We start from the raw sequence: 255,319 nt of genomic DNA, 5'->3' as shown, positions 1-255,319 counted from the left end.
GCTTGATAATTTATACAATACAACTGTTCATATATGTCCATGTTCAGCGACAGGTTGTCCCAGCGCGGACACTCTCGGACAGCACGAGATCCCGAATTTAACCTCACGCATCAATCCGCTGTCTTCAGTTCACAGAGCGACTTGGGGATAATACTATTTAATATACGCCTTTGTTAGAGTTATCTCCGGGGAAGTTTCTTCTGCTGTCCAGTAACTCACGGGAGTCATCAAATCACTAGAATTCCCTTCCGAGGGATAAGAAAAGATAAGACAGCACGACAGCGCATGTGTGCTATAACACGTCACGGAATGACATCGGTCAACTTTGGTTTGGTTTATTAGATTAATGCCCCATTAACAACCAAAGTATTAAAGGGTAACAATACAACGGCATATGAAAGGAAAAAAACAAGCAATAAAGTTAAATCAACGCAATCACTCACGAGCCAACTTGATCGTCTAATAAACTGCATTGCCGATTACGCATGAAGCAGTTTACAACATTAGTTTGGTATTAAATGTCGTTTTCTTGAAGAGTTACGACACATAGTAACATCGTTTCTTCCAGCAACAATTTATTCTAAGGTTCATAGGATGTTCTCATTTAACTTTTAGGCAAGGATAGTAGTTTGATCCAGATCCTTCTCTCGTACATTCAGGGTATCGTGGTTCTTCTTCAAAGCTTACTCTCCAGCAAGACTTGTAAATCAATCTCCTTGAAATCTATTCTCATGCCGTGGCGGTATTTCATATTAATTTTCGAACATTCTAAGTCTGCTATTCTACAAACATTATACTCTGATAGTCTACAAAACCTTATTCCAATACTGGAAAGTAAATGTAGCTCTTTTGAATTTCTAATCACGTGAAAGACAGAATTTGGCCGGTCTTCAAAATTTAAAGATCACGCATGGTCAATAATATGGCTTCGTTTCACATCGGACTCTAGTGCATGGTGAATATATACCGGAGCTCCACCAACCCAACAACATATGAGTGTTAAACGTTATGCTTATCATGCTGAAGTAAGTTCTGAACATTAAGCACAAGTTAATACAGAAAAATAGGAACATTTTCAGATGATATACTGTCTGTGATAATTATTCTCTCTGTAATAATTTTATCTGTGAAATTGCTTTCCCTGCCATTTTATTTGCCTGATACATATCCTCTAAATGTCATTAGGTGATTTTCAGTTAACACTTAAAATTATCTGCTTTCCAAAGGCCATTTATAAGATACACTTTCCTAGTGTTATCGTTACGGCCAATATTCTCAAAAGAGGCATTTCCAGTTTTTATTCTCGGATTGTATTAGCCACCTTGGCATTAGTCTTACATTTTAAGACGATTGATATCAATTAGCAGTAACTTTGTACTAACTCTTGATTATTTAGTAATCAAATGCATCTGCTTTTTGAACATAGAGAGAAAGGTCATGAAATCTATGCAGAATGCACTATAATCTCCCAAAACACACACCCGCCCTTCACCCCAGACGTTGATGAATAATTCATGAACATTCACGAATAATTAATGAATTATTCATGAATAAACCTCAATTATTCATCAATATTTTCATGCAATTCATGAACTTAAAACCTCATGTATAATTTAGGAAAAAATAGTTCATGAACATTCATGAATCCTTTCATTCATGAATTCATGAACGTTCATGAAACTCATTTATACATGAAATCATGAACATTCATGAACAACACATTCACAAAAAAATCATTAAAAGTTCATGAATATTTAAAGACTATTCATGAACTTAAAACTATCATGAATGATCATGAATGTTTATTCGTGATAATTCATGAGTTATTCATCAACTACAACTGACACAAATAACTCATGAATATTCATTAAACTTCATGAACTGTAACAATTCATGAATATTCATGAACTTTAGTCGTGTTCATGAAGTTTAATGAATGCAATATGGAGTTAGCAGCATCTAAATTTCATGAACTGTACTGGGGGTCCAGAATTGAAATTTTCTATAAAATCAATGACAATTCTATTGGATCAATTCAGTACTTGATTAAACAAATTCTTATGACAATTATAATCCATATATTAATATGTAACATCAGAAGATCTCCAACAGTTTACTGTGTTCATTATATTTTCATACTGCCACAGATAAGTGCTAACAAAATCTGTTTTCACTTATACACAGCAATCAATATCATAATACATTCCCAGTTAATTTGTATTTGTCCAAAATAAACCTATAGTTGTAAAGCATGATAGTTTATATGGACAATTTAATTCAATAACGTTTGACAAAATTTCACACACCAATATCTATGCATAATCACAATGGTAGTATCAGTGTGCAACAATTTCATGTTGAAAAAGAACTGCAGATAAATCAAAACTTACTGAAAGTGTCCATCTGTGCTTAAAGAAATCTAGGAATGGAATAATCCATTCATTAATGTGCCAAAACTTCCCTTTTAAGATTAATGTTTCCCCTTCCACTTGCCAGCAGATACAGCAGCCATTTCGGATTGTGTCTGTTTTGGCGGGAAATACATATAGAAGTCATGTGACTCATGTGGTCAGGTGACTTCAGTGGATATTCATCAAAATTTATCAAAATGAATGAAATAGCATTTCAAGAATATTCATGAAGTTTTATGCATAACTGATATTCATTAAAATTCTTAAAAATTAATGAAACATTTTCATTCATTTTGAAGAATTTTAATGAATATAAGTCATGCATAAAACTTCATGGATAATTCTTGACACATTCATCATGAACAATCATGAATGTTTAATGAATTCATAAAACTTCATGAATAGTTCATGAGAGTCATTTGATGAATATTTTTCTTGAACTTTTTTTCATGAACCACAGTCTGCTAATATTCTTGAAAGTTAATGAATCATTCATGAATATTCAAGATGTCATGAATACCATCTCGCTGGGGCATACACACAACACACACCCACACTTCATACACACAACACACACCCACACTTCATTACAAACAAACATTCTAAAAACGTTGCATTATCTGATCCGTCTCAGAAAATTTTTTCTGCAAATATGTTGTGCAAAACTTTTACCAACCAAATGGCTTGGTGAAATAGTCCATTTGGAATCATTTCAAATCTACGCCTCGGTTCACCAAAACTATGGCCCAAATCCTCTTTGGACTCTAGCATTAAAGTATCCGAACTACACATGGCAACCAAGTGAAATGATCAAGCTCAGCTATCGTCATGAAAAAGAACCAGTGCTCTGTAAATTATGTAACAAATTAACCGATAATATAACTGTTCCTTTTCTTATACAGTGCTACTGTCTATTCGAAAAACGAGATAAAATGCTAGAATTTCTGGTAAACTACTTGGATGTTTATGAATACGTCAAATTTGACAATTTAGAAGATCTTGAGAAATGTTTCTTTCAACTCGGCAGTAAACAAGACATTTTACTTGACGATGAACGATGGCCAGTTGTAATGATAACTGTCTCAGATTTTACACATAGAATGATTCAAGATATGAACTGTTTAATTGATTTGTAAATAACTTCTGACATGAAATGACCATGTAAATCTCTTTAAGAGGAAATAAAGATTGTCTGTCTGTCTGTCTGTCTGTCTTGTGCCATTTAAGAACATACCAAGGCCAAAATAAATATTGGGATAAACGAGGAATGCCATAAAAGAAAGAATAGACGAAATTGAAGGTGAAACAGGTTAGAGGTTAATTTTTATGATTGCTTAAACGGTTGGGAGGCGTATGAAAATTGATTACGAAATGCAGCTGCGAGATAAAGTGACCAGGCTTATCGTTGATTCGGCAACAAAGCGGAGGAAATTATAATGGTTCAGTAGCGTCCTAGGAAATCTATAGGGAATTAAATTCAGAGATGGCATGTACAATAGAAGAAACAGAAGCCACATTTCAAGTGGAACTTGCCGAATCTGTTGGACTCGTGTAACAGCATTGCACGTGGTGATTAAATTTCAACACATATGCCAGCGCACAAATAAATTACAGCCGCAGACTAACTACATGTATATTTGGAGTACAAAGCTAGCGAGCGCATGTAAGTAAATGAAGTGTTTTAGATTATATGATATGTATAAACAGTCCATCGCACTTCGATTTTTGTTGTTGTTTTTTTAACTAAACATGCCGTGTCAAGACTGTCACTTCTATCTGACATTTTGTTGCACGCTTCCGTTTGTTGATGCGGCCTCGTTTTGGAAAAAATACGTCATGTTCTATGTAAAGCTTGACTTCACTCTATTTTTAGAGGAGTATTTTCCTGGTCAAGCTAGGCAACTGACCACCCATATTGTTCGCTGTATGCATTGAAAAAGATCTGAAAATTATATCTATGTACAGGATAAATTTCAATTTCGTAGTCTTTATATTTCATTGGGCGAAACCTACCTTTAATAACATACCAAGGCCATATATTGGGAGAGAGCCAGTAAGAAAGAATAGGTTGAAGGTGAAAGGTTAGAGGTTAATTTTTAGATTGCTAAACGGTTGGGAGGTTTGAAAGTGATAATGCAGCCGAGATGTCCAGCTTATATTTAATTATTGCGACTTACCATTTTTTTTATTAATCTATGAATGATAACCAAATATGATGATAACATCAATAATAAGCAACAGCCGTGTATCGCAAGTTGTAAGGAACATTCAAAACATGTTTGTCTAACATTAACATGTATTTCATATAGGTTTCACTTGACCTGTATGAATAAGCGTTTGTTATCCTTGTAAAAACATGTACAAAAAAAAGAAAAGAAACTCTTTAAAGTTTACAACAACATTGTGAATGTTTATAATAAGGTTTTCACGTCATTTGAAAAATGAAATCATATTTGATGTGCGGTTTCACAGAAATCCTTAACCAATCAGGAAATTTTCCTTCCGCTTAGAAAACTAATATTTTATCATCCAACTTTAATTATCGATTATTCTAAGCGAGTTGCTCAGGTCTCTTGTGTAAATTTGTGTGACTGATTACCAATATTGGTCCGTTTCCTACTCAGTTGCTTGACACCATGGCCTCGACAAACACATCCCGTATCATAGTAACCTACGTGTAAATAAGTACAACGTTTTATCCTGCAACTGTCAGACATACTGACCGATAACTATTGCCGGATAAACTTGTGCTTTATCCGTCAATACGAAATGCTTTATCCGTCTACCAAATGCTTTATCCGTCAATACGACCATGTGAGTATGTTCCACATCTGACGGAACATTTTCTAATTTGACCACGAACTTTAACCCTCCGATGAATTTCAGTTAAGCTAAAATGTGACGTCACATTTACTGGAATGACGTCATTTTTATGAAATCGAATTTTTCGTATGGCGGTGTCGTTTTTTTCTTGGCTCTTGGCAAATGTATGTGTTGTAAAGTAGTTCTTTGATGAGTAATTATTATTGTTTTTTTAGTATTTTCATATTGTTTCGGTGATATTATACACCGAATAGAATTACTGGCACTGTTTTGGGAATGCGCATATATATTTTTCACGGTAGTGAAAAGAAAAAGAGTGCACTCTCGTACGGTTTAGTGAATGAATCTTTTCCTACGCATTAAAGAAGCGTCTCGCTTTGAACAAAACCAAGTAAATAACTGGTAATTCGGTTTCCGTTTTGAATGACATAATAGTTGCAGGATAAACAGAATACATTGTACACGGAAAAGTCTCGTTATCTCGCACCAAAATAAACCTTGTATTGTAAGATACTAACCACGTATTCTCTATTTGTATACTCGGTTTTGTCTTCCAGCGACAACAAAAACCAGAAAACTGATATGATTGCTTTCAACATGTGTTCATTCATGGTCAAATTTCAAGCTAATAAGGAAGTACAAAGTTTTGTATACTCGGTTTTGTCTACTTGCAACGACAGTGAAAACCCGAAAACAGAAAAAAAGGTTTTCGGCGTGTTTTAATTCATGGTCAGATTTCACGAGCTTGTTGTTAAGCTTTCTTACTTTTGAACACTAATCTGACAGGTTGTAAAGGATATTATACAAAAGACTACGTGTTTATAGGCAGTATATGTTTATGGCAGGCAGCCACGAGCCATTATTCAGAGTTATAGCGATCTTCTTTTGGTGGAGGTCGATGTGAAATAGCATTCAACACATCTTGGAAGTCATAAAACCTTATTTCACACGTTTGACATCAGGGTTTTACCAACTCAAGGCCAACAGGAATAATAAATGAAATACATGCCATTTTTATTATCTGTCTTTCAACATAAACACATTTTTAAAACATTCTACTGTTTTTCCGGGACAAATGAAAATAACTACGACACGTCAGTCGATCAGTCGATAGATAGTTCCCATGGAATTTTTCATGCTACGCGAATGGAACATTTTTTAACAGACAAAAACAAATTCAAGTATATGAATGTGAGATAAAACAATCTGAAATTGTTGACTGAAAGAGTTTCTTTACTTTCAATTTTCCTTCGGGAATAATTTATCTTTACATATGATTTATCTGACTGTTACTCGTCGGTCTAAAAGTTACATGTTCAATAAATCAAATGACAATTGTTTGTTTGTTTGTTTGAGTTATTAACGTCCTATCAACAGCTATGGTCATGTAAGGATGGCCTCCTATGTATGTATGCTATGTGTTGCGTGTATTGTTGTGCGAGGTGCGTGTTTTGGGAGACTGCGGTATATTCATGTAGTGTCTTCTTGTATAGTGGAACTGTTGCCCTTTTTATAGCGCTATATCACTTAAGCATGCCGCCCAAGACACCAAGTAACACACCCCACCCGGTCACATTATACTGATAACTGACGAACTAGTCGTCCCACTCCCTGTATGCTGAGCGCCAAGCAGGAGCAGAAACTACCACTTTTATAGACTTGGTTTGTCTCAGCCATGGGACAGAACCCAGAGCCTTCCTCACAAGGGCGAACGCTCAATCAAGGCCAAATCGTCCACACCACAAACATAATGAATTTATTCAAAACTGACCTTCCGAAAATTGTGAAAATACGAAACGAGAAATGGCGTAAAAGAAAAGAAAATCATTTCAGAAGGATGTTTGTAATAAGAGTCATACGTGCGTGCGGTAGACTAGTGTGTTTTAGGTTTGATTTCATATTGTTTAGTTATTTACTGTCTTTAATAATAAAGAACTATTAAAAGGCAAGAGTTCCACTATACAAGAAGACACACCACGAATATACCGCAGTTTCCCAATAAAATTACCTCGCACTTCACACACACACGGGTGACACGTCCTGATATAATGGGACGAAAATACAATGGGACGTAAATATACTAAACCCAATCTTGCATATAAGTGATGCATACGCTTTAGAAGATTATAGTACCCATGTACTGGCCCTTTGTGGAATTATTGCTTTTAAAGCGCTCTCTCCTGAAAATATATTCTATGGATATCGAGCAGCACAACCACGATCACATTACATTAATAATTGGCCCTCCAATAATGCAAATAGATTAAAGAATTTCTTATTTGCTCAAACCCCAAAGGCCGATGGTTCGGCGGTATCGAATATAACCGAAGGAAAGAATATCGCTAATATATTCGACTTCCTCTAAGGTAAGAAGAATATACTATGTGTATAAACCAATAGAGACAGACTTATGATATATATAGCAATGTATATAGCAGTTTACTATTTCATTTTACTAATGATGCAACGATTGTTTGTGTGTGTGATGGTGTGTGATGTCTGTGTCGAAGGTCAAAAAAACATATATATCTCCTGACATATACTCAGACGGTATCAATTACTCAATTATATCTACAAACCCTAGTCCGTTTAGCGATCGTTATCTATATCAGTTAGCCAATCCGATAAGAGTGGCTCTGACCAGCGTTCTCCAGTTATTATTCTGATATATCAGTGATGATGACTACTGAATACCACTACTACAAATTACCTGTCATTTAGTCAGTCACATCGTGTCATCTCTCTTATCATCCCGTTCATCATCCCATCTCCGGTCTCGTGGGATCAGGTCCAGGGACATGTCCATCATACTGGACAATAGAAGGATTAGACCAACTCTAATTGGTTATTTAACCGTAACTAATGAAGACGGACTTTGAGTGATGCATGACCTTGAAATTTGTCCTACTTGTCTCACAGTATCAATAGATCACATGGGCTTATAATGACTGTAGACATCTTCAAGATTACGCGATACATATACTACACAGCAACAGAAGTTGGCTTATTCATCGTACCATGGCGACTATTGGCTAAAGTATTCTACCATGACGATAGTTGACATATTAACCCTATCTTGGCGATAATTAACATGTCTATACTATTGTGTCTGTTGACCTAATGAGCTTCTGATGACAGTTGACTTGTTCATGCTACCCGAAAGTTGATTTAATTAAAAAGCAATAACTACCAAAGTGTCGAATGGTGTTATGTGCTTTTGTAAAACATCCGTCGTTGAACTGTGAGAATTCTAATGATTTTCTTTGGTGTTACTCGATACCAACCGTTGGATTGTGGGTATTCTCCGTGCACATTTCGACACTTCTAATAACTGATACGTCTTTAAACGTCTGATCCTGGAAGTTGATAAAACTCAGCAAGATAAAATTTTAAGATTACGGTATTTAAGATAATTTCTTCAAGATAGTTATGCAATTCGAAATTAGCACAATATGGTTTAGACACCGCGGCCTCATGTTTTTGTTACCCGTGTAGCAGAGTCTACGACTTCTTTACATACCACGTAGATCATACAAACAACGCAGTGTAAGTAACGGCCCACCAGCTAACTACGTGTTAACTGATGACGGCACGACTAATGGTTTCCTTATCACAGTCATCAGTTGATCGCATACGTCATACGACCTAGTCATGTATATCGGTAACGCTAATGTCATTGTAATGAGTTGTGAATGTCGGAGGTGACCAGATTTCATTTGTTATATTGAATCGGTTACCGATGGAAATCCGTTCCTGGTGGTTTTATTCTGATTCAGCTGACGACCGCACTAGAAAAATATGACCATGTAAGAGAATAATTATATATGGAATAGATTATCCAATATACCGTATAGTCAGTTATTTTTGGAATCGATGAGATACAGTATACCCATATAGCTAAATCACGAAATATTAAAATATTTTAACCCGCTGTACTGTATTTAATTTAGTAAACTAAATACAATAATATGTACGATATTTTATAGGACGTGGTGTTACAATGATGTATTTGGCAGTACGCTTGTAAGAAAGTTTCTAACACAAGAGTGAGTTCCGCTATTACAAGGAGACAGCATTAAGTACTGCAGATCTTACACGCACTCACCACATTGAGGTGTATCGCATGCAGAGAAAAGCGTAATGAATGGACGTAGTTTTGATAAGAAGTAAAACCAGAACGAAACCTAATAAAAAAAACACTTACACATTTAGAAACACTTTTCTATTACAATATCGGGAAGGCTTTGGTAAGAAAGCAGATTTTCTCCGATTTTTAAGCATATCTATGCAAATTAGATCGAAGACCGATTCGTAAACGAAGACCGATTCATAAACGGAATCATTCAGATAGAGTTTTGATAATTAATTCTTATTATTCAGTTTATGTTTAAACGTTGTTTACACAAGTTGAAATATGTAGACCTGAACACCATTTCATGCTTGACTAAGTTATATATTTCACTTTAATAGAATAATATGCTTTCAGATTTTCACATCCAAACGATAATTTGCCTCAATGTTTGCTGTGTAAGCTTAAATATTTTCCTGCGTGGTTATTTTAGTATAAAGAAACATGTTTTGGTTGGTTTTTTTTTTATTTTCTTATTTGTGAACTATTAAATTTGGTGATTGATTGATAAGCAGCGTGTTTTGAAATCCCTCACTATTTACGTGCTTCAGAATACTTAGTGATAATATCGATGTTTACATGCCACGCACTGTCGGAAGTTTGAGGGAAAAGACGCGATCACTGTTTTAATACATCTACCAACCATTTAGATATGATCAGTTATGTAACTAAAGCGGTTTGAGGAACTTATTCAATCGCGTACACATACGTCTCTAAGTTTTATCGAGAACCAATCACATGTTGTTATTGCGCTGGGACATTATCTTGCACGTGCGTTACCATTTGAAGAGTTCATCTGATCATTACCGAATTTTATCATAACGTTCAATGAATTTAATGTGGCACGTAGATCCGCTTAATGCCCAGTTTGATAATGTCAATTTTCCATTGATGGGAACGGGGCCAATAGATCTAGTAAATATACTGCGTTTGTGGTAACAATAATGTATTTTACAATTAGTTAGGACTGTCTAAAGCTGTCGTTGTCGTTCATAAGGTGTAAAACAAGAATCTGTCGGATCACATGTGTATTACTAGAATATAAAACAATCAAACGTCCTGCAGTTGTCGTGGAAGATTTTATTGCAAAAGCGACTAAGTTTGGATGATATCTTATCTTTTTACCGACACAGCTTTCAACTTTCTTATCACAATATTTTTGCCGCCTTGAACCTGTTTTCCCTCCAGTCTTTTGATTTTGTGTATTAAGTTGTAAAGACGGTATCAAATGTTTGCAATGTGTTGCGGTGTGTGAATATCTGTATGTTTTGGGAGGCTGTCGTATTTTAGGTGTTATGTCTCCTCGTAATTACCCTATTAACAGTGATATCTCACTTAAGCCTAGGTTACTTAATGATCTTTATTTTTTTAGCGTACCAGAAGTTGTGCGGCTGATTTGCTAGTTAATGTGACCAGGTATCAGATGATCAGGCACTTTCTAATTTTAGATAATTTTCATAATTCATAATCAAAATAAAATAATTTCTGTTAAAGCTAATTTGATAAAATTTCAGTTTTAAGAATTCAATCCTTTACCTGCTTAACAATTTTGGAGTAGAAAAATCAGTTTTTCAAACAAAATGAAAATTTTATTAATCATGAAATTAAGCTAATTGCCTTTTGAACAGACGGGGTATACTGTTCAGAGTCAGTACGATTATTAATATAGTACTAAAAAGTGGAGGAATGTGCAACAATCACAAGGCGACAAAACACGAATATACCAAAGCATCCCAACTGCAGTCACCAATGTCAACATATCGCATACATGGAGGTCATTCCTAATACATTACCTTTACTAGTTACATAATCAACCAAATGAGATACTTCAATGATTCCGCAATGACATGGGTGCGAATTAAAGTTGTATGAATATCAGTTTCGACCAATATTTTTGCTGTTCCAGTTCCTTGCTGGGGTGATGGATATGGTAACGCAACAGTCCCCCAAGAAGAGCGTGATCTTCTGTATGATCCTTGAATGCAGCATTGTATTTTTAAACAAACAGACAATATGAAGAGAGCTTTTAATGAAGAGTGTTGAATTATCGAGAACTTCCGTAAATACAGTAATGCAATTTAGAGAATAGGCCTAAACAAAGTCAGGAAAATGCAGCATAATATTTTGTGCTTTACAACCAGGTAGACTTCTCTGCATATTAACTGACTTTTCTATGGTTGAAATACTAGTATTTCATTGGCGGGTCATTCAGATTTCATGATAGCAGGGAGTATGTGACCTTATCTGGTCTTTATTGGATTCTTGGACTTCATAGGCGTTCTCATACCGACCGGATTATTAATGGCTCAAGTCGGTTTTCAATCTAGCTTCCATCTCCATTTCTATCTACAATACCTAGTACAAGTAAGTGGGAGTTGCTGACCTATATTGGTACAGCTTACACCAGGAGGTGGGTTTTAATGGGATGTCGATTCCAAATATTAATCTACAATTTCACTTATCATTAATATCCGCTCCTAGAGTTTCTGTGCCACCTTTCTGTCCTCTGTTGCTTTCAGATAGAGGCTGGGTATTTATGTCTTGCATAATTTCTGTACCTACTCTTCATACCATTTCTCCCAAAAAACGTCTTCCTTTTCCTGTTATGAAGACGCTTTTTTAATTCAAACACCATAAAGCACATAATTCAAACCACATAAAGCACATAATTCAAACCCCAAGCACTAATTCAAACACATAAAGCACAATTAATTCAAACACAAACACATAATTCAAACTATAAAGCACATAATTCAAACACAAATAAACACATAGCTTCAAACCACATAAAGACATAATTTAAACCATAATTCAAACCTAAAGCACATAATTCAAACTACATAAAGCACATAATTCAAACACATAAAGCACATAATTCAAACTACATAAAGCACATAATTCAAAACATAAAGCACATAATTCAAACACATAAGCACATAATTCAAACACATAAAGCACATAATTCAAACCACATAAAGCACATAATTCAAACCTACATAAAGCACATATTCAAATAAATTTAAGCACATAATTAACACATAAAGCACATAACAACACATAAAGCACATAATTCAAACCCCCTAAAGCACATAATTCAAACTACAGAAAGCACATAATTCAAACTACATATCTTTTCTATTCTTTGTTAATAATCTATCTCTTTATAACGGCTCCCTTGACACCAACTCACTTTTTACTATGAGATGAACGTTCACAGCCGTGGGTGTGGAATGCATTGGGTTCTATTAAGCATGAAAAGAAGACGGACGGCTCTCTCCTCTTTGTATGAATTGTTTGGATCAGGTATGTTATTTCTCTATCGGTATGGTTTAGCTAATAAAACGGGGTGTTCCAATTAAATCATGGACACAATGTTAACATACCGCAGCCTCCCAAATCACACGGCCACTAACAAGCCATACAATACTTACCAGGGAGGCTGTCTTAGAATTTAGTTACATTGATACAACTTTACGAAACATAAGAACAATCTAAATCAAATCTGTTCCAGCATACTTGATATTTGCGGTACATAAAAGAGTTTGTCGATTCCCAGCGCACATTGACGATGTCTTGTTTTCGATTTGCACATCAACGGTCATGTCGATCTGCGTAATACATTTCAAGGAATCGTAGTAGGCGTGTATTGTGCGTACATGTATGAAGTGCGCGGTGCATTTTTAGAGAATGTGGTATATTCATGTTATGTCTTCTTGTATAGTGGAACTCCTACCCTTTTCCTAGTGTTATATCACTGAAGAATACCGCCGACGACATTAAGTAACACACCCCACCTGGTCACATCATAGGAAAATGGGCAACTGTTATATTTGTATTTGGTTTCAATGCCATGTATAAACAGATTAGATTCCCTCATCGATCATAATATATACCCGGATAAGAAACAGAAGAGCAGGAAAAAATATTTCTTCTTACACTAAACCAATCAGCAATCAATTGACTTCGATAAGAAGTAAGTCCGTCGGTCAAATGAGTTCAATATCGTTACCATGGATATCACACGGTTTGATGGAAAATCTTGTTGCCGCACTCAGTGCAGATCTAAAAAGTGTAGATATGATTGGATAAGCTGAACGCACGGAGTGCTATATTAATGCAATCTTTACGGCAGTCATATCAGTATGAATAATCAAATCACCTTAATTACGTTAGATGATAGTTAAATTGCTAAGCCATACATTCTATATAATAAGTTTGTATTGACCTAATTTCTCGGATATATCTGTAATTGCTGTATGACTTAGAACAAACATATGAAACGGTACAGAAGTTAAATAGTTAGATAGAGTGTAGGTTTAAGCAGTTTTGGAAATAAGACACGCTTAGTAGATAAGACCAACAGCCATTTAACCAAAGATGAAGATTCAGTGATTGTTGCCGAACGCGTCTATGGCTTAAAAAATAATACTAAAAAGCACTTATGGTGTTGTATGGTGATCTTAATTTTTTTTACTGTAACATCTAAAAGCAACAATAATTTTTTTTAAAACAACCAGCACACAACCCCTTGTGGAGTTATCATTGAACCAGCATATCTGTATCATTCTTAAATCGAAAAGTGGTTTATATGCCTTGTTTAAGGATGTTTTTTTTCTGTGACTATTTCTGTAATGCCATTAAACCAACCATGCTCTCTTATGAGCATTAGGCGACAAATGATTTTGTGTGGGTGTTTGTGTTCAGAATACAAAATAAAAAAGGATGAGTCAACAACTAAACCAAACCACATACACTATCCCCACATATGTCGTTGTAGCGTACGGGGTAAAACCATCGCTGCCCTTTGTCCCTTTGGTCATGTTTGACTGTATTTCATTCACATTATCTGTTGATAAGACGTTTATTGTCATAGAACCAAACCGACAGCACGAGTCTAAGAATAAAATGTTTATCCTTTTTCCTATAATCAATATAACGCGGAGATTGTGTTACGGATATCTTATATAGAATGGAATAATTCCCCTCTGTAATATCGTATATCTACACCATCTAGTCCTGATTGACAAAACAAATAACTGATATTGACAAGAGATTTGCATAAACCATTAACTGTGTCAGTGTGTATTATATGATTAAACTCTTGCTGTAACGATACTCTGAAGAATGAATGACCTACTTTAACAATTGCTGCCAATTTATTTTACTATTATCGCTAATAACCAAGCAAAGGCAGTGAATGTCGACCATAATAGCTTAAAGCACAATCTAAATTCTAATTTGACGCCACAACAAACTGCTATGTTCTGTTAAACCATAATTTGATAATTTGAAGAAACAAAATAAAAATAGAAACTATTAAATTTTGATGTTTCCGTTTGTTTATACCTGAAATAATATTACAAAACATGTTAAATAAATTCAGTTGTTTTAAAAGGTCAATAATGTTGACAATTCATCTTTGAATTTGTTTTATTTGTTGCTTGTGATGTTGAAGCCATTTACTCCTTCTTTTCCATGTCAATAAAGTTTGTTTATAGAAAGAAAATCAAAGCATTTTGCATTTGTTGACGTAGGATCAAATTTGTCATTCAGACAAGTTATTATCTGTAAAATGACAAAGTCAATTAATCATTTGATGGTTTATAAGGCTTGACATCTTGATATTAAAACATGAACATGTATGGGTATGGGTAGTAAGGGAGGCAACTTTACTTTTTCTTTTTGTATAAACATTATGCGAGTTATGTACCATTACATTGCAAAACCTAGGTTATAATCAATTTTGATCTATGTTAATTTTCTCTCTTTTACAGGCAGTACAACACTTGGACAGAGGTGTTCATAACGTAATCACTACAGATCTGAATTAAAGGTAGTTTTCGCGTTTTAATCTGATCTTACGCTAATAGCAGCGACATCACAAACATGTATTTGAATATTATCATTAGAAATATGTGGTTGTATATCAACCAATATTTACAGTTTGCACTGACATGGGCTCAATAATCATGCTTTCTAGTATTATCATTATCAATGTATAATGATAGTACAACACGTGCGGCGATTCTATTGTTACGGGAATAGTTGCTGGCGTAGCACGTGGGGTCATGACCCCACTTTTGGTGGGAACATATGAATGACTCGATTCCAATCAGCTGTTCAATCGAATTCGTTGACGATGACGGGAGAGAACAAAATATGGGTAATTTAATAAAAAATATGCAACTGCCGCGATAATGAATAATATTAATTAACGTAAAAAAACCTGTAAATATAAGGAATATATTTTTTATTTTGTTGAGGTTATGATGGTTTAATGATAATGGAGCCCGTGTAAATTTTATGTAACCTGGCTTCGCTATAGAGCTATAAATATACAATCATGTTTCTAATTAACACTTCACTTTGATAGTTGATGTTAAAACACGACAATTAACTATCATGGATTCTGCTAGCAAATAAAAAGATTGCAAGATTCTATAACTCATTAAAAGATTTTGATAAATTCTGATACCGGCTAAAGAGTCTACAGTTCCATTACAATATAATACCACTGTTAGCAATAATGATTCCTACGTAATGCCACTTAAAACATTTTTTTATGTTTTTTATCTACAAAAACTCCGGGCATAGCCCATTATTTAAACTCATCACGTTCTATAAGTATATATTGTTTTGTTACCCAGTATATTGTTCTCTATGCTTCATCTTTTACTTGTTGTAGGAAGGTTTCCGCCATGACCATGGAATACGAGCGCTACATTACCATTGTTTTCCTGTCTGTCTTCGCACTGGTAGGAACTGTGGGTAATATTTTAGTTCTGTACGGCTTCACCAGGTGTCGCCAGAAGTTCACGTCTTCATTGTTTATCCTTACTCTGGCCGGAATTGATCTTATATCGTGTGTCATCACTATACCATCGACAATAGCGATGGAAGTTTTGAATTTCAACGTTACATATGACGCCGTTTGTAAGATATATCACTTTCTGGTATCCACGACAATTCCGTTATCAGCCTTCGTCATGGTGGCTATTGCCGTTGACCGTTACTTTTGTATTTGTAAACCTTTCGCAAAGATCATGACGCACTACCGCGTGGGGATAATTGTTGCCAGTCTGTGCATAACGTCAATTTGTCTCGGAATGCTATCCTGTCTGAATTACGGGGTGTACAAAAACCCCGATAACGTGTATAACACCCTTATAGACCGGAACCTGTCGGACACCGGACTAAATCAGGTTATGGAGGCACAGTTGAGGGAGCTGCTTCGCGAACTCAGTACCCATGACAAAAACTATTTACTTACGGAACCAATCAACACGTTTCATTGTCAGTCATCCGCCATGTTACTCGGACAGGAATTCTTTTCTGTGTTTGAGAAGATCTATTCTTCCTTTTATGGTCTTTCGTGTATTATTGTAATCATCATCTACTCGGTCATCTACAGATTTATTCTTAAACGCCGACAACGGCGCCTGCGCATGGAATCATTTCCGTGTTGTACCTTCCGGGTTCCTCATCACAATGGCGACAGTGAAAACACAGAGGTGATGTACTTAAGTCAGGACGCATCTGTCGTGATGGAAGAACGCGACAAGAACCACAATGCCGACACCCAAAGACAACTTGTACGTAGTGAGAGTAGTGAAAGAAAAAGGGACAAGTTCAGTCTTGGGCATGAAAAGCAAGAACGAATCAGGAGAAATAACATTAAAACTGCCATTATGCTTTCTCTGGTGGCTTTAGTGTTCATAGTGGCCTTCCTGCCAGCTTGGCTGATGAAGCTGAGGCTGGTGAAAATGAACATTGTCGTATTTAACATGTACTTTATTTACAATGTCATCAATCCTTTTATTTATGCGTTTATGAATCCGGACTTTCAGGCGCAGTTGAAGGAAGTTTTCCTTAATTTGTGTCGATGAAAGACATCGCTGTGGGTCATATATTGGTCATATTTTTATTCGAACGAGAAGACAATTTTGACAAAATTAGCAAGTTACATGTTATTTGGAATTAGTATTTGAATGTGTGTTACTGTTTGAAATTAAATAAGTCTTCAACAAAGTAGGGCCCAACTGTTCAAAATGTGATAAGTGCATCATTCATCTGATTATTGGTAATTCAATTTCTCATATTTTTAGAGAATTAAAATATTTTCTCATATGTTAAGGGGTATTGTTCCTAAATTTCACAACGTTATGTTTAGTTTATTTTAACAATAATCATTTCATTGAGATTTGAAAATTAGTCCGATCAGTTTTTCGAACAACTAGGCCCAGATGGTGACATTTGAAAGGATATTATAAGTGTCATATAACACCATGTCATGTTTACATTTGTGAATCTTGTGTATATTATTCATAATCAAGCGTTCTATCTTATGACGCAACGAATATTGATACTTACAAAATTTGTTATGGAAATTAATTTTAAACGTTGTCGTAGGTCCCAATAGTGTTGTCCTTCATCTGCCTCAATGTACGCGTGATTGTGATTGTGGTGGTGGTACAATTAGTATAGAGCTAACAGGAACTAAAATATAGATATGCGCCTGTATAGAGTATAAAGTTCATTGAGGCGACTAAAAGCACAAACAAATAAAAGAACTTAACTGGTTAGAGTAGAACGACAGAGTCAAACTATTAGACAAATAAGAACAGAACGACATACAACCACATTCAACATACAGAGACATACAACATACAGATAGGATTAATATACGATAAATGGTAAGGATGTAAAGCAGCAGACAGACACAAAGCCAGATAGTATGCCAAAGACACGCAAAGGGAAAAGCAGCAAAACGACATACAAATACATTCTCGGACTAGCAATTAAACATACAGGATAGCAAAAATCAGAATGGTGGATAAAAAAGCAATCAAACAAGTAAGAAGATCGACTAATGTCTGAATGACAAAGTTTAAAACATTAGAAAACATAGCTATGCAGAAAATGAGCAGAAAAATACAGACATGCGATAGTAGTCACAATTATACAAATAATTAAAAAAACCAAATGCAAACCGACCATCGAAGAAACGTATTTTTATATGGAAATTTAAAAAATGTGTAGATTTATATGGAAATTCCGCTAACATTTCGCTATTTGGGTACAAAGCGGACAAATTATCGAGGAAACGTATTAAGCCAATAAAACGAAAGGTGATGAAGTCTTCATTGTAACATGGGTCTCTGCTATGTGATCCTCATGAGCTTAACGAACAACAGCGAAATATTGTTCAAGCAAATTGAACTACAAACTATCTCTAATTGGCAATAGTAAAAATCTTAAGGTTTAAATCCAATGAAATTGATGCCGGATGCATTATATTTCATCAAGTCCCATGTGTGTTACCGAGGAATCTGTAGCGTTGCCAACAGATACTAGTAGTTGTGGTCTCCTTATAAAGAGGTGAGAAAAGTGATTACCGAACAGAAATATTTCGTAAATTTCTAAATACCTTATTAGCTGTTGCTATTTATGAAAATCCATTATTCTACTCACTTGTATCAGCCCTAATTTGCCTCAACGAGTACGCGTAATTGCAAAAATGAAACACAGAATAACGAGAAGTCATCTAGCAAACAGTCATTAGAAGGCCTTGTTGACCTTGGAGGCCTTTGACGTCACCATATATGGGCAGACATGTTGATATTTGAATAACCATCAACGTTAAAAGTGTCTACTATCGATCAAATGAGATCCATAGTTCCGGGAAACTATGTTCGATTGTGCTCAACATTAAAAGAAGATAAATTAAACCCATTTATCGGGAACTCATCTCCAACGTGGCAAGATAATGAGTACACTCACTTTCTAGAAAATTGTGACCACTTTACTAGTATCTGCAACATTGACGTCATACCCCTTTACTCATGAAATCTCTTGGAGTGGTCGATGTTACACAAAAACGAAAACAAAACAAAACTTTATTTGGCAAGACAGCACCTTCAAGATAGCGCAAGGTAAAACACAGGGGAACGAGAATTAGAAACTACTTTGCCGGATTAAATCTTCACCCATAACCCGACTAAGAATCATCTATGGGCGGGGGATATACCCAAATATATGCAAACACAACTAATGGTCGGGTTCCCGTGTGTAGAGCGGATTCGTTGAAGTTTGATAACTCCACATTACTGTACCAAAGTTAACACTATAATTCAACCAGTTCCTTAGAAAATTAAAGTCGATAGTAAGTTATCATTTCTTGGCTAAAACGTACATGTCTATTCCCATTGACATACGATTTAACAGACACCTATAACCACATTAAGTCAAGTGCTCGTGAACTTTTCGGCTTACTAATCACATGATCATTGTTAGAATCCCAAATGTGATTTTACGGTTTGCGAAGTAGTTAGCAAAGCTTGTATAATCATATTTGTGTCAGAAGTCATTTTGTTCCTGGTATCCCAAGTTGTGACAACATAACTGAAGTGCTGCATGTGACACTGCAAATTAGACAATTCGCATTCAGACTGAATCTGAAGTACATGGGATGCAAAGGTCACCAACATATTACATTTAAGGTACGATTGCGAATTCTCAAGAGAATCTAGTGGAAATATATCATTACGTTAGACATGTTTTAGCATAACCATTTTGTTATCATCCTGTTGGCTGTATGTCTGTAATTTTCTACTGTGTGTGTTTACAAGAAATCGCTTATTTTAGCTGTCATATCTATCTCTACCCAAAGTTGTCTTTCCTAACTGTGAGTGTCAAGAACACCAAGAGATATATATGTTAGATGATGCGAGGAACGACAACTCTGCATAGGAACAAGTGCATATACAGTGAGATAAAAAGAGTAAAGGTGACAACATCGCGTTAAATTTGTCAAAGGAACGGCAACTCTGGTGATGGGTGTGTGTAAGGATCTGCCAATCTGATTTGTGTGTGCATGATTGAAGAACAATGATTTTGTTTTGTGTGGGTATAATAGTAAATATGTGAGGGAAAGTGTGTGAAAGGCCATAGTTGTTTGTCTTTGTTTTGCGTCCCTTTGATTTTCATCAAGGCAAAAACACACAAGAAATAAGCACAATATTCACTTAGAGAACAAAAGCTGTTAAGGCATTAAAATTGGTCATTGTTCTCCAAAATGCAATTACTGGCTTACAATTGATCAAATTCAGAAAAAAAAAGATGTGTTTGGGGGAGTATTTAAAGATTTTATTCACTTCTTTGCAGACGATGGGAAAGTTTATTGTTTAGTTCCTAAAAATCGTTGATGTTTGTTTTCAAGCCCTTACACCTACCCACAGAAATCACACAACTATGGCCTTATGAACGATATATATACAATGTAGTTTGTGAGTGCGCCGTGTCATATTATAGTACGACAAACGACAACTATTAATGTACGTATATTTAAGAAGTCAATTTGTGGTGAAAGTGAGCGACATAAAAGAAGTCTTTGATGTTTAAGGGGCAAAATTAACAATATGTGTGTGTTATTGAGAGTACGATATACAATTGTATGATATAGTGAATGTACAGAGTTTAATATCGTAATTATGGATGTGTGGAGCGAAAACTTTTGGTAGATATCGGAATCATAGAGACAATGCCGTCCACATAAGTCGTACCCATCCCATATGTATTGTGAAATGTACCCGAAGGTATATCTTACCTCGGATAGGCTCTAGTCTCTTGCTCAGCCATGCTCAATATGCCATATTTCTGTCGCGTTACTGCTGTATATAAATGTCATGGTAACGCCGACAAAGTTCATATGCCATAAAGACATGTACCATAGTGCTACCAGTATGAACTTAAACTGTAAATAAAGAGTTATATATACATGGTTGAAATTTATATCGATTCAGTTTGTAAATATGATTAATAAATAATTGTATGTATTGTGAAAATAGATTTGCGGCCACACGTATTCGCCGTTACATTTTATGATATAGCAGATGGAGGGTTCTGTATGTGTATAATGGTGTAAACCACTTTATTTTAAGAGAAACAAATTTTCTCATATTCTCTCCAAAATGTTCGAACCCAAAATCAAAAAATTTTGCGAATTGTTGGTTTAAAAATGTTCATTATGAGGAAAAGCTATTAACGAATACATTCGCGAATATATTGAAAATGAGGAAAGCGCGAAATATTGTTCCCGAAGAGAAATCACCGGCCAGCGGTCAGTACCTGGCAACTGCCCCACCTAGGATTCTCGCGACTACGAGATGGAGGGCTTGAGGTAATATGTCGCGACATTTTTTTTTTTAATTTTTTTTTTCAAAAAATAATTTTTTTCAAGAATCAATTTATACATACGAATATGTAACATACATTTTAAACATTCAAAACAAAATATACACGTATTGCATGTAAATTCTTTGTAAGTATATCTTAACCACTCGGCCACCACGGCCCCTTCCAACCACATATAACAGTTCTTCAGGTTGGCCCAAACTCTCAGGAAATAATTTTGACGGTTGACTTCAAACAAAATGTAATAAAACAGTAGTATAGTAATTCATAATCCTTTACCACAAGTAAAACTTCACAGAACTATGATTTTTGAAAAACAAACAAACCTTCACTTTAGAATGTGTGTCTATCATACATTATTTAACATTTCCTGGACACTAATAAATAAATGACAACATATACATGTATATCACGTCAAATGTCTCCTGCAAGTAATTTTTGATAACATTTCCATTCATGAAAAAAAACCTTGTAAAATGCCTCGTCTACCGCAGTCGTATATACATTATTGCGATGCCACGCATAACGCAAAGTAAACACGACACAGTCCAAAATTATCTCACTTCGGAGTTACCTTCCATATTAGTATACCTCCCGTTGCCATTATCTTCCATTTTTTCCATATCCCCCCCCTTATGAATTAAGTCAGAACTATTACTTTCCCCTTCTATGTAGATAAACAAACGGCCAAATACTGCTCGGGAAACAAAAGTGTGCAATGTAATTTAAACATTTATTATACAATGTGTACTATTCTGTATTTGCAGATTACAAAGTTATCTGCACTTGCGGGTAGGTATTGATTGAGACGTCATGTCTTTGCGAGTGTAACGTCATACTTTTCTGAGAAAACGACGTTAATTGGGCTCACAAATTAATGACGTAGCAATCGATACCTACCCACAAGGGAGCTAACTCTGTATTATTCAAAGACGGAATACAAATGTAAACAATCGACTTTGTCACTATCTCGCCACCTGAAGAGGTTGTGTATCATGTGTTATCGATATCACAGGACATGAATAAACGATATTTCATTTATTTAATAAACTGAGGATTTCGTATTGTTCTCGGTGTTTTAATTGTACAGAGCGATGTAATACGTCCTATATATAACATGTAGATAGCAGGGCATCATCTTATTATTTATATATGGGAATTTGAATTGTGCTCGTTATTAATATAAAACAATGTGAATGTCTCAGTTATCGAATGATACGGAAAATAAAAAGTACATATCAATAACATAGTTTGTTTTCATTTTCCTTGACAGAACAGGGAGGGGGGCAAATATGTTTAATATTCTGATTTTGACGAGTGATTTACCTGTGATCATTATAATATGGGTTGTGTCTTCAGAAACCCAGTGACACAGCACTATGGGAGTTCCATCATGACAAAGAGACGCAATATGAACATTCAGCTGTTTTACAAAACGCACACACAGCACTTCTCACACATACAGCCACATAGAAGACCATCTTTAACAACCCTAGTTGTTAACAAGACGTCTAGCAATATCAAACCAAGTTAAACCACAACTATTTTAGGCAGTTGGTTTTTTCTCTCTCTGTAGTCTGACTTTTGTTTTCAACACTTGAAACCACCAGCAAGCCAGAAATGGTTTCCTTATAATTTCACAACAGAAAGTGTTTAACTTGTTGGTGTTCCTTAACCATGTATCACAGTATAGATTTGTATAGAAGATAATCAATTTGTAATCGCACCTATTTACTGTCGCATTATTTCCTTCCAGCCTCTGTAGGCACATGTTGTAAAGATTGGTCGGTTGATTGGCCTTACCGTCCTATTTACAGCTAAAGTTGTTTAAATAAAGCATCACCTGTTTGCATTTGTTGTGTGTGCGAATGTATGTTTTCGGAGGCTGAGGTAAATGTCACTTTAATAGTACTGTATCGCTGAAGCATACCGCCAAAGACACCAAATATCACATTCCACACGGTCACATAATATTGGCAGCGGGCAAACCAGCCGTTTCACTACCTGTATGTTGAGCGCTAAGCAGGATCAGAAACTGCCACTATGCTGTGTTTCGACCAAGGGACAGAACCCAGAGTCTTCCCCCACAGGAACCAATGCTCAAAGCAAAAAGTGATGAAATTGTTATGAAGATAGAAGTCAGTTAGGAAGAAGAGATTCTAAATTTAATCGCCTTTTACGATATTGCAATGAGATACAACAAGTACAATTCCCGTTTACCTATGTGTGAACTCATGTCGCCTGAGGCAATAACGTATCGCTACCAATGAAATACAGCCCCATGACGTCATGGCGTCAACAAAATTACTATTTCCTCGGTAAGAGTTTAACATTTTTTATAAACTAGACTGGTTTTACTAAAACCATATTAAAACAACAGAATGTTCATTGAAAATGTCACGCATGGAGAACTGACGTGCAGTCGCATCTTTTTTTCCAAACTCATTTTAAAATGGCGCGAATATGATAGTTGGACAATTTCAATATTTTGTTTGTTTGATTATTTTAACGTCCTATTAACAGCCAGGGTCATGTAAGGACGCTCGTCCATGCATGCAGTGTGTAGCGTGTGAGAAGGGGACAGAGCCCAGAGCCTACCTCACAGGGGCGAACGCTGAACTCAAGGCCTAAAGTGAGGCGGTGCCAAGGGAGGCATTAGGAAAGATAAAGTCAGTTAGGAAGAAGAGAAAAGATAAGATCCTAAATTTAGTCGCCTTTTACAATCATGCAATAGGGGCAGCAGGTACAATTATGCCCTACCTGTAGGGCCAACAATTTCAATAAAACGTCAAGGTATGAGAAATGTTGATATGAAGGATAGAGATAGTCTACCACGAGATCACAAATAATTGTAAAACTCTCGGCAAGCGTTGGATGTTTAATATTGTGTGACCCTCGGGTAGAATATCCCTTTCAAAGAGGTCTACCTGCAGAATATGTGTCGATTGGAAATATAGGTGATAATTGTTCCTAACGGGCGTTATTCTATTTATCTGCCATCCAGATTATATTTATATCGCAATTATTGCAATATAACAATCCTTTAATTGCTAAATATTTCATGTCACAGGCTAAATATTTCATGTCATAGTTAAGTATATATATAAACTACTTGCATCATAACTCCACAGACGCAATAAATGCAAACTTGGCAAAGAACTAAAGAAATATGCACAGTTCATTGCGGCCGTCAAGCAATAGGGTCTCCTCGTCTTTTTTTACTCGCAAAAACGAGGAGTTCCGATTGTTCATCAAGTTATGAGCGTAACGAATGACAACTCTGATTGAAATACAATGTACCTTTGTAATGTCCAGTCGACTTATGTTTTCCAGTTTAGCACTTTGATAAATCGAAATGAAAAATTCAACTTTGGCGAAAAAAACCTATTCCATGGGTCACATATTTTTTTAAATGAAAGGACGAACTTGTTACACGAATTATCTTGAAGAAAGTATTTTCAAACAAATGCGTTATAAAATACGGGATAAATACACGTATTTTGTTGTCGCCTGCGTAGTGACACGTCTTTCGTTGCATTATACAAATACCAAGATGTATTGCTCCACCTAATGGAACAGAACTTTTAAAGCACAAATACGAATCAATGATGTGAGCGGTGCTCCGCCCACATTAACTGACACGTAATGGGGAATATCAACAAAAACATAAACAGGTAACATTGTGTAAGAGCATTAAGATAGACGAGCTGAAGTTAGACAAATGACCTTCTCGACAGTAACAGGACGGCCCTGTCAACTCGACATTTGTCATCTCGGACAGCCTAAGGGAAGGACAACACGGTCACATCACCAACGGCGGGTTTATCTTGTAAACACGATTCTCATTGGTTAATAACCGTGTATTAACCAATAGAATAAAGTGTCTTATAAATAAAGATGTATTTTAATTCGAAAATGTCAGTATTTGGTATAAATGTATACATACTTACACGCATACAATATACATCGTTATACGACAGAGGCCATGTGTGGGATGTCCGATGATATAAATCCAGCTAGAGAGCTTTAGTTATTCTATTTGTGACAATGTTTGAAGTAACATTTTAAAATGTCAACCAACGTTATCAAATAGATGAGTAACAGGAACAAGTACACTATAAATTAAACAAGGAAAGTAACTTGCTACTCATCCAAGGACCAGCTAGAAGGCTTCGAAAGATTTAAAACATAAGAAGCTAAAAATACAAATCAGTGACTAAATTAAATCTTATCTAAAGAAATATCTTATAGAATTCGTTGAAAGAAAGAACACGAAAGCTATGGTGGCCTGCTAATTAAGTTACAATATATCACGCATAACAGTAAAATTACTTTAGCAAATACCTTGAAAATCCTATAAAAGCCTTCCTGTAACGCAAATAAAAATCTCGCTAAAAAACTAGCCAACATTACCGTCATGCAAATCAATAAAAACTAGACAGCTATGAAAAGTCAATTAATATAAAGATCTTCAATTATGCAAAAAACGTGGATCCAAATCCAACAAAAACACCTTTGTCACGTGAATTAACCATGATAGGTTAATTACACAATATGCTATGCTAATTTAACTGTTTACACTTTTGTAAGAGCGATATGTGTATTTACATAATTTCCCCCAAGACGTCATATTATATCCTACGACACCTTACCAATGCAAAAAACAACTCACCAAGAACATATACTTGTATATGTGTAAACTTATACACATATTTCTCCATATAGCGTAGTAGTGGACATACCTCTATGTACATAAAACTGCTGTGATATACGAGTTTCCCCTTGGGGCCTCTTACCTACGACATCCCTTCTGCGGGGCCTCATATTGTTTCAGTTAACGAAGTGCAACAACAGGCCAGGTACTCCGTAGGTCGTACCAAAGTCATCAGGCGTTCATCACAACAGGTAAGTTTCTTCTTTCTTTCTATCAAACACGTTTGTCTATTTCCTCTCTCTTCTCCTTTAAACTTTTTTTTCAAATGTGGATTTTTTTGTAAACAGTAGAATTTACATGAAACAGATAAGATATGGTTTACTGATGTTTACAAACAGACTTATTAAGGTCCGAGAAACTTTCGACCAGTGGTATCAACCTTGAAAACGATATAAAGGTGACATCTCGCTGCAATTCAACGTTGTTAATTAACATGTGTTGAAACATGGCGATGCATGTATAAATACACAGCTCCGTCTGACGTTTTTAATTAAAACTATATTGCAGAAAATAATGGAATTATTTAAATTAGGTAAGAAGCTGTGCCGCCCGCCCATTAATATGTAAATGACTTGATGATGCATTTAAATTGTAAAACTATATAATATTTCAAAACAAATGAGTAATTAAAGATATGTTGGAATTGTTTTAATTTCCACAGCGCCAATTTGTAATTCATAGATTAGAAGAATGTGTAGACCAATTTGCATTTTCTAAAGATATTGTCATTTGATATTTTGAAAATCACTTTGTTAGTTATTGAGTATTGTGAATTACCGTGTTATAGACAAGACGGCGTCAGTTTATAATGATATATAAACTTGGCTTGTTTCTGAAAGTACATGTTCAATTTTAGAATATCACCATTTGTTCAGCTTAAATGATTTCCTATAATATACGTAACTGTGAAGTCTTTTCACCATTTTATTACCGAAAACCATATAGCAGAAAACGTGGTTCATTCATATATGGGATTGTGAATATGTGAATATTTTATCTGAATCATTATACACGTGTTCGTAGAATTAACCATCCGGTTGGACCGGAACCGGAAATTGATTGTACTGTTGTATCAGATAATGACAGTCTATTTCACGACTTATTTTCCAGCTAAGTTGTAAGTAGTGCATTTTTATTTGATGACTAAACAAACTACTTGACATTATGAAAAGTTCACTGAAACCGGAGTAACCTCTCATAAGTATGGACCTTTGCTGCGAAACCATGCGATGCTGCAAGGGGCTTTGCTATATCTACATGTCTCTATAGACTATTCAATCAATAATGTGAACAAAATCACACATACTGTTTATTGTATTACAAGTATATTTAAGTATTTCAATTAATATCTAAGACCAAATCTACACCAAAAATATTTGACATTATTTCCATATAAAGACGCAATATGGCTTGCGATTTCGCCGCGCTCTTTACTAAACATTTTAAGAGAGAGATAGAAAAACTGTATAAAGCAAGTCGAAGCACTATCGTTTCCTAGATACCATTGTCATTGTCTAAATGATATCTAAAATGACTGATGCAATTTCTGGTTGAACTTTTAAAATATAATACGATCTTGGTTTTCTTGCATTGTTAGTTTAATTTGTATAATACTGTATCCTGTGACTATGGAAGACATATTTCATTCGTAATTGACCAAAATGTTCGTGTAAAAGCAGCATGATTTCGTCTGTAACTATTACGATCACGTTACATAAATCAGTGTTATAAACTCCCGTCCAGTTGGTGACCATCCCCATATATGGTGATGGAGACGTCACGCTGTCAGCGAGGTGGTCAGTGTTAGTGCCAGAGGATGTACGAATGGTTTTACACTGTCAGAATGATGGTCACTCAGACACATAAACGTCGTCAGCACACCTCGCCCGGGGACAATCAAACACAACAATGGTGTTCTTACAGTATTGTTTCGGTAACGCACGGAAAATAACAATCTATTATATGTCTCTGTCTAAATTAATGTCATTTATTACATCTTTTGTCCTCAAATGGGAATTTCAAAGCAAAACGTATTTTATTACACAAACATGTCTAGGATAATGCAAAAAAAATAGAACAATGTACTTGTCAAGAGCACCTTTTCACTAATATGTTATACTGCAAGATGGGATGTGTAGAAGTACGTCTATGGCTTCAAATTTAGTGCTGATAGGATTATCAGTCATATGCAGCCCTTGTCAGGCAGCGTTATAAGCCGTGTGGATAATAAACTTGATATATCTTACAATAACCCCTATACAAGTTATGCATACTTTTGGTTGGTCGGTTGATTGGGCACTAATCACTCTTGTTGGTCCGGATGAGAGTACGCGATGGGGTTCAGTAATTAAAGCCGGTGACTAACGACACCAAACAAACATTTCCTATACCATTACTATCATTAGAACGGTCAACGATGTCAAAATAGTAATTGTATTTATAAACCTGCCTATTGATAGGACGGTCAGCAATGTGTCATGTGGTCATTTGCGTAAGTGTTGGTACCTAGTGGTCAGCTACACCAGAACCAAACATTATCCTACCAAAACGAAACCAACACATAAATGGCTGTTAATTACATCAAATCTACCATGGATGTTAATATGGCTATCAATTACATCAAATCTACCATGGATGTTAATATGGCTTTCAATTACATCAAATCTACCATGGATGTAAATATGGCTATCAATTACATCAAATCTACCATGGATCTTAATATGGCTATCAATTACATCAAATCTACCACAGATGTTAATATGGCTATCAATTACATAAAATCTACCATGGATGTTAATATTGCTATCAAATATATCAAATCTGCCGTAAATGTTGATATGGCTATCAATACTTTTTGTTTGTTTGTTTGTTTGTTGATTAATTAACGTCCTATTAACAGCTATGGTCATGTAAGGACGGCCTCCCATGTATGAGGTGCGTTGCGTGTATGTTGTGCGAGGTGCGTGTTTCGGGAGACTGCGGTATATTCATGTTGTGTCTTCTTGTATAGTGGAACTGTTGCCCTTTTTATAGTGCTATATCACTGAAGCATGCCGCCGAAGACACCAAGCAACACACCCCACCCGGTCACATTATACTGACAACGGGCGAACCAGTCGTCCCACTTCCTGTTTGCTGAGCGCTAAACAGGAGCAGAAACTACCATTTTTATAGACTTTGGTGTGTCTCGGCCAGGGGACAGAACCCAGAGCCTTCCTCACAGGGGCGAACGCTCAAACAATACATTAAATCTACCATGAATGTTGATATGGCTACCAGGAATACCAATAACATTTATCATTTCAACAAGAGTTTCCACAGACAACGAATATACCGCAGCCTCCAAAAACAACATACTACAAAATATTGCATGAATGAAAGGCAGTTATTAGGACATTGATTTAATGATCCACCAAACCAAATCATTATAATATGGCTGGATACGGATATTTGAGCACCACAACAACAAATATTTGACTATGACTGTTGAAAAGTCTGTCAACAACAAACACCAAACCGACCCTTATTTGACCATGACTGTCGAGAAATCTATCAACAACAAACACCAAAACGCCCTTATTTGACCATGACTGTCAACAAGTCTATCAATAACAAACACCAAACCGCCCTTATTTGACCATGACTGTCGACAAGTCTATCAATAACAAACACCAAACCGACCCTTATTTGACCATGACTGTCGACAAGTCTATCAATAACAAACACCAAACCGACCCTTATTTGACCATGACTGTCGACAAGTCTATCAATAACAAACACCAAACCGCCCTTATTTGACCATGACTGTCGACAAGTCTATCAATAACAAACACCAAACCGCCCTTATTTGACCATGACTGTCGACAAGTCTATCAATAACAAACACCAAACCGCCCTTATTTGACCATGACTGTCGACAAGTCTATCAATAACAAACACCAAACCGCCCTTATTTGACCATGACTGTCGACAAGTCTATCAATAACAAACACCAAACCGCCCTTATTTGACCATGACTGTCGACAAGTCTATCAACAACACCAAATCGAACTGACCACCACTTTATTAGAACGGTCAGTGGCACCACACAGACGAACTCTCATTGCAGTGTCAATATAACGGTCACTTAGACACATAAACGTCACAATCAAATCTATATTGGGATCATAAACAGAAGTGTTCACTGAGAATGGTCTTACTTGGGGTGATAAATTAACATTAATGTCTGTATATCAATTTGGTACCGATTTCTTATCACCCGATATTCACTGGACTGTCAACGTAAAATTGGCATAATTAGCTTTTGTCGTCTTGTATGTGTATATAGGTGGTTTGTGTGATTCTTCCGTTCTTATTGTAAGCGCAACCAAGTCTTTGAATGGCTAAACGTAGCAGAATCAGAGTAGAATTAATTTGTGATGATGAATTTGTAGTGTGATCCCACTGAATCGTCGTCTGGAGACGAATTGACTTCCTATCTGGTATGGACACAACAGAGGGTCGGCTACGTCCTTTTAGCACACATAACATTTTCGAACGATGTTAATGTTGAACAGGTATATTTACCTCTGGAATTTATTTGTCCATTTCATCTATTCCGAGTAGTTTCCTAGTTTTTTTTTATCACTAACACTTTCTAGCATCACTGATGGAAGGACAAAGCATCTACAGGGTGCAGTGTAGCTCATATTTCACCGTAACTTTGTCTGTTATATGTGCTTTTATCGTGTGGGCTTGTGTAAAATCCTTGGTTTGATGGCCTTTAATCCTGCACTGGAGTTAAAGATGGATATACGATGGGTTTTGTTGTAGAGTTTGGTCCTACGAGGCGACTAAATCACTGGGAGCCGTTGGCTGTGCCAATAACCCCAATCGATCTTATACTTAATGAATATGTTTTATTGTACTATCTCGGCAGTTTTCTTCAATTTGTATATTGTGCCTAAATGGCCATGGGTGTTGATAGTTTATGTAAAGCGTATGTATACTAAATATAGTGTATGTTATTTAACTCGCTTAGCCAATTCGACTCAATTAGTGTTAACTTGAAACAAAATAGTATGAATTGTGTATTTATATTCTTCAAGAAACTTAAATGAAGTTTCGGTAAGTTATGGTATATATATATATCAGAATGGCCTATAGACATTGGAAATCTTTGGACGTTGAAGGTGAATGTTGTTTTCGATTATGGCATGCGTCCAGAAATGTCTTTAAAATTCAAGCAAACAGAAAGATGTTTTGATTGCATCCCGGTCCGAAATCGTTTGATCCAGGAAGCTCAAACTTTCGGGGAATTTAGACATTAACTCGTGGCGTACGTAACTGGATAACAAGTTCTGCTTCCTATTGGTATATAATGTATTTGTACCAAAAAAAAAAGATAAATCGACGTTCCCTGTGGGATAACGTGCAAAGACAAGTAGTCTGTAGACTAACACACAAAATGTAAATACAGTCATTAGCGAAAACTTATTCTGATGTATGGCACGCCCTGTAACAGGAGGACATTCGTCATATTAATTTTACTAAAACCTCTCCAGTGATATCTCCTCTAATCATGATAATTTGACGTTATTTGCTTGTACAAATTATTTACATTCATCTAACGACTAGCCATTTATAGACGCACTAGGACAGATGAAAAGTGAACACTCAATTGACATTACCAAGCAAACCCTCGAATCCAAACTAGTAACATTTTTGTCCGACATCTTTTCCCCTCGAAAACAAACGTCCTCGCCAGTTGGTCATTCCTCTTAACTTTTTTCTATACTAACATGGCTTGCCTTTATCTTGTATTACCAGCCTGTAAATGAATCACTGTTAAATACTGCACTATTTTGTAAGGACATGAGAGTCAGAAAACAAGTACAGCTTTAATGTCCTCCAAATCCAAATTATTGAAATGAAATAGTGAACACTTTCTGTGAGTAATAGATTTTTGAAGTAATATATGATTGTGTACATACACTAAACATTTACCGGCCAATTCAACATTAATTTGACGTTTTATGTCTCGATTTGTTATTGTTGTTTGTTTGTGTTTTTTATTCTATCATTTGTGGTCAAATTTTTTTTTGACAAAACAACATTTCAAACAGGTGTTTTCAATTATTATAGAATGTTTCGTTACCTGTACGTCTATATCTAGGCCATGTCACCTCTAGTCTTGACATTGTCCCCATGTACTATACCAAACCTGGCATGTGACCTACTGCCAAGATAAATGATGCTGTCCATTGATAGATATATTAAAGCTGGGCCAAAAGGTAGGGGACCGTCCAGGGTCAGCTGATATGGCATTGTGTGTCAGTTACAGACCTCTGAGGAGGGAATACCCTCTCGCGCAGAATTTCTTCGATTTAATGAATTCATGTCATCAGTTCGTTATGAATATATTCTAAAGGTCTATATACATTTATGTCACATAATTATGGAAGCGTTATATATTTATCGGACAGCTTATTGAGTTCAACCTGTGCTTTCATTGTGGCGTATTCTTTGGCAGTGCATAATAATTTTACAACGTTTATCAATTAAGTACAGCAAAACGAAGACAAGTCTAAAGTGTAACTTTGAATAAAATAACCAGAATATACAGAAGTCCACTAAAATTGTCATACTAATGTGTGGTTGGCTGATGTGATTTTTTTTTCCATTTAGTTGGTCAAGCAATAAACAGAAAGAATCTCAAAGATTCTGTATTCAATTATACCATTAAGTTGAGATAGTGATTTAGATTAAATAAGTCACGTGTTCGATTACGAAGATATACATATATTATGCAACAATGGTACCATTGTTTTAACATAACAGGACTGTAAGTACATGTTAAAAAAATCATCATCGATTTTAGAAAATATCCATTGTTTGTAAACAATACACCATTTTATCCCCGATAAGTAATAAACTGCAGGTTATTGTTTCACTTGTTTTGAATTGTGTCGGGATAAAAACTGAGAGTTTAAGGCACAGTTAATGTTTCCTAATATGACTGACAGTAATTATGGTAATATACACACCTATCTGCATGTGTAATTAGCTCGAGATCACGAGACCCGAATGCCAGTGACGTTATCTAATTATGCATGTAAAACACGCGCGTTTAACGTTCCATCCATTCTTTCTGTTTTGACAATAGTAAATTTTGGTCAAAATATGATAAGCTATTATATTTTAAGTTTGAAACTTCTTGATTTAATACAAATTTCAGAAACATAATAATTGTTTGATTTGATGACGTTGTTTCTTATTCGTGATTTAATTTTGAAGTGACAAATGCAATACGCACATGTACATGTATGTATGAGGTCCAAACAACAAAACGACAAAGGAGAAAGTGCCAAATTCCGTCTCTTACATATATTTAAAAAAATACTTTCAATTTCTAATTTGATTCCTGTTATATTTCTAGACGTGTATCTAAGAGAATAGTTGTTCTTTGTATTTCATAAAATACGCAAACCATAAAGCCGTGAAGTGATGTGTTTTCCTTAATACGCAGAAATGTCTATTTAGCATAAAGCTAGTCTATTTACGTCTATTACCTTACCTTCACACATATGTTTACCTGGAGATCTAGTGCATGTCTCATCAATCTAAACCTGTGTATTGGTGAGTAATGAACTAAATGCTTAAAGCTGTTTTTGTCAAATTACCTTGTATTAAAGATGAATTTCGTATATCCAACCTTTAAATTCGACAATGTGCCTAGCCGCATTGATATTAACGACTGTAGAATTCAGGTTACTTTATAACATGTAATTAATGTCATATCGTTTAAGTACCTTGTGTAAGGCTGGCTGAATGTTTTGGGGTTGTTTTTTCTCCAATTGTCTTAATGTAATATGTCATTTCCATTGTAATATTAATCGGAGGACTTTACTTTAAACGATGAATTTTATTTTCGTTACAGTCACCATGAAGTCGATCCTAGTTGTATGTCTGGCAGGTGTGCTATTGTCCTTCGCCAACTGTGAGCGGGATGTAATACAAGGTAGGTGTCTTTGTAACTTTATAAACAAAAATAAATAAGCGTCTTTCGTGTGACTATGTTCCATTGCCATATTGATCATGGTCGATTTTAAAAGCAGTCCGTATATTATGTAATGGCCGCAAACAGTATAGCCCATGGTATTGGACCACCTTCATCATGAAGCAAAAAGGGGGATCATTTCTTGTGACTATGTAATCAGTAGTGTAGTCTTCATAACCATACGTATTTATCAGTTAACTGATGTACATCAGTTTAATGGTGGTTTGAGCGTTTTGACGTGACGCTCTTTTCAAATACATTGTACAAATTTTATTAGGCGCCCGACCTATATATCATGATTACGCAATATCATACTTATGTTGGAAACAAAGATGGTTTTAATAAAAAAAAACAGTATATAACAACATTTGATTTTTATGTAAATTAATTCAATTACATCGTTATGAATATTAATGTTTTTGTCATACTTGTGTTAACTTTAATTTAAATTGCAAAAGGCATTCCTTGAACATAATTCTTTTTCACAGGCCATTTATCCTAAATAAAGTTCTATTTCTATGGGTCGTTGGTAGCGCTTAATGTCATTAACAGCTAAATTCATTTAAGGACGATCCCCCGTGTCTTTTGGGAGGCTGCAGTATATCGACTGTCTAAAGGAAAATCATTGATAATTGAGGCCGAATTCATGTGATGATATATACTGGTTAAGCACCTGACTTATTGGTAGTACTAGCAGACGTCTACTGGTTAACCAATGTGTCTTCTACCGATAGCTTTACCACCTGGGCAAATAAATTATTTCTACTGCGAAATGTTATTCTACGGGTGTAATCACTAATACGGATATTTTGTTAACTATACATTCTTCTGGAAAACTATCGGTTATATCTAATGATATATGTATCATACCATCTAAACCACGCGATATTTACTGACAAGATTATTAATATTTAATGGTAGAAACGTGGACTATTTATATTAAATGGTAAAAAACAATGGATTATTAATGACAATACCATTGGATGTGGGTAACACCACGCGCTATCTGTTGGTAAAATCACAATATTTCCTTTTCTATCTATTTCAGCTCGGATGGACACAGGAGCCGTCTCCACACAATGTGGGAAGATAGAATTGGGATTTTCTCAGGAGGCCCACCTATCGTCCAGTGGAAAGACACCTCAGGGATCTTACTATAGCCTCCTTATATCTGCCGTGGGGGACTTACCAGCCAACTGCACCTATCGTAAACTGTGTGTCGACGTTACTCATAGCCGTATGGACTTCTGTTTCGCCAAAGTCCACATCTCTGGGAAACACTTCGAGAGAGAGGATATAACAGCAGTAGGTACCATAGAATACCAGAACCCACCCGCTCCCAAACCTCCCCCTTCCTTTAGAATCTTTCTCCCAACCAAGGAATAATCTACCCTTTGACTCAACAACATTTCATAAAGTTTATAAGATCAATTACATCACATGTCCATCCCCTAGCTTTGTGATATGTCCTGAAAGAGATGCAAAAGCATAACTGTAACGACAGCAACACATGTTTGATGCGATCCTCCAGGGTTTCATATCACTGTCGTTATATCAACATCCGGGGGGTCATGATAAAACTGAAGGCAGTTCAGGAGAAATAAACTGACCGATCAGATGCATGTAGTCTTCCTTTGTGGCTTACAGCAACGCTCAGTATCAAAGCAGTACGGTGTATAGTTATCCGATTATTGTACCTGCTGCCCCTATTGCTTGATCGTAAAAGGCGACTAAATTTAGAATCTTATCTTTTCTCTTCTTCCTAACTGACTTTATCTTTCCTAATGCCTCCCTTGGCACCGCCTCACTTTTGGCCCCTGTGAAGAAGGCTCTAGGTTCTGTACCCTTGCCGAGACACACCAAAGTCTATAAAAGTGGTAGTTTCTGCTCCTGCTTAGCGCTCAGCAAACAGGGGGTGGGACAACTGGTTCGCCCGTTGTCAGTATAATGTGACCGGACGGGGTTTGTTTCTTGGTGTCTGCGGCGGTGGTATGCTTCAGTGATATAGCACTATAAAAAGGGAACCAGTTCCACCATTCAAGAAGACACAACACGAACATACCGCAGTCTCCCAAAACACGCACCTCGCACTTCACATACGCTACACACTGCATACATTGGAGGTCGTCCTAACATGACCCTGGTTGTTTAATAGGACGTTAAAATAATCAATCAAACAAGCAAACTACTACCTGTCTCATTTGTTGTTGCACAAAGAGCTTTCAGTATTGCTATGCCATAATCCAGTGGGCCTGGAATATCGAGGATGGTTTAAATAATTCTTTGTAACTTTGTCCAAACGTTTAAAATCCTACGTCATTTACTCCCATATCATAATATTTTATATCTGCTTTGTACAGGAGATGGGTTGTGGTAAGAAGATCCCAGAAGATTGGTGTACGAGTGCCGAGTACCTGGAAGTAACGGTCCTGGAGAAATCTAACTACGCCGAAACTGACGGCTATGCTTTCAACATTACAGTTTCCTCAAAATGTTCCAAAAGTGATGGTGACGAGCAGGAAATAAATGATGGTAGGTATTGCTTTATAAATTAAGTGTAGCTAAAGAAATGCGGGTGTTGTCATGGGGGTAAAAAAATCATAGTGGATTAGTGACATTTTTCCTGGTGTAAAATTATGGAGGTCGTTGTCATAAAGAATAGTTTATTATATTAGCAACCCTTATGTCGTCTGGTGTTAAATGATAAAGGTATGAGACATAATAAATAGACAGTTACTTATAGTATATGTTGGTGTTGCGTTGATTGCATGTGACGTTCATGATATACGTTTCTGGTGTCGATAGCAACGAATATGGACATTTTACCATACGTGTTGCTATGGTAACGATTTTTTCCTAGGTTATAAAATGCAAGAGATAACTAAAAGCTTAACACAGCTTTAACATTGAAACAATATTATTATCTGAATTACTTAACAGGGCGACTTTGATATTGTAGTTTAAGTTAATTGACCATTAATTATACTAATTAATTGAACGTTTCAGATTATGTCCCAATCGACTTGGAAGAAGCCATCCACCAGGCCCGAATTATCGGTGTGATCGTGGCTGTGTGTCTGGCGTGTATGTTCCTCATCACTCTCCTTCTTACCTACCTGTGGTACAAGAACAAAAAGGACACCGGTAACTTCAGACAGGAGTCGTAATCTGGGACAGCAGAAATCTTCATGACAAGAGATTGTAATTGACAACTTTCTTCAAAATGAAGAATTTGATTTCATTGCCAGTAGGAAAACATCATGTGTAAAAAAAATACCAGGAAAGCGGGTTTTCGTTGAGTCATCTTACTTCCACATGACTGTGAATGATTTTCCTAAAGTCGCCTGATGGAGGGGAAATAACTCCTAGAATACGAAGTTACCGCTAATTTGTTACTAACTTTATGCAAGAAGGGAAGTAACTCTGTTGAACTTAGCCGTTGTGGGGTGTGTTTGGCGTGGTTTCTTGCGAGATAGGCAGAAAAATATCCGGATGTCGCTATGTGATGAACAGCTCATTTATATCCAGGTGCAGAATCACTTAATAACGCCATGTCAAAGTCCGAAGTTCTATACATGTATGATGTGTGCGTCTTGTGTTCTAAATATTAGTGACTTTGAAACCCAGGCAGTAAAATTATTGTTTAAATGTTGTTTTACATGTAAAGATATATACGAAGTATGAGTGGACAGCTGTGTGTTATAACACAGACTGAAGAATGAGTGAAAGTTAATGTCGATATGAAAATTGGGTATGAATGCTGCCGTACATATGTCTACACATCACAGTAAACCTTTATTTGCCAAGTCTTTAACATTTCAACAGTTTCAATAAGTAGTCAAACAAAATTTCGGTACAGCGAATATTACTTTCACATCCAAGTTCCAAATAGTTGTATGTTCTCCATCGTTGTAATGCATAATGTAATGCATCATGAACTGCAGTAAAAACGTAGCTTACAAAAAAAGAAAACATGGATGGATGCTGAACCATTTTCGGTAAGACTTGATATGAGATGAGGGTATATGACCTGAAATAATTCGGTTAGTGTGGCCTCTCTTTGCTCCACTCTGCTCCTTCATCCTCGATATTTCAGGGGTTACTATCTGTTGTATAACAATAGTGATAATAACCCCTGGATTATTGAGAATGCTGCGACTGATACCAACTCAAAAAGTGGGCAAACGGAGATAACTCTACCGTGCTTAAGTTACAAAAAAATATTCATGTGTTAAATTGTTGAATAATTAAAACTAGATTGTAGTTTAGCAAACTAGCTCATATTGTAAATAATTCAGGAAGTAAGCCTTAAATCCAGATGTAGTTTCTCATATAGTAAGTAGAGTCCATTGTCTAGCAATATATCAAAGTAGATATCAGTTTAGCTAGGGGTAGAAACATCTTGGAAAAGCCATTTTATAATTTGTTGTTGACACAATATTTTTGTACTGAATCCTATACTTGAATAAAACGGAAATTTAAATATATCGGCCATTTATTTCGTATTTTATTGCCGAATATCAGTTGGTGTGTTCAGATATCATGTTTGATTTAATAATGTCCAAGAATTGATTAAATAATGTTCAAGAATTTGACAGGGGTTTTGGACGAGTAGACACATTGCATTTTACACAGTTCAAAGTTCCGAAAGACATTATTTTTGATATTCAGTATGGGATTTGTTTACATTTTGCAAAAAATGTCTGAATCTCTTTACTAAAAGAATGTAATTATATTAACCGTGGTCTCCACTCAATAAAATTGTTCAATATTATTTCAAATGTTTTATTGAAAAGACAAGTCACATCTCAAACAGCAAGAGATGTTATTGCTTCTAAAAACAAATATTTGTAACAATATTGATGTATTCATATCATATCTTGTATAGAGAAATCGTTGCGTATACCTCTTACAAGGATTAACAAGTCTCATACCTGTCTTACCTCTTAGTATCTCTTGCAATACCTGATTATATGAAGTTATGCAAATTTCTTAAAAGATATAAACCATGGATTATTTTCTGGAAACCATATTCATTTTTTAAATATAGGCATTAGTACTTAGTATTTGCTAAATTATATACGAGACAATAGTTAAATTTAATATATCTACTCTGACACACAGAAGGCTAATATAATCAAAGGTATTGAAGTATTCAGGTATTTTTTATAATTTTTTATTTTTTTGCCAAACAATATATCAATTTTACAATAATCAAATAATCATAAAATATGAATATATTTATCTTCCATGCACATCTTTCACTCTGCCATTCTTTCATTCATCAGTATAATTACATTGTTTGGGTTTTTTGATAGAGAGGGAGGAGGGAGAGAAAAGATAAAATAAAGAACAAAGAATTGGGGAGGAAAGAAGGAATAATAGGATGAACTAGAAAGGAGAGATTGTGAAGAATAAGAATTAAATGCAGATATATTCTTATATGAAAAATAATGAATAAACAAATAAATAAACATGAGTAAAAAAAGTAAAGAAAGAAAAAGATAGAAAGAAGAAAAAACGGAAGCAAGAAGTTAGAAAGACAATTTATTTTTGATAGGGACAATTGCATTAAAAATTACTGCTCAACATCCCGATCAAAAGCAAGCATGACGCATGTATGTATGACAACAAATAAATATATATTCTATTTTAATAGAAGATATTTACAACCGTCAGGGATTCGTAAGTTCTACTAGCTTTATCCATTTTTTCCAATCTTTAGTATTTTTTTAAAGTTTTTCTCCTTTTCCATAAGGTATATATCTTTGAACATAATAACAATCTTTAATACAGTTTAAAAAAACCATCACATTTAAAGAACCATGTAAACATCTTGTTCTATAAATAAAGTGTTTGATAAAAAAAGAAAAATTTCATTATCTATTCTTTGATATATGCCGTTATGATTAAGTTTTCCGAAAAGCATTGTTTCTTTATAAATTGCAAATGGTATAAACAGAATTCTAAAAGACTTTCAAAGTTTGCTAAAAAGTTCTGAACTTCAGAGCATTCCCAAAATAGATGAGAGGTATTCAGGTATTGTACATTTAAAATAATTATTAGTATAGTATTTTACAATTTATAACACAACCGACAAATATATATGAAACGGGGGGAAATGCTAGCTACTGCATACGATTTATCTCATAAGTGTCACGGGGAAGTTGAGTGTGAATCTGATTACTAAATTATGTCGGGCACCAAGAACTCTTGACAAAAAGAGACTATGGTCGTTTTCGATTATACGTTTATGAATAAAAGACGGAACTGATGATTTTATATTGTTTCCAGGCGAGCCCTGAACAAAGCCCTCACAGGCCTGTATAAAAAAAATGTAGGTCAACCATTATTAACATATAATTACTTATAAAACGGTCGAACCGGTTGTTCCGAATAAAACGAAAACGGCCTTGTTTTATTACAGACGACGAACCTACAAGTGTTACTGGTATATAACTTATCTATTCTAAATCATCTACATAGTAATTAGCATGAACGTGAATCTACATAATTTGAGATTGGAGGACATTCTGTCCCTGAAAGAACACCGTAACACTGTCGTACCATATAAATGTCACCCAGTGAGTATTTCAATCTCTACACACACGCTAATTTATTACACCTGTACACTCTTACCTACGTTTCCAGTGCTGACTTTACGGACTTAAGATAACACTGTCATCTGATTGGTTAAAATTGTGACTGGTTGCCGGCTCGTCACACAGGTGTATAGTAAAACGTACATGTATATGAATATACGTCGACACGTCCCCGAGTTGATCAAGGTCAAGGTCATCTGTCGTACCCACGCTAAGGCAGCCAGGAAACCCGAGGTAAGTCGGAAATATTCCCTAGAATTATCGGCATGTTTTTTTTCGTGTATCGCATGCGGATACAATAAGATGATATTATGTTGCTGCTAATGTAACAAAACTGGTAGTCGATGGCGGCGTTTGAACGCCAATTCGATCAAATTAATCACCTGGAAATTTCAAGGTGAACGGGGATCATAGACGATTGCTCAATAGTGGACCGGCATGGCGAATGTAGAACCGCCGGGTTGGGTTATATACATTGGCTAGTAGACTAGCGTCCATATAATCAAGTATAGTGCTATGTTTGTGCACGTTGGTCGATTTTTACATTGCCTGGTAAATTTCTGGCTGTAACCTTGTGAGGTTGTGACGGACGGGAACATTTGGACATGCTTGACTGTTCTTACTCTCATTTATATATTCTCTGATCTACAGTTGTGTATATGTTTAGTTTGATGGTGGCTAACTCAATCTCTTTGGAGGAAAATCGATTGGTCAGCTGAGAGTAACGTTTAGTATTTATATCAATATACATATTAAAGATCCACATGACTTTTCATTGTATATTGTTACAAAATCTGACCTATATATTAGTTGTACTTATACATCCTTGTATGTTCTACCAGACTAGTTAATCTAGCGGCATTACCTTGATTTCTCATCATAATCTATGTTGAGTTTGTATAAACTATATCTACATGTATTAACCTAAACAAGGCAATCACTTGTCATAATACATTCCTCTTTATATTTCACATACACTATGTAGGTTATGTATATAGAACAATAGCTCTGGTTAACCTAGCTGAGCGTTTATCAAATTCTATATAACAGAATCCATATGAAAAGAAGCGTTTAATGTATCTGTACATACTATGGCCTCTGGCCATTTAATGATTATGTATTTGAAGATTGGAATTATGCAATGACTAATATCACGCATCTAAATAGGTGATTTGTGAATTTCAAAACTTACATAAGAGAAGCGGTTTTGTTTAGATAAAACAAGTATTACTTAATAAGATATAACAAAATATGATTCCAAAAAATTAAAAAGGCAAGGTTTAATATCATTGCTGCTATATACTTTAGTTCTGACAGAACCATGTGATATGTGTCTGTTTCATATTAGTCATAACACATGTGCTAGGATGAACCATTGACCTTCAGTTTTGTATAACCTGCATTAGCAACGGTAATACAGTGCATGCTAGATGTCGAAAAGAACGAATTTGACATACGAATGTCACTCATAAATTTCCTCCAGTGCGATACACATGGAGCGATGCTATCTACTACAGCTGGCGTACGCGTAGTACTGCAACGTTTAGTTAGCTTGACTTCATCTACATAATGTACCATCATACTCATATTGGTAATTCGATATTTTTTATATTTGTTCATTTAACATCACTAGTTAATGCATCCACTATTATTAAATGCGAGTAAATATATTAAATTAAAAGTTTTAATTATGGATGTTGGTTCAGGATTTAAAAGTTTGTGAAAGGGTGACTATACTTTATATAAGCTTACTTACATTTGGAAGGTGACTTAACGCTACGTACCTTACGGTGGATACTGGATAATAAAATATATGATCATCGCTATACCAAAGATCGTACGTTATTTAAATTTATAGAGCAATAACATTGAGAATTGGGCATATTGGAGGCACATATTATCAGCTTTATTTTGCGTCACCTCTAGGTAGGGTGAACTTATGTTTTCTTCAGATTGTTGTCCTAACTATTAAGAGTGATGTCCACTATTAAATGGGGATGAAGGTATTAGGAGGTGCTACCCATATTAGCTGTGTTCGTCTTGTACTGACCTGTCTTGCCTATATTTTATCTGGAGGTGGACATGTTTTTGTCACAGACATTTGGTTTCTAGTTTACTTTTATTTATTTTCACGAATAACCCTGTGATATAAACCAGACAGACTCTAGATATTTCTTACGGTGTAACAATTAATCATAGAATATGACGTAAGTTTGTTGCCACGGTAACAAGAAGTCCAGGTGATGTGTATTGCCGCAAGAGGCTGAGCGCATCACGGCGTGACAAAGAATATGGATACTGATGCTGACACTGAGAGAGTCGGTAGCAACGTCATGTGTTATAATGAAATCAATACATCTCCACGTGACCTGATGTATAATTAACGACTTGTCGCTGATAGAGTCGTATACGTACACTCGTACAATCTAGACACACTCATCACTGTACCTACTTACTATCTAGTGTCCATCGCGATAGGCATTTCATACCGAATCCGCATACCTGGTATTGATGTGATTACATATCTGCCATTACGAATGCACGTGTTTTCAGTACATTGACGTTTGAACATGTATACATGTATAGTCGATCAACAGACGACAATATACTTCAGATCAATAACAGATTGGTGCACATGTATAATTGTATACAAATTTGATATTGCAGTGCAAATTCTTATGTCATTCCGAGAACTGCAGTAATCACCTAAATTACCTGATACTGTTACATAATCTACTTATTACATTTGAACTTTTTGTTATCTAGTCTCTTTATAGAAAATTTGGACACGCTAGATTGAAATTTCGTGTGATTGGACAACATACATGTATAAAAGCACTCTCCTATATATGTGATGTGTGAAGCATACAGGAGAATTGACCTAATTTCAATCCAAACTACTAAAACGTAACAGCAGAATATTATCAACGACACTAAGTCCAGATATAAATGTAGACTTTGAACAATGTCCAGGTCCCTGTGTCTGTACAGGGACCCCAATGCCCAGGTCCCTGTGTCTGTACAGGGACCCTACACTAACAATGCCCAGGTCCCTGTGTCTGTACAGGGACCCTACACTAACAATGCCCAGGTCCCCGTGTCTGTACAGGGACCCTACACTAACAATGCCCAGGTCCCTGTGTCTGTACAGTGACCCTATACACTATGTACACCCGCAGGCTAACCGTAAATGGCGATAAAAACACACACATGATAATTGTTATTGGACAAGAGGTCTTATCTATTAGTGGACCCGTCAAACAATATGTAAAGTCCTCTAGTCCCTAAGGGTCTTGACACGGGTCCTGCTCCCCTGGGTAAATATTGGTAACATGACAATAGACTCCATGAATGTGCCCAGTGATTGTAACCCCGGGGTATATACTTACAGGCAGATCAAAGACAGACCTCTGCTTTACCTGTGACCGGGCCTTTGTTCCCGGTTGTAGTACATTTGTGTTCTGCTTTTAACATCGGATTAGAGTTGTGTCCATGTCACATTCTTTAGTGTTATAATATGTAGAGTTATCATTTTAATCTTAATGTCGTGTTTTAATTGTAATCAGATTAATTTTAGACGTTATAATGTATACTATTGGAATGGAAGAATCCACATATTATATTAAGTCAGGTGCCTTTTATATCAAAATTTTTACATGGTTGGTACAGTCTTCAAAGTGAATATTACTTTCCAAACAGTAAATTTGCATTTGTAAATCAAGAACTTTGGACAAACATTTGACGTGAAACAAATTTTGATTGTGTTGATCACCAATTATTGAATTTGCACCAATTGCCATTGAACGCAGAGAACGGATAAAGTCATGAAAAATATTAGAACTGGATTAGATTCGTAAGTTCCGAAACTGGACGGAAATGGCCGAGTGACAACACAGTACAAAGCAATGACCGATAATTTAATCAAAATGTCTGTTTGTTTTAAGTATCTTGTTTATTTTTTTTGTTTGATGTTTTTAAAATATATCCCCATCCTGTAGTTAGATACGCATTTTACGTACGTCATGAGTTCGTAAACTTCTTTAAAAATGCATAGTACACGGCAGGTATATTTAACAACATTAGTTCTTGACCAAAACTAATCTCGCTTGTTTTTCCTATGAATATGTTACTTTTGACGCCATACATTTGGAACGCACAACTTATGGTGAAGTTTAACACGGAAAAGGAACAATCGATTTACTGCAATGTATTGCCAGCATTAGATATTTATGTGAAATCGTGATTAACCGTATTCAGAAGTTTAACTGGGAGCACCCCACTTGTTACAGTAACCGTCTTAAACGTAACGTACAAAGCATTCGTTTCGCCCAATTTACAATTAATAAATCATGATGACCATAACCATCTTGTCATGAAGGATTGCCCCCTCCCCGCCTCTTGTATTTTGCTACCAATGATTTTTAAAAGCTCTTTTTTTTAACAAGACTTGCAGTACTAGTTAGGAATTAGCAGTAGCAGTAATCCGTAAATTGTTGATGTTTCGAAGTCTACTGACCTAACATAAACCGGAAGTGTTCATGTTAATATGTCTATCGCCTTACATAGAGCGGAAGTTGTTTATGTTGAGGAGACTATCGACCTTATATAAACCAGAAGTTGTTTGTCTCCAGAAGTCTATCAATCTAACATAAACCGGAAGGTTTTGTTTAAACTGTTCATGTTGAGAAGTCTACCGAACTTAATAATCAGAAATGTTGTTGATGTTGATAAAGATTTACACAACAATGCTGCACTTTTAAAATTAAACATAACAGCTTGACAATGGACTCTCGCAATTGACCTATAAGCCTTTCATATTGCTTCAACCTTGATCAAAGAGCTTTTTGCAATTTCCAAAACAAGAAATGTCACCGGAGAACTTCCTTACGGCTGCAGCAGCCCATGTATTGCTTTTCCTCGGCCCGGTCGATAAATACAATTTCCAATCAAGAGAGTTTGGCTGTAATCCAGTGACCTTTAGGAACAGCCCAAAGAAAATCCATAGCCTGAAATAGTCATTGACATAGCCGTCCACGAACGGTACCTCCACCAGTATAGTCTGAAGCTCATTCGGGGATCGTTCTCAACACATGTTAAAACTGTAAAGGGTGCTTACATATAGTGTTACATAGGCATGGACGAGAACATAGGTTTGAGCGTTCACTTTTGATCGGTAACCGTTTGTCATCGGTTCGAGTGATGTTACGAATAATGTTTGTATATTTTATGGTGATTACCTTCACTCAAAACGAATGACATAGAAGGACAACGCCATCCGAGAATTAATTTGTAGAATGCGTTTCTACAACAATAGAGCTATGTATTCTACACGGGAATTGTGTTAGAATGATTTTAATTTTACTGGAGATTCAACCACTGCAGCTGTTGTATTCTAACTTTGAATTATTCGTTGTATAGTGGTCTAACTATGAATCCATCGATTAGATATTTATTTTGCTGATATTGGAATATAATTGAAACTTTTGACTCCATTTTCTTTACAGGATCTTGACAGGAAGTAGTCGCTGATAAGAGGAATATGGCGTCAATCAGTTTATCACTTCTGGCCTTGTTGGCACTGGCAACCACTTCATATGGAGCAGGTAAGCAAACAGACAAACGGCACCCCTTTTATTTCAAATGTCTCTCAGAGACAATGATTACTGTATTACTACTTCTATTATGTTTATATAAATTTCCTAAGTCATGGAATACACTTTCATTACCAATGCTTGCAAATCTTTCGTTGAGAAAGTTTACATTGCAAACTTGACGTGTCATTTTGTAGGAAATTGGTACCACCTTGAATTATGGTTGCACATAATTGTTCATACGTAACTGCAATCTTTAACGTACAGTATTTGTTAATGAAATTACGCGCGTATAATGCTTTCACTTTTTTTGTTGGGTAACAATATTGGTTTCATTACTGGTATTTCATACGTCTTTTATTCAGTGAAACAAGTAAATTTGGATGATAACTGTGACATGACAACAACAGAATTGGCTGTGAGCGATAAAGCAGTTATCTCTACAGCCGGTAACGTTCCACTTGGAGGAGGCGATTGCGTCAAAAAGTTCATTGCCTTGGACACATTGAACCAATGCGATGACGCAGTGGTATTGTGTGTAAACGTCACTGCAAAGAACACCATGTGCTACGTCAACGCCGAATTCACGTCAAACTCCAAGGTCTTGGTAAGTCCATTTACATATTTTGTATATAAGGTAAAGCCTCTTTCAAGCATTGGTGTAACTCATGTCGATCCAATCCAGTCCCATCCAGATTTCATGGTGAGGCAGTAGCATTTAAGGTTTAATGCTGTAAGAGTGAAAACCAAAAGTTTATTTCTTTTCTTGTGGTAAATGAATAAAAGCGATTGACTAATAAAATCATCAGTATACATGAAGCTATAAATGTATTCAACGAAAATGAGTCAAATAACCCAGTTTATCCAGATACAAAGTACTCATATCCAACAATACAAAGATGAATTATTTAGTTCAAATTATGTGCATCTGTATATGTTTTGACTGAACATTGTTTTTAACAGAAATTGGATTGTCCACCGGCATTACCAGCTGCTGAATGGTGTGTGAACGGTCAACGAGAAATGACCCTTAGACTGTACCAGAACCCTATCAAGGACCACAGCCCCTACAACTTCACCGCCGATGTGTTTGCCCGTTGTGCCTCATATGACATCAACCCAAACAAAGGTGGTCAGAGTTCTGGCGGACGAATGGGACCGAACGAGGAAGATAGTAAGTGTTCTGTTTCATATTGCCAGAATTTTCTATCCTTTATCACAAAACAAGTGTATAATTGCTTCTGATGGGCCTGGGCAACACAATTGCTGATTTCTACTTTTGTTTTGTTTCAGTTATCTTCGTTGATATAGAGGAGGCCGTCCACAACACCCGTATCATCGGTATCGTGGTTGGAGTGTGTCTAGCCTGTATGTTCCTCGTAGCCCTCCTTATCACATACTACTACTACAAAAACAAAGCCTACTCAGGTGTTCCCTCTGATGCATAAGTCACTTCCGGTTCCCACGATTCCCAACAACTCTAATCTCGCTCAACCAGACGCAGACGTCTGAATCAGGCGTCTGGTTGAACGAGACTTTAGCAACTCCTGTGAGCATGATTGCAGTGGTGCTTGTTGCGTGATGGGAAGAAAAAACGTACCGATGACTTGGAGATATTTTGGAACATTAGTCAGTTTTGGCTAAACCTACCACATGAATGTCTCAACAAACTCATGACTGGAGAGAAAAAAAGAAAAAAAAATAGTTTCCACCACGATTTTTTGTACTCGGAGAGTTGTGAGGGCGTGTGAAAGAATTTTGGTGTATGTTTCAGTAAGTGATAGCATCATTGTTTTGTATTGTATTTTATAAAATGAGACGGATTGCAATTTTTCCTGCAAAACAATTTAGTTAAATATATATTCACAACAAATTTTGTATTAGGTACTTACTTATAAAAACTTAATAAATATATTTCATCTAATACATTTTACTACAATTGATGTAAATATCCAAAAGCATAATTCCCAAATTCTCGCTTAAATAGAGATTCTTAAGTAAGGTGTGTGGCAGCATGGTGTGCAAGAAGTTAAACGTGAGGATCGACAAATGTGTTTGTGCATTTTAAACCTATGCCAGGACGTCCAAGCGACGCTCATATAACCGAAAATATTCCTATGAATTAGTTATATTATGGTTTAAAACCAACAGCAATATTTTGTTCACTTTTTCAAAATTTATATATTGTATATGTTATTTACGATGTGTTGTTTATGTAAAGCTCAGGATGAACGAATGTTAAAGGTTTTAAAATTGGTTCCGAGAATTTTTTCCTGTGTGTTTTAGATTGTTCATTTAATTTCAAACCTAGTTCAAGGAGCTTATACATTGTGAAATTCCAGTATCATCGCACCGTTATTGATGTTACATAATGCCTTTAGTGTTTGTGATAATTCTCTTACACTAACAAATGTGCATTGTATGAAAGCGTCAAGGGGCATTATGCTATTTGGTAGGTTTTCATAAAATACGTATATATGACGTAGTGAAATGTCAGTTTAGTTTGATATTGTGAAATGTTATCATACATTTAATCTCTATCAGATACATACCATTCCACAACGTCGGTCATATACATGTTCCATTCAACTGGCTTCATACAACGTCATTGTGAACGAAAATTTCTAATTCAAAGTATTAGGGAAAAGAGTCACAAAACTTTATTTAGAATATAATCATATATGACTCAAAGTCTTTGTAAAACGTCCACGCAAGCAATACTTAAAGTTGTAGATTTATATTTACTGTTTTACAATGTAATTGCAGTAAAAAGACATCATGATCAGCCGCTGGAGATTGTCGGACCAAAGTTTTAAATATTAATATAAAAGTATGTAATAAAACAAAATAAACACATATATATTTCCACTGTTTAATAAGCCATACTTTTTTTTATACGTAATGGAATTTTAATCTCTTAACACCGTCATTTATAATCTATTTAGAATACGTTGCAACTTTATCATTAGGATACTATTTTAAGTGTGTAGTTAGTTTCACGTATGCTGAGTGGTCATTCGATTACTGGCTAGCGAAATTGGCACGTGAGGTTTGCATGTGAAACGCCATATGAGGATGGTAAGTTATGTGACTTTGGCTAGATGAGGTTTGTAAGTCATGTGACCTTGGCCAGGAACGTTGCTTGTGTTTTTTGGTGATGAAGATTTTAGTTATTACTGATATTGGCAGATGGAACACAACTGGTCACATGACGTTGCTTAGGAACCTGTCACGTTGCGATGAGAGAGGGGAAGGTCACGAATGTTATGTTTGACACTTCTGGTGTGATATTGTGAAGTTTGCCTATTCGTAATACTATAGATGCACAGTTCAGTTTTCTGTAGTAGAACAAGGATTATCCCTTATTAAGCATTTAACAAATATAGATTGTATTCTTTATTTTATGACCTATTGTCGCAAAATTTCTATTTTCTTATTAAAATATCCAATTTTAAGTTGAATCATTTATTAACAAAACAACCAACCCTATTGTTTCATTGAATAATTGAGGGTATAAAGTAACGGTCATCATTGATTGAGGATATCACAAATGATATAAGTATTCTATTGTTCACCATCTGTAATTTTGAGATTATCGTGATTTTTAGTGTCATTGCCATGGTTTGATAATTTTCAGATTTTCTCCACAACAATGTGTAACCCAATGCCTTACATGTAAACAAGATGTTCTTTTGAAAGATCTCGATTTTGATGTTGGAAATATAAGTACATGTAACGAATAACACTACAAGTGTTTGTAGCACCGTTAGGAAATTGTGCAATTGTCATAGATAAACAGAGGGATCCTACAAAAAAGTTAATAGATCTAGACCTTTCTTAGTTGAATTGGAAATAAATAATTTTTTAATTTTACAACGTGTTTTGTTTGGTTTGATTTTATCAGTTTAACGTCCAATTAACAGCCGGGTCATTTACAGTAAGGACTTGATGGAGGACAGTCAGAATACCCGGAGAAAAACCACCGACCAGCAAGCGGTACCAGGCAACTCACAACTCGGAGGCGGATAGCTTGTGGTAATATGGCGAGACATCTTAACCACTCGGCCACCACAAACCAAAACTTATTTTGCTTTTGATGATGTAACTTATTAGCTCACCTGACCCCGATTTCTCGAATCAAACTTAAGTCAAAAAATGACTTAAGTAAAAAATCATATACGTTACATAAGGAGAAAAACTTAAGTTTTGACTTAAGGCCCATTACCTTTCCGAAACGGCTTATAATTATTAAAATGGGAATGTAAAACGAGACCGATAATTTTGAAGAGTCACAAAAATTATTAACTTGCCGTTTATACTACACGTATCATCACCTTCTGAACAATTTTATTAAAATAAATAAAATGTTAATTTTCATAACGCGGTTAGTTTTATGTTTCCCGCCGTCATCCTAAATACTGCGCGGTAGTTGACTATCGCTGCGCCAGACGGCAAAACAGCGAAATGGCTCTCCTCTGTTTTCATATATTACGGGAGAAACCATGCATATTTTTGGTGCTGTTACCTCATCTTATGCCATCGATATATATTTTCTGATGTTATACATGTTTTAACGAAACCTTTATGTTTTAGTTTTGACTTAAGTCTGCACTTAAGTTTCGAGAAATCGGGGCCTTCGTAAGAGCCGGTGTGCTTGTGCCATGGAGCGGCGTCCGCCGTTCGTCCGTCCGTTCATCCGTCAACATTTCCTTTAAATCACTACAAGCCGAGTTCTGCATGGATTGTAACCTAATTTGGCCAGAATTATCATTAGGGAAGGGGAACAGAGTTTGTGTAAATTTTGGGATTACAAACCATGTGAACGATACAGGCCCCTGGGCCTCTTGTTTTTTATGTCTAAGGTCAGTATATGATAATTGTCTCGCATTAAATTCGAACTCCAAATCAGTCGAGACATCCATTCGTTTATCAATGTTAATCTTATGATTCTATTTTAGGTTATTCACACTTCCTAAAATATTACTTAGATTTCAATGTTACCTTTGTCTAGAACGAATCGGCCGGGTACGAATTAGTCCTTATGTGTCGTAGTGGAGCACTGCCTCCGAAATTCACAGTTTTCTATACTTTTTTGTAGGTTTCCAATTATTTCATGCGTATAAATTCATTTACATATTATTTTTGTCCAAAACAAACATAATTACTATTCTTAAAATCTACCGTACCGCTCACAAGACGTCAAATTCACAATTTGTGAACTTGCTGTATAAATTCTAATCCAGAAAGACCTTCATGTGTATTATGTAAAAAAAAATAACGCCTCGATGAGAATTTGATTTTTTAATGGTTCAGTTTTATTTCCTAGTAGGTAAGCGATATCAAACAGGAACGATAAAATGCAAACAAACGTTTTATGATAGTTTGCATAATCATTACTTTGATCCATTAGCAGTAATAGGCACCAGTTGTAGCTCAAAAGACGACACAATTTTCTGTCTAAAAGTCTTCTGAGCAACAATATTGCAGCTTACCTTTTTCAACCGTCAAGACACATTGAAAGAGTCGACCTTCCCTCAATGTCAAAGGGGGGTCAAAAAGGACATTTTATAGAAGTAAACTTACCAATGACTAAAAGGTCTAGAGAGCCGATATTGTTCACGACTGAATATTTCACAGACTTCTTGTCAATAACTAAGAGGTTTAAAGAACTGACCATGTCGTTGCATGCTTGGACGAAGGACTACCCTACTTCTGAGGTCAGAGCAGTCAAATCTGTGAAAATCTCCAAATGTTAAGTTCCAAGTTTTTTATTCACCAAATGCAAGACAGGCTACAGCATATAGGTTATAATTCTCCAAATGGCTTAAAGGGACAATTCAGTCTAAGATTACATTGCAATTTGCACATATGTCGGAAACAAAGCAGTTGTAATGAAAGTGAGATTAGTTGTTTTACTGTGAACCGATATGCCAGAATATGCCACTGTAGTGAAATGTATGTGAAAATGTTCAAACTCGCTCGCTGTCTGTCATAACACATTGTGGTCGGACGTCTTGTATAACGAACTCTGACCCTTGCTAGTGGAGTAATTTTTGTACAGAACTACTCGTGTCCGCTTTAACAGTTGTGTGTCAACTCCTCGGTGGTTATGTACATCACTTACGTGACATTGGCTCGGATACGAGTACAGCATACAGCTATACGATTTGGAATTCAACTGTTGAATAAGTCTTATTTAATTGTCCCTTTAAAAGTACTCAATTTATAGCATACTGTATGAATCACTTTCAAGTTTGTGAATTTGAGTGACCTTGACCTGCTCTCAAGGTCAGAGTGGTCAAATAAATAGGAAACTTACAACTTCTACTTATAGTCTTAATTGAGCCTTTTGTTAGTAGTGCATGTACATTGAAACGCCAGACATGTTGAGGATAGTGTAAATTAATGGCGAGAACTCGTAATATTAACATTCCAGATGTTTGGTTGCAAGCCATGGTGTTCTTACTAGTAATCCAGTGCTAAAATGTGATCTACATTTATCAGGATTCTGTAGATCAACTACAAGAAAGAAATGTATTATAGAACTATACCAATACCATAGACTGCTTGGTATGCAAGAAATACAAACAACATTTTTTTTTCTTGAAAAGTTCTTTTAATTTGAGGATTTCTTTTCTCAGTATAAAACAACACAAAATACAAAAATGTATATTTAATGGGATGAAAGATTGAGACTACAAAATACTCAGATGGTAACACTTAAGTTATAAAAAAAATTCCAATTTAGTCTTTTTGCCAACTCTAGTACATTCTTGTATGTCTGTTTTAACACCTAATGACTTAATTCCTGATCACAAAATATCTTTCTTCCTTGTAACATCAATGTTCTTTTAGCTTTAATAATAACAATGATTTCTTACGGGGTATTTTTTACAAAATACTTTAAACGCAAATATTTGGTGTTTTTTCAATTAGTGTATTATCAATTTAAAAATCTAGTTAATATGATGAAGGTGTTATTCTTTCTTCTCCTTTGGTGTATCATTAAAATGGAGGAAAACCAAACTAAATATAAGTACTCCAGCCATCATTGAAAAAGCACTGGCATAGTAGGGAAAGGCTGAGGGAATGAACCGCTCATACTGGGTGTGTTCTAGTGGACGCACAGAAACCTGTAAAACAAACAAGGATATGTAAGTACAGTATACATATTCTAAATCTTTTTTGTATTTCGCTGTATGTCAATATGTATTGAAGTTCTAAAAATGCTTATAAATAAAGAAAACTTAATCAATGTGAATACCTGGTAATCAACAACATAGCTACTGAATAGAATCATGAAAGATAAAATCAAATGTATTTGGTTAATTGCAATGAATATATATATTTACCACAAGTGGAAATTGATGTTCAATTTGTAACACTTATGACGACTTTTTTCCTCATGAAAACAAGACTCAAATAAAAGCATATAATTTGTTAAAATATCAAGACTTCTAACAATACATTTTGTGTCTGCTATTTTGTCTATACATCAGTAGCCAAATCAGAAACAAATCTTTTTGTTATATGACTGAGTTTTGCCGTTTTCTGATTGGTCTAGACCGTTTGGAATATCACCTTTCTCGGGTTGTTTACCAATTCCTCGTATTCACTTCCAAAAAGGTAAATATTTGTATAATATTTTTACCTGTGTGGTACTGTATAGGTGGGTGAATCCTATTCTGTTGTAGTCGACACGGAACTGGTAAACACCATATACATCAGGTAGCTTGAAGGTCACACCAAACACACCATCTAAAACAAAAGTCACACCATACAGATACTTTGTAAATTCCTTATAGTGTTCCTCACAAAAAGTTCACATGAACTACAACACACAAGCATTTTATTCATCACTATTTATGTATCAATTGAAAAAAAAAAGTTAGGGATCTTTCATTTTCATAATTCTTATGATTTTGTTTGCACTCTAAGGTTAAACAATGGGAGGTACAAAGAAATAAAGTAATGTTTGTAAATGCAAGACAAAATGTCTACACTTTCTTTATACATCAAAGTGGAATTGGTCAAGGCACAATGGAATATGATTTAATAAGTTTTACAGCCAACTTACTCTTGCTTGTCAAGAGGGTTCTCACAAATGGGTCGATGCGGACAAATTCGAGCTGGACATCCTTGTGGTCAAATGGCTTCCATTGTCCTCCCTTCAGCTCCTCAATCACGATGGAGTACTCCTGTAACACAAATACAGTGGTTATAATACAACTGGATACTCAATATCTGATTTATATTATCAATTATAGTAGACTTATAGAGAAGACCAAAAAAAATAGAGGAGGCCTAGGAGCTTAGATAATGTATAAGACTTGAAAATGTTACACTTTTAATTATTCTAATCTGACAAACACTTCATCACACCTTTCTTCAACAGAAATACCTTTTTATTTCTATCATCATTGACTTGTTAACAGTTTTTACAAATTCATTTCTTAATTCATAATAGTTGATTGTCTAAACCAGTATGTAACTTAAATCTTTGATGACTGTTTTATAATGACAAACCAGAACTTACCACTTCATCAAACACAGTGTAGGCGACTGGTGGTGCAGCCTCTCCCTTCTTGTTGTGTTTGACAGTTCCTACACGGAGGACTCCCTTCTCCTTGAACACCCACTGGGCTAGGCTCATGGACAACTGCTCATTTCCAGACTTGTCATGTCTGTCAACAGAAACAGAAAATCTTGTAAATTTTTTGGTACTGTATTTTTTTGAAATCTTTTACATCTATGACAGTCTTTACCTCCTCCAAGTTTTGTTTACACTGATATAGCAAGTTTTGTTAAATCAAATGAGTTTAAAAATATCCATTTCATGCTTTAAATACAGGTGATATATTTTTTCTCACTGGTTTTAACCAACATAAGAGTCCTAACCTAGTAAGGAAAGCTTCACTTTTCTCAACCATTGCTTTATAGTTTACAAAAGGGAAATAATTTCCAAGTTATCTGTGAAATTGTAAAAATTATTTCCCTTGATGAGCTGAGAACTATGATGATAAAATTAAAATGCACACTTACTTCATATTGGTAATGGCATGCTGTACAGATGAGGTGAAGAATTCATCACTGAAGAAGTCTAGGGATCCAACAAACATCACACGGGCGTTGTTTCTGGCTTGGAGAGCAGCCACCAACAAGGTGCTTTTTCCCACAGCGTGAGGGTACTATCAATTACGATAATCCAAAATTCATTTTAAATTCAGAACTTTAACTTTTTCTGAAATTACTTGAAAACAAAATTGTTAATGAGTTTGCTTGTCACTGACTCACATATGGCCTTTCCATTATGCTTTTCTTTCTATCTGACATGAACTTTTGTATACCATGATTAGAATAATTCTACACAACTTTTTCAAGACCTCTATATATATTTGACTGGCTCTACTAGTGTTAACTAGTGATCAGTTTGAGTTATTCTGTTTTATTTTTCCATATTATTTTCCTTTCAGTTGTTAGAGTTACTGAGGACAGGTCATGATAAGGAGTTCAAGGAAATCCAGAGTACATATAGAAAAATCATCGACATGCAAAATCAGTCTCTTGCACTCCTCAAATAGATTACACTTTGCCACCACATCCCAGTATCCTTACTCCAAATTCTTTAAAAGTCACTGTTGTAAAGGGGTGTAACAATACATCAGACTATTGATATATTGCGATCATATGCCTCCGAACTCGATCAATCGATGACAACATTCAAAAAGTTGATAACAATCGCCGATGGTACCCCAAACTATCAATAGTTTCAATAGTCAGATATTTTTTCTGTAACTTGGACTAAAATCATGTACTCACAGAGGTTTGATATACTAACGGACTAATAGTCACTATAAATGCCACTTTTCCATGCTTTTCAATCAAAACCCAAACACCGACAATGGTCTCAATCACGATCTCCATTGCATTTGGGTTGGTACTGACGATAGCAGGTAAAGGGAAGTAACTCTAAACCAATACTGCACTAGATGCATGTCATGGTGGCTAATTCATCGACTGCATTGTAATCGGGTTCACTTCAGAGTGCAATACTATCACAATACTATTGCAATTGTAGTCTGCAATAGTTAAACTATCGCAATTGTGTTTTCCTCGATAGCAATAGTATTGCAATAGTTGAAATTGTAGGCGATAGCCACCTCTACTGTTATAAAAACATTTTGCCGATACTTACATCCTCAATCTTGTTGTCTGGGTTGAAAGAGTAGGCAGTAGAAGATGCATGGAGTACATTCATAACCAGAGGGTTTTCAGGGTCAGCAATCATACTGTAATCAGGGTAAAGTCATTAATTTATCATTAGGGTCATATCATTGTCTATTACAGATTTATCTGTCTTTGTAGGTAGGTATTTATTGCTCTTGTGACACTGTAATTTCATTATAGGTGTATTTCCATAACATAAGCCCACAAATTACTGAATTCACAATTGATGCATACCAACAAATTAGACAATAATGTATTACAGATACAAAAAATGGAATAGTAACAGGAATACTATAAGTCTGATTATTAGAATAGCTAATTTATTAATTGAAGCTGCAGTATATATTGTTTTTTACTTTTGACAAGTATCAAATATATATGCTTTTATCCAAGATATTTGGATCAAATTAACCTACCCTACACCCCTGAAGAGGATAGGGGAGGTGGTCTGTGTTCCTACGATCATTGGAGCATCCAGTAAGTTTTTGGGATCTGCCACAATCAATGTATGCTGCAATCAAAATGATATTCATATAATTTTAACATAGGCCACCAATTTGCAAAATATAAGGCATCATATATGATATATTCATTTTGTTTTTCATAATTACTAAAATTGAAAATGATAACATATAAACAACAGCAGACCCAATTTTACACATGATGCTTGATTGGTTTAGTTTTAATCATGTATAGAAATGTTAGCAAAAGGAGTGAATTTGTGTAATCTACAGAAGTATAACACGTATACTACTATAACACAAAGGCAAACTATCTTTGCATAATCAAATAAATCAAAACAGTAAGTGTATAGCCTTCCATATACCTTTCCTTGATCTTGTGCATCATAATTCAAATGATCAATAACATTGGATTTTTCTTCATCAAATTCCAAACCACACTCTGTAGCCAACTCCCTCAGAGGATCGCCTACACATATAGATGATATAGGATTCAAAAACTTGTAAACTAACAAAGTAAAGGGACATAACTCATGGCATCAGTGAATATGTTTAGCTTTTTTGCAATTCTACCCTTGTTTTCTTAATTCTATTTTCTTTCATTACTATTTCTTTCACCCATTATCTACATATATTTCACTGTAGCTGACAGTTTTGTTTGTAAATGTTTTACTTTACTGATCTTACAATCAATCATTTGTTTCCATAAAGCACCACAAGTTGGGAGAGATATGTCATATCAGCAATATGAAACTTCAAAATATAAAAGATAAACAATATCTCAATAACGGGTTGATAATTTACCAATGTTGGAGCTTCCAGCCACCAAGATATTTCCTCCTCCATCAATGAAGTTAGTGATGGCAGCAACATCTACAGTTCCTCCAAATTCTATAAAAGAACATTGATTTAGACCGTGTTTTTTTTCAATATATGAAAATTACAATTGATCTATGAATTCAACAATCATACTTAAATAATGCAATAGTATGGTGTCTTTTACCTTCTACTGATGGGGAGAAGATGATCAGGTTGTCATACAAAAATTCTCCAAACTTCACCAGTGCCAAACCCCCATCATCAGCAGTCTTGAAAGTAAGTTCAAATCCTTGGTCTGCAAAATAAAAACATGGATTATCTTTACTTTACTTCAATTAAAGGCCTACAACCTTTCCGAAACGAATTTTAATTTCTAAAATGGAAAGTAAAACGAGATTGATATTTTTGTAGAGTCGCTAAAGTTATCAACTTACCATTAATAATACTAAATCATCACCTTCAATTTAATTAGAATAACTAAAATGCAAATTTTCATATCGCGGGTCGTCTTATGTTTCCCACTGTCGTCCTAAATACCGCGCAGTATTTGACTATCATTGCGTTAAAACCGCAAATTAGCGAAATGACTCTCCATTGTTATCATATATTACACAGAAAATCCTGCATGTGTTTGGTGTGGTAACCTCACCTTAGGACGTCATGGTATATATTTTCTGATGTTATTAATGTTTTTTAAGAAGCCTTTTTATTTTTCTCCGGAAAGGTATATATAGGTAGACAATATTAATATGCATTTATTCGATTCTCCTTAAAATTGCACTTTTACAGAGAAACACTAAAGATTCATGGCCATTAGTTGTGATGATGTAGCCTGAAACAACAGATGTAAGATTTTCGGTTAATGGTCTATATGGAGCGAAAGCAGGATATATGATTATGATTATGTGTTTTTTGTGGCCATTTTTTATTTATTTTGTGTTGTTTTTTGTTTTTGTTTTTTGCCAAAATCAATAGATCTTCTTCTTCTTCTGTTTACGGGACGCCGTCAAAATATGACGATTATGTCCCGGGGGACCTGTAGGGGTGCAAGGGTGTGAAAGGATTAGATTTGTGATTTTTTTTTTTTTTTTAGGTATATAGATAAAAGGTGTGTGCAGAACTAATGTGTGAGGGCTTCAAGGGCTACGTTGAAAATATGTGCCTTGCAGTCCTCGAGTGTAGTGCATTGTAACTGCTGCTACAGGGAGAAGATTCCATTGTGTTATTGTTTCGTGGGAAAAATGAATATTTGTATGTGTGTCCTTTGTAGCAGAGATAAGCAGTGTGGCTATGGAGTGTTTGTAGTTCGAATTTGTCTGAAAGCAGAGTGGCTTTGTGTGTTTGGTTCTGTGGTCTATGGTATGAGTATGGTCTGGTATTCGACGGCAACTTATTGTGTATTAATTTGTAGAAAAGTATCAATCTGTGTGTAGCCATCGTGTCTGTAATGTTGGCCTTTGAGTTGATGCTATGTTTTTATGGCAAAATTATCCATTTTTGTCATGGAATTAAATAGGCTGAACACGTCCTATTTTTCACATTATCGATATATTGGATTGTTAGATTAATCATTTACACGAAATGAATGAAAATTAATTTGTCGGGTTTATTACACTAGTTATCTCCCCTGTATTAACACTCGCCAGGTGCGCGATATAAATATGTAATAGGCTTACTCGTCAATGAAAAATGCGCATTTACCAATAACACTAATATGTAAGTCGTATATAGCATGGTTTGGTAAGCACTGTTATGCATCAGAGCATTTGACAGCATACCAGCTTTGCTTTGTGTTTGATTTCACTCAAATTGTTTCGGCAAATAAATGTGTGGAAGTGACGTGGCAGGTTGCCGGTAACCCCGTAAGCGTTTCGACAACTTTTTTACAAGTGTGCAAAACATAGTCCTTACCTCTAAGTGACTTGAAGAATACAGAATGTGTTTCTCGAATGGACCAATTATCCACTAACACCAATGTCCTTTTATTTGCGCTAACGCTGCAAACCACAGCAATCAACACAAACCGGCTACTTTCATCATGGGTGGCAGCCATCTTGTCTACTTCGATGTGAGTTAGTTATTTCGACTAAAATAGTCCGTTTTATTTGTCGGTTTATTACACTAGTTATCTCCCCTGTATTAACACTCGCCAGGTGCGCGATATAAATGTAATAGGCTACTCGTCAATGAAAAATGCATTTACCAATAACACTATTGTCGTATATAGCATGGTTTGGTAAGCACTCTTATGCATCAGAGCATTTGACAGCATACGAGCGTGTTTGATTTCACTCAAATTGCTTCGGCAAATAAATGTGTCGAAGTGACGTGGCAGGTTGCCGGTAACCCGTAAGCGTTCCGGCAACTTTTAACAATTTTGCAAAACATAGTCCTTACCTCTAAGTGACTTGAAGAATACAGAATGTGTTTCTCGAATGGACCAATTATCCACTAACACCAATGTCCTTTTATTTGCGCTAACGCTGCAAACCACAGCAATCAACACCAAACCGGCTACTTTCATCATGGTGGCAGCCATCTTGTCTACTTCGTGTGAGTAGTAATTCGACTAAAATAGTCCGTTTTATGTGCGGTTTAATATTCGACGGTGATTCTTCACAAATATGTATACGTTCATATATAAACAACTTATTATATTAATTAGAAATATTTTACTTTGAAAGGCTAAATTGTTGTAAAACCTTCCAAGGTATAAGCAAAAAGACCTACTTTCGATGCGGAAGAATGAGTAAACCCAAGAAAGTTTAGCCAATGAAAAACTGCCAACGTAGAATCCTTCAGAATGAGAGAAACAAAACATAAAGAATTCATCTGATTTCGCTGTTGTATATATTTAATCCCATGCTAAATTAATTGTGTGTATTATCAACAACGAATTATATATTCAACGGAACTATTATTTTGAACGATACAATATGCAAACATTAGTGTATCTAGGTACAATGTACATATTATGTAAATTGAAAGTGAAAGTAGCTTTAACCATTGGATAACTTTAAAATGCTCCACTATCGACAGAGCATACACAAAATTTTTTTTTTTTGACAATAATTGATACTTAATCATGTACTGATGTATTACGTATGTCTTATTTACACAAAAATACATGACATTATGTTTTGCTTTTGTTGTCTGCACAATCTGTACTTATTAACACAAAAAATAATAAAAGATAATTCATTTTTCTTTTGATGCATGCGCAATCAGTACCTAATTCCATATAGAAAATGGTGGCACGGAATTTTTTCGTGACGCAATTAGTTACTTTTGTAATTATTTTTGATATTTCTATATTGAAGTAAAATGAGAAGCTCAAGCTTTTCAATGGTAGTAATGGTGTAAAGTAAGCAACTTTTGTAACTGAAGAAAAATTCTAATTCTTCTACTCATGTTTTTGATAGCGAAAAAAATGTCATTTGTCGGCGGTGGAGCATCTTTAAATAAAATCGTTAATTCCAAAATCAAACCCCACTTCACGCAATTGGATTTATTGTGATAAAAGATTTAACATCATATTCAGATCCCGATTTCATCAATGTCATTTCAATTAAGAAATTAATCAATTTTGATTTCTTTTCTTTAACTTCGATTGCGAATTGTAAGTGCTATGGAGACACTGTGCCTGGAGAGAATAAATACCTCATTACAAAAAAAAATCAAATCAACCCATTTTACAAAACAGTAGCAAACCTTTTGAAGCACATCATCCTGACATCATTAGAGAATTAAACAAATTAACTAATATATTCGAGTACAATATACTACTGTAGATTAATGAGAATTTTCTTTCCTTTTTTTCTGTTGCCTGGATCAAATATTTCTCCTGCAAACTTAAGCTCTTTACAATTTTAGATGATAATTATATAATTAATTTATACACCTTTGGATGTTTGTGGTAATATGTTTTTATAAATTTTTTACACAATTCAGAACAAGCAGGACACAGTAATACACAAGAGGCCCAAGGGCTTTACCGGTCATTGAACTTCATTGGCAATAGTCATAGGAAATTAATTCGATATGGTTAGATTTCGGGTCAACCAGAGATGTAACAACACTTTCTCAATAAAGTTTCAGCCAAATCGCACCGGGTAGGACTTAAGAAGAAGTTCATAATATGTTTTTAAGATGACGGCTGTGGCGGCCATCTTGGATTTCGGATCGACCCGAAAAATAGCAGCATTTTGTCTGGCCATGTCAGGATCATTTCAGGCAAGTTTCAGTTAAATCGCACTGGTTGAACTTGATAAGTTCAAAATGTGTTTTCAAAACGGCGGATGTGGCGGCTACATTGGATTTCGGATCGACCCGACAAAATAACAACACTTTGTCCGGACCATGTCATGATCATTTTAGGCAAGTTTCAGTTAAATCACACCTGTAGAACTTGGGGAAAAAATTCAAAATGTGTTTACAAGATGGCGGCTGTGACCGCCATGTTGGATTTCGGATCGACCCGAAAAATTACAACATATTGTCGAACTTGAGAAGAAGTTCAAAATGAGAACGTGACGGCGCACGACGACGGCCAAACATAGACCTCAGATGACCTAAAAAGGCATATCCTCTTCTACATCATTTTTGTCACAAACAGTACTGAGTATTTTGCCTCTGGAAACAGCGTTATATCGGTCGGAAACCTACCATCCGTTTTTCATCGGTTTTGTGGAATCACCAGGTCTCTGAAACCCTTAAAATGGAATAGATATACGAATTCTCCAAGTTGTTCTTCCAGTAACTTGTTTTTAAAAATTAATCATCGGGTCGTCTATGGTATACGTCGTAAGTTTTATTTCTATTTATCAAGATACTATTGGAAGTAATTTTTAGAAATTTCAGTTGTTTAATATTCAGACCGATCCGAAACAACATTACTGATGCCCAGAAAAGATGCAGAAGACCATCTTTGACTTTTTGTTTCCATTATTTCTCATTAGGTTCTGAAGGGATCGTTATAAAAGATTATCGAAAGAAAAAACACTAAAATGATCTTTCTTTAATTTCCTGATCACTGTTTTTTTTTTTTTATTAATTTCCCCTTTTTTTCCTTTCAGAAAGTACCAGTCATGCTGATATTTCATATAAAGTATATGTATTGGTTCTTAGTTATGAAATTTACGAGCACAACATGGGATTCACAACAATTACACCGATTTTTCTTCAGTTCCAGACTTTTAACAATTTTTTTTACAATACGACTAAATAAACATTTATTTCTAATTTTCGTTTTAAATGCTACTTCAGAAAGCTAATGGAGAAAATATAGGATCCGGATTTGGCATGCCTTCATATTAAACCATCTGGACCTATATATAGTCTGAAAAAAAATCGTACACGTCGTCTTATTGTAATTACTCATCAAAATAATTCGATGAAGTTACACATTGATTGTCATCGACATTGAACTCAAATCTAATGGCAATGAAACAGCAGATATCACAATATGGCATAATTTTAACTCGCTTGTAAAGTAAAGACGACAGAAGTCCAAAGTTAATTGAATTGTTTAATATCATGTCCACAAACTTTGGGACTTTCTTTGACACATGGCACCAGTCAAACAAAAGCATCCTTTACAGGTCTACCCTAAAATGGGGTGTCTGTACTTAAATGCATAAACATAACAACTATCCTATTGGGTAAAATAACAAAATTATACCTCGTCACTTTTGCAGCCTTATCATGTATGTCATACAATAGCCCGAGATACTCCTCTGGCCTTGACACCAGACTTTGACATTATGTACCCAAGACATCTATCTGTTATAATGTCTTAAGTCTGGTGTGAGGGTCAGAGTATCTCCGACTAGTCATACACAATCCTCATCACTTTTGTAGAAGATGCAATTAGCTAGCAAGTTTGGGTAGAACAAATGACATTTGGTAGAAGGGTTCCACCTGGTTCTAATATACTGAGCAATTTTAACTGGAAAACAAGATTTGAATCTACTAGATTTACTAGTAACCCGATAACATCACATGGCAGGTGATAATTTGTCTTTGGATATAATAGAGTTACCTCCCCTTGAGAGTGAGTATTCACACAATTCACAAGAGTAGATAACTCTAATATACAAAGACTGAAAAAAAATTGACAAAAGATTTGGCAGGGTAGATAGCTTTTGTACCTCAAAAGGGAAGTAATACATTATAAAGTCTATAGATCTGACCTGTTCTATATTTAATAAAAGAAACAGTATAATATTCAACATAATATTTAACAATTTACTTTGATTAAAAATACATGCAAATGGTTTTGAAATTACACTAAAAACACAATACTTGATTGATACCAGAAACATAACGGTTTCCTTTTAAAATTTTTGCCATAAATAAACAGAGCAAGCAAATGTTGCGATATAAAAAGCCAAGGAAATCAATATTACATTTGATCAATGGAATACATCAATCTGTCACAGCTATATCAATAATATGCTGTTTGGAGATGTAATTTTTATAGCTTGTATAACAATCCAAGTCGACAAACAGTGACTTTAGACAAAAACTATGTCCAGAACTATTACTCATGCCATACGACTTGTCAATAACGTAATGGAAATAAATACTTTTGACATGTCTATTTTTTTCTAATAATGACAGATTGCCACTTTGATTTCATTGGCTATTTTTTAAATTCCCTAGCCCTTGGCATCAATGAACCTGGCCAGATAAATCTTGATTCTCTTCAATTTTATATAATCATCAATATAAGACACAGATCTAGACTCTGTGTTAAATATTAACTTACACTATAGCTACTTTTATAGTGGAAAAGGTATTACACTTCTGACAATTAAAAGTCATCAAAGTTTTTAAATATATCTTTTCCACTACAACATAACCTGCATACAGTGCATTTGTACATTTGGACATGAAATCTGGATATGTCACTTTTAAATATACATAGATCTAGACAAGAGAGCTTTCGCTATTCATTATCAGGAAAACATAGAACTTTGCATTCAAAGTACAGAGGTTTGAAACATTATGAATTCGTCAACATACCAAACCCTTACTTAAAGATGCTCCACCGCCGACAGAGCATAAACGATACTCACCAATTTAACAATAATTGGTGTTTAATTGTGTATATGTCTAATTAACACAAAGGATAATTTATTTTGCTTTTGATGCTTGCTCAATCAGTACTTAATTCCACATAGGACATAGTGACACGAAATTTTTTTCGGGATGCAATTAATCATTTTTAATATCTTTATATTGCAGTAAAATGAAAAGCTCAAACTTTTCAATGGTGATAATGGTGTAAAGTAAGTAACTTTTGTAACTGAAGAAATATATACTATTTCTTCTACTCCTGTTTTTGATACCTGAAAATGTCATTTGTCAGCGGTGGAGCATCTTTAGGAGAATTTATTATTGTGACCAATATTAATCTTACATCTAAAATTGTACAACAAACAAGGTTTATGAATGTAGTGAACACTATCAGAATTTGCACTTCATATTACTGCAAGTTATTCATAACATAACCGTTACATGGTGTTAACAATTTTGAGACAATTACATATTACCAGTATATATGTATACAACCACCGAGATTGGAAGACATTCAAGATTATATACGTAGATATAGGATAATAGTAAAAAACAAACAAAACAAAAAGATAAAATATTGAACAAATTAATTTCAAACATAAGAATATTGTATAGAGGATTTAACAAACCAGCATGCTAAAAATGTGTCTGGGGGATGGAAGGGGGGGGGGGGGGGCAAAAATATATACATGTATACATTTATGAGTAAACCTTAAAAACTGTTCCTCTCTAAGACCACATCTTGTGAAACATGCCTAAATGACCAAAGACGTAGCAACTATCAAATAGCCTGAAATATAATCTATATCTTTTATCTCATCCAGTTAGCAAGGGAGGTAACAAGCAAGACATCAGTAAATCTCCAGTCTTAAAGAGTGCCCTGTGCTAATTTAAGGGTACTTTGAATATTCTCTAATTTGAAATTACACGTTATTGTCCTTTGATTTTTTTTCTATTTTCTTGTTTTAACTTACATCCTTACATTTTTCAAATTGCTAATTTTGCATCAGTAAAATATTTTTCAAATACTTCAATACATAGTAGTAATAGGAACCCACAGCTAGAATGTTATACTTTGGAGTCTATATGGGTTTTTTTCCACATAGATATATCTGTTGAATACAGATTTCACAATGTTAAAAGACTTCATTAGCTTTCATTGAAATAAAAACAAAGGAACTTCTTTTTATATTTTCTGATAAAAACGGAAAATTAAAAGCTTTTTGGCGACAGGAACAATCATGCTTTTGAGCTATAGAAACAATCATTTTACTTGGCATTCACAGCTAATTATGCAAGATTAGACATATCATATGAATATATATACCCCTTACACAAGGCTCACCTTGCAACCGGCAGCTTTCATTTCAACCTCATTGTATTATTACATTGTTTTAGTTGTTTCATTTTACCCCCAGGACCTGTATAAAAATTTTTGTTCTATTTCTTATTCTTCTTTCATACACTTTTTAAGCAATGCACTTTAAATGCTTTTCCCCTGGCAATTATTCAGTGAATTTATATAATCTATCACTAGATAATAAGTAATATTCTTAAATAATATCATGAATACAAAAGTTAGATAAACAGCTATGGATAACAAACTTGTAATATAATTCATAGATTACTCCAAATTAAAATGACAATGAAAAAGGGGAGTTAACTCAGACAAAAATAGTCATTTTGGTCTTTAGTGCAGAGACTACAAACATTAGGAAAATGGTTAGCTTAAGAGTGTGGAGTATACTTTATAATCAGAATTATGCTGAAATATGTTTATATATATCTTCAATAGTAAAATTATGACAACCTTTACTAACCTAAAGTATTATTTTCTTAAATTTTTACAGAGAAAAAAAACTGAATGATGTTCAGTAGCAATAGAGCTCATCAAATACCAATGTAACAGCAAATTCCAATAATAAATTCATGAATCAGAAGTTAAAACTATTTTCAGTCATCATTATTCAATGTCAATGTAAACTAATATCACATACATGTAGTACTATGTTTTACCTAAATTCCCAACAATCTCAATTTGCCATAAAATCGTACCATGGTCCACAGCATCAGATTCTGTTACATGTATGTTATTTAGCAATTCATCTTCCTCATCCTTATAAGACGTGGGTTGATGCCAAGTTTAATTGATCGCATTGCCATTGCTCTGTTGAAGTGCCGTTGTGTTTTAACCTCACTGGTGTCCTCAAAGTTTGCCTCAATAGAAGTGATAACCCCAAAAATCACACCCAGCACCAGAAACAAGATGATGAATAGTGTATACTGTGTGACAGAAGGGTTAGGTGAGCCGTCCATCTCCCGGAGGTGGGCTTCAGCTGGCTGATACCCTGGGTTCAAATCTAAACAATGTCTAAAATGGAGCGTAGCCTCCTGGTAATGTCCGTAAGCTTTTAGTATTTCTCCCAGTGTGTAGTGTTGGAGCCATGAGTTCTCACTGTTAGGCTGCTGCATTACAAGTGATCGTCGCGTTAGAAATATAGCATCATCTAAATACTGTAGGTTAAACAGAACACGGGCTAGGTAGAGTAAAACTTCAGGATTATTGGGGGATATAGACAAGGCCTTCCGGAAACACTCTATAGCGTACAAACTGTTGCCTTTTATTCTCCAAAAATTTCCAATCTGACTGTGAGTCTGAACTGATTTAGGTTTCTGGAAAAGAAGACAAATCAATAAATCATAGAGTCATTAACTCAAGCCTATATCTATAAAGACCATGAACAATTAAAGAAAGTAGTCGTAAACCATGTGGTCTTTAAAGGTAGGTTTCGCCCAACCAAATAAATTATTTTTTTTGTGAAATGCGATAAACGGAAGAAAAGATGGAAAAAACATAATAAAATACCTCAATTTAATTTTTTTATGCGTTTGAGATTCGAACAAATTGTGTCTTGAATATACAAAATAATGAAGGAAATCCTTGATTTTATTACGTGTCCGTCAGACAAAATAATATGCAAATGAAGCTGCGATGGATTTGTGTTGTTCGAAGTTTCGCGCATGCGCATTGTCACGCACTAAAAGTAAACAAAATGCTGAAACGGAAAGTGGGTGAGATAAAAAAAAATGATATCTGAATCGGCAAGAAAGTTGGAGGAAATTATAATTGGATTCGGTAGCGTCCTAGGATATCTATAGGGAAGTAAATTCAGAGATGGCATGTACAATAGAAGAAACAGAAGCCACATCATCAAGTGGAACTTGCCCGAATCTGTTGGGACTCGTGTAACGGCAATGCACAGTGGTGAGTTAAATTCAACACATATGCCTGCGCACAAACAGCCGCAGACTAACTACATGTATATTTGGTGTACAAAGCTAGCGAGCTCATGTAAGTAACATGAAGTGTTTTAGATTATATGATATGTATAAACAGTCCATCGCACTTCGATTTTTTGTTGGGTTTTTTTTTAACTAAACCATGGCCGTGTCAAGACTGTCTCACTTCTATCTGACATTTTTGTGGCACGCTTCCGTTTGTTGATGCGGCCTCGTTTTTGGAAAAAAATACGTCATGTTCTATGTAAAGCTTGACTTCCACTCTATTTTTTAGAGGAGTATTTTTCCTGGTCAAGCTAGGCAACTGACCACCCATATTGTTCGCTGTATGCATTGAAAATGATCTGAAGATTATATCTATGTACAGGATAAATTTCAATTTTGTAGTCTTTATATTTCATTGGTCGTAAACCATGTGGTCTTAAAACATTGGTAAAATTGTATTAAAATTTTAAAATAGGCTATTTGTGAACCCAAGAGTGTGAAATGTGGTCTTATTAAACAGGTGATGTCATTACAAAGTAGACAAAAACTTACCATATAGACATATGATGGTATTTTTATCAGCTTTAAATTGGAAAAACAACAGTGATTTTTCAGGGTATTTTGGGAAAAAAAATTTTTGACACGAATTGGGAATTTTAAATCGCGAAAAGATCGGTTTTAGGGAAAAGTTACCCATTACTGAACATTGCTGTTATAGGTAATTAAATATTGTATAACTGTGTTATTTAAGGATTAAAGTCTCTTTCTGTGGTTCTATCGAAGGATAAAGTTGAGTAGGGTATCGATATTTGGAATGGACCGCGAAGCGGTCCATGAAACAAATATCGATACCCTACTCAACTTTATCCTTCGATAGAACCACCCAGAAAGAGACTTTAATCCTTATATTTACAGTCTTAACTATTATTTTCATAGCTCAAAATTTACCCTTAATAGTGTTTATGGCATTTATAAGACTAAAATTGAATTATATCGTTTGGTTCCGACAGGCATTTCGAACAGCCACTTGAAGTGGGCGGAAAAAAAAAAAAAATTCCCGCCAATTTATCAATGAACATACCAATAAAATGAGTTCCGTCTGATGAAGCATATATCTGAGGTTTTCCCGGTATGGAACTACAAATCATTTTATTTATCTGTTGTTAAAAACACCATGGTGCAAAGCAGTTTGGTTTTTAATATTTTGCTTCGTATGATTTCACACGCTTACACAATTCATAACGTGGCAGGATAATTTAACGTAGTTGTGACCGCGCGTCCGATTCAAACCGCCTGTGTCAAGGAGGTGTGACAAACAGTAGAGTTTCTTCAATTTTGTGATCACTTGAGTTCTAACTTAATCAGTTCACGTTTGAAATTTCTTGAATACACGGATGTTTACATAGTTCCATGTTCATTCTTTCCGGATTTTAGAGATTTTCAAATGTATAGGACGTCGTTTCGAGGAACATGTACAAACACAGGTAGGCCCACTACTGTAAAACGTTTTTACTGTACCGCTCTCAAAATGTTAGCTATATTAATATTGTTGTTTTAAACACTTCAATAAATATTAGAGGTAATCTATTACAAGTATTGTAAAGCTATTTGATGTTACATGCTGTTTTTACATGGACCTGTACTGCATCAACAAAACAAACTTTTATCAGGACAGCTTTTTATTTTCTCAGCAATTCCATTTGGGAATTTTTCATTGATGTTGGGAAAATATAGTGGGGTTTGGCATTGTGAATGGGGTCGTTTACCTACCCCCCCAGTTATATAGGGAGAAAAATCACTGAACAATGATATAATTTGACATAACTGGATACTCTTTTAACATTGAAAACATATAAAAAGATGTAATAAATAAAAATATCCATGAAATTGTTTGAACTCATAATTAAAATCAACTGCAATCATACCTCTTTCTTTGATTTCTTCAGTCTTTCTTCTAGTTCAGTCATATCTATTTCGGAGGTTTTACTTCCTTTTCTCCTAAACATCATGGCTACCTCTGGTTCTGGGATGTGACTGTGTTCATTCCTGTTCGCAATCCCTCGTAAATGATCATATTGTGTATAGTTTACTGGTTTTCCACATGTCAGTTTTTTCTTTTCTGGTGGAGGTTTACTTTCTATTGGACTTACAACAGTCCTATAAATGAAATAAATCAAAGAATTACTCACAAAATTAGTATCAATTCTGACACCTTGTTCATTAATCCAATATTTTTAATTAGATATACTGGTCAGCAATCAATTCTTGCCAAGTACCAAGTATCGCCATTGGCAACACATGAATTTTCAAACAATTTTTGTGGAAAACTGCATGGTTATTGATAGCGACTTCCATCAGATGATGACTTTATTCACAGAATTTTATACAAATACACATGCAATGGTAAGAATATTACTTGTATTGGCGACCACAAGAATTGGTTTATGGTTGAGTTTATAAAGGATATGGTTTGTTGCAGGCTGTTAAGTGACTTAGTCGCTGATGGTCCTTAGACAAAGAAATGTAAGAATATTGTAGCAGGTTTTAGTTGTATATAGTGTACATTCAGGGCAAGAAATATCCCAGGTCCGATGGCCCGAGACCAGTAAAACATGCATGATCACGTGAAAGTGTAAATCTGTGTAAACTTGCTCGGTTTTAATGTTAATTACCCTGTTTTGGGTAAAATAAGACTGAAATCTTAAATTCTGGCAAGTGATTTTCAAAACAATTTTCTTGCCCTGACATTGTGATACAGTCGCCTTCTAACTTAAAGATAAAGAGAGAATTTCCCTTTAGTTCAGCCTGTAGATGGACCAGTAAGTCTGGGGTTGCAGGTTCGAGTCAGGCTAGCAGTACACTACGTATATTCTCGCCCTGTTACATTAGGTGCCATAGACCACTCCAAGTGGAAGTTTTGGTAAGCCTCCTTGGAGAGAGAACCTGGGTTGGTTTGTGTTCAGGGGTGAACACGTTTGAAAATGTGGGGGAGGGACAGCATACGATAGTGAAGCAGGTTTTAGTTATATATAGTGTACATAGTGATATGGTCGCCTTCGAGCTTTGCTCTAGGAGGAATTTCCCGTTAGCTCAGTCGATAGCGCGGCAGATCAGTAGTAATCTGGGGTCGAGGGTTCGAATCAGACTGCTAGTACGTACATTACTCTTGCCCTCTTACAATACTTTATAGTATCATTATAATGTAGATTCCTACAGGCTACATCATGTACGTTTTATATTTGAACCCGTCTATAATATAACAGGTATGTCTATTGACCGGCTACATCTACTATTTTTTCTTGATATGAAAAAAAAGAGATGAAACCGAAACCAGGCACTAAGATTATCTACACACATGGTCTCATATTTTAGCTAAATGACAACGTCATCGAACTTTGTATCGTGTACCTGTCTGTTTTATCTGTTATTCTGTCACAAGGTAATTGTTTTTGTTCGTCTTCCACTCTCCATTCACCATTCTCAGTAATTTTACGCGTAAGAATTGTCATCAATCCATCTTCTGCGAATCCCTCATTTTCTGATTCCTCGGCTTGGACAACTTTACCTTCATCTGTATTAAGTCTCCAATGATTAGCGCCTGTTGAGCTCCTGGAATTACTGCTAACTATGTGCATGGACACTATATAAAGTGCCATATAGGACACACCAGGTAAATCGTAAGTCATTATTCTAATAGCACAATGTTGACATCGGTGACAGTTCTCAATACATATGGCGGATGCTGACAACGACACCTTGCGTTCGTTCGACCAAGAACGATAATCCAGTTTTGGCGCCAACCATGATCGCCGATACTGTACTGTATAGTGCAACATCTAATCGCTTCATGCCTGTCTGTCTGCCCATGACCGACAACTTTATAGTAGGGCAGGCAATTTTTGCCATGCAACTGGTCCTTTGACCGGCAACCTTTTGGTCCAGTTCTGATAGACTACTAAAGATATACAGTATACAAAACAAAAATAGCAGCGCACGATACTAAAACAGATATATGCAAATGTTTGTTAGGAAAACTATTACTTTGCTACTGTATAAAATCAAAGGATGAATTGTAACTTTGTAAGGACCAGTAACTTTCTGTCAGGACCAGGTCAGTCGGTCCCTAGGGCCAGCTGGAGATCACTGGTCACCAACACACTTCTTATATATATAATTAGCAGATCATAATAGTCATGGTCATTTAAGTTAAAAATATTGCAGTTTATCATCCATTAAAAGAAATAATTGAAATATCTTAGAATATTAATGAAATAGTATACCGGTGTTTTGTGTATTGCATTTGGCACACATACGTTATCGCGTTTTTACATACATTTAGCAATCTCCACTAAAGAGTGTAAATCACAATAAATAAAATTAACCGTGAGATCTAAACGTCATATTGTTATGATATACAAATAGACTTTCTGCATATCAAAACTCAGTAGAAATTATTTCAGCCAGATACCTATCGATTTGCTAATCACGTAATGTAAAGCCGGAAACATGGTAAATATGCAATGAAAACATATAAATTTTGTTAACGAATGAGCGACAAGCGCATCTTGCAAAACGCAAAATACGCTTCGAGTAAAAAGCGATTTTTTTTTTTGCCATACCAAGCACAATTTTGCATGCGAAAATTGACATCGCGCCATAAAAACGCAATTGTGAGTAAATGTGTCTTTTCGAAACTTTGCGGTGAGTTGTACATAATGACATTTCCACCATAAGAAGCGCAAGAATGAGTCTTGTGAAAGCGACAATGGACGACATGGGGACATTGGGATAAACATTCTTGCATGTTGTAGATTTCGCTATATGATGAGTCTAAATATCAAAAAATAGAAATGAGTCAAAATTTTAAACCGGTTTCTCAACCATCATTATGGTCTTATAATAAATCATTGGTTGAATAAAAAACAGTTTACTGACGGTAAGTCTATTAATTTATAAGGACAACGTCCCTTCTATTAGAACGAATATACGTACCCGGCCTACTATACCTTTCGGCCGGGTACGAATTGGTCTTACGAGGGGTGTTCCAAAATTATTGTTACTTTGGTGATTTCTCTGTGATAGAAGTAATTCTGCATCATTTTACTTTGTCCTGTCCCTCGAAGTACTCCCCCTCTGCATTTTATGCATCGTTTCAACCGATCGATCCACAATTGGAAACAGTTTTCGTACTCATAAGATACTGGTAAATGGCAGAGCAAGGGCATTTCTTGATTTATATTTTGTTCCAGACAGGTGAAATTTTAGTTTGGGGAACAAGAAAAAGTCACAGGGGGCCACAAGTCTGGTGAATATGCAGGGTGGGGGAGGACAGTGACCTTTTCTGCCTTAAAAAAAACTCCGTTCAAAATGAGACGCCTTGTGTGGCTGGAGCATTATCATGTAAGAGCCTTTGGGCGGCGCGGCGTCTGCCTTAAAAAAAACGTCTCGTTACAATGAGCGCCTTGTGTGCTCACGGATTTTTGCGCATTGCATGTATTTTGGGAATGACTGCCGTGTACGGTTTGGGAGAATGCGGTATTATGTGTGTCCTTGTAGAATCCTTTTCTATTTTATCTCACGGAAGCATACTAACCTTTTCTTTTGGGTTCTGAAAAATTACACCCATGTTTCATAAAAGCTCTTTTTTAGCTATTATTTTGGGTATTTTTTTCCCGGGACCTTGGTACGTTTAACATTCCCTTTGATAGTGTATGGTTTCGAGGCCACAAATCACGTGGATAGTTTTTTCAACCAGTTCGTATGCGCGTTTTTAATCGACTCGAGAAACCCACCTACAGCGTCATTTGTCCATAACACACACCTGATGGGCGGAAGTTTACCTTTGAGTAATTTCAATTACGTTTTCAACTCTAACTGTAGGGTGTAACGGAGTGCGCTACAAAAAACAATGTACACAGCACGAGGTCAGTGTAATTGTGAGCGAGATACCCTATATCCGCAAAGATATTTGGCAAAGTTTTACAGCAAGCACGATTTCCACGAGATATTGCGTAAATTTTAATTTCGGAAAAATCTCTCGTAGCACTGCTACAAGTAATTTTTGTAGGTTTTCAATTATAGTCATGACCATACATGTACATAGCCATTCTTAATAGTCCGCTCACAGACGACAAATACAATTTGTGAGTGGTATAAATTTCAGAAAGACCCATATTTGTAAAAATAAGTATATTTTATTAACTTGATAATACTATCTTGCTCCCATTAATGGAATCACATGAGCTAGAGAGTCGTTACTTTATACATGTACATGTATATTCCAAACGTCGAATACTTTCTTGAACTACATAATTAGTTTTTAGACACAACTTATCATAGGTTTAATAGAAATACATACGTTGTATTTAAGCATTTTTAAACATATATTGCAATTAGACGTGGGACTGCTTCCGGATGAAACATCTATATTTTGTCTGTTGTGGGTACCCGACCACCCTATTTTTTTACCCCGTCACTGAGTGCTACAGAATATCTAGGCCAATGCAACTGACAACCACGAACATTTCTACACACGAAACACTTTGAAAAGTTCAGAACGGATATTTTTACACACGAAATACTTTTAACGTTCTAAACCATAAAAATAAGTGCCCACGGATATTTCGTGTTATACGGTGTGCGATTGTTTTGTTTGGATGACTGCGTGTACGGTTTGGGAGAATGCGGTATTCTGTGTGTCCTTGTAGAATCCTTTTCTATTACATATCACAAGGAAATGCAAATGCGGAACTACACGTAAATAACAAAATCGAGACACGTGGGCGTACAATATGTGGTTCTCAGAAGACTTATCCATGTGATGTACATGATTACTTTCAAGGTAAATTTCAGACAAATTATGATAATACGTGATGCAAATCTAGTGATATAGGACAAAATATATTATATCAATTAAGAATCTGAAGAAAGAAAGGCATCTGATCCCGAATAAACACTGCTTTCGCAGTAATCTGCACGTAGCTGGTCTGTGGCATGTTGGCTGGTATTTTGTGCCAGTTACTCAACTGGTTTGCTTCATCTCAGAGTTCAGACGCCTAGCTCTAGTTTTAAATGTCAATTAATTAAGCCAGATGTATGTTTTTAAGACTGTATTTGTTTAATTTAAGTTTTGATATGAATGATTCACTGCCGATTTCGTTCACGCCTAGCCAATAAATTTGATTGTTCAGAAGTGAAGTAGATTTTAATTGCTCAATGGCATTTCTTTGGATCGAAGCCCACAGCACAACAATATTATAGTTTATCTAGGCAGCGTAGTTATCGCCCAGTATTGACTAATCTGTTTAGTTTAAATTAACGCTTTTGTTGAACGTCACATTGCTATGTCATTTATTAACAGACCAAGAGGTGTTATTTTTTGTTGAATAGAAAAAGAAAAGTTTATATACACGTGCCCTGGTATTTTGCGGAATGTGGGCCAAATATAGTTTCTCTGATTAAATGTCGAGTTTGAAGGACATCGAATAACAGCTATAATTGAGACACAATTAACATTACCTGAAATATGGTTGGTTTCCGTAGACCATGGCCAAAACATATATATACCCTACCAACTTATTGAAATGTTGACCTTCGAGTTTCTGCAATCAAATGTTTCGGTTTAATACCACACAAATAAAAGGAATAATAACTGTCAAGTTAAAAACACAATTAACACTATAGCTATATAAGGTCTATTTTCATAATATACGAAGAAAAACACCTATAGGTATATACATATGTAGGCGTGTACGCATGACGGCGTCTATTGCTTGCCTATCATTGCCTTTTACTGGTATCAGTGTTGGGTATTGAGTCCAGACAATAGCACATGTCAACAGCTCTAGGTTTACATCTGGGAATTTTAGTCCGACAAGCTTAACATCGGGGACACGGACTCATCCAAACATGTTTTAGTGGGATTTAGCTACGGATCGGATATTCCTAAACAGCCGACAGATTAAGTTGATCAAGATCCTCCACAGTAAACATTGCGATATGAATGTTAGAACACAAGTTATGAATGGTTAGCCGATATATGCTTGGCGCAGTGATGGGCCGATAGTTATGTGGTGACAGCTTATCTCTAGGTATAACGGACGGGCACCTGCTACTTTATATATATATAAGTTATGTAGATTCCGAGGTATGAATAATCTACACACCGTGTCGTTTCTATGACCAGCCCTATTGTCACACTGGACAATAACTGGACAATGGCTTCCCGTGATATATTGGACCAAAGAGAAAAGGCACTGATGAGTCCTAAGATCTCCTGTCTGTGCGTAACGCTGATAAATGTATAGCGTTATTACCAGTGCTTTGTCGTGCAAGTGGAATGGTTTTGTCAATAATTGTGATGAATTAAAGGGTATAGAATTCCACTCTACCCAGTAGTGCCGGTAAAAATCTGCGGACTATAACTAATTTGTCATAAGTGATATTTAAACAATTATTTGAGAACAGTCCGTCACGAAGAGAGCACTTAATTCTGTCGATTAATGATCGTGGTTTGATTTGTACTGTGTAAATACCCGCTATAACTGTACTGGGTACATAGTGTGTCTCCGACAACAGTAGCCAGCTTATCCAATGGCAGCGACTAGCACCATGCAGGAGCGGGGCTCACAGCTGTCGATCGCGAACAGGATCTCATTCGCTCCTGGAACCAACTTTGATGGCAAGCTGCGACAATCCTCAGCAGCCACATACACGCTGAAGCCAGTGAAGGAGAAGGATATCGCTACAGTCACTACGAAGTTCTCAGCACCTGCTGCTACAAGCCCGTCAATGCATTTCCTAACGACTAACACATTGGATTATAGGGACCCAACTATTTATATTCGACAGTCTAGGAATCCTGTGCCAAAATGGTTCTTTCGAAGCAAATCAGATTTGCTGGTAGACGATCGAGAGATAGAGGAACTTTTAAGACACAGACCTTCAGTGGGTCGTTCCCACGCGCGTCGCCATTCTGATATAGTTACCGATGCCACGCGCACTGATCATTTAGCACGTGACGGAATGTGGTCAAGACGGAATTCGGCTCGATCGCACAAAGCTCTTCCAATCGTTCCAGGTCACCGGATCCAGGTCCATACCATCGATAATGATCCTGACTATCTATCAGACGCTAAATACAAACCATTGGTCGGCCATACAAATGACCGACTTATTAAAAACGCTACCATTAAACCAAAATCTAAACCGCTAAAGGCCGCCATGAGAGTACAAGATGGACAGCCAGGGAGGGGAAACAAGCCAAACTACCGAACAGTCCGCTTTACAGAGTCTGTCAATGTAGTTCCCAAAGGGGCTCCGATGTATCTGGATAGGGGCTCTATACTTCGACCACATGACCACAGAATGACAGCGGACGAAACGTACCGGATGCATCGTAAAACTCTTCAACGAGCAGGAACGGAAGTGATGGACTCAAGATTACACACGGGTCAATCAGCACAGTTTCGGGGTCAACGGGAAATGTCTTCTTTAGATTCTATGTCAAGGTTAATGGAACGAACATACCAGAAACAAGCACTGACTAAAGAACTTCTAAAGAAAGGAACATAGTTCATGTGCTGGTGCACTTAATGTTTTTTTGCTGTAATAACGTCTTTACCGTTTTGTGTTCATAAAAGTTACAGCACCCATCGGACAAATGATGGAACATTGTTTTTATATGCTAGTTGTCAAATGCGATTCTGTTTCACTTTTACTGTATTAACAAATTAATGGATTCGTGATTGTTAAGAAAGGATTCGTAAAACGCCAATCAATGGATTCGTGAACGTCAATTACTGGATTCGTAAACGTCAATGAATTGAATAGTGCATGTGCTTAATTGTTTGATGGTGTATTCGGAAAGTGTATTTTGTGTTTGGAGGTACTATTGTTCCCATCACTCCGGAGATACCTGTTTATTGTTCGTGCTTACGTAGATACGATGGATTTTGTGCTACATAACAATACGAATCTGAGTAATCAAATCATAAAGTACCCCGATATTTACCTGTGATTTATACAGGTTCTGAGAGGTATTGGTAATTCTCAGCCGTTCATCTTCACTGTGTATATTTTTTAATTAACAAAGTAATTAATGTGATATTCCCTTGATCAGTAAAGATCCATGTCATAATACTGTCGGTGTATTTAAAATTATTGTAAAATTGTAGAATGAAGTTCGTGTTTACTAATTAACAATTTTACAACAATACTTCCTCTTAAACCAAATGTGTTTAAAGGATTAAAGTTCTAAGCAATTTAACTGCCATTTATTCTTAAAATGAAATTCAATTTGGGACAGTTGCTATTTTAGCTCGACAATCCTTAATTACTATTTCAATGAAGTGCACAGCGACTTAACGAATACCACATTAAAACTTTCACACTCCAACATCGAGAACACTATTGCGTTAAATGTAGTTTTAAGCACGTGTACAAAGCTTATCTGTCAATAATACACGACATAGATATATTGACAGACAAGGGTTTTGTAACTATGTTCGTTTTTAAGATTAACAATAGGTTTACGTTAGCAACTGTCCGATTCTGCTCTCCCTGTGTACTCTGGTTTGATTGGGGAAACATTCTCGATGTGTACATAGGGAAGGGGAGTAGAGGTCCTATACAACCGTATTTGTTGTATTGATTTTCACGACATGTGGCGAAATCGAGTAGTTATACATTAACTGTACACATATAGATCACTAGGTAAGTAAATGATGACATCCCAATCAGATACCGACGTTATTTGATGAAATAATTGACGCATGAAAACCACTCCTTGTCCATAAAGCGTGTCAAATTTCGAAAGTGTCATAGAGAATTATTTAAATACGCCAATACGGAATAATTAGACATTAATTTGGATATATTCAATTTCGTATTTATTACATAATTGCAGGACTGTGAATAGGGTAATACAACGGTTTAATCCACGATAGATCAAGTCTTTATTGCGGGGATTTGGTAGTGGTTCCAAACCATAAACCTAGGAGAAAACAGTTTGAGTACGAAACTGCAACTAGCCCCAAATATTTTGTAGCTACAAGCTATTGGAAAACAATGATTTGTTTGTTTGATTGAAAACGTCCCTTTAACAGCTATGGTCATTAAGGACGTGCCTCCAATGCGATGTATTGCAGGTATGTTGTGCGAGGTGCGTGTTTTGGGAGACTGTGGTATATTCATGTTGTTTCTTCTTGTACCTGTTGCCCTCTTTATAGTGCTACAATAACAAAGCTCAAATTTAATCTTGATATTTTGAAAATACATTTTAGAGAAATGAAGCTACCTGAGTGCTAGGCTGCTAGCAATGCTTTTCTTCAATGAGCAAAAAATATTTGAAAACAATGAAAACTTTTTCAACAATATGGCTTTGCTTTTACATATTGTTATAATAAAATCGATAATCATTTCGAAAAATATTGTCTGGAAACCAAAATGGAATTTTGTGTTAGCAACAGTGCTTTTTTTGTAGATGACCTTACCACCAGCAATACATTCACCTTCCATGATACATCATACCATATTATGATCATATAAAATAAATACATCGATTCTTTATAAATTTATCATCCGGATACCAAAACCTGCCAGAAATATTATATTTCAGTTACAATGCCCTAAATCTAAATATAGCATTATTCTTTGTCATCTTATAAACTATCATTGACATAAAGATTTTCAATAAAATGCAGCAAGTCTTTTATAAATCATCCCTTAAAACCAACATTAAGTGGAAAAAAATGTTTGTTTGTTTGATTAAATTAACGCCCTATTAATAGCCAGGGTCATGTAAGGACGGCCTCCCATGCATGCTTTTGTTGCGTGTATTAAATGCGGGTGTGTGTTTTGTGAGACCACAGGTGTTCGTTTCTAATATAAGTATAAGTATAATACTGGGTCAAGGTCTATAACTCGGCCGGCCATATAACACTACCCAATTTCAGAAAAAGTATGATTATTAACCAACCGTATAGGATATAATAATAGGAATACTCTCAATCGACAGCCAGATAATTTATCTTTATTTTGGTATATGATACAATATATATCATGTGTCACTAGGTATCCAAAAACATCGGAAAACAGCCAGATTTCAACTGGTCGGACACTGGTGTCCTCCGATGAACACGCCAGGGCTCTATTGGGTAGCTCAAAAAACACTGCATGTCAACACTTCAGCGTCATAAGAATGAAAGTTTGGTAGAAAACAAACTTACCGGTTAGTAAATCCCTGGATAAATACCATCCATTTGCCTAACGTAGCCCTTTGAAATTTCCGATTGAAAAAAATTATGTCTCTAGCCGCCATGTAAGTATGTGTGCAGTAGATTTGTTTTGTCGGCGTTGATTGGCTCTCTCGAAAATTAATTGACCAATCAACGCCGAGAAAACAAGTGTACTACACACATATCAACATGACGGCTAGAGACACACATTTTTTCAATCGGAAATTTCAAAAGGCTGTATTGCGCAAATGGATGGTACATAGATAAACACTAACATACCCCTAAGTTTGTTTTTTTACCAAACTTTAATTCCTATGAAGCTGAAGTGTTGACATGCAGTGGTTTTTGAACTACCCATTAGAGCCCTAGCGTGTTTATCGGAGGACACCAGTGTCCGACCAGTTGAAATCTGGCTGTTTTCCGATGTTTCTGGATACCTAGTGACATTTATACGGCATGATATATATTGTATCATATACCAAATTAAAGATAAATTATCTGGCTGTCGATTGAGAGTATTTCTATTATTATATCCTATACGGTTGGATAATAATCATACTTTTTCTGAATTGGGTAGTGTTATATGGCCGGCCGAGTTATAGACCTTGACCCAGTATTATACTTATACTTATATTAGAAACGAACACCTGTTGGTGAGACTGGGGTATATTAGTATTGTTCCCTTTTTCTAGTGCTATACCCCTGAAGCATGCCACTGAAGACACCAAACAACATACTCCACCCGGTCATACTATACTGACAACGGAAAAAAAACCATTCATCTCACCCTGTTATGCTGAGCGCCAAGCAGGAGCAAAAGCTACCACTTTTGTAAACTGTGTGTCTCGGCCAGGGAGACAGAGCATTTCTCACAGGGGCGAGCACTCAACTGCAGGCCAAACGTGAGGCGGTGTCAAAGGAGAAGAAAATTTTGTGACCTTTATCGTTGACCTTTTGGTAGCAGTGTACAGTAGATTTGAAAAATTCAGCAAAATAATGTGCAGGCTTTAATCATGTACACACAGTTTTTTAACCTTAAACAACACCTATATAAAAGTATATATATTTTTAATCTACACAACATTTGCAATTGTCATGCAGAGTTCATTTTGGAGAGGTCTGCATTTTGTTGTTTTTGTGAGCCTGTAAAAACCATGGTAACCAAATTTTTTTCTTTGAAAAAATTGCACAAAAATTGGCATTTTCAACCCAAAATTACACCCCCTCTACTAGAATTTTTTTTTCTTGAATACAGTTTAAAACCAAGCATCACTGTCGTGATAGCGGAACTGAGCCTATTTCGACATAGGTATATTATTAAACTTTTGAGCAATCTTACCTCGTACCGTGGCTATCAATTTCTGCTGCTACAGAATTGAGTTTTTCCGTCTTAGACGCACATTCGGATACCCCCTAAACCATTAATCTCGAACCCATTTTGTTGAATTTCTTTATGCAAATGTGAAGCCTGCATATAAGTCTCTAGATTGAATTCACCAATTTTTAGCACATATACATTTTTTAATTTTCATGCATATAATAAAACAGGAGCTTTCTGCTTAATAAAAATCTCACCATGGCCATTCGGTCTAACTGTACACTGCTACCTTTGATCCTTATAGTCCGGAGGCTTAAGGCTGTTTTTTTGGCCGAATCGTGTACATTGTGATACAAGTATGAAATTTGGCACACAGTTACTATGGCTCATTCCAAATATTTTTAGACCGAGACCCCTACGAGATTTCACCTGTGGCGGCCTTGGCGGCCATTTTTTCAAGATGGCCGCCATGAAAATTTTCAAATTCAAATATCTTGAAAAGTAATTGCAATAAAAGCCTAATTTTTAATTCTCTGTCTATGTTTGTCTATTATTTCAACCCCAGTATGTGTTACCTCGTAACCAAAAATTGTATGAAATATCAACCAAATTCAGCAATCGTTCTCAAGGTATCATCTGGAAACCATAATGAGTTAATGAAGACATACGTTCGACCGTCATTAACCAATAACGAAACGGAGAAACAAACATTTTTATTTATTCAATTCTTTACACTGTCATTTGTTAGAAGATTTTTGTTGATTGCAAAAGATGGGTATCACGTTAGGCAGTTTTACGGCCACTCAGTGATTAACAAAACAGTTTGTATGGAGATTCCCTAGGGTCAGCTGCATACCGTTTGCCATACAGAACATCAGAGTTTTTCTGGTAATATTAGAGGTCAAAGATCAAAGGGTGAAAACTTATGTTTAAATACTAATTAATGAAATAATAGAGTAGAAATTACATTTTTTCAAATTTTCATCGAAAACTGATGAGAAATTGAAGAAGTAAATCACAGTGACCTAGTTAAGCATGTGTTCTATCTTGTATCTAAGCTTTAACAAATCTAATGGTTTTGCTTCATGAGATAATCTCAAGCAACACTTGTACTAGAAGTAGGATGTTAGAATTCTGCCTGCTGCCTCCACTGAATGCTCGTGCTTCCCCTTTTGCATGATCATAAAAGGCGACTAAATTTATGATCTTATCTTTTCTCTTCTTCCTAACCGACTTCTTTCCTAATGCCTACCTTGACACCATCCCACTTTTGGCCTTTAGTTGAGCGTTCGCCCCTATGAGGAATGGCTCTTGGTTCTGTCCCCTGGTCGAGACACACCAAAGTCTATAATAGTGGTAGTTTCTGCTCCTCTTAATTTTTGTTTGTTTGTTTGTTTGATTTATTAACGTCCTATTAACAGCTATGGTCATGTAAGGACGGCCCCCCATGCATGCGGTGTGCTGCGTGTATGTTGTGCGAGGTGAGTGTACTGGGAGACTGCGGTATGTTCGTGTTGTGTCTTCTTGTATAGTGGAAACTGTTGCCCTTTTATAGTGCTATATCACTGAAGCATGCCGCCGAAGACACCAAGCAACACACCCTACCCGGTCACATTATACTGACAACGGGCGAACCAGTCGTCCCACTCCCTGTATGCTGAACGCTAAGCAGGAGCAGAAACTACCACTTTTATAGACTTTGGTGTGTCTCGGCCAGGGGACAGAACCCAGAGCCTTCCTCACAGGGGCGAACGCTCAACTCAAGGCCAAAAGTGAGGCATTAGGAAAGAAAAAGTCAGTTAGGAAGAAGAGAAAAGATAAGATCCTAAATTTAGTCGCCTTTTTACGATCATGCAATAGGGGCAGCAGGTACAATTCTAACGCCCTACCTGCAGGGCCATGCTCCCCTTTAGCGCTGAGCATAACGGGAGTGGCACGACTGGTTCCTCGTTGTCAGTATAATGTGACCGGGGGTGTGTGTTGCTTGGTATCTTCGGCGACATGCTTCAGTGATATAGCACTATAAAAAGGGCAACATTTCCACAATACAAGAAGACACAACACAAACATACCACAGTCTCCCAAAACACGTACCTCGCAAAACATACACGCAACACACCGCGTACATGGGACAAAACTGAATGCTCGTAAAAGGCGACTAAATTTTGGATTTTAATCTCTATGGCTACCTCTAACAGAAGTCTTTCATTGTTTTTCAACCATCTGCTAGCTTGAGATTAGCATTTTAGCACTTTTTGTAGATGATCTGCCTTGATCTGACTTAGATAGTTACATCCTATGGTCACATGACAGCATTACGGAATAAATTAGATTTTATCTAATTAATGGTTTCGTCTGTCAAGTGGTAGTTTCTGCTCCTTCTTTGCGCTCAGCATAGAGGTAGTAGGACGTCCGGTTCGCCCGTTGTCATTATAATGTAACCGGGTCGGGTTTGTTGCTTGGTGTCTTCGGTGGCATGCTTCAGTGATATAGCACTATAAAAAGGGCAACAGCTCCACTTTACAAGAAAACACAACACGAACATAACAGTCTCCCAAACACACACCGCACACAGGAGGTCGTCCTTACATGACCCTGACTGTTAAAATGACATTAATAAATGAAACAATCAAGGTATCTTCTTGTTTGTCCATGTTTAAAGGAGGCTATTTAAGCTTGTTTTATGTGAGAATCTCAAGCAAACCTACAATACAAGTAAGATGTTACATGTGCCTGCTGCCCCACTGCATGCTCGTAATAAGTCTGGGATCTTTATCCTCGTCACTACCTAGATCAGTGAGTTTTGTTTCATGCCAAACAAATATCATCTTTTCAACAACACTCACCTGTCGTAGCAAACCAATTATTTTTTTAAATAAATGACCCTACAAATACCTGCTTCCCTTACTACATTATCGTAAAAGGCGACTGAATTTGGTATTTAAACTTTTTCTCCTTCATAATTAAGTTTCTTCTTCCTGGCGTGTCCCTTGACACCGCCTCACGTTTGACCTTGGATTGAACGCTCGACCGTAAGGTGAGGTAGGCTTTGGCTTCTGTCCTCTTCTTGAGGCACACCATAGTCCATAGTGGCATTTCTTTCCTGCTTAGCGATTAGCATTAAGAGAGGGGCGACTTGTTTGTCCTATGTCAGTATAATACGAACGGGTAGTGTGTGATTGTTCAGTGTCTTAGATTGCATGCTTCAGTGAGATAGCACTATCAAAAGGGCAAGCCTTTCACCATTACACGAAGACACAACACGAATATACTACAAACATTAAAAGGCGACTAAAGTTGGGATATCAACTTTTTTCTCCCTTGACACCGCCTTATGTTTGACATTCAGTTGAGCGTTCGCCCCTGTGAGGGAGACTCTGGGTTCTGTCCCCTGGTCGAGACACGCCATAGTCAATGAAAGTGGTAGTTTCTGCTCTTCTTTAGCGCTCAGTCGAAACATATGATGACGACTTGTTTGTCCCTTGTCAGTATAAAGTGTCCAGATGGGTACCTACTGTTTGGTGTCATTGATTTCATGCTTCAGTCAGATAGCACTACAAAAACTTTTACAAGCTTTCCACTTGGACATTCAAGAAGCACACATGGGAGGTCGTTCACCAGACAGTTAAAGAAAAACCAAAATGTACTATAATGCAGCAAACAATTTAACGGTATTGATTGAGACTTATCACGAGAGTTGTGAAACCAAGAGAAATGTCAACAATTTTTCGTAAACAAAACATATGGTCGACCTCTGTAGCAGACTGGATCACATAAAACAATAATGCTCGCACATAACAATATTTGATACGCACAATATTGAATTACGGCAATGTGTGAATTAGATGTTTCAAATGCAAGCTCTGTGGACATATACCAGCACGATTTGCTCATATTAGCCAGAAGGAAAACGTAAACAAACACATGTGCGCTTACGCTAGTTACCTGGATCACCACGTGCAGTACGTGTGGACGTCAGTCACGTGATACGATTCGGAATTCCGACAAAACCCGAAGGTACTGAACATGGCGGTGATTGAAGGCGTTTTATTCAAAACCAGGAATATATGATCCCTAGATTTCGTCTCTCTTACAGGCTGACATATGGTTTTGGGGAGCTAAATCATCAAGATACATGTCCATGTTCCAATATCAAATGTTAAAACGACATTTCGTTTCAGTGAAAATTACAAGAAATACAACTTTAAAGAACACTAGCTTTCCGAAACGGCTCTTTAAATGAGAATGGAAAACGATATTGATAGTTTTGTACAGGCAAACGTTATTAGCTTACCGTTATTACTACACTTAAACTCATACTCTGAATAATCTAATCCAATTAAATCAAATTTTAATTTTCATAACGCAGGTTGTTTTATATGTTTCCCGTCGTCGTTCTAATTACCGCACATTACTTAACTATTACTGTACTTGACAACAAGGTGTTGTTACCTCATCTTAAATCATCGATATATATTTTCTTACGTTATCATTGTTTTTAATAACCTTTAATTTTCTTCGAAAAAAAAAAGCAAAATAACCTTCCGAGGCCAAAAAAAACCCGTTTCTTAGAAACAATAATAGATAAGAAAACCTCTATATGGCCCAAAATTAGATTATAAAACATAAGAAGTATCATAATCCATGTGTAATCAATGTTAAATATGACGATTCATTTCCATTGTCGTCTCTGGCAGTGATTGACAACTAACGCGCGGTAATTAGGACGACGGCTGGAAACTAAGACAACCCGTGTTATGAAAATTAACATTTAACTTGTGTTAATTACGTTGTTTCGAAGGTGATGATTAATGAAGTATTAACGGTAAGCTAATAACTTTTGCGACTCTACAAAGTATCAATCTCTTCTTACATTCCCAGTTTCAAAATTAAAAGCCGTTTCGGAAATGAATTGTTGGCCTTTAATTAAAAGCTATTTAGGTTCAGGTATGCACATTTAAGTAATTAAAATATTTAATTGCTATTTTAAATTATGATTACATTCAACAACCGTGACATGTGTTTTCAAAGCTGACATTGAACTGTCAACTGAAGCACACCAGTAAAAAAAAACCCGGACGAAATTGTACCGGTCATGATATTAGTATTGCCGTTATGTTTAAAAATAGAATCCGGGTGTTTCCGAAAGCAGTGTTATAGGCTAACAACAACGCCCAGGCTGCTTTTTCTTGACAAGCTCTGTCGCAGAGCTTAAAACAACTACACCAGTGTAGCCTGTGTGAACTGTGACACTAAAGGAGTAAAGTAAAGGACAAAGTGATGTGACGTTTCAGTTACACTTTAGCTACGTTGTGTAACGTTACATCGTCACGGTCAGCTGTTACTAGCCTAACTACCAGTGACTGTGTGTTTATAACCTGCTACGCCTAGTCAGCTTCATAATATACAGTTGGTAGACATACTGTACTATCTGTTTACCGGTGCTAATGCTAATGTTTCATAACGTAATGCTTATCACAGGCCTGTGACCTCGACTAGTCAGTCCTCACGGTGTGTTAGGAACAGAATAATCGCCATGTCGGTCGTGCTCGTGGTGTGTGCGTGCTTTTTTGTAACTGCACCAGTCGTTCACGGAAGTATAAACTCCGTCATAACTAAATTGTCTGACCGGATATTTTTTGACCAAAACACCAGAGACAGTCCGGGACACCCACCTTTTTCATGGAGTCATAATAAGGGACTGTATGGTTCTGAGGTCAAACTTAACTTCCATGGAGAGACAGAAATGGCGCTACTCCGAGAGGCGTTCTCGATTTATGATAATAATATGTTCGCGACGGCCTGGATCACGGCATGCCTTGTAGAAACTACACTATACGGGAAAGGGCCTATGACAATTCCCGGTATGATAGACTCGGCTGTGGAAGCAATCGGTAAATTCCATAACAAGAATTATAACTTCACCAACTCCATCATGACGTTTTGGCCACAGGTCTACAACGACACGACCCAAACGTTCCAAAGTACTCCCTCAAATCTACTGGAACTTTTCGAACTGGCAGATAAAGGCCCTGTTAAACTGTTGGAGGATCTCATGAAGGTGTTTGGGTTGAAGGACATGGAGGAAGTAGTGGAAAACCTTCTCCAGGAAAAGTAAGTTGATAGCATTGTATTTGGCAACAGTCAACCACGATACTCCAGGGATCACTAATCATTGACGATATAAACACCCCTGGACTATCTCGTAGTAAAACTGAAAACAGTTCAGGAAACACAGGTAGTTTGATTCTTTGATGTACATCAAAAGAATTGAGTAACGATACACTGTGGTCGACCATGTTGCTTTGAAGTTTGGCGTCGCTCTCTCTGTAATCTCCAGAGGAAATATATGCAGGCATGTGATTGATCAGTTTTGTTCCTTCTGAACTCGCCAGCTTAACTATGAGATCGTCCAGGGGTGTATACAACGTTATTGATAGTAACCCTTGGAGTATCGAGGATGCACCAAAGTGTGATTTGAAAATGCCTTCGTTATTGAGTAGTTGTAGATGAATACAGATAGTTATTGTCAGTAGTTATTTTTCAGAGATGTTTTAGTTTGGGAATTTTCAAAATTCAAAGTATTCATTCGTAATAATAATTTCCACGATCACTGGATCGATGTGCATTTTTGACTTTGTACATCAAATGCTCGATATATCAAACGATGACACATATTAGATATTTTTCGTGGCGGAATAACCTTTATTGATTTAGCAGATCTCCGACGAAAAAGTATTTGGGAGGAAATTCTTATGAAAATTTCAAGGGAATTTAATTATATTCCTGCAATTCCTTTAAAAATAAATGATTCTGGTATTTGTTTGCAGAGACATGTTTGCACGCGCTTTCCACATTCCACCCGACTTCGACGACACTTTTGTAAATATTGGACTTGGAGCCTTGCTCAGACAAGCGCAGAATCTATATCCGGATTCGTGGAAACAATGGCAGATACAAAATTCAAATGTTTCGTCAGCACTGCACGCGCTACGGAGGTATGCGTATCGACCGTTCTCGACTAACCCTGACGTAAATACAATTGACCCAAGAAGTTATTTTTATATGAGGTCTTTTCTTGACGATCATCGCCACGAAGATTTGGCATTTGTCGCCACATGGGTAGGTATTGTATTATCATTTCATTGTAAACTTGACAGTGAGCCATGCGACAAATAGCGTTAATGCCAATTGTATGTCACGTTTTCGCTTTTGTGTGCCGTTATGCACAATGTCGCTATCTTATGTTAGACGCGCTATCGCTAATGGTACGACACATCGTTGGCTATCTATATGCCACTTTTTCGTGAGACAATGTCGTTAGAATTGTGTCTGCTGCCCCCATAGCAAGTTCATAAAAGGCGACTTTGGGATATTATTTTTTCTTCTTTTTTTCTAACGACTTCATTAACACCGACCCACCTGTGGCGAGCGTTCGCCCCTGTGAGGTAGGCTATGGGTTGTATTCCCTGGTTGAGACATACCATAGTCTGAAAGACGCAGTTTCTGCCTCTGCTTAGCGCTCAACATGAATGAGTGGAAATACTAGTTTGCCCTTTGTCTGTATAACGTGACCGGGGTGGACTTTGCTATTTTAGGGTTATGGCGGCATGCGTGAAATGGCACTATAAAATGGGAAAAATCACTAATAACAAGGAGACATAACACAAATATAACGTAGCCTTCAAAACATGCAGAAATTCACTCACGCAACACAATGCATATATGAAGACGTTCCTAAATGACCTTAACGGTCAATCTGATCAATAAATAAAAAAACAAACATTAGTGGCTTACTGGCAGTAATATTGCTTGTCCCATTGCTTATAACCTCTCTTCGTACGGCTCAAGTTCGCTAATTGCGTGTCACTTTGACAATTTGGTGGTGGTATCAAATTTAATGTGTGCTGTTTACATAGGCATTGCCTGTTGTTCAGTCATTTTTTTCAACTTATTGTCATGTTTTGTTGAAATAAAATTGCCTTCTCGACTTGGCGCTCAGTCACTTTCTCTATTTACACGATGTCGTTCTTTTATGATTTCTGTTCGTAGAATATCACAACATAATGTTCTTCCCATGGTGGAATATCGCTTGATACGTTCGATACGTTATTAAAATAGTTTTCGCATGTCAAATTTCTGTTTTTCATTCAGGTGTCATATCGCACTCTCGACGGCGCACTTGTAGAAAGTCATATTTTGATTCCCCACCCCTGTTAATTTCAGTGGTATCGTTTTTCTCTTTCCTTCATCCATGTTTTTACTCTATTACCCCAGGTTCAGAACACTCGCGAGGCCATGCAGAATGACAAGAACGGAGTATCGATGCCTTTTGCCGTTAACAACGTTGACGTGACAGTCGCCGCTAACACTATTTATGGTCTTACATCAGGACTCTTATCAAATATTATCGACGACCTTGAATTCGACGCCGACCTACAGGTTTTTTGTCTTTACCTTTTAGTACTGTTAAGGTCGCTATTCTACGATTGGAAAATGTGCTCTTGGCGGACTTTGTTCGCCTACTCGTCAACGTCACAAAAATATCCTTGTTCTTTGATGTCGCCTACTCTTCCGCTTATCAAATATGTAACAAGCTGCTAAAATCGAGATTATTGAAACATATACTATATATTGTAATTCAAATGACAATAAGCATATTTTATTGTAATCGACGATCTGCCGAACACCTCGTCCTTTATCATTTGCGTTTATGGTCCACAGAGAATCTACCTGAACACCTCATCGCTTATCGCCCATCAGTTGACCTTCAACTTTTCCTCAAGGCCTGACCTTGCCCTTACATATTACCCGTCGCCACACGAATGTTACTGGTTCGTGGCTCGAACCTTGGCGTTAATGCAGAGATATTTATTTAACAACAACGGGTCGGATTCCCTTCCATATCCAGTAAGTGACTTATATGCGCGTACGGGTACGTATTGCTAACTTTTGCCAATGCTACATTTTCAGTTCTAATCGGTAAACGTGTAATTGAAAACAAATGTTGTCATGAATAGACAATGACAATTGACAATGACGGCATTAGTAAAGTCTAGATAATCTTCGTTGTAGGTGATGAACGAGGTCAAGGTGATGTTTACAAATGCTCTTCAATTGGCGGTAACTCCAACATTTATGAAGACTGCCCAGGATGATTTCGAAGGACGTATATACTGGGACAATTTCCTTGGGGATGGCGATTTCAAGTCCGACAACTCTTCTGTTGTAAGTTCGATGGGGTTGATCTAGCATGCGATACGTGTCAGGCTACAGGTACTGTTGAGTGATTTAGAATTGAGATGTCACACGACTACTGTGGGAAATTCCTCCTATAATACTAGTCTCGAATAATATTAATAATAAAACTGGATTTCATTTTGTGTCTGATAAAATTGGTTTGATGTATCTGTATTAATTAGTGACTCCGATTTAGAATTGATATTTGTTGAGACAGACCATTCGTGTCTAAGTGGAATATTAGCGTTCTAGTTAAATTGCTAACATACTGTTTGCCAATTCGATCTCCGTGTGATTCCAGGTCCGAGCTGAGGACAGGGTTTTTACGACAGCTATGGTGGTCAATACTTTACTGGACATCTGGACAGTGTACAATCAGTCGTCATACCAACTGGAGTGGTTGCCAGGTAACCTATCTTAATTGACTGAATTCATATGTTAAAAAATAGTCTCATGGTGTTACCAATGCAAAGTCTAGTCTTGTGCATTGTATCAGAAATGTATTCGAAATGTTCCTTGCAAATATATACCTAAATTGTATTGTTAACAGGGATCTGAGAATTAGTTACAGTTTATATAATTATAGACCCACCAGATTTCCCTAAGACTATTTTTAGCTCACCTACCCGAAGACCAAGTGAGCTTATGCCATAGTGCGGCGTCCGTCCGTCCAGCGTCAACTTTTCCATTTAAACAACTTCTACTCCAAAACGTGGAAACCTACAGTCCTGAAATTTGACTTATAGTATGCTGGGATAAAGGACTACCAAGTTTTTTCAAATGAATGACTTGACCCTCATTCAAGGTTACAGGGGTTAAATAGGTGAAAATCTTTAACCGACTTCTTTATAACCAAGAGGTCTAGAGACCTGATATTGGGCCCGTGACATGTTGGGATGTAGGGCTACAGATTTGTTCAAATTAATGATCTTGACCTTCATTTAAGCTCACAGGGGTCAAATAGGCTAAAATCTTCAAACGACTTCTTAATAACCAAGAGGCATAGGGACCTGATATTGGGCGTGTGACATGCTGGAGGAAGGGCTACCAAGTCTGTTTAAATGAATGACCTTGACCTTTATTCAAGGTCACAGGGGTCAAATATGTTAAAATTTTGAAACAACCTGATATTGGGCCTCTGACGTGCTGTGGCATGACATAAATTCATATTCACTCTCCTACTTGTTAACAATAAACCATGTTGTTAAAGAGATAATTCAGTCAAAGAGTACATTAAAATTTGCTTATATATCGGAAACAAACCATTTCTAATGAAAATTAGATTAGTTGATATGCCAGAAAACCCCACATTAGTGAAATGTATGTGAAATGTTCAAACTCGCTTGCTGCCCGCCATTACACTTTGTGGTCGGACACCTTGTATGCCTTACTCTTGCCCTTGCCAGTGTATTAAAGAATTTTTTGTCTAGAACTATACAAATCGCTCTTACAGTAGTGTGTTTACGTTATTAGGTACGTCTTTTTGTCTGTATATCATTCCACCAACTCCTCATTGGTTATTTATTGCATTTGTTTTAGGTATGGGTACAGCATAAATGTTACACCTGCTTAATCTATTGATCACCGATTTGAAATTTCAACGGTATTAATCAAAATACTTAACAATGTCGTGGAATTTGTCAAAATTTCTTGTTATATGCTTAATAAGAAATGTAGAGCATACATTTATGTCATATTTTGCTCTTTGTGGTTATGTAACAGAAATAGCCCCATTGAATTGTCCCTTTAAGTGTTACCAGATAGCAGTTGAACGATTCGGACCCATTGGGCCCTTGTTAGGCGTTTTAAAGGTCTAGATAAAAAAAATCGGCAAAAACATACCTTACATATTACTACATAGATCTTTAAACGGTAGCTACTGCTAACATTGCTCAAGCCATTAATAAAGATATATATGAAACTAGAACTTGTTTACAATTATCTTTTCTGTGTTACATATATATCAAAGCTACACGACCTTGTTTTACTGTATTTGTGCTTATGACCCCCAGGTGTGACTCCACAGTTTAACGATACCATAAAGAGGGCTGTGGCTTGGCTGACGGATTTCTCCACCAGCTCCGCATACAAACCATGGAACACCTTCTTCTCCGGCTCCGGCAAGAGTCTGATGGTCAGTGAAGTAATGATAATGGTCATTTTAATCAAAGATATTATAAATTAAAGAGACTTTTTCATCAGTCAAAATTGTCTACTCTCTTAGCACGTTTCGATAGACCTTCAAATATATATACATACATGTATGTACATAACTTTGTGGATACCGATATTTTGTGTTAGTATGGTGTTATTAATTACGTAGTACATCTCATATCGTACATGTATTACTCATGTTACTGGTAACCAGTACAGTGCCTGGAGATAGATCAAACTTAAACTTGGTTCCATATAGGAAACGTAACAGTATTGGTATAGAGTGAATCACTTCTACCAAAATTAGTCTTTTGAGGGGGAATAAAATCAAAGCTGAGGGTAAATATATAATATATTTCATATGATGTCTCTACGATAAGCCATTTCCATGCCGATGAGACATATCCGTTACAAGGTAGTTGGATGGCATATAAGGCAGCAATAGATGGTGTGGTGCGTCTAATCGTGGCCACCATCAAGACCAATTCTGTAAATCTCCCACGTCAATATTAAAGATTAATTTTAACGTCGATGTTTCATTTGTTTCAGAGTATGCCATTTTGGTATCCTGCCAACAGAATCGAATTTATGAACGGGACCGTGATAAACTCGACCATGCCTCATGGGGTTCCCTTTCTTATAGGAATGTCGGGATACGTGCCTTCCGAAAAGTACGACGCCATGTTGAAAGTCCCACATTTCGGAATGAAGACCCCCATGGACTTCCCCGGATATAACGATCCGACACAGCTACATGGATTTTTCCCGTTCTGGTCGTCAGATTCCTATACGTACGCGGCAACTCTACTGGCACTGTCTAAATATACTAATATAAAACAATAACAAATGGGAATAAATGATTTTGTTTTGTTGTCATTATAACGAATGCCAGCTTAATATATTCAAATGCTCAGCACCAAGGGAGAGGGACGACTAGGTCTCCCGTTGTCCGTATAATGTGACCGGGTGGAGTGTGTTGCTCGGTATCTTCGGCGACATGTTTCAGTGATATATAAAAATGGCAAGAGTTCCACTATACAAGAAGACACAACATGAATATACCGCAGTCACCCAAAACACCAACCACACAATACAAGGCCGTCCTTACATGACCCAGGTTGTTAGGGCGTTAATTTAATCTTAATTTAAAGATGCTCCACCGCCGACAGACCTTAAATGATATTCATCATTTGAACAATAATTGATGTGTAATTGTGTACATATCTGTCTAATTAACACAAAAACTAATATGAAATAATTTATTTTGCCTTTGGTGCATGTGCAACCAGTACCAGGTGTTTGGGGCTTAATTTAATCTTAATAAATTAACATGGTATGTCCAATGTAATTTCAGAAAAGGCAAGAATATTAAGGCTCCATATATTCTCACATCACAGTTTAATTTCTATGATACTTCCTATTTGTGCAATAATGTAACTAACAGACAAAACTAGGGCATGTAATTCGAGCAGAGACTATGTTCTTATATACCTAATTTACAGATTGAAGTAACAGTTACACAGTTGTACATGTTATATAATCCAGTTAAAGCACCCAAAGTCTGAGAATGGTGTACACAAATAGAAAGGTAGAGTCAAGTACAACTCCTCAGACAGTTTCGGATACAGTACTGAATAGGGACAGACGATTTCTTTAATAGGCATCGTCATTTCAAGGAAAGAAAAGCAAAGTTAGGCAAGGATTCTACACACACAAAAATACTCGAATACCAAGTATGAAAGGTTGCAAAATCTGCAAAATTCAAAATTTTTATTATTTCATAAAGTATGCGAACTGACACTTTCTTAAAATCGGTTCAGACCGTGATCAGATACACGTATGTTGCCTTTCTTGGGATCAAACTTGTAATTTTTCGATTCTTTTTCTTCTTCTCATTTATTTTTAATCCGCTATCTCCAAGTTTCATTTAGTCCTCGTCCCTGACGAAATCCACCACACAATGTAGGTCCTTGTTCTACTATCGGAACTTGGATGCATCTTGCAGACCTGCCCGATACATTACTCTCTTCGTTTATACCATACCTCATTGGCTGCACAATAAAGAAACACCTCCCAAATTTCATCTTAAAATATATTGAGCATTTCAGAAGATGCTGAGTTTACTGTCAGTAACAAAATATTGACCCAGGTCTCTAGAAAGTAAAAATGATTCTATAAGTTTGGATTTTTCTTTCTTGAAAAATTAGAATGTTCATGTAATCAAAATGTGATGAGCACATGACTTCAGACTTGAGCTGCTTCATGACCATTCCTTAAGTTTAGGAGAAGTCTCATAATTGTTTTTTAAGAATTTTGTTTTCGTTATTTATTTATTTTTTGTTTGCTGTTATATCAGCTTGTAACTAGTGTTTTGTCTTGAACGCCATGTTGTCGATTGCGATTCACTTGGACTCTGGGTTCTGTCCCCTGATCGGGACACACCAGAGTCGATAAAAGTGGTAGTTTTCACCTGCTTATCGCTCAGCATTAAGGAGGTGGGACGACTGGTTTGCCCGTCGTAAGTATAATGTGACCAAGAGGTTTGTGTTGCTCGGTGTCTTCAGAAGCATTTATATATCACTATAAAAAGAACAAGAGTTCCACTATACAAGAAGACACAACACGAATATACAAGAGTCTTCCAAAACACGCACCTCGCACTTCACACACGCACAGGGATCTGAGAATACACATAAAGCCATATAGAGAATTATTTGTTTGTTTGATCCATTTAACATCTATTAACAACCAGGATCCGCAGGGATCTGAGAATTAGTTACAGATTATATAATCATGGACCCACCAGAGTGCCCTAAGACCATTTTAGACGTTTTAGAGGTTTAGATCAAAAAAACGTTAAAAATCATATTCTACATTGTACTACATATTTATACGAGAAGGGTGGAAACTCAGTACCATGTAGAATATGATATTTAACGTTTTTTGATCTAGACCTCTAAAAATAGTGCTTGTTATGTCCCGATTCAGCTGGCGAGATGTAGACGTCGCTCTTTAATATGTGTGTATTTTAGATCAGTACAGGTTATATGATGATCGGTTCAAGGTTTTATAATTTTCCTGTTATCAGAAGAAGAAAAAAACAACTTTTGCGCAACAATTTGAATGTTCCGAATTATCAATGCGTATGTGTAACCAACCATCAAAAGATAGTGGACTATCAAATCGAATGCCCGCCCTTCCGTGCGTACCAATTTTCTTGTTACCGCTATTTCTAAGAAAGAGCTAGAAGTATGGTGGCTTGAACGGATCTTTTTTCAGATTTCATATGTTTAAGATTTCGACTATAATTAACTGATAAAATTTCCCAAAAAGTCCAATAAAGGGAAAGTTGTAAATTTTACCTATTTATCACAGGGGGCCAACTCAATGAAAATGGATGTTGTCATACGTTTGTTGTTTTTTTTTTGTATTTGGTGGATGGACTGATGAATATATATAACAGTCATGTGATTTGCTCTCTGTTTTATAGTAAATATCTCGATTTTTTAATAAATTTCAAATCTCGTATTTTCTGAAAAAAATCACATGACTGTTATCAAGGATTTATAAGTGAGAAGGATTCGTGACTGTCTCTTTCCATTACTAAACACCACGCGAGACGCCTATGAAGCGGGAATAAAAAAGGTTTCAACGTCAAAGTAATTGCAACAGAAATTATTTTTGTTGGAATGTTTTAAAACTTCGACTATAATTAACTCGTAAAATTTCCCAAAAAATCCAATAAGGGGAAAGTTGTAAATTTTACCTATTTATCACAGGGGGCCAACTCAATGAAAATGGATGTTGTCATACGTTTTTTTTTTTTTTTTTTTTTTGTATTTGGTGGATGGACTGATGAATATATATAACAGTCATGTGATTTGCTCTCTGTTTTATAGTAAATATCTCGATTTTTTAATAAATTTCAAATCTCGTATTTTCTGAAAAAATCACATGACTGTTGTATATATTCATCAGTCCATCCACCAAATACAAAAAAAACGTATATGACAACATCCATTTTCATTGAGTTGACCCCCTGTGCTATTTATAAAAACGGAAAACATTCTTGTTAATGACTAATCATTATTTAATGTAGTGGAAATATAGCATCAGCTTTAGAAAACGATGTTAAGTTTATCCATGAAATAAATTGGACTTCAATTCATATTTTCTGTCAAAATATTTTTTTAAGTTTTACATAGTAAGCTTCCTTTTTTCTAACTTCTTTATCAATGTTTTAGATATTAATCGTGTAAAAGTCTTTCCATAGATAAAAGCAGACGATAATAGTTTTTCGGAACTCTTTCCATAAATGATGTCTATAAACATGCATTTGTTATTGTAATTTCTGACATCCGATACCCTGTTTACATGGCCTAGGTCATTCGGTACAGTTCATGTCTGACTGCGTGCAGTCAACAACGGAGGTCTTCTCGCACGTGGAGTTCTGAAGACGGCTAATTTTCATGTAAGTATGTGATGACACAAAGAAATACGGCTTTATGACAGACTTTTGTCTTTGTTTTCATTAGACATAAGTAACATTTGCATGAAATAATTACTATTTGGCCAAAATGCCCTGTCAATAGGCTCTCATGAGTGACAACATCCGTGAAGCCAAGGATATTCGCCTGGGCATTCTAGCCAACAAACTTGTGCTTGTCAGTGGTAACCAAGCTCTTTATCGTTGCCATGGAATCACTAACCAATTAAGTTACCGAAACCATTAATTAGACCTCATATTGGAAATTCTGTTTGATCTATTTTTAGACTTGTAAATGATTCCATGTGAAATATTATGCAATAAAAAAAAAAGGCAAAAATTTTATAAGTAACAAATATTCATAAAAATTGATATAATAATAGATTAAACAACGAGAATAAAATATTTATATGTAATTTTCTGTCAGAGAACACCTGATCAGGCCTGCAACAAGTGTTCCCAATAAACTAAAACTCTACTACCATGGCAACAGTTCTTGTTATCGGAAGCGGTGGTCGGGAACATGCGTTGGCATGGAAACTAGCCCAGTCACCTAGAGTAAAGCAGGTGTTTGTAAGTCCAGGGAATGCTGGCACATCCAAGAACGGAAAGATAGATAATGTTGGTAGGTATATAAAATACTATTATCTTGAGGTCCGTGTCATTTCTTATTCTACATACTGAGGTCAAGGTCACAGTATGACATGACCATTCAATCAAGACCATTATATGTTGTAAACCCTCAATAGAGTAACTTTACTTTAAATGTTCAGGTCAAGGCCACACCATGACACGACCATTCTCATTTCTCTATTGGCCATATCAATTCATAGCAACAGTATAAGGGTGTAATAGTTATTGTAAGGGTAACAACAATATGTATAGTTAAGCTTGATTTTCTTTTATTTATTGCAGCACTAAATGTAAAAGATTTTGACACCATAGTAAAGTATTGTAGAGATGAATCCGTTAATTTGGTGGTAGTTGGTCCAGAAGATCCACTAGCCACTGGTATCAGTGATCATCTCATTGAGGCTGGTATGTATAAATATATTCTCATTGGTTCATCACATATTGCCAGTTTATTCAATTTGACAAGGATCTGTAGAAATAACTAGAATCTTATTCAGGTTCTGGCACATCTATGCAAAATCACAAAGAATATGATTGCTGTATAGTAGTATTTTTCATCAATTGCTTTCCTTTATCATTGTTCTCTTTTGTTTCTTTCTAATAAGGTATTGCCTGTTTTGGACCAAGTGCTGCTGCAGCTAAGATTGAAGCCAGCAAGGAATTTTCTAAGCAGTTTATGTGTCAGAATGGTATTCCTACCGCCAGGTACCAGATCTTTACAAAGGTCGAGTCTGCCTGTAGACACATCCAACTGTAAGTCATACTCCTATAACTGACCAGTAAGTCATACTCCTATAACTGACCAGTAAGTCATACTCCTATAACTGAACAGTAAGTCATACTCCTATAACTGAACAGTAAGTCATACTCCTATAACTGACCAGTAAGTCATACTCCTATAACTGAACAGTAAGTCATACTCCTATAACTGAACAGTAAGTCATACTCCTATAACTGAACAGTAAGTCATACTCCTATAACTGAACAGTAAGTCATACTCCTATAACTGAACAGTAAGTCATACTCCTATGAACCAGTAAGTCATACTCCTATAACTGAACAGTAAGTCATACTCCTATAACTGAACAGTAGTCTACTCCTATAACTGAACAGTAAGTCATACTCCTATAACTGACCAGTAAGTCATACTCCTATAACTGAACAGTAAGTCATACTCCTATAACTGAACAGTAAGTCATACTCCTATAACTGAACAGTAAGTCATACTCCTATAACTGAACAGTAAGTCATACTCCTATAACTGAACAGTAAGTCATACTCCTATAACTGAACAGTGAGTCATACTCCTATAACTGAACAGTAAGGCATACTCCTATAACTGAACAGTAAGTCATACTCCTATAACTGAACAGTAAGTCATACTCCTATAACTGAACAGTAAGTCATACTCCTATAACTGAACAGTAAGTCATACTCCTATAACTGAACAGTAAGTCATACTCCTATAACTGAACAGTAAGTCATACTCCTATAACTGAACAGTAAGTCATACTCCTATAACTGAACAGTAAGGCATTATCCTATAACTGAACAGTAAGTCATACTCCTATAACTGAACAGTGAGTCATACTCCTATAACTGAACAGTAAGTCATACTCCTATAACTGAACAGTAAGTCATACTCCTATAACTGAACAGTAAGTCATACTCCTATAACTGAACAGTAAGGCATTATCCTATAACTGAACAGTAAGTCATACTCCTATAACTGAACAGTAAGTCATACTCCTATAACTGAACAGTAAGTCATACTCCTATAACTGACCAGTAAGTCATACTCCTATAACTGAACAGTAAGTCATACTCCTATAACTGAACAGTAAGTCATACTCCTATAACTGAACAGTAAGTCATACTCCTATAACTGAACAGTAAGTCATACTCCTATAACTGAACAGTAAGTCATACTCCTATAACTGAACAGTAAGTCATACTCCTATAACTGAACAGTAAGTCATACTCCTATAACTGAACAGTAAGTCATACTCCTATAACTGAACAGTAAGTCATACTCCTATAACTGAACAGTAAGTCATACTCCTATAACTGAACAGTAAGTCATACTCCTATAACTGAACAGTAAGTCATACTCCTATAACTGAACAGTAAGTCATACTCCTATAACTGAACAGTAAGTCATACTCCTATAACTGAACAGTAAGTCATACTCCTATAACTGAACAGTAAGTCATACTCCTATAACTGAACAGTAAGTCATACTCCTATAACTGAACAGTAAGTCATACTCCTATAACTGAACAGTAAGTCATACTCCTATAACTGAACAGTAAGTCATACTCCTATAACTGAACAGTAAGTCATACTCCTATAACTGAACAGTAAGTCATACTCCTATAACTGAACAGTAAGTCATACTCCTATAACTGAACAGTAAGTCATACTCCTATAACTGAACAGTAAGTCATACTCCTATAACTGACCAGTAAGTCATACTCCTATAACTGAACAGTAAGTCATACTCCTATAACTGAACAGTAAGTCATACTCCTATAACTGAACAGTAAGTCATACTCCTATAACTGAACAGTAAGTCATACTCCTATAACTGAACAGTAAGTCATACTCCTATAACTGAACAGTAAGTCATACTCCTATAACTGAACAGTAAGTCATACTCCTATAACTGAACAGTAAGTCATACTCCTATAACTGAACAGTAAGTCATACTCCTATAACTGAACAGTAAGTCATACTCCTATAACTGAACAGTAAGTCATACTCCTATAACTGAACAGTAAGTCATACTCCTATAACTGAACAGTAAGTCATACTCCTATAACTGAACAGTAAGCATACTCCTATAACTGAACAGTAAGTCATACTCCTATAACTGAACAGTAAGTCATACTCCTATAACTGAACAGTAAGTCATACTCCTATAACTGAACAGTAAGTCATACTCCTATAACTGAACAGTAAGTCATACTCCTATAACTGAACAGTAAGTCATACTCCTATAACTGAACAGTAAGTCATACTCCTATAACTGACCAGTAAGTCATACTCTGAACAGTAAGTCATACTCCTATAACTGAACAGTAAGTCATACTCCTATAACTGAACAGTAAGTCATACTCCTATAACTGAACAGTAAGTCATACTCCTATAACTGAACAGTAAGTCATACTCCTATAACTGAACAGTAAGTCATACTCCTATAAACTGAACAGTAAGTCATACTCCTATAACTGAACAGTAAGTCATACTCCTATAACTGAACAGTAAGTCATACTCCTATAACTGAACAGTAAGTCATACTCCTATAACTGAACAGTAAGTCATACTCCTATAACTGAACAGTAAGTCATACTCCTATAACTGAACAGTAAGTCATACTCCTATAACTGAACAGTAAGTCATACTCCTATAACTGAACAGTAAGTCATACTCCTATAACTGAACAGTAAGTCATACTCCTATAACTGAACAGTAAGGCATACTCCTATAACTGAACAGTAAGTCATACTCCTATAACTGAACAGTAAGTCATACTCCTATAACTGAACAGTAAGTCATACTCCTATAACTGAACAGTAAGTCATACTCCTATAACTGAACAGTAAGTCATACTCCTATAACTGAACAGTAAGTCATAAATTGGGCTGGCTACATGCTCTCTCCTTACTTCTGGTCATAAATTTATGCTAAAACCTCTGTAATATACATTGAATATCTAATACATCTTCAAATCGAGTCAAGTAATTTATGTCAAGTTTGGTTTTGGCTATTGTGTTGAACAACATTTCAATACATAAGGACATTTTATGTCCGGTATGTTGACTTGTCCTTTGCATATGATGCATTTGTGTTAAAAAGCCATATTTTTGTCAAAATACAATATTTAAAACTTTGACTTGGTATGAGTCTTAAATATATCAGATTATTAAAAAGTGTAAAAAAAATCTTGTTGCAGGTCAACATACAGTGCCCTTGTAGTGAAAGCCAGCGGTCTGGCTGCAGGGAAGGGTGTGATGGTGGGGACTACAAAGGAGGAGGCTTGTCAGGCTGTCAGGGAGATGTTAGAGGAAAAGAAGTTTGGTGTGGCCGGGGAAACTGTCCTCGTAGAGGAACTACTGGAGGGGGACGAGGTGTCGGTATGTCATGGATATATTCTTCATTTATATTGGTTTTTGAATATTATTTTTTTTTGTATTGCCCCCGAAGATAGTTTGTGAAGGCCATACTATGGTGTTACTTTTCCGGTAGTGGTGGCGTTGTCATCAATATTTTACTTTAAAGTTTTGCGTTTTGCTCTCAAAAGGTTTAAGTCAAACCCTAACCAATCTTTAAACATAGCTGAAAGCAACTGTAAAACTTAGGGAAGCTAAGAAAAAGTATAAGTCTGTTTTACTTTCAGATGTTTTTAATATTCCATTATAGTTATGTAATAAATCAACAATGCCGTATGGGGAATACTTATTCTTGCTTTAATCTAAGCATGCATGTGGATTTAGATTATGCAAGAAAAATGTTATCTTCACTTACAAAAAATTTTAAATTTAAGATTTTAAGCAAATTTGTGAAACTCCAGGTTGTTTAGACACCATGTTGTTTATTTTTCCAGTGTCTGGCGTTCACTGACGGCTCGACAGTCGTGATGATGCCGCCGGCTCAGGACCACAAAGCCTTGAACGAGGGAGACACTGGGCCAAACACAGGAGGAATGGGAGTGGTGTGCCCATACCCTAAGGTGATCAACAAGGCCACATCAAAGTCTAGATATTGACCATTTGATGCATTTTTTTCAAAATCTGCTAAATATTATAGTAAGAGGCTTAAGACTTGATACCACTTAACCAATTAGCTAATGCAGCTTCATGGTAGACTATATTATAATTTTCTTTCAGTAGTTGAACAATCTGTTTCTTATAAATGTTTTGTACTGAAGGTCCCTAAGGCAGAACTGGACAAGATAAGGACAGACATACTACAGAAAGCTGTGGATGGTATGAGAGAGCTCGGTACACCCTATACAGGTAGGTATGCAAAAAGAAAATGTCATCAAAATATATATAAGTTAAAAAGAATCTTGTAGATGTGAAGTGTTTTTTCTCAATGCATAGTCATTTTCAATATCAGATTTGGTCTTGTATGTGGTAGCTTTAAGTGATTTTCTGACGGAGCCATTTCTTTTGTTGTGTGAATCTGTCTGTCTAGAAAAAAATAGAGATATTGGTTGAAAGATTCATCAAAAGCAGCACCGACCAGTCCTTTTCTTTTATTTGTTGATGGGGAGTGATGATATTGTGTGAAATGTGACTTTGGTTTGGATAGGTGTACTTTATGCTGGTATTATGCTGACAACAGATGGTCCTAAGGTTCTGGAGTTCAACTGTAGGTTTGGGGATCCTGAGGCTCAGGTCAGCTATCCTTCATCATAATATTTAAAAAAGGAAAGAAAACATATAACATTACCTTATTTCACTGAAAAAAGACCCTGGCCTCCACCCAGAGGAGAGACAAAGGTCAAAAGTTTAAGTGGTGGGGACAACCTGCCTGATAACATTGATCTATAAGGTTGTCATCTTGGATTTTTTAATGTCCTGTCACTCGCGCACAGTTGTAACAGTAAATCAAAGTTAAAGTTTTCATATTTCTTTGTCTTTATATTTATAGAGAAAGAGAAATTGTTTTGAAAATATCATTTAGGATTTATAATGTGAAACCTTATTTATTATTATAGATATTTATGCCTCTCTTAACATTTTTGTTCATTTTATATTTTCACATTGTTGCTCAGGCAATACTTTCTCTGATGACCTCTGACCTTTATGAAACCTGTCTTGCCTGCACCAATGAGAGCTTGAGTGACCATCGTCCAGTATTTGACCATCAGAGCTGTGTGACCGGAATAGTTCTGGCCAGTGGTGGTTATCCAGGTTCCTATAAAAAGGGCATGACTATAACAGGTATAGTTTTCTGTTCCTGGAGCATCCTCGATACTCCAGGGGTTCCGATCACTTACGATCTCTACACCCCTGGGCTATCTCATAGTAAAACTGAAGGCAACACAGAAGAAAAATCTGAACCAATCACAGGCCAGTAAAAATTTCCTTTGAAGATTCCACTTTGGAGTATCGAGGATGTTCCTGAAGGGGCAAATGATCAAATGCAAGTCAGAGCATTTAATTGTGATCAGGTCATAGTCTGACTTTAACCATCTAGTATCATTTATAGACATTTTGAGAATTACAGTAATGTTGGTAACTTTTTGTGATTAATAACATATAAAAGCTCTTCTTGATTGGTGAGTATGAAAAATATGGCACAAATAATTAAGAGCTATAGATATCTAGAATTAATCTAAAATGACATCTTAGGTGCAAGGAGACATAGAGAAATGGATGAGCGATTCAGTCTATCAAAATGTTTTGGCAATTGGTGTTTTTTCAATAAGTTAAAATCACCACTGAAAGAACAGTTACAATGTATATCAAATTACATAATCCCTATCAGAAATCTATCAAGATGCTATTCCTATGCATAGGCCTTGATCGCACTGAATCCCATGGACTAACAGTATTCCACGCTGGTACAACTAGAAATGCGGATAAAATTCTGACCAATGGTGGCCGTGTCCTGGCTGTCATAGCAACCAGTCATAACTTTCGCACAGCTTGTAATCTGGCTACCAGAGGGGCTGCCTTAGTGAAATTTGATGGAGTCTACTACAGAAAGGACATAGGCTACAAGGTTTACTCAAGGTGAGAAGTAAAGGAATCGCAATTGTATATATATACATTTAAATTTCTTTATCAGTTGTGCAGAATTTTAAGATGGAAAATACCAAACATGGCTGGTTAGGAATAAAAGACATTCATTGCATTACTGTACACGGGGAAATTTTCGAGATAAATATTAAATTTCCCTCGCACGTAGGATTTTGTACATGAATAAACTGTGTTGTTAACTGTCTAAAAGTGTATCTATCATGAAAATAACAACACTGCGAAAGTTTTATGCATACAAATTGTATAATTAAGCACTCACGAAAATATTGACAGTATTGAAGACGTAGTAATACCTTTGATATAAAGTTTATGACAGGGCTTGAACTAAGGCCCTATCTTTTGAAGGTATATCTCATAACTAGACAAAAGTAAAATCATTTCTAACCTGATGGTAAGCAATCGGATACCTATTAAGGTTTTGAGGTAACAACAGTGCTGCCGTTACCGATTTGCTGAAGATCATTATTGGTGTTATACAAAATTTTAATATTGCTGTTGTATAAGCTGTAACCAAACAGAGCCTGGACTGACCTATAGAGACTCGGGTGTGGACATCACTGCAGGCAGTAGCCTAGTGGAGGCCATCAAGCCTCTTGTGTCCGTGACCAGTCGGACTGGATCTAATGTAAATTTGGGAGGATTTGGGGCCATATTTGATCTAAAGGAGACTGGATACACTGACCCTCTTCTGGTGGCTGGCACAGATGGTGTTGGAACGAAACTCAAGGTCAGTTGTAACACAATATCAAGGTCAATGAAATGTCAAGGTCATCAATAACATATTAAGGTCAACAGCAGAACAAGGTCACATATAACTTATTTAATAGTCAGTTTATGTAAAAGTGATTTTGATGTCAAGATAGTGATATCAAGTATGACAATTCCCATGTCAAAGTGGAAGGCAGTTCTTTAGCAGTTTGTAAGCCTTCACAGTTTACTGTATAAGCAGTTCTTTTAGCAGTTCTTTAGCCTTCATAATGCAACTGGCTGGGACTGTTAACCCTTAGCAATCCATTGGAAAAATTGGCAGTCCCTTAACCTTCACAGTCCACTAGCAGTCGGTTAGCAGTTCCTTAGCAGTTTTTAGGCAGTTTTTTGGCAGTTTTTAGGCAGTCCGTTTTAAAATGAACTGCCTAAAATGTCCATATATGGCGCATGCGACTGCTTACTTTAGGCAGTTCTTAGGCAGTCTATTTCAAAATGAACTGCCTAAAATGTCCAAATATGGCGCAAGCGACTGCTTAATGTACGAATCAAAACTGCCTAATATCTATAAATAGCTCACAAAACTGCTAAAAACAATCCAAATATGGAGCATGCGACTGCTTATATTTATGAATCACAATTGCTTAATACTTATAAATATAAGTTCAAGAAACTGTTAACACATTTCCAATTATATGGGAAAAAATGAAAATACTATAATGTGGAAAATATGTAAGACAAGTTATATATATAATTACACTAACTCTAAGATAAAGTTTGCAGTTTTTAAAAAATAACTTGCCTTGCATTATATGCATGCATTTACCAGTATTCATTTTTCAGAAATTTATAGAAAATAAAAGATTGAATAATATAAACCAATCCAAGATATATACACATAAATCATAATGTTTATTTTGTGTCATACAAATTGTTTTAAAAAGAAAATGCATCATCTATATTATACTGGGGGTGTAATATAGATGATGCAAAATGAGTAAAATGGAAAATGAATTTGAATTTTATCAATAAAAAAAAATAGAAATAGTTAATTACTAAGTTTCCAAATTTAAATGCAAGGTTCCCATGCAGCTATATATACATGCACATAGATTGCAAGCTCATGCATCTTACCTTCTACTTTGGGGGTTTACAGCAAACTTATAGGGTTATAATCCAGTACAACACCAGAATGCATACATTGTACATCCAAAACTGAAATGTTTTACCATTTCTATTCCTGGCTATACACAATTCCCTTTATACTTACACTTATAACTATGTAAAACTGCATGTTGAAAACTACACCTCACTTATTTAGATGTCCAAAATATTCACCAAATGGTCCAAATTATGTAGAAGATTATCTGTGCACATGCTTCCTCACACCAAACTGTTCAAACTGACCGCTGGAATTTGGAGGGAGAGACAGGTTCAAAGGTCACCACATATGTACACACAGCAACACTACATGTGGGGGTCACCATCTCTGTGTATAATGACCCATGGCTGTAGCTGCCTCCCCAGGGTGTTAGAGATAAGGGACTGTATATGCATCTATGTTTATATGTACAAAATAGTATTATTGGCACATATTTATCAATAATATAAGAAATTATAATAGGACTTTGATATTTTATGAATACATGTATAGAATAATTATGTTGATCAAACTGACCTTTATTTAGTTTTAAATTGCATTTAAATGGTTTATGGTGTGTAAAATTAAAAAAAAGTTTTGAAGTAGGAATTAATCATACATTTAAAATTTACAATTTAATGATGTATTTTAATTCATGTTCCTTTGCATTTAATAATAAATTGCAAGACAACTTCACTATATAAGTTTTATTTTGCCATGCAATTTCTTGCCTTTGTCCATTTGGTATGTGAACTGCTCTGTTAGACTGCTAAGGTCTATAAGCAGTCAATGACAAGCAGTTTCAGTCTATGATAAGCAGTCACTGACTGCTTACAAATATAGTTAGCAGTTCAACAAGCAGTTTTTAAATCTTGTATGGTGAAATATTAGCAGTTTTCAGTGACTGCTTAAAACTGGACTGCTGAGAACTGCCTAATAACTGCCTAAAATTTGTGGGACTGCTACAAAACTGCCTAATAACTGCTTATATTAGCAGTTCAGTTTGACATGGGAAGGCAGGGGTATTAACATGTTAAGTCAGATGTAGGTCAAGGTCAATTAAGACTAAGTTAACAAGGAATTTAACTTGCCATATGAAAATGTAAAATATTTAACCTAGTTGTCGCAAATATAAGTTTTAGTGTTTATTTTATGGCAGCATGTAATTTGAATGTTTTATGACGGATGTAATCTGAGATATTACTTTAAAAGCTAATGCCATGAAGACATGCTGTCACAACACTATAGGGGTTAACCTTGTTACTATAGAACATATTGTTGTTATTTAGGTTGCTAAGGAGACTGGCTGTCACAACACTATAGGGGTTGACCTTGTTGCTATAGAACATATTGTTGTTATTTAGGTTGCTAAGGAGACTGGCTGTCACAACACTATAGGGGTTGACCTTGTTGCTATAGAACATATTGTTGTTATTTAGGTTGCTAAGGAGACTGGCTGTCACAACACTATAGGGGTTGACCTTGTGGCTATAGAACATATTGTTGTTATTTAGGTTGCTAAGGAGACTGGCTGTCACAACACTATAGGGGTTGACCTTGTTGCTATAGAACATATTGTTGTTATTTAGGTTGCTAAGGAGACTGGCTGTCACAACACTATAGGGGTTGACCTTGTTGCTATAGAACATATTGTTGTTATTTAGGTTGCTAAGGAGACTGGCTGTCACAACACTATAGAGGTTGACCTTGTTGCTATAGAACATATTGTTGTTATTTAGGTTGCTAAGGAGACTGGCTGTCACAACACTATAGAGGTTGACCTTGTTGCTATAGAACATATTGTTGTTATTTAGGTTGCTAAGGAGACTGGCTGTCACAATACTATTGGGGTTGACCTTGTGGCTATGTGTGTCAATGATATTCTAGCACAGGGGGCAGAGCCGTTGTTTTTCCTAGACTACTTTGCCACAGGGAAACTTGATGTTAACATGGCTAAGGATGTAGTTGCTGGGATTGCAAAGGGCTGTGTGGAAGCTGGCTGCTCTCTTATTGGTATGTTCATTAATGACTGAAATGATAAGAAAATATGTCATTCTGTTTTCAAAGTCCAATGTAACTTCAGTTTTCAAACATCCTTTCTAATATGTGTACTCTGAAAATATTCTTAAAAGTTACCAATTTGATGACTCCTCAGCTACCTTGCATCATGTTTAAATATATTTGTGACATGGTGTTTTAAATACCTGTGACCTAAAATTTCTGATCTTGTAGTTCTTGAATCTTGTCTAATTTGACACCTAATTTGACAGTATTTGATCAGCATTATTTTCAAGCAACTAATGTGATATCTTGTTGTATCTGACCCCTGTGAATATTACAGCATTCTGTCTAGTTTACCAACAGTATATTATGATGTGTTGTCTAATTTTGAAGTTTTAATCTGTGGCTTACCTTATACACAGAACAATACCATAAATGCTCACAATAGATGTTGTCATGTTTCCATGGCATCTACAAGAGCAATGTAAGTTTCTGAATAATTAATACATCCATGACTATACTGTAATGTTGTATTTTCTGTGATGACGTCTGTAGGAGGAGAAACAGCAGAAATGCCAGGCATGTATCAGGGTGGGGACTACGATGTAGCTGGCTTCGCTGTTGGTGCTGTGGAACGAAAAAATGTCCTGCCACGTCTTAATGAAATATCTACAGGAGATGTTCTGATTGGTCTGAAATCCAGTGGTATCCATAGCAATGGTTTTAGCCTTGTGCGAAAAGTTATTGAGAAGGTTGGAATCAGTATGGATATGCCGTCACCTTTTGGATCAGGGATTACCTTAGGTGGGTATAGGGAAGCACTAACACAGCAGTTATCAAAAGACAGGTGCTATTTACATTTAATACAGAATTTTGTGTGTTTGATAGATTAAAATCTGTATTACATAGAAATAATCAAGGTATATCAAATTTATACAACTTGTGTAACACTTAATGTATGAGAACTTTGTCAAATAATTTTCATCGACAAATTACTGTTACCTTTAAGTTGAACAGTCGGGCAAGGATGGCTAAAGTCGGTAAAAATGGTGTGAATGTATCCAGTATAATTTCTTATGGAATAGAAAAATAAACTTTCTCGTCAAAATCTGTCTGCGTATGTAGAAATTGATTTAAAATATAGGAATCCTAAAACGTCCTCCCGGCTGACTATGTCCGTGGTTACATTTCCACGCAGCCTCGCTTTCAATGCTTTCAACTTTTCTTTATTTCAATGGTCAGAACTGGGAAACGTAAGCAGAACTTGACCGTTGTATTAATATGTGAGAACTTTTGGAAGGCCAATGAACACATTTAGACTGGTTTTCTTTGCCTGATTATTCACTTTAATACTAGAATGAAGACCTTTAAGTCATCAATACATACCGGTATTCTTAGTATGTGAAATACCATATACAGTGGAACTCGGTTGATACGAACTCGGATAATTCGACAACCCGGCTTAATACGAAGTACTTCGGAGTCCCGGCCGAATTCCCTCTTTATCTTTATTTAAAGAACTCGGATAATTCGAATTCGGAAAACTCGAAGAACTCGGATAATACGAAGTAAATTTTTGGTCCGAATGACAAAAATCATAGATATATAATGTTCTGATAACTCGAAATGAGATTTTTTTTGGACAACGAGATCGCCGAAAATGCCAATTTCTTTTTCATAAATCTGCCGTAGAACGGCATTTCAAAATATATATCTCGGTTTTATTGTTATAACTTTGCAACTACGATCGGCGATTTTACGAAATAGAACTATTTTTATATATATCAAGTAAAGAGATCGTCAGTAGACATGAGAACTCGCTTAATTCGAACACTCGGATAACTCGAAGTTTTATCTCGGTCCCCTCGAGTTCGTATTAACCGAGTTCCACTGTAGATATTTTCCACTTGGATTATGCAATGATTGATGTATCTTTCATTAGCATGAGAACAATTGCTGATTTTAATTCCTATGTAACAGTAACTTTGTGTCCCCTGTAGTAGAATGTCCCTGACGATATAATGTAACAATAACTATCCTCTCAAACAAATTAGCAGTATATATTACATTATATTAATGATACACAAACAAATTAATTGATACTTGTTGTCCAGAGCAGACACTTTTGAAATGATATCTCCTGTAATGTATTCTGTGTAGGTGAAGAGTTGTTAACTCCAACGAAGATCTATGTGAAGGATGTCCTACCACTGATACGGAGAGGTTTAGTGAAAGCGTTCGCCCACATCACGGGTGGGGGACTCACAGAGAACATTCCCAGGGTATTACCCACAGATCTGGCCGTAACCATCGATGCACTGGCCTGGAACATCCCAGCTATATTTGGATACCTAGCAGACAAGGTTGGTGATGTTCATGGAAACATGACATATACTTTTGGGACAAACTATGGGATGTATTTCTAGTACAGGGAGAGATTGACCATAAAACAATAGAAAATAGGAAACATATATTAAGACAGCTTAGGATGAAAATTTGAATGAAATGTGAATTATGATAAAAATATCAAAAGTTTTCTTATGCATAAATAATTAATGTCGAGTGAATTTAATAAACCATAAAGTTTTACTCTACATGCAAGCAAATTAATCATTAATAAGTCAAGAACCAGGTCAATAAGCTTATTGTCTTGTTGTTTTCCAGGGTAATATTTCTGACAAAGAAATGGCAAGGACATTTAACTGTGGAGTCGGGGGTGTACTGATTGTGGATCAGACACATGCAGACGCTATAGTGAAAGAGTTGGGAGAACAAGCTTCTGTCATAGGTTCAGTCCACCAAGGTCAAGGTCAGTAACATGCAGACGCTGTAGTGAAAGAGTTGGGAGAACAAGCTTCTGTTATAGGTTCAGTCCACCAAGGTCAAGGTCAGTCCCTGAATCATCAAACATGGTATTGCAAGAATTATTGGAATAAAGTCTGGATTCACATGTAATCTAGAATCTATGATTAAATGTTTTATATAACCGTATGACATAGTTATGTAAATTCTCTTAGATTGAACAAAAGATGTTTTATAATGCTGGTTCTTTCAGGTCTTCTGTGAGTGATTCTTTCTTTTTAAAAGCACTAAAACTTTAATCTATTTGATATCTAAAGGAAGCCTACATCAGTGTACGATTGCTAGCAATACATTCATAATTCTTACCTGAATAATTTGTTTTTATAAATTTCCTTTGCAGAAGAGTGTAAGGTTAAGATAGAAAACCTAAGACAGGCATTCACACAGTGTTGGAGACCCATGACACCTCCCAGGACATGTAAGAGGGTCGGAGTGCTTATCTCTGGCTCAGGTAAGTAAGTGTGGAGACCCATGACACCTCCCATGATGTGTAAGAGGGTTGTAGTGCTTATCTCTGGCTCACAGGTAAGTGTGGAGACCCATGACACTTCCTAGGACATGTTAGAGGGTCAGAGAGCTAATCTCTGGCTCAGGTAAGTGTGAAGACCATGACACTCCAGGACGTGTAGAGAGTCGGAGTGCTTATCTCTGGCTCAGGTAAGTGTGGAGAACCATGACACCTCCCAGGACATGTTAGAGGGTTGAGTGCTTATATCCTGGCTCAGGTAAGTGTGGAGACCCATGACACCTCCCAGGACATGTAGAGGGTAGAGTGCTTATATCTGGCTGGACACCTAAGAGGGTCAGAGTGCTATATCTGGCTAGGTAAGTGTGGAGACCCAACCTCCAGGAATGTAAGAGGGTCAGAGTGCTATCCTCAGGTAAGTGTGGAGACCCATACCTACCTCCCAGGACATGTAGAGGGTCAGAGTGCTTATATCTGGCTCAGGTAAGTGTGGAGACCCATAACACCTCCCAGGACATGTAAGAGGAGTCAGAGTGCTTATATCTGGCTCAGGTAAGTGTGGAGACCCATGACACCTCCCAGGACATGTTAGAGGGTCAGAGTGCTTATATCTGGCTCAGGTAAGTGTGGAGACCCATGACACCTCCCAGGACATGTTAGAGGGTCAGAGTGCTTATATCTGGCTCAGGTAAGTGTGGAGACCCATGACACCTCCCAGGACATGTAAGAGGGTCAGAGTGCTTATATCTGGCTCAGGTAAGTGTGGAGACCCATGACACCTCCCAGGACATGTAAGAGGGTCAGAGTGCTTATCTCTGGCTCAGGTAAGTGTGGAGACCCATGACACCTCCCAGGACATGTAAGAGGGTCAGAGTGCTTATCTCTGGCTCAGGTAAGTGTGGAGACCCGTGACACCTCCCAGGACATGTTAGAGGGTCAGAGTGCTTATATCTGGCTCAGATAAGTGTGGAGAACCATGACACCTCCCATGACGTGTAAAAGGGTCGGATTGCTAATCTCTGTTGAGGTAAGTGTGGAGATCCATGACACTTCCCAAGAAGTGGAAGCGGGTCCTAGTGCTTATGTCTGGTTCAGGTAAGTGTAGAGACCCGTGACACCTACCAGGATCTGTTAGAGGGTCGGAGTGCTTATCTCTGGCTCAGGTAAGAGTGGAGAACCATGACACCTCCCAGGACATGTAAGAGGGTCAGAGTGCTTATCTCTGGCTCAGGTAAGTGTGGAGACCTGTGAATACACCTCCCAGGACGTGTAAAGTGTCAGAGTGCTAATCTCTGGGTCTGGTAAGTGTGAAGACCCATGACACCCCCAGGTAAGGAGAACCATGAACTAGTGTGTAGAGGGTCAGAGTGCTTATCTCTGGCTCCAAGTAGAGTGCATTGGAAGTAAGGTTGAGACCCATAATACCTACCAGGACGTGTAAGAGGGTCAGAGTGCTTATACATGTATCTGGCTCAGGTAAGTGTAGAGACCCATGACACCTAGGACATGAAGGGGTCATAATGCTTATGTCTGGTTCAGGTAAGTGTGGAGACCCGTGACACCTCACATGACGTAAAAAAGGGTCAGAGTGCTTATCTCTGGCTTAGGTAAGCGTTCAATTCAATAAATCGGGATTGTTCAATCATCTTTTGTTATATTTGTAAGTCCTCTGCTGTTGAAACCGGAGGGGACTATAGTGTTTGTTCCCGTCTGTCTGTCTGTCTGGATTTGGTTTCCAGATGATAACCTGAGAACTAATGGATCGATTTTGAACAAACTTCAAACAAAGGTAGCATATGGGAAAATGCAGCTTGGGATTGAATTTGTGATCAAAAGGTCAACTCCAAAGGTCACTGTTACTAAAATTAGATTATTTAACAAAATATTAGTTTCTAGATGATAACTTGAGAACAACGGATTTTGATCAAACTTCATACAAACGTAGCATATGAGAAAAATACAGCGTGGGATTGAATTTGGGGTCAAAAGGTCAAAGACAAAGGTCACTGTTACTAAAAATGGATTGTTTCACAAATTTTAGTTTCCAAATGATAACTTAGAACACATCAACAGATTTTGATCAAATTTCACATAATGATAGCATAACTAAGCAATAATAACTTGCCATAAATAACAAAATGTAATTGACGACATGGGACGTGTCATGTGTTGCTAGCGGCACTAACTGTAAGCTTGTTTTATGAAATAAATTATCTACATAAGTTAAACAGATAAATATAATTGCTGATGGATATACAATCAAAACCTCTATAAAGATCACTCAAGAGACCAAGAAAGATGGTCTTTATAACCATGTGATCTTTATCCAAAGGCCAAATTATTTGGAAATTACTAGTAACTATTTGGAACCTTAGGAAAGTGGTAGTAAAATAAGTTTTTTCTTTTGACAACTTTTTCACTTCCAAATACGGTACTAACAACATGATTATCATTACTTCTTTATTAGAAAAAATATGTAAATTAAGCCAAACTAACAGAACAGTCCTATACAATGTATTATATACTTCCTCTTTCTATATGACCTAGTGTGACATAAATTATTTAAATAAATAATAATTGTTTTTTCTTTACTGTTTTCTTTCTGCCAGGGACCAATCTCCAGGCTCTCATAGACCACACACAAGAACAAAACAATAACAGTAGTGCAGAGATCGTTTTGGTGATTTCCAATAAACCTGGGGTCCAGGGGCTGGAAAGGGCTCGGAAGGCAGGGATTCCTACACAGGTAAGTATATGTGAATTTAGGTAATTAGGGATTTTTGTTTAAAGTAATTATCAAGGTAAAATGTACATATTTTGTACCACACAAACAACCACATTATTTGTCTTGATTTGTTTGTTTGAGTTTTACGGCCCATCGACAACTAGGGTCATTTAGGGCCAAACTACAAGGCAGGCATTAATACCAGGATATAAACAAGGACTGTATCTAAAAGATCAGGATAAGAAAAAGGCAAGCAAAACCTAAAACAAAATTGTAAATGTTGATTTAATAAAAAGATTTGTTTTGAAGGTCATCAACCATAAAGATTTTGGAAGTCGTCAAAGCTTTGATGAGGCAGTGCACAAATCACTGATGACATCAGAGGTGGACATTGTCTGTCTGGCTGGCTTTATGAGGATCCTTACAGGTGAATGGATGGAAAAATAATCCTTCATTCAGTATAATGATTAAATCAACTTATAAATAGCTTTAATAAAGCAGTAAATAAGCAAAAAAGGAAAAGAATTTGAATGAAATAATTTGTAATAAATGTCTTCAAATGCACAACAGGAGTGTTTTTAACCGGAATTTATGCAAAAATGATGATTATTATTAGCACTATATAAGTGTAACAGTAATAATTACAAGCTTGATTTGAAAACTGTTTAACTCACTCACCCCTGAAAATTCATAATCAACTGTTCTAGCCTTTGATTTAGAAGATCTCAAATTTGTCTTAAGGAGGAATGAGTTACTGCGGATTGATTGATTTGATAAACAAGAGCTGTTGGAGAACAGCAAAGCTTGCCTATTCAGAAGAAGTTGATGTTCAAGTATTTACTATTTAAACATGGAAATATGACAAATTAACAGACTCAAAAAAAACCTAAAGGGCCCCAAATTGGTTGTATTATCACGTTCAGTATCCATACATATTAGGAAAATAAAATCATAAACATTTATGATGACTTAAGCTTAAACAATTGACGAAACAGAAACTTGCTCAAAAACTTTAACGGGAAATGGGACGCCAACGGTGACGCCGACGCGACAACATTACCTCCCCCTATTCTTCGAATAGGCAAGCTAAAAAGTAGATAGCTACAAACCTTTTATCTGAGGAACAGTTATAATGCAATATCTGTATTCCAGGTGATTTTGTGCATAAGTGGAATGGTCGTATGTTAAATATCCATCCCTCTCTCCTGCCTTCCTTCAAAGGACATGACGCTCATTGCCAGGTTCTAAAGGCTAACGTCAGGATTTCTGGCTGTACCGTCCATTTTGTAGCTGTAAGTGGATTTTATGCCTAACAATCTTCTCATCTTTATTTGCTTTTATTTGCAAGGAATCAACATCTATGTACTGGAACTGTAAGGCAATGGTTATAATACTCCCTATCCCTTATTGGATATGTGTCAACCAGCCAAATACTTCTCAAATTTGCTGCCATGGTAATCACTCTGACATATATATATACAGTACCTTTATAATCATTTATGAGGTTTAATTATCCTGGCTTTGATTGTAGGAGGAAATCGACTCTGGTGCCATACTTGTCCAGGAAGCAGTGCCCGTGTATCCTGGGGATACAGAGTCAACACTATCAGCCAGGGTCAAAACGGTTGAGCACCACGCCTTTCCTAGGGCTTTGGAACTGGTGGCCAGCGGACAAGCTACACTCGGAGAGGCAGGCCAAATTATCTGGTGTCAGTAGCAATAGGCAAATGTTAGGTCACTCAAAAGTGCTGAAGTCAAAAACATCACTTAAAAAAAGATAAACTGGTGTCATTCAATGGACAAAGGTCATATTTGATGTCAAATGTCATGATCTGATGTCAAAGTGCTAAAGTAAAATACATTAATGATAAAAAAAAAAAGACATAAACTGGTATTATTCAATGGACAAAGGTCATGATCTGATGTCAAAGTGCTAAAGTCAAAATGTTAATAGTGTCAAAGGACAAAAGTTGTTTATATATTATGAACAGGTGTCATTAAATGGACAAATGAAATGATTGTTTGTGAAAGTTTGTGTGAATCAAATGACATATACAGTGCATCACATAGCCTAGCATTGTCCACGTCTAAATTAGATACATGTACATATGTAAATATATTTAAACTGATGAAAAGTATGCATCGTTTATTTTAACATTGTTCAGATATTGCTAACAAGTGGATTGATTTGGCTAGAGCTGAATACCCAGCGTTCTCACCAACATGTTTCAAGTTTTCAAGTTTTATTATAACCAAATGTGATGCACCATAGGCAGCAATACATAATTATATTATACATAATTATAATATAAAATCAAAATTCACATATAATATACAAGATGGCGGAGGACAATCCTATGCACATAAATATATAAAGAATCCATTGACATGTAACTCCGTTACAAACATCTTAATGAAGGAAGAACAATACAAAAAACGATTGAATGTATTTGTGACGTCATGAAATAATAAAATCTATATTTCATACCATACACTATTGAGCTAAGGCGGATTGCATGACACCGTGTAACTGGCTTGCCCAAACCAGCGTAACAGACATTACGGCACATGTTTACATGTATTAACAAGAGATCCCAGAGGGATCTTGGCGCCCACCAAAGAATGATCTATGTATGACAACAGAAAGAGGGATCTTTTCCCTGCTTTTCAAACTTTTACTACATACTATATATGATACTTTAGAAAGATCCTTTCAGTACTTTCTGAGATATGTAGCAGTAACAAACTTCAATTATCAAAATCCAAGATGACTACCTGTCGATCATCTTGCTGACCAATAAGTCCGAAAATGCACTGGACCCCTTCAGGAACCTGCACATGCAATTTGAGAAAGATCCCTTCAGTACTTTCTGAGAAATAGCGGTAACAAACTTTAACTATCAAAATCCAAGATGGCCGCCGGTCGGCCATCTTGTTGACCGATCGCTCCCAAAACGCAATATGCACAACAAGGGTTCAAGGGGAACATGTATATGAAATTTGAGAGAGATCCCTTCAGTACTTTCTGAGAAATAGCGGTTTGTTTGTTTGTTTGAGTTTTACGGCCAATCGACAACTAAGGTCATTTAAATAGCGGAAACAAACTTTAACTATCAAAATCCAAGATGGCCGCAGGTCGGCCATCTTGTTGACCGATCGCTCCCAAAATGCAATATGCACAACTAGGGTTCAAGGGGAACATGTATATGAAATTTGAGAAAGATCCCTTCAGTACTTTCTGAGAAATAGCGGTAACAAACTTTAACTATCAAAATCCAAGATGGCCGCCGGTCGGCCATCTTGTTGACCGATCGCTCCCAAAATGCAATATGCACAACTTGGGTTCAAGAGGAACATGTATATGAAGTTTGAGAGAGATCCCTTCAGTACTTTATGAGAAATAGCGGTAACAAACTATCAAAATCCAAGATGGCCGCCGTTCGGCTATCTTGTTGACCGATTGGTCCCAAAATGCAATATGCACAACTAGGGCCCTAGGGGAACCTACATATGAAATTTGAGAAAGATCCCTTCAGTACTTTCTGAGAAATAGCGGTAACAAACTTTAACTATCAAAATCCAAGATGGCCGCCAGTCGGCCATCTTGTTGACCGATCAGTTCCAAAATGCAATATGCACAACTAGGGCCCTAGGGGAATCTACATATGAAATTTGAGAAAGATTCCTTCAGTACTTTCTGAGAAACAGCGGTAACAAACTTAAACTAGCAAAATCCAAGATGGCCGCCAGTCGGCCATCTTGTTGACCGATTGGTCCCAAAATGCAATATGCACAACAAGGGCCCTAGGGGAACCTACATGTGAAATTTGAGAAAGATCCCTTCAGCACTTTCTGAGAAATAGCGGTAACAAGAATTGTTAACGGACGGACGGAAGGACGGACGAAAGGCGATTTGAATAGCCCACCATCTGATGATGGTGGGCTAAAAATATAACAACTTTGATCGACTGACCGAATGTTGAATTTTAATGTCGATTTTAAGTGATATCTTTATCTAGATTGGGCCTAAGAAACATTGGCGATTTCTTCCACGTACATCAGAGATTTAAATATATAAATTTTACTATTTAAATCTCTGCCTACATCAAGTACAAATATACATTGTTGGGGTGCTGTTTTGTGGACAATATTTCAGCGCAAATAATTTTACAACTGAAAAAAAAATGTGTTTGACCTATCCGTCGTTCAAATTAACCTGGACATTACCATACAGTATATATGTAAAGTTAATTAAAATATCGAGTTTTGTTGTACAACGAAACTGAGAGGCCATGTCACTACGCCGTCACATCTTGGTGATCACGACTGTCAGTGTTGTTTATGGGGCGGGGCTTATGAAGTCGGACTCGACCAATCGTCACACACATACTGTTATCCCATTCAATTTGTTCCTGTAGTGATCAAAGGAACTTCCTCCGTCTGTCTGGGTAGTACAAACTACAAATGTGCCTTTCGGAGTAATCCCACGTCGACAGCAAGTCTGTTTCAGATTCTGAGGCCAGCTGGGTTTTTTTTTTGCATTTAAACTTGAATGAGGAAATATTACTGCGAAATAAAGTTACTTAAGTTATAGGTTGCTATGTCAAAATCATGTATAAAAGTTAGACAAGATTGTAACAAGAGGCCCAGAGGGCCCGTATCGCTCACCTGGTTTGTAATGCCAAGTATAGCTGCAATATTGTTGCTCAAAAGACTTTTTGACAGAAAATGGTGTGCAACTAGTTTAGTTTACATTCCCCAAGGATGTTTGGGAAAGTTGTACCTATGTTTCTGTTCTAGCCCAATACTTAGAATTGAGTTTTTTTCCCTCCTGAGCAAAATTTAGTGGCAATTCGCCGGATTCAGCTAATAAACTAACTGACGTAAGTACAACTCATATCAGATCACAACATAGAATTTGCAACCCAAGATGTACCATCTCATGTAGATATTCCAGGTAACGAAGCTGCTGATAGATTAGCTAGGGAAGCTCTTGGTCATAAAAACTGATGTAGATGTCAGACTTACCAAAACTGAAGCCTATTTCTCATCAATGTAGCTTGTATTAGCGGGGCCCCCAGAGCCCCAGAATGGTTAAAACAAAACAATACAGTTCTAATTTTAAGGCAATGATTTGACAGGCCAAAACCTTTGGTTACAAACGTACTTTTCGGACACTCCTAAAGACAAGTAGCAATATGGATAGGATTTACATCAAATATTTATTAGGGCCCCGCCCATCCCAAGTTTCCCCAGGGGAATCAGAGGCCAAATTTGGTCAAAATTTATACAGTTTGTTCCCCCTCCCCAATTGTGAATGTTTGTGGCCAAATTTAGGACTATTGATCAATCAAACAGTGTTCTAAACATTTTTCGGCAAGACTAGAATTCTCAGGGAACTCAATAAACATCATATCAAGAGACATAAGGGGTCCATCAACCATTGTCAAGCTTCACAAGATAAGGAACAGAGCATAGTCCACACACTTTTTTAGCAACTTTCTCAAGACAATTATTATTATGACAAGATATAACACGCATTATCCCAGGGGGGTCAGAGCCAAAATATACAAATTCAACACACACACAAAAAAGGAACATGGCATGTATTCAATTCAGTAGTGATTTATACGATTTTACCATTTCCATTTCCCCTATTGGGTCCGCCCCCTAGAAAATAGGTCGGGGGCGGTGGACCTAATTGGCCAGATAAAATTTATACAATCTCAAATTCTCTTCTCTTCTCCTCTCTCTTCTCCTCTTTCTCGGTTTCCATTTTGGTTACACATAATGAACTAAGTAAGTACTACCCATTCAAAAGCCGTCACCATTTCCCTATGGGATTGCCTAGAAATTGGTCCCGGGGGTTATCGGGGGGGGGATCTGAATGACATCAGGACTTAGTCATATTTCCCCCTCTCAGCTATCTTCATATATCAAAGTGAAACCCATTCAATAAACCATCGACTTATTCTTACTATGGTTTTTTGCCCAGAAACAAGAGGCCCAGAGACCTGATTGGCCACCACACTCTGTTTTTTTTGTTTTCCCCTATATCTTCTGAACGTTCAGTTCATTGTTTCACTCCCAAAAATTCTATCTTCTCCTACCACTAGGCCCACACTCTATCTTTCTGCCTCTCTCACAAGGGGAACAAAACCAAAATTCTCCCCATACAACCTTCTGTTTACCCCAAGGATTTTTCTGGCCAAATTTGGTTAAAATCCAATACAGAACTATATCGACAATTAGCGATTTATAGGATTTACCTCTATTTCCCCTAATGGGCCCCACCCCTTCTTGCCCCCAGGGGGTCAGAGCCAAAATTTTATACAATTTTTCTGTTCTCTTTCCCCCCAAGGATGTTTCTGGTCAAATTTGGTTACAATCCATGCAGAACTCTAGGACAAGTAGCAATTTTATAGGATCACCACCTCATTTCCCCTATTTGGGCAATCCCCCCCCTCCTTGCCCCCTCTGGGGTCAGAGCCAAAATTTATCTAAATTTATTTCCCCTGTTTTTTTTTCCCCCCCCAAGGATGTTTGTGGCCAAATTTGGTTACAATCCATGCACTTTCTCTAGGACAAGTAGCGATTTATAGGAATACTTCCTATATTTCCCTATTAAAATGCCCCTCTGCCCCCCGGGGGGTCAGAGCCAAAATTTATACAATCTGTTCCCCTTCCCCAAAGGATGTTTGTGGCCGAAATTTGGTTACAATCCATGCAGAACTCTAGGACAAGTAGCAGTTTTTTATAGAATTTACCTCTTTTCCCCTATTGTGCCCCGCCCCTTAAATGGGGGTCAGAGCCAAAATTTTACAAGTTCTGCACGACAACCCATTAACCCCTAAGGATGTTTGATGGGACTTAAATTTGGTTACAATCCATGCATGCAGAACTCTAGGACAAGCCTAGCATTTTTATAAATTTACCTCTTTTCCCTATTGGGCCCCGAGTAGGGGGGGTCAGAGCCAAAATTTATACAAGTTCTGTTAGGTACAGGTTCCCCAAGGATGTTTGTGGCCAAATTTGGTTACAATCCATGCAAACCTCTAGGACAAGTAGCACAAAATTTTATAGGATTTACCTTTATTTTCCCTATTGGGTTCCCCGCCCCTCCTGCCCCCTGGGGGGGGGTCAGAGCTAAAATTTATACAAGTTCTGTTCCCCTTCCCCAAAGGATGTTTGTGGCCAAATTTGGTTACAATCCATGCAGAACTCTAGGACAAGTAGCTTTCTCTAGGAAAATGTTGACTGCGGACCTACTCCATTTCCTATCTTTTCTCGTGCCCCGAATTAGCGTCACGGTACGTAAAACTCTTCATTCATCATTCATCTCACCGCTGACTTGTATCGATTCGGCCAGGTGAGCTTTTAGAAAAGGACTTGGCCAAAAAGAAAACTGGTATGGATGCTACGCTCAAGTAGATCCAGCTTAACGAAACTGATTGGCTAGTTAGCTTAACCGATCTATTTCATCAACAATGCGTCTGTATCTACTTAAATTTGGTTACAAAGGGGGTTCATTCAGAAATTGCACATAGTAACATTTACCATTTTATGAATTTTTAGGCAATGTTTATGGTTTTAGTAAAAAGTGCATAATTGTATTGAAAACCTAAAAACAGCAAAAGGTACTTTAGACCATAAAAAGAATTGTAGGGAACCGCCATATGTCCCGGTTTCCGTGTGCAAAAAGTCAATCTCTGTATTTTAAGATAGTCCAGAAATGAACCTGTCCTACAAAAATTTAGCCATTTTTCAGTAAGTGGTTTGTAATTCATTACAGAAAAAAATGTACTAAAAGGTTAGTGGCAATTTTTCAACTTATTTATATAATTACCATAAGCTATGGCCTATGGTGCCGTACAGATAGTGCATATATCTCAATCACGGTTTTTCCAGTTATATGCTGCCACGATAAACAAACCTGGTATTCAGAAATATGCTCTTTCAGCAATGTTTCCTATGCTTACGAAAAAGTGCAAAAAATGAAACTAAACCTTATTGTGGGCAAAAATTAGCTAAATTATAACACAAATACTGAGAACAGATTTACCCCTCGTAGTTTCCCAGACGTTGTCACTACGGACTGAAGTGACATGTGTCGTGGAAAATTCTCAGAAATTCTATGGTTTTAGGAGTTAAAAATGCTCCGGAAACTGAACAAAGGTACAAAAATGTTCAGCATGGATATTTTTCAGCAATGTTTCCATGGTACGGAAAATATGCAAACAATGTAAAACCAAACAAGGAGCCGGCAAAGCTTGGCAGTATCACCCGCGCCCATGTTGGTGTATGAAAAGCTCAAACATAAAATAAATGAAGCGCATTGTAAACTAAGAGTTTAAATCTTGATAATTGTCATCCATAGTAGTTTTAACTATTTGAAACAGAGCTTAGTATTGTCCTTGAATAAATTCATACAACAACAATATATCCGCCTCTCCGAGTAACATGACATTTTAAAGATAAAAGAACACACAGAATTGATTGTAACATGTTTAAGTAATGATGAATATGATATTTTAGGAAACTTTAATAATATGGTACATTTTTTAATAAGTTTCCATGGTAACAGAAAAAAGTATTGAAATAAAAATGTGTTTGGAAGGTTTCCCATTAGAAAAAGGCACTAGAGCACTAGCCTAACATGTACAGAAAGTTTCGTGTAGCCAAATTGAACGGGTTTTCGAGTTATAGCCCGGAATAGAAAGGAAACTTTAATAAAATGGTATTTTTGAATAAGTTTCCATGGTAACAGAAAAAAGTATCGAAAATGAAAGGTTCCCATTAGCAAAAGTCACAACTAGAGCACTAGCCTAACATGTACAGAAAGTTTTGTGTAGCCAAGTTTGAACGGTTTTCGAGTTATAGCCCGGAATAGAAAGGAAACTTTAATAATATGGTTATTTTTTAATAAGTTTACTGAAGGTAACAGAAAAAGTATTGAAAATGGTAGGTTTCCAATTAGAAATAGGCACAACTAGAGCACTAGATATTAAACATGTACAGAAAAGTTTTGTGTAGCCAAGTTGAACGTTTTTATCGAGTTATAGCCCGAATAGAAAGGAAACTTTAATAATATGGTATTTTTTGAATAAGTTTCCATGGTAACAGATAAAGTATCGAAAATGAAAGGTTCCCATTAGCAAAAGGCACAACTAGAGCACTTAGACTAACATGTACAGAAAGTTTCGTGTAGCCAAGTTGAACAAGTTTAGGAGTTATAGCCCGGAAACGATACTCGGATATGCAGACCCTTCCTGCCCCCAGGGGGTCAGAGCCAAAACTTATACTTATACAAGTTTTATAGGATTTACCTCTGTTCCCCCTTCCCCCAAGGATGTTTGTGGCCAAATTTGGTTACAATCCGTGCAGAACTCCAAGACAAGTAGCAATTTATAGGATTTACCTCTATTTCCCCTATAGGGCCCCTTCGGCGGGCCAGGTGAGCTAAAAACTCAAAATTTAAGTCCTTTATCTCACAAGCCTCTTGAATTTTGACAGAAAATTTGTCAAATAACTTAAATATACAGTAAACAAACTTATTTTTGTAAGGGACTCGATTTCTTGATTTAAAAGGTTTATAGCACACTAATTACATTTGTAGTGAAATCGTTTTTGTGAAATCGGATTGCCACTAAAATCAGTTTGTTTTCACTATTACAAACAATACAACACTGAAAATACATTTTCTTCAAGATTTTATTTACATTACAACCCCCTTTTTGTTTCGTGTATTGTAATGAAAACCACCTGTTGGTTTGTGTAGTGGTTTTGTTTCACTGTAACAAGTATTGGGTTTGGGATGCTAGGGTGGGGGTTTCCCCAAGCATGGAGGTAACATGCCCATTCAGACTGACTGTCAGAGAATGTAGCAAATAAGAATATCAATATCTTCAAAACTCTTCAATCCCCACAGACAAATTATTTTTAGAAAATATTTGCCATTCTTATCGAATCTATTGTTCTAACCAACACTCCATTGTCATTATTACATTTTTTTTGTGCAAGTCAATGATCTGTCCCATTTCCTAATTAAAAATTGAGATGTCAATGCTTCATTAAGCATGTATGAACAAAAGTTAAGGCATGAAGGTAGTTCAGGCTATTTTTTTTTTCTTCATTGAATCTTGTATACATATAGATGATTGGTGACTTGCCATTCTCTATCACACAATTACTAACATGCCAACATTCGCTCGTTCCATATGTATAAAAGTCATCTAGATACAGGTACAAGTTTGAAGCCTATGACCGTTTATTGCAAAGATATTTTAGCCATGGGAGAGTCATATTGGAAATTTGCAATGATCACAATAAGTATTAATATGTATTCATGCTGAATCAAGTTTTTTAAATAATCAGTACTCCAACATCAATAAATTAAAATGATATGAGGCTGTGTGCCAGATACATGCAACAAAGGAATACAGAGCCTAACAGACATTGTAGGGCATGTAGTTTGAAAACAAAAGGGCAACAACTTCGATTATACATTAAACTGAGTGTTCATAATTTTCCTTGGCTCTGATTTTCCATACTTATGAAATAGCACAGTAAGCTTGTCTAGTAGCACCATGTGACAGAGTTAACACAGCACACATGCACTGTCTTTTATGTATAAGTTTTAAAAGGCTGACACAAGTTAGTATTTACAGAATGTAATTATTATAAAGGACATTGGTGTATACAAAATGAAAACAAAAGAAAACCAGATCAAATTTATCTTACGATGAAATCTATCAGTTAAGAATGCTAATACTGAAATGACAGGAAATGTTTACTTTCAAATTAATGGATATTCCATTACAAAATTTATTCTTGTTCCAAACATCCAATGACAGTCACTCGAAAATTTCATGGCTGAACACTTATTTATCATGCAATACATGATACAACATATTAAATAGTATATCTTGCTTATAAAACCATCACGTTCACGATGGGAATCATAATTTGTACTATAATCACTTGCACCAATTTTTTAATCACAATCTGTTTGTCGTTTATTCAACAACAAAAATAGCTGACTCAAACAACAACTTGCATCCCACACATATACACTATACATTCTCCACAGCCTTTCGCACATGTGTGCATACACAAAACAATAACTTGGTTTCATTTACCATCTCAACATTCACAACAATGAAGAACAAATTTTCTTGATAAATGCAACAAATGTATCATCATATATGCAGAACATCGGGGATAGAGTATATCCCAAAGGGTTTATATATACATGTAATACAAAACATGACCAGGCAGTTATTCCTGGTGACCTGACATCATTAACGAAGTCTCTCATAGTCACATATTCACAGAATTTAGTATGCAACATGTCAAGTCAGTCGCATGTTTTGTTGCATAATATATTTAGAAGTAAAGAAAAATATGTGAGCATCTTGACACAATTATTTGGCCAAGTACAAATATTTCATACTTCTTTCAACATTAAATTTCTCTGTAATTTGTAATGATTCCCCTAAATCAGAAATAAATAACCCCCACTTTATTGACTAAATTCCTATAAAAGCCATCCTCAGCTATCGCTAGTCTCCTCCGCTTCTCTTAGCCACGTGAAGAACTGGACAACTTGTCGCATGGCTACCCCCTTGCCTTCCTGCTCAGCAGGCTCTTCACTCTTCTCCCATTGGTTAAATGCATCCTCTGATATTATGTCTTCATCGTATAGTGTATCAAACAATGTTCTTAGTACACCTGTGAACCAAAACGGTAATCAATGAAGGAATCTCAGTGTACACAATACACATCAATTACTACCTAAACTTAAGGTTCAATTTATTTTCACAGGGACTTAATTTTGCAGTTTTATCAATATATTCTTTTTTTCCTCAAAAATGACTGCTATAAATTCCTTATATTAATTTGTTACAAGAGAAGAATGTTTTCAAACAGCAATTTAAACATAATAAATTAATTTTGAGCTCTCCTTGTTTAACAGGTTCCCTCTCATGGTTGAGATAAGACATTTTTAAAATGTGTTTGTTGTCTGAACATACCTGGTGGATGCTCAAGTTTGTGGACAAGTGATTGCAGAGCATAAAGTGCTTGTAACTCAAACTCGGCCTGATGATCAAGGTACTTCTGTAATAATGCACCACGGCTAATGACATCACGAGGCTCCACTCGAGCACTGCTTCCACGACCTGCAACAACGGCACAACTTCTTACACAAAGATTCTCTATTTAGTTTTAGCATGACAAAATCATTCACATATCATAACTTCTTACACAAAGATTCTCTATTTAGTTTTAGCATGACAAAATCATTCACATATCACACCTTCTTACACAAAGATTCTCTATTTAGTTTTAGCATGACAAAATCATTCAAATATCTATCCTCTTAGAGCAATTTTATATACATGTGTTCAATGAAATATTTACAATATGCAATGTATCATCTTTGTTTTCTTTTTAAATGACGCTGAAAAGTAGTGTCAAATTTCACTGGAGCATGTTACCAGTGTTGATGTAGGTATGGTTGGAGTTTGTAATGTCTAATGGGAACAATCACAATTTCAGTAGCAGCAGTGAATGTGGTAGATCGGTTAATGAAGAAAGGAATTTTAAACAGCTAACTCAGTAGTTGTATAAAGTAAAACGCCTCATGGCCTTACCTGTAATTGCACATGAACAAACTGCTGTCATCAGCACACGGACAAAATACTTTGATTTTGTGATTGGGTCATCCAAATTTGTCTGTAAATAGAGATTTATTTTGTCACAAATATTTAAAGCGTAATCATTGTGTTATGATTGTATACATAATTTCTACAAATATCTGTCTATACTACAATTTTTTTAGGGGTATATTGGGTGCCAAATACGGCCCCTTTCCCTAGAAAAATACAATTGTAGTGCTAGTCACACTACTACACTAAAAGTAAGATCAATTAAATTGTAGTCTTTTTAAAATGTTTCATCAGCAGGGGTGTTGAACCATGTCACATGCTGTAAACTGACCTCAATCCAATCAAAGATATCCTCATTTGAGGCCTTCTTCTCCTGTAAGAGCTGGTCCAGGTTTTCCTGGATGGTCTCCATGGGCATTGCTATAGTGGGTGTCGTAGGCTGGCTGCCATCTGGCTCAGTGAAATCCAAACTCTGAAACACAAAACTTTCAATTTACAATCAGGTTTCACCAATCAAATACCTATATATGCATTTGGTACTTGGTACTGTCTTTAGATCTCTATTTGATTTTTGTTTGATTGGCCAAAAGTTTGCTATAATCATCCCAGCAAAATCTTCATAAAGTTTCTTTTGAAGTTCAACATATGACTGGCATTACTTGTTTTCACAGACGATAATATACAGTAAAACAAGGTTATGACAAATCTTTCAGACTCCATTTCCATCAACAAATCAATGTTACAGGAAAATAGACATTGTTATACACATACCCAAACAATATGACACTTGCTGCAAAATCAAAATGCTTTATTGTATCCAACAACTGTTCATTTCCCCACCTTTCTCTGTTTATAGGCTAACACTACATCAGACAGCCTCTTTTCAACAAAATCTTGGATGCAGGATTTAACATCATTGGTTATAGAAGTAAAACATTATAACTGCTTACATTGGTTCTTAAGAAGGGTTTCACATCGTCATTTGGCATAAAGTCACTCCATTGTAAACCAGAACTCTTCCAAATGGATGCAATCTTCTTGTGTCCCTGGAAATGAAATTGTAAATGGTAAATTAAGGTGGGCTTCATTTTTGTGTGCTGCACAGGGTATGCAAACAATCAAGTGAAATCAAAGCAAAATTTCCCAAGATTATTTTCATGCTACCTAGGTAAATTAACAAATCGTTAAAAACTTCAAATGCATTCGCAATGAGAAAAATTTAAAAAAAAGCTCTTTTCTCCATATTTGGCAAAGCCTCATCATCTCCTTTTCCTAAGTCTTGCCCCAAAATAAACCTTGTATTGCAAGATATTATGAAATGAAAGATGTGATAAACAATTTCAAAATGATTATGGATGCTCAATTGCAGCTCATGCAGGACATGCGTTCCTCGGAGAGGTACGGTAGGCCTAATGTGGAACTACCAGACATGACTCGTCATTACAGTGACGACGAAGAGTCAATGGATGTCTGTGACCAAATAGACGAATTCCTAAAATCCTCCGATGATGAGAAAGAGGAGGAAAATGTTAACTTAAGTGGGGCCACGAACAGTTCGACAAGTGCGGTAAATGACGACCTGCCCGACTGTATGAAAGAACTCGTGCAGGATTTTAGTCACGAGGAGAACACAGGCCCGAAATTGGAAAATGAAAAATTGGCCAGTCTCCTAACTGACATGTTGACTAAACATATGCCGGAGGAAAAACTTAAAACAAAGCTTGATTCCTATCCAAGACCTGAGAATATGGAACATCTACAAGCGCCCAAGGTAAATCCTGAGATTTGGCGGAAATTAAAATCCGAGACAAAAAGTCGGGATATTCGTGTTCAGAAAGCGCAGACGCGAATGACGAAAGGTCTCACTCCGCTGGCCCGTTTGATTCAAATCTTAACGGAGGGGAAAAAAGACAAAACCGACAACCTAAAGTCGAAACTCGACGATATGCTTAAACTGGCTATTGACAGTTTTACACTGTTGGGCAGTGCATCTCAGGAACTTTCCCAGCGACGTAGGGAATTGATTAGGCCTGATCTAAATAACACTTATGGCTCTCTGTGTTCAAAATATAACCCGGTCACAACACATTTATTTGGTGACGATTTGCCGAAGGCCATGAAAGACATTAGTGACACAAATAGAGTGGCCAGCAGAGTTAGCTCCGGCGCAGACTACGCATTTGTCAAGGGAAATTCCCGATACGCATACAAAGGAAAAGCACCGTATCGAATGCACCCATATAACAACAGAGGTCGGGGTCACCATCATGGAGGCTATAAACAAACACATAGTCACGATCAGCCCAAGAAAACATGGACAAAAAACTTCAAAAAGGGGCAGGAGAGAAAGTAAACCGACTTCCTGTACAGACCCAACCGGTTTTAACTCAAACTCAGGTGAGTGATGAGAACTGGCTATTATTTCTCTCTGAAACTAAAACAAAACTACATGAGCAGGTACAGCAATTCAATGCAGGCTCATTAAGTAAACACATTCCTTTTTGGAGAGGTTTAACTTCAGACTTCGTACTTTTAGATGTGTTAAAAGGCGTTCTGCTTCAGCGGCCTTTCGAGCTAATGTTCCAGTGCAAACAATTCTCAACACAGCAGGTTGGAGCAAAGAATCCACTTTTGCCAAATTTTATCTTAAACCTGTGGCTAAAAACTAGTAAAGAGTGTGTTTTGAGATTGAATTGTCTCCCTTGGACTACATTTTTGCTCCAAGTTAACTATCTTTGACTTATGGTTGGAAATGTGTATAGACTAGTGTATTTTGCAAAGAACTCATGTGACTTAATGGACAGTTGTGCAAGTGTGTGGTGATCTGAGATGTTTGGATTCGCAAATATGGATGTGGATTCATTGTTGTTATCTTCAAATGAACTTTTTCATGTTAATTCTTATATTAATTGCTTAGCTTGGTTTTTTAACAACATGGACATTATTATTAATAACATTTGACATGTTTATGTTTCTTACTTTTCTTTGGAGGTTTGTTATTATAACATGTTTGCTATCATAGACTTATGTTGTTTTGCTATTTGAAAAATTTTTCATGTAATACAATGCTAGGAATAATACACTTTCAATTTCTTTCTGGATTTTTTCGTTATTGTTTTCATTTCGTGAACACTCTCTTTAAACCTCTCATGGGATCCCGTAGTACCTAATCTGTAGTGAAGACAGAATTTAAGAATTAAATGAGACTTACCTGTAAGTTGAAATTTGATGATAATTCTGTCTTCACTCCAGATGGTACGAAGGGATCACATGCCCGCCCTGTTTGGCACCCACCCTTTTTCTTTATGGGATTTAGCTTATTTTATATTATTGCTATTCTTATGGGGCCTGTTAAGTGTTCACTCATATGCTTTAAAGAATGACTGGTGATATGCGCACGCATCTCATGTGATCCCTTCGTACCATCTGGAGTGAAGACAGAATTATCATCAAATTTCAACTTACAGGTAAGTCTCATTTAATTCTTAAATTATTCTGGCAAAATTAAGAAAATTTGCCCTTTTGTGGCCCCGCCCCTCTGACCCTAGGGGTCGGACCAGGCTCATTTATATAAAATATGATTGTCCTTCCCTAATGAAGTTTCACACCAAATATGGATGAAATCCATCCAAGGATGAAGGAGGAGTAGGATTTTAAAGCTAAAATTAAGAAAATTTGCCCTTTTGAGGCCCTGCCCCTCTGACCCTAGGGGTCGGACCAAGCTCATTTATATAAAATATGATTGTCCTTCCCCAATGAAGTTTCACACCAAATATGGATGAAATCCATCCAAGGATGAATTAAAAAAAAGGCTCTTTTCTCCATATTTGGCATCATCTCCTTTTCGTAAGTCTCGCCCCAAAATAAATAATATATTCTCTATATTTAAATGTATTATTAGGTCGGTGACATATCTAAGTAGCCTTCAAATTGCATGAACTTTTGCAATATGCCACCAACACTGGATAGATCAAGATTTCTTTAATCTTACCTCTCGTTTACTTGCGTCATGTAGAATGGCAGCAAGCAGAACAGAAGCTTTGCGACTAGCCTTAAGGGGCTCAATGGCATCCTTGAGAAAACTAAATGGAACACTGCCATCTTGAACCATAGGTCCAATTAGTTCTCCAAAATACTGCCAGATCTTTGGAATGTCTATTTCCATATCCTCTGCAAATTGAAGGATTTCATGTAGCCTGTAAAAAACAATGTATAAATTTTAATGCATGTAACAACACATTTTTTCTGGAAATAGTTTACTTTATATCAGTCAAATCACAATTATCTTAAGTTTCAGAACTGGGAAGAAAAACAATAGCGTAGATAAGTTATTTTTTTATCATTTTCATCAAGTGCAGACACATTTTAAACTACTATACTATTTGCTTTTTAACATTGAAAACATTTACCCATTAATGTAAACTTTCACTGGAACAGAGCCCTTCTTGACTAAGTCGTGGAGCAGATGTCCAGTTTGTCGCCGAGCCACTTCAGATCTCTCCAGAACGTGGTTAAGGGCAGCACTCACAAACAAATGTAACGTTGATTGGGAATTTAATTCCTCTACACACATTATTGCTTCCTGTAAATGAAAGAAACAGTATTTTAGTGGTTTAAACAAATTTCCGTTTATCATAGTGTATACCTACTATGAAGGGCTCTTTGCTACATGTTTGGCATTGTCAAGTAAAACATAAACTGGTATATCAATAATAATGAGAATGGCTATGTTTGATTTCATAAAACCTTATGCTTGTTTTTCAGTCATTTAGCAACTAGATATGGGTACCAAAGCTACTAGATGTGGGCAACAACTACACGTCTCTCATTTCATGGTAGATGCAAAAGACGGCCATTATCAGAGTACATAACGGGGACTGATATTGCTGTTTATATCTTGCACTTCATGACTTTGCCACCTACGTTTACATCTTGTATATGAAGGAACTCGTCCACAATTGAAAGAGTCTTTTTCTCCATCTCCTCTTGACTCATTTCCTTGGCAGGGGCAGCAGGTGCTGCTGGAGGGGCTACAGGTTCTTTCTTCTCTTCCCGCACCTCCCGACTTCTACTGCTTTCACGACTAGGACCTTCTTTTGGAGTGGTTTGACCACCAATTATGCTCCTGTAAAACAAATTACCGACGTTAGTTGGAATTTTACATCTGGGACACAAGGTTATGTTCAGGTATACCTACATCTAAGAGATAAAGGCTTTCTTAAGTGGAACCAAGATGTATTTGATGGTATAATAAAGGAAAAACATTCAAGAAAATTTTTGTTGTTTGATCTCTAATTAATTCTTAATTTTGTCATCGATAACATTCCTCTTTCCATGCCCACCCAAAGATTTTTCCTCTTAGAATCAAAGATATTCTGAACATGTGACTAAATTTAACCAAATATTACCTTGCTGCAGCGAGTGCCTTCTCCCGTTCCTGTTCTTGTGATGATCGTGGTGTTACTCTGTTTGGACGACCAAAACCTCCAGGTTGTTGTCTTCTGTTGGGACTTGCACCCAGACGACTTCTACTCTCATCTTCTGATCGGCTCAATGCTGAAAACCTGCCAAATACAAATCAAATTTGTTATATCAGTTAAATTCTGAGCATAAATGTGGATCTAGGACGAAAAATATTAGTCGTCTTTTATAAGGTTGTGAAATAATATCTTTTGCATTCATTTTTATTTTTTATCAAGAATAAGTTTTGTATGACTGATGAAGCCTCAGTAACGAGGAAAGAGTCGGCATCTTGTACACTGAGACAGGGATAACTTTTCTTCATCATTGGCTTCAGTCAAATCACCAAACCATTTCATGTTACCAGAATGATGTCTACAAGTTTCTGCATTAGATCTTATGATGATCTTACTTTGGTCTAAGTATCTTATGATGATCTACTTTGGTCTAAGTAGACATTTTACATCAACATTAAAACAAGGTATACTAGCCATTGAAATATATTAAGGAGCATTTTCAATTTTTATAAACATCACAAATCAATAATCTTTACCAAATCATTAGCAACAAGTCAGTCATTTTATTTCTTTTATATCAATGATTGAAGAAGCCTCAGTAACGAGGAAAGAGTCAGCATCTTATACACTAAGACAGGGATAACTTTCTTCATCATTGGCTTCAGTCAAATCACCAAAAATTCAGTTACTAGAAAGTGTATAAGTTTCTTCATCAAATCTTGTGATTGGTTTACTTTGCTTTTTGTCTAAGTAAACATATTTTCAATCCAAATTAAAACAAGGTATCGATGCCATGTATTTCAATTCTCATATTTTTTCACTATCAACAAATCAAAATTTGAATGCAACTACAGATCTAGATATTTCTTCATAATAATGACAGATGAAACCTCAGTAACGAGGAAAGAGTCGGCATCTTATACACTGAGACAGGGATAACTTTCTTCATCATTGGCTTCATCGCTCCCCCCACTTTTTTTTATCAATGATTGGCATTGTTAGCTGTATTTTGATATTGGATAACTAAGGACTTTCAATTCCTATAATGGTTTGGTTTATATTGTTCAATTTTGGATTGAAAACTTAAGTGACAATAGCGAAGCCAGTCGTTCTCCAGGAATTTTTCGTTCAACAAACATTACTCATCTACTGCCACACATGGATTTCAAACCAACAAACAAGAGATGGTGTAAACAGAAGGGTAACTATCGCTTTAGTTCTTTGTAGAAGGGTATACAATCAATATATAAAATAGGACTGAATTTTGGATTATAATAAGAGTTGGGCTTGTTATACCTAAACTGTTTTCATCATTATCACTAATTGTCAGTAGATCAGACTGTCAAAGCCTCAGTAACGAGGAAAGTGTCGGCACCTTGTACACTAGGACAGGGATAACTTTTCTTCATCATTGGCTTTTGTCAAAATCTTTTCAAAGAAATTAATTATCAACAAATGACAATTCAAAAGATAATTCATAGACACAAACTTACATAACGTAGTTGTTACATGATTTCTATGGTAGTATTTAATTATGATTGTTTACATTCTACAACATACTGCAAGTCTGTTGCTATATGGATCTCTATTCTACAGCAAATGCTTGTGTAAAATTAAACTACACATGTATTTCATACACTATAATAGTTATGATGTATACCGCGTACTTTATATTTCTTAATGCAGAAAAAAATTTCAGGAGGAATTTATTTTTTAGCATGTAATCATAATAAGATAGGCCAGCCCCTGAAATGTAGTTTGTTAGCACTGTCAAAGCCTCAGTAACGAGGAAAGTGTCGGCATCTTGTACACTGAGACAGGGATAACTTTTCTTCATCATTGGCTTTGACAGCAAGTAGGAAAGTATCATTAAATGTTTAAAGAGAAACAAGTAAAGATGTGATGCAAGGTATTGTTAGAGTTGTTTCCACAACCCAATATTTGACAATTTTGTTTTTATCACATCCAGAAAGTTAATTATGAAATAAGGATTTCATTCTGAACCTTATTCAAAAACATGAATTATTCAAACTCTTTTCAGATTACTGATGATTTCATTGATCAGGTATTATAGTAGTCTTATCTAAATACAGTATAGGTTATTGCCTAATGAACAAGCAAAAACTGAACTATGATCAATTTTTTTTGCGGGTGTTTATAAATGATATCAAATCAAGTATTTGAATAGGCATTACTGCCAGGAATGAAACCTTTGACATATGACTTACTATTCTTATGCTCAACCAAACTGAACGAAAAATGGATAACTGGCGATAGCCCTAGGGTTTCATTATTGATTCACATATTTAACCATCACTGGACCCTCCTATTAGGACTGTGCTAGCCTCAGTAACATAAAAGTGTCGGCACCTTGTACACTAAGACAGGGATAACTTTTCTTCATCATAGGTCCAAGTCACAAGTCTGAACAATAAGAAGAACTACAGGATAAGCAGGTGAAAATCTGATTTTGAATTTGTTTTATAGCTTTCAGGGTTTCTACTTCATTAAGATATTTCTGATTTTTTCCCCACCTATATGTACTGGGGCTGTTTACCTGTTGCTAGGTGCATTAGATGATCGCTCTGCTTCCTGAGATGCTCTGGCTCCTCCGCCTGTGCTTCCCCTCTGCCAGCCAGCGAACCGTCCCGCACCTCCACCAGGACCAAGCTGTACACTCTCATCCACATTTTGCTGTTAACACAAATTATTTACTGATTCACTGAGACTTTTGTTTCTGTTAATCACACATACAAGTCTTTTTGTCTTCTTCAGTAAAGAACCTCATTTTGATGTTCACACATACAAGTCTTTGTGTCTTCTTCAGTAAAGAACCTCATTTTGATGTATAATTTAAAATATTTGATAAACTTAAGTTTATTCTAGTCATCAATTATGTACATTATTTCTCTTACCCGAGATAGTTTAAGTCTAGATGGATCAATGGTTTGACGCTCTGCGTTGATTCTAACTGGTGGTTGTCTTCCACCCACTGTGGCCCAGCCATCAGCACCACCAGGAGGTCCACCCTGTGATCCAGGACCACGCCTTCCGCCTCCTGTTAATGTGATCAAGTTAATAATTATTTTTCTTCTGTACTAATCAAATTTTATCAGGCTAAATAATACATAACATATAATATATCAATGAAACCATATACTTAACATAAACAGTGGAAGTTAAACTTACTTCCATATAATCAAGCCTGAATTTGTGTGTTATACCAACACCTATCTTTAAAAGATGTATCTCATTTTCTTTCTTATATTCTAATTTATTTCACTTTCTAGTTTTTAGTGTTCCGAATTCAAAATAATTCCTTCTGGAATCGCAGAAAAAAATTTCTGAGCATGTGTATACCTAATCAAACTATTGTCTGCTCTCCATTTCAAACATAACAATACCTCAGTAACGAGGAAAGAGTCAGCATCTTTTTCACTAAGACAGGGATAACTTTCCTTCATCATTGGTTTGTGATGATTTGAAATTTACAATAGTTTCAGTTTCCTACAGAAATATATACCTAGATGAAATCTTTTGATACAAGTTGTGTTTTCCTAATTGTTATTGATATAAACTTGCCTTTAGATCCACTGCCACCACCACCACCTCCTCCACGCTGCTCTCTTTGTTGGGCAACTGCCTGTTGAGCCAAGAGTTGTCTCTCTTGATCCTCCCTCTGAGCTTCTTTATGAATCTGGTCCAAGGTTTTGGGGTTATTTTCATCCCTCCTTGGTACCCAGCGATTCTAAAAGGACAAATTTTTCTTTACTACCAATTCAGAATCTTATCCAACTAGTGACGTGATCAACTAGAAATGTTATTATCAAAATGTTTAAATTTCTGTAGTCACATTAATTTTCATTAAGAAAATTCAAAACTGCTGAATTGCTCAATACATATACCATTGACTGACAAAGCCTCAGTAACGAGGAAAGAGTCGGCATCTTGTACACTGAGACAGGGATAACTTTTCTTCATCATTGGCTTCAGTCAGGCAACCATTTCTTTTTCAAAGACATTTATTTTACAAGACCACAGACATTTATTTTACAACACCAACATCTAAGTTTAGAACTGTAATTAATTAAGTCAACATAAGATTTTTTATCAATATTTTAAAATTCATAGCACAGAAAAAATATACAGTGTATTAAACATTTTTAGTGAAGATGGAACTCACCATTCTCAATTCAATTACATCTTGTAACATGAATCTCACTCTGGAAGATGTCTTCTTGTCTTGTGCAATTTTCCCCATTTGTTGGAAATATTGTTCCATCCTTGGCTGCAAAAGTGTGAAATTCAAAGTCATAAAATGGTTTGAAAATTCCAAACCATAAAAGAAAGTTTCCACAAATTTTATCATATTCCACACCATGAAAGAAACTTACCACAAATTTCATGTTTAATATAGAATATCTATTATGTTACTTGTATCAATGGTTGAAATTTGTTGTTCTACATCCATCAAAAGATGAATTAAGACATCAAAAGTTTGCTATCAAGTTACATATATGTTCTCAACAGTTACCATATTTATTCTATAAGAAGCCCTGTCTCTAAGAAACGCCTCCCACCTAATTGCTTATTTATTTTTCCAACCTAAGTCACAAAACTTCCAATCAAATTGTCAAATGTTCATACTGTAAGGTAATATTAAAATCAAAAGGCCAAGAGAATTGGTTTCAAAATCATAACAAAACATTTGTCTTTAGTGATATTAGCTTATGATCATGATTTAACTTCTAAGGGCCGACTTGCAGGCCTAAGCTTAGGGCATCAGGTGAAGAAGCCATGTGTTCACTGGGCCAAAATGTGCTTGATAATTCTTCTGGTTTTGTTCTCAATGTAATGATTTATCTTGATAAAGTTTCAAAAATACACGTGAATATAAACTTCATTTAAACACTCTATGAAGTATTTCTTGCGCCTGCTATACGAATGCACCGTTATACTCTCTCATGTGCTCCCATGATGCACTGCGCTGGATCTCTAGTGTAAACAATCACGGTGGCTTTGTTACATGTACCGACATGACCTCTGACACAATGTTTGCAAGGTAGTGATATGTTAGGAATTAAATGACTAATGATTTAGTTACACAATTTGAGGCAAAATGATATGATAAGTGATATGGTTGAACTCACAGTCATGACCTAATTAAAGTGTCTAGCCAGAAATTCCACATAGTGTTGTTTTCTACACACGTCAGCAAGTTACTGAGCTAAGCTAAATGATACATTGTTCATGATTAAGTGCTTCATGGCTTCTAATGGAATAAATACAAAATTCAGAATACATTTCTGTATAAATCCAGAGACTTGTCACATTGTAAAAATTAAAAGCAGTTTTATACCCTTTAAAATAGGATTCAAGGTTAATATATTACCTTGGCTTTATCAGAATCCAATTCTTTTCCGATGGTAGTGAGAAGACGACACAGGCACTCGAGCGATTCTAGATCTTTGGCTTTGAGCAATTTAAATACGCAGTCATGCATAATGTTCTCGGTTAACATTTTTAATTTAAACAATTCACCAATAAACCTGAAAAGAAAAGAAAAACACTGATCAGATACAAACATTATAAAATTAAAATTGTCATAATGAAGATGAAGACAATTTAGTTGCAAGCAATAATTTACATATTTAGTAGGAAAGACTAGCTTACAGGAGACTAACTGGAATGATTTTAAGGGCCACCTCTTTAGCATACATTTTAATATTAAAGATGCTCCATCGCTGACAAATCGTATTTTTTTACTATTAAAAACTGGATTTAGTATTTTTCAGCTTACTTTTTATGAGTTGAGTTCTAATTCTATTTTAGGTTAAAAATATAAAAAATAATTGCACCTTACCTATATAATATTATTTTGTGTATTTTTGTGTTAATTAGACCTAAAAACACAATTGATCGTCTCGGCTGGCTTTAGATTCTTCATATTCTAGATATTTATGCCTTCAATATTCTGCTCTTTTTCTGCTCAACTGCTCTTTTTCCTCCTCCTGCAATTGAAAACAAACATTTTACTTATGTTAGCAGTATAATAAGAGCTTTCATCATTCATCCAGAGCCCGGAACCATAAAAATTTTCTCAAGACAGATTCTTTTTACTCAATTCTATGTAAAATCATATACTTCAGTAAAACATCTGTCTGAAAATAGTTTTATGGAGCCGGGACCAGAAACTTCAATCACTAAATTTACTTGACATCGTATTTTGTTAGGTTCACTATATAGTTAATTTAGATAAAGCAAAAGCTTTTGGATCAATTATATGAGCTGTTCCTCCTTTTGTTATGTATTCCAGACACATTTACAATATCTGCCCCTAAATCCCCTGTTGGGTGGAATTATGACTCCCATTCATGTACAGTAAAACAGTTGCAACGAACACACTTACAATTAATTCATGGTCATAACATATTACAGTTCTTCTAAGTTGCAATTAAGATAAGCATAAATGATACTTATAACAACGTAATTCCCTACATCCTCAAACATTATATTCCTAGTAAATGTGTTTTGCAGTACAAAATTAAATATGACTAAAATCAGTTGAATGGTTAGACCAACCTTAGCCTCCTTGATTTCTTTTCGTCGTCTTTCCATTTCCTGTTCTGTGTCTTTGTCCTTCTCAAACTCCTTTTGACATCTGGTAAGTAATATTGCACGGAAATTGACATATTCACCTTGTTTAGTTTTGGAAGGTACCTTAATCTGAAAGGAAATTACAAACACATATTTATTAGTGATAGTTTTTTCATTATTTTGAATGTTGATTTTAGTTTATCTCATGGTCTTATGAGAACATTCTTAACCAGTCAGAATACCATGTTATCCAGAAAAGCATTTCTCAATACATTGACAAAATAGCAAAAACTTGCTAACAGTGCTTCTGCATTATCACATTTTCCCACATATCTTTCTTGTGATGCCATGCCACACATGTATTGTAGCTATTCCAAAATCTCCTGGGGAATATTGGAAGGTACTTATCACAATAACATTTCAAGACATCCCTGAAGAACTTCCAATTTCACCCATTTTATATAGACAACTTTAATTAATTACAGGACGAGTCTTTTTAAATTTGAGGTGCTAAAACATTCCACATTTTGAAAGACAATTTAAAGAAAATAGTATAAGATCCAACATGATGACAATGTGTTTCATTGTTATGATACCAGTAATACATACCATTGCCAGATACCTGCACATGCTTGCATAAGCTACACTAAATCCAGGTTCACTGACGGCCTGAAAATAAAACAACATGACTACAACAAACCGAAATATACAAATTAATTTTACAGTCTGAACTCATCTACCCATTACTTTTCACTTGATACAATATCTAATCGTGGATTCGTTTACCTCTGAATGAAGATGTGTACACCAAATACTTGCTTTCATTAATATTCTTATTACCAAAGTTTCATCAATACTCCAATTTACCATACTTTCATTAATATTCCTAATACCTTTTCAAAGACGTGGTCTGTGACACCCTTCAGCCTCTCCTCTGTATCAATTTCTAATTCAGACATCTGTTTGACAAGTGTTTGGAATTTCTGAGGAGTCAGCTTGTTGAGGATACCTCTTGCCTTTTTGTACAAGATCTGGAACAAAGTAAAGTCACACATTGAGATACAACTTTCACTGTACACTTTCAGAACTCCTTGATGGTATTCTATTTCTAAATGCTTAACCAGTATAATTATTTCATAATACAAAATTGTGTTCTGAACAAAAACTACATATTAGAATAAATAGTTTCACTACTGAGAGAACCCTAGTTACGAATAAGAACAAAGATAAGATTCCAGCCATCAAAGTTGAGTAAGTTGAGTATCTACTGTCAGTTTATCTGTATCGGGGAAAAAATGTAGTTATTCTTCAATATTAGTTACTACAGCATGGTAATGATGAAGTCCCATCTATTGTCTTTTTTTTGGTTTTTACCTCTGTCTTCTTCTCTTCTGGATCTTCTACTTTTTCTGTGCTCTTCTGTGGTTTCCATGCATCACCTGCTTTGTGTAACGTGACATCCTGTCCTATGGACACGTGGGTGATGATCCTCTGTGGTGGACCACCCATTTTGCGGCCCTGATTGCTGCCGCTCTTGGTCATTCTGCCACCACCACGATCAGCACCGCCCTGTACAACAAATATAGTGTGCTATTTTACAATGTTAATTTAAATTTCTGTTTTAAAGTCAACTTCTGTCATCACAAAAGTTTCAAAGTTCCTCAAATTACCTTTTTTTTTTAAAAGTCTGCATCATAATGCAGTGCTACTTTGCGAATAAACTGTTTTCTTAATAATTTCAGTGCCAGAAAATGATAAAGACTCTAATCTCCCAATATTTAACATCACCATCGCAACTTTTTACTTCCAAAATGCTTTGTACCGAGCTATAGCTAATTAAATGAAGCAATGAATACACAAATTAACAAATTTGTGTTAGACAAACATTAGCAAAGTATTTGATGAAAATGTTCTACATTATCATAATATAACTTACAACTCTTGGAGATCTGACATAACCGGGTGTGAAGTCGAAGGATCCAGAAAATGCCTGAGGGTCCCGTGAAAAGGGAGGTCCTCTTCCACCTCCTCCGCCCCCACCTCCACCACCTCCTGATGGCTGGTTATAGTGAGGCTGAAATCAGAAGTCATTTAATAGGCTATTCAAGTAAAAGAAATTCTTGATAAAACTGATTTATCAATATGGCTTAGTAGTGTGAAGATTAAAACCTAATATTTCTTTTATGCAGTTTCTCATACAACGGTGAAAACAATTTAATTGTATTATAAGGAGCACTAAGTAAAACAAAATAGATCACTAGAAAGTTACCAATTCCCAATTTCCTTTTCCAATACAAAAACTTACTTTATCTAAAATAATATCTGGTAAATCAGGCAGTCCAACAGGCTTGGTTGTAGAATCTCCAGCATACTGCATTTGCAGTAAGAAGTCACGGTCATATAATCGCTTCCCTTCTGGATTCATTGGACTCCATTGGTCTGTGTAAAAAAAAACAAGTTTATTATTAAATGTTTACTGCATTACCTGATAACAAAATGAGATTTTTTGTATATTTTTAAAAGCATTCTTTTTCCTCTCAGAATATTGAGATTCAAACTTACTAACAAATCTTGGCTTCAGATGTTGGCATGTGTAACAATACATTAATGCTGTGTGTGAATTGCATTTGAAATAATGCAAAAACTAGAAATATGTCTGTTAGACACCAAGAGCTCGCTAACTATTTCCTATAACCTTAATTTCCAGAACGATATGCTACTACATGCATAAGGCACCTAAGTTATAAATAACCCGCAGATGTACATATACATTGTATACTCACAAGCCTATATGAATTAAATCATCCTCGACAACAGGCGTACGTACGTAGCACTATCGCTCATTATCCTTGGAAGATAGTTTATGTCCTTGATATATTGTAAGATATAATTTCCTTTAAATTACGTCATCAGAACTATAAAAGTGAAATTATTTTGAACTTTGTTAATTGTTGTCTTTTTTACATAGAAGTTTATTTGTTATTTTATTGATATTGAGGCGATAGACATGTTTCGCTGTTCAAAATAGTCGTCCGCTACGTATACAGCACTGTCCAGTCTTTGTGCACGTGGTGACTTACCTGTGTCATGCTTGAATGCCTTTCTGGGTACATTAAAGCTAGAGCTCAAGCACCCGGAATAATACTGTATAATGGTTTTTTTTTATTCTGTTTCTCTTAGGCAAGGCTGGGTGATTTTATAAATATTTGAACCGTAGCAAATATGGTCTATGGTCTCTGAGGTTAGTAAGCGATAGTACAAAGTATATGTATACCTAGGATGATGTGAAATAAATTTAATGTAATCTGCTGAGTAACACTGTAAATGTCTTTGGCTGGTACTAAAAGTTATCTATTTCGTTACTTTCTTTTATTGACTACATAAACCTGATTCACATTGCATTGTTCCGGAGGTTTCCAAAGTCTATCAGATGTTTAGAATATCATGACCGATGCAAGAGTTTGTATGATACTCCGCTTGAAGTTTACACAAAATTAATGTGTTACGCACTGTTTTATGTCACCATTGTTAGTTTACAGAAGAACATTGCTGATAGATATCTCTTATTTTTGAGAGATTTGTGTCACTAAATCACGGCGAAATCTATTTAACGGTATAAGACAGTAACACAAAATGAATGTGTTATGCACTGTTTTATGTCACCATTGTTAATTTACATAAGAACATCGCTGATAGATATCTCTTATTTTTGAGAGATTGGTGTCACTAAATCATGACGAAATCTATTTAACGGTATAAGACAGTATGCTCTAAAAATAATAAATAATTTTGAATTTTAGTAAATTTCTCTTACCTTCTTTGTACTTGTATCTTGTTTCTTTAACAGGTTTCTCCTTTTCTGCAGTTTCAGTGTTTTTGGCGTTTTCTTTCGTGTCTTTACTTTTTTCCTCATTCTTTTGATTCTCCTCCTGTACCTTGTCTTGTATTTGTACTTCAACCTCTTGCATTTTAGCTGGTTTTTCTGTCGTTATTTCAACATCTTGTGATTCTGGTGTTGTCTGTGGAGTAACAGCAACAGGTTCTGGTACAGTTGTTGGTGGTTCCACTGCTTGCTGTAATTTAAAAAGAATGATATAAAATAACAATATTCAACATTTGTACTTTTAATAACATATTTACATCAATATACCATCTTAAAAGCTTCACATTGCTAACCAAGAATTTTTTTAATTCAAGACAATAAAACAACTATGCGTGTTCCACATGCAAAATTAATCTACCATGAATACAATGGTTTTTTTTAGTATTGCCTGTTCAGTTTGATTTAATTTGAACTAGGATCCAAATTTTTGTTATGTCAATGAAAGGAATGCACTAATGTGTAGAACAGTTGCTGAGGATGCCATGCTCAATGATAAATACAAACCTGTGGTTCAGACGCCTCCACATCAGCTTTAGATTCTTCTCCTGTCTTGGTAACCTCCTTTACTTTCTTATTCTTTCCCATGGTTTCCTTTTTGACATCGGACACAGGATTAGAATCCTCAAGTTCCACTACAGTTGTTTGCAATACATTTGGCACCTTATCTTTCTCACTTGTATCCTCCTGTTTAGAGGTATCGTTAACAAGTTTTTCCTCAGATTCTGCACTATCATTTACTAGATCAGTAGTCCTTGCATTATCACTTTGTGCAGTTATTTCTGGTTTAGAGTCCACTTCAGAAGGCTTTGGCGGTTCCACTTGGGTCTCAACTTCATCAGCTTTCACCACATTCTGGTTTTCTGGCTTACTATTATCGGCTACAGAAGAGTCACTTGGTTCCATTGATGACACCGATTGGACATCAACACCGGAATCTGACACAAGAGCAGTTTCTTGTGAAGCTGAAACCGATTCATTTGTGTTTGAAAGACTTGGGTTGGATTCTATGGTTGCACTACGTACTGAGTTTGAAACTTTCCCAGACTCTACTGAAACTTCCGCTAGAACTGTTGTCGTAGCTTCCTTCACTGGAGCACTAACCACGGGAGTGTCTGATTCACTAACTTCTGCCGGAACCGGCGAGTAAGATTCCTGTGGAATTTCCTCACTATTAGCACTCACTGGTTGATATACCTCTGCAGGTGTAAATGATGGCACGTTGTGAGAAAGTTTGGAAGACAGCCCAGCTTCTGCTTGAACTTCAGCCTTCAGTGTAGCAGCTACTTGAGCAGCAAATACTGCTGCTATATCACCCTGGTGACCGTTAGGCGATTCGGAAGGTGGTGGTGGTGGTGGGCTCTGAAACAAAAAGATTATTGGAAAACATAAGAATTGTATAAAATTCCTTCATTACATGTATTTATAATGGAAAGTCAAAGTTACTCAATTCAATTAAGGGAGTTGCCATTTGAATTTACTATTTAACTTATTTAGGGCTATTCCTGTAACCAGGCAGTAAAATATTGTTAAGACTCGATATTTTTATCTAAAGTATTACTAGCAAACTTTTGCAGTCATATACCAATGCAAAATACTTCACGGAAAATTAAGACCACAATTTTTGCAGTTGGCTGTATTGTACTAAGGCAATATCTTATTATAGGTATTTTTTTAAGGTTGGAAAATGACCTGGTCAAAAAAGTTTGAAACTGTCATTACTATGCAAACCTCTGTTAAACAAAATGCCTAAAAAAAAGTTTGAAACTGTCATTACTATGCAAACCTCTGTTAAACAAAATGCCTAAATTTACAGTGGAAATTCATATCAATGCTGTAAATCAGCATGCAATGTTATATATCAACAAGAGATCCCAGAGGAATCTTGGCGCCCATCAAAAATTGATCAATGTCCGACAATTCAGATTGATCTTTTATCTACTTTTCAAGCTACAACTACTTACATCCGAGATGGCCAATTGGTCCCAATGCGCAATATGCACAATTTGAGAATGATCCCTTCATTACTTTCTGAGAAATAGCAATAACAAACTAACTATCAAAATCTAAGATGACTGCCCGGTGGCCATCTTGTTTACCGATCAATCACAAAAACACAATATGCACAACTTCAGCCCTAGGGGAACCTACATTTGAAATTTGAGAATGATCCCTTCAGTACTTTCTTAAAAATAGTGATAACAAATCTTAACAATCAAAATCCAAGATGACTGCCTCGTGGCTATCTTTTTCACTGATCAATCACAAAACGGGTGGCAATATGCACATTTAAGGCCCTAGGGAAACCTTCATATGAAATTTGAAAATGGTCCCTTCAGATGTCTCTGAACAAGAGCTGTTGGAGAACAGCAAAGCTCACCTATCCAGAAGAAGTTGATGTTCAAGTATTTACTATTTGATGTTCAAGTATTTACTATTTAAACATAAATATGACAAATTAACTAAAAAAAACACCTAAATGGCCCCAAATTGTTTGTATTATCACGTTCAGCATCCATACACATTAGGAAAATAAAATCATAAACATTTATGATGACTTATGCAATTGACAAAATAGAAACTTGCTCAAAAACTTTAACATGGAAATATGACAAATTAACAGACTCAAAAACCCCCTAAAGGGCCCCAAATTGGTTGTATTATCATGTTCAGCATCCATTCACATTAGGAAAATAAAATCATAAACATTTATGATGACTTAAGCTTAAACAATAGACAAAATAGAAACTTGCTCAAAAACTTTAACATGGAAATATGACAAATTAACAGACTCAAAAACCCCCTAAAGGGCCCCAAATTGGTTGTATTATCACGTTCAGCATCCATACACATTAGGAAAATAAAATCATAAACATTTATGATGACTTAAGCTTAAACAATTGATGAAACAGAAACTTTTTCAAAACTTTCTCAAAAACTTTTAACTTGAAATGGGACGCCAACGCTGACAACATTAGCTCCCCCTATTCTTCGAATAGGCGAGCTAAAAATGGCAATAATAATTTTAACAATCAAAATCCAAGATGGCTGCCTGGTGGCCATCTTATTTACCCATCAATCCCAAATTGCAATATGCACAACAAGAGCCCTAGAAGAACCTACATATGAAATTTGAGTAAAGAGAAAAATACTTTCAGTACTTTCTGAGAAATAGCCATAACAAACTTTAGTTATTATGACTATCAAAATCTAAGATGGCTGCCTGAAAGACATCTTGTTGGTGAAACACTGTAATTGGATCAATCCGTTCCAAAACACAATATGCACAACTAGGGCCCTAGGGGAACCTACATATGAAATTTGAGATTGATCCCTTCAGTACTTTCCCAGATATAGCAATAACAAACTTTTAACTATCAAAATCCAAGATGGATGTCTGGTGACAATCTTGTTGACAGATCCATCCCAAAACGTAATCAGAGCTTTTTCTAGGGTCTTTTTGGGGCTGATTATGGGCCTCATTCCTAATGGAAATTATTACAAATTTATGTCAAATTCCCAAAAAATACAGTTTACTCTTGGAAATTTACTTCCCAATTTCCCAAACAAGAATTGTTAACAGACAGACGGAAGGGCGAAAGAAAAGCGATTTGAATAGCCCATCGTCTCATGATGGGCTAAAAACTTACTTCAACTATGGGACTGGATTCTGATTCTGCTTCACCCTGGACTACAGCTACAGGAGAAGGACTCGAGCCTGGGGTTGTGGAACGACCTGGTCGATTTGTACTGCTATATATTTCACTTGATATATCTTTTCCAGTATTAGGATCAACAATCTTAATCATGTGTTTCTCTCTCTTCCCTTGTTGATTTGCCTGCGGTGGAATCATGCCCGCTGATGGTGGCCTCTGATTCTGGTTTGTCTGCTGGTGAAACACTGTAATTGGATTAAACTGCTGAGTTCCAGCTTGATTTGTGGCCATGGTAGGGTAAGTCATCCCGGTCATCCCTTGCTGGGAAGTCTGTAGGGTATACTGAGGTGTACTCATCCTGTTACCAACCTGCTAGACAACAAAGAATAGCATATTGTATATCCCATTCCCAGTATAGGAAAATAACAGCTTGTCTAATCACTGAATAAACAGAATTTTAATTCATGATAAACTGTAACAGAGAGTAGGATTTTACATAACATAATCACTGCCTCTACTAAGCAGCATCAAACTCTGGACCTCTGGTTTACTAGTCTTGCGCTCAATATATCAAATTAACATTGGTTCCTCAACAGGTGACTGTTGTTTATCATGTTTATCAAACATCTCATTTCAAAATTTAAAAATTAAGGGACGAGAGTTTAGACAAAGTGAAACCATGTAGTCCTGCATAAGGGAACTCGTTTATTAAATAACTGAAACTATATAATTTACTATGGTGATCAGTTCTCTCACATCACATTCAAGGAAGCTAAGTTATCGCCACATATCACAATTTTTTTAGACCAATGATTGTTGCTGTAGTGGTTTACACACTGGAATCAGATCATCATGTACATTGCTGGGTGTTTACCAGGGTTACGTAACCAATAGAGTGAATAGACATATATATTTACCATCATAGAGAGTTGTGGCTGGACAATTATTTGTGTACCACCCGGAGGTTGGAATCCGGGCTGGTGATTTGGTGTCATGTACATTGCTGGGTACATTGGCTGGTTTGGCGGCTGACTGATAGGAGGCGGCCCAGTATAACGTGTCTGCCGCTGCTGAGATTGGCCAGAGAAAAAGGGCTGGAAATAAAGGTTCATGTTAGTTTAACTAAAATACTGTATTCTTATAGGCACAATTCAGTCTAAGAGAATGTTAACTTTTGCACATATATCGGAAATTAACCAGTTCTAATGGAAATTAGAGAAGTTGGTTTTACTGTGATATACAAAAAAAAGTCCATGGTGGTGAAATGTGTGTGAAGTGTTCAAACTCCCTCAATGTCTGCCATAACACATGGTGGTCGGATGTCTTGTATGTCAAACCCTGGCCCTTCAGGGACCAATCTAGGTTTTGGGGGAAATTACCCTTTTTCAAAATAGGGGAAAAAATTGAGAAAATATAGGGGAATTTGAATCTTCTTATTTTGGTCCAAAATTAAATTAATTTTGATGAAAAAGTGAATGAAAAATTTGAGTTATCATAAAATATGCAGTAGCTGTATGATAAATATGAAGAAATTTGCAATCAAAAGTCTGAAAAAATTAATGAAAAATAAGTCACAGGGAAATTGTGTTACAAAAACATTTTTTCGCTTCAAATTGGGAATTTTAGGCCAGAGAGGAATTCATTGCTTGAGGAGAAATTTACCCATAAATGGTAATAAAAGAGATATATTGATCCCTGCCCTTACTCGTGAGGTAATGCAATTTCTGCTAACAACTATTCAAATTGCTTTTACAGTAGTGTGTTTACCTTTGAATAAAATACCTTTTTAGCAGATCTTGTTAAAAGCCAACATTCATTTTCCAGTTGTAGAACGATTTCCAAATAAATTTCGCTCAAGATTTAATCATTCTCTTCAATTCTAGATGTCAATCATGAATGTTAGTCATGGAAATTGAGAATGGGAAAGAAATTAAGAAAACTGCACAATGCTGAAGTCTACTTACTGGGGGACCAGCTCTCATGCCTGGCGTTGGGTTTTGATACATGTTTTGTTGAATAGTTACTGGAGTTCGCTGTCCCCCAAAATTTTGGGATGTGGTCAGCTGACCCTTGTCTAATTCATGAGGATTACTTTGTGCCGCCTGCTGTGGTTGCTGCTGCTGCGATAACAGATACTGCAACAGAAAAATTTCCATATCAAACATTGAACAAGGAACAAGTGGTAATTTATTTTAAACATATTTAATATCATATGCTAAGGTATCGCCACATACTCCTTCTTTACAACTTTGTTATATTTCACTATTCACTTTTAAAGTGAATGAAATTGAACTTTGAACTTCCCCATTCAATGGATTTATCCAACTTCTTCATTTGTGTATTGAATAAGCAATTAACTGTTTCCTTATGCAAATGAATAAAAGATATTTTCTCAGTTTCCTTGATTATGTTTCAAATGGATATTTGTGCAAGCCTACAAGGACTTTTCAAATAAAAAGTGATATGATTCCATAAGGTATGAACTTCAATATAACAAAAAAGATAAGATCTTAAAGCAAGTAGGACTGTTTACCTGATTAGAATAGCCGATATTAACTATCCCTGGTTGGTAAGAGATGGTACTGCTGTGGAACTTGTTCTTCTGGACCTCCTGCCTCCTGAAACATTCACATTATAAGGACCTTTATTTTGTTATTTCAGTGAAAACTATCATATGCGACAATTCTATACACCACAGGACCATCATGTTGCACTTTAAAAATCAATTTTGGGACATTTTATTTCAAAAATGAGAACTCATCATTATCAACTTCCCAATTCATCAGGGTAAGTCTTCAATTATTTAAAACATATATATTATTTTCAAAACATGCAGAAACAACATCTGAAAGTACAATTTCATTGGTATACTCACGATGGACAACAGGCGGAGTTGTAACTCTAGATGGTCTGATGTCATAGTTAAGGATTAATTCTGAATTTCCATGTCTAAAGGAGTTATGGACTAACTGAACAACATTGGATCCTCTGTCACCACTTCCATTTTTAACTGGAGTGTTAACATGGATCTTTGGCAAGGAAATAATAAAACAATTTCCCAATACACAAAGGTTCAGATGTTTTCTTTTAACCCATGTCTACATAAGAGGTTTAGTTGGAAAAGTACTTTCACTTTCATTCTAGGAATCAATATTCAAATATACCCAAGAGTTTCATTATATCTCTGGGGAACTTTTCTATACTATCTGTATGCTATCGAACATAATTCAGCTCAAACCAGATTTAACTGGCAAAATCTACTGGGTGCAAGTTTTACAAATCTATGTAGATGTGGTCATTTTTCTACTATATATATATATATATGTATATAAACTTATTTCTAGCCGATACAGATCTTTTTCCCATAACTAAATCCTCATTTTAGGGAATGAATGGAAGGGTGATTTTTTTGGGGGAAAACTCCAAGGAGTAGTCATACTCATCTGTGTCAGTATTGTAGTTTTTCAAATTAATTTAAAAGTACCAGCTAAGAAAGTTAGCTATAAGACTGCATAAGCATCAGCCATCACTTATTCAAAACAATCAACAAATGATTTCAGTCAATTTTATGATTTTGTCAGGGCACCCATTTTTGCAATCTTACAATATTGAATTTGAAAATGTGATATGTCCTAGTAAGACTACACAAACTTAAAATTAACCTTACCTTTCTCAGTTTTTCTATGATATTTGTAACAAAACATTTTAGACAAAGAAAATTTTAGATCCTTTGTACTATTTATACATCATGTTTATAAATGTAAACTCGTGACTCATTTGATATGGCCTTTACATACGTTTATAAAAACGTCACAGAACGGGAACTTGGTTCTCACAAAAGGAATCTCAAAATGGCTATTAAACGAAAAATAAAGTATTTTATTTGATCTTTTATCAAGGAATACATTTTTAGAAAAATAACATCATAAAAATTCCCTAGATAAGACAGACACAACAAAGAAATCGATATATGTAAATTACGTGCTGTAGTCTACAATGTTTCAATCGGCCATCATTGAACGTGGTCGGCCATGCTGTGTACGCATGATCCAGCCGGCTACATTTCCTGTCTTGATTGCCAGGCCCCACGTGTTAAAATATTTTGACATTTACTTCGTTATGAGAGGAAGCACAATAACCACACACCTAGTATGCATCCAAACAACATCTAACATTTCTCAAGATCCAGGAAGTCGTGTTCAACTGCGGCACATGTGGCCCATTTCGTCACATAAGCACGCACCACATACCAAAACATGGCCCCGCCTACATCCCATCTTTTTATAACCGAATTTCAAGAAAATTACAAAGATAAATGAACAATCATCAATGCAGAATTAAAAATCGATTCATTTAAATTCACTTAACATTCAATGTAAAACGCATTTCGTTTAAAATCGACACATGTTGCTTGGGATTTTCCTTGGAAACTGGACCCCATGTTGGACTTACCGGCAGCTGTTACGATAAGTAACTGCGCAGAACACGTCAAATACTATTCCAAATTTCAAAATATTTGAACAATTGGTAAAGGATACACAATGTTCCTTGGTTGTGAGTGTCCTGGTATCTGAACAGCAGCTGAAACTGTTGGTTTCACCTTCTGCACATTCATTTCAGCGTGAAAAGGGAAGCGATGAAGTCCTTGGGTAAGGACCCTTCGGAGGCTTGTTTCCAAGCACTGTCTCCTATATAGAAGGAAACAAACATATAAAACATTAAGATTGAATGTTTAACTTTCATACTTACAGGTCCAATAAATAAAATATGTATGTTTAAGCACAAGATGGCGTAGGATTGTTATCGAATAAGAAAAATATGGCTACCTATTTAGGTCTGCAAGGAGACGGCTTAACACTCGGGTGTTTCCGTGAATAGTCGACTATGATCGGAAACTCCGTTCGGAAAAAGGTCAAGGGTCATGAAAAATGGCGTTGTTGTGACAGAACTAGTGCCGCTCATGTGATCAGAAGAATTTAACAGAACAGATAACAGCTACATGTAGATCTACCGAACCTCATGGATTTGTGTGAGTTTAAGACATAAATATGTTTTTTAGTTTATGATTCATTTTGCGATTTAAATACAGTTGTTACGGCAGTAGCGGGTCATATATCAAAGCATAACGTTACGTACCACCAGGTGGTGACAGTAATAATTATGACTTTGCCAAGTTTACATTAGTGATTGGATCTCTTTTTAAAATAGACCTAGATCTAGTTCATAATGTAGTCACATAATTTGCTTTAATTGTCTGAATAAATTCCTAGATTTATAAGAATATCATCGACTCCTAGTCTCCAACTGATATTGATGTTGGAAACAAATATTTTGTTGGTTGGCCATGGCCTTATCTTATCCTTATTGAGATTCCTCCTCTAGACTCTTTTATATTCGGACGTTTGATATATGTCTCTCGTCGGAGACATCTTTCAAACGTCCGAATATAAAAGAGTCTAGAGGAGGAATCTAAATAGGGATTAGGCCTTATCATGGGGGACAAAAATGTGATTGGTTAAATCTAAAAAAATATTTTCTGGCTGCAACGAATATAACGATACAGGCTTTATTAGACAGTAGATATTCATAATATACCAGAGTATGTACAGTAAAATTCCCTGAAATGTAAATAATGGACAGGGTTAGATAGTAACTTATTTTATGAGGTGTTCAGCAGGACCACCAACTATTTTTTTCTAGTGGTCCTTCTGAATTTCAGGTGGTCCTTCCAACATGTAATAAAAAAAACCACAAATACAAAATATGGGCGCAGCCCTTCCTGCCACTCCATCCGTTAGAGGGTTCCGGTACTGTGATTTACGGCATTCATCAATATTAAAAATTACAAGGGAAAAAAACAAAACAAAAACAAGAAAACGATCAACTTGGAATGGTGAATTAGAAAAACGATTGAAAGAGGTTACATAAATAATATCATGAATATTTTAGGTGGTCCAACGGACCACCGGTCAAGAAAGAATTGGTGGTCCTTCCATTTGCTTGTGGCCTCGGGCCACAGGACCACCGCTAGTATCGATCCCTGATGGAAAGCATTAAATTAGTATATTACGAACAAGGACGTATATGATATTATTGGTGATCAAATGATGAAATGATCATGAAATATAAGGCAACTATTCATCTTTCACTTTAAAAGTCTGTCTTGGTTTGGTCCTTGGCATGCTCAAATAAAAGGGTCACTTAATTCAGACTGCTTGATCACATGAATTATCTCTGGACACTTTTGTTCTCTGTCACTCCAATATAAGAGACCCTTCGCATGCTTGCATCCAGACCATTGATAGTGAAGTTATATCATTTGTTTTGCAATCAATGTAAAATAAATATATGTATATATTGTGTCAACAGTATTGAAACATGGAGTACATGTACATTGTTGATGTATAAAGTTTGATGTCATCTTAAAAAATCTTCTTCTGGAACTAGTATGTATTTCATTCTTTTCTTTTATTTTATGTGTGGGAAAAAAAACCAAAAAAAGTATGTGTATATGAATGAAATGTTTTACCTCGATGGTCAGCACTCGACAAGCTTTGTGCTGACCAGCACAGACCCAAGAAAGATTTCATTGACCTGTAATTAGCAGTAGATACAGTAGACCTCTTCCTCAACTGCATATTCCCTTCAAGACTAGCTATATACCGTTCCCTGATAACATCACATTATATCCAACCAAAATGATAGTGTTCCAGCATTTTCAAGTCTAGCATTACATTGCAAACCTTTGGACTGTAATGCCAGTGTCCATCAGCATAATGCTCCTTGACTGTGTTGTATATCTTACAGTATAACTAAATAATAAAAAACCTTTATTCTTTTCTTCATGACTCATACTCCACATCAGAGCACTTGTGTAGACTGTATTAGGGAAACTGTGTCCTTATACTAACTCTGTCACTAACAATGTCACATGTTTAAGTACCTCAACAGTTTAATACTGAAGACCTGTTTTACGGGTGATGTATGTATTACAAATGTCTCTGTTTGAAATGATCTGTTACTAGACTGACACACTGTAATTGTTCCGTGTTGCTGCGGTACATGATAAGAAGGTAAGATTCATCACAGTAGCATTTCAAAATCATTATGAAATCAATAGGAAAGAATTGTACTCTTGAAACTGATCCGACAATATGGAGGGAATCTTGCCAAGTTCCTTTTTGTCTATACTTGTGTATGACCTTTAGCATGAACTAGAGGTGAAGACATGTTCATATTTTTACTGATCACCCCCGCCCTGTCCCGTTGCATGTGGTGTCATTTCATAGGGAGGCATATTTTATTGCACTGATGTACTATAGGTATATCAATAAATGATAGGTGAATGTCTGTATATTTTTGGAGGATGTAGTATTACTACATTCATGTTCTGTCTATTTATAATAGTGAGACTTTTGTTATCACATGACTGAAACATGCCATTGAAGATATCGCTGAATACATGACCCAACATGGTGACATGTTATATGGTGATAATACTCATTAGACTTAGTTACTAGCAAGTTTTGATTATTACCATGGTTCAGGCTTCCAGTATTAGATCCAACAAGCACCCTCTCTCTTTTTGTGGTCTCAATTTCACTTGCTCCAAATTAAATGCAGACTGAGTATGAAAATTGTGTAGGTTTCTTCATCTGGTTTCTTTTGCAAATTGATGTATGGCTTACTGTACAATATTGTTTTATGAAATCTAGTCCAAATTTGATTCTATTAAGCACTTCCTTGTTTTATTTTATTTTTTAATGCTCTGAGCACTTATTAGGACAAATATGGTAGTTAGAATTATTTGTGAGCATCCTATTGCCAGCCAGGATTTTTAAGGATGTGCTAGGTTAAGAAGGTGGTGGAAAGTCGTAGCACCCCGATAAAAACTACAGTTAATACCTGGGCCTAGTACTAGTTTCATCAACGTTCCTGAACTGGAATTCCTTAACTTAAAATTTCTCCATAGGAATCGAATGCAGTTCTTACATTAAGGAAAGTTTCTTTAACAAAACATTATTTTTGAAAAATGCTTTTCTATTGAGAATTTTAAGTTTTTAAAGGAATTCTATTTAAGCAGGGGACCCGGGTCGCCACTAACAGCAGCCTGGCAGCCCGACCTGAAAAAATAACTGGGCTGCCAGAATATCAAAGTGCAGTAGCCTTGCAGGCTGCCTGTTATATTTCAGACATGTGCATGTGAATTTGAGGAAGGAAAATTGTATGCTTTGAGTTTGCAAATTCAGTACCTAAATTTACTAGAATGCAGGAAATTGAATAAAGAAATTGAATTTTTTCCCTGGAGGTACATCCCTCAGGAGGTACATCCCCCTGGAGGAACATCCCCAAGGAGGTACATCCCCCAGGAGGTACATCCCCCTGGAGGAACATCCCCCAGGAGGTACATCCCCCAGGAGGTACATCCCCCAGACCCCTTATATTATATACTGCTCACATCTCCGGCGCTCATATCCGCAGGCCCCCACAACAGAATCAGGGCTGCCAAGGATAACAACATGGCAGCCCTCTGGTCTGATGAGGTGAAAAAGTTAGTGTCTATCCCTGATAAGTAAGGAACATTGATGAAATAGGGCCTAGCATTTGCCCTATGAGTGTTTTGAACTCCAAGCAAAGGGATGGATGGCAAGTAGTGTTGGAACACCTTAACTACTTAGTCCACAGGTATATATATCAGTGAGATCTTTGTAAGACAGTCAGTCCTTTTTAGCCTCAATGAATCTTTATTTTTAAGTTTTAACATTTACCATGGTCAAATCTGTACCAGCGAGTCTTTGTTGGAGCATGAGTCACCCTTAATGTGGCCCCTTTATGTGACCCTGTAGTTTTTTGGCCATATTAACTGGAGTATTATAAACATTATGGTGATTACCACAGTAATATATCTGACATATCTTCACAGCGACACTTCAGGCACTTTACTATAGGATCAATGACCGATAAAAAGGGGCTAGTCAATCAATCAGCTAGCCAAGGTATATAACCCCAGGTAAAAAATCTCAGGTAAAAACTCAGGTAAAACTCCCGGTAGTTCAATATTATACCTGATTTACCTGATCTTCGGTCAATAGATAAGACATTGGCTTCTATACAATGCTATTACTTTGATATTATAATAAACAATCTATAAATTAACCATATAAATTCAAATTACAATTGCTTACTAAGGTCCTGCAATGAGCTCTTTGTATTAATAAATTACACCTCAGCATTAGAAATTTGGCAGTGTTTCAACTTCAATAAAAGTGATCATGGTTATATTCTACCAAATACCTGTATCTCACAAACCAGGAAGATACTGGAGAAAGATGTGTTTGGTTGACTGAACAGAACCCTGATAATAATACATTTCTCTGAATTTTATCTCAAGTTTATGGGAGGGATCACAGTGCAGCACTGCACGGCTTTATAATATACATAGCTAAAGCACCTATTGAATCAGCAAATTTCTGTTTCAGTTATAAAAGATTCAGACTTAATAAAATTACCTGGTATTCTGTAACCATACGGTAAAGTTGCAATAACTTCATGCACTTTCATTTATCAAACGAAAACGGAATGTGGTATTGTACCCTGTTATTATTTAATAAACATGGAAAGTTTATTGCACGTGAAGAAAACTCCTTTTGATGTTTGTTCAATATTGAATTATTGTTGAAGTTTATTGTGTCCATTTTTTAAATATTAAACTCAAAAAAGTCACTTTTGTTATTGTCAGTTTCAACCACAAATTCATATGTCAAATTTATAGCAAGTTATACAATTGTACACAATCATATATACATGTATATATATTATAAAGAAAAGTATTACATCTTAAGAGTAATTGATTTATAAATATATTGTAACTCCCACCAATATTACCATTAACTTGTATTCGTTAAAACAATTATATATGTATATGTTGTTAGATTGAACAATATAGCATTCTAAGAATGTTTGTGTTCTAAATTAGATTGGTTTACTTATATAATTACTTTGGTGTTCAAATGCAACACAAGACTACATTGTACATTACAATAATAAATTTGACTGGAAAATGAAACTCAAAAGACCAGGATGAGATTTCCTAACCTTGTTTAAAACACTTTTTATGAAACATTTTATGCATGTATCATTGAAATTTGTACTTACTTGTAGTAGAATTGACCAAGCTAAGTGCCACATCCCCACGGTATGCCTGTAATTCTGGTTATGGCCTTCTAACAGCCAACCAGTGCTTCTCCTGGTGCCTCTGGGTATACCTTAGACAGGTGTGCAAGACAGAGATAAATTGTCTTTAACTGCAATAAGGTGTTCAGATTTTAATCTCCCAAGATTTTTACCTGCCTCCAAGGGTTTTAAATTGACATATTAATTCTAATTCACAAGTGATATGCTATTTCTTTTATGTAGAAGTGATATCTATAGGAATCTGAATGATTTGTCTTTGTGTCACTGTGTATGTCAATTGGGCAGGTTTATGGTGTTGTGGTGGTTGAGGAAGGCTAAAGATCCTAGAGAAAAGCTGTTAATCCTGTTGTATTTGCTTAAATATATCCGGTTGAAATATAATTTCGATAAATAATTTTTTTGATCACCAGACTAATTTATTTGTGCTTTTATAAAAACACCTGACTGACATCATCAACTAACAGGAAACATTTAACCAATACTTAGTCTGAATTTTAATGATTTAACAAAACACTTAAATGATAAACATGGTAATCTATGACTACAATTATCTTATAGTTACTGTGAAGTCACAATTTCACTTCAACAAAAATGAGACAAAAACACACACACATACTGACCTCTCCCTTGTCTACCTTCATTTTTTTATCATTTAAAAGTGAAATACATGTATCAGAATGAAATTTATAGGGGAAAAATAAAAAAGAATTTAATCATTCATAAAAATAAGTTTGTTTTCAGCCTTAATTACGGGAACTATGTCTAGTCTGATTGTTTCAACCCCTGTGGTTGTACAAATATGTATCTTAATGATAATTAAAATGTCATTCCAGATTTGTTGTACTACACTTCAGCTGTATGAGATGTGTATATATGGTCGTCCTACATGTTGCACCATATTTGAAATATAGAATCAGTACAGTAATATAATAACGGTCAGACCCAGCCTGATTTCTTTGTGGTGCTGACAAGGACTCTTCCAATACCTTGAAGTACTAGGACAGTACCCCATACAAAATGCCAGGACTGTACCCATGGATGTTTGGCCGGACATCCGAGGACTACTGGAGCCAATGGGGAAATATCCTCAATCAATCTGTACCTAATAACAACTGTAGTGTCCAGTGGCCATGGATCATCCTCCACGACTGTGTCCATGACGACAAGGATGTGGCTTCGGATATCCTCGGACTTGTCTCCCTGGTATCATGGATGGTTGTCAGTATTCCGTATGTATCTTCCCAAACAGGTTCTGGGGTTTCAATATCAGGCGATACCCCCAGAAATTGCAATTGTATTACCTGAATGAGAATGAACATCCTGGATTTTAATGGTAAATGATTGATTTCAACTTATTATCTAATGTTAGATTGATTTCCATTCATTGATGTTTTCTAGAATTACTTGTAACTACTCCTGGTAAGCTACAAGCAATCAAGCAGAAAATAGGGAGGGGGTTTGTTCCAGACATGACCCTAGTTCTTAAAGACTTGTTGAAATAGGGAGGGGCTTATTACCAAGCGAAGGTTTATGCTAGTAGAATGTGATAGATTGTTACTTATTTTAGTCACTTGATCCTCTACTTCTGACTGACTGTGTTGTACCAAGTATTTACTTTATGTTACAGACAAATGGTGATGAATTGTCGAAATATCCGTGGAGTGGAGGGAATATCTATTTTACTTATACTACAGTGGACTTTAGGAGATGCCACCAATCTCATTGGTTCAATCCTCACCAATCAGTTACCATTGCAGGTACTTGTCAATCATTTATCTTTATCCAATTTCCTGGTCTGTAAAACTCCCAACAGTTCCTAACTTCCTATATATTTTTTAAAGTCCAACACTAAATTTAGCATTTATTCTTCCTTAAAGTAAAGACTACAACAATTTTAAAGGAAACTTTTGAGTTAATTATGTCATGGTTTTCATTATGAGTAGCAGATATTTTTAATTGCAATGGGAAACAATATACAAGGCTTTAAGATCATATCTAGTCTCAATACATGACCTTGACCTATGCATTTGCCTTTGATATATCTGCAGACATTCTTTAGTTTGACATCAACTTTGATAATTATGAATGAATATGACCTTCCTATCAACTTTTAACTTTGTACACAACCTTAACCCAACCCCAAATCTGATGTTTCTACCCAGCCTTGTCCTTCCTGCCCCCATTCCATGAATATCAAAGGCGACTAAATTTAGGATCTTCTTTCTACTTTCTTATTTCAATCATCTCTCTTGACATCGCCTCACTTTTGGCCTTCATTTGATCACTCGCCTCTGTGATGTAGGCTATGGGTTTTATCCCCTGACTGAGACACACCATACTCTATGAAAGTGGCAGTTACTGCTCCGACTTAGGGCCTGGCATACAGGGAGTAGGAAGACTGGTTTGCCCATTGTCAGTATAATGTGACAGGTTGGGGATGTGTTGCTTGGCGTCTTCGGCAACATGCTTCAGTGTTAAAGCACTATAAAAAGGGCAATAGCCTCACTATACAAGAAGACACAACACAAACGTACCGCAGTCTCCCAAAATATGCACCTCGCACTTCACACATGCTACACACTAGACATCTCACACACAGGTGGCCATCCTTACATGACCCTAGCTGTTAATAGTATGTTAATTGTTAAACAAGGGAACAATTCTTTCTAACCGTTTTCATATCTCTGCACCTGACCTTGACTGACCTATTAAACTGACCTGTATCTCTTTTGTTCCAGGTTTATCTTGCTGTATATTTCGTCTTTGCCGATATAGTCCTGTTTTGTCAGTTCCTATATTACCAAATATGGAAATGGAAATCCTCCAAGAGTAAGTAATTTACTACCTATATCATTAGTTTAAAATTAAACTGTATGGTAATACACAACAATCAAAGGACACGGTTTTAAAATAGCTAGGCTTTTTAATACGGAGATGAATAAAGATGTATTTAAATGAAGGGCTCTGATGCAGCGTTCAAAATTAACGCCTGTCCGTCTGCCCATGACCGGCAACTAAATAGTAAGGCAGACAATTTTATTCCCATGCAACTGGTCCTTTGACCGCCAACTTTTTGGTCCAGTTCTGATAGACTACTAAAGATATACAAAATAAGAAAGATTAAATTGTAGAAAACAGATTTTTGTAATATTCTGGTTTTCAGTCAACTTTGTTGAGAGCGCACGATACTAAAACAGATATGTGGATATTTTTGTTTGTAAAACTTTTACTTTGCTAGTATATAAACTACAAGGATGAATTGTAACTTTGTAAGGACCAGTAACTTTCAGTCAGGACCAGTAGCTGTTAAGGTCAGTCGGTCCTTAGGACCAGCTGGAAAATGTCCTTAAGGAAGAACACTGTTCTGATGTTTAATAATACCGGTGATATAACTGAACAATTTTTACAACCAATCTAATTATAATCTATCTACCATATAAATAGCTTACATAGATTGAAAGAGAAGGTGATATTCTGTAAGCATACATATTAAATAGTTACTCAGCTGATGTTTGTTCATAAGATATATCCACTGGCATTATATTCAGAAATTTTTCTAAGCTACCTCCATTTGATCATCAACAATGTGATCAAAATCATTTCCCCATCTTTTTCAATGAAATATTGTGAGATTTTGTGCTCAATATAACAGACCTTTAAAAAAGATAAACGAAAACATGATTGCAAATTGATATACTTACAAGTAACAGCCATCATGGAGTAAAATATCTATGCAGGCTTATAATTTATTACCTTATCGTTTGCATAACTAATTTTTGTTTGTTTTAAATAGACTTTCTGATTATTTTTCTTCACACAACTATGAAAAAAAAATCCAAGATTAGTGCGAAAACTCACATTATCATGACGTCACAATAGAGACGTCAATGTAGCATATTAATTTGGGAAAAAATAATCCATTGGAAAATCAATGGAATTGTTTGTTTAAATGTATTTCATTTTATCAAGAAGTCTGAAAAATTAATAATAAGCATCGTTCAATGTCACTATTTTTTAACTTCATCAGGTTATGAAATAACATAAGTAAGAATCCGCTTTGCAGCGCTTTGCGGATTCACACAGTTTGCACACAAAATTTCTTTCATACCCCGATGAAGTTAAAAAGTAGTGACATCAATGCTTAGATGTATTTAATCTTATGTTGTTTACATGTCAAATGGATTATAATGGGAGATATAACTGTCAAAACCCCGATTCAGGGTAAGGTCTTAAAAATTGCTCATTTTCAGTATTTAATTGAGGCAAGATCATCCAAAAATTTAGACTGAGGGGTGTATATATTGCAAGATAGTACAAAACTACTAATAATAGGTTTTTCAAAAGCATCAATGATATCATGAGTTGTTCAGATGTTTTTACAGTATTTTATATTTTATAAACATTATTTTAAAATGCAGTATTCTCCATATATAACAAGATGGTTTTAGATGAGACAGAGGTAAAACTGTGATAAATATCAAGTCTTTGATGATTTGGATTTGTTGTTAACTATATACCTAGCTCTAGATCCTCTGGCCCTGACACCAGACTTAGACATTATGACTTTATTCATGTTTTGTAAAGACCATGGTAAGTGGTGCTTCTCGGTGGTTATGTTTTGTAAGCAGTCTGAATATGAGATGACCTGGCCCAGTACCAAATGGTCTCGGCGAATTCCACATTTTCATATTGCATATTACATGTACATCAGATATCTATCTGTCATAATGTCTTAAGTCTGATGTCCGCACCAGAGTATCTTGGACTACTTTATACCCAGAATCTAGCAACGAAAAGATTAGGGTCCACATTATCTAGTTTTATGTAGAGTTCATTGTGTGTTGACATTTAAGATAGTCGTTCTAATTTCTGTGTTATTCGTTTTACAGAAGACAAGGAGATACAGCCTAGCGGTCCAGCCCGTATAGTTCTGTGTTTTACTGGGGCGTTCCTCTCAGTCAATACCCTAGGGGCCATTGTGTCTAGATGGCAGGGGGTCCCAAACCTGACTCGGAACACTGTCCATATACCACGGCCCGGAAGTAGACAACTTCTGTCTACCAATCTCACACATGTCCAGTTCTTCAAGGTACCAGGATCACACTGATCCATAGCTTTAACTAAAAACTGCTTGAATTAAAGTAATATCTAAAATTGTTCTCACATTAAAGTCAGTAAACATGCAAAGTTTTCTTCCATGGACAAATATTGAACTTAATTTATTTGAATTTTGACTATGTTATTTCAGAACATTCGAGATGAGTCTGGATATGCCATTGGTATTGTGTCTAGTATATTCTATGTGGGATCCAGACTTTCACAGCTGTATAAAAACGTGAGTATAAGTAGGACTCGAGCTATGTAAGGAAGAAGAAGATAAACAATCATTTGATTAGTGTATAACATTGATTTTAATGTCCCTGTGTATCGGGTATCATTGGTAGGAACATTGCTTGTTCTATATCTATGCCTTATGAAGAAACTTGTGTACCTAGAAATAAAATAAATCACCGTGTTGTAAAACATAAAACAGTAGCTGTCCCTGTTTGCCAAGTAGACATTTCTCTTACTCTTCTCATAATTACAGCAAAGGGAGATAATCTGCATATTGACTATTTCTTAATTGGCAAAGAATAAAGCCTCCATGGATGTTTTAATTGTTTCAGTACAAGAGGAAGTCAACAGAGGGCCTATCAGTAATGATGTTTGTTCTCGCTGTTGTTGGAAACATCACCTATGGCTTGTCAATTCTTGTCCGATCGTTAGATGGAGACTTTGTCCTGCATCACCTTCCCTGGCTGGTTGGAAGCCTAGGAGTGATCTTTCTGGATATTTCTGTATCCTTTTTATGTCTTTACTTGACAATAGCTGTCAAAAAAGAGATATTATTGACAATTTTGATTTACAGAACACTTTTATAGCATGAACCAGAAGTGCCATGCACTACGATAATATTATTCTTATCAAGATTTTCTCCAGGCAGACAATGCTAATTCAAAACAGTTATATTTACTGATACTGATAGATAATATTTTATTCTTATCAAGATCTCCAGGGCAGCAATTCTAATTCACCAATTATTTATACTGAATACTGTTAGTAGGAAAAGTTGAAATGCTTATATAAAATGTTTAAAATAACTCATAAAAAGAATCTTTCCTTGACTGTTCTCCAGCTATTGTTTCAGTTTAAGTACTACGGTGTTAGAGACTTCAACACACTTATGAATCAGCCGCTAGTTGATAATGAGGTCGTGAACCAGGATTCACCTATAGACTATACAGAGGTTAGGGCAGAACCAAATGGGTCCATTAACTGAGAATGAGTGAACTAGTCTACAAATGGTACTACAAACAGGTTCATTAACGGAGAATGAGTGAACTAGTCTACAAATGGAACTACAAACAGGTTCATCAACTGAGAATGAGTGAACTAGTCTACAAATGGTACTACAAGCGGGTTCATTAACTGAGAATGAGTGAAGTAGACCTAGGCTTTATATTGTGCGAGTGAACTAATGGAGCTGATTACTCAGAATGAGTGACCAAATCTCCATACTGAAGAACAGAATCTCCAACTCAAAATGAGTGGATAAGTCTAAATGCTAACAAGAATCTAGAACCTTCCTATCAATTATAAGACTGTTTCTTGGGAAAACTCTATCTAAAATACAGCTAAATATACTAAGAAAATTGTGAAATTGAAATTTAATCTAGATGTTTCATAGATCTAATGTTGAGAATTTTGTAATTATGATTTATCCTTTATTGTTGAATAGACAAGTTTAATTGTATTTTTCAGACCCTGCTTTTAATATTATTGATGAAGTTTTTCTTTTAAAGATTATTTTCAACTTTGATACAGTGATACAAGTCACAGAGTGGAATTAGTATTTTTCCTATGTTATTCTAAAATCTAAGTTTGCTTAATTCAGAATTTACAATTGATTGCATAATGATATTTTATCTATTTTCTGTTTAATAAGTTCTTTAACACATATGGTTCTTAATCAAACCTTTTTAAAAACTCTATTCAAATACTTATGTATAATTATTGAATACTTTTAATATAAATCAATTGTTTTCCTTTCCAATTTTCATGAAATATAATTTTTAATTATTTGTTGAATTTTAATATCTAAAAGATCTGTTACAGTTCATGTTTCAATGTCACCCATACCTCACTTTTACCATGATGAAGATTTGAATGGTGAAGGAAGACTCTAGTCTATTTTGTGTTAAAAATATCAACATTTTACATTGTAATTAGCAAAGTATTATCACATTGTAATTCCTTTTTTATCATAGATCTGATTTTAAATTGTGAAATATTATTGTTTCAATATTTAAACAGAATTTCACCTAGACACCAATGGCGAAAATCTTTTTGTATTAATACGTAGAGTTATAATCCTTTGTAACCAGAAAATGATTGTCAATGTCATTAGTGAAAATGAGAAATATTCAACGGCTTTCATAGTTAATTCATACATTTGCATGGAACTCTCATAACAATTTATTATTTAAATATTTTTTCTTGGTTTTACATACCTGTTTGGCAAAAAATTTTGTTCCGGCCACGAGTCTCACTCCACAACATTTTTAACTTTAAATACCTGTTGACAAGGGTAGATCACTCTGTATACCAACATGTAAATACAATATTGTTAAATGCACTTAAATCTCAATCTCATCATAATCATCAATTGTTGTCAGTATGAAGGTCTGTATGGTGGTTAAAGGCAGTGACTTTTACTATTATGAAGATTTTAATGATGATTTAATCATTTTAGTATCCTGAAACCCCTGTATTCTTTTATTTCTCTATATAGCTATTCCCTATACCCCTATATATATTTTATGTGGATGATTTTCTTTATGTTCCCTATCAATATTTTGTGAATTGACTTTTCTCAACTACACTAATCAAGAGTATAAATATGATACTGTCCTTACCCAAGGAGATTACTGTATTAATACTCCTGGCTTGTAGAGTTGGATTTTTCTGTGCAATATATACAAATATTAATGAAGTCTGCCATGTAATGGTGCTGTGATATGTATGAAATTAAAGTATTGTGACCATGTCACTATGTACATGTACACTCTGATGTAATTGTTCTGTATGAATGTCAATGTCAACATTGGGCTATTACATAGTATATAGTCAGTATGAATACAACATGTGTGATAGATAAAAAAATAGATAGAAGTTGCTCATTATACCACTTTTGCCAATTTCAAACAATATCTTTTCAAATGTTGAATCTCCTTTCAGTTAATGTAGCTATTAACAGGTACTTTCAGGCATATGGTTTAACAATACTGAGATATCTTGTAATTGAGTGAATTCCCTCATTAAACTTTAATTTTGCAGAATCTCTTACTTAATCAAATGCATGCAATTCTTTTTTACAGGAAAACAAATTTGAAATGTTTCATTCTGCCTGGGTAATCTAATCTTAGATAATATACAAATAAATTACAGATTAAAATTGTGATATCAGCTTACATTGACCACCTATGTCTTATGACCACCTGTTTCTTGTGGTCTCAAATGGCCAACTTCAACACAATTTTACCTGTTGAAAAGCACGTAGCTAAAGGCTACATTTTCCTTGTGACTTGTATGATCTTAATAGAAAGATATGACTATAGAATGCCAGTATTGTATCATACATTTTGTGCACATTGTAGTACATTGTATATCACAAAATGTATGCATTATATTGAGTACTTGTGATTGTATTGTATTCGAGATATATATATATATGTAGTACTTCAGATGTGATATGATTATTGTATAATGCCACAGGAGCTTGACAATCTGTCAATAATATATAGTATAAATATATAAAAAATACCCCCATATAAAAACACTAGTATATAGAAGTATTTTTTTATGTATTTATTCTATATATTATTGACAGAGCGTCAAGCTCCTGTGATAATACATAGCATGTATGTACATAATACTTCATATGCAACTTTAATGTAAGTGATACACAGGTATTTGTTCTAAAACGTTTGTGTTTACTGCATCGTACTGTGAACATGTAAATACAAAGAAAAATAAAAATGAATATAAATGTGCTGAAAAATTGGCTGTTATATGGTATACATTCACTGAAATAACATAGAAGTGGCAGTTTCACGTTTGAAACATTTCTCACTGTGTTAATATGAATCCTGCTAAAAAACATTATGCATACTGTAGATGGTTCATCTACCATTTTATCTTTTACAGAGAAAACAGATAGATCTGCACTGATCTATTAATTTGTTTACATTTTAATTTGATAGATCTGACATTCCAAATTGTACAAAATTGTGTTGTAATATATTTGTTTACCAAGTGAATTTATGTTGTTGTTTTAATTGTACACGTATTCAGTCAGAGTGGGAGTAACCTCCCCTCATTCAGGATTTTTCCATTTCAAGTGAATTTATGTTGTTGTTTTAATTGTACACGTATTCAGTCAGAGTGGGAGTAACCTCCCCTCATTCAGGATTTTTCCATTTCATACGCACAACGTCTTTACTTATCTTGCACATAGATCCAAGAATTTGTTAACTTTATATCAATTTCGACCCAATATAATTGCCCATTAGCTATTTTTTAAGGTTTTAAGGGGAAATCGGTAAAACTCTTATTCTAAATGTACTTTTTAAATGAATTTTTATATAGATCCCAAAAAATTTATGTAGACCTCTTAAACCTCTAAATAGGTCTATGGGCACTCAGATGTGTCCAAATTGATGTAAACGAACTAATTCTCAGACCCCTAGCTGTTGTTTCTAGTTGACAAAAGACCTTTGCATCTGATCCCGTTTGCATGGGACCAGATTTCTATGTTGACTATATATGCATTGTTCTCTTTATTTCCTCCGATTTGAAGTTTACATAAATAGAATAACATACATGTAATACAATATTTAACATGACTTAATCTGTACAAAGAACAATGTATGTGATATGACAACTAGTTGAGTAAATGTACATACAACTATTTCAGTACTATCTAATGGACATTTTCTTTAAAATGACAGCTCTAGGGCTAAGTCTCAACGAACGGTGCCTTAGTCAAGGGTTCTTAGATCGTCTCTTCAAATTAGGCATCAGATAATTTGTAGGCATTGGGATAGCATGAAAGCCCAAATTATATTAGGACAAATACCACAGCTGTATAACAAAATGAGACCCAGTTTACAACTCGTCTGCAATGCAACCTGACTTGTTCGCGGCCAACTGAAAAAAACGACTAAATCCACGTAACTATATAGGAGGCAAAGGCAATGAAGGGATTCCCAATCTCTATGTATGTAACAAATGAAAATATGTTTCTGGTCTAAGTGACATTTTTTGCCTTGTTTAAATATGTCGTATTTTATTTTTTGCTCGCCTTCAACCAGGCAAAACGAGACTTGGGTGCTGCTTTTCCCGCGCCGACGTCAACATTAACGATAACTGTAATTTAATTTAGCGATTCACAGGTAAACGCTTTACTTATGCTTGATTTTACTTTATTTATTTTTGATAATCGCTCGTGAAAATAAAATGGTTTAAATGGTTTACAGTAATCATAATCTAATGTAATATTTGTAGTTTACAGTAATTACAAATATAATGTTCTATTTGTTGTTTACAGTAATTACAAATATCTAATGTTCTATTTGTTGTTTACAGTAATTACAAATATCTAATGTTCTATTTGTTGTTTACAGTAATTACAAATATCTAATTTTTTTATTTGTTGTTTACAGTAATTACAAATATCTAATGTTATATTTGTTGTTTACAGTAATTACAATCTAATGTTATATTTGTTGTTTACAGTAATTACAATGTAATATAATATTTGTTGTTTACAGTAATTACAAATATCTAATGTTATATTTGTTGTTTACAGTAATTACAAATATCTAATGTTATATTTGTTGTTTACAGTAATTACAATCTAATGTTATATTTGTTGTTTACAGTAATTACAATCTAATGCTATGTTTTTTGTTTACGGTAATTACAAATATCTAATGTTATATTTGTTGCTTACAGTAATTACAATCTAATGTAATATTTGTTGCTTACAGTAATTACAATATGATGTTATATTTGTTGTTTACAGTAATTACAAATATCTAATGTTATATTTGTTGTTTACAGTAATTACAATCTAATGTTATATTTGTTGTTTACAGTAATTATAATGTAATATAATATTTGTTTTTTACTCTTATTACAAATATCTAATGTTATATTTGTTGTTTACAGTAATTACAATCTAATGTTATATTTGTTGTTTACAGTAATTACAATCTAATGCTATGTTTTTTGTTTACGGTAATTACAAATATCTAATGTTATATTTGTTGCTTACAGTAATTACAATCTAATGTAATATTTGTTGCTTACAGTAATTACAATATAATGTTATATTTGTTGTTTACAGTAATTACAAATATCTAATGTTATATTTGTTGTTTACAGTTACAATCTAATGTTATATTTGTTTACGGTAATCACAAATATCTAATGTTATATTTGTTCTTTACAGTTATTACAAATATCTAATGTTATATTTGTTGTTTACAGTAATAACAAATATCTATTGTTAAATTTGTTGTTTCTGGTTGTGATATCAGACATTTAGGATTTGATTATAAGCGAAGAGTGACGTAACGATGTTGATTATATTATGCTCATGTGAAGGCGTTCATATGCGAACAAATCTACAGGGCATGTCTTTTAAAAATAGTCAGCTGATTAACATATAAGTACATTGTAATACCTACATAACTTGACCTATATACTTACAGGTTTATGGTCCGGTTAATCTGCTTAGGGTATTACACATTTCTGGTCAATATTGAAACATGATTATTATTTAAACCTCATGAGGTCATGGCTTAGTGGGACGCTTATCTTCGCATAGCTACATGTAAAGATTCTTCTGGCTCAGACACGGGACTTCTTGAGAGATTTTGAAACATTTCATAAACTTTACAATTGTTTGAAAAATTAATTGACCACTTTATTAACTCAACGTCAAGTTTATTTAACGATTAGGAAAAGGAAAGCCGGTAAAGACAAAAAAGTGACAATTTTGTCCTATAACCAATATATTGTATAACTGATACATGACAAAAAAGTAGTATTTTTTTTTACTAAAATTACTACATTTTTTTTAGAATTGTCATTTTTCATCAATTATTTTGCTACATCATTTTCAAATTTATCAGCACAGAAGCTAGATATCCGTCGTATCATTTCCATAAGAGATAGGTTCACATCTTTATTAGATTACATAAAGTAACAAATTCCTTGTCTCCACGAATAAGGAATACGAAATTATCGAAAGTCCTTAAAATCATTGGTAGAAGACACATGTTACTCTTGTACAGAAAATACATGTAGAACAACCTGAAGATCATTTTGAGAGGGACTCGGCTACATCAAAGTCATATTAGCAGGTTAACATAACATAAACTGTTCTCGCTCAATATTTAAACTATTTACGTGGCCAATAATAAAAAGAAAAAGTTGTCTGTTTATTGTTGATTTGAATTGAATGTAAAATACAAAAATAAACAAGATTAAATATGCACGCAGATTAGCTGAAACGTAAGAAGCTTTCTGAGCTAACTATTGTACGACGGCGTCCGTGTATTAGAACTATACATTAGCTAATCGTTACCCATAATCTCGGTCACGATTGAAATCTTGCGAGAGTTTAGTTGGGGAAAGTGTCTCTTGCGTGTTCGCAAGATTCACAGTAGAAATCCAAAACCAGATTTTCGTGTAATTTTTTTTATATATGCGGTATGTAGGGAAAGTGATACCAAACTTCGGGTCTTTATCAAAAGGAAAATGGCAAAAGTTTCGAAATTTGGAGCGGCATCTCTGATCGTTTTATTGTCACTTTGTCAATATATTTCCGGCCAAAGCTTTCCAACCGGATGTTCATATAGCAGCGCCACTGGAATTCCTGGGATTTTCACGTGCGACTTTGCGTCAGTGACACTTCCTTTAGCTTTCGCCGATTTCAGTTCCCCTTATCCTCAGCGCCTCGTAATCAACAATGTCGATGGACAACTTCCGGCCAGCTCACCGTCCGCGACCTTTTCCGGTTTCAACTCCATGTCCACAGCGAATCTCGACACCAATTACCCTGCCAGCTTGGAAATCAAATGTGCGACAAATGGAAACCTAGTCCTATTTGCCGGAACATTTTCTGGGCTAAGTTACATGCAGGAATTAAAAATAACGAATTGTGTTATGTCTGGCGGACTCCCCAACAACGTTTTCTCTGACTTTGTCGAACTTGACTCTCTGATTATCGATGGCGGTTCCATTGCTAGCCTTAATGCCGACAGTTTGTCCGGCCTGAACATCACCAGATTGTCCATCCCTAACGCCATTGGGATGTTTGCCATGATAAACATTGCTTTAGGCACAAACACCTTCCCGAGCGGCTTCTTCTATCCTCTGAGCGACGTCAGGTCTGTTGTGCTGGACAACCTGGCCACATCGTCTGCTCTGACACTGCCCATTGACACCTTTACACAAAATACGAAGATGGAAACTCTGTCCCTGTCACACAATAGTTTGACCAGCCTCCCGGACAACGTGCTGTCTACCTTGGATGCCCTCAGTTACCTCAACCTGACTGGAAACAACTGGGAGTGCACGTGCGATAATCTGTGGATTCTGAACACCATCAGAACCAAGGCCATTGACGTCTTAGGGGGCATTGTGTGTAGTTCCCCGTCAGATTACCAAGGTAGGTGCAGCTAGCCTGTTGAACAGATTAGGTAGTTTGATGAACTCTTTTAGATAATGTTAAGATGTAGGATACACCATCTCCAACTTTGGGAACTTGAAGTTGGGTTTGGACGTGATGGGTAAACCTATATGATATGTCGGCCGTCATATGACCGTACGTTTTGGTTTCATCCAAAGCTTTGTGATAGGGAAAGATGCTAAAGAAGGAGCTGAATATAGAGGCCTTAGCCTGTGTTCAGAAATCATTCTAAGGTATCCTAAGGTATAAAGGGTCTATAGCGTAGAGATTATTTCATGATGATTTCCTATCGAAATGTCAGACAAGACAAGTATGGTCTCTGGTATAGAACATCGGTTTAGGGAACACTAGGGAGGCATATTAACCCAATTTCTCCTCCGGAAACAAACAGTCTTCTAATGGAAGGCTGCCACAGTCCATTCTCATCCTAATTAAAGTGTCGATTGAGATCAGATATTAATAGAATCATACATAAGTCTGTCAAGTAGGCAGGGACACTGAAGATTCTGACCATCACGAGGCTTACGGAGTGCTGAACAACACCATACTTTGGACTACATGTCTTTTTCTTTCATCGGTAAAAGTACCTTTATCCTAGCTGGAACGGGATTCCCTTGTGAAATCAGAGAGAAATGTTAAATGATCCACAAAGTTCACTGTCGGTGCAACAGGTAGCATATTCACTAAATTCGCTAACGGTAGTTTTTTAATCATTCAATACATTTAATGAAATATTAGCAATAATCTTAAGGGAGACACTGTGTTGTGCATTTCAGATAAGAGAGGAACGACCTACTATTACAACATGTGTCCGCAGTCCGACGCTTGTAACGGGACTCCGGGTAAGATTGATCTTCATTGTACATTCTCATCTCTAGTCTAACACACAACGACCTTATAGAAAGTATCACAGGGTCCTAGTAATTCTCTACTCATGGACACTGGATTACTTACACAGGGACCTGGGGATTAGTCACATTACTTGTATATTTGGACCCATCTTAGTCTTCTTTATTTATAAAACATTTTCATGTGTCACGTTTGATTTTTAATTGGAGAATCAAATTTAAGAGAATAAAAATTTCGCGACATGACTATTACGAGTACATAAAACTTTCTACCTTACATTGTATTTCGTGGATGAAATGTTCAAGATCACGCTATTGTACCGCGAAATCGCGAAACTCATCCTCGTAAATATTACCGATTATACGGTAGACTAGACCTTAAGTCCCTTATAACTACTTGTTAACCGCGGTGCTGGTATTTTGATTTTAACACGCTTATCTCTCTAATACTAAAATCAATATCTGTAGTATCCTCAAAACATCGAGATCCACAATATCTTTGCATCTTTAAAATGTTTAGTTTAAACTTTCTTTATTTTGATATATGCATACATTATACAAAGAATGCTTAGATAGCTGCTTAGAGTTGTTTCGTCTTTTTTATAAGTTTTCGGTGTCTAATTGGAGGTCACGAGATCTGAAAATTACAACAACAACAAAAGTATAAAAAAGGGGAAAAAATGAAAGAAAGCACCACCGTCTTCCTGAAATTATTCTCTTCATTTGAAATCTGCGCTTGAATATTTACAGAAATGACCGATTTGTGCTTAATGTTGATTTTTGTAAAACATGTCGCCTTGCCCATTTCACTGTGAATAGTACAATAAGCTGGAATTTTCCGCATTTGTTACCGAAGTTGCTTTCGGACAACATTGAAGATTCCAGCGTCGACCTTGAAAAGTTCAGAACAACGTTTGAGCCGATGCCGCTATTACAAGGATCTGTGAAACTTGACCAGAGACTTGCCAGGTAGTTCAATATTCTTTTATTAACCATTATGGAGGGTGATATTCTGTGGAATTTGCAATAAAAACACACTTAAGTGACTAAAATAGGTCCAATTACGCATAGACTGTAACTAATACTCAGGTCCTTTGCCAATCTTTCGAAAAAGAATAGGTTGCTATATTTCATCAGCGATTCAGAATATGCAACAAAAATCATTATTTGAGGCAACTTTCATCTAAACCATTTTGAGAGTAATTTGTCCTATGACTCTTTGGTAATTTTCCAAGAACTTTTCACTAAAACATAACTTCACAAAAATTAGAAAGTGTACGGTTGGTAATTCATGCCCCTTTGTTTTCAGGTCTCATCCTCGGCGGAGAGTGTATAACATACCCAATGCTGTTCGGGGTAGGAGGCGGAAACGTCGTCATGTTGATCTTATCGTTTATTGTTCTAATCAGCGTTCTGAAAACTAGAAGGAGAGTTAAAGAACACCCTAGAGAGATTACATCGTTAAACATTTCTACTCGCGGCTACAGATTTACGAGGGGCAAGAAAGACGCGGCAGCTAGAGCCAAAGAGGAACCAAGCGATCTCCGCTGGATCTAACGTGGCAACCGCGTCTGACCTCTAGCGGAAGAGAGGTTGTCAGCCTCCACTGGGTCTAATGTGGGAACGAGGCTGTCTCAGCCAGATTTCAAGTGGTGAAGAGGTTTCTGTCGTGATGTGGAGCCATGATTTTACCGGAAGTGGCTTTGTCCCGACTCCATTTATTTTCAACTATCACTGTTGTGGGCGCTGACCATATTTCAACATCTCGTGCATTCTCTCTTTTTCCGCTTGTTATAAATACTCTTTATCCAAACGTGCCAATGGACATTTTACTTATCATAAGTATTATATATTATGAGCTATAATTAGTATGTGTGCACTTGTACTAGTTAAGTAATTAACAGTATTAAATATAGTTTAGTGACAATACAACAATTTTATATCTATAAATGTTAATTGTCATTATGATTCATTGTATAAATAAAGCAAACAGCATTTTTGATTCTAGTTTTTGTATTTTCTTATAAGATATGATGCATTTATACTCTTTAATTTTGTTAACACAGCTTGATGGTTTCGGTTGTTATGCTTACTCAACAAACTTACAAAACTTGTTTACTCTTACAGTAGAATTATTCCATATAATGCCAGTGGATTAAAAAAAGTTCAATTGCATGACATTCTGTTTAAATAGGCATAATTCAATGTCTCTTTGCTACACTGTAAAGACCAAACAGCTGTTTGATCAATCTTACAAGTTATATCAAGTTTAATGCGGGTGATCGGGTGGTGTATTGGTTAAAAGCCGTCCGCCTTTCACCGGGTTCGATCCCCGGCACGGATATGAGAGGGTTATAGTCACCTGCCTGGTTACTTCTGGCACTCCCGCATTCTCACACTTTAAACCCCGCATACGTTGCATTACATGTTCGCAATCGATGTTTCGCCTCCTTGACAAACCTGTGAGTAATATTGATTATTTATTTACAGGAATTTTGGCATACAACACTTGTATACCCGCATGGCAGCTGGCCAACTACGCCCTGCTCATCCTGGTTCTTATTTTGTCCGCCTTGGGACTAGGACTCATCATCGGCACGCGGATAGGTCTGCGCAGCGCGCGACTAAAACTCGAAATGAAGAAGAAGAGCTCTTGGCAAAAAGTACAAGAAGCCATGAGACGAGGAGGCGGGGGACAAAAACCTCCGGCGTCTACAGGTCCACCCAAAAACGCTGGCTGGATATAATGTATTTGAATATCACACCAGTCTTTCCATAGAATTACCTTCTCTTGGGATAGGCTTGGGTTTCTTCGTTATCATTTTTGTGAAAACATTTTAAGTTTTCTCAAAAATATTTTAGTTCTTCACTTATTTCAAATAACTTTGCAGTGAATACATTTTCTCAAGAGCAGATAATTCCTGTATTGACGCAATGGCGGAATTTTCACCGTTGATCAAAAATCAAATGTACCAACTGGAAAAATGACGTTGAATTCCTTGTGATCAGATGTATCGCCGTGCATTGATTTGTTCTCATCTCCATATAATGATAAAAGACACTCCAACGAATTTGCTTTGTCATTAAATTAATTAACTTAAACAATACAAACTTAATTTCCTTTATTTAATTGTTATTCTAATGTACACCATTAACATATATATATTTACAGTTATATCAGTCAAATGAAATAATATGAATGGATATTTTTTTTTCTATTTTCATTTATAGCATCAACTTCGCTAGCAAAGGGTATTCAGTAGTCTACAATACTGAAACCCTTGGCAGATATCACGTCAAAAGTGAAATTCACACACTGCAATGCTTTGTCCGTAACAACTGACATTGCTTTCTGCATTGATATTTGGTATTAGAGGCCCATAATCTTTCCGAAAGAAAACTGAACAAAAATGACCCAAAATGCGTATTCCCTATGTAAACTATAGTAATTCTGACCCCTCCCTTCGGGACAGTCTGAGACCCAAGGACTATTGGATTCACAATTTTGGTAAAGAGCCTTATTGTTATGCTATCAATGAGAACCGCTTGATTCTACCACATTCGTGAGTTGAGAAGATTTTAAAAATTCTAGTCGATTATCCCCCCTTTCCCCTTCATCCCAATGGGGTAGCGCTATATAATTCACAATTGGGAATGTCCTTATGCCCAAGGTGTTTTGTGCAAAATTTGATTTGACGACGATGGACAAAAGACGATTTGAATAGGTCTCAGATGACCTAAAATATACACATATTTCTATGAAATGGGAGGCCATTTGTTCTTTTGTGCACGTCTTACTTTAGTGGGGGAATTCGATATGTCAACAAATCATCTGGGTTTGTATACGGAATATATGGGGACATCTTCTATATCTTATACATTGAATGATAAATGTTTTTTTGTTAGAAATTACTGCATATATTAAAACATTAAAACAAAGGAGATATTACTGATATTTTCCGTGTCATTTTTATCGAGAAATCGATTTTAATTATAGTCATGTCATTTTTGTGACGTCATTTTACAGTAGAAAAAGAAGGAAATGGCGACGTCATCAAACGTTGTTTAAATATAATCGCTCACAACTCGGACATATTGCATCGGAAGAGCATTTTCATTATTTCAAAATAAGCGCTTGGTAACTAGCTTTTATGTTGTCAAATTTGGAATGTTTACGTTTGTAGATGATTCTGGAGAAGAGATTTTAAAAATGAAAAATTACTAAAGAATATTTTGTAAAAAATCACTTGCGTACTGTATTATGGCCACTGATTTGTCTTGGACTACATACTACATATAAAATTTGAGACAGATCACTTCAGTACTTCCTATCATAATGTTAAACTGTTATATTTGCCTGCTCATACTTTTGTCACAGCATTGCTGGACATACACATGCATGGTTACCCTGATAATCGAAAAAAGTCCCAGCCACTTGACGCAGGAAGAAATACATGCTTTGCTAAGTGGCATTGGCGAGATTAAGAGTAATTATTATCTTTATTTTCCTCCAAAATGAAGAGTATATAATGATAATATATGAAAATACATATGGTAACAGCATAAAATAATATGTACAAAATATGAGAGAGAGAGAGAGAGAGGAAGAGAGAGAGAGAGAGAGAGAGAGAGAGAGAGAGAGAGAGAGAGAGAGAGAGAGAGAGAGAGAGAGAGAATAGGGGGAAATATACAGAGTTATTGTAAATCAGAGAAAGAGAGAAGAGGGCACAATTCTCTCGGATATTACTTTATCAAAATATTTTCAATATATATATATATATTCATAAATAAATGCATGAGTAAGTTTTGCAGTGATTGTAAATCACCTACATACATGTATACAAATTGAACATCTTTTTAAAAGTATACACTGATATCAATCTGAATTGTTCCATACCATACCTTCCAATGTATAACCCAAGGGACCTCATACATGTACTAGCTCAAAATCTAAAAGGGAGTATACATATGAAATAAAATCTATATTTGTAATTGATACAATTGAACATATGAAATCATCACTTATTTGTTCAGTTAATGAACAATTGAAAACAATATGACTAATAATATCGGTGTAAAAGTGTCAACAATAGTGACATAATATTACAGAATTTTCTAAACGTACAGACACACTCATTTTCATAATATATCTTATATTTTTAAAGCAATTGGGATGATTTAGAGCTAGTTTCCAAAGGTAATGGATTTTTAAACAATTATATAATGGATTTTTAAACAATTATATACTGATTAGAATCGTGTGAATTCTGTGTCATTTGACATTCTCAATTTCCAGGCATTTTTTTTTTCATACATAGTTACAGATTTGTGGACTAATGCCTTCCAACAATTTCTGGAAGGAAAAGATCCATCATCAAAAAATATTCATATTCATATAAGTTGTGTTTCTAAGTATTTTGGTAATGTTTGGAATAAAGATTTTTTGAACATACGTACTCAGATTATTTAAAAAATATCTAACATTGAAAATTTAAAAAATCAAATTTTTTCTGTTCATTCTACAAACTCTGCCTAGGAACAATAGTCTTTTAACATATATATAAGCCTCTATAGAGGTAAAACCTATTAGTGAAGTACACATATTTGTTCTAGTTCTAGTGTCTATCTGTTTTAGTGCCACAGTATTGCTGGAAATACACATGCATGTTTACCCTGATAATGGGAAAAAGTCCCAGCCACTTGACGCAAGAAGAAATACATGCTTTGCTAAGTGGCAAGATTAAGAGTAATGGCTAGCAACTGCAATTTTGTACTATGGAATAAAACGGAAACCCTCGACATTTTCTGTTGAAATATATTTTCTTAATATCTGTGATGCGTTCCGATTCAAACTGCACCTTAACTTCGCTATCAACTTAACAACGCATGGAATAAATACGTAGTCTTGCATGGAATAAATACGTAGTCTTGTATTGTTAAATTGATGCTTTCTGCAAAACGCAAAATAAGCCAAAACATGAACACACCAAAATACCCCAACTTACAGTATTATCAAGTCCTCGATACCATATTAAAAGTGATTTTTCACAAGGATTTCAATTTCAATTCAATTAAACAAGTATTAAACTGCCTTTGTAAGTTCTCTCCCTACAAATTACATGACTATCAATCATTAATTAACAAGCAAAAATTTTGAACAATCTTTGATAAGGATTTTCAGGCATCGATTATTCATGTCTAAGGAAGCCTTTCCTTCGGTAGTAAGTAAACGGGCATATCATTGTATAGATATTGAATAAACTTGTGTTATAGGCTTCAGATAAAGATAAATTATGTAAAACTTGTGGTAAGGCTTCAAAAAGAGATAAAATAATGTAAAACATGTGATAAGGCTTCAAATTGTGATAAAATAATGTAAAACTTGTGGTAAGGCTTCAAATAGAGATAAAATACATGGAAATTAAAAGCGAAATCGCGTCGCAATATCAATGTAATTCACAAAATACAGAACAAGTAAATGAAGCAAAAATGTTGATAAAATAATTATTTCGTCGTTACACCAACGATATTGCGAAGATGAAGAAGGAACTCAGATCGAACCTTCACAAGCCAAAGAAGGAATAGAAAGGTTGATTTACAAAATGTAAAGGAACTGGAATGGATACTTTTCTAAGTCCAATGCTTTCCTTGAGGTTGAAAATAAATAAAACATGTTTATAGAATTATAGAATTGCACGAACTCTGAAATTAGAATGTGGTATTGATAACGTGCTCGCCATTCACAACAGTAGTTACCATCTCCCTTTTAGACCTCAAGCAACTGTATCTGGACGAGGAATTGCGTTTCCAAAAAGCTAAAATCGACCGCTTAACTATGGGGTTAACTGGGGATAAAACAGAGTCAATCTAAACTCTAGCTTTACTACTGTTATTACGCGAAACACATGGATTTGTCAGAAATGCTGAAGTTCATTTATAATAAATGTTGAAACATCGTTTAAATCTGAAAACTGTTTCCATCTTGTTAATTCCAATTGATCTAATTACAGCTTTACAAGCTGATTTGCTTTTAATAACCTTCGGGCGTTAAACTACAATAAACTCCCGTACTCACGTGCATCTACATAAGTTTCATGTTAATTTTAGAATAGGTTCTGATTACCATTTTACACACAATTTATAAGAAGCAAATTTTCTCTTTGCTTGTATCTATACTGTTGCTAAATAACTCCCATGAGTATCTATACTTCCCAACAAATCCACTGATGTACAACGAATTTTATATAAACGTTCGCGTTACTGCTTATGACATATTATTGTTGGAAATCTAAATGTATATGAAAAAAATTTCCACTAATCCCATGATCACGCGGAGGTTGCTTTATAGCATATGGATTATTTTTAGAACCATCAGCTGAATATTAGTGTTGTGACGTCATAGTCGCATCGATATTGGACTTTCAAATTCCACTATCCAAAAAATTGTGTTCATCAGGATAGTGCCTTATGGCCATTTCTTTCTTACTAACAAGCACCTCAAATAATCCAATTAAAATTTTCAGAGAAAATTCTTATCTAATACAAATTAGTGGCCTTTGATTCGCTTAATGTGCTATAGGTGTTATACTACACAGGTAAAATATAAAATAAAGACTTCCGATAATGTAAATGTATAACATCATAAAAGAAAATCTTAATTGTTTAAAGGCTTCGCATTATAACGCGAACAGTTTCCCGTAACAACGCCAAAAGTTTCGCGTAATAACGCTAAAAGTTTCACGTAATAACGCCAAAGTTTTGCGTAATTACGCAAAAGTTTCGCGTAATCACGCCAAAAGTTTTACGTAATAACGCGAAACTTTTTTCTATCAAAATGAATGAGCCCAATCGGCTTTCGTAGTAACTATATATTTTCAAACTTGCTTGTAACAAGATTTTTTATTAAAGAGTCCCAAAATGAATTCGGAAATTCAAGAGATTAACTTAAGTAAATTGAAGCAGTTTATTTAGAGTACATTCAGAATTTTGTGTTATATTGTCTAGTCAAAGCTACTACATGTATTTGAATAGCTGCAATATTGTAGCTCAATACAGATAATGGTGTCGTCTTTAGAGCTACAACGTGTGCCTATTTACTGTTAGTGGAGCAAAGTTGTGATTATGTAAACCATTATTAAAACGTCTGTTTGCATTTTATCGTACTTGTTTTTATAGCACTTATCTACTAGGCAATAAAACTGAACCGTATAAATTATCAAATTCACAGCGAGACATTATTTTTTCCCAAAATTATGAAGGTCTTTTCAAAGGAAAATTATACGTCAAGTCTACAAATTGTGAAAGGTACACAGAAGAATATTCGCTATATTTTGCAAGAATTATTTATAAATGCATGCAAACAAAATAATTGAAAACGAGAAAATTGTGCCCGAATGATTTTCTGAGGCAGTGTTCCACTAGGACACATTGGCACCATTTCGTACCCGGACGAAAGGTATAGTAGGCCGCGGGTACGTACATTTGTTCTACTTTTTGAAGTTCTTGAAGTTCTATTTAAATATGTCAAAAATATTACAGGTATTGACTTCATTTCCTCCATCGTCTTTGCAACATTCTATCGTCAATTTCTGGTTAATCAGTTCTTATAATTCCGGATTCAGACGTCACCTCTGGGTTTCAAATCCCGTTATTATAAGGTACAAAGCCTAGTGGTTTTACAAATAAAAATTAAAAAAAACCGCACACAAAGCAAAGAAATACTATTACAAGTAACACAAAGTATATAAATAACCGAAATAAAGTGAAATTGTTTTTTATAATTTAATTTTTTGGAATGTAACACTTTTGATCTTATGACGCGAGAAATGTATTGCTTCGATATATTAACCATTGGTGTTATAACATCAGTTTAAAGGGCACATGCCCCGTATAAAAAATAAAAGATATGATCCGCTTAGACTGTTATTGTTGTGTAGTTGCGAGGTTAATTTCGGCTTTAATCCCCCTGATCGTGCTGTACATTTCGTCATTTTAATCCAGTACGGGTTTGGCCGAGAAATCAACCGAGTTTGTTCCACCCAGGGAATGAGCTAGCCGTAGGTTTTGGCATCCCCAAGAAACATGGACTTGTCCTGGTAAGGTAAAGGATGGGATTAATGACAGATTAAGGTCATGTGTATTGCCAATAATCTTCGGACTATGTTACAATCGCCAATGCTATGATTATTTAAATTAAATAAGATTAATGCTTTCTCCGCGCGATCTTGATACCATAACCCTACAGTTTAACGATTTGTCCTAATTTGGATTACGACCTGTTGAGAAAGAACTGGAAAAAACGACGGCCATATTTATTTAGCACTGAGTCAATATCAGAACAGACCGTATCAAGATGGCTGCGATCATCTTGGCGGTAGTGTTGTGTGTATTGTCGGTCCCCGGGGGGCTGGGACAGACGTTCCCCACGGGTTGTGCCTATGATGCTACTGATGCCTCAGTCGGTGTTTACAACTGTGATTACACCGCCCTTACCTCAACACCAATAACGTACAGTAGTTTTGCCAGTCCGTATCCACAGCGCCTTCGGATATACAAAGTGTCCGGGACAATCAGCTCGGCTCTCTTTTCCGGATTTTCCAGCTTCACCACAAGTAACTTTGATACAAACTATGTGGCTAGCCTCGAGATTGAATGTGTTTCTAACACGGACACGACGTTTAATGCCGGCACGTTCGCGGATATGGGTTACCTACAAGGGGTTACCATAAAGAACTGTAAGCTGGTCTCCATCCCTGCCAGCGCCTTTGCGGAGTTCGGTTCCCTGAACTACTTCCGGATTGAGGGCGGAAGTATTGCTGCTTTAGATACTGCCTCCTTCACCGGTGTCAATGTATCCAAGTTGGCCGTCCCAGACCCGTCCGGGGATTTCACCATCAAGAATTGCGCCACACCCGGAACGTTTCCGGCTAATATGTTGGATCACCTCACGACAACCAAGAAATTCGACTTTAACAACGCTGCCCTGACGGAAATCACAACAACAACGTTCGCCCTCAACAAGGCGGTGACGTCCATCGTCATCTCCAACAACGCCATTACCACTCTCACCGATAACGTGTTCGAGGGGCTGGACGGGCTATCCTCTGTTGATATGACAGGGTTACAATGGGGTTGTACCTGCGAGGCGCTATGGTTTCTGGAAAAGTTTTCCACGGCAGGGATAGAAATAGTCGGGGGTCCTGTCTGCAGCACGCCGACAGATTATGCAGGTGAGTATATTTTTGCCATAAAATACAAACCCCATGTTCCCTGAAACCATGTTTGCCATTAGCTTGTTTTGGTATCGGCGGATAATGTCATAAAATGACGCCGCCGTTTGTAACGTCATGCTTAATTGGCTAAGCGGCGTCATTGTTTCCTTGAATATTGGCGTAAAAGGCTGTCTTTACACATGTCTTTGAAAACATCTCTTACGGATCTAAATATAAACAAGTTTTCATGTATCTAAACAAATAATCACCAATATTACAGTACAATGTAATACAGAATATCAAAATTGTCGAAAGGTTATTGTAATTTTTGAAGTATTTGTATGATATTTTTTTTCATAATATTTTTTTTTTCAGACAAGAGGTCTACCAACTACTACAGTGCATCATGTACCACAGTTGATATCTGTAACGGTACTCCAGGTAAGATATAAGTCTTTATTACCACAGGGAAATTTAATATCATATAGCAGGTGTTTCATACCACAGGGAGATTTAATATCATATAGCAGGTGTTCCATACCACAGGGAGATTTAATATCATATAGCAGGGTGTTCCATACCACAGGGAGATGTAACATTAAATAACATGAGATGCAACAAGCCAAGAAAAACATCCTAGAAATATGAAGTCTTGTGAAATAAACTAAATGGTATGCACTAAAAGCACATGTTGCTCAAACCATACCTCTTTTGGTTTTTAAAGCTACTCTCTATATATGTATTATAAAGTATCGTGATACAAATAAGGATAATATCCGAGGGACATAATGGGCTTGTTCCTAATTTCTCAATTCCCAATATATAATTCGTAAAATATTACCCACTGTTAATGTTTAAATACTTACATAGGCTCAGTACAGATAGACCACCCAGTCTGTGAATTCTACTCTTCTAATTTGAGGAATGTAATATAAGATGTTTAGAAACGAAATACTATGTAAATCGTTCATCAGCTAAGTAAATATTAAAAGACAGCGTAAATACAAGATATGAATAACGACAGGTAGAGTAATTGGTAACTAGATGTTACTAATTCCTTTGACAGGTATTGTGATGGGGTCCTCCTGTATGACTGTGTACCAGCTCGTCAGCTACAGTGTGCTCCTGGTGACACTCGTCCTGTCGTGTGTCGCTCTGGGGCTGGTCTGCAATACCCGCAAACAACTCACCAACAACAAGAACAAACTAAAGAACAAGAAGAACAGTTCGTGGAACAAAGTTCAGGACGCTTTGAAGCGTGGCGGAAACACTGGACAGAAACCTCCCGCCAAAACAAACGCACCAAAAGGCAAGGGCTGGGTGTAGCCAAAACGAGACTCGTGACGTCATATATTTGAACATAGTATCAATTGAATTGGCAATGAACACTCGCATGTGAACATTTAAATTTGTTTCTGCTCCTTCTGCCGAGTGAATATCCGTCTGCCATCTTTCTGTCATTGTTGTCATTATTAAGATTATTTCATTGAAATGAAGACTAATGTTACTGTTAGTTAGTTCAATATAAACTGTAGACTGTGATTTATACATAAGTGTTAGTAAATTCTGGACCATAACGTGTTATCAGGATTCACCTGGCAAAGCGGTGCGCGATGTAAATATTTCCATTTGATAATAAAACAAAAAATAATAACATATATTCGATCATGTACTTCACCGTCATTCTAAGTAAGTGCTTATCACGCCCTCTATCCCAAAGGTCTTGCTATGTATTTATGTTGATGTTTTTTTTTGTATAATAAAATTATGAAACTGCTGTTTAGTTTGGTGTATGTTGCTTAATGCAGTGATATTGCAGTAAAGTTGATCACGAGTGTGTTTAAAAACGACTTCAAAACCGTGAAGTGAAGAGTGTAGGGAGCAATAACAATCTTTTGTTATAAGGGAGCCGTATCAACAATACACATGGCCATATTGAAAATAGGGGACATGCATGCTATACAGTCACGGTCATACGGGGACGAAAACTATGATGAAACACAAACAACCAGAGTCATATAAAGACGGACCCAAATACTAAACATTTAGTTGCCATGAGATTGGACTAGCAGACACCAGCAGTCAGGGCCATATGTGGATGAATGGTTTGGTTAGGGTAATAGATTAACGTCCTATTCAGTCATTTAAGGACGGCCTCTCATTTATGCAATGTGATGCGGAGTTTTGGGAAGCTGTGGTAAATTGTGTCTTCTTGTAAAAGTGGAAGTCCTTTTTTAAGCTTTCTGACGGAAGCATGAAACCAAAGACACCAAACAATAGTCTTACACCCCATCCGGTCACATCATACTGATAATGGTTTGTTTGTTTGTTTGATTAATTAACGTCCTATTAACAGCTATGGTCATGTAAGGACGGCCTCCCACGTATGCGGTGTGTTGCGTGTATGAAGTGCGAGGTGAGTGTTTTGGGAGACTGCGGTTTATTCATGTTGTGTCTTCTTGTATAGTGGAACTGTTGCTCTTTTTATAGACTATACTGACAATGGACAAACCAGTCGTCCCTTATTTATGCTGAGCGATAAGTAGAAGCAGAAACTAGTTTTATTGGCTTTGGTGTGTCCTGACCTGAAGGGCACAGAACCCAGAGCCTTCCTCACAGAGACGAGCGCTGAACTGAACATTTAGGAAAACGAGAAAAAAATAAGCTCCAAAATTTAGTCGCCTTTAACAATGAGACAGCAGACCCAGGCATTTTTCCTTTCCTTTCATTGTATCTGTACAAATCTAATGGCCTTTTATCCACAGGACAGTCAGTAAGAGCAGTACGCATATCATTTTTTAAAACAACTTCCCATTAACACACCATACATATCGTTTTCCAGTATAAACGGTAACACATCCACGAATACCAAAATGATTGTGCTCTCACTAATGTCGGCACCTGATCCCGGGTCATCAGATACTGCTCAGGGGTAAACATACAAGTAATAAGTTGGACACGGAATTTATTTTCAGCTTTATGGTCTCCAGCAAATATGAAAGGACTCAAAACATGACTCAAAACACAAGATCCTAATGTTAGTCGCCTTTTACTATTATGCAATGGGGCAGCAGGTGCAATTCTAACGCCCTACCTGCAGGGATGACTTGTTGTCAAGACACCAACGATTATTTCAAACGGGATACCAGTAGTCGGGTTCTATGAAGATATCGTCAGACAACTACACTCAAGATCATATGAGGTCGGATGTCAAGGAACATGAACTAGTAGGGTTATGTAAATGTTTTGTGGTCAGCAATAACGCGACAAAGCGTTCTAAATATTTCCTTCTTATAATAAACAAAAACTGCATGTACACCGTCATCTTAAGTGCTTATCGCGCCTCTATCACAAAACTTCAATCGTGCTATGTATTTATGTTGTTGTTTGTTCATAAGATAAAACAAACTGCTATTAAGTTTGGTGTGTGTTATTTAATTCATTGATGCTGCAGTAACGTTTATCACGAGTGTGTTTAAAAACGGCTTTAAAACAGCAAGGGCTATAATTACAGGGGACATTATTCCTGTGGTGTTTGTATACATTATCTGCATTTCTAAGATTCATTTTTCACGCCATGTCTGGAATTTGTTTATTAAAGCATCAAATTAAAGCATATAAATAATTGAAATGTGTTTGGGGGGCGTTATCTACCATTGCTATTATTGTTTCTAGTTTTATTTTCCATCAAGACGAATGACATGTACTAAAGAAGCACTTTTCTTTTGTGTTGATCACTGAAACATATATACATCTTTAATAAATAAAAAAAAATCCGAAATTCAACAAATGCAAAACTATTATGAATGTGTTGATGTAAATATGATAGTTCTGGTACCAGGGTAACGAAACAGTCTAAAAGTGGCAATATGATAATTCATGTCATTTGCGATAAGCAAAATTGCATTAGGGCGAAAACATTCAAATGGAGATGTGAGAAGGTTGCTCTCGTCTACACATTCCTTCTTGTATGTGCTTCCACTAATCATCCTATCACCATTTTAACAGTTGCTGACTCGAAATCGATTTGACCAACGTCGCTTCAAAAAATCCGGATCTATCCTCATTATAATTATTAATAGTTCTCCGCGATATCAGAGTATTATTAAAATCAAAATGTGTATCCCCTTTACTAATTACTATTTGATCAGGATTTCTTTATTAATTACTGTATCTATTTTGTCTTATTATCTGGTGCTGCGTCCTTGTTGACTCTGATTTTGAGAATGCATTGACAGGTAATGCAGGTGTTTGGCCTAATCGATCACAGAGTGTCTGTCGATTTGTTTGTTTGATTATTCTAACGTCCTATTAGCAGCTATGGTCATGTAAGGACGGCCTCCCATGTGTGCAGTGTGTAGCGTGTGTGAAGTGCGAGGTACGTGTTTTGGGAGACTGCGGTATGTTCGTGTCGTGTCTTTTTGTATAGTGGAAATGTTTCCCTTTTTATAGTGCTATATCACTGAAGCATGCTGCCGAAGACACCAAGCAACACACCCCACCCGGTCACATTATACTGACAACGGGCGAACCAGTCGTCCCACTCCCTGTTTTCTGAGCGCTAAGCAAGAGCAGAAACTACCACTATAATAGACTTTGGTGTGTCTCGGCCAGGGGACAAAAACCAGAGTTTTCCTCTCAGTGGCGAACGCTCAACTTAAGGCCAAAAGTGAAGCGTACCAAGGGAGGCATTAGGAAACATAAAGTCAGTTAGGAAGAAGAAAAAGGTAATATCCTAAATTTCACGATCATACCATAAGGGCAGCAGGTACAATTTTAACGCCCGACCTGCATGGCCATGTGTCGTTGGTTTTTCTACGAGTGTTTTCCTCAACATCTACGGTACCCTTAACTTTAAATCATGTCCTAAAATAGCGTGTACTTTAGGCCAGACACAAACAATATATAATATCGTTTAAACTTTCACTTTTCCCATGAATTTCTTAAATGCTCCTTTAACGCTATCATTTTATAATTACATAAAGGAACTGAAATAAATTGCATTCCTCTCTTCTCTTTACAACATCATTTTTCCGTATTTGAAAAAATAACAGATGAACTTATATTCGAAAGCAACAGAGGTACATTGACGAGAAACATTAAGCCGAAGACCAGTAAGTTATTACCATGATGTTAATTTGATATGGTTAAGATTTAGCTAACATGTTATGAAAAGTGAATAATAAAAAATATTCGTTTAAAGGTTGATGTTCTTGTTGAAATATAGCACAAGTACATTATTTGTAATATATCTGTACATAATTAAGTTTACTGTTAATCCTCGATTCTAACTTAATCCATCTATAATGCGTTTATTCGATCGAGCAATCCCTGTGACAAGTTGATTATCGGGTTAACCTTAATCATTGGTCACGTCTTCGATTTAAAGGACAAGCTAATCTGTTGATCCGTGAACATAATAGAAATTTATTCGACTGGCATTGTTCCTAAAGCAGTTACAGTGGTACTATGTCGCTGTAATATACAGGGTAGTTACGTGCAAAGATGGGCGCCTGAATGTCGATACTGTTGACATGATTGGTTCGCCATCTCTAACACTGATGGGCATCAAGGATTTCACTCCTTAGTGGAGCTTCTTTGTTACAAACAGAACGAGAATATAATATTTGGGTAAACAAATTCCTGAAGGAGGTTCAAAAACTTTTCACCAGTTACAAAACGTTTGAACATTTTGACCGCCATGGCTGTATCTGCGTTGCTGTTGCTGTTTGTCATGGTCACCCAGACGCTTGCTGCGGACCCGCAAGGATGTACATACGATTCAACTTTAAAAGAGTACAGCTGCAATGCTCGAAACTGGGCACCCCCGCTAGTGTATTCTGATTTTGACAATGTGCCACAGGTTTTGAAACTGATTGAAATTGATGGAGCACTTTCTTACACGGGTCCGGCAACGTTCGATGGATTCGAAAATATGAATACGGCATTGTTTGATGGAAACATTGTGCCGGCACTTCATATCCGTTGTGTCAGTGGCGGATCGCTTATCATGTACAACGGAACATTCGACAATATGAATTGGGTGAAAGAGCTCCGGATCTTCGATTGTATTATCCTTTCAATCCCTGATGATGTTTTCAGCAGTTTCGGAACTCTGAACTATTTCAGCATTGACGGAGGTTCAATTAGCAATATGGGGTTCAACAGTTTCAATGGAGTCAACATTGAAAGAATGAGCAGTGTTCCGGAGCCCCTGGGTATGCTAGCTTTTCGAAACACTCAGATAACTTCCGGTGGTCTTCCGAATGGCGTCCTGTACTCACTTGCTAATGTTTCTACAATAATTTTGGACAACATTCACGTGCGTGTTATACAAAAAGACATGTTTCAGGCTTCTACTAAGGTAACACATATCTCCATGAAGAACAACCCATTCCTCGAGCTCCCGGCGGACATGTTTGATAAGACCACGTCCCTAACAACTCTTGAGCTCTCCGGGATAGATTGGGTCTGCACATGCCCCAATCTGTGGATCTGGACTTTCCTGGCCAGTCACAATGTCACATTGTCTGGAGATATCGTTTGTGCAAGTCCCACAGCGAGTAAGTATGCTTATTATCAGTTGAGGATGAGTGTAAGTCCTCTGACGAAAAATCATTACTTTATGCCTAGATATGAGCAACTATTTAAATACACGAGTTCTTGTACTATAAACGTTTCCACTATTGCAAAGAGACACAACCCGAATATACCACATCCTCTGAAAATATACAGACATTTACACACGCATTGCATACATGAGCGGCCGGATTACCATGAATCCAATGATAGCCGGATTCTATGCCGATTGAGCCATGTGGTAACTAGCAAATGAATCGATCTAAAACCGTTACACTCGTTATTTTTATCATTAATTAAAATCAATGCTCAGACATACATTAACATATGTTTATTCGTATTCGTTTGATAATTTCCTAATTACCATGTCTATGGTTCTGTGCTTCAAAGGCGATACATCGTGTGAAGCATGTTGTGTATAGCAAATTTTGCCGTGTTAGCTTTTAAGACACATTCTATAAGCGCTCTGACACGAATTGTCCGAGGTAATATTTCAAAATGACACGTTTTCAGAGAAAAAGTTATTTTGACATTTGTCATGGAAAATATTATATGTCACATGGAGAACTGTGAAATTTCACTCGCATATGATATGATTTTCAAATGCCATACAGCTGAACTTGCGTCATTCAACATACAAGACAAGATTTTTTACAACTGCATATTTTGTTATACTTATATCTTTACAATATATAAATTGTTTTCGTATGCCATCACGAGCCTCTTATAGTATAAAACTCCAGATCTACCACAATGAATATATATTATACTGATTCATAAACCAGTAAACTGTTACTCTACAAATACCGTTGCACTGAAAATGCTGGACAATTCGCCCTGAGATCTTTTGTTTTGATATTGTAGTTATTTTATGAATTTATGTTTTTTTTTTCAGACTTGAGAGCAGCCGAATATTACAAGCAACAGTGCGATACATCAACGCCCTGTGGAGACGACACGGGTAAGCTTTATATTTAACAAGAAATGATAGTATCTGTTATCTCCATTGTATGATTATCAGAACCAATCACATTTTGGATGTTGTTTTCTTCCGAATTTTGTCCCTTTTTATAAAATTGCCTTATTTATATGTACGACACTTGGGGTATATGCCTAGGACAGACATACTTATGCCACTGAGGTAATACTATAAAACAGAGCCTGTTATTACAAGGAGATAATTCACGGACTTCAGCTTTGCGAGTCGTGAACAAATTTTCTCCTTAGTATGAGTAATTGATATGTTGTATTGAATGAAGTAAACAGGGATTTCCCTTTTCAGCCATTCTGTTTTATAGCTTTGTAAGGCTGTATACACATTGCCGTCATTTCGGTCATTAACATCGGCGAGGTATCACTTTAAATTTGAAATGCCAAATGAATCTTAAAAGAGCAGTAATTTATTTATAAAAAATAACACTAACACTAACGTGACGCTACCCAAATTGGTACACGTTTAATATATATGAAGCAGAACTGATTGTGTCATATTTTCCCTGTTGCTTATTTTTCTATTTAAACATGAACATAATGAAACTGTGAAAAAATCTGGGAAACGACGTCATGCGACAACCCTGAAAACACCATGCATTTTAAAAGAAGGAAAACAAATGCTGAATGGGATATTTTTGCCAGATATGTGATTTAAATGAACTTTTAAACAAATATTTGAACTTTCCTTAAATGAATTCAAACCATTTATTTATCAAATCAAATTCAGGAGGTACAATTTTGGGTACTCAAACCTGCTGAAACACAGAACTGGACCGGACATGCTTCAAAGCCCGCTATTTATAAATATATGCACTGCTGATAAGTAAACAAACCACCAAATTAAACTGTAGGCATCGCTTTGTAGAATGTTAAAGAAAATATCTGGATTCAAGCAAAAGTTAGAAAATTTTACCAATTATCTTCAAAAAGTGTACGGATTTGAGTAGCGTCACGTTAGGGAATGGTGCCCTCTGAAGAGCCTCCTTTATAATACAGTAAAAAGTTACACATGGCAGCTGCGCATTTAATGATATTCTGATAGGTTTGTCATTCCTTCATAACATAGAAAAATGATCTTTACATACACTGATCTCATCTACCTTTTATTGTACATGTTCCATATCTTGGTAATCAAATTACCTATCCCATTGTATGTTACAGGTGTCGTCATCGGTGACTATTGTTACGTCATGGGTGACATCGTCTTTCATGGGGTGTTGTTGATCACCTTCATCATTGCCCTGGTAGCATTCGCCATGACAGTCCATCTTAAACGTCAGACTGCCGACAGGAAACCAGGCGGCAAAGCAAAGAAAGGTGACAAAAAAGCCAGTGGGAAAAACAGGGAACAGGTGGAGGGAAGCAAGAAAACCAATGATTCGATGGCCTAAAGCTACACCGAGCTTTCAGATGTATATTTCTCTTCTTAGAAAAGTCCGGTTCCTCGCACTTTATACAGTGACGTAGTTCAGTTTTAAACAGGACAAACAAAATCTCTATGGCGATAAGCATGCAATTGTTGATCTATATTAAGTTGTCTTAACCTTTTTGTTTCACGAATAAAAATATGCAATCCCTGTTCGAAATGCAATACAAACTTATGATTTTATTTCTTAGAGCTTTCAAATTTATTGGAAACCATAATGAAAAATATTGCATTGGTCAAAAATTAAAGTTAATTATTCAATACGTCTTACGAATGATACCCCATGCTCCGGGTTCAGCCAGCTGTTCAGCTGAAGGAAGTAAAATCATCACTTTCTTATTGCTATTAGTGGATTTGTAAACGTAAGCGTTTGTGCTGGGTAATAATAGAATGTTTTGTTTATTCATGACAATGATCTATGTTTTGCTCTTACTGGCTGCCATGCAGGTGGGCGTTGAGATTGTAAAAGGCGACTAAATATTGAATCTTATATCCTCTCTGCTTCCTTACCTTTGCTGAAACTCTCAACTTCGGAGTGGACTTTTGAGGAAGACTCAAGGTTCTGTCTCTTTGCCGAAACACACCATGTAGTCTAAAAAAGAGGCAGTTCTTGTTCCTGCTTAGCGCTATCACTTTATAGGGGGTCAGTAAATTTTATTATGGTGCATTATGGCAGGCTCTCGCCCTCGCTTCAAAATTTAAACACGTTCTCTTCAACAAAATATACAACTTCATTTCCGTAAAACTATACATTATATGAATTTGTGACATAGCCTAGATAAATCCTCACTCTAGAATCAAAGTATCAGCCAAACTTTTAAATGATTATTATCCGCGAGAATGCAGAGATGATCAAGGAAATAGTGCTTTAAATGTTGGAAGGATGTTTGTGACACTTTTGATATTGATGTTTTCAATATACAGCTACACTGATGTTATATTGAGGTAGGCCTACTGTGCAGTGTGTACAAGGAATGTCGAATTATTGTTGATTTAACAGTATGAATTAGGCCTATTCAGTTCTTATCCATCAGGTTCCTTATACAATATGTTTGCAGATTCCGGAAAGAAATACGGAAATAAATTTGTAGGCATATGCTACTTATAAATGATTTTAAAAGCGGTTTTTGTTTGTATAGTTCGCCAACATGATTTCAGATTCTTGTCAAAATAAGTAGTAAACAAAGACCTAATGAAACCATTCATTGGTCCTCGATGCGATAAATTCGCTACGCCCTCGTCCCCTATAAAACTTACTGACCCTTTCTACCACTTTAATAGACTTTGACGTGTCTCGGCCAAGGGACAGAATCCAGAGCCTACCTCACTGGGCGAACGCTCAATGAACAAATTACAATAGCATGTTGTCCTTGAATATTTTGAAGGGATTGTAAGGGCTAAGAAAACGAAGAAAATACTAAAACAAACGCAGACGATAAGAATTCCGATTCGCACTGATGCTAACTTGTTGAAAGATAATTTTATGCAAGTTACATTGAAATGCTTTTGGTATTTGTTTAAGGTATTTGGCTATTCGGTATTGCAACGTCTTGAGTGTGCTAGCTTAACAGCATATATTAATCCGAGGAAATTATTTCAACATCAATAAAGTTACATCTTCCCTGAATGGCAGATAACACAGTTTGTTTGCTTGATTAACGTTCTATTTATATCCAGGGTCATGGACGGCCTCCCATGTATGCTGTGTGTTGAGTGTATGATGTGCGGGTGTGTGTTTTCGGGGACTACGGTATATTCGTGTTGTGTCTTCTGGTATAGTGGAATTGCCGCTCTTTTTATAATGTTATATCACTGAAGCATGCTACTGAAGACACCAAGAAACACACCCTACCCGGTCACATTATACCGACAACGGGCGAACCAGTCGTCCTAATCCCTGTATGCTGAACGCTAAGCAGGAGCAGAAACTACCACTTTAATAGACTTTGACGTGTCTCGGCCAGGGGACAGAATCCAGAGCCTACCTCACTGGGGCGAACGCTCAACTGAAGGCCAAAGGTGATGCAGTGTGAAGAGAGACATTAGGAAAAATAAAGGTAGTTATGAAGAAGTGAAACGATAAGATCCTAAATTTAGTCGCCTTTTAGGATCATGCAATATGGACAGCAGGTACAATTTTAAAGCACTGCATGGAGGGCCGAAATAACTTATTGATATAAGATGGAAGACTGACAATACACTCTGTAAAACATGATTGGTTGATTGATTATATTACATATGTATTACCAACCAGGTTTATTTAGGTGTGCCCTCCCGTCATGCTGTGCTGTGTGTCGTGTGTGCGTGTTTTGGGAGACTGCAGTATATATATGTGTTGTATCTCATTGTAATAAACTATCGCCCTTTTTATAATCGTAACCAAACTCGAAATATGCAGAACACTCACCTGGAAGATAATTCTCTCAAACATATACTCGTTAATCCATTCATTGAACAGTGTATCACAACATCAGACCGATATACGGTTATGTCGCCCATCATAAAATTGGCAACCTACACTAGATTTGTGAAACTCACTCTGATGTTGAAATACCTCGAAATGTAATACGTTGTTGTAGTTATGTGATAAAAATGTCTATAATTTGTGCAAATTACTTTTGAGATTTGATGAAAATTGTCTCGAGGTTTTAATTTATGCTTTCCAAGGCTCGAAAAAATCAATAAAAAAACTTCTTAGACTCGGTTCATAAAATCTCTTAAGGAAGGAACATTCATTTCAGAATTTATAGCTATCTTTTAAATTGAATAGTCGTGGCAAAAAAACAAGTCTAAGTTCCTCCAAATAAAAATACGGACATAGTCAAGTATTGCTTACATTTTCTCAGTATCTGACCATTGAATTAAATAAAAGTTGAAGGCATTGAAAGCGAGGCTGCGAGGAAATGTAACCAACGATATAGTTTACGCCGGGGAGGACGTTTTAGGATTCCTATACTTAAAAATTAATGTCTTCGTACGCAGACAGATTTTGACGAGAGATATTCTATATCTATTTTTATTAAGAAATTATGCTGGATACATTCCTTACGATGTATCCCTTTTCGATAATAGTTCTGTTTAGCAACAACAGCATTCGGAACGAATTTGAAATATAAAGATATATACGATGGTATATCTTCTACCATGACCTCATCACTACGTCCTTCAACTGTGCTGACCTACATCACTACCATCACTTAAAATACTCTGCCACATGTCTTATATAATCATACCTGTATTACGACATATCTACAATCGTGACGACCCATCACATAACCCCTAACATAATACATCATATGACATTTCTTTCAGAAATGATATTTGCCAGTTATAGTTCCAAGTAAATACAATGAATGTACTGATAATGTATGATCATACACGCACTGTGAAATCATAATTGATGTTTGAGGCGTTGGAATTTGGTGATCTCCTGTAAATTGTATATGTCATTTGAACGTAAGCCGAAACTCGTTGGTAATTTTCTAAATGAGCGTGTAAACATTTAAAATGTATCATACCGCAAAACGCATTTTCAGAATGGGAGTTACTCTTCGCTTCCATTCCTGTCGCTTCTACATACTCTTTTATACATGTATATTACTTCAGTGATATAGCACTATAGAAAGGGCAACAGTCCCACTATACAAGAAGACACAACATGAATATACCGCAGTCTCCCAAAACACGCACTTTGAACAACATACACGCAACGCACCGCATACATGGGAGTCCGTCCTTACATGACCAAAGCTGCTAAAATTACTTTTAGAAAAAAATTCCAATCTCACAATTGATAGCAAATCGAATTTATAACAGAATAGAATATGGATATAAAGTATGCATTATAAACAAAGAATATGTACGTGTACAATCAATGTAAAAATCGTTCACTTGGTGTCCGACAATAAAAAGAAAAGTTTCTGTGCTTTTATTCCGACATTTATTACCCAAGATACTTCAACATAGTTCAGTCTCAGGTACCTGGAGTATTGTATGACAACACCTATCTTGACCTTACCATGTGCACCGAAATATGTTTCAGTGGTGCCAGGGGATTTATCTTGTTTGATTGATTAAATCAATTCTCTATGTAGAGCAAGGATCATTTAAGGACGACCTCCTATGTATGCGGTGTGTTGTGTGTGTGGTTTTGGGAGACTGCAGTATAGTCGTATTATATCTTCTTGTAATAGAGGAATGCTTGCCCTTTGTAAAGTGCTATCTCACTGAAGCATGCCGCTGAAGACACCAAACAAGCACATAACACGCGATTACATTATAGTACCAGCGACAAACCAGACGTCCTTGCTTGCCGAACGCTAAGAAGAAGATTAGAAACCACTTTAATAGACAATGCTGTGTTAGAGGGCGAGCGCTTAACCGAAGGCCAAAAGTGAAGCGGTGTCAGGGGAGACGTTAGGAAGCAGAAAGTCAGTGAGAAAGAAGAGAAAAGGTAAGATCCTAAAACGAGTCGCAATGGCCGCATGTACAATTCTAACGCCCTACCTGCATGTTTAGCATACGATTCAATAATATTTGACACTAGATATAGATTTTTCTATCTTATTCCCCTCCCCACCCCCTCTTTTGGGGGGTGGGGGTGGGGGCCATTATTTTCTTAACGCTTTACAGAGATTTCTTTATATCATCATAAAACAAACATAGATTAACAATGACTAAAATTTTATTTTGCCTGAAATTGTAATTTTAATAACGCTACCTGTGCAAAACGGCATTGGTAATTTCTCAATGTTATATGTATATATAGAACGAATGTTTACAATTGATTTGAACAATTTAAATACATTTTATTAACATTTATGTAAATATTGAAAAAAAGTAAGAATAAAGATGAATAGCCTTAAACTGTCTACATCTAGTGTGCTTCTCCATGCTCCATATGTTACACCAATGTTAAAGTAGCTATCAAAGAAAAATTAAGTTATCAAATAATTTATAAAATAATGATATCAATGTTGTAGAAGTGACGTATCATTGAATTGGACGATTATATTAGTGTAATGTTTATATTTAAAATCCTTCCCATTTTCCAACAAACACTTGTCCATCTTCTTTCTTCATTTTTGTCAGTTCTACATTTTTATTAGTCCTGTCTGCTTCTAATTTCTTCGCGATTCCATTAGCTTCTGATTTCTTGGATAAATTCTTTCCGTTATTGTCCGGTTTGTCAAGCATGGGGGATAACTCCTTTACCGTGCAAATCGCAATGCCAAGTGCAACACAGGAAACTGTAAGTGAAATCAGCGTCACACAGCTGTTTGCAATTGACCAGGCTGACAGGCAATAATTTCCCAATGCTACACCTGTAAAAACCAATAGTGGTCGAAATGATGGTTATTTTAACTCGATTACAAAATGGCCGGAGATGAGATTCAGTAATAAGCAAGTCATTTTCTGACATAGAGTATGGATGACCGTTCCAAGATGACGGACAAAACATTTATGAAGGTAGTTGAGGTCAAAGTTTAAATATGACTTCGATTATTCATATGTATATATATGTTGACAATGACGTTTTGCGTTCTGATATAACTTTTCTCTATTAATAATGTTCTGATTATCAATAACAAAGTTACATATATTTGGAAAGAAATAATAACAATAAAATGTTTTTTTTTCTAACCTTGATTTGAATTAACAGAATCTTACATGGGCCCTTCAAGTTCACCGAGATATCTCAACCCGAGTGAAAGACTTATCCACCAGAGGGTTGCCGTGGTTGACAGCTAAGATCTTTCTCGAGGATTGAGATATTTCTGTCCACCTGACAGACCCGTGTTTGATTTTTTTTCTCCCATACTTTAACGAAACATTTTGAAAATGCAGTCAAATAGAAATATACATGAATTTGCTTGATGAGATTACTTTAAGTTGTCATTATCTGATTATCTCTCCCAAAAAAGCTGAACATTACCTGATATACTGCCACATGTTTCCGTTGTAGTACAAAACTCCTGTTTGTACTCATAAAGGCGTTTCCCTGAAGCAGAAATTAGAAAGCATAAAAATTTGAACCTATAAACAAATTACCAAAAATACATGAATAGTTATACATATTGGAACATTCAGCACAACCTAATGTCCGACCTAACTCTTTGTGATTGAAAGTAATTAAGATTTTCTCAAAAGAAGCAGTGGACTGTAAGATGAAACGACGTTTTCATTATCTGTAATAATTTACTCTTCATTGGAAACACTGTGTATGCTTAAGTAAATCTAAACTCTTCCTTATTAAAAACTTAAGAGTGACTATTCAACCAAGTAAGCTTATAGTATCATTCTTAATATATTTTAAGGATATATCACTCGACAAAGTATCTTGTGTAAATCGTCAAGCGGTTGAGCATTGAATTTGATATTCAAACGCCATGCGCTTAATTCATATCTGGAACAAAGATAATAATAACATGATGCATAAAACATAAAGACTTTTCTTTAATTACCTACATATGCAATTCTTTGTTTTGGTACGTCATTAAGATTTACAAAAAGTAATGACGTTAGTCTCATATACAAACTACGTAATATTTAATCAAAATCCTCCCACGAGATGATGGTACTTCTGCAATTCGAAAACTATATGTATATTCTTACCTTGTTGATCTGCTGGCGACGCACACACGTAGTCTCCCCGTAATGTGATGTTGTTGGCTTCAGCGTAGTCCAGAAACCATAAGTTAGTACAGCTGCACTCCCAGTCTATCCCTTCAGCTTCCACTGATATCAGACCAAGCATACTGTTAAACAGATCTTCTGGGAATGTGGTGAAGGGATTGTTACTTAGTGTCAGAGACATTACTTCAGTTGTCACCTGAAACATATCAGACTGCAACGTGGCAATGTTAGTATTTTCAAGAACGATATGCTTGACATTTGTTAGACTGTATAAGACGCCATTAGGTAGTTTTCCGTCGACAAGGTTACAGTTCCGAATAGACAACGTTCCAGAAGATTCTCGGTTAGCGGTGTAAGCCATGGCATCAATGTTCAGAAGAGTGAAGGCATTAAATCCTAGAGTATGGATGCTACCGCCCTCGATACCGAGATAGTTTAGGTCCACAAGATCCGCAAACATTTCGTCAGGTATGTTATAGATGTTACAGTTGATGACACGGAAGTCCTGTATATAATGCATACCGGCGAGAGCGCCCATACTCATGATAACAGAGCCCCCGGCATAGCATCGCAAAACCATACTAGGAACAATCTTAGTATCGAATCCAGTCGTGTCAAGAGATATAAAGTTAGAAAACGTTGGACCAAGTGGTGCAGAGGCTGCCAACTCGCCTGAAAACTCTGTGAGATGCATTACCTGGGGAACATTATCAAATGTTGTGTAGTCCAACGGAAATGAACATGTTCTCGCCGAGCATTCGTATTTCCTTTCAGACGCAAAGTACGTGCATCCAATGGGATCCGCTGAGTAAGCTGTCGAGAAGAACCCAACAACCAAACTGAGACACAAAATCATGCTAAATCCCATTGTATCAATATGAATAATGATTATGCCATTTTTCGTTATCTTATCCTACATACGTTTGAGAAATTTCGACACCATTGTTTTATCGAAAATTCTTCACAGTGTGTTTAACAGTAGTTGGAGATGATACACTGTAACATGTAACTGTCCGCCATTAATTTCCGTAATCCGGCCCTGTTCCGATTTCTCTGGTATTTTCTTAACCAGTCGTGACCTGGATAATGTTAATCCCTGACCAATAATCGTTTAATCATCAAACTATTAAGCCGGGTTGGAGTAAAGGTATATAAGAAAAGTGGTCTTATATTATTGATTACTGTGTATATGTAATTATAATAATTATTTCTATGTTATAAAATATTATAACGATTAAGTTGTGAAAATATGTTTAAGGTATGAATTTGTCATCAACAAGTTTTATCTATTACACCGTATTAAGCATACGAACGCCAAATAAAGCCTTCCTTTCGACTATACATTTCAGATAGACCATAAGCATTATTCTACCTGAATTTATTGTATTGGGTAAAGGCGACTTAGTTTATGATCTTTATTTCTCTTCTTCCTAGCTGACTTTCTTCTTCATGTCCTCTCTCTTGACACCGCCTAAATTTTAATCTTCAGTTAAAGCTCTCCCCTGTTAGGAAGAATCTGGGTTCCCATAATATCTCATCTGACTGAGACATACCAGAGTCTATAAAAAAGTTATTATTTCGCATATACCACAGCCTCCCAAAATATGCAGATATTTATACCCGCAACATCGAATACATGGGATCGATCTTTCTTTAAATGATCCTTGCTGTTAATAAGACGTAAACCTATTAAACCAAAAATCAAACGTTTAGCTTAGTATATTAGGTCTAACGTTCTGATAACGTCATTGATTTCGTATTATGCAAAAAAATAAAAGTTATGAATGGAAAGCGTTTGTAAAAGCTTCGTGTATGAATAAAAGTTAGTTAACGGAGACGCACTGCATTTACAATACAATGGTAATTTTAGTCTATTAAACGATTTAGTCTCCAAACTAATTTTTCGGTATACTTGTGCCTAGAATGTCGGTTTGGATAATGAAATATGATCCTTTAGAGAAAAGAAACATGACCCCAATATCCTATTTAGAAACAAAAACCTTTATCACAAAAGAACTATTAGTATGAAATGAGGAAACATGAAAGAATACATCCAATAGTTTTAGGGACTGGTCCAATAAGAGTTTTGTTAAGATCTTAATTAGAGTAATCCAGACTCTGATCCAAAAGCAGAAATAATACAACCCCGACTGAATGGTAGAAGGATTGTGATCAGAAAAGATAAAGGCTTGGTTGAAAAGTCACTTTTAAATTCCAAAATATACGCACAAGAAATATTTAATATGGTGAAGAGATGTATCAAATACATTGTGATATCATTATAAGGTACATGATCCTCACTGGATATTTGTTGCATTTCTTTAACTTAAGTGACACCGGCTTGGGAATGGGTATACCGTATATATTTTACTTACTAAATCGTATAGCTATACTTTTTGAAATAGTTGGAATTTCAGCAGTATCAAATTAAACAGCCAACGCAATCGCAGAATTTGTCTAGCAATGTAGAACAATAGTTTTATGTTTTGTTTTGCGTCGTGGTTATGTAATAGAATTAAAATTGCAATTTAGTCTCTGTAATAAGGTGGACCAACCCCTCCAATTTTTTTCCACCAAGATCTAAAGATCAGCTTGTTCTTGTATTGTGTATTATTTATTGCTTAAACAGCCTCATGATGGTAGACATTTTAATTTGACTTTTTTTTAAAAATTCTTACCTACTTTGTTACCAAGGGGGGTTAAATGTTAAAGTTTCATTCTTTATGTAAACGCGATTGCCAATGAACACAGATGATTAATTTTGTTGTCAGCACTTCAAACATTAAGTAAGAAACGGTAAACATCTAGAGACGAATAAAATTTAAATGTCACATGGCCACAAACAGGCTGGGTTATTTATTCATAGAATCTTTAGAGTGAATATCTGTTTAGTAAACTTCACGACTTTGTCTTACAAAGTAAGAGTACCACAGAAAAAAGGCCATTTCATTCTCCACATAATATCCTCTTTATATAGTTATCCTGATCTTATATTCATATCTATCTGACGCATTAATATTATTACAACTAAAACACCTTTAATCCGGCCCTTACCCTAAAATGTAATCCCCGGTCACTTAAACTGTGTCAATAACTTCGTACAGTAGGACACAATAAAAGAAATAAGTAGGCTCTAACAATGGATATTATGTATAATACGATTATAAGATTATCAGGTAATAAAATATATACAAAACATTCACTATGTCCTTTATGTAAACTCGGAGTAACTGTAATTTGAGTAATGGTCATACACTGGACACATGCTATCTAACACATCACAGAGGGACCGCCATCTTGGTTTGGGATGTGATGGCACCGCTGATGTAGAGTGAACACTTTTGTTGAAATCAGGAGAATTATCACATTTCGGAATGGCTCTGGGAATTTTGTTACGAGGTTTAGTGTTCCTATGTGGACTCGCATGTGTGTTTGGAGATCCCCAAGCATGTACATATACGGAGGACACCAAGTCTTACGAGTGTAACGCTCATAATTGGGCCTTACCCCTGCAACTGACGCAGTTCAACTACACACCACAGGTTCTTTCCCTCGTTCAGGTCAACGGTGAGCTGCCTTCTGCGGCTCCAAGTGGCCCTACATTTGAAGGATTTGATGGAATCGATAACTCCACCTTTGACCCTAACTATGTACCCAGTCTCCACATCCGTTGTGCCGCTGCTGGACAACTCATACTAACTTCCGGTTCTTTTGCAAACATGTCTTATGTGCAAGAACTACGTTTTTTTGCCTGTCAAGTATTAAATCTACCTGATTCAGTTTTTAGCGAATTTATAGAACTGAACTACTTAAGTTTTGATGGCGGATCTGTCAGTAACGTAGGATTTGATGTATTTTCTGGTTTAGACATTTATCCTTTGACTGTACCCAATCCAATGGGTGCTTTAGCTTTTCGGAACGCACAGATAACGTCTGCTGGACTTCCGAATGGTGCACTTTACAATCTAGAAAACATCACAAAAATAATAATAGAAAATGCAGCGTTGCGAGTCTTACAGCCTGATATGTTTAAAAGGTCTACAAAATTGACACATATTTCACTGGACAGAAACCCATTTACAAAGATCTCTGACGGACTCTTCGCCGACCTTTCTGCTCTAACAGTAGTGAGCATGCGTGGCATCAGCTGGGAATGCACGTGCCCACAGATGTGGTTTGAAGATTACCTAGCAGAAAACAATATAACCTTACTAGGGGACATTGTTTGTGACAGCCCTACCGACTTTCAAGGTTCGTATGAATGCAATGTTGAATTGTGAGAGACACAAGGTGTTTTCTTAAATAGCAACCACGATAATCATGTTTATTCATCAACTAAATATGAGCATGCGCCCAACTGTAACATAATTATTTGTCATTGCATGATATAAATGCAAATGATATAAATGTAATACATATGTTTTAGAAGCATCATGACTGACGATCACTTTTATGGGATGGTCATTTGTAGGCGTGAGGACGTCAGAGACCGCTAATACCAAGTATACCAAACACAAAATAGCAAATAAACACATTTGAACAACAATGTACGTAGTTAAAAAATATTGTTTTTAACTAATTAGCTAGACAATTATTTATTACATTTATCATGCGTCTCTGAACTATATGAAATCTTGTACTTAGGAATTTAATGATATGTACTTAGGAATTTAATGATATGTACTTAGGAATTTAATGATAAGCACTAGGACAGAAATCACGTATTTGAACACACTTTTGAACACATTATAGCAGTTCGATCATTATTTCAGGCAAACGTGCTAAGCAATATGACCTGGCTACATGTCCACGGCCTGACGCCTGCGGTGACCTACCAGGTACGTAAATTGGTACCACATGATAGTATTATCCTTTTTAGCCTTGGCCACAGATAGAATATGGTACGCTTGCAGAAAATCATATCATAATGCTTTCTATGAAGCCATTTAAACGCTTAAATGACTCTGGGACAAGCCGAATTCAATGTGCCAGCGCGCATTTTGAAGTATAGACAATAGATTCGATTCCACAGGAAGAAAGTTTAATGCTTAAAAAAATCTAAATGAGGTATGCCAGACTGAATACATTTAGAAGTAAGTGAGGTAGAACTGAAAAGAGTATTTCCGCTATAAATAGTCTTCAGAATACGTATTTCCACAAGCATACAGAATTCACACCGAAAAGGTATGCAAGTTATGTTTTCACAGTTGACGACGACGTTTGTCCCGCAATGGATTTACGGAATATAGATTCATTGAGTATAAAGACTAGTATTAGCCTTACCTGTTGTCTAATTCTTTTGTTAATAACAACAATTTCTGTACAATTGTGTACATTTTTTCTATGCTCACAGGGGTTGTAGTTGGAAGTTCCTGTTTGACACATTGGGATATAGTAGCATACTCACTCCATCCCTTCGCCGTTGTCATGGCAGCCGTGGCTTTGGGATTGTCCATCTACACTAGACGTCAGCTAGATTTTGTCAAGGAGGACCGGCAGGGCACGCGTCCTCAGTTTGGTGGGTCCGGATGGAAGGGTATCATCAGTGAAAAACCAAGCAACAAATCAATACCCAGAAAAGGAACAGAGCAGAAGGCAAAAGACAAAGGCAAGGATGAAATTAATCAAACAAAAAATTCTGAAAAACAGAACAATGAGGAAAAATCAGTGAAGGAATCCAACAATAATGACGAAGCAGCCACGAAAGATAATAGTGATACAACATCTGACGCTATACAAAAGGCCGACGTTCAGCTGTAGACTCTCACAAACAAATCTGACGTCTGATGCTACCATTCTCATGATAAATCATTAATGTTACGTCGAAATCGGCTACTTCCTGCTAACATGGCGGCCTCCGCTGGAAATTTGCAAACCATTTTGACGTTTTAATTGTCTTAAATGCAGACTGTAATTTTGTGACAATAAGTTTCTTGAATTTCTGTTTTATATACATTTTTTATGAAACTTATATCTAATTGATATTTTTAACCAATGCTAACAAAGAAAAATAGTATTCGTTTGAAAATTTTTCGTATAAAATGAACACTTATTTAAGATCCTACGTAAAATGGATTATTTTAATTCTAGAATTCAAAGGGTAATCAAGTTTGGTCTGGAGTAAGTGAGTTAAACAAAATACGAAATTCCACAAAATATGTTGCCAAACAATATTATTCCCTCACAATGTAAAACTAAAGTTATTAAATTCATTCTTTTGACTTTTTAATAAGCCTTTTGACCTTAAAGAAAAATTCCCATCGAGGTTTATTTTACAAGAATTTTCTTTCAATTCCACACACTGACAACATTTTCCCCCAAATGCATCATTATCATATACATGTAACTATTCATTTATACTTATTGCTCATGTCTAATAAAAAGAAGATAAAAATGTAATAAAAATAGTTTGTTATGCATTGGTTTCTTGTTGAAAATGATAATTTTATTCTCCTTGTGAGATGATATTACAGATCACACCCTAGTGGTAAGTTGTTTGATAAGTATGGTTATTTCACATTTATAATTTGTATAATAGGTCAATATTAGCCCTCGCGCGTGTTAGGAAGACCTCAATACTGAAAACTGAGAACAATGTATTATTTTTACAGCTCAACATTCAGCGAGTGACAACTAGTATGCCCAATGTCAGTATAATGTGTCCGGATGCATTTGGTTCATGTCTACTGTTTTTTGTTCTTTTATTTCTTAGAAATCGTTACAACAGGAATATGATTATACATCTATATACGTAAAATATGTTATGGAGATATAAGCTGAAAACTGTACAATATATTGGAGAGAGAACTGTACCGAGACACGTCAGAGCCAAGATCTGTTCTCTCTCCAACATATTGTACAGTTTGAGGCTTATATCTAACTTAAAACATAGCAAGTCTTTGTGTTAATAAAGAACACTTATTTCTAATATAAGCCAGTTTTTTAGGTCATCTGACCGAAGGTCAGGGTGACCTATTGTCATCATGTTTCGTCCGTCGTCGTGCGCCGTCCGCCGTGCGCCGTGCGTCTTGCGTAAGACTATTTATACAAAAGCCTACTCCTCCTTAACCCTTGAGCGGATTACATCCATATTTGGTGTGAAACATCATTGGGGAAGGACAATCATATTTTATATAAATGAGCCTGGTCCGACCCCTAGGGGCTGAGGGTGGGGCCCAAAAAAGGGCAAATTTTCTTAATTTTAGCTTTAAAATCCTACTCCTCCTTCATCCTTGAATGGATTTCATCTATATTTTGTGTAAAATAACATTGGGGAAGGAAAATCATATTTTATATAAATGAGCCTGGTCCGAACCCTAGGCCTGAGGGATGGGGCCCCAAAAGGGAAAATTTTCTTAATTTAAGCTTTAAAATCCTACTCCTCCATCATCTTTAAATGGATTTCATCCATATTTGGTGTGAAACATCATTGGGGATGGACAATTATATTTTATATAAATGAGCCTGGTTCGACCGCTAGGGGCTGAGGGGGGGCCGAAAGGGCAAATTTTCTTAATTTAAGCTTTAAAATCCTACTCCTCCTTCATCCTTGAATGGAGTTCATCCATATTCGGTGTGAAATATCATTAGGGAAGGACAATCATATTTTATATAAATGAGATAGATCCGACCCCTAGGGGCAGAGGGGCGGGGCTCCAAAAGGGCAAATTTTCTTAATTTAAGCTAGATCCTACTCCTCCTTCATCCTTGATGGATTTCATCCATATTTGGTGTGAAACATCATTGGGGATGGACAATCATATAATATATATAATGAGCCTGGTCCGACCGCTAGGGGCTGAGGGGTGGGGCCCCAAAAGGGAAAATTTTCTTAATTTAGCTTTAAAATCCTACTCCTTTTTCATCCTTGGATGGATTTCATCCATATTTGGTGCGAAACATCATTGGGGAAGGACAATCATATTTTATATAAATGAGCCTGGTCCGACCCCTAGGGGCTGAGGGATGGGGCCCAAAAAAGGGCAAATTTTCTTAATTTTAGCTTTAAAATCCTACTCCTCTTTCATCCTTGGATGGATTTCATCCATATTTGGTGCGAAACATCATTGGGGAAGGACAATCATATTTTATATAAATGAGCCTGGTCCGACCCCTAGGGGCTGAGGGATGGGGCCCAAAAAAGGGCAAATTTTCTTAATTTTAGCTTTAAAATCCTACTCCTCCTTCATCCTTGAATGGATTTCATCTATATTTGGTGTAAAATATCATTGGGAAAGGACAATCATATTTTATATAAATGAGATAGGTCCGACCCCTAGGGGCAGAGGGGCGGGGCCCAAAAAGGGGAAATTTTCTTAATTTAAGCGTTTAAATCCTACTCCTCCTTCATCCTTGGATGAATTTCATCCATATTTGGTGTGAAACATCATTGGGGAAGGACAATCATATTTTATATAAATGAGTCTGGTCCGACCCCTAGGGGCTGAGGGGTGGGGCCCCAAAAGGGCAAATTTTCTTAATTTTAGCTGGCCCACTTCCTGTTTTCAGATTTCGGTCTCCGATCTCAATGAAAATTGGTCTATAGGGATTTAAATTGATGCCGAACAACATGCAAACATTTTCATAAAGATTTTGGTAATCCAAGATGGCCGCTGAGCCACTTCCTGTTTTCAGGTTTCAGTCTCCGATCTCAAGGAAAATTGGTCTATAGGGGTTTTAATTGATTCAGAAGGGGAACTTTAGGTGAGGACAATCATATTTTATAAAGGACCGAGCTAAGACCCATGGGGATAGTATGGCGGATGTCCAAAATGGAAGCTTTGCTGAAATTTGGCTTTTAAATCTGACTCCTCCTTATATTGTATTGTTTATATTAATCGTTAACCAATACTTTATACTGTGACTTTGTTGTTTTGTGCAATGAGTCAGATGACCGTTAAGGCCCATGGGCCTCTTGTTTTTTGCCTTTGTCTATGAACTCGGGTAACTCTACAAATGTGCATTCAACCATGGCAAATCCAATATAGACAATGGCAACTTAGAATTACCTTGCCTGTGTTATATGTGATGAATATCATTCATGAACGGAATGCATGAAACATGCTTTTGGGTTGGACAACTATCTGTATATTCACTTTCGCCATGTCCACCGAGAGTGATGGAGGGATATTACTTTCTTAATGTAAGCGATATAATAAGGTGACTTTAGTGACTTTTACTAAAAGGCCATTTCTTTCCAATGTCTGATGTGGTTAAGAAATGACATATGAAATTAGACTTACAATTTAGGCGTTTGTTTGAAAGCGTCTTGCTAAAATGATCGCATATAACAGTGATTTCCAGGTTACTTCAAAACAGTCGGTGCCCCCAGAACGGTTACATTGAATAAAGAGGATTTAAAATTTCGACCTCTCTATAGAAAATCTTGGATTTATTTATACCTTGTGTAATTTCATTCAACAAGCCAATGGGATAAAGGTGAAATTCTGAAATATTGTTGAAACAATATCAAAATAAGTGTAAAACTACAGTGTAGATGATTTGAAAATTTAAAATCAAAAGTGGTGTTCAAAAACAACAGGGTTTTCAGAAAGCGGAAATTGGAGTTAATCCTGTAGACAAGTGTTAAATGGTGAATTCATAAGAAGGAGGAAAACTCGATCTGGGATATATACAGAAATTCAGTGGATGTGTTTAATTCTGCATCAAAAGAGGATTAAATTCTCTTCATATTCATTGTGTGGGATTTTTTTCGTAATTTGGATTAAAAAAGTATGGAATATTCTTGCAGGTTGTGTGTTGTGTGTTAACATAATAATGGGATTATGCCCGGAGACATATACTCACCCGTATTGTGTGACTCTCCTATAAGTTACCTTTTACTGTCTTATATTAGAGTCACATATAACACAGTAAAAGGTAACATATCAGGACAGTTACAGGTAATGATCCCGTAATCCGGGAGTTAAAGTATAGAAACAACAATAGATGACATCACAACTGTGTTTTAACTATAATCATATTGAATAGGTGCACCTGAGTTAGCGAGTACGAGGCGTACCTACATACTGCCTTGCGAACGGCAAATAAACTACGCAGCGTATTATGAAACAGAAAAAACTTCAATATAACGAGTTATTATCGTGTTTAATTAAATAAAACTTGAACATATCAATAAGACGACGAAAGTAATATTTACTCGATAGACCAAATTAGCTTCTCGTCCAATGGGACGAATTTGGTACTCATGTAACGGAATTGGACTGGGTCGATCATCAGTAACCAGGTAGCTCAGTCGGTAGAGCACTCGGCTAATGTCATGGGTTCAAATCCCGGTCTGGCCGTTTCTCCTTTCATTTTCTCCTCTCCTGTTACACTCAGAATAATATAATGTGGTTACCTTATCGTTTGTGTCCTAATCATTCTGACGATCTGTCGTCTTTTTATATCGGTTATGAGACGATGAACGGTCTATATATAAAGACCACCAGAACAAGCAGAATCATTCGAACTACCTTATTGTCATCTAGAATAACATTGACACCAGTATCATTTGTAATTTATGCAAACAATAAAATGATCAGCTTTATGGATTCATTTCCTTTTGAAAAGAAATCCTAAATCCACAAAGCATATATATACGAAATCTTCGAATACACCCAAGTTCCCTTAAGAAACACAAGGTAAGGCGGAAACAGCCAATACCAACGCGGAGAAACCTATGACTTCTGTCGAGTAATTAACGTAACCTTTGTTGTGATAAACACCCGCACAGGTATTCACTGTAGGCGACCGAAGTCTTAGTGTATATATATATATATATCACGGGATGGCCGAGATCACATCACTGTTACAATGGAGTCGAAAGCAGACGCAACAAGGTACCTCTTTAAAGCCGTACGGAACGGTAACCTGGAACACGTACAGATGCTGTTAAACGCTGGAATAAATTTAGATATCAAGGATAAAAATGGAAATTCCATCGTGATGGCTGCCCTGACACAGTTGGAAAAGGCATCACATGACACGGGCGGTGCGTTATTCTGTATATTGACCAGTCTGATGCGCAAAGGAGCTGGAAGGTATCTTACGAGTGAAGAGCTAAAGGGAGTTATCAAAGCCCTCAGAACATACACAGATAAACTTAAGTCATGTGGTCCGTGTGAGGAAATGTTGGAAAAATTTCATGATCGGAGTTCCCGGAATGCAAGCATTGATATTGCGGATTTGAAGTCCATTGCCAGAAAGCAAAAAGAAAAACAATCCTATTTGTGTTCTGGATTGTTTGTTAGACTTGAATATGAGGAGCCGCCGGAGAAAAAAACTGAAAAGACACGGACGCGACGACATACGTATTGCCTGAACCCTCCCATCCTGTAGTCAGACAAAAGGTCCTCAAGCATGAACTAGTTTGTACAAAGTTTTTGTATAATAATGTGTTTTCTTGTGCATGATTTATTTAACAAGTGCTATATGACCAGATAATTTGTTTATTGTGTGTGCCGGGCAATACTATATAATACATTGACTCGAGAATGTCGAGATAAATTCATGCACCCATTTATTTTTCCAAATAAATTTGACTTAACATTTTCTTAAAACGTTTGTTATCATAGTAGTGTTTTAAACGTTTTGAAATGAGGTCGTGAGGATTAATCATGATAATAATTCGGAATATTGATGTATAGACCGAGAACCGAAAAGTAATCCTTAAAATACTGCGCGGTTCATTCAAAGTAAACTTCAGTTTTCGGTCTATACATTGGTAGACTAAATTGTCATCTAATTCCATCCTTAATCCTGAATAAGAATTTACTTATTCAAATAAAATTCCGTCATATCAATACTGAAGTTGGCATTGCCTCATCTTAACTTTCGTTTTTATAATAATCCTACGTATAATCCTACGTTCGTACACTATAGAATAATCGTTTTCTAAGGTTCAAAATAATTTTATTATTCAATAAAATAAGAAACCAATACAGTGTTCTCACACAGGAAGGGTTACATTCTACGTTCCAACACATAAATTATTCACATCACAAGAAATATTTGTATTTTTATTAAATTAAGCATTTATGTATAATTAAGGTATGGACAATACATTTTACCTCTCAATTACAGTGTCAATTTTAGAAATAAGTAGTCGCGGTTTGTCTGATTTAAACTTCCCTTTACCGTAGCGAAAGAAAAATTTTAATTATTCTACTAGAGTTACCAACATAAAATTGAAATGTAGAATTAATGCATTGCGTCTTTTGATTTGTTTTCTTGCATCATTGGAATAGAAACCCAAATCTCATGCTATATTATTCATTCATAGTAAAATTATATCATCATTTTCATTTAAATCACTTTTAATAGACGTAAATCTAATCAACCATCAAATTACCAGACAATTTTATAACTTTTACAATCAACTATGTATCACGCAGAATTTTTTTATCATGGTTCCATATTCGTTTACCATATAATACACAGATTTTTTGGAAACATTTTATTTTTATTCTACCATATGCTCCTATGTTTTCCGTATAACAATTAGGTTTTTAGGAAATGGTGTTAAATCTTATTTGCACTAAATGAATGGTTATGGCTCCGAAATGTCGTCAGCAATATTAAAACTGTTATTTCATAATGCGTTAGGTGGGCTCAATTAAGATGTTCTAAATATGGTTATATCCTCGCTATCATCGGAGATTTCCTATCATAAAGCCACAGTAGTGCGATGCAACGACCTTAAAACTAAAGAAAAGTACACTCCTTTTGAAATATTTTGGAATTTTTTTATTGCTTGATAAATATCATATAGCAAATTAGGTATTCGTAATTGGGACTGGCTTTACTTATAGTCTGTTATTCAATGTACATTTCTATTTCAATTGTTATACTTTAATATCCAAGGAAATGTTGTCGTAGTATGAAAAAAAATCACCTGGTAATATATAAAATATGTAGAACAAGCCAGTTGGCATCGCCGTATACACTGCTGGTATATGATGAGCAATAACGTCAACGAAATGTCGGAGTTTCAGGAGGTAAATGCTTTGAAATGTTAAGAAATAGACGAGAGTGTAATCAACACCAGGCTGTAGGATCATGAAAAAATCTTAGACTTAAGTTTATACTTAGCCTATCAGAAATGGCGTAAATTTTTGTAACGACATCTATAATTGGCTTAGTCTAAACTTATCTTAAGACAGTTTTGGATTTAAGATTGTTTCATGATCCTGGGTCAAGGAAAGACACGCTGTGCACTGTGCTGTGTTTTGTTTTTACAATTGATGGATCTCCAGCTGTCAATCAAACAAGACGGCCAAAATTATGCTATGACTAGCGTTCATATTCTTTTGTTGCTGCTTTTTGTAGCGGAAGGTCGACAAACTTGTTACAAAATTAAAAGGGGATTGACGGCATAAGTATATAAATCATCGAAAACATAGTTCAAACATTACCCGACTTCTTGAATAATTTCACAGTTCAGATATTTAGATCAATGTATATACTTAAAAAGGCAGATTTGGTAAATTGAGCAAAGTAAAAGCAAAGTGTGTGAATCTGAATGCGAACCCTTTGTCGCAGCATTGGTTACCAGTTTTAAAGTTCATCATTAGAATGTCATTAATTCATTAAACTGATAACCGTTTTGAACAAGATATTTTCAGTCCATGTATAGACCGAAAACCGAAGAAGAGTTTATCGAATAAATAGTGAAGTAGTTCTTAATATTCATATCTATAAGCAAAGTCAATACCGAGTTTAATACTTAAAATCGAATTTTATAACCAAAATATAAATTCTGCAATGTTCTATAGTGTGAAAATAATCAAAGCATCTACACGTTGGAATTTCGAATACATCATGGTGTTCCTAGGAAACACATAGTAACCCAGGAAACAACCTGTACCAAGGCGGGGAGACCTTTACTCCATTTGTAGTAACCTTTGCTCTGAAACAAACAATTGCATTGGTATGACGTAAGGAGACAGACATAATCTTTAATGACGTCAGCTTAGGTGTCATACCTATGCACGTCTAGATATATTTATCCATTGTCCTGGGATATGACGTAAGGAGACAGACATAATCTTTAATGACGTCAGCATAGGTGTCATACCTATGCACGCTTATATATATATATACATTGTCCAGGGATAGTTGAGGCCACTTCATTTAACAATGGAGTCGAAAGCAGTCGCTACAACGTATCTCTTTTAAAGCTTTAAGGAACGGTAACCTAAACACGTACAAATACTGTTAGACGCCGGAATGAATTTAAATTTAACGAATAAAAATGGTAATCCAAATGTGATAATGGCCCTAACAGAGTTGGAAAAGACATCACGAGACACATGCGGTGCCTTACTTTGTATGTTAACCTGTCTAATGCGCAAAGGGGCTTGGCGGTACCATACGAGTCAAAAACTAAAGAGAGTTATCAAAACCCTCAGAACGTACCCAGAAAATATTACTTCATGTGTATCGTGTCAGGAAATGCTGAACAGATATCGCTACATGGGTCCTCGGAGTGCAAGCATCGATATTGTGGACATACGGTCAATTTCTAGAAAGCATAAAGAAAAGCAATCCTATTTGTGTTCTGGATTGTTTGTTAGACTTGAATATGAGGAGTCGGCGGAGAACAAAGCTGAAAACATACGGACGCGGCGACATACGCATTGCCTGAACCCTCCCATCTTACTGCATTTGTAGTCAGACAAAAGGTCCTCAACAATGAACTAAGGTGTACAAGGTGTTGTCAGGTCAGTGGTATCATACAAAGACGCTTATAAAAAGTATGAATATCATTAATTCATGAACTGATGTTTACAATATTTATCATTATCATTGAGTATAAGGTGTTCATAAAAGTGATGGCTGTCGTTGACTCATGAACTGATGTTTATATGGTGTTATCATTTGCCTCATACAAAAGAAAGCAATTCATGAACTAATGTTCACAATATTTAAAATTATCATTTGTATCATAGGAATAGTGGTGATTGTCATTGATTCATGGACTGGTGTTTATAAGGCGTCATTGTTCTCATACGAAGACGCTTACACAATTGACGACTATAATTAATTTTGGTTTAACTTTGAGTGAAAGTGTTTCTATATATAATTGCATATAAATTGTTTTATCACATGGTTTGCTTTGCATATTTATAACTAGTAATATACGACATGTAAGGATTTAATAATTATTATCTTTATAACGTTAACAATTTGCTACATACACAAAAAAAAATCATTTAAATTTTATCATTTTTTGTTTGTTTTGTAGCTATGGGTTATAAAACGCATTTTGAATTTATAGTAAATTTATATGAGATTTTTTTGTAACACGTCATGATTTTAATTTATGTTTGACAAAGTCCGCAAAATCCCATAATGGAGGGTGGTTTTTACTACATAATGTATAATTCAAGTAATGAGTGGAATGTATATAGTTCAATGGCGTATTATAAGTTAATTAAAGTACGTTTACGATCTTAAGATATAAATAAGGATATCATATTCCACCGAAGCAGACAAGTTGGCGAAACACACTCATTGTGATTACGTAATAAAACAATACATATATGTGTAATTATGTTCTTATAGTTTTTGTAGTTGTGTGTATTTTATTAAAACAGATAATCTGTAACAGATAATCTACAGAATATCTTTCAATTTCCCATAACCTATTGACAAATAATAGGATGTGACATGTATACGTAAAGTAATCAATTATATAATGTTTCAGCATGAATACCTTTATTGAGTGAAATAATGTAACACAATTAACACTTCTGCAAATATAATTAAGAATTCAGTCATCTCATAGACTTTATAAATATATTTTAAACTATTTTAATTGAAAAAGATGTATACGGTATGTTTTGTAATTAACTTCTACAGTTTTAATTTTGAATCATTTTCACGTTTTCGGGACTAGATTTTATCAGAGTTAAGGTGTCAAATTTGACTCGTACTCGTCATCAAAACTATAAAACATACAGGTAAACCGTATTCACTGTACTATACATCTGTAATTTTGCGGCAGTTCGATTTGTTTTTTGGGGACTTGAATGCTTCATGGAGATTAACTATAGCGAGCTACAGTCATAAACATTTTTTCTGTTCTTATGATTTACACTTTTGCAAGCAAAATACGCTAAATTTAATCCCACGCAAAATAGTTGGTTGAAAATATTAATAAGATTACCACAATTAAGGAGATAATGCGTATAGACTACAATCAAACATGAAAAAACACCACAATTTTGCTGCTAACGCGTTAACATTTTATCACGTCAATAATTATTTTATCATGTTAACATTTAACGCGTTAAACTTGTTGGCACAAAGGCAACTGTGCTTTTCGCCTTACCCATATGGTCGAAAACGCACAGCTGCTTGTGAACAGCACAGGAATCTGAGAATTAGTTATATATTATATACATGGACCTACAAGAGTGCCCTAAGACCATTTTTAGACGTTTTAGAGGTCTAGATAAAAAAAAACCCAGTAAAAATCATATTATATACTCTACATAGTACTAGTACTCTGGTGGGTCCATGATTATATAAACTGTAACTAATTCTTGATCAGATCCTTGTGGTGAACACTACAATTATATCGATGGTTCATTGGTTCCCGACACTGCGTCGTTCTGGCATTATTTTATTCATGCACCCCAAAAAACTACTTTTTTGAGGAGAGAAGAAATTGGCTACACTAAAGTAATTTTATTAATTTGGGCAATATGTTCTGTGGTTAGAATATTGTGGTTTAGAGATGTTTGGTTTCACTTTTCCTCTCCGTATAATTTATTGGCCTCGTAATTCGTTCTCTACTGATAAAACCAAAATTGAATTCTTCAGAAACAGGAATTAAATATGGAAATGAGATAGGGATTGGTAATGGTGGAAAAAAACTTAGTAAATTAATTCGGAATGCCGTGGAACGGTTTTTTTTTTGTTTTTGTTTTTTTTGTTACATGTATCAATAAACTAAGGAAATGTTTGCGTACCAAATCTTAATTATTTGTCTTTAACACATTCGTTTAAGTATATAGTTTGTTTTAACGTACATCTTATCTGTTACCGGGACTCTGTTGTTATGAAAGAGATATCAGCTTAATATACATAATAGTCATTATCTACATAATTACATCACTTCGACGATTATAACGGCCATATTTTTCAAAATCAATGTTTTCATTTTGAGAAAGTCCGCGCCTTTAAAAGATCTTAATGGTCGACTTTGAAATGCTGTACGAAAACAAAACGAAAACAAACCAAGCAAAACTTCGGGAGGAAGACAGTATATAACTTCACAGTTTTCGTCTCATGACAAATTTGATGTAAGTACATTTATACAATTCAGATAATGAATATTACAGTATTGGAAAGCCTCAACTGCATTTTATGCTATACGTACATTTAAAATAATTTACATGGCATTCCATAGGTAAATACACACATGACCATACGTCGATCTAGACCTTCAAAAACATTAAAACGTAAAACGTGTTATGTTTGTAATATATATTCTGTAATGTTACATCTATAGTGAGAGGGCGTCATATCAGATGAAATACAAGTTACGAAAGCATATATTGCACGATAATTGATATCTTATATGTAAAGTACCGTAATGAATGCAATTTTAGAATCAATTTTAGGAAGTGTGTGTTATTAATCTTCACAATTTATATACTAAACATTGTTGTACATGTTTATTATTTGCCCATCGTTGACAATGGATTTCACTAGTCATAAATTCATTTTTTTTAGATTTCTGATTCGTTATGAAATTCTAGATACTAGAACATAAAATGCAACGCTATAATTGTAATTATTTATAAAACATCGACATAAAAGGGGGAAACCCTGATGAATTAGTATACACGTAGGTCTAGAGAGGTGGAAACGGTAGATCTAGAGCCCTTTATTGATGTCGTCCTCAACTCAGTTCTTTGAATATAACAATGTATATTTCCAGCGCCCGAAGCCGTGATTCGACGTCTGTTTTCTATGCAGTTTAAACAAATATGTAAGGTATTTGACATTAAGCGTGCCTTTTTGTCAGCATCATATGTAACATGTCCACCAAGATGGCTAACTTTATGATCTGTGGTATGCTGCTGATTGTTGATCTGGCAAACTCATGAAACGACGTCTCTGATTGGTTAGCTAAGGTTTTTTTTTAATTTAACGCGTGAAAAATTATAACTGCAACATTGAACGCGTAAAACTTAAAAAATGTAACACGTATTATATACGAAATTTAAATACCGTTCCAACAAAAATCCCTCCGGTGGCCCCAGGAAATTAGGCAAGGCATAGTCAACCGATCGCCGTATTGTAAATACTCAAAATGACAGAATGGAAGTATGTGTACACGACGATTATGTATATATGTTGTTCTGTGGGACTCTTTAACTTCATCACATAACAAAACATTTCACATGTTCATGATAAGTAACAAGTTCTTCCGTAGAAGTTTCTGCTAACATGAACGACACACTTTTGACTGGGCACGCCATTTCGTTTGGTCTGGAAAGTCACGTGATCGTCTAAGCATTGAAAATGGCGCGGTATGCATATTCAAACACTCTTGATATCGAAATTTTAATCATTAATTTCTTTTGAACTCGGGACAATTTTGGTATGTCATTAGGAGAAAGTTGATAACTTTTTATAATATATGTACACTAATTTTCTTTTGTTGATTTACGGACCCTGAAAGATACGGATTATGCGGCTTTAACGCGTTAAAAGTTTATAACATTTAACGCGTTAAAAGTATGTTTAACGCGTTAAATGTTAACGCGTTAAATTATCTCGTTTCTAACATGAACGGCCTTTCATAAGATACTGTTGTATTTCTTGTAATTTTCACCATCACAAACTCTCATAAAACATACAAAGTGTGATTAAGGATGCTTATATATGATGGTTCTGATCCATGAGAGCATCAAAATAGCGGTAAATGCCGCATGAAATATCACATGATTTGAAAGAACCGTCACAGTCAACGCCATGTTTCAAACTTTCGGGTATTATCGGAAAACCGAGTTGCATCACGTGACCGACATCGGCGATACCCGTATCGATCGGAACCCCCGAGCCATATCACGTGGTCAATATCGGCAATACCCGTACAGATCTGAATAGATCGGAACATTTCGGATTCTTCCGAGCTATTTTAAACGTGTTCACGTTAAAAATATATTTCAATTTAATGAGTTCATAACTTTTCGAATACGAGCTTCACAAAAGTCCATTAATAGTCAATAGTTTAAAACTTTGAAAGGCGGTGAAAAATATGTAGAACACTCTAAAATACTTTTTCTATGCCAAAAATACAAGTCACAGACCATGCAACTTTAACGTTGATCTTTTGATTTATTCCTGAATAAATAATCATGTTTACTCTTGGATTTGGTAGCATGTTTCATTCATAGAATTTAATTGATTATATTTTAGAGCTTAACTTGAAATTAGAGTGTAAAAATACGAGCTACTTGCCAAAACAGTATTCATTTTAACATTGAACCGTGTGATACTACATGGATTTAGAAATAAAATAAAAATGAAATTAAGCACCAGGTTGTAGAATTGTGTGGTTGGGAGGATACAATTTATTTTTTAAGTCACGGGAAGTCTTTTTCGTCAAGCCGCGCGTATAAATGGATCAATACTTTATTACCTGTATCATTGTGGGAGAGCAGAATTCTAGAAAATGTTGTTTGTTTTCACCAAGTGCCGTATGACGTCAGAAGATTTGCTGGTATACCTACCTATATCGGTGCCCTTGTTGTGACCTTTAGTGAAATTTGTAATCATGGAGGTAAAGCCGGCAGGAGAGAGGAAAACATCTAGTGACGCATACTTAACTACATTAAGGTATTAGTCACTGTTTAAACTAGTGATATTTTGTAGGATGATAAAAAGTGTGTATGCATAGCTTATAAATTTTGGCAAAATATGCGAAATAATGAACATTTCAGGAAAAAATCCATATTTCTGTCACAGAACTAAAAGCAGACACATTGAGTCCTTCTTGACCTTTTCATACAAATGGCAGTTGGAAATTACATCATGCGAATATAGCATATTGGAAGAAATTTTAACAATAAAACAATAAATGCATTATTTGTTTAATGATACCTTATTATCCCTAGAAATATTTTATTGTAGAATTACCAGTCATCTGGTTTTCAAAAACTGCAATAATAAATTCGCTATTCACGTGCATTTATTCGCCATTTCACGTGCTCATAACATAACAAAGAAACACTGTCAAAATGCTAGCCGCAAGTTTTACACATGAAGATGTAACAGCAGTCTCCAAACACAAAAAACCCGCAAATATGACGTACTGTTAGCTTACACTCTGTCAAGGCAATACCAATGCATCGTTCTGTAGCATGTACCAACCAACGTTATGGTTACCTCTGATGAAACAATAGTAAAAGTCTTCATAGAAGGAGGATTACAGCATTGTATGTGGTATTCGCTCACAAATGAATAGATATAATCTCCAGAGAAAGCCAAATTCAACGCAACTATGGAGGGGATTGCAGCCGCAACCAAGTAACTTTTTTACTGCCGAAATGCAGGGCAATGCTAAAAGAGGTCAAAATGAAATGAAACCCTGGTACCTGAAAGCGAATTACCATTTTTGCCAAAATTCTAATAAAACTTGTTATGCCATATATCTACATATGAGACCTTTTTAACACCGTACGGATGGTTGGTGCAGGGACTAAAAAGAGTTGATATTGAGATACCGGGAGTATTCTGTATTGGAAATCAGTTGACACTTACATGATAATATGAATGTTTGCATTTATTGTACAGTTGTCTTCTTTAAGATATAGCAGTTATATTGAATAGGACTCGTGTTTTGTCCAGAATAAAAAATATGCTACCCCTTAATTTTAAGTTACAAATTGAACATTTTGTAATCATTTTTACAAATGTTAACCCTTCTTACAAAATGTGGTAAATGGCATTACAATTTTAAAGATACTTAGAAAATCAAAGGGGAAAAGGTTGGTCCTTCTAAATTAGGCATAAAAATGGGAGGTTCTTGCTCTTAAGTGTTTGAAGTGAAACATAAAACAGTTCAAATTATCAGCTCGATACAACAAAAAGTGCTGTCGTAGTCAGGATGTAAGTAAAATGAAATAAGTTTAAACATTGAGGAATATTATGAATCTTTCTTCTGTGAAAACTAAAAAAAAAAAAAAAACGCAAATATTATCATTAACACTTTGTATTTTATTGGTAATTTACGTCGCAGTAACATAAAAAACAGGATTTTTTTTAGATCTAAATAAAGTGAGACAAATACCAAGGCACCGACCACCTGGTGTTATTGTCATACTAAGCTTTGCAGATGTGTTCACAGCAGGAGACTGACAGAGATTAGTATATTATGTCTGGAGACAGCTGCAGCCATATCACAAACAAAATGAAGGTAGACGCTACCAGGTATCTCTTCAAAGCCTTAAGGAACGGTAACCTGAAGCATGTACAGATGCTGTTAGACGCCGGAATAGATTTAGATATCAAGGATAGAAATGGTAACTCTATCGTGATGGCGGTCTTGGCAGAGCTGGACAAGACATCAGGCGATACCTGCGCTGATTTGTATTGTATATTAATCTGTTTGATGCGCAAAGGAGCTGGGCGGTACCTCACGTGTCAAGAATTAAAGGGAGTAATCAAAGCCCTCAGAACATACCCAGACAAACTGAAATCATGTTCTTCGTGTCAGGATATGCTGAAGATATGCCGCAATAAAGGCTCTAGGAATGCAAGCATCGACGTTGCGGACCTACAGTCAATTTCGAGAAGGCGTGGAGAGAAACAATCCTATTTGTGTTCTGGTCTTTTTGTTAGACTTGAATATGGGGAGTTGGTGGAGGAAACCAAGAACAAAGGAAAACGAAGGCATACGTATTGTCTAAATTCTCCAAGCGTAACAGCCTGTTAGTCCATTTAGCCAACGCTATTTGACCAGGAAGTGATATCTTCATATTATTAATGTACATACTTGTAAGAAGACAATGAAATGTTAAGGGCTTGTATGATTTATTTTGTGTTATCTATATCTTCAATATATATTTCATTGTCAAAACTAAATCGAATGGCGGATTATTGTAGACCAATTAACATCCCAGTGACTTAATTTTGCGTTGTCAACCATACGACTTCTTCTGGAATTTTAATTCTACGATTTTCAATTTTCTGCAAAACGTAACCGCATGTGAAAGTGAATCGGTTTACAGAACGTCATAATATTTGTTAGGTTATAAACAAGTCACGTGATAGAATAGTGTTCTTTAATTACCACTTTACCGGAAACACGTTTGACGATTTGTTTTCTTGAAAAACAATACAATGTAAATAATATGCTCTTTTTAGCTATCCAATTTCTATGTATATTATTGTAAATACCTACTACTGTTCCTTTCTTGGTATAATATTAATATAAATATGACTTAGAGACCAAAATGTCTGAAGGTTGTTTCCAAATAAACAGTTTCAACACGGATTTTATGCGAATATTAATTTTTCCCCACTGCATTTCATTTACATACCCTTTTATAATAATTTTAATAAGATATGAATAATTGATATAATTTATGTTATGGCGTAAAAGACAATTATATATATACAAAACATGTTATCTCTGAATAAATATACTATTTTATCTCGATTCGAGTGTCTGTCCTCATTCATTTAATAGTTTGTAGAATTGTTCTTCAAAGCATTTGCCAAAACATTCATCAACGTTTTAATTATTTCTCTTGTTTCTGGGCGACCTTGTGTAAGATTGGCTTCTACAGTGCTCCTGGAATCAAACAAAATAATGAATGTGATAGAAAGTATCCTATGACAAGATATTTTGTAAACACAGGAGTACGATAGCATGTAGCACAAGAACAAGTTGGCTTTCAAAAGACCTTTGATCCACAAACACAAACGTCGTTATATGTTTGGGTTTTTTTAATTACTGAATTTCACTGCAATAACATATCATTTCTATATCATATGTGTGATGAGATTTTTATTTTGACGTCAAATGATGTCCTGATGTTTCCCTGGCCATGTTGCCAAGTTGTTATCCATTTGATCAAAAGGCGGGCTTTGCCTGGTACACAACAAATCTGATGTACATCAGGTCCGAATGACAATGGAACTTCCACCCAAATGGTGCGTCCGCTTGTAAAAATGGTTTTGAGGGTAGAGCTGTTCGTGGTCAATTCATACATATTCCATTGACATGGCACACAGCTCGAAATTATTTCTTTAACTTTGAGGTATTCTAAATGTGAAACATTGCGGAATATTATTGAGTATTATAGAAAAAGTGAAGACTACTCTCAATTGGAATATAGGAGGGCTATAAAGCACAACTGAACACGTCACTTCTTTAAAATACATCCTTTATTTAATCAAAGATGAAAATTAGGTAAAGATAATCAAACAAAACAAATAAACCTCAATTGTTCGCTCATCCATCACATCACGCAATATACTATTTCAGCAACATATCACAAATCATCTTCTGATTAACAAGATATTTAAAAGTTATTTCCATTATTAAAATTGTTCAACTGGAATCATGCATTTTCGCAAATAATTGGACCATGTTTAGTTTAAAGAATTTTTGGATTTCAATTCTATGTGAATCATATATCTTTCCGTATAAAACAAGTCATAATCTCTACAGCACATTTGTATTACTTTTAATGTATGTACATCCTCGGTAATGCTGCGGTGTCGCACCTAATATTGATTGTTATGCATGTCACACAATGGCATGAGGACATCGCATCGTTTTCTCACAAAATGATTTTGTTACTTTTGAAAACAAATGATATTGCAATTAGTAACCTGGTCAGGCACAAGATATGATAATTCTTCATTACCAAAATAACTAAAAAGAGAACAACCATTATTACAAAATATATCTAACCAAATAATAATCAAAGTTTCCAACATTCATATTTTCTCTAACGATTTTCGCATCACAGACATACCGATACTTGGAAATAGTGAAATTGTGAAAATTTTCAACCACTTTGCTTTTTCATACCTGATAAGGACATTTACTTATATACGGCAAACTAACAAAAAATTCCTATCTCTATCGAACTTGTTCACGTGAAGTCGTCCTAGCTCATACACACAGACACCCATCTACGATATGAAAAGAAACATTGACAAATAAATTGATGAATACCTTTAAGACATTAGAAAGCAAGCACTGTATGATAAATATAGACAAAATAAGTAAACTATAAGGAGAGTATTTAATCACAGTTTAAATAACAATGTATATAATAGTTACCACCCATACAAGAATATGTTTATTTACAGGTGTACATATATACATATATATAAATATCTGTTACCATTTGGTTTAGTTTCATAACTGTACCCACGTGTTTTTCATAAACCAATTCTCTTAACAAGTTTGAACACCTTAAAGAAAAAACTTTTCTATATTCACCAGACTTGATATAAATAAAAGTATGTAAGATTTAAACAATGGTAATTCCAATGTACTAATTACGCTGCAATGTTTCTAAGCTTAAGTTAAGCGAGCTAAAACTGACCTAACTAGCTTTTCATTGCTTTACCTGTATACCTTTAAAACAAAATATCAAAAATATGCTCAAATTTAAGCATGATCAGAAATAAGTCGTTACAACACAACTGCTAAAGTTTGGTCAGATATTGGTGTTGATTCAGTAATTACATATACATAAAATATAATCATTTCTATTTCAACTTCAATTTTGAAGTTTTCTAAAACTATATTGTGTAAAGTGCAGTGGAAACGTTTATGACTGTTTTATTGACAAAAACAGGTTGTATTCTAGCAATATCATATGCACTGTACGTCATATGCTATAATAAATTAATTTTTATATAATGTATATTTTATATACAGTTACTATGACTATAAATGCATCATGAAATTCTCATTGTCCTTTCATTAAAATGTAAACTTTCAGGGGAGTATCAAAATGCCTTTCTGTTCACACACACACAAAAAAGACAATGAAACATATCCCCATTCCCAAACAGATGATCAATGCGGTAATAATTGAATTTTTATTAAATAACTTTGCATTTCATCCTGAAAATTCTGAACGACCAGTTTTAGTCTAAGAATAAGAAGTTTTTAACAATAGGAACGACCAGTTTTAGTCTAAGAATAAGAAGTTTTTAACAATATGTGTTTAGGGATAAAATAGGTAAAGAGTAATGTGAGTTTGAATTCTTAAATATCAAACAAACATAATACTTATATTTATTGAAATAAATAAAAAAAATTATTTCATGATGAAATATTTCAATCTGATAAACTACCCCAGTTATCAAAGATTTGAATTCACAAATGCATCTTAAACACATATAAAATGAACATTCTGAAACAAATGATGTCATATTAAAGCTAGTAAAATGACGAATGATTCAAGTAGTCTAAAATGTCAAAAACAATTGTATTTCCACAAAGAAATGTATGATAATACCTTACTAACATATCTGAAACAAGCGAATGCTGATCTTCCACAAACATTTACATCTATTGATATTCCACAACGATCTAGATAAGTCCTGCATTTTTCATGTTGGACTTGCCAAAATTTTGAGAACCCTCTATAATTCTTTGTACTGGGACAAATGAATGTTCTGGACTCGCCTAAAAAAATTAGGGTTCTGGACTCGCCTCAAAAAATCAGACATAAATAGTTGTTCCGTAAGTAACTCCTCTAATTATAAGGCCAGGATAGATTATAGGGTGAACTAAAGCGTTAATGTGTTTTACATCCTTGAGGAAATGTTGTTGTACTTTAGAATAAATATTATGGATGAATTTAAAACAAACAAAAAATTGATATATTTAAAGCAAACTTGTTTTATAAAAAAAAATCATCCAACAGCAAGACGTGTGATTTTAGCTCATGTGAAAGAGATGTTTTCTTTAGCTTTTATAAACAGCATGTTTTCTGTAAGGTCTATAGGATGTAAACTTAATGATCACAGGTTTAACACTTAAACACCTACCTCAACCCCAGGACTCCAAACTTTATATAGATACCACTAATGGAATTTCTTTCAGTAAACAACAGAAAGGTTTAACAGATGTAGGAGGGGATGTCATACTGAGCCCTTAATATATATCTATTTTAATGGAAAGACATGCAGGAAAGAAGTTGGAAACACATGCAGGTGATTGCAATTGAGCACTATTCCTACTGGACACAAACCAAGCGTCGATCGAGAAAGAAATTCTGGATTACCTATCTACATATTTTAATGGAATTAACTTTAAGATGTCAATGAAAGGTCAATGTAAACATGGCAACAAACATGAAACATTCTCCACTGTAACAAAAGGATCCAAAACAATATACTTAGGTACATCTATTTTTGAGCTATGTTTACATATTGTACTTTCATCCTTCTAAATTGACTCTCTCCTGTGTTGTTTTAATATAAATTCTCTACAGAACCCTCCTCCAAGACACGTTGGGAGAGCTAATGAATTATTTCAATGGTGTTAATATTTATATAAACTATTATTGATGTTTTGTAACAGTTCATTATTAGCACTTCTTCATCCTTTAGAGAAAACACTAACTCCGACAGAAAACAAACAAGAGGCCAAAGGGGCCTTGATGGTCACCTGAATGCTGATACAGAAAGAGCATTGCAAAGTTGGTTCAAATCTGTATAAAGTATTTACAAATAAGAATAAACATTAAAGTTGAACCTTCGTATCAGAATTTTTATTTTTTATTTTTCATTTTGATAGTTAGAGTATTACGTAACCAAACCTTATGCTTAAAATTCCAATTTGCTTTGCCAATGTTAAACAACAAAACCAAACTAGAGGTCAGTGAGTGTCAGTGATTTTATAGATCTCACTTTTTAATCTATGAAGATTATTTGGTTCCATCAAACCTATGAATTCAGAAGATTTTTGAAATTTTAGACATTTTTACCAATTTTGGCCCTGCCCCCAAATTTACTATATTTCTTATAAGAAAAACACATTCCCCAGGGGGGGAATGTGTTTTTCTTATATGAAATATAGTAAATTTGACTCCCTCCCCAGGGGAAAATCTGAGATCCAAGGGTCATGAAATTCACACATTTTGTGAAGGGCTTTAAGACCTTTCGCTCTATGAAGAGTATTTGGTTCCATCGCATCTGTGAATTCAAAAGGAAGATTTTTGCAAATCTAGCCAATTTGACCTCTTTCAGCCCCGGCCCTCTGGCCCCTTGGGGGGTCGACCAGGACCAATATGGATATGACATTAAAATGCTGTATCAGGCTAATAATTCTAACCCAGATTAGCTAATTTCCTATGAAAACTAATTAATTATTGTTCAAAAATGTGTTTTCCTAACTAAACTACAGTAAATTTGACCCCCCTCTCGAGCGGAAAATCTGAGATTTGTTAATAGGATTCAATGGCCATCTCATAGGGATAATGCTGACAACATTTGACTAATTTCCTATTATAAATGACCAAATAATGCTCCAAAATGTGTTTTTCCTATATAAAATATAGTAAACTTCACCCTCTCCCCAGGGGAAACCTGAGACCCCAGGGTCATATAATTCACAATTTTTGTAGCGGCCCTTAAGATCTTCCAATCTATTAAGAGTATATGGTTCCATCAAATCTGTGAATTCAGAATAAGATTTATGAAATTTTAATCATTTGACCCATTTTGGCCCCGCCCCTCTGGCACCTGGGGGTCGGCCAGGACCAATATGGATATGGTGTTTAAATGCTTTTTTAGGCTAATAATTCTAACCCAGATTAGCTAATTTCCTATGAAAACTAAGCAAATAATATTTATAAATGTGTTTTTCCTATATAAACTATAGTAAACTTGCCCCCCCCCCCCTCCCTAGGGGGAAACACCAGACCCAGGGTCATATAATTCACAATTTTGTACAGGACCTTAAGACTTTTCCATCTATGAAGAGTATTCTACCAGTTCCAGAGTTTCAGAAGAAGATTTTTGAAGTTTTGGCCTATTTGACCCCTAAGGCCTCGCCCCTAAGGCCCCTGGGGGTCAGTCATGGCAAATTTGTTAATAGGATTCAATGGCCATTTCATAGGGATATTTCTGACAACATTTGACTAATTTCCTATTACAAACGACCAAAGAATGTTCACAAATGTGTTTTCCCTATATAAACTATAGTAAACTTCCCAGGGGGAAACCTGAGACCCCAGGGTCATATAATTCACAAATTTTGTAGAGGGCCTTGGACCTTTCTATCTATGAAGAGTATTTGATTCTACCACATCTGTGAGTGGAGAAGATTTTTGAAATTTTAGCCAATTTTACCCCCTTTGACCCCACCCACAGCCCCCTGGGGGATGGCGGTCATTTAATTCATAATTTTGATTGGCCTTATGCCTTAGAAGGTTTTTGCAAAATTTCATTAACATTGCTTCAGCGGTTTTCGAGAAGAAGTCGAAAAATGTAAATTGTTTATGGACACATGACGCACGACAGAAGATGCACAACGACGGACAAAAGGTGATTAGAAAAGGTCGTCTCAGGTGACCTAAAAAGTGAAATAAACTGAAATGAAAATTTGAAAAAATGTTGTCTCTCACCATTCAGTAATATCTGGATATTCATCTTACCATTGTGGTAGTTTGTTGTGTTGAACTTAATTTGTTTCTCTTGTCATTAAATAATCACAATTTAATGATGAGGACTTTTCCAGCTACCCTACCCTAGGACTCAAGTTTTGTTTTAGGGGTATAACTTTAAACTTTTATTCAGTAATAGCCCTCTTGTTCTGTATTCAATATAAAAAGGAGCGCCCTTATTGCTGTATGAGGGCTAATTGGTGGCCAATAATGGCAATACACAGAAGCATTAACTCAACAATTTATTTGATTTACCTGTTTTGGAGATCTGGGGTCAAGTAAATTTGAAAGGAAAAGCATGAAGTATAACTGGAGTGGAAGTCAACTTAGTAAAACTTTGTTTTAAATGGAAAAGGTGCTTAAGGTTGATTCTACCTGCTCTTAAGCTACTGTAACAACTCTCTTTCATTTGGAATTTATTTTTGCAATCGTTTTATATATAAATCAAATCAATAAAATATCTCTTTTGAATTGTAAGATATATATCAATTCAATTTTAATTTCTGCGGAAGTTAATCTTTTTGAATTTGTTTTGAAAGGAATATCACAAAATTCTGTAAATACAAAAGAAAACTGGATTTGGGTAACTTCAACTAAGTGATTAGAGTAACTTCAACTTAAGTGGAAATCTATCCACTTTAATTTTTATAGCATCTGTATGGATATAGGTCATGATTGCTTATTGATGAATGAGTTCAAGCCTGATGGGTGGATTTACATTGGAAGTAAGTGGTCATCACGGTCATCTTCCTCCTGTAACTGGTCATCTCCCAGGCCTTTATATGTGGGTTTGGCTGGTGAGCCTCCGGACCGACACACCAGATTACAACCATCCTGGAAGGCAATCAACCAAACTATGTCAGCACTGCAGTGTTCATCAAACAAGCTTCATTCATCTGACATTTGTTTTTGATGTGTTTTGAAAATTTTGCTTCTATATTAGATGAAATAATAGATAATAATTAATTAATTATTAAATGCATCCCCAAAAAATTTTGTGGCACTATATCCTATATGGAATGAAGTACTGATTACGCATGCACCAAAGGCAAAATAAATCATTTTATATTATTTTTTGTGTTAATTAGACATAGATATACACGATTAAACACCAATTATTGTTCAAATAATAAAAGTCATTTATGCTCTGTCAGCGGTGGAACTATAACAACTTAATCTAAATGATGTGAGAGAAACCTAGAAGAAAATCACCCAAGTTGGGCTGGCAGGCTAATACGGAGGTTTCAAAATCCCAAAACGACGTGCCTAAAGTACAATTTACGGTAGATTAGTCCAACCTTTGGCTGATTATGACGTCGTGAAACTCGTGTCAAATGATGACATCATAATCACCGATACCAATACCTATTCAGTTGAACCATGTCTGTTTTGATGAAGAATTATATCTGTTACACCCTACCATCCAATGCATATAGTTACATAATTCAATTTTGCTTGAAAGTATTTTCATTGGCTTAAAAGTTTACTTTTTCACCTTATAAAGGAAAAAATGATGTCACCATTTGTAATGTCACTTCTGATTGGCTGAGATAAGGGCATAATGATATTATAGAAAAAAAAAGAGATCCAAAATTGATGTGGAATTTTAAATAGCATATCTCCAGTAAATTGAATTATAAGGATTATTTTGAATAGATTTTTGTGTTATGGAGATTTAACACAAAAATCTGAGTGTACACTCATCATAAACAGCTTCACGGTTTATTTAGAGTACACTTAGATTTTTGTGTTATATCTACTCATATTTTTAGGTCATCTATCTCAATGACTGAAAGGCCTAGGGTACTGATATTTGGTCTGTAGCATGCTGGGATGAAGGGCTACTAAGTTTGTTCAGAGTCAAAAAGGCTAAAATCTTTAAATGACTTCTTCTCAAGAACCAAAAGGCCCAGGGTACTGTTATTTGGCATGTAGCATGCTGGGATAAAGGGCTACCAAGTTTGTTCAAATGAATTAACTTCATTCAAGGTCACAGGTGTCAAATAGGCTAAAATCTAAAACAACTTCTTATGAATAACTGAGAGGCCTAGAGACCTAATATTTGGCATGTGACATGCTTGGATGAATGGCTGCCAAATTTGTTCAAATGAATGACCTTGACCATCATTCAAGGTTACAGGGGTCAAACAGGCTAAACTATTTAAACAATTTCTTGTGAATAACCGAGAGGCCTAGAGATCTGATATTGGGCATGTGACATGCTGGGATGATTGGTTGCCAAGTTTGTTCAAATGAATGACCTTGACGGTCATTCAAGGTCACAGGGGTCAAATAGGCTAAAGTTTAACACGACTTCTTGGGAATAACTAAGTGACATGATATTGAGCCTTTGGCATGCTGGGACAAAGGGCCACTAAGTTTGTTCAAGTGAATGACCTTGATTTTCATTCAAGGTCACATGGATCAAATAGGCTAAAATCTTTAAACAACTTCTTGTAAATAAGTTAAGAGTCCTAGAGACTGAATATTAGACTTGTAGCATTGTTGGGTACCAAGGTACCTTCATTCATAGTCTAATTCATCAAAATATCAGAACTTCTTCTATTCAATGAGTTCTTTGTATATCCTTCATTGTTTGCCACTAATATAATCTTTGAGGTGTTGTATTGTGCAAATAGTCGGATGACCATTTAGGCCCATGGGCCTCTTGTTGTGTTATACTGTTTATATGTTATATATCTCTTATAAAACTATGTATTCAAGTTTATCCTTAATTTAATAATGCTAAGTTTAAATATTGGAATTTTAAACCAGAGATATTACCCTAAAAGTAGTTTCTAAAATGAGAATAATTTGGTTTTTTTTAATAACAGGAGCTAAAGGAGATGATGTCCTAATAGGTTATGGCACATTCTGAGTGGTAAATCATGCAAATTGTTGATATTAGTTAATTTATTGAATATCATGTGACTCAGTTAAAAATACTAATCAAAATAATAGTGTGATTAAAATCTAATTTAAACACTAATTTGCAAGCATGTAGGACTCATTTTCAAGAAATAACTTCTGCAACAAGCACAATACATGACTACAAATCATCAATTTAAATCACCACAAAAAAGATATTTGGCCATGAAAACATGGAATCAAGTTTAAGCAAAAATAATATAGTTAACATATTTGTGTCTAAATACAAAAGGGTTTTACTTACAGATTGAAGGTTGCCAAAATCCTGCCAAAAAGAGTAGTTTGGAATCTGTTCCATTCCCTTGGCTCCCAGCATGAATCTTTGGTAGGCAATTCCCAGCGCTAGGTAGAGGAATACCACACATACAAACCTGTGACAAAGAATGTATTTCATAAGTCTACAGAAACATTCACAGAGGGCATTAACCTGCCAAAATAAAACTATATCATTTTGGCATAATTTTATCTTCATATTTCAACTCTTATGAACCTGTGTCAGTAACAATTAGCTTTGTTTTTAGAAAGCATGGAAAATGAAAAAAGAAGATTTCTTTGATATTCAAGAATATGAATGCATATGATTAATTGATTGTTGATTGATACATAGGGCTTTATGTGAATGCATATGTGAAAGGCCTCCCAAATATAAGTTGTTAGCATCATGTGTCCCTTGTTTCTATGGCAATAGAAGGCTTCTATACTTTATTTGAGAAGTGTAGGAAAAGGTAAACTTTTAACAACACCAAAGGTACCATCACAAGTTTTCACAAAGAAATAAATCAAAGTACTCGAAGTACTGCAAATACAACGCAGCAGAAACAGAAAAATAGAATGAAATCAAATGAATATTCAACTGATCACAGAAAATACATTTATGTTTTGTTTGACATCCTTCCTTATCAAAATTCCTACATAAAATAAAAGATTTGAAAATAAAGAAAACAAAAGTCTTACATTCATTAAAAATCAGTTTTTGTCCTATACTCTTGACTCTTGTGTTGCACATACACTTATTTAGGTAAAACCACCCTAACATGAGGGCGGCCATAAGTTAAATTGCCTTTACCTCGGATCTGTTTTCAACAATCATTTGAAAAGATTATTTTTATGTAAATAGAAAGTACCTCTGATCAGTTTACTTTTTAACTCTCAGGTCTATATGCCTTAGATTGTAAGTCCCATTTGAATTATCATTAACAAAGATTATGCAAGTTAGACTGAGTAGTCACCAGTGTGCATAGATTCTGTATATACACAGACAGTCGTCAGGGAGTACTGGTATGAGGTAGACCTAGATGGAGCTGTATGTGTATTCAATCAATCAGAAGGCAGTCCTCCCATGACTGCTTTACAGATAATGCAGTAAATGAAAGGCAACTTTCTGATTGGTCCAAAGGAATATTTATTCAATGAATACAGGGAATTTATGAATGGATGTTTATGAATGAAATAGTTCAAAAGGTCACCAGTAGATGTCATTGTAGGGCAAGTCCTACACATATAGTATATCAGATAGCTATAATACAAATGTATAGGTTTACCAAAAACAACATAATGCAGGAATATTGAGAAGGAAATATCCAAGTTTAGATGGAGTTAGGCAAGGACAGCAGGCCGAAATATGTACATATGTATATATATAGAGAGAGAGAGAGAAAGAGAGAGAAATATTGCCTTATGAATCACTTGTCATGAAGAAGAAAGGTGAATTGTAATGAGATACCTTAAGAAGTGTGTGTTTATGATAGTTGTCCTGTGTGTGGGACCATCAGTGCCATTATCTACAGGCCATACTTACACAATCACTAAAATTGATCCTAAACTTAGTCCAAATGTGACCACTGGCTTGACAGGGCACACTACACTAGAGGCCATCTCAAACAAATAATAACAGTCTTCTGTCTTGTTATTATTTTCTTCAAAAATATTCACTGTTTCAGACTGAAATAGAGAAAAGAACAAAATCACTGACGTAAAGCGAAAGTCAAAAGAGTGCATAATCTGATGTCCTGATTTGTGATGATTTAACACAACGTTGTACTACTTTGATTGTTTACTAATGCTACAAACTAAGAAGCATTGATCTATAATGTCATTATTCCGTTAATCAAGGTAGTCTCAAGAATGTTATGAACTTTGACCTAGTCCCCTAGGTGTAATGAACTTTGACCTAGTCTCAGTGGATGTAAGAACTTTGACCTAGTCTCAGTAGATTTATGAACTTTAACACAGCATAAGCAATAATATTAACTTTTACCTTATCTCAGTAGTTTTATAAATTTTGAAATTGTATCAGCAGTGTTGTGAACTTTGACCTTGTGTAAGAAATACTGCACCGTAAAAATTTTAATCTAAAGTCTCAGCAGTGTATTTAACTTTGACCTAGTCTCAGTGGTGTTACAAACTTTAACCAGTCTTAGTGGTGTTAAGAATTTTGACCTAGTCTTAGTGGTGTTATGAACTTTGACCTAGTCTTAATGGTGTTATCTGATGAACTTTGACCTATTGTCTGCAGTGGTTTTATGACTTGAGGAATTAACACAGCAGGTTTCAGAAGAGTTGTAATGATCCCTGATATGTACAAAGAGTAAATGTGTAAACTTTGACCGAATTATTTTATGTGTAGATGATAAGAAGTGTTTCAAATCCAGATCAGGTGTACTTACCCCTATGCTAACTTCTTCATCACAAATGATCATGATTCTAGCTTGTCGATTTTCCCGGTTACAATGTGAACCATACGGATCCCCATCAAAGTATTGAAGAAGAATCCAGCCAGCTGAAATAGGTGACAGAATATTTAACAAATGGGAAAATAATCAAATAAAAATCAGACAATGTCAAAAAAATAGATTGATGCCTTTGAAACATGTCATGGCAATTCAGTAAACAATAGGTTGAAAGAGCAATATCTTTGTTTCATTATTTTAATCTGGTCTGTAAACATGACTGCAAAAAATGTGCTAATCATTAATTATTATTTTGAAAATACAGAAAATTGAATTTCAGGTGACCATAGTAATAACCACTTTATAAGAGTTGTTTCCCCTTAACAAAAATAATAACACATTGAATAGCTGACCTATTAATAGCAATAAAAGATAATTTAAGGAGAATTAAATGACATTAAATAACTGACCAATTGATAGCAATAAAAGATAATTTGAGGAGAATTAAATGAAATACAAACCCAAAACAGATTCGAATGTTGCTTCACCTTAATCATGAAATACACCAAACAGTGAACTATCAAGACAACAATGAATAATGAAACAAAGATCCTCAAAAGTTGAATAACATATCTTTTATAAAACGAAAGAAATAGTGATGGTATAAATTTAGAGAAAGTAACATCAATACTGGCAATGATGATGATGATGACGATTAGGGTTGGATACTGTTAAGAATGAACGGTATGATACCATACTGGTATTAATGAATTGATAACAGTATTTTAATAATATTGATACTTTTGAAGAAATATACTGGTTGTCTAACATACTACATAATATATTTCATTTGATTTAACCACAGGAGTTTGACGTTCTGTCAATAATATATAGTATACATATATAAAACAAGAGGCCCAGAGGGCCTGTATCGCTCACCTGGTTTTTTGTTAGTAATTATCACAAGACTCTGACAATTAGAAAAATAAGCAAAATTGACTCCCAAAGTTTAATTTTGAATCACAACCATACAATGATGCTATTGATACCATACAAATATGCTATCCAATACATAGGTTCAGAGACAAAGTAATTTATATGAAAATAGTAGCCTAATTGACCTTTTGACCTCGCATCTATTGCCGTCTAAGGCCCCGGGGGTCAGCCCTATCATTTGTACAATTTCAAATCCCAACCCTATAAGGATGCTACCATTGCACTATAAGTGCTCTTCCATTCTTAGTTGCAGAGAAGAAGTCGTTTATATGGAAATAGCTAAATTGACCCCTTTTGACCCCACCCTTCAGGCCCCCGGGGGGTCAGCCCCATCATTTACAAAATTTTGAATCCAAACCCTATAAGGATGTAAGCATTGCATTATGAGCGTAATCCCATGTTAAGTTGCAGAGAAAAAGTCATATATATATGGAAATTGACCACTTTTGACCCCGCCCCTCAGGCCCCCGGGGGGTCAGCCCTATCATTTGCACAATTTTGAATCCCCACACTATAAGGATACTACCATTGTATTATGGGTGCTATACCGTGCTTAGTTTCAGAGAAGAAGTCGTTTATATGGAAATAGCCAAATTGACCCCATTTGACCCCGCCCCTCAGGCCCCCGGGGGGTCAGCCCCATCATTTGTACAATTTTGAATCCCCACCCTATAAGGATGCTACCATTGCATTATGGGTGCTATCCCATGCTTGGTTTCAGAGAAGAAGACGTTTATATGGAAATAGCCAAATTGACCCCTTTTGACCCCGCCCCTCAGGCCCCCGGGGGGTCAGCCCCATCATTTGTACAATTTTGAATCCCCACCCTATAACGATACTACCATTGCATTATGAGTGCTATCTCATGCTTAGTTTCAGAGAAGAAGTCGTTTATATGGAAATAGCCAAATTGACCCCATTTGACCCCGCCCCTCAGGCCCCCGGGGGGTCAGCCCCATCATTTGTACAATTTTGAATCCCCACCCTATAAGGATGCTACCATTGCATTATGGGTGCTATCCCATGCTTGGTTTCAGAGAAGAAGACGTTTATATGGAAATAGCCAAATTGACCCCTTTTGACCCCGCCCCTCAGGCCCCCGGGGGGTCAGCCACATCATTTGTACAATTTTTAATCCCCACCCTATAACGATACTACCATTGCATTATGAGTGCTATCTCATGCTTAGTTTCAGAGAAGAAGTCGTTTATATGGAAATAGCCAAATTGACCACATTTGACCCCGCCCCTCAGGCCCCCGGGGGGTCAGCCCCATCATTTGTACAATTTTGAATCCCCACCCTATAAGGATGCTACCATTGCATTATGGATGCTATCCCATGCTTGGTTTCAGAGAAGAAGTCGTTTATATGGAAATAGCCAAATTGACCCCTTTTGGCCCCGCCCCTCAGGCCCCTGGGGGGTCAGCCCCATCATTTGTACAATTTTGAATCCCCACCCTATAAGAATGCTACCATTGCATTATGGGTGCTATCCCATGCTTGGTTTCAGAGAAGAAGTCGTTTATATGGAAATAGCCAAATTGACCCCTTTTGGCCCCGCCCCTCAGGCCCCTGGGGGGTCAGCCCCATCATTTGTACAATTTTCAGTTAGTAGCCCATAAGGATGCTACCAGTCAAATTTTGTTGAAATCCGACCAGCGGTTATGGAGAAGAAGTCGATTGTTGACGGATGGACGGACGGACGACGGACGACGGACGCCGGACGCCGGACGCCACGGTATGGCATAAGCTCACCTTGGTCCTTCGGACCAGGTGAGCTAAAAATACTACATATTATTGACAGTGCCTGTCTCCATCATTTAATCACTTTTATGTGTCAAATTTCCTTAGAAGATCATATGTTCACTTTTTTAGAAAATACCAATAAGAGTATTTATACTTTTGAAACAGGGTATGTACCGGTATACATATTTTTTTCAAAAAGAGTAATGATACTGGATACTGTATCAGTATCAAGTAATGGTACCCAACCCAAATGAAGATGTGTGGGGGTGATAGGTAAAATAAACAGCGGTGTTAATGGTTGTGAATCGATGAATTGTACTTACTCCCTTTAGTTAATGCTGCATTGCTGTACTTCCCGACTGAAATACTTTGTTTAAAAACTGGTTTACCATCAACAATCTTTATTTGTAACACTCCAATGTGTTTGTTGTTTGTATCCGAAATCTCGGATACATCTACTGCATCCCTACATATTCCAATTTCATACCGATAATTCTCATCTGTTGCTGTATATCTGTAAAGAAATTGAATTAAAATGTTTATTTCTACATTAATCTGTCATATCATCCAATGTAGTTTTATATACCTGGTACAAGGTACAAACTGTATTTAAATATATTGTATGGTATTACTATACTGTATGTTAAAATGGGATAGAGGAGAACCTAGATATAAATGAGAAAGACCCCTTCCACACATTCTTAGAACTAGTGATAACAAAAATCATTTGTAATATCTACCTCAATGCAAGGTTGTCGGAAATCTACTTTCAGAATTTCACGAAAATAACATTAAATATATAGCAATAACAAACTTCAAATGCTGAAATCAATGACTTGAAGTGCCAAAATTCAAGTTTTCATAATAGTTTTTCCACCTGTTGCAATATACAACAAGCATTATAAAATAAGATCTCTGCAGAACCTGCATATGGAATTTGATCACTTTAGTACTTTCTTAGAATGAGAGATACAAGAATGAAAAGAGAATGGAGAGACAGTTGACCATTGACAAAAGATGATTTGAATAGCCCATAAACTGATTGTCATAGATGTTTGCAGGCATAAGAAAGGCAGCATTCAACAGAAATATGTTGCTTAAATGTTAGTTTTTCTAATATAAAACCACAGTTTTCATTTTCTTTTTGACACTTAATTATTTTTGTAACTCAGATAGAATAATCAAGGAAAGTCTGCAGACACTTTATGACACGTGTAACCTTTTTAGAATAACCCTGAACAGTTGAAAGTCTGTCATGGTTAGACACATTTGAAGTCTTTTGTTGGCCCCAATAAAAAGCTTTAATTAATTAATTCGTATGCATGAACATTAAAGTTCAGTTTATTTTTCAGTAGCAGACCAATCCTCTTCACCGGATTCTTACACAGTGAAATAGTTTCTTTTTAGTGTTTAGATTGATTGTTGTGGGAAGAGCTTTTTCATGTTTCCTCTTGCCAGAAACATATATACATAGAGATTGGATACTCCTTTGTCTTTGTCGGTATGCAGCGGGAACTCCATTTTATAGGCATTTTCCCTTGGCTCACTACTTTTAAAGATGCTCCACCGCCGACAGAGCATAAATGACATTCATCATTTGAACAATAATTAGTGTTTAATAGTGTATACATAAGTCTAATTAACACAAAAAATAATATAAAATAATTTATTTTGATTTTGGGTCATGCGTAATCAGTACTTCATTCGATATAGGATATAGTGCCACGGAATTTTTTCGGGATGCAATTAATTATTTTTTTATATTTTTAACTTGAAATAAAATTAGAAGCTCAAACTTTTCAACGGCGGTTATGGTGTAAAGTAAGTAATTTTTGTAAATGAAGAAAAATACTAAATCGTCTGCTGCTGTTTTTGATAGTGAAAAAATACCATTTGTCAGCGGTGGAGCATCTTTAAGTGTATTTTTTTTTTAAACATGATCTTTTTTCATCAACACAAAGTTCAAACATATGCATTATATCATAATTTGACGTGACCTGTTTTCCCGATTGATGTCATTTAATATGATTTTTGAAAGCATGAAAATCAAAAAATTTTGCTGTTTTTTTTTGAAAATCTGACATTCAAAACCGAAGTGCATTTTGTTAATTTATATATAAGTTAAAATAGTATTGTTTCTATCCAAAAATCTTACTCAAACCATCTAAATATTACTGAACTTTTATTGAATATCAAAGTTATTCTGCTGTATTTAACTATTTAAGAGTTTATCTAAAAACCCCTATACACATACAGAGGTACATCTGCCAATCATGAACATTGCAGTGTTGCTAATCATTATGTATATATGGTTTTGCTCTTGCACCGAGTTTTGTAGCTACATCTGACAAAATATAAGTTTATACAGCAGACATCGCGAAAGTTAAAAAAAAAAAAAAGGGCCAGACATTCGGACTGGCAAGGACTGTGAGTAAGCCGGACAAAACCAGATTTTGCTGGACCGAACATTAATGTGAATTTTTGAAGTAAACATAACTTCCTGCTATTAGTGTCTAGGCAGCTGCTTTCATGATTATCTTGTGCAGTTTAAATTTTACATTCCTTTTGCTAGGTTTGGCACCTGCGTAATACTTCAATATTTAGAGATGCCATTTCTACCGATGTCCAGTACTCAATAATTGCCAGACGGTGTGTCTGGACTGGATTTAAAATAGGATACGCTTCAATTTTTTCCAGACATGTCCATCGGACCGGCACATTTCGTTAAGTCTGATACAGGCACAACATTTTTGTCATAGATTTCAGAGATCATTTTGAATATTAAATATCATGGTCCCGCAAACATGCCAGCACAAAAAACTAGGTAATTTCAATTTGTTTAGCTTTTCTTCATAGAACAATATCTGTAGTCTGGACAGGTATCAAGTGGCACGACATTGAATGTTTTCTATCAAGTAAATGTGTTTGTTCTTTTTTTTCATTCATTTTTTTTTCCCCAAAAAGTATACAAAACATGTACAGAAGATACATGAAAGACAAAAAATGCAAATACAATAGAAGTCACATTTGGAGAATTAATTCAAATTGGATATTTCAACGTACATATTTACAAGTATGATGAAGTATCTTATTAACCTAAAAAGAGGCCCAAAGGGCCTTAACAGTCATCTGACTACCTTGGCTATAGTAAAATTAATCATATATATGGTTATGGTGTCACTTTGTCAGGACCATGTCAGGATCATTTTTCAATTTCTTTCAACAAATTTGATTTCAAACAAGAGGCCCAAGGGCCTTAACATATAGGAAATTAATTAGATATAGTGTCATGGTAGCCATCTTCGATTTGGGATCAACCAGAGATGTAACAACACTTTGTCAGGACCATGTCAGGATCATTTCATGCAAGTTTCAGCCAAATCGCACTGGTAGAACTTGAGAAGAAGTTCAAAATGTATTTTCAAGATGGCAGCTGTGGTGACCATGTCAGGATCATTTCATGCAAGTTTCAGCCAAATTGCATAGGTAGAACTTGAGAAGAAGTTCAAAATGTGTTTTCAAGATGGGGGCTGTGGCGGCTATCTTGGATTTCGGATCGACTCGAAAAATAACAACACTTTGTCGGGACCATGTCAGGATCATTTCATGCAAGTTTCAGCCAAATCGCACTGGTAGAACTTGAGAAGAAGTTCAAAATGTGTTTTCAAGATGGCGGCTGTGGCTGCCATCTTGGATTTCGGATCGACCCGAAAAATAACAACACTTTGTCGGGACCATGTCAGGATCATTTCATGCAAGTTTCAGCCAAATCCCACAAGTAAAACTTGAGAAGAAGTTCAAAATGTGTTTTCAAGATGGTGGCTAAGGCGGCCATCTTGGATTTCGGTCTGACCTGAAAAATGACAACACTTGGTCAGGACCATCTCAGGATCATTTCAGGTAAGTTTCAGTTCAATCCCACTGGTCAAACTTGAGAAGAAAATTGAAATGTGAAAAGTTTACGGACGGCGGACGACGACGGACAAAGCATGATGGCTATAGGTCATCCTAACCCTTCAGATCAGATGACCTAACAAAATACACATATATATTACCACTCACATAAAAGATCTATCAAGAGGTTTTTTCCCTTCCTACAAATGTAGTGACAAAGTGATCTAGGGGAGACAACACTTGATAAAAAAAATACACCAAAGACATGAGAGATAAAAAAGGGGAAGGGGGGTAAACCAAGGTCAGAGATCTTTCAAGAATTTTTAAAATGTTACTTTTTATATATGTAACCAATTTTGTAATTCTGCAAGTGTTTGTTGTTTAGGCTATAGATTACTATTGGATATTATAATCTTGTGAGCTTTTTAGTTCAAATTTAATGTGATTTTTTAAATCTGCAGCTGTGTCTGCCTATCATTCTCAGTGTTTGACGAAAATGTGTTTCCAACAAAATTGGCATCTTAGAAACGCTTTATTATCAATGTTATAATGTGTGTCGCATTTAAACGTTTAAATGACTTCAGCGCTTTGATGCACTGGTTTGGGAATTCCTGATCTATTTATAGACATATCAGTCAATCAACTTTTTCAATCAACTTTTACCAGTCAATCATTGTTTTATAGGGGGTCATGTGGGGTACCGACGTCCAATGAAATTGGCTGAAAAACCAAGAAAAACAATAATTTATATTATTAATATATATATGCGGGTACTACATACTGAGATTTGATATCTTCTATTATAGATTTAATAAGGTTTAAAAATTCATTATCGAATAAAAGAGAATTATTAAATTTCTTAAACCTTTTCCACATTTGAAGTTATTAAATGATCTGAACGGTAACCAGGTTCAATTATTGAAGAAGTGAGAATTTGTAAAAGACTATCAGTATATAATCTAATCTGGCATGTTTGTGTGAATTTTTTCTATGCCAAGTATATCTTTTACTTCTATAAATGTGTCTACTAGCAATGTGTTTGTTCTTGTATGAGTACCAGATTGTACTCTCATGTAGTATAGCTGGGACCTGTCAAGGCTTTTTGTATGATGGTAATGGCTCGCATCTTGGAACATCAAATTATTGAACTCGTTCGAAAAATTCCAAATCACATAGTCACTCATGTACGATCCTCTATATATGTATACATGTATGTATTTATCTTAAAATATCATTTAAAAACTTGGCATTCTCGATTAAATTTTCACAGTCTTGTAAGCTTCAACAGGTTGGGCACATGTAAATTTATTGCTTTTATAGCGATATGTAGCTAATAGCTATACAAAACTAGCGAAAAACAACATTTCTGGAGATAAACAAGAGGCCCAAAGGGCCTTAACGGTCATCTGACTACCTTGGCAATAGTAAATTTAATTTCATATGGTGTCACTTTGTCAGGACCGTGTCAGGATCATTTTCAATTTCTTTCAACAAATTTTCTTTCAAACAAGAGGCCAAAGGGCCTTAACATGTAGGAAGTTAATTAGATATAGTGTCATGGTAGCCATCTTCGATTTGGGATCAACCAGAGATGTAACAACACTTTGTCGGGACCATGTCAGGATCATTTCATGCAAGTTTCAGCCAAATCGCACAACTTGAGAAGAAGTTCAAAATGTGTTTTAAAGATGGCGGCTGTGGCGGCCATCTTGGTTTTCCGATTGACCCGAAAAATAACAACACTTTGTCAGGACCATGTCAGGATCATTTCATGCAAGTTTCAGCCAAATCGCACTGGTCGAACTTGAGAAGTTCAAAATGTATTTTCAAGATGACGGCTTTGGCGGCTATCTTGGATTACGGATCGACCCGAAAAATAAGAACACTTTGTCGGGCCATATCAGGATCATTTCATGCCAGTTTCAGCCAAATCGCACCGGTAGAACTTGAGAAGAAGTTCAAAATGTGTTTTCAAGATGGCGGCTGTGGCGGCCATCTTGAATTTCGGATCGACCCGAAAAATAACAACACTTTGTCGGGACCATGTCAGGATCATTTCATGCAAGTTTCAGCCAAATCGCACCGGTAGAACTTGAGAAGAAGTTCAAAATGTGTTTTAAAGATGGCGGCTTTGGCGGCCATTTTGAATTTCGGATCGACCCGAAAAATAACAACACTTAGTCGGGACCATGTCAGGATCATTTCATGCAAGTTTCAGCCAAAACGCACTGGTAGAACTTGAGAAGAAGTTCAAAATGTATTTTCAAGATGGCGGCTGTGGCGGCCATCTTGAATTACGGATCGACCCGAAAAATAACAACACTTAGTCGGGACCATATCAGGATCATTTCATGCCAGTTTCAGCCAAATCGCACCGGTAGAACTTGAGAAGAAGTTCAAAATGTGCTTTCAAGATGGCGGCTTTGGCGGCCATCTTGGATTTCGGATCGACCCGAAAAATAACAACACTTTGTCGGGACCATGTCAGGATCATTTGATGCAAGTTTCAGCCTAATTGCACCGGTAGAACTTGAGCAGAAGTTCAAAATGTGTTTTCAAGATGGCGGCTGTGGCGGCCATTTTGAATTTCGGATCGACCCGAAAAATAACAACACTTTGTCGGGACCATGGCAGGATCATTTCATGCAAGTTTCAGCCAAAACGCACTGGTAGAACTTGAGAAGAAGTTCAAAATGTGAAAAGTTAACGCACGGCGGACGGCGGACGACGACGGACGAAACATGACGACTATAGGTCATCCTGACCCTTCGGGTCAGATGACCTAAAAATGCTTACGCTCAAAACCAACTCCTGAAACTTGCAGGGAATGTGAATAAGGATAATTTGAACACTATGCAACAACTCTTCGTTTGAAACAATTGAGCAATTATTAACTTCATTAGCTTAATTATACCTTATCAAAACTGCTTTCAATATGTTCGAATGATCGTTATAAACAAACAACCACTGCAAGTTTCAGGAGTCGTTTTTGAGAGGAAACATTTTTATCTTCAAAAATGTTGGTTATCGTCAGTTTTGCATAGCTATAAATAGCTATTATAGCTGTATAGTGCTACAATAGCAATATATATTTACATGTGCCCGACCTGTTCAAGCATAGGTATTTAGCATGCTGATAAGTCAAAGACCCACTATAGACTAAAATTTATCCTGCAACTGTCGCACATACTGACAGATAACTACTGCTGGATAAACTTGTGCTTTATCCGTCAATATGAAATGCTTTATCTGTCAATATGATCACGTGAATTTGTTCCAGATCTGACGGAACAGTTTCTAACTTGACCCCGAACTTTTACCTTTCGGTGAATGAAACGTCAGTCAGTCCTGCTAAAACGTGATGTCACATTCACCGGGATGACGTCATTTTTACGATATCGAAAATTTTGAATGGCAGTGTCGTCTCTTTCTTCGCTCATGGCAAAGGTTTGTATTGTTAAGTACATAATTGTAATTCTTTGATGGGTGATTATTGATTTTTGAGTATTTTCATATTGTTTCAGTCATATTACACACTGAATAGAATTACTGGTATTGTTTGTGAACGCGCTTATATATTTTCCCCGACAGTAAAACAGTAACAAGAGGCCCAAAGGGCCTTAACGGTCATCTGACTACCTTGACAATAGTAAAATTAATTATATATATAGTGTCACTTTGTCAGGATCATGTATGGATAATTTCAATTTCTTACAACAAATTTTATTTCAAACAAGAGGCCCAAGGGCCTTAACATATAGGAAATTACTTATAGTGTCATGGTAGTCATCTTCGATTTGGGATCAACCAGAGATGTAACAATACTTTGTCGGGACCATGTCAGGATCATTTCATGTAAGTTTCAGCCAAATCCCACCGGTAGAACTTGAGAAGAAGTTCAAAATGTGTTTTCAAGATGGCGGTTGTGGCGGCCATCTTGGATTTAGGATCGACCCGAAAAATAACAACACTTTTTCGGGACCGTGTCAGGATAATTTCATGCAAGTTTCAGCCAAATCCCAAAGGTAGAACTTGAGAAGAAGTTCAAAATGTGTTTTCAAGATGGCGGCTGTGGCGGCCATCTTGGATTTCGGATTGACCCGAAAAATAACAACACTTTGTCGGGACCATGTCAGGATCATTTCATGCAAGTTTCAGCCAAATCCCAAAGGTAGAACTTGAGAAGAAGTTCAAAATGTGTTTTCAAGATGGCGGCTGTGGCGGCCATCTTGGATTTCGGATCGACCCGAAAAAAAAAAAACACTTTGTTGGGACCATGTCAGGATCATTTCATGCAAGTTTCAGTCAAATCGCACCGGTAGAACTTGAGAAGAAGTTCAAAATGTGTTTTCAAGATGGTGGCTGTGGCCGCCATCTTGGATTTCAGATCGACCCGAAAATAACAACACTTTGTCGGGACCATGTAAGGATCATTTCATGCAAGTTTCAACCAAATCCCACTGGTAGAACTTGAGAAGAAGTTCAAAATGTGTTTTCAAGATGGCGGTTGTGGCGGCCATGTTGGATTTCAGATCGACCCGAAAATAACAACACTTTGCCGGGACCGTGTCAGGATCATTTCATGCAAGTTTCAGCCAAATCCCACTGGTAGAACTTGAGAAGAAGTTCAAAATGTGTTTTCAAGATGGCGGCCATCTTGGATTTCGGATTGACCCGAAAAATAACAACACTTTGTCAGGACCATGTCAGGATCATTTCATGCAAGTTTCAGCCAAATCCCACTGGTAGAACTTGAGAAGAAGTTCAAAATGTGTTTTCAAGATGGCGGCTGTGGCGGCCATCTTGGATTTTGGATCAACCCGAAAAATAACAACACTTTGTCGGAACCGTGTCAGGATCATTTCATGCAAGTTTCAGCCAAATCCCACCGGTAGAACTTGAGAAGAAGTTCAAAATGTGTTTTCAAGATAGCGGCTGTGGCGGCCATCTTGGATTTCAGATCGACCCAAAAAATAACAACACTTTGTCGGAACCGTGTCAGGATCATTTCATGCAAGTTTAAGCCAAATCCCACTGGTAGAACTTGAGAAGAAGTTCAAAATGTGTTTTCAAGATGGCGGCTGTGGCGGCCATCTTGGATTTCGGATCGACCCGAAAAATAACAACACTTTGTCGGGACCATGTCAGGATCATTTCATGCAAGTTTCAGCCAAATCCCACTGGTAGAACTTGAGAAGAAGTTCAAAATGTGTTTTCAAGATGGCGGTTGTGGCGGCCATGTTGGATTTCAGATCGACCCGAAAAATAACAACACTTTGTCGGGACCGTGTCAGGATCATTTCATGCAAGTTTCAGCCAAATCCCACTGGTAGAACTTGAGAAGAAGTTCAAAATGTGTTTTCAAGATGACGGCTCTGGCGGCCATCTTGGATTTCGGATTGACCCGAAAAATAACAACACTTTGTTGGGACCGTGTCAGGATCATTTCATGCAAGTTTCAGCCAAATCCCACCGGTAGAACTTGAGAAGAAGTTCAAAATGTGTTTTCAAGATAGCGGCTGTGGCGGCCATCTTGGATTTCAGATCGACCCAAAAAATAACAACACTTTGTCGGAACCGTGTCAGGATCATTTCATGCAAGTTTAAGCCAAATCCCACTGGTAGAACTTGAGAAGAAGTTCAAAATGTGTTTTCAAGATGGCGGCTGTGGCGGCCATCTTGGATTTCGGATCGACCCGAAAAATAACAACACTTTGTCGGGACCATGTCAGGATCATTTCATGCAAGTTTCAGCCAAATCGCACCGGTAGAACTTGAGAAGAAGTTCAAAATGTGTTTTCAAGATGGCGGCTGTGGCGGCCATCTTGGATTTCTGATCGACCCGAAAAATAACAACACTTTGTCGGGACCATGTCAGGATCATTTCATGCAAGTTTCAGCCAAATCGCACTGGTAGAACTTGAGAAGAAGTTCAAAATGTGTTTTCAAGATGGCGGCTGTGGCGGCCATGTTGGATTTCGGATCGACCCGAAAAATAACAACACTTTGTCGGGACCGTGTCAGGATCATTTCATGCAAGTTTCAGCCAAATCCCACTGGTAGAACTTGAGAAGAAGTTCAAAATGTGTTTTCAAGATGGCGGCTGTGGCGGCCATCTTGGATTTCGGATCGACCCGAAAAATAACAACACTTTGTCGGGACCGTGTCAGGAACATTTCATGCAAGTTTCAGCCAAATCCCACTGGTAGAACTTGAGAAGAAGTTCAAAATGTGAAAAGTTAACGCACGGCGGACGGCGGACGGCGCACGGCGCACGGCGCACGGCGCACGGCGGACGGCGGACGGCGGACGACGACGGACGAAACATGATGACTATAGGTCATCCTGACCCTTCGGGTCAGATGACCTAAAAAGGAGTACACACTCATTCGGTTTCATGAATGAATCTTTTCCTCCACATCAAAGACGTGTCTTGCTTCGGGCGAAACCAAATGAATAACTGGCAATTTTCTGCGTTTTGAATGTCATGATATTTGCAGGATAAACGGAATACATGGTTAGTATCTTACAATACAAGGTTTATTTTGGTGCTCGACACGGAAAGCCGAGATGACTCGGCAAAGGCTCGTCATCTCGGCTTTCCTAAGTCTCGCACCAAAATAAACCTTGTGTTGTAAGATACTAAGCATGTATTCTCTATATAGTCTATAGTGGGTCTTTGATTTATCAGCGTGCTAAATAAAGTTACCTATGCTTCAAGTTTGTAAATCCCAACCCTACATAATTATTTATTAGTGCCTTAGTTTAAGTATTGAACACTCTGAGGCAAGACAATATATAAAATCAACTATAATCATGAAGACTTATAACTGCAATTGTTTATTACCGTACATATTATGATTTCTCGACTGTATCATGTGTGTAGTCACAAACCTTTTCCCAAGCAATGGCTGTATCTGCGCTTCGAGTTTTTCATTTTCTGCATTGTGCTGTGGAAAACTGCATCCAGCTGTTGACTCGTGTATAAGTATTATTAACGATATAACAAGAAATATAAGGTTAGGTAAGACTGTTAAACCCATATTCACTAAACCAATCGGGAACCCTCCTGCAACAGAGTATATTTCCAGGAAGTTCTGGTCAAGGAGCATGTGATCTGACGCGTCGCAAAGGAAGTGGTTTTTCGTTGTAACAAGATTTGTGATTGGCTGTTCGTGAAATGTGTCCGGGCAAATGAAGACCATAGAAAATTCTAACACCAGAACAACATTGAAACACAATTATACATTAGTAGAACTCGATGATTTTTGTAAAGTATTTAATCTTCCATCAAAACATCAAATTTAACAGCATTTTTTCCCCAAAACGCATTTAACGCCAATTTACACAGAATACTGTACTACGTACATGTGTCGTATTACAACGACGGCCGTAAGGAAGCTTCCTGAAAAACCTATACTTTTGTCTTATAATTCAATTTTGCTTGTTACGAGCGTTTTCATTGGCTTAATAAATTACTTTATCAGCCCATACAGGAAAAAATGGCGTCGCCGTTTGTAACGTTGCTTCTGATTGACTGAGATGACGGCGTAATGATCTTCATAGACAAACGAGTCCCAAAATGAATTTTGAATATATTGAAGAGATTATCTTTAGTAAATTGAATTAATATGAATTTAAGGCAAAGCCTCAGAAGAGCGCAGGCCGAGCTCTACCTGTAAAATTGTGTATATATTTAGGATAATAAACTCAGAACGACATTTATATTGATACAACATATGTAACTGTAATGGACCTCCTTGCATACAAGTCGCGAGACTTTTCCCGCGGGACACGATTTCAAAGTCCAAGGGGTAGGCCTACTGGAATGCATTTTCTTTTATACCTACGGGGGTAATACTGGCTGGTCTAGGGCAATACACTCATGCCGCCTGAGGCTGTATTGCATGGCTACCCATGCAATAAAGCCTCGTGACGTCACGGCATCAACAAAATTTCTATTTCCTCGGTAAAATTTTAACATTTTTTTTTCACAAACTTAACTGGTTTTACAATAAAAAATTCAAACAACGGAATTTTTGTTGAAAATATCACGTAATTTTTCATGTAAGAAAAATCGACTTTCAGCCATGGATTTCTTCGAATTTATTTTAAAATGGCGGGATATTGTAGCTGTATGAAAGACAAATACTCTTTTATAAGTGGATATGAAAGATAGGGATATTCTACCTTCGGGATCACAAAATGTTGCAAAGCCCTCGGCAAGCCTCGGGTTTTATTACATTTTGTTACCCTCGGGTAGAATATTTTTTTTGCCTAATATATATTGGGCAAACAAAATAAAATTAAAAAGGCCTAATAATATATGGCAGGGTAGCGGACTAGAACAGATGATCATCGATCTCGGCCATTTTGACTCCTAGGAGCGAGTGGACCAATCAGAGAGCTAAGTAAACAAACTTTCAGTATTTTAAGTATTTTTCGTAAACCTGTGGTCCGAAAACCAGGAAAAAAAACATTCGGACTTCTCTGGATTTATAAGATGATAATTTGTTTGCAATAATTTCCCCACTGGTACCCCTTATAGACGTGAAATCTTCAGTAATAAGTAACCAATTAATCATCACACGTAAATCGTTTTGGCCAGCCAATCTATGTGAACAGACTATTTATAACCATGTGAAATCCAAACAACATGGCAGGCAAAGCGACCGATTATAATAGCTACCATCACATCAAGTCTCTAATCTCTGAAACAATGAGAAATAATTTTAAAATCGGAATTTGCCAGTATGAGAGTGTATACTTTTGTCAAAGGATCGATTGTGAAGCAGGGATGTACGTATCTTTTATTGTTTTTGTTAGTCGCTATACTGTGTTTTAGTACCTTTGAGGACCCGGATGTAAATGACGTCACGCCATCTTTTCTGAAATCTGCTGCCAGATGTTGACATATGTAATTTGTTGATCCACGGTTCCAGTTCCATACTTTAGATCTACAGAGAACTCGCCAAAATGAAAAGAAAACGAACTTTTGATTTGACATTTGAATGATAGATAAAAGAAATCTCCGATGTTATTGAAGACTTTGACCATAAACATGTTATTGTTTGTGGCGACTTTAACATTGTTTTAAAAGTTTAAAACTCTACATTGTAATGTTCAATCTTCTACAAAGGGTAGAAATGTCTCTTCTTTCTTTGGTATTGGGAGGGGCTGCCGTCAAGGGGATCCAATCGCACCATATTTGTTTATTCTTTGTGCTGAAATTCCGGCTATAAAACTGCGAAATAATAAAGATATAAAAGGAGTAAATTTTGAAAATTGTCCTATTTTGTTATCCCTATCACACAAAATTATGCAAATGGAGGATTGAAAATGATTAATATCATAGCTTTTATAAATTCTCTTAAACTTACATTGGTAAGAAGACTATATCAGACTAAAGAGAAATGACAGACAATTCTTAACACTTTTATTAATATTTATCTTCTTTCAAATTATTGTTCAGAATATATAGAAAATGTGTAAAAATACATGTAAAAAAATAAATTCTGGAGTGACGTCTTTATATCGTGGTATATGTTAAGCTCAAAATATAACGAGAAAGTCCTTCATGAAAATATTTTGATGGCTCCCATTTTGTAAAACAGTTATATAAAAGTGGATAAGATAATCTTCTATAAAAACTATTATCAGAAAGGTATGCGTATCATAAACGACATTGTTAAGAGTGTAGAAGGAAATTTATTTTACACATATCAAGAATTATTCAGTTTTACCAAATAAACACAAATTTTTTAAAGTACCAAGGTCTTGTTTCAGCGACCAAAAAACTATTTTCTTCGTATGATTAACAGAGAAAACAAATTCATTATCCATATATGCCTATCAATCTGCAACGCTTTCTCAAAGATAGAAAAGGATTAAAACTGTTTTATAACTTTTTAAACAAGTTCGATATAATACCGTCTGGTCCTAGAAAATGGAATGCAATTTTTAACAATATAGATTATGAAACTTTTTGTAAATAAATAAAACTCCATTTTGATGTTACAACAAATACTAAACTACAGTGGTTCCAATATAGATTAATCTATTATATTTTGGCAACAAATTCATTTTTGTTTAAAATCAGAGTAGTTATCTCCCCTCTTTGTGTACTCTGCAATACTGAGTCTGAAACTATTTCACACTTATGATGGGAGTATGAGGAAGTGCAAGGATTACTTGAAAGTTTTGACACATTAATAAAAGCTCTCTTAATTCCCCTTTCTGCTACTAAAGATCCCATTCTTTTTTGGACTGTTGCATGAAAATTATCTCCATAGTAATAGAGTGGACAATGAAATCATCATAATTATAAAACAATACATGTACAGAATGAGATGTTTACACAGCTCATTAAGCATCAACACTCTTATCATCACAATTAAGGCCATTATACAATTCAAAAATATATTTCAAATAGTAAAGATGAAAAAGTAAAACTTAGATTTTAAAATGAATGAAGAAAATAGGAAAAACTAAGTTATAATTGCACTTTGCCATACATTTACTTTGTTAAACTTTTTATATCCATATTTATAATTTATTTATCTTAATTATTCACTTATTGTTTGCCAACTCCCCTCCCCTTTTCCCTGCACAAAGCCGAAATTGCATCTTTTGAAAAAAAATACTGTATTTAATTGATCATATATAATTGTTGCTCCGTCTCATCCTACTTAGACCTTTTCAACTTTTTTTTTTCACATTTCGTGTTCTTTCTTTATAAGTCTGTCACTCTATTCTTTTTCTTCTAATCCTGTTTTGGATTCATTTCCTTAATATTCAATGCAATATAACTGATTTTTTTCCTCGTCTGCAAACTCCTAATTTATATCATTTTCCTCCTAGAAATGAATGTACTAGAAATTTAAGCTTAGTATTTAGTAGTTGTTGTATGTATGTGAATGCATTGTTAAGTATGTGTGTATGTGTTTGAGAGTCTATTGAGTGTATTTGTATATTGTACTGCCTGAATAAAAAGAAAATTATCAAAAAAATACTAAAAGAATTGAACTCTATGTAGACTTTGAATAGCAAGATCCCGTTCAACCATATCAACCATTTTATTGTTTGACTAATTGATAGTGGTGTGGAATTCAGGTTGGAAAAAATAGGGCCGCGATGGCCGAGTGGTTAAGATGTCCCGACATATTACCACAAGCCCTCCACCTCTAGGTCGCTAGTTCGAATCCAAAGTGAGACAGTTGCCAGTTACTAACCGTTGGTCGGTGGTTTTTCTCCACTAACAAACATGCTTTGAAAAATGACGTAACAACTCGGCCTTCACCGTTGTGATGAAGGCTATGACTGACGTAACAATTCGACCTTCACCTTTGTGATGAGGGCTATGACTGACGTAACAATTCGACCTTCACCATTGTAATGAGGGCTATGACTGACGTAACAACTCGCCATTCACCGTTGTGATGAAGGCTATGACTGACGTAACAACTCGACCTTCACCGTTGTGACGAGGGCTATGACTGACGTAACAACTCGACCTTTACCGTTGTGACGAGGGCTATGACTGACGTAGCAACTCGCCCTTCACCGTTGTGATGAGGGCTATGACTGACATAACAACTCGCCCTTCACCGTTGTGAAGAGGGCTATGACTGACGTAACAACTCGACCTTCACCGTTGTGATTAGGGCTATGACTGACGTAACAACTCGACCTTCACCGTTGTGACGAGGGCTATGACTGACGTAACAATTCGACCTTCACCGTTGTGACGAGGGCTATGAATGACATAACAACTCGACCTTCACCATTGTGAAGAGGGCTATGACTGACGTAACAACTCGACCTTCACCGTTGTGACGAGGGCTATGACTGACGTAACAACTCGACCTTTACCGTTGTGACGAGGGCTATGACTGACGTAGCAACTCGCCCTTCACCGTTGTGATGAGGGCTATGACTGACGTAACAACTCGCCCTTCACCGTTGTGATGAGGGCTATGACTGACGTTACAACTCGACCTTCACCGTTGTGATGAGGGCTATGACTGACGTAACAACTCGACCTTCACCGTTGTGACGAGGGCTATCACTGACATAACAACTCGCCCTTCACCGTTGTGATGAGGGCTATAACTGACGTAACAACTCGCCTTTCACCGTTGTGATGAGGGCTATGACTGACGTTACAACTCGACCTTCACCGTTGTGATGAGGGCTATGACTGACGTAACAACTCGACCTTCACCCGTTGTGACGAGGGTTATGACTGACATAACAACTCGACCTTCACCGTTGTGATTAGGGCTATGACTGACGTAACAACTCGACTTTCACCGTTGTGACGAGGGCTATGACTGACGTAACAATTCGACCTTCACCGTTGTGACGAGGGCTTTAACTGACATAACAACTCGCCCTTCACCGTTGTGAAGAGGGCTATGACTGATGTAACAATTCGACCTTCACCGTTGTGATGAGGGCTATGACTGACGTAACAACTCGCCCTTCACCGTTGTGACGAGGGCTATGACTGACGTAACAACTCGACCTTTACCGTTGTGACGAGGGCTATGACTGACGTAGCAACTCGCCCTTCACCGTTGTGATGAGGGCTATGACTGACATAACAACTCGCCCTTCACCGTTGTGAAGAGGGCTATGACTGACGTAACAACTCGACCTTCACCGTTGTGATTAGGGCTATGACTGACGTAACAACTCGACCTTCACCGTTGTGACGAGGGCTATGACTGACGTAACAATTCGACCTTCACCGTTGTGACGAGGGCTATGAATGACATAACAACTCGACCTTCACCATTGTGAAGAGGGCTATGACTGACGTAACAACTCGACCTTCACCGTTGTGACGAGGGCTATGACTGACGTAACAACTCGACCTTTACCGTTGTGACGAGGGCTATGACTGACGTAGCAACTCGCCCTTCACCGTTGTGATGAGGGCTATGAATGACGTAACAACTCGCCCTTCACCGTTGTGATGAGGGCTATGACTGACGTTACAACTCGACCTTCACCGTTGTGATGAGGGCTATGACTGACGTAACAACTCGACCTTCACCGTTGTGACGAGGGCTATCACTGACATAACAACTCGCCCTTCACCGTTGTGATGAGGGCTATAACTGACGTAACAACTCGCCTTTCACCGTTGTGATGAGGGCTATGACTGACGTTACAACTCGACCTTCACCGTTGTGATGAGGGCTATGACTGACGTAACAACTCGACCTTCACCGTTGTGACGAGGGTTATGACTGACATAACAACTCGACCTTCACCGTTGTGATTAGGGCTATGACTGACGTAACAACTCGACTTTCACCGTTGTGACGAGGGCTATGACTGACGTAACAATTCGACCTTCACCGTTGTGACGAGGGCTTTAACTGACATAACAACTCGCCCTTCACCGTTGTGAAGAGGGCTATGACTGATGTAACAATTCGACCTTCACCGTTGTGATGAGGGCTATGACTGACGTAACAACTCGACCTTCACAGTTGTGATAAGGGCTATGACTGACGTAACAATTCGACCATCACCGTTGTGATGAGGGCTATGACTGACGTAACAACTCGCCCTTCACCGTTGTGATGAGGGCTATGACTGACGTAACAACTCGCCCTTCACCGTTGGGAAGAGGGCTATGACTGACGTAACAACTCGACCTTCACCGTTGTGACGAGGGCTATGACTGACGTAACAACTCGACCTTCACCGTTGTGACGAGGGCTATGACTGACGTAACAACTCGACCTTCACCGTTGTGATGAGGGCTATGACTGACGTTACAACTCGACCTTCACCGTTGTGATAAGGGCTATGACTGACGTAACAACTCGCCCTTCACCGTTGTGATGAGGGCTATGACTGACGTAACAACTCGACCTTCACCGTTGTGACGAGGGCTATGACTGACGTAACAACTCGCCCTTCACCGTTGTGATGAGGGCTATGACTGACGTTACAAATCGACCTTCACCATTGTGATGAGGGCTATGACTGACGTAACAACTCGCCCTTCACCGTTGTGACGAGGGCTATGACTGACGTAACAACTCGCCCTTCACCGTTGTGACGAGGACTATGACTGACGTAACAACTCGACCTTCACCGTTGTGATGAGGGCTATGACTGACGTAACAACTCGACCTTCACCGTTGTGATTAGGGCTATGACTGACGTAACAACTCGACTTTCACCGTTGTGACGAGGGCTATGACTGACGTAACAATTCGACCTTCACCGTTGTGACGAGGGCTATGACTGACATAACAACTCGCCCTTCACCGTTTTGACGAGGGCTATGACTGACGTAACAACTCGACCTTCACCGTTGTGATGAGGGCTATGACTGACGTTACAACTCGACCTTCACCGTTGTGATTAGGGCTATGACTGACGTAACAACTCGACCTTCACCGTTTTGATAAGGGCTACGACTGACGTAACAACTCGCCCTTCACCGTTGTGATGAGGGCTATGACTGACGTAACAACTCGCCCTTAACCGTTGTGAAGAGGGCTATGACTGACGTAACAACTCGACCTTCACCGTTGTGACGAGGGCTACGACTGACGTAACAATTCGACCTTCACCATTGTAATGAGGGCTATGACTGACATAACAACTCGACCTTCACCTTTGTGATGAGGGCTATGACTGACATAACAACTCGACCTTCACTGTTGTGACGAGGGCTATGGCTGACGTAACAACTCGCCTTTCACCGTTGTGATGAGGGCTATGACTGACGTTACAACTCGACCTTCACCGTTGTGATGAGGGCTATGACTGACGTAACAACTCGACCTTCACCGTTGTGACGAGGGTTATGACTGACATAACAACTCGACCTTCACCGTTGTGATTAGGGCTATGACTGACGTAACAACTCGACTTTCACCGTTGTGACGAGGGCTATGACTGACGTAACAATTCGACCTTCACCGTTGTGACGAGGGCTTTAACTGACATAACAACTCGCCCTTCACCGTTGTGAAGAGGGCTATGACTGATGTAACAATTCGACCTTCACCGTTGTGATGAGGGCTATGACTGACGTAACAACTCGACCTTCACAGTTGTGATGAGGGCTATGACTGACATAACAACTCGACCTTCCCCTTTGTGATGAGGGCTATGACTGACATAACAACTCGACCTTCACCGTTGTGACGAGGGCTATGGCTGACGTAACAACTCGACCTTCACCGTTGTGATGAGGGCTATGAATGACGTAACAACTCGACCTTCACCGTTGTGATTAGGGCTATGACTGACGTAACAACTCGACCTTCACCGTTGTGATGAGGGCTATGACTGACGTAACAACTCGACCTTTACCGTTGTGACGAGGGCTATGACTGACGTAGCAACTCGCCCTTCACCGTTGTGATGAGGGCTATGACTGACATAACAACTCGCCCTTCACCGTTGTGAAGAGGGCTATGACTGACGTAACAACTCGACCTTCACCGTTGTGATTAGTGCTATGACTGACGTAACAACTCGACCTTCACCGTTGTGACGAGGGCTATGACTGACGTAACAATTCGACCTTCACCGTTGTGACGAGGGCTATGAATGACATAACAACTCGACCTTCACCATTGTGAAGAGGGCTATGACTGACGTAACAACTCGACCTTCACCGTTGTGACGAGGGCTATGACTGACGTAACAACTCGACCTTTACCGTTGTGACGAGGGCTATGACTGACGTAGCAACTCGCCCTTCACCGTTGTGATGAGGGCTATGACTGACGTAACAACTCGCCCTTCACCGTTGTGATGAGGGCTATGACTGACGTTACAACTCGACCTTCACCGTTGTGATGAGGGCTATGACTGACGTAACAACTCGACCTTCACCGTTGTGACGAGGGCTATCACTGACATAACAACTCGCCCTTCACCGTTGTGATGAGGGCTATAACTGACGTAACAACTCGCCTTTCACCGTTGTGATGAGGGCTATGACTGACGTTACAACTCGACCTTCACCGTTGTGATGAGGGCTATGACTGACGTAACAACAACTCGACCTTCACCGTTGTGACGAGGGTTATGACTGACATAACAACTCGACCTTCACCGTTGTGATTAGGGCTATGACTGACGTAACAACTCGACTTTCACCGTTGTGACGAGGGCTATGACTGACGTAACAATTCGACCTTCACCGTTGTGACGAGGGCTTTAACTGACATAACAACTCGCCCTTCACCGTTGTGAAGAGGGCTATGACTGATGTAACAATTCGACCTTCACCGTTGTGATGAGGGCTATGACTGACGTAACAACTCGCCCTTCACCGTTGTGACGAGGGCTAT

At 36.1% G+C, this 255,319-nt stretch overlaps 15 protein-coding genes and 3 non-coding genes across 21 annotated transcripts; 10 read left to right on the top strand and 8 right to left on the bottom strand.

The window, feature by feature from the left end:
- The first annotated feature begins 16,052 nt into the window (after positions 1–16,052).
- Positions 16,053–22,773, top strand: LOC138320152 (cholecystokinin receptor type A-like). The gene has a single exon (XM_069263207.1). It carries the CDS (start codon positions 16,062–16,064, stop codon positions 17,247–17,249), a length of 1,188 nt encoding a protein of 395 aa, XP_069119308.1. The 5' UTR covers positions 16,053–16,061; the 3' UTR covers positions 17,250–22,773.
- A 3,522-nt stretch (positions 22,774–26,295) lies between these two features.
- LOC138320143 (uncharacterized) lies at positions 26,296–38,792 on the top strand. The gene is made up of 5 exons (XM_069263200.1): positions 26,296–26,460; positions 34,188–34,268; positions 35,356–35,612; positions 36,668–36,839; positions 37,314–38,792. The coding sequence occupies exons 2-5, from the start codon at positions 34,193–34,195 to the stop codon at positions 37,472–37,474; spliced, it is 666 nt and encodes a 221-aa protein (XP_069119301.1). The 5' UTR covers positions 26,296–26,460; positions 34,188–34,192; the 3' UTR covers positions 37,475–38,792.
- A 2,206-nt stretch (positions 38,793–40,998) lies between these two features.
- Positions 40,999–50,376, top strand: LOC138320132 (uncharacterized). Its single transcript, XM_069263193.1, has 5 exons — positions 40,999–41,143; positions 46,414–46,512; positions 46,866–47,107; positions 47,464–47,674; positions 47,794–50,376. Exons 2-5 carry the CDS (start codon positions 46,449–46,451, stop codon positions 47,946–47,948), a joined length of 672 nt encoding a protein of 223 aa, XP_069119294.1. The 5' UTR covers positions 40,999–41,143; positions 46,414–46,448; the 3' UTR covers positions 47,949–50,376.
- A 2,717-nt stretch (positions 50,377–53,093) lies between these two features.
- On the bottom strand, positions 53,094–60,065 carry LOC138320119 (dolichyl-diphosphooligosaccharide--protein glycosyltransferase 48 kDa subunit-like). Its single transcript, XM_069263186.1, has 11 exons — positions 59,919–60,065; positions 58,192–58,302; positions 57,993–58,079; positions 57,554–57,657; positions 57,144–57,238; positions 56,696–56,789; positions 55,543–55,688; positions 55,037–55,184; positions 54,578–54,698; positions 54,152–54,258; positions 53,094–53,633 (listed from the first exon to the last, which is right to left on the bottom strand). The coding sequence occupies exons 1-11, from the start codon at positions 60,058–60,060 to the stop codon at positions 53,478–53,480; spliced, it is 1,311 nt and encodes a 436-aa protein (XP_069119287.1). The 5' UTR covers positions 60,061–60,065; the 3' UTR covers positions 53,094–53,477.
- Positions 60,066–63,521: 3,456 nt separating this feature from the next.
- Positions 63,522–72,125, bottom strand: LOC138320108 (uncharacterized). The gene is made up of 3 exons (XM_069263178.1): positions 71,781–72,125; positions 70,298–70,529; positions 63,522–67,760 (listed from the first exon to the last, which is right to left on the bottom strand). Exons 1-3 carry the CDS (start codon positions 72,056–72,058, stop codon positions 67,182–67,184), a joined length of 1,089 nt encoding a protein of 362 aa, XP_069119279.1. The 5' UTR covers positions 72,059–72,125; the 3' UTR covers positions 63,522–67,181.
- Positions 72,126–87,047: 14,922 nt separating this feature from the next.
- LOC138320095 (uncharacterized) lies at positions 87,048–94,221 on the top strand. Its single transcript, XM_069263173.1, has 8 exons — positions 87,048–88,040; positions 88,757–89,048; positions 90,204–90,368; positions 90,651–90,836; positions 91,002–91,154; positions 91,468–91,573; positions 93,179–93,300; positions 93,870–94,221. Exons 1-8 carry the CDS (start codon positions 87,463–87,465, stop codon positions 94,161–94,163), a joined length of 1,896 nt encoding a protein of 631 aa, XP_069119274.1. The 5' UTR covers positions 87,048–87,462; the 3' UTR covers positions 94,164–94,221.
- Positions 94,222–97,635: 3,414 nt separating this feature from the next.
- On the top strand, positions 97,636–117,125 carry LOC138320079 (trifunctional purine biosynthetic protein adenosine-3-like). 2 transcript variants are annotated; one of them, XR_011208092.1, is made up of 21 exons: positions 97,636–97,791; positions 98,234–98,431; positions 98,722–98,844; positions 99,045–99,192; positions 102,395–102,575; positions 103,046–103,171; positions 103,370–103,457; positions 103,756–103,841; positions 104,222–104,390; positions 104,969–105,185; positions 105,717–105,939; positions 108,873–109,071; positions 109,615–109,863; positions 111,220–111,422; positions 111,724–111,868; positions 112,262–112,372; positions 114,997–115,133; positions 115,422–115,539; positions 116,265–116,404; positions 116,644–116,936; positions 117,024–117,125. XR_011208092.1 is itself a non-coding variant. In XM_069263160.1 (20 exons), exons 2-20 carry the CDS (start codon positions 98,290–98,292, stop codon positions 116,827–116,829), a joined length of 2,991 nt encoding a protein of 996 aa, XP_069119261.1. In that variant the 5' UTR covers positions 97,636–97,791; positions 98,234–98,289; the 3' UTR covers positions 116,830–117,125. The 2 variants fall into 2 exon arrangements, 1 of the variants encoding a protein (XP_069119261.1); XM_069263160.1 differs by having other exon boundaries at positions 116,644–117,125.
- Positions 117,126–124,805: 7,680 nt separating this feature from the next.
- LOC138320066 (eukaryotic translation initiation factor 4 gamma 3-like) lies at positions 124,806–152,282 on the bottom strand. Its single transcript, XM_069263155.1, is given in 30 exon segments — positions 124,806–126,842; positions 127,145–127,291; positions 127,766–127,847; positions 128,112–128,252; positions 128,731–128,826; positions 131,772–131,976; positions 132,190–132,362; positions 132,704–132,905; positions 133,189–133,344; positions 135,815–135,951; positions 136,173–136,315; positions 136,840–137,005; positions 137,441–137,545; positions 138,650–138,806; positions 139,766–139,983; positions 140,464–140,523; positions 140,748–140,885; positions 141,229–141,423; positions 141,791–141,928; positions 142,160–142,293; positions 143,669–143,927; positions 144,242–145,096; positions 147,385–147,762; positions 148,308–148,484; positions 149,355–149,525; positions 149,924–149,968; positions 149,970–150,001; positions 150,266–150,300; positions 151,929–152,078; positions 152,217–152,282. Coding segments are annotated over 29 exon segments (5,001 nt in total). The 5' UTR covers positions 152,006–152,078; positions 152,217–152,282; the 3' UTR covers positions 124,806–126,663.
- Positions 133,500–133,576, bottom strand: LOC138311176 (small nucleolar RNA R38). Its single transcript, XR_011206542.1, has one exon. It is a non-coding gene; the product is annotated as a small nucleolar RNA R38 (small nucleolar RNA).
- Positions 133,846–133,921, bottom strand: LOC138311171 (small nucleolar RNA R38). The gene has a single exon (XR_011206539.1). It is a non-coding gene; the product is annotated as a small nucleolar RNA R38 (small nucleolar RNA).
- LOC138311208 (small nucleolar RNA R38) lies at positions 135,029–135,105 on the bottom strand. Its single transcript, XR_011206550.1, has one exon. It is a non-coding gene; the product is annotated as a small nucleolar RNA R38 (small nucleolar RNA).
- On the top strand, positions 152,267–166,943 carry LOC138320049 (lysosomal amino acid transporter 1 homolog). 2 transcript variants are annotated; one of them, XM_069263146.1, is made up of 9 exons: positions 152,308–152,419; positions 154,416–154,463; positions 158,418–158,813; positions 159,212–159,341; positions 160,323–160,413; positions 162,474–162,673; positions 162,833–162,919; positions 163,251–163,421; positions 163,760–166,943. In XM_069263146.1, exons 3-9 carry the CDS (start codon positions 158,602–158,604, stop codon positions 163,901–163,903), a joined length of 1,035 nt encoding a protein of 344 aa, XP_069119247.1. In that variant the 5' UTR covers positions 152,308–152,419; positions 154,416–154,463; positions 158,418–158,601; the 3' UTR covers positions 163,904–166,943. The 2 variants fall into 2 exon arrangements, with proteins under 2 accessions (XP_069119241.1, XP_069119247.1); XM_069263140.1 differs by lacking the exon at positions 154,416–154,463 and having other exon boundaries at positions 152,267–152,419.
- Positions 166,944–168,938: 1,995 nt separating this feature from the next.
- Positions 168,939–176,182, top strand: LOC138320031 (reticulon-4 receptor-like 2). 2 transcript variants are annotated; one of them, XM_069263131.1, is made up of 3 exons: positions 168,939–171,364; positions 172,162–172,227; positions 173,543–174,223. In XM_069263131.1, the coding sequence occupies exons 1-3, from the start codon at positions 170,452–170,454 to the stop codon at positions 173,788–173,790; spliced, it is 1,227 nt and encodes a 408-aa protein (XP_069119232.1). In that variant the 5' UTR covers positions 168,939–170,451; the 3' UTR covers positions 173,791–174,223. The 2 variants fall into 2 exon arrangements, with proteins under 2 accessions (XP_069119232.1, XP_069119226.1); XM_069263125.1 differs by lacking the exon at positions 173,543–174,223 and adding an exon at positions 174,724–176,182 and having other exon boundaries at positions 168,943–171,364.
- A 5,091-nt stretch (positions 176,183–181,273) lies between these two features.
- LOC138309994 (leucine-rich repeat and immunoglobulin-like domain containing-NOGO receptor-interacting protein 4) lies at positions 181,274–184,221 on the top strand. Its single transcript, XM_069251147.1, has 3 exons — positions 181,274–182,462; positions 182,820–182,885; positions 183,511–184,221. Exons 1-3 carry the CDS (start codon positions 181,586–181,588, stop codon positions 183,768–183,770), a joined length of 1,203 nt encoding a protein of 400 aa, XP_069107248.1. The 5' UTR covers positions 181,274–181,585; the 3' UTR covers positions 183,771–184,221.
- Positions 184,222–187,906: 3,685 nt separating this feature from the next.
- Positions 187,907–191,887, top strand: LOC138309984 (reticulon-4 receptor-like 2). The gene is made up of 3 exons (XM_069251136.1): positions 187,907–189,007; positions 189,919–189,984; positions 191,178–191,887. The coding sequence occupies exons 1-3, from the start codon at positions 188,146–188,148 to the stop codon at positions 191,405–191,407; spliced, it is 1,158 nt and encodes a 385-aa protein (XP_069107237.1). The 5' UTR covers positions 187,907–188,145; the 3' UTR covers positions 191,408–191,887.
- Positions 191,888–196,139: 4,252 nt separating this feature from the next.
- On the bottom strand, positions 196,140–199,068 carry LOC138309969 (leucine-rich repeat-containing protein 70-like). The gene is made up of 3 exons (XM_069251128.1): positions 198,058–199,068; positions 197,378–197,443; positions 196,140–196,766 (listed from the first exon to the last, which is right to left on the bottom strand). The coding sequence occupies exons 1-3, from the start codon at positions 198,944–198,946 to the stop codon at positions 196,474–196,476; spliced, it is 1,248 nt and encodes a 415-aa protein (XP_069107229.1). The 5' UTR covers positions 198,947–199,068; the 3' UTR covers positions 196,140–196,473.
- A 2,236-nt stretch (positions 199,069–201,304) lies between these two features.
- On the top strand, positions 201,305–204,483 carry LOC138309953 (uncharacterized). Its single transcript, XM_069251127.1, has 3 exons — positions 201,305–202,329; positions 202,851–202,916; positions 203,432–204,483. The coding sequence occupies exons 1-3, from the start codon at positions 201,453–201,455 to the stop codon at positions 203,836–203,838; spliced, it is 1,350 nt and encodes a 449-aa protein (XP_069107228.1). The 5' UTR covers positions 201,305–201,452; the 3' UTR covers positions 203,839–204,483.
- Positions 204,484–221,475: 16,992 nt separating this feature from the next.
- On the bottom strand, positions 221,476–246,113 carry LOC138320019 (cation-dependent mannose-6-phosphate receptor-like). The gene is made up of 6 exons (XM_069263116.1): positions 245,877–246,113; positions 235,412–235,602; positions 232,343–232,455; positions 231,475–231,617; positions 229,921–230,047; positions 221,476–227,582 (listed from the first exon to the last, which is right to left on the bottom strand). Exons 1-6 carry the CDS (start codon positions 246,092–246,094, stop codon positions 227,463–227,465), a joined length of 912 nt encoding a protein of 303 aa, XP_069119217.1. The 5' UTR covers positions 246,095–246,113; the 3' UTR covers positions 221,476–227,462.
- Between the last annotated feature and the right edge of the window lie 9,206 nt (positions 246,114–255,319).

Source organism: Argopecten irradians, chromosome 1, assembly GCF_041381155.1.
Source record: "Argopecten irradians isolate NY chromosome 1, Ai_NY, whole genome shotgun sequence".
Classification (NCBI taxonomy): Eukaryota; Metazoa; Mollusca; class Bivalvia; order Pectinida; family Pectinidae; genus Argopecten; species Argopecten irradians.
Note: the sequence above shows the minus strand (reverse complement) of the source record. Positions and strands in the feature narration are given on the sequence as shown.

Bases quoted from the DNA above. Each gene is read 5' to 3' on its own strand.
- LOC138320132 (XM_069263193.1), top strand. From the start codon at position 46,449: ATGGCGTCAATCAGTTTATCACTTCTGGCCTTGTTGGCACTGGCAACC. The intron at 46,513-46,865 runs GTAAGCAAACAG...TCTTTTATTCAG, and splicing joins AACCACTTCATATGGAGCAG to TGAAACAAGTAAATTTGGAT. The intron at 47,675-47,793 runs GTAAGTGTTCTG...GTTTTGTTTCAG, and splicing joins GGGACCGAACGAGGAAGATA to TTATCTTCGTTGATATAGAG.
- LOC138320031 (XM_069263125.1), top strand. From the start codon at position 170,452: ATGGCAAAAGTTTCGAAATTTGGAGCGGCATCTCTGATCGTTTTATTG. The intron at 171,365-172,161 runs GTAGGTGCAGCT...TGTGCATTTCAG, and splicing joins TTCCCCGTCAGATTACCAAG to ATAAGAGAGGAACGACCTAC. The intron at 172,228-174,723 runs GTAAGATTGATC...ATTTATTTACAG, and splicing joins CGCTTGTAACGGGACTCCGG to GAATTTTGGCATACAACACT.
- LOC138320049 (XM_069263140.1), top strand. From the start codon at position 158,602: ATGCCAGGACTGTACCCATGGATGTTTGGCCGGACATCCGAGGACTAC. The intron at 158,814-159,211 runs GTATGTATCTTC...TTTATGTTACAG, and splicing joins TGGATGGTTGTCAGTATTCC to ACAAATGGTGATGAATTGTC. The intron at 162,674-162,832 runs GTACCAGGATCA...ATGTTATTTCAG, and splicing joins CACATGTCCAGTTCTTCAAG to AACATTCGAGATGAGTCTGG.
- LOC138320143 (XM_069263200.1), top strand. From the start codon at position 34,193: ATGAAGTCGATCCTAGTTGTATGTCTGGCAGGTGTGCTATTGTCCTTC. The intron at 34,269-35,355 runs GTAGGTGTCTTT...TATCTATTTCAG, and splicing joins TGAGCGGGATGTAATACAAG to CTCGGATGGACACAGGAGCC. The intron at 35,613-36,667 runs GTAGGTACCATA...TGCTTTGTACAG, and splicing joins AGAGAGAGGATATAACAGCA to GAGATGGGTTGTGGTAAGAA.
- LOC138320108 (XM_069263178.1), bottom strand. From the start codon at position 72,058: ATGACTTACGATTTACCTGGTGTGTCCTATATGGCACTTTATATAGTG. The intron at 70,530-71,780 runs GTACACGATACA...TTTCATTTATAG, and splicing joins ATAACAGATAAAACAGACAG to GACTGTTGTAAGTCCAATAG. The intron at 67,761-70,297 runs GTATGATTGCAG...CTTCTTTTCCAG, and splicing joins TGAAGAAATCAAAGAAAGAG to AAACCTAAATCAGTTCAGAC.
- LOC138320079 (XM_069263160.1), top strand. From the start codon at position 98,290: ATGGCAACAGTTCTTGTTATCGGAAGCGGTGGTCGGGAACATGCGTTG. The intron at 111,869-112,261 runs GTCAGTAACATG...TTTCCTTTGCAG, and splicing joins TTCAGTCCACCAAGGTCAAG to AAGAGTGTAAGGTTAAGATA. The intron at 115,134-115,421 runs GTAAGTATATGT...TTTGTTTTGAAG, and splicing joins AGGCAGGGATTCCTACACAG to GTCATCAACCATAAAGATTT.
- LOC138309984 (XM_069251136.1), top strand. From the start codon at position 188,146: ATGGCTGTATCTGCGTTGCTGTTGCTGTTTGTCATGGTCACCCAGACG. The intron at 189,008-189,918 runs GTAAGTATGCTT...TTTTTTTTTCAG, and splicing joins TTGTGCAAGTCCCACAGCGA to ACTTGAGAGCAGCCGAATAT. The intron at 189,985-191,177 runs GTAAGCTTTATA...TGTATGTTACAG, and splicing joins GCCCTGTGGAGACGACACGG to GTGTCGTCATCGGTGACTAT.
- LOC138320152 (XM_069263207.1), top strand. From the start codon at position 16,062: ATGACCATGGAATACGAGCGCTACATTACCATTGTTTTCCTGTCTGTC.
- LOC138309953 (XM_069251127.1), top strand. From the start codon at position 201,453: ATGGCTCTGGGAATTTTGTTACGAGGTTTAGTGTTCCTATGTGGACTC. The intron at 202,330-202,850 runs GTTCGTATGAAT...TCATTATTTCAG, and splicing joins CAGCCCTACCGACTTTCAAG to GCAAACGTGCTAAGCAATAT. The intron at 202,917-203,431 runs GTACGTAAATTG...CTATGCTCACAG, and splicing joins CGCCTGCGGTGACCTACCAG to GGGTTGTAGTTGGAAGTTCC.
- LOC138309969 (XM_069251128.1), bottom strand. From the start codon at position 198,946: ATGGGATTTAGCATGATTTTGTGTCTCAGTTTGGTTGTTGGGTTCTTC. The intron at 197,444-198,057 runs GTAAGAATATAC...TTTCTGCTTCAG, and splicing joins GTCGCCAGCAGATCAACAAG to GGAAACGCCTTTATGAGTAC. The intron at 196,767-197,377 runs GTAATGTTCAGC...TGGTTTTTACAG, and splicing joins AACATGTGGCAGTATATCAG to GTGTAGCATTGGGAAATTAT.
- LOC138320095 (XM_069263173.1), top strand. From the start codon at position 87,463: ATGTCGGTCGTGCTCGTGGTGTGTGCGTGCTTTTTTGTAACTGCACCA. The intron at 91,155-91,467 runs GTAAGTTCGATG...GTGTGATTCCAG, and splicing joins AGTCCGACAACTCTTCTGTT to GTCCGAGCTGAGGACAGGGT. The intron at 91,574-93,178 runs GTAACCTATCTT...TATGACCCCCAG, and splicing joins CCAACTGGAGTGGTTGCCAG to GTGTGACTCCACAGTTTAAC.
- LOC138320019 (XM_069263116.1), bottom strand. From the start codon at position 246,094: ATGCTCCTTGACCAGAACTTCCTGGAAATATACTCTGTTGCAGGAGGG. The intron at 235,603-245,876 runs GTTTGTGACTAC...ATTTCTTTACAG, and splicing joins CAGCCATTGCTTGGGAAAAG to ATATACAGCAACAGATGAGA. The intron at 227,583-229,920 runs GTAAGTAAAACC...ATTGCCTTCCAG, and splicing joins ATTTTGGCAACCTTCAATCT to GATGGTTGTAATCTGGTGTG.
- LOC138320119 (XM_069263186.1), bottom strand. From the start codon at position 60,060: ATGGCTGCCACCCATGATGAAAGTAGCCGGTTTGTGTTGATTGCTGTG. The intron at 56,790-57,143 runs GTAGGTTAATTT...CCCTGATTACAG, and splicing joins ATCCTCTTCAGGGGTGTAGG to TATGATTGCTGACCCTGAAA. The intron at 55,185-55,542 runs GTAAGTGTGCAT...TTCTGTTGACAG, and splicing joins CATGCCATTACCAATATGAA to ACATGACAAGTCTGGAAATG.
- LOC138309994 (XM_069251147.1), top strand. From the start codon at position 181,586: ATGGCTGCGATCATCTTGGCGGTAGTGTTGTGTGTATTGTCGGTCCCC. The intron at 182,463-182,819 runs GTGAGTATATTT...TTTTTTTTTCAG, and splicing joins CACGCCGACAGATTATGCAG to ACAAGAGGTCTACCAACTAC. The intron at 182,886-183,510 runs GTAAGATATAAG...TTCCTTTGACAG, and splicing joins TATCTGTAACGGTACTCCAG to GTATTGTGATGGGGTCCTCC.